General features: G+C 40.4%; 12 protein-coding genes, 1 long non-coding RNA gene and 1 pseudogene across 17 annotated transcripts; 11 read left to right on the forward strand and 3 right to left on the reverse strand.

The window, feature by feature from the left end:
- Positions 1–22,625: 22,625 nt before the first annotated feature.
- Positions 22,626–62,561, forward strand: LOC135700378 (uncharacterized). The gene is made up of 4 exons (XM_065220870.1): positions 22,626–22,743; positions 60,430–60,882; positions 61,133–61,666; positions 61,728–62,561. Exons 1-4 carry the CDS (start codon positions 22,720–22,722, stop codon positions 62,148–62,150), a joined length of 1,434 nt encoding a protein of 477 aa, XP_065076942.1. The 5' UTR covers positions 22,626–22,719; the 3' UTR covers positions 62,151–62,561.
- Positions 62,562–69,072: 6,511 nt separating this feature from the next.
- Positions 69,073–118,212, reverse strand: LOC135700384 (histidine-rich protein PFHRP-II-like). 3 transcript variants are annotated; one of them, XM_065220877.1, is made up of 3 exons: positions 116,766–116,849; positions 74,365–74,432; positions 69,073–69,664 (listed from the first exon to the last, which is right to left on the reverse strand). In XM_065220877.1, the coding sequence occupies exons 2-3, from the start codon at positions 74,430–74,432 to the stop codon at positions 69,211–69,213; spliced, it is 522 nt and encodes a 173-aa protein (XP_065076949.1). In that variant the 5' UTR covers positions 116,766–116,849; the 3' UTR covers positions 69,073–69,210. The 3 variants fall into 3 exon arrangements, with proteins under 3 accessions (XP_065076949.1, XP_065076948.1, XP_065076947.1); XM_065220876.1 differs by lacking the exon at positions 116,766–116,849 and adding an exon at positions 82,378–82,433; XM_065220875.1 differs by lacking the exon at positions 69,073–69,664 and having other exon boundaries at positions 116,766–118,212.
- Positions 118,213–136,710: 18,498 nt separating this feature from the next.
- Positions 136,711–144,656, reverse strand: LOC135700367 (calcium-independent phospholipase A2-gamma-like). The gene is made up of 6 exons (XM_065220856.1): positions 144,518–144,656; positions 144,268–144,350; positions 143,731–144,142; positions 143,457–143,677; positions 142,964–143,396; positions 136,711–137,319 (listed from the first exon to the last, which is right to left on the reverse strand). Exons 1-6 carry the CDS (start codon positions 144,537–144,539, stop codon positions 137,075–137,077), a joined length of 1,416 nt encoding a protein of 471 aa, XP_065076928.1. The 5' UTR covers positions 144,540–144,656; the 3' UTR covers positions 136,711–137,074.
- Positions 144,657–154,691: 10,035 nt separating this feature from the next.
- On the forward strand, positions 154,692–155,932 carry LOC135700383 (CD63 antigen-like). The gene is made up of 5 exons (XM_065220874.1): positions 154,692–154,909; positions 154,976–155,164; positions 155,227–155,397; positions 155,454–155,681; positions 155,738–155,932. The coding sequence occupies exons 1-5, from the start codon at positions 154,826–154,828 to the stop codon at positions 155,897–155,899; spliced, it is 834 nt and encodes a 277-aa protein (XP_065076946.1). The 5' UTR covers positions 154,692–154,825; the 3' UTR covers positions 155,900–155,932.
- A 291-nt stretch (positions 155,933–156,223) lies between these two features.
- Positions 156,224–157,286, forward strand: LOC135700388 (leukocyte surface antigen CD53-like). The gene is made up of 4 exons (XM_065220880.1): positions 156,224–156,398; positions 156,464–156,652; positions 156,716–156,886; positions 156,945–157,286. The coding sequence occupies exons 1-4, from the start codon at positions 156,273–156,275 to the stop codon at positions 157,284–157,286; spliced, it is 828 nt and encodes a 275-aa protein (XP_065076952.1). The 5' UTR covers positions 156,224–156,272.
- A 3,595-nt stretch (positions 157,287–160,881) lies between these two features.
- On the forward strand, positions 160,882–162,302 carry LOC135700366 (tetraspanin-3-like; annotated as a pseudogene).
- Positions 162,303–171,557: 9,255 nt separating this feature from the next.
- LOC135700382 (tetraspanin-7-like) lies at positions 171,558–174,557 on the forward strand. The gene is made up of 4 exons (XM_065220873.1): positions 171,558–171,739; positions 173,520–173,708; positions 173,773–173,943; positions 174,012–174,557. The coding sequence occupies exons 1-4, from the start codon at positions 171,659–171,661 to the stop codon at positions 174,426–174,428; spliced, it is 858 nt and encodes a 285-aa protein (XP_065076945.1). The 5' UTR covers positions 171,558–171,658; the 3' UTR covers positions 174,429–174,557.
- A 12,956-nt stretch (positions 174,558–187,513) lies between these two features.
- Positions 187,514–211,550, forward strand: LOC135700389 (uncharacterized). The gene is made up of 2 exons (XM_065220882.1): positions 187,514–187,517; positions 209,097–211,550. The coding sequence occupies exons 1-2, from the start codon at positions 187,515–187,517 to the stop codon at positions 211,548–211,550; spliced, it is 2,457 nt and encodes an 818-aa protein (XP_065076954.1). The 5' UTR covers position 187,514.
- FANCI (Fanconi anemia complementation group I) lies at positions 190,584–196,080 on the forward strand. The gene is made up of 10 exons (XM_065220857.1): positions 190,584–190,761; positions 190,833–191,526; positions 191,580–192,235; positions 192,450–192,787; positions 192,850–193,237; positions 193,300–193,464; positions 193,522–193,673; positions 194,033–194,889; positions 194,942–195,158; positions 195,226–196,080. The coding sequence occupies exons 1-10, from the start codon at positions 190,666–190,668 to the stop codon at positions 196,052–196,054; spliced, it is 4,392 nt and encodes a 1,463-aa protein (XP_065076929.1). The 5' UTR covers positions 190,584–190,665; the 3' UTR covers positions 196,055–196,080.
- ND-B16.6 (NADH dehydrogenase (ubiquinone) B16.6 subunit) lies at positions 199,784–200,565 on the forward strand. The gene is made up of 3 exons (XM_065220850.1): positions 199,784–199,828; positions 199,894–199,997; positions 200,074–200,565. Exons 2-3 carry the CDS (start codon positions 199,901–199,903, stop codon positions 200,430–200,432), a joined length of 456 nt encoding a protein of 151 aa, XP_065076922.1. The 5' UTR covers positions 199,784–199,828; positions 199,894–199,900; the 3' UTR covers positions 200,433–200,565.
- LOC135700361 (uncharacterized) lies at positions 207,296–208,374 on the forward strand. 2 transcript variants are annotated; one of them, XR_010517578.1, is made up of 4 exons: positions 207,296–207,583; positions 207,663–207,741; positions 207,798–207,884; positions 207,943–208,374. It is a non-coding gene; the product is annotated as an uncharacterized LOC135700361 (long non-coding RNA). The 2 variants fall into 2 exon arrangements; XR_010517577.1 differs by having other exon boundaries at positions 207,798–208,374.
- Positions 211,551–211,694: 144 nt separating the features above from the next.
- Positions 211,695–214,899, forward strand: LOC135700390 (uncharacterized). Its single transcript, XM_065220883.1, has 3 exons — positions 211,695–214,379; positions 214,459–214,537; positions 214,594–214,899. The coding sequence occupies exon 1, from the start codon at positions 211,695–211,697 to the stop codon at positions 214,020–214,022; it is 2,328 nt and encodes a 775-aa protein (XP_065076955.1). The 3' UTR covers positions 214,023–214,379; positions 214,459–214,537; positions 214,594–214,899.
- Positions 214,900–226,516: 11,617 nt separating this feature from the next.
- LOC135700372 (zinc finger protein 84-like) lies at positions 226,517–263,310 on the reverse strand. 2 transcript variants are annotated; one of them, XM_065220862.1, is made up of 4 exons: positions 262,393–263,310; positions 241,583–241,795; positions 233,067–234,317; positions 226,517–227,725 (listed from the first exon to the last, which is right to left on the reverse strand). In XM_065220862.1, the coding sequence occupies exons 2-4, from the start codon at positions 241,753–241,755 to the stop codon at positions 226,765–226,767; spliced, it is 2,385 nt and encodes a 794-aa protein (XP_065076934.1). In that variant the 5' UTR covers positions 241,756–241,795; positions 262,393–263,310; the 3' UTR covers positions 226,517–226,764. The 2 variants fall into 2 exon arrangements, with proteins under 2 accessions (XP_065076934.1, XP_065076932.1); XM_065220860.1 differs by having other exon boundaries at positions 241,328–241,795.
- Positions 263,311–269,712: 6,402 nt separating this feature from the next.
- On the forward strand, positions 269,713–272,042 carry LOC135700362 (peptidyl-prolyl cis-trans isomerase sig-7). The gene has a single exon (XM_065220852.1). It carries the CDS (start codon positions 269,900–269,902, stop codon positions 271,874–271,876), a length of 1,977 nt encoding a protein of 658 aa, XP_065076924.1. The 5' UTR covers positions 269,713–269,899; the 3' UTR covers positions 271,877–272,042.
- Positions 272,043–288,358: the final 16,316 nt, after the last annotated feature.

Here is a 288,358-nt window from a genome sequence, read left to right on the forward strand (position 1 = left end):
TTGAAACCAACATCTGAAACGTCACAATTCCAGTGTGAACTGCAAAAATGGCGTGACTGAATTGTCTTATTTTTATCAACTGAAATTATTTTCCCTTTTATGCCATATAAATGGTTGACTTCGTGGTAGAAAATCAGAAAATAATATTTTATGAGTCCTAAATGTATTTTTCACAAAATGTAAGCAAAAATATTAAGAATATCCATAATATCAGTCACGCCTTTTTTGAAATTCTGGCTTGAATCTTCTATTTGTTTACAAATTATGAGCTGTCAGTGGGGCCCACGATTCGCGGGCCCGCAGCGATGTTAGCTCTTTTCAAGGCAAGGAAAACAAGATAGCGATGCCACCCAGCTGGTCCCATACAAAAATCCAACATGACTGAATCATGAATTTGACACATTAGAACACCTATATGTAGTCACCTTGCTTCAGTCAATGCGTGTCTCTATTCAACGTCTCTGGGAGGCATGACAACCTGAACCAACCTGGTATGGAGATCTAGCCCTGACGTATGTGTTGGTAGAGGGAAAAATGTAAACTTTGCGGGAGACGATGGTGACGACGTCATAGCACTCGAAAGGAAATTTGCGAAATAAGAAGTAAAACAAATCCTAGCTATTTTTGCGTGATGATTTTGCTTGATTGTATTCTTTTGTTAAGTCGCCGCGAAATATCAGCTGGCAATTTTTATTTTAAGATATCTCTTTACTTGAAAACAGGCGAAAACTCACAAACAGGTGGCTTTTTCATGGTATACAGTGTGATAATTCAATAATCAATCAATTATCCCAACATTTAGTGGCAGACCATTCATAAATTTTGGTAACATACATAAATTCTATAATCCATATTTATTTTCCTATGCAAGCGCCGATCGAAACAATCGCTATGACGTCACTACAAGGGTGATTGAGTGAACGAAAGAAACTAATCGTGCGAAGCGGAATGAAAGTCGAGTGAAAAACGAAGTGCACCAATACATTCAGGCCTACAATTCCACACCTTGTATAGACCAGGTTGATTTTGAATCACTCTAATCTACATACACTTCCCATAATCTTCTTCTTCTTCTTCTTCTTCTTCTTCTTCGCATTTCAAGATAATTGCTTATCGCATATTAGCTTATTGCGTGCATTAGTTTATGTAATTGTGTGGCAAGTACAATCACACTATATGCCAAGAATCGAACCCCGCCACCTCCAGCATGGTTTTGCTTCGTAGTTGCGCCTATACGATTGAATAGTTTTTATAAGCTTCAAGCTGGGATGATTTTTTGGCGTTGTGAGTATGAGTGCGTAAAAACGCATTTTGAACACCTAAATCACCAATGACGTTTATATAAGGTCTGGGTCAAAGGGCTTATTGGTGTTAGTGAAATGTGCAAATGTTTAGTGGTGTTCGTATTTTATTGCAATGTTTATCTTTTAACACGAAACAGCTGTTAGCAATGACGTATTTCTATCTGTTCTCAGTATGTTGGTAGTGACGTATTTCTATCTGTTCGGAGATGTTAAGCAATGTTTACAACATTTTTGCTTCTAACACCAGCAAGCTGCCTGTTGACCCAGACCTTATATAAATGTCATTGCTAAATCACCCCTGAAATCGCAATTCGAGCCGTATTACCTGTGTTATCCTACCTAAGGTTTTAAAATCAGTTTCAACAACTTTTTTTGTCTGCGAAAAACTAGCAACCCGCACCCAACCCACCTGTATCAAAACATCCCGCTCTAACTCGGCAGTTTGCTTACGACATCGCAATCGATGCCTATGTCTGTAGGTGCATCTATGGACCCGTACCAATCTAGGAAAGCTTTCCACTCATATTAACTTGAAACTTCTTGAAAATTCCTTAATGTTAAGTAAATTTAATGGGACTGTTCTGAGTTTCTCTGTACATCCTCAAAGTACTGGGAAACTACCTGAATACAATGAAACTACCTTAAAATCTATAATATCCTTTGAAGTTCTCTAAGCTTTCTTGAAGGTTCAGGAACATCTTACAAGTTCTCGCAATTTTCATGAAATTAATGGAACTGTCTAGAAGTTCTCTGATCTCACATTATCCTGATGTTCATAAAACTCCCCCAAACGTAACCGACAGTTTACAGTATCCCTCGAAACTTTGCGATTGTTTTGGAAGATTCCGGAAAACATTCAAAGTTCCAGCAATTTCCTTAAAATTAATTGAACTGCCCTTATGTTCTTTGATTTGTGCTGATCCTGAATTCAATGGAACTGTTCTGCAAACGTTTAACCATACCTGAAGTTTTCTGGATTTTTGTGAAGTTTACAAAATACTACTGATGTTTTCTTAAGTTCTCTGGAGTTATCTGGACATTCCTGAAATTCCCTGAACTTCTTCAGGGTTCTCAAAATTTTCCAGAAGCCAATGGATCTGTCAAGAATTTATTGGAACTGAAAAGGGCTTTCATAACGTATTTGGAACTTCCCTGAAATCATTGAAACCACATCTAAAATCTCCAGACCTTGGTTTTCTGAACTACTTGGAACTTCTTTAAAGATTTAACAATTTTCCTCAAGTTCTATCTACTTCTCTGAACTTCCCTCTGAACGTTTCTTGACATCCCTTTAAATTGTAAAGATATCCCTGAAATTATCTAATCTTATTTAAAGTTCCTCCTGTTTTCTTGAAGCTGATGGATCCACCTTGAAGCAAGGTTGCAAATACTCATTTCAGCTAAAATAATGTTTTTCGGAATAATAAAACCAAAAGATGGTATGATGACATGTTTTACTAGTAACTTACAATTTGGAGGCGAACCAGCCTAAGGCTGAAAGTCTCCTAAATAAAGCTAAATAATAATAATAATAATAGTAACTTACAAGAAGAGGTAACAAAGTATGCGTTTGAAACATAAAACCGGTAAATTTCGCTTTCTATGACTCACAATCAGCGATTTTCTGATCGTTGAGTGAGTGAGTGAGTGAGTGAGTGTGTGAAAAATCGCTGATTATGACTCTCATGAAGTGAAATAAACAGGTTTAATATGTCAAACACATTCTTTGCAACCTCTTCTTGTATCTTACCAATTCAAAATATGATCATTAGACTGATGCAAAATTTGACTTTTTCGCTCCACAGTGCTTAAATGGTTTCAAATCGGGTCCTGATTAGCCTCCCAAAGTTACAACTCATTGGGTTAGAAACAGACTTCGCACAAGCCATTTAAAGTTTACATGTACAGGGTGCGTGACGAATTTTTGCAGTAAATTTCAAATAGTAATTTCTCATGCTTGTGCATCATGATTTAGATATATTTGGCAGCACTGGATAGCTTATACTGTTAGGTGTAAGATTTAAACAAACAATGTCGAAACAAGAGAGCAATCTGTCAGCCGTTGTCGCTTTGTTGCGAGCCGGAGTATGCATGAAAGAAATAATTAGGTCGGTAAATGTGTCTGAAAGAACAGTGTATAATATTTAAAAAAAGGCTTGGGAAAGTGATAAGACGGAGCACCTGCTCATACTGCTAATAAAGTACAGAAATGGCTTACGGAAAATATTTCGTAAATTTGGGAGGAAGAAATTTGGCCCCCAAGCAATCCCGATTTCAATCCGTTGGATTATTTTGTATAGGGCGTCGTCCAACGGGATACCAATAGAACCCCTCACACCACACTTAAGTCGCTAAAAGCTAAAATCAAGGCAGTGATGATATCTATGGATCGAAACATTTTAAAACGTGCATACTGCAGTTTCCGGAAGCGTCTAACTACAGTAGTCGAAAGGGAAGGCAATTTTTTTGAATAAATTTACTTACAACTTCCATATGTTGCGAAAGAAAATAAATAGCACAAAATTCATTGCTAGAATAACAAACTGGTGTATTTTTTCTCAAATATGCCATTTACTGCAAAAATTCGTACCCTGTAAATTACTATGGTATATCTCATCTTTTTATTCATTGCCTTCTAGTATTTTTCCATATTAAGCTGCGAAACAGTTCGATATACATTCTTATAGAAAATTTTCTCAGCTACAACTTTGCTCAAGATTGTTTCTATGTAAAACGAGACAGGAAAAAGTTATTAATTATTTAAGAGATTGGTAAACTTATGACATGATCAAGCAGCTGCTCTGTAGGCAACACTGTATTTTGCAGTGTGACATAGTAGCCATGATTTTTGTGTCCTATTCAACGCCCCAGAAACACCAATGTTGCCTGCTGAGCAGTTGATTGAGCATGATCATAAGACATCAGCACATTGAACCATTGATAACTTTCGATCCATGCATTTAATCAAATAGTGGTCTTGAGCAAAGTTGTAGCTGGGATAATTTCTTACAAGTACATTTGAAAACTTTTGAAGCAGACCGATATGGTGAATTATTAGATAGACATGATCAAAAATTTTGGTTTTACCATAGTAATTCCCATACAAACTTCAAATGGTTTGTGCCATCTCAGTTTCTCACCAAATGGGTTCAAATTTTCAGAGGTTAGTCAGGATCCGATTTGAAATCGTTTAAGTATTGTGGAGCGAAAATTTCAAATTTTGCATCACTCTAATGATCATAGCATCTAATTATTTCATAATTAAAAAAAAAACATTGTTTTAACTTAAATGAGTATTTGCAACCTTGCCTTGAAGTTCCAAAAATGTTCCCAAAATTTTGGAAACTACTTTATGTTCCCGCAGTTTGCACTAGTTAACAGCATATTGGAACTTTGTAAAAGCGTGAGCTGAATCCAAAAATGTACTGCACTCCAAATGTACTGTTTTCTAGATACAGCTGAAAAATACATTTTACTTAAAACAAGTTTGTTGACTAAAATACAAATATTTCCCGTTTCTATTAAACTATATCAATTATTTTAACTCCAAACTAAAGGTACGAAAATTTTCTTTCGATCAACTTCACATTATTTTTAGTAATATTAGTTGTATTGCTGTAAATTAATAGTTTGTTTACTTATATTATTGTCCAATTTTTAGAGTGAATTGCTTCAAAACCCGCCGGTATCATACACGTAATGTCAGCGTCTTTATATAAATGTACTATGACGTGGCAAAAAATTTAAAGACTGGAACAAGCAAAAATTTGTCGACAAAAAAATTATTTCTCTCAGTCAAAATGTCATATCACAAAAATCTTTTTATTTTTCTTTTGGTAGTTCAATTCATATATTTAAAGGAAAAAAAATGTTCGTTTATTATTTTCGTTTGCCAAATTCGAACTGACGTGCCTTCCACTTAAGCCCTTCGATTAAATTTTGCACAGTGGTCTAATCGACCTTATTCGCCGCCAAACGCCAGTTAGATTGAAACTGCTGCTCGTTTTCCATGGATTTATTAGTTTTTTTTTTTTGAGATTCCGTTTGACCAAGGCCCAATACTGTTCGATAGGGCGGGGTTCTGGGCTGTTGGGAGGGTTGTGGTCTTTGGGTACCACAAACACGTTGTTCGCATCGTACAACTCGATTTCCTTTTTCCCATAGTGGCAGCTCGCCAAGTCCGGCAGAACAGCACAAGTCTATTATGTTGCTTTAGGAATGGTAGCAGCCGCTTTTTCAGGTACTCCTGAACGTAGATCTCTTAAATTGATAGTTGAAGATGCTAACTTCAAATAACAGACTGTAGTGGTAATTTTTATACGATAGATGGAGTAGATGAAAGCATAGAGTTGATAGTTCCGTTAGAGTACGGCAGTGTGAAGATTGCCAGTGGTGGCGGGGGGGACACCCCTCACCATCCCTCTCCAAAAGGGGAGTTTGGTAAAGAGAGATGAAAAAACCGATTTGTACCTTCCTTAAAAGTTGTCCTAGCTCGCTTTTCTAATATCTATATACAATCTTCACACTGCCGTACTCTAACGGAACTATCAACTCTATGCTTTCAACTACTCCATCTATCGTATAAAAATTACTACTACAGTATGTTATTTGAAATTAGCATCTTCAATTATGTAAATCGTTGACTTCACGTAAAAGTAATACTAAAAACATATAGTCAAAGTCTTAAATTGATGTTTCCCGTAGTAATGAAAATGCCTTTAGACCACACGTGCATATGGCCTGTCAGGCGAGATATTTTTTCGAGAATTTCGATAGTTTGATGGTTTTGAAAATTTCAGCCACCTTCCCTTGTCCTGATGCGGTATAAAACTCCTTTCCCGGAAGCTGCTCGAAATCTGCCTTCACATAAGTTTCGTCGTCCATGATGACACAGTCGAACTTTGTGAGCAGATTCGTATACAGCTTTCGGGACCGCTGCTTTTCCGACCTGTTTTGTTTGTAATATCAGTTCGCTACCTTCACCTTCTTAAACGTTGACAACCCGGCTCGTTTCTTGGCCCACTGCACAGTAGTATGGGAGACATTGAGCTTGCCAGCGACGTCCCGGATGGAGAGGTTAGGATTCCGCTTATATTTCACCGCCACCTTCTTCGTCGTCGCTGCCACGTCCGGATTATGATTGCCGCCACTTCCAGACTTCCTGGCGGTCGACAAACGCGTTCTGAACACTTTTAAAACGTTTGTCATGGTATATTTGGCTACATCCAGCAATTTTGACAATTTGGCGTGTGAGAATGTCGGATTCTCTTGCTGCGCGAGCAAAATTTGGACACGCTGCTTCTCTTGCTTGGACGTCATTTTGAAAACTCAAGAGAGCAAACGGTGAAAACTCATCATAGCAACCATTGTATATAAACTTAACTTCCAAATGCAGCATTTCAGGTTTTTTTTAATGCATTTTTAACAGAAATACACCAATTTGAAGTTGACCAATTTTTGTGCGTTCCAGACTTTAATGGAAAGAATATGTGATACCATTACTTCGGGCCACTGTCTTGGTCACCCATGCAGTCCTACAGCATGAGATTAAACTCTCCTACCTTAGGCAAGATGCTTAAGAATTACCTACGCGATTGAGAAAGAAAAAGTTCTTTAAGTTAAACAAAATCAAAGACGCAAAAAGCGTCTGCTTTTTAAGTTTTCTAACTGGGCATTTTATTGAATCATAATTCTCTGGGATGAAAATGATCCAGAGGCTCCATAACCGCCTAAAATGATCACTGAATTGCCACAGATAATCATCGTATGATGCGTAACATGATGGCATTCGGTAAATCATTATTATGTCAACTATATTCATAACCTCAAAATATCGCATTCGTGACAATCAATCCGTCTTATGGAAACGCTATTGCAGAATGGTTTTTAATTACTCCTCACACCAAAATCGATTGGCTAAACAGTACAAGGACGTTCAATTATTAGGTATTCTACCCTTGCTTCATGCTGAAAATCATTTAGGCTTTACGCTATTCTGCATATCATTTTGTGATCTGCGTCACGTCATTATTACATGCGTGATAAATTAACAGTTTACGACTTTGAATCCCATTACCATTTTGAACAGGATCGCAGTTATTAAAACTGCACAAGGTGCATCAACAGCACTGTCAGATAATACATTATCACATGCGTTTCCAAATTATGGTTGCCACTCAACACATGCAATATGCCGCCGCCAATCGATGATGTAAAACAATAAAAAAAATAGCACGTAAACGGTTCCGAATCCACAGCAAAGGTGTGGAAACTCCTAAACCGGTAGACAAACAGTCAGTCAGTGCTAAACGCCGCACTCATTGTCACCTGCGGTAGTCTGTTTTAGTTTTAGTCGTAACACCGTACCGCACCGACGACGATAGTCTGACAGGCAACAGACAGCTGACTCGTCTTCCGTTGTATAGGTTCGCTCATCAATTATCATCTGCATTCGCTGAAAAAAAAAATGCATAAGCACTCAAACGGTTTGTTCGTTCCATTATAATTATTGCCAGGTTGGTTGGTGATTGAGGGAAACGCATGCGTGTGGCACATGCAAGGTTCGTCACTTGTGGACAAATGAAGTCTTTAGTGTGTGATTTCGAAATAGTGACTTCGTGTAAGGTACTAATGCGAGGGAAAGAGTAAGTGATTGAAAAACAATTGCCAAAATCCCGAAACGGCCAAAATTTAAAGTTCCGGTTGCAACCGGGCCCAAATAACAATACAAAATAGTGCTAACTATTATGTTTATTTGCCGAAATCTGCGATGTGCATTGCGCTAATGAACCTCAATCACGTGGCGCCAAATTTGGAGATGTAAATTTTGTTCATGGTATGACGGAATTCGACCTCATTCATCGAACAGTGCACATCATATCTATCGGATTGTCAACCAATCTTACTGCCTTTGCGGATGAGCTATGCGCTCGTTGGTATCAATCTGACGAGAAGGTTTTGCAGTAAGGAGTTGGTATTGAAAATCACCTCTCACCTTAAGCATTGAGAACGGATTGGCTGACCTTCCACCTTCCTTCATATGACACTTACTCAACCACCCTAAATCCCTGTTTCAGATCGATCCAGAAATCGTACAGAATCGCCTCGAACTTGTCCGTCTCTCAATGCATAACGCTCGTTTATCTAACATTTGCCACAGAAGCACTTCTTCTCCATCCTCCAATGATCCTGCAGCGAATGCCGAGAAAGGCAAATCTGAAAGGTCCCAAAGATTACTTTCGCCTGCCGACATCCCAGAGCGGCCCGCCGCGATCCTACTCCGCATATGCACTGTGTCACTATTACATTCTCCAATAAACATCGCCATAAACTTCAAACCACGCTTACGCTAATGGCACAACAGCTTATAACGAACCTGCATTTCTCATGAGATTTGTGAGTTTTCCTACCTCTTATCTTTATTTTCTTGCACTGGTACTTTCCCTGTCGCTCGGAGCCTCCCAGGAGAGAGCCCAGCATGGAACGGACGGTTTTCCTGGCGTTCAAACGTTGACAGACTCTCCATGATCTTCATAGGTTGATTGGGTAGGAGGTACCTTAGGTGCAGCTGAGTTAATTTTGCATAATCCTACATTGGCCTTTTTTGGTCCAGATCTTACATCATCGTAAACTCGGCCACTAGTGCATTGCCCGCGCACAGTCACAGTCTCATTGTCGCGAGTCGTGTAGTAGGGGTCGACGTTTTACGACGAGTGAGATAATTTCTCGCATCCTCCTCAAGCTCTTTTTCTCTTGCTGAGGCGCACCGCGACCGTGCGAATTGGCCTCAAGGACGTCGCTAATGAATACCTACACGAATAATGTACGGGTTTTACGTGATCTTGTAGTTGTGACACCGCTGGAGACGACTTGGGACGGACAGATCATCCGGATTGTTTATTTGTTTATTTTGGTGGATAATCTAAACTACAGGCTGCCGGCCTGATAAGACAGTCTGAAGATTGGCAAAACATTCAAAAGCATATAATATTAAACAGATCAAATGAAACATGTGAGTAGCCTAATAGTGGAGGAAATAGATTTTAGGACCTTCGCTGCCAGATGATTTTTTTTTTAAAGTCTGCGATGATAATTTGAGATATCTGGAAATTTTCAAAAATGTCTGCAAAATCTTTTTTGAGCAAACATGACCTGATATTAACGAATAAAACCAGTAGATGCAAACCCCGTTCACACCACCGCCTCTAACAGCATTTTATAAAAATAACGAACATTTTGGATGGCTCGAGTGACACCAATAGCGAATTCGTTTATTATTCAGTTCCAACCTGGATCGGGTATCAAGATTGGGTCTGCTTGTTTTCTGACAAACGTCAGTTTACTCGTTTGTTTTTAAAACCTAGCTCAGGTTGAGGTTCGCACTGACAAAAAGTTTGGTTTCGCACTGCTATAAGAGCTTTAATTCGCGAGAAATCGACAAATGACGTGTTTGTTTACAAAACCAATTACGCCTTAATCTCAAAGTTCTCCGGACTTGCCTTTGATAAAAAAAAAACACGTCTACTGAGGATTCATATTTCTAAAAAAATCATCTATCAATGAAACAGTCATCGGTCGTCATTGAAAGGCAATGCAACTATGTTCTGTCAATCTAATTGAAACTTTTATTGACTCTGTTGTCTTGTGAATTATAGCTATAACGGCCTATTTTCAGATTTTTATCTCTCAATCTATGGAATCTACACGAAAACTATGTTTGAACAAAATTTTTAGAACATTATGAGGAACATTATGCCGTAGACTACACATTTTTATATCATATGGGTGAAAAGTTCGTAGAACAAATATTTTAAAATTCTTCACTTTTTGAGATATCTTCGAGCATGAAACTAAGTCAAACTTCAATAACATCACAACATATCAAGAATATGGATACTATAGATTCCATAGATAAGCGGAGGCACAAAAAGTTGTTTTGGCAACCATGAAAAATAAATGATCTTACTGGCATCCGTGAAAAAAATTCATGCCATCATAGAGCTCTTCGTTGTGTAGTTTTGTTTTGTTTCGTGCGTAAAAGTTCAAAATGAAGTGCAACGCAAATCTTTGCACAATGAATCGAGGAATGGTTTGCTTTATGTTTCCTTCTTCCGTTGTTCGCGAAATAAATCGGAATGTGGAGTGTGGAAAGCGTTTTGTGCTTATAATATTACAATACTTCTCCCTCAACTAACACCATGATGACGTCATGCTCGTTTGGCTACACTAACTGACAGTTCGTTTGGCTACATTATACTTTTCCTTCGCTTATCTATGGAATCTATAGTATCTATTATCAAAAAGACTGGTAATTCTTCCAATTTTTCATACGTCCGTTATGAGACAGGTACAATCGCGTCATCTGCCGCTCAAAGGAATATGCTCCGATCGACTGTTATAGCGATGATTCTAACCACAAATGAAAGGTGTGTGCATTTGTTTATTCTTCTATACATTGCTGCCATCTTTGCCTAAGCGCAGCGCTACTGTATCTGTCGCCTGGATTCTGGCAAAGTTGTCAGTCTTCTTAATATGTTGTCTTTGATATCAACCATGAATTTGCACAAATTAGGATATGTGGAATCTGTTGACAACATTGTATCATAAAATAAAAAAAATATATATCAGTTTTGTTGATTTGTCATCAAATAAAGGTTAATTGAACCGACTTTTTCAGCAAAAACTGGACTCCTGTAAAATAATTTGAATTTGTTTTCACTGGAAATAATGTAAATGTCGTTTTATATCAAGACTACTCGATTGTTATTTTTATTAAGCCCAAATCTCTAGTCGTTTGTTCATTCCTAGAATTTCGATAAATTGTTAACAAATATATTTAAGTATTTTCAAAAAACTAATAGAGATTATTGTTCTGACAATGTTTGATCTACGGATACTTTTGTTTTTAAGCTTAAGTCAAGAACATGAAAATATCCAAAATTATTTTGATATATTCAGGTAAGGCGTCGCATCCCTTGGAATTATTCACAAGGTTGTTTATAGAATTTTCTTTTGAGTTTCTTCAAAATCAGCATTTATTCAGTGTTCAGCTAAGTACGCTATCCAGTATTCTCGTCTAATTTTTTTCCATAATATGCAAGAAATTATCTCCATAATACTTTATGAATGCTCTTCACAGAGTTTCTCTTGTATTAGCTATAGAATTATCCTGCAAATTTGCATTTGAATTCTTCTCAGCATTCCCTAAGTCACCTCCAAAACTTCCCAGGAAATTATTCTCCATAAAATGCACTCCTCAAAGTTCAATTGAAACTCTCATATTAATGCCCTAAAAATTATCACCGCAATAGCCTTAGCATACACATAGAACTTCTAAGTATCCATATTTCTTGAGAATTTTTCTGAGCAATTAAATTCCTTTTAAATTTTCCTTGGAATTCCCATTAAACATTCCTGAGAACTCTTTTGAAACTATCCCCACAATTTTCATTGAATTATTATCAAAATTCTTTACGTATTCTTCTTCTTCCCTTTTCTCACAACTACCTTGGAATTCTTCTGAAAATTCACATGCAGCTCTCCTTACAAATTCATAAAAGAATATCTCACTGGATTACAGTCACAACTCTTATGACTTTCGCCTCTGTATTCTTTTGAAGTCATCCTGGAATTTATCCCACATTTGTAATCTTTCTTAACATATCCTGAATGTTCTTTGAAAATTTGCATTGAATTATGATTTGGATTCCCTTTCTACAAACTTTAAAATAACTATGTTTACGAGGCAAACCAGCCATAGCCGAAAGCATCTTTAATAAAGAAAACTAGCTAGCTAACTATTTTTACACGTTTATTTTACTAACCCATCTTTGACGTAAATCATGGAACCTTTTTTTTTTTCTCGATTTGTTTTCCGTCGATCTTGTTTTCCGTGCTGAGCGCTAATGCTACCGACGCCAGGGAGGCAGCTCGCACACCTGGACCCTACCTATCGAATCAACTCATGAACCGAGGACCAACGGCCAACGGCAGAGATGTTATGCCTCAGAACATGCCGGTGGCTCCTACTGGGATTGAACCCATGCCTGCTGGGGTGAGAGGTCATCATGGAACGTAAACAAACATTTCATGTATAAATAAATGTTACAAATCTCGATGAAAAGCGCGTTTGATTGAATTGATTTTCTCGTTTCTTGTAACTAATTCTTATGTCATTAAAGCCGCTTGCATGTGACGGTCTCAGCGCTCCGAAATTTACTTGATATTTTGGCAGTGAGTTTGATACCAGCAATTTGTTGAAATTCATTTTCATGAAATTACAATTCTCTCAGAAATATCATAAGAATTCCTTGTAAATGATCATTAGTTTTCATTACAATGATTTGAGTTTTAGATTTTAGATCCTTGGAACCTTAGAGAAGACTTCCTACAAATTATTTTCAGGACGGTCTTAGACTTCTCCAGTTCACCAGAACTACATTGAAAGCAATCCTCTGAATTCCCTTGAAGTTATCGCTAGAGTTCATTGGAAAATCTCATCAAATGCATGTATCAAACTGCACGAACCTTGACAATTTTGCAATGTTCTTTTCTTTTTTATGATCTTTGGATCTGGGATCTTGGAAAATGTCCAATCTGTTGATTTTTTATGAAGATATCTTCCCATCAGATTCTTAAAAAAAAATCTTCAAGAAAAGAGAGAGTAGGCTGGAGCACATTTTCCGCTATTCTAAATTCCAGTGAAAACCTGTCATTAACTGTATAAACGAAATTACGTTTTTCGGAGTTGTATTTATACTTGGGTGCTGATCCGGTCAAGAAGTACCATAGACGGACCTGGATTTGATTGCCCGGTTATGGGTCGCCACCAAAGCCGACATTCAAAATGTTATTTTCACGAGCAGCTCTGTTACCACGAGGCAATTAATTTTAAACCAAAACCATAATATAACCACATAGTTGCATCTCGTTTGCAAAGCCATAGCTGACGTCGATACCAAGGCCAAGGAAATGAAATGAAAAGCAAGGAAAAAGGAACGAAGGCTCGTTTTACATAATCTTACTGCAGTATTTACTTAGGATAAACACGCCCATGCACGGAATGTTTGCGCATCTAGGTTAAGTTGAGCTTTCCCTCTCTGTTTATCCTTAACGAAGGATATAGTTATATTGTTTAATCGCTACAAATGTTCACATTCTTATTTGAAGGGCCATATCAGATCTGAGTTACAAAAAGAAATAAATTTACAAAATATCCGAGAAATCCCAGATCTGAGAGAGCATAGTATAAGGTCTAAACAACACAAATTTACCCTTTCAAGGGTGATTGGAATCCTAGCTAATAGAATAGGAACAATTAGGCAAAAGTCCGGTATTGAAAGGCATTTGTAAAACCCTGGACGAACCAAGTAAAAGTTTTACTTAATGATATGTTGTCAATGCAACACGTAGACGTAAGATCACTTTGTACAAAATTTTGGAATAAAATTAAGTTTCTTAGGTTACTCCAGATTCATCTATTTTTGGAATCCGAAAGAATTTTCGACCTAGAAGTGAAAACTTTTCTCCTTAACCGGAGAAAAAAGTAGCTCCTAGAATCAAAAACAGTGTCTGACCTAGTAAGCGAAAGACCCTCCTCAACCAGATAAGAAAGTACCTTTGGCCGCGACAAGCTCAATTCCTGGCGCAAAAGGCCAAACATCTGCAACGGAAGATCATCCATTCGGAACTCAGCGAGTACACGTACATCGACGGTGTGTACAAACTCTACGTCTCTGCAATATCCTCCAGCTCGTTCCTGGAGTCGCTGTCATGTCACCAAACCCTCAACGCCCCATAGTTTGGTATGATCTTGTTGCCGAGGAAGGACTTCATTCAAATATTTCCAGAAGTATCAAGTTAAATTTAACTTTGACAGAATTACCATGAGCGGTTTTCTGATCGCGTCTCTTCACGAAGAGTGGGTGAGATAAATGACAAAATCGCTTATCGCGAAAATTGGCAGGTTTATGTGTCAAACACAAACTTCACAATTTTTGCTTGTTGCTGTTGTGTCTCAGAAGTCATTTAGATTAGATATTCTGTTTCCGTGCAACAATTTTTGGAAAAAATTCAAGGATGCCATTTTTTAAGTTCTTTTAGATCCAAAATTACCGAATTATGGCAAAACTATGAATTATTGCCCAAAACAACAATTACGCAATAAAAATATTAATTAACATACGGCTAAAAATGTCTATAATAAAGATTAAAAAAAAAACAATTACGCAATCAATACCTATAAACATGAATTTCTGTCTGTCTGTGTGTCTGCCTGACCCTTATAGACTCGGAAACTACTGAGCCGATCAGCGTGAAAATTTGTATGCAGGTTTTTTTGGGGCTTGGAAAGGTTCTTATTATGGTTTGAGACCCCTCCCCCTCTGTAAGGGGAGGACTCCCATACAAATGAAACAGAAATTTATGCGTAACTCAAAAACGAGTCAAGCAAATGGAACCAAATTTGGCGTGTGGAAGTTTATGAAGGCAAGAAATGTTTCTATGGTGGTTCGAGACCCCTCCCCTCTCTGGTATGTATACAAAAGTTAATGTTTGTTAGTTTGTATGTTCCAGCATAACTCTGGAACGCCTGGGGGAGAGGTAGCTCATCGATTCTTCCGGTTCGCCTCCTAGCATCGTGCTATAAGGTACCAGGCGATAACCAGGGTAACATCGATAGCTCGATGACGTCATTTCGTTGGCGTCTGCAATAGGAAATTCTCATAGCAGGCGTTGACGATGGGACGTTGTCGAGTTGTTGAATAGCAACTATCGTGGTAGCTCACCGATTATCTGTCGATCTGCCAAATTTGGAAAGACGTCTGCATTGAATTATCTCAAATAATAATATTCCGCCCACTATATCACAAGAAATTGCGAGTAGCTGAGTGGAATGGAGATAAGTTAAGCATTGGGTACAGGACCAAGTCTCCTCTGGGTGGTGCCAAAAGATGAGCTCATTAGAATCATCAAGTAGCCATAAGGCACGGAATGAGACTATTGCATGGCTGGGTAGTCAAAGTCTTCCATTCGTTAGTCATTTCAGGTGGATTAGAACAGGTTTAGGTGAGCGTTGGCCAGATTTGGATTTTTCAGATGTAATCCTTGATGGGGCCCTGTCATTGAACGTCGCGTGAAAGGGGAACTTAATGAAGGCCTAAGTACTTTTTCGTAGTTTTTAGTTTTCGGATTTGAAAGATCGTCGGTTACAGTGGCCTGCTTACTGAGCAGAAAAACGCGGTCCCAGGTCCTTACATATCAAAGAGATTTATGGTAAAATCGCTTGTGTATCGTGTATTTTGCGAAACTCGTTGTTGTCGTTGGTTCCGGGTTTGAATGGATACACAAATTTGAGCAACGGTATTATGTGATATGAGGGGCTCGGTGGCCTTAGAGCAACCGTTTTTGCTTACTGAGCAGAACATCATGAGTCTAATCTCAGGCCCATCCACATTCAAGATTCGTCAATCGTTTTATTTGTTAATATGACTACATGGTAATAACAGCAACTCGGTGATTAAAAAGGTGCTCGTCTGTCTAGGGGCAAACGTTTTTGCTTATTGAGCAGAAGACCGTGGGTTTAGTCCCAAGCTCCTTCGCGTTATATGATCGTTAGGACATCAATTCAGCTTATCGTATACCAAAACAAACCCTGCTGCAAACCCAACCCTCTTATCCAACATCCCAGTGATTCCTCGTGGAAGTGCAGAGGTGTTCTCGGCTTCCATCAAAGCGAGTGTCATGTCAACATAATCCTTCCCATTCCTTTCTTGACCTGTGTTCGGGCGCGTCCGGCGCTGGTATTGCCTAATTTAAGATCACCAGTTTTTACACATTGAGGATGATTGCAAGTCCCAAGCATCGTCTATTGGTTCTCTGTGCTCCACCAAACTTGGCATACGTATTCCTTGCTATAATGAGGTGGTCAGCACCTTAGATAAGAGGGGTGGCTACGTACAATATAGCATGCTTTTTTATTTCGGCGCATAAACTCAAGCTATTATTGAATCCTTAGCAAGGCCGGGCACACTCAGCTAGTGTTTCATATAAATCGGAGAAGGTCGATTCACACAATTTTTTTCTCTATTTGGCTATTTCTGCTCATTATAAAAACTTGGGCAAAAGATTCTAAAAACATTCACATATGTTCAAAAACTCGAACGTAGGGCAAATTATTCTGAGACTTCTCGCGTAAAATCAAATGACTTATTTTGTAAATTTATTTTAATCTCGAGATTTTGATATTTAGCTTTCTCAGAATCCAGAAGTCCAGAATCTAAATAATATGAAATATTTCGAGATCTATACATGTTTTCTACTCTCGATATCATGAGAAGTCTCGCGGAATATTTGAAAGGGGCCTATGTCCAAAATGTAAGCAAAGTATAAATTGATTTGTATATTTTTCCGCCACTATTTAATTCATGTATAAGTAAATTGAAGTATTTTAGGCATTGACAATGTTCACAATAACAAAAGTAACTGTATCGCAGTACACAATATCCTAAATATGCGAAACATTTAAAAAAATACAGGACAATCGATAACAATTTAATTTCATAAATGAATAAGCCATTTTGCGATTCTTTCAATGGTTAGGCCTTTTTTTTAAAGCTTAAACTTTTGTGCTTGTCATCAGATGGTAGGCCCTTTGCTAAGCCTTTTCTTAATGTCAAATAAATTCAAAACAAATCATCGGCTCATCGGTCTCAAGCAGTAGGGCCTAGCATTGATTCGAAAATGTTTAATCATCGGCCCTTATCAACGGAACCTAATGGAACGCAAAAAAAATGATGTTAGGTCGTTTTAGCATGCTAATTGAATAGGCCTATGCATGATTCGAACAATTTCGTTGTTCGTTCGTGCTGAAAATCTAATTATTTCAATAATGCGGAACATTCCTATATGACTGGTAGCTATTTAGTGGTGCTATAGAATTGTATCAAACAACGATTTGTTTAAATTCTGATTATATGCCCTTTTCAAATATTCTCATGATTTCGAAGTGTGTACTTAGATTTTTTTTGTCGAAGTGGGCACCACCGAGAAGCTCGGTATTTTATTTTGCTGGATCTAAATGGAAAACTTGCCGAGATTCAGCTAAAAAACGGGAATTTTGCCGAGATCTCAACTAACAAACAACAATTTTGTTGAAACTCGGTAAGTTTTTCAATGAGGTTCAGCAAAATAAAATCGGTAAAAGAAGTTTATATCTAGCATCTAATACGACAAACACAACAAAAAACGGTCATGTGCTCAAGTTATTAAAGAAAGAGTAAGTCGACGAAGAGAATCGATCGATGTTACTTAGGACCTAATGCAATGTTCAGCTTTAAATTTTCAAAATCAGTCACGAAGAAAAAAAACAACTGTGATTTGGAATAATTTTCCAGGTACAGTACCGGACAAAAGTACATCACCTCGTAAATTTATGTTTCTCTTCTGAAGAATTCAAAGATATTCAACTTTTCCGGATGTAAAATTACATGAAATTTTCAGAAAACTTTGGAAAACCGGCTGCTGGTTGGTTAAGTATCCAAGACTTATTGGTTTAGTTTGCAGTTTGATTGGCAGAATCTGTATTAAAACTGTAGTTAAACACCTCTTTTTAGTATATTTTTTAAGAAACTGCAATTTCTTAATGTATAGCAGTAAACGAAATTAGCTAAAATGTTGCTTAATTGTAGTCACATTTGAAAGAAAAAACCCGTCAAAAAATTAAACTGTTTGCCATTGTCAAGAAATTGCACTTTAAAAAAGATACATACCAAAAAAAGGCATTTTACTAAAATTAGCCAAACTTCATATAAATTCCGTCTATCAAATTCAAAATTATACCGATAAGTTTTTCAAACTTTACCAACCAGCAGCCACGATTTGAGGAAGTTGCATGTACAGCTTGAGCTTGAGTTTGAGCTTGATTGACCGCCCACGGTTGCTACTCTGTTATTGCCAGATCAGCTGTAATTACACAGAGAACCAATAGACGATGCTTGGGGCTAGCAATCATCCTCAATGTGTAAAAACTGGTGATCTTAAATTAGGCAATACCAGCGCTGGCCGCGCCCGAACACAGGTCAAGAAAGGAATGGGAAGGATTGTGTTGACATGACACTCGCTTTGATGGAAGCCGAGAACACCTCTGCACTTCCACGAGGAATCACTGGGATGTTGGATAAGAGGGTTGGGTTTGCAGCAGGGTTAATTTGGTAAACGATAAGCTGAATTGATGTCCTAACGATCATATAACGCGAAGGAGCTTGGGACTAAACCCACGGTTTTCTGCTCAGTAAGCAAAAATGTTTGCCACTAGGCAGACGAGCACCTTTTTAATGAGTTGCTGTTATTACCATGTAGTCATATTAACAAATAAAACGATTGACGAATCTTGAATGTGGATGGGCCTGAGATTAGACTCATGATGTTCTGCTCAGTAAGCAAAAACGGTTGCTCTAAAGCCACCGAGCCCCTCATATCACATAATATTGTTGCTCAAATTTTTGTATCCATTCAAACCCGGAACCAACGACAACAACGAGTTCAGCAAAATACACGATACACAAGCGATTTTACCATAAATCTCCTTGATATGTAAGGACCTGGGACCGCGTTTTTCTGCTCAGTAAGCAGGCCTTTGTAATCGACGATCTTTCAAATCCGAAAACTAAAAACTACGAAAAAGTACTTAGGCCTTCATTAAGTTCCACTTTCACGTATTTTACGTATTGTTCAGGCTATAAACAGGCCCTATTCAAAAGTTACTCGCAAAACTGGTTCCAAACGACAACAAAGGCATAAGCAACGATGGATTGTTGAACTTTGCTGGCTCCGGTGGTGTAGTGCACAGCAAAAAAAATGTAATATCGATCAACGTAATTCAAGCTGATGTATGAAATAATGATGTAATTGTAATTTTGTAATTTATCAGCACACACCCTGGTCGACCACTGTAAACCAATCTGCCGTTAAGCGAGTGTGTACCTACTGAAACCTGGCCGTAGGCCTATGCTAGACCGTATAACATAACGACCTTCTTCCACTAGCAGGCCTGTTTCAGTTTGCACAGACAGTCCCACTAGTTTCCGATACATTTATAGGGGATAGTAGGAGATTAAAAGGAGAATGGAGAAGAGTTATAGAGGTTTTTTTGTTGTTGTTTTGCTGAAAAGAGAGAAACAGCACTAAACGAAATTACACCTGCTGAAAAAAGATAAGTCTATTATTTTGGTTAGTGATCGTTTGGATTAGAGTCACCCCACGTTGTGTTTAGGTTAGTATAAATAAATAATACTATATAGTCATATAAATCACCACAGCTCATTATCTTCAGTGTTATCGGTTTTTGTTTCTGAATCTTTAGTTGCCTCTGTGATATACTTACTTGCGGCATACTATTTTGGGAGTGTATATGAGCGTGTACCATGTAGCTCATCTCTCATCGTGATGGTGGGACATAGTAGACAAATTAGAGAGAAAACAAGGAGGTATTAGTATTAGTTATATGTAAACAAACAAAACAAAAGAAGAGAAGAGGAAAGAAGCGCAGAAAAATAAAAAAGGGATAAAGTAGATAACAAAGAAAAGAAACGTAGGCAGATTATTAAAAAAGGCATTATCCGAGACTCAGCAATCAAATGTCACTCCCGCCGAGATCTCAGCGAAACCCCCTCCCCACTGAGACCCGCACAGCCGAGCTCGGTAGAAAAAATTAACTGTGTAGATAGATTAGTAGGAAAATAAATAAAACTACTTTATGACTCAAAGTGCAATGAATGAGCGTTAGTTTCGGGATCAGCCCTGCAGCCCCAACATTAGTTGCAGGCAATGGTTGTTAGATAATGCGGCACTGTAACTACTACTATTTTCGAGGTATGATTCGTCAAGTTTATACAACCCAGACAACCAGAATGCACGTATATTCAGAATTGTTTTCGTGATATATAAACATATATACAAACAAACAATTCGTATAGAATGCAAACAAATGGCTTGTACGTACAAAAGTGGAGGCCGTATACGTGCATATTTTAATTTAATTTTAAACGAGTTGATTTAACATCATATACGATTTAATCTGTAATAACAAATTCAGTTTGAAAAGTCTTACGATGTAATTTGATTTAATTTGTGATACAGTACGACGGAAAAATAAGTCATCGCATATAGGTCGGAAATTTGCATTCTATACGATTTAACTTAAACATTATGCGAGGTATGCCATTCTTATATGCGATTTTGACTTATACTGTAGCAATTTACGATACTGTCTGTACATTGTTATACGACTTCTGGTTGTCTGGGAACTCAATGTTTCAATTGAGCCAAACTATCTATCTTACAATTACAAAAGCAAACCTATACTTACAATTATATGCAAATGCAAAATGAAACTTGACAAATCATCGTCAATCCCCTTGTTACAGGGCAGGGCCTGACGATTTGAATCTAATTTTTATCAGTGAACGGGCACCATATGTTACATTTTCTCACCATGAACCTATCATTTCCAGCCTATCTGAACTGTTTAATAAATAGAAGCCATAACATGGGTTACGCTCCCCTAAGTGGGCCCTCCGCATCCTGTCTCTGTCTTATCTCAAATACAAAATGCCAATGGTATGAATGTATCTATATATAACTTGGAAATGACGTACAATCAAATAAACCCGTAACCCACTCACTTGGTCAGGCTTCAGAATCGTCCAGTGGGTAGTGCGCTCTACACTCCAAGTTCCCTTTTTTCAAATTTACCGCAAATTTGATATTTTACCCATTGAGTGTTGATTAGTCACAATGAAACATTGTGACAGAAGTTGAGGTTACTAGTGTATTAAATAATCTAGGTCCTATTAAGGATTATATCTGAAAAATCCAAATCTGGCCAACGCCCACCCTAAACCTAAACCTGTTCTAATCCACCTGAAATGACTAACGAATAGAAGACTTTGACTACCCAGCCATGCAATAGTCTCATTCCGTGCCTTATGGGAACTTGATGATTCTATTGCGCTCATCTTCTCGCACCACCCAGGGGAGACTTGGTCCTGTACCCAATGCTTAACTTATCTCCATTCCACTCAGCTACTCGCAATTTCTTGTGATATAGCGGGCGGAATATTATTATATGAGACAATTCAATGCAGACGTCTTTCCAAATTTGGCAGATCGACAGGTAATCGGTGAGTTACCACGATAGTTGCTATTCAACAACTCGACAACGTCCCATCGTCAACGCCTGCTATGAGAATTGCCCATTGCAGACGTCAACGAAATGACGTCATCGAGCTATCGATCAACTACCCTGGTTATCGCCTGGTACCTTATAGCACGATGCTAGGAGGTGAACCGGTAGAATCGATGAGCTACCTCCCCCTTTTGAGAAAGTTGCATGTACATTCGAAAAAGTTACAGCTCTTTGAACTTTTTCGGTCAGAAAAAAAATAGCGAATTTATATACTTTTGACCGATACTGTATCAGATAAGCAAATATGTTTAAGGTTCTCGTACAGTAAGATCTCGAACATAAAATCGTTTTGAGATTCTGGAAGAAGCTGAAAAATATTCCAATCCGAAAAATTTCAAAATCAGACCTGGAATGAAACACGCCACCTCCGGAATAGTATGCTGCACCTTTACCGGTAAGGGGCTGTCTATAAATTACGTAGACAGTTTAGGAGGAGGGAGGGTGTTGGAAATTATCCACGGCCCATACAAATTTAAAAAAATTTGTATGGACAATTGTCTACGCAGGGGAGGGTTCAGAATCCCAAAAACCTGTCTACGTAGTTAATTAACAACCCCTAAAGCAATGGGAAGACCTCAGAATAATTGCATGTTACAGTTTAAATTAACCAAGCACCAGCTGGGAGCTACAACCCTGTTTTATTCGCACCATCATCTTTAGCCGGGTAATCGAGAAACCGGTTTCATCGTTAACGGTATCGTTTGTATATTTGTTTCGCGCTTGTTTTTGTCCATCTCACGTGTGAACGACATTCGTAACATAGTTTCTTCTCCCAGCAACGCACCTGAGACTAGGTGGTAGGCCAAACTCGCTCTAGAGAGAGAGAGAGCCGGAGAAAAGAAGGTAACGTGAGCCTACGGTTGGGCTGCCCTGCAGCTCCGTGGCCTTAACTAGTGAAAGCTCTCGCTCGACCCACACACATCCAGCACAACGCGGGCGCCGAGCGCTTTAAAGCCACCCCAAACATAACTCTCGCGCTCTCACTTTCGTCGAAAAGCTTTCGTCGGTTGGGCGGCTTGCGATTCTGTTAGAGGTGGTAAGAGTCGATGGCTCGTTCCATATATTAAATAGTAGCGGATGTAAACAATTGTCAGTCAGTGTCAAAAATTTCCTCCGAGAGGATCCGTGTCCCTGGTGTCTACGGCGAACCGAAATCTCCTAGCTTCGGGAATCATGAAGCCCCGATGGAATCTTGTGGTTAGTGAATGCAGTTTTCCTTTCTTTCGATGCAATTTTCTTAATTTATCCACACGAATTATTATCAAATCCAATTTGAAGAGCCATGTGAAAAAAAATGTGTTTGATGGCGAATATATTGGTGCACATGTAGAAAGACAGTTGAACCGATGAACGCCGTAGTGTGACCATTATGCAATCCCGGATTTCTGTTACGAGTGATTGACTCTTCACGTTAGCGCACGGACTAGGAAAATCGAACTCTTGAGTGACAGATTTCTCCTGGAAGGTTAGGAAAGAAGTGCGATCGTGACAAAACCTAATGTGCGGTAACAGTTGAGGTGCATTACCCGGGACTTGAGATAACCGTTAGTCAAGGTCTTTTATTGGTGAAATCTGGCGGCGTGTGTGCATAAATCACTCCACCCAAAATTATGATGGCCACCGTGTTTACGAATATTTTAAGTGAGCAAACTGCGCGTCCAGGTGACGGACTACAAAGGCAATTATAGGAAGGAGCTTCAGATTCACCTAGTTCGATTGAGAAATGTGATTCGCACCGGTACGAGTCCGAGATCGCAGGTCCATGATGTTTGTTGTTTACGTTTGTTTGGGGCACTCTGCGGTTGTATAATGAAATTTCGTTCGTTTGCTACCAGCCTGCTTTCGGCTGCGAATGAATTATTCGGAAGTTATTAGAGTCGGTGCGGAATGAATTTATTAATCTGTGTGTAATTGGACGCTTAATGGTGGAGCACTAGTGGAAGGATTAAAAGGGCGAAATTGGGTGCGTGAAATGACCGTTGAGTTGGGTTTAAAATAGAAATTCACTTTTTATGTTTCGTAACAGAACACATGCTCGTATTAGAAATTTTACCAATTATTGATGAATGTGTTGTCTTTTATCGATGCAATGATAAATGATGAGTTAAACGATCTTATGGCAAATTAATTGCATTCTGTTTGACAGTCATATAAACCACTCAAACTTTCATAATGTTCAGAGCGAGGCATGACTAAATGCAAGTTTAAAGGTTTCTTATATGTAAGGTAAATGATGGCCTCGGCAATACATTTACCTATTATCATCTTTCCCCCTATAATAACTATAATAACTAAGTCCTTGAGAACGCAAATTTGGCCAATCGATGCTCTGAAATTTGATGAATTATCACCTGACGATAGTATTTCTGATGTCACTTAAAAACATTATCATTGGAAAATGAAAAAAAAAGTCTGTTTACAATAATACGACATAGAACCGATGGAGTTGTATCTAAATCGACCGACTCCTCTGATTTTAAAATAAGTATCTCCGACTCTGACTCCTTGACTCCGACTCCAATTCAAACAAATTACATTAAAAATTTACTTCAACGTATTTCGGTTGAATAAGTATTTTAAAAAATTCCATGGGGAATGATTAATAAATTAATTGATTGTTTTTTTTTATAGAAATTTGGATATTTTTAAAGAGATTCCTGACCACTGATTCTAATACTTGCTGTATGGAAATAGATTTCATAAACAAATTTAATCCATGTTTGCTGATGATATAAACATTTGCTTAATCATTCTAGTAATGTATTTAGCGTATTTTGGATTGTCATGAAACAATTGAACTAAAAACTACTTTAAAATTGTTCAATTGACTGACAATGAAATAGCGCCACTAGATTTTTTTAAATCTTATTGGCCTCCAATCCATACAGCTGATCACAATAGTAACATTGGTCATTTTAAAAATTGTTTAACACAACTTCAAACAAAAATGTCAGAACTTCAAACTAAATTGAATAACTTTGTACTAAACTGATATTTTAAACCATAACTTAATCGTTCACCACTTCTTATTGAACCGAATAAAAACTTTTATCAAAGAAAATTGATACGTATTAAATCTAAATTCGTCACAGCTTCGAACGATTAAGAATCATACAAAATTTCCAACAAAATTGATACTAAACTAAATCAGTCACAGCTTTCAAACCACATATGCCAAAGAATTTGGTCAATTGTCTAGCAATGATGTCAAGACAAAACTTTTACAGCTTCTAACGCCTTGATCTCATCTTTTCACCAATTTCAACAAAAATGGATCTGGAATTATTGGTGTTATTATTTGTCTACGAAAAATTGTCAGGCAGGAGATCTCAATCGATGGGCCCAATCTCTAGATCCATAGATCATCTTTTGGTGGTATTGTTGGGGGCCATAATTAATTCGATCATATTGGAATTCTATCGAATAACCAGAATTTTTGCCACCTGTAGTGAGATCTGACCCTTCTTATTAATTAAAGTCTCGATGAAAATGCTCAAATCCACATTTAAGGACGCGAATTCAAACCTTTAATGAAAGATATCATCGTGGGTCTGGTATTTTGAAAGCTCAACCCGTTCCGATATGACTTAAAAACTGAAGTTGAAAAAATTGCCATGTCCTTAATTTTCGGGATAGTATTGTGCAGACGAAGAATTTGTTTAATTTTATTAAACAATATCAGGATGGTTGTTTTGTCCCTGTAGTCCAGTTAGTCCAGTGAATTTTTGGGTTAGGTCGGATAGAAAAGTGGTGAGGCCCATTTATCGTTATGTTTGAGCTGAAAACCTATCAGAAATTAGTTGTCTACGTAATTCGCTGTGTAATTGTCTACGTGATTCGCTGCACAGAAAAAATCTGAATATTACTGGTGATGTAAACATTAGAGTAGTTCAAAATATCGATTTTGGTCCACCAAGTTTAATCAATTTCAAATCAGGTTCTGTTGATTTTTCCAAAACTTGAGCTCATTTGGATGTGAACTCATAATGTGGAAGTAGGCCGCGCTGCAAAAATGACGTGTTTTTGTTTTGCTGCGTCGTTTTCGTTCTAGTGAAAATATTATAAATTTACAAATTCATTTTTAAAAAGTGTTAATTTGAAAGTACAGAAGTGATGTTGAAAAGTGCATTAAGTGAAAAATTTAAAATTCTTATCCATTACATGTGGTGCCGACTGTTCTAAACTACGCGTAATTACGCTCACCTAAGTTTATTTACCTTTTCGTTCCTCTGTCCTCGATAGGAAATATCCATCTAATTCAAGACGATCATTTCAAAACTTACTAAATACGCGTCAATCAAGTATTGTACTACTGCTTGATTGAAAGTTTCAGTACATTATCAATGGTTTATATTTGCATCGATAATGTATTGGATCGGAGCTTATCATGTGTGAAAATAGTTTCGGAATGCTTGCGTTCTTGAAATGGGCTACTGTAGCTGCGGTAGAGCTGTCACCTTCCAACTCCCGGGTTCAAGCTTCTTGCATTGATAAGAAATTATTGCAGGCAGATTTTATCCATAATGCCACTGCCAGACAGTGGGAGTTAGGCCAAGGGCGAATCTTCATTCTAATCTACGATTCCACATACTATTAATAACCTTTTACACATGAGAACCTCCTATCGATCAGAATGAATTGTGCATATGTTTAGGATCAACAAACATTTTCAGGCGCAAAAGAGCAACAGGATCGAGCTGATAACGTTTCTTAATTCCAAAATCTGAAGACTGTTTTGAATAATATGTTTAGACGGACAGATAAACTGCTTACAGCTTCTATTTATTAATGGGGTGTTTACATCTGTGCGGATTTACTCGCGCTAGTGTACTCGCCAACAAGCACGAATTTCAGTTGCTCCTGAAATGTCATGCTGGTAGACGCTGATGCCCTGTTTAAATTATGCTGTTGAGCGTTTTTGCTAGCAGCGAGCTCATTAGCGCTAGTGAACTAGCCTAAGTGTAAACACCACATAAATGCTTGATATAACGATTACCAGCAACGCCGGTTGACCGTATCCTATGGCTTACCCTCCCTACTAACAAAAAACCACCCTTCCCGTGACACTTATGAGGGGTCGTAGAGTTATCTGCATCTCTCTTAAGTAAGTGTCGGACTAACATTCGTCCCCTTTCCCCACTAGATGCAAGGACGTGACCATGACAGCTCTGGTCTGTTGGAGGGAGAAACATCCTTTATCTAAGAGGTAGTAGTTAATCACAAATTACTATCTAACAACAACGGATGACGGTAGGTCTCCTTCTTAACAACAGTTTGGAGCTCGTACCACCTACGAAAATGTGCAACCTGGTTCATGCTATACTATACTATGCCATTAGGATGTGAACTCATAATGCATTGGCAATTTCGGCGCTGTACTCAATCTTAACAACGATTGGCAAAACGTCAAGACTCAACAGTGAGGCTGTTTTAAATTATATTGTTTGTGTCCTACTTGTCAAAGTGTGCCATGCTGTGTTTCGGCACAGTGTGCAGAGTTGATTACCCCCTGGCTGCTCTATTATCGAGATCTTGAAATCAGCCGCATTTTGTAGAGCGTATGTTTCATTTCAAGAAAAAGTAGAAGAGACTGTGCCTAGAGGCACGAACGGAAGCTTGATTTAGGACCGCTAGTGGACGGAATAAATGTGAAGAGCATTTAGTTCTTTTAATTGATCAATTATCTATTATCTCAACTCTTTCCGTTTTTGAATTGTAGGCGTACCAAATTTGTAGTAATTTTTTTCAAAGAGAAAGTTGATTAAGATAATCAATCAAAATCACTTGCACCCCTGCTTCCAAGTTTGGTTACAAGATTACAACTCTGGAGAGCATTTTGTGTGGTCGTTGGGGGCCTGTGGTTCTGAATATGGACAAACAACCACAGATAAATTCTATTTCAACTCTATACTGATGTATGCTTGATGGCCCTGAAAAGGGTCGTTTTATAGAAGAGGACATCCATGGCCACTTACGCTTGGCGTGTTTAGTGTAGGTGACAGCATCACGGATCTCATTTTTCAGGAACAACTTCAGCACACCTCGTAGAGCAGACCGGAGATACGGCGAGCCAGACGACCGATGGCGGTTATCTCGAAGAACTTTGCGATGACGTTTGGCACCTCCTTTACCAAACCATTTCCTCCTTTGCCACGACCAGTCAATTGTTGCTTGTTAGGTGTGAAGGAGTGGACTAGCCACCACCTTCCTACTGCTGCTATTGCTGTTCACCACGCCGTCCGAAGCGAAAATGAGCTAATTACAGCAGCGCTCTTTTATAACTTTTCAGGTTAAAGCAGAATGATGTGCAACACTGGCTCTTTTCCTTTTGCGTACACGGCGAATGAAAACGACCCAAATTTGAGTTTAGTTCACTCATAATCGCCAAAAGTGCAGGAACTCAGCGATGAGTAAATTTGTCTCATGGTTTCCTGTGGAAAACCTAAAAAATCTGCCAGAAAATGAAGAAATTGACGAAAATTTTATTCAGTCTCGAAGTAGTACCAATAGACTGAGTGAATCCAATCTTTACTTTTCTCAAATTCAGGATTTTTTTCCCTAGAAAATCCTGGAAAAAACCTGGGAAAACATGAGTCAAATTTACACATCGCTGAGTTCCTGCACTTTATTTCTTATTTCTGTGATAACTAAACCCAAATTTGGGTCGATCTCATTCGCTGTGATATCGGCGCCGGTGGTTAGCATGATTACCTCTCACCCCAGCAGGCATGGGTCCAATCTCAGTCGGCGCCACCGGCATGTTCTAAGGCATAACATCTCTGATCACGCCTTCCTTCGGGAAGTATAGCCGTTGGTCCCTGGTTGAGTTGATGGGTCGATTGGTAGGGTCCAGGTGTGAGAGCTGCCATGAGCATTTTGTGTGACCGTTGGTTCTGAATATAGACAATCAGGCAGATGAATTCTATTCCTACTCTTTACTGTAATAAGCTTGGTGGCCCTGAAAAGAGCCGTTTTGTTGCCAAAGTTGGTGATGATTTAACCTCCGAAACCAAACAGAGTGCGTCTCTGTCGCTTGAAAGTGTAGATGACATCCATGGCCGCTTACGCTTGGCGTGTTTAGTGTAGGTGACAGCATCACGGATCTCATTTTTCAGGAAAACCTTCAGCACACCTCGTAAATCAGACCGGAGATACGTCAGACACCGCCACGGCGAGCCAGACGACGAATGGTGATTTTATCTTGAAGAATTTGCGTTTGGTTCTGAATATGGCGATGAGTGTGCAAAATATTACGCAATTCCATCCTCCCTATTCGCACGCGCCCGAGGATCAGAGGCGAATGCCAGTTCGGCTTGTTTCGTCTACTTACTACTCTCTGACGACTGTGCTGGGGAAGCAGCATATGCATGTAGGTAATTGGTGGATTTGTTAGTTAAAACGACGCTATTGGACAATGCTGGACATTTACCAGTTTTTCAATAGTTTCTTGGTAAAAATCGACGTAGCCAAATTTCTGATCGATTGGTAATTAAATTATTGAAATTGGACCAGGGGCAGCTGAGTTATTAACGTTCAAAATCTTTCTTAATTTGTGACATGTTCCATTTGCGGTTTTCACAAAGTTTACCCCCATATAGAAATCAAAGACGTAGTTCTACGTCAAAAGATGGCAAAATGCATTTGCATAGTCGTAAAAATCTAATCAGATTGAAGCTGAAATATTTAGGTATCGTTTGAATACATTAAGCGAAATGTTTTGGTGAGAAAATGCAGTGAAATTACCGTTTAAATTTTGAATGTCGAAAAAAGTTAATGCGTGCCGAAGTCGTCATTTACCCTATGAGATTTGCTTTTTCTAGTGTAATCATTTTACTGCACAGCAAAAGTTACATCAACTTGAAGTTCTGTCAGTTTCTGCAAAATTTCCTTACTGCAAGAAATAACAGCTCTCAAACCAGTGCTGGTTAGTGGTGATAATGCACGAGAGAGCATTTAATTTGCTCTCCAGTGAGTAACATAGGGTTAACTACCCCATTTCCGGCCTATTAAGCACAACCCGCACTTAGTCTTTCTTAATCTAACGCAGTTTAGCACCAAACGGAATGTTATTATCACTGATGGCTTCCAAATTTATTTACCTTTCCGTACGTACCGTAAGATTTGATAAAGAGAAACCAATCGTTGAGATATTGTCAAAAGTCTAACACTGCTTATTGACGCCAAACTCGGCCTACGGATTCTAAACTCGGCCTAACGCATTGCAACGTCATTGAAACGCCAATGAATTCACTTCGGCCTATCAGATGAAGATAAAAATTGATTAGGTCGGAGCGCTTCTTTTGTTTTTGGGAATAATGGGTGAAAACCTTCATATCACGCGTTCTCATTGACTTCGTTCGGTAGCTTATTAACTAAAGTATCGTACCAAACGCATAATTGACTTGTTAACTCTGAAAATCATGGATTTATTTGAAGTTGTCTGCTCGATAGGCCCAAAATGGGCGATTAGGCAAAAGTAGTTCTCTACCCTAGCTGCTTACGCTAGGGTAGTGTTCTTTTCATGTTATCAATTTACTAACTCTGAGGAGAATGGCATCTTTGTAGAAAACACACAGTCGCCTTTATTATCTATAAGAAATGCTCCATAACCCCAACGGAATAACAAAATCGCAAATAAGGAGGAGTTTTCAGCAAAATAAATGCAAGTTATGACTTCTACGACGTTGTAGAACATTTTATAGACGTAAGATGTCAAGTAAGTAAGATTTTTCCATTATCGATCTTAGGAATTTAATTTATGATGGCTTGTATCTACTTAAAAATTCTTCCAAAGACACAATTTTGATAAAGCATACCTTTGAGTACATCTTTTTTGTTTTCATCGAAAATTTGCTCCTGTTCCGAGATCGTTAAAATTGTATGAGGCAAAAACTCTTTGATCACTCTGGTACGTTGGTCTCGCCCCAATGGGTTCAATATCTATGATTCAGTTGTGAAGTCACTTCCCTGGCGTCGGTGATTGGCACTCGGAAATAGAGACCGACAGAATATAAATTAAAAAAAAAATCAACATCATTCCAGTTATATCATACGTTCCTGAACTGTAACTGTAACACAGTGAAGGCACTTCCAGCCTACAAACTATAGCTGGTCGGGAAAAAAAATCCATCATTTGCATCTTTAGCGCAGGAGTGATAATATATTCAAACACGTCGTTCACACTTACTGAGCATAAGCGACTGGCACACATCCTACCTCGAGCATGATCGAATATTTGTATCTTGCTTTCAATTGCATAACGTATAAAACATACACACGACTAGAACTGATTCATTGTTACTGCTCAACATAATCTTCGATGTTCGTTTCGATTACGACTGCACCTGATCGTAATCTGGATCAGCAGACGAGCGATAACCAGAACCATTCCCAGCAAAACAAACACACAACCAAAGGTTGCACAATCTGATCGCCATGTGCTCGCATCATTGGCCTTCCATCCGAGCCTGATCATATCCACCAACCACCTACGGCAAACGCTATGATTGTAATCATGCTTCGTAATATTTTCTCCATTTTCCCACAGTAAATAAAAAAAAAGCTCATCAACCTCGCCCTAGCACTGCAAAAGCGCCAACGACCGACCGAAAGAGCAGCAGTTGAGCTGTCCTTCCGTTTGCCAGTCAGTTGCTTTCAGTGACTTAATTTGTCATTGTTTATTTATTACCACCAACTACGTTTCCTTCTCAAGTTTACGGCCACATTCAAGTGTATGTTTGAGTTAGGTTTTCGCCAAAACGACACAACTGATGGCTATTTGTTACTGCATTTGTTTTGCTAGCTTTTATGCTTGCCCATTTCTCTCGCAAAAAAATCTAATCAGTAGTCGGCATTCCACCAGGGTATGTTACATTTGGCAAAAAATTAAACACTTAGGCAACCTACAGAAAGATTTCACTCATGATCGACGTAGGTTGAGTTGGTTGCGAAATGTTGCGGTTTTTCTGCTGTCTTGTTTCGGTCCACCGAGCGAAGTGAGCTTTCCTCCTGTCGTTGGTCCGGTTGGATGCAATCGTCGGTCGGTTTCTTTCCGCCGCGTTGCATATCATCATCGTCGGTATGCGCCACCCGTATTTATATATACTTAACCACAAAACTCGGTGATGACCCCGCGATCTTTCACGTCATAAATGTTATTTTATATAGACATGTGGTGAATGGATGAGTTATGATCTACTGGCTGGTTTTAAAAAGTGAAATGATGAATGGATGTCTGAGTACATACATACATACATTCAATGAGTTTAATTAGGAGCTTCGGAGAGCAGTAAGAAAAAAAACTCGTGCGAATAGGACGGTAATTTTAAATAGATAAACAGCAAGCTTGATTACGGATAGTCGTTATGACATCACTCACATTTTGCTACATCAAGTTATGCGTTTTTCATCATCAAAAAGTTTGCAAAACACTGTTGAACACTAACTAACTGAAAAAGTAAAATATCTATTCAAGTGATGCTTTGTTTTGTTCAATAAATTCACGCATAAGCGATCTTCTTGCAACTTTTGTTTTGTTTTCTTAGATTTTCAAAACCATTACAAGTCAATATTAATATGTCCAAACGATGAAACGGAGGAGCAATTCACTGCTCTCGATTAATGAATCGAAAATACGAGAATGAAAATATACACATAAATCATCATTACTCGCCATTACTCAAAATTATACACAAATATTCGACGGACATAATAAATACACGATAATTCGTCACTGCACGTACTTAGTATTATATGAAATTCGTGCTCGAATCACAAAAATTGCTTTAATTTTTATTTATTCACGTTGATTCACTGCCTGCTAACTTTAAAGAACCCCCTAATGAATAGAATTTCACCCATATTTAAGAAAGTGCCTTAACTAAGTCAATGATTTAACCAATTACCCATTAATGAATAGTTGTGACCCACAAATGAGTACCAGTTATAAATGAGTTAGTGAGTTAAGCCTATATTCTTCAAACCGGGTAGTATTTTAAAGTTAAGGTGATATGGCACGTCATGCAATAATGGCTGCCCCCGCAATCATTAAATAAATGTGTTTTGGTAAATTACGAATTTCATACCTTAAACATTGGGCCAGAATTGTATGAGCAAGCTCTGGATACATTTTTTAACACTTTTCTATCAAAATATTGTCAACGCATTTGTAATATTTGCATTTAAAAGAACGATCAGTCGATTTTGTTCTGCTCAGGGCATGTAATTTCAATGCCTGTCTTTACTAGATTTCACTTGCTAGAACCACACTTAAAATAATTACGACACGTGCTTCTACACGTATGTTCAAGTTAATTCACTTTTAAAGACGATATTTGATTAAAAAATATCATTTTCATCGGTCAAAACGTGAGCCGCCAATAACTTTGTAAGCTAAAACTGTTTTGTTTACCTATTTTCTACACACCTGATTACAAAGAAGTGTGTAGGAAACATTTATCATCGTATCCAGTGTAGTCGATTTAATTGAAGCAAATGGTGTAAAAACAATGCTTTTATTGGTTTTGAAGATGCTTAAACCATGTTCAATTTAGAAACCATAACTAATAAATGTTAAAAACAACTTCTTATTTTGCTTTTCAAGAAAAAATGGAAGTAAATGAACCTACAAATCTACTATAGTCCTCTTCAGGTGGGTTCGTAGTAGTGCGATTTGCGTGTGTTAGTGAGATGAATATTTTTGGTAGCTGTGAGAATTTTTTTTGTTTGCTGTAAGAGCTGTCATTGTTAAATAAAAATAAACAACAAAACGAAAACAAACCCTTCGCTTGCACGGTAACAGTCAAATACCCTTTTATGAGTAAAAGTTAACCCATTTTTTATAAAAGTACCTTAACGCATTAATGAGTAAATTATTTTAACAACAATGAGTGTCTGCTAACAGTAGCTAACAGTTACTACTTCATTGGTATAATAAGTTACTCATTAATTAGTAGTGCCACTTTAATTGACAATGGGTTCACTTTTACTCATAAATGGATGTTTGATTCTTACCGTGCACATGACAGTATACGCTAGTGTGTGTAAAATTATATTATTAGTGTAGTGATCGTAAGATCCTGCTTGGAGAACTCAATAGAAAATATCCGTGTCGTTCTGGTTGTACTGGTTGAAGCTATCAGCTGATATTTAAAAGGCGGCAAAAGGATGATGCAAAAACAAAAACATACACGATAAGAAAAAAGTACCCAGCGGCCCTTTCACATTTTCCTACTTTTGGTAACTACTTTAAGTAAAATCACGTTGAGTATAATCATATTCACCTACTTTTCGGTAGAAAGCAAACTTTAAATTCCATACGAATCGAGCAAAAAATTTCGGAAACAACTGACGCAAAGTTACTCATTGCTGAGTTCCTGCACTTTTTGCGATTTATGAGAAAACTGAACTCAAATTTCGGTTGATCTCATTGGCCGTGCACATGATTTTCTTGTGACCCCACATAAATAAAATCCAATCAAATGTACACATGAAATGTATGTGTCAAATGAATACTGGGTTTTATGTGTACAATGAGCGTCCGACATATGAATATCATTTGTTGATCACATTGCAAAAATTCGTGGGACACATAAAAACATCTTTGAAATTTTCTAAGTGCACCTAGGATTTTTCTAAAGCATAAAAATCGCTGGTCACGTTTTCCTTCGTATGAGAAGTAAAACCGTTGGATCCTGCCCATATCTAGATAGAGAATAATAAGGGCCAATGTCGCAATGGGCTTGAACTGAGGAAAACGAATCTGAAATTTTGAACAAGACTAATCAAATATAAAATAAACTATAAACCCGTTTCAAAAACTGAAATATTTTTATGTGTTGTATTTCAAGGTTAGCATTATTGTCAGATAAACAAAAAAATGTTTCCGATTAAATTATAACGTGAAAAAATCAAAATGTTTCATGCGCCCTTTTGTTTGTTAACATCTTGTATCGCCCTGAAGTAATTCGCCCGTTTGTTTTGACAGAATCCATTTCGCCCCTATGTTTTCGCCCGCTTGTTTTTGACATGGTCTGTATTGCCTTAAGGTAATTCCTTGTAGAGTTCACAAATGGCCACCACATGGGCTATAAATGCATAATCACCTCGAATGTTCAACTACACAAAACTCTGAAATTAGAGTTCACCTGAAATTGCTACTGTATGTATGCTGCAGCGCAGCAAACGTGGAGTAACAGTTTCATTGTAGTACGTGTCGTGGAAGCTGATATTTGTGCACTTAAAGTTTCGAAGTGGTAGCGAGAATAAGGATCTCACAGCGAACCACCTTAATGTTAACGTTCTTTTTCTTGATGGTTTGTTGGTATCGATCTTTCGGCTCTTAGTTAGCACGAAGCCGGCAAATTTCGGATTGTGGTTGGTTAAATCTATTTGGGGTTGAGTTAATGAGTGTTATTCATTCTGGCGGCGCTGAATCTTCCGGAACCAACCTACTCCGGACCGGAGAATGGAAAATACTTGCAGATGGAGAGCGGCCTCGAAGATGAAATGTAAAAGGATAAGAGGGTCTCAATTGGTTGGTGACGCTCTACACGGTAATGAATTTGGTTGTGTTAATTTTGTTCCGATTTTTACAGAATTGTCAACGGAATATGATTTGTCCGATTTGCTATTCAGAAAGCCTAATATCGAATAATCTACAATATTGGAAAGGAGTATCACGTATCGGGCAGTTCTCTCAGTCATCAGCTTCCATCGGTCATAGTTACTGAATGGAAATTAGGCAGCCTGACGGCCGTATGCCGATGCCAATGGTAAACCGATAATGGATGTGATCATAATGTAACCGAACGAAATTGCCAGCCACTTGAAAGTATTAATTACATTAATGCCGTTATCAAAAAGAAAACCCGCATCGTTCATTTTTGATAAGAAGCATGATTGAATGAAGCCATTTATTATGATTGGAAAATTCCAAAAGCGGAATAATAAAGAAAAATACAATCATTTACGAATATGCATTTAACGTTTGAAAAATTGCATATTGATTTTATATTCCTGAGATCTAGAGATGGTAGCGGAAGGCTTATATGGGTTATAATAACCAGCCATTTATATTGAGACACATAGACTTTTTTTTGCTAATCTGACTGCACTTTATTTGATTCTAAACTGAATTCTCTGGACGTCCTCCGAAATGTTCGGCATATTTAGTTGTAACCTGATACGCATATAACGGAAGTAAAATTTAAAACAGTTAAACGCAGCTTCATCTGACAATTTTAGTTATTTGGCTGTTCACTTCGAGGTATTAATCTCGGTATTAATATAACATTGTCTGTAACCATATATCAGTTTAATCTTTGCTTGATTTTCTATACAAATGCTTGTTCGATGAACAACTTGCGAGAGTTATGTCTGCTTGTCTATGGTACTATTATACTGAGGATAGTGAAATGTATGAATGTTTTCGAATGTTATTTCTATTCATGGAAATGAATCTGTATTAACTAGAATGGTTTTATTGAAAATGATTAATTATGCAAGATACAAACGATAAAATCAATTATTATTGTTAAGAGATATTTTTTTAATATTTCAGCTTCGATCAGCTTCCTCAAGGTCCAAATCATTATCGACATGGTCAATTTTGTCCAATTTTGATCGACAGCCTTGTTTTCTTGGTACTATTTCTTTGAGGAGAGTTGCATAGTAAGCCTTATTAGAAACAAATACCATAAGCTCACGAAGATCTTGCAGTTTCTCCTCGGCCAAAGGTATTGGCTCATCTGTAATCGGAGTTAGCAGGGTAACTGGAACACTACAGTCTTTTCTTATTTTAAAACTCTTAAATTTGGCATCACTTAGATTATTTTTGTAAAATACAATCCCGGGATGATCGGTGCAATATTTAAATGCAGATATGTCCTTAAACTTAATCGGTTCATTCTCACAGTTTTTTTTTTTAGGGCGAGTGAAGTATGTGTCAAAGCTTTTAAGAGACAGGAACTCGGATTGTACCATTTCATGTACAGAAAATGGAACCTTGCGATGAATGGCACCAATAAAAACTGCCCAATCTCTGGGAGTCTCTATATTTCCAGAACATCTCTTTTTAGCCTTTTCGATTGCAGCATGTGCTGAATCTACCTCCATGTGGCTGTGACCGGAAGTCATAAATTTGTGAACAATTGTTATTATCCGCCCTGAGGTTCGACATTGCTCAATGAAAGCCAGTAAAGTCATACATATTATGAAGTTGTGATTTTGTCCAGAGCATCTATCCGAGTAATACACCATTTCCTCTACGCGAGGGTCCATACCTTTAAAATCCTTTAGCAGACACGATCCAATCTCTTGCGAACCCCGTTTTGCCATCGACTCATCCCATAAAAAACAGTTTACGGTATTACTACCACTGTGGATACTGAAGACTGTCAGAATCAGTGTGTATAGTTGTCGTTTATAGTATGCGATTCCAATGTTTAAATGTGGTGTAGCGAGGCACTTCTGTAAATCAAACGAAGCTGTTCGGAAGCGTACATTCGATTTAGCGCCATCTACATCGAATTTTTCTGGCGATATGCCTCCTGAGCTCGGTTATGATGCATATCTCGTAAAGCTTCGATTTCCGCTTTTTGGTCACCGTTAGATAGCTTGAGTGCGGTGGCAAATTTGTCACAATCGCCGCACGTGTCCATTTTTGGTTTTCTGAAGCTTACGTTCATTTTTTTGAACACTCTCCGGTAGGTTGTGAATGCACCGGTTGTTGGTTGTCCTCCATACATTTTTGTTTATACAAATCATGTATTTTCTTCACTGACAAATCGGAATTTAAGTAAAGCTTCGACGACTTCTCTCGGCCATAATGTGACTAATAGGCAGGAAACGAACGTATGTGCTGGGAAACATATTGTAGTTCTACTTCAGAAATAGCCTTGTGAGTTCCATTTTGCAATCTTAAATCATCTGCTGAAATGCCTCGACCAATAAGTTGCTTCTCTGACAACAGTCGAAGTTTTTTATCCTTAACATCCAATGTTGACATGAACATGTCTTTACAGACGCGAATCCGCCCTTTGACAGCAGGTAGAAAATATGATCGCGTAAATATGCCGAGAAAATTTACATGTAAAAAATATTTTTTCTTTCACATCATAAAAAATGTTTGAACAAAATCAAAAGGTCGATTTTTGCGGTAGTTTGACTTCAACTTGTGTCATGATGACCAAAATGAAATTTTTATATTGCTTTTCAATATTTTTAGAAAAATTAATACGTATTTTTTCAGGGTTGTAAGCTTCCCCTTAAGTAAAGACTTTATATACTATATTACTTTATATATTTACCTTTGGCCTTGCAGTTGTCCGTATCGCCATATGATTGCTCAAAAACTGATTTTGTCCGGAACTTGAAACTTCAATAGATTTTCTAATAATTTCTTTCGAGTGTTCTCATCATATTTCTTGAAACATTTGAGCTTCGTACAACTATGCTGTCTATACTCTAAGCCTCGCATTCGTGCATGTTGTACAATCTTTCGTTTATTGGTCTTCGGCTTCTTGGATAAGATGTGTCAATTTCATCAAATCCCAAATCTCCATCTTTCAGCTGTACTTCACTCAGAGGTTGTCGTGACGGAGAGTCCGTAAAAAAGAAACTTATTTTAACTTGCATATTTGCAGTGATTTTTGGCCACAAATACAAACATTTTACATTTTGACACAAGACAACAAGGTTGTTAGACCGAAGACATTTAATGAGACGAAATGTGTTCAATGCTTACCAATATTTGTGTTAACATATCTGAATCCATCTGGATAATTTATTGCATTTCCAGCCACTGTCAAATAAATGTTAGATTAATAGTTTTTTTTAAATAAAATTTCTGCGTACCTTGATTTTCTTTGATATTAAGGTTCGTCATCGTCGATCATTAAGGATAGATTCTGATACTTCTCATAATATTCTTCAACAATAAATTCGTTAAACAATGTTAAGTCACCAATATGCACTTTCTGATCTTCGTCGTCGACATCTCCGCATTCTGATCTTCGTCGTCGACATCTCCGCATTCTGATTCGTCGTCGACATCTTCGCATTCTGATTCAGAACCAGATTTTGCAATAGCTAACGTGTGCGCCCGTGGCATATCACTGCCGTGAACTGACGTTCGATATCTACCACAATGACTAGCTACAATCATATCATGTGACGATTGAACTATCTTCGGATCGTGTCCAACACGAGGCGATTCGACGTCACTAGAGTTGGAAGAGCATAAAGACTTTTTGTGAGGGTCGTGGGCGATCTTGCCATATAACGATTCAACTGTTGTCGGGTCTCGTTGGACAGCACTGTTAGAGACGGAAAATTTGTTTTCCGGATCGTGTACAACACTGGACGTTTCAATATCACTGGAGGGAGAAGAACTACAAAGTTTGTTGCGAGGATCGTGGGCGATCTTTTTACGTGGACCGTGCTCAACTCGAGGCGAATCTACGTCATCAGAGGTGGAAAACTTGATAGATTTGGTGTGCGGATCGTAGGCAATCTTTTCACATGACGATTGACTTGTCTTCTTGTCACGTGGGCCGGCTCCGGTGGATAACGAAGATTTGTTTTGCGGATCGTGCTCGATACGGGACGATTCGATATCAGAGGTAGATGAATTATAATACTTGTTGCGAGGATCGTGGGCGATCTTGTTACGACGACCCTGCTCGACACCGACGGAATACATACATACATACATACATTTATTTGTACAACATCACATTTAAGATAAGACACAATCAACAATAGTACGCCACAATACTCGGTTTGCGGCTGCCGTTCTCCAACCTCGGTCATGCCCAATGCTCGCTAGATCACGCTCTACCTGGTCCGCCCATCGTGCTCTCTGCGCTCCACGCCTTCTTGTGCCAACCGGATCAGTAGCGAACACCAACTTTGCAGGGTTGTTGTCCGGCATTCTTGCAACATGCCCTGCCCACCGCATCGTTCCGGCTTTGGCCACCTTCTGGATGCTGGGTTCGCCATAGAGTGCAGCGAGCTCGTGGTTTATTCTTCGCCGCCACATCCTGCACACCGCCGAAGATCGTCCTTAGCACACGTCGCTCGAAAACTCCGAGTGCTTGCAGGTCCTCCTCGAGCATAGTCCATGTCTCGTGTCTATAGAGGACCACCGGTCTTATTAGCGTTCTGTACATGGTACATTTGGTGCGGGGGTGAAACTTTTTTGACCGTAGTTTCTTCTGGAGCCCGTAGTAGGCACGACTTCCACTGAGGATGCGCCTTCGTATTTCACGACTCATATTGTTGTCAGCCGTCATTAAGGATCCAAGGTAAACGAATTCCTCCACTACCTCGAAAGTATCCCCGTCTATCGTGACATTACTTCCTAGACGAATCCTGTCATGTTCGGTTCCGCCTACTAGCATGTACTTTGTTTTTGACGCACTCACCACCTTTGCCTTTGCTGTTTCGTGTTTCAGGCGGGTGTATAGTTCTGCCACCGTTCCAAATGTTCTTGCGATAATGTCCATGTCGTCCGCAAATCATACAAATTGACTGGATTCCGTGAAAATCGTACCCCGGCTGTTGAGCCCGGCTCGTTGTATTACACCTTCTAGAGCAATGTTGAAGAGTAGGCATGAGAGTCCGTCACCTTGTCGCAGCCCCCGGCGAGATTCGAATGAACTGGATAGTTCACCCGAAACCCTTACGCAGTTTTGCACACCGTCCATCGTTGCTTTGATCAGTCTGATCAGCTTCCCAGGAAAGCCGTTCTCGTCCATGAATACCTGAATATCGGAATACCTGAACGATAAATACGGAAAAAATATTTTGGGGTCCGTGCTCGATGTTACTAGAGTTGGAAGAACAGAAATACTTGTTGTGAGGGTAATGGCCGATCACATCAGATGACGCTTGAACTGTCTTCGGGTCTCGTGAGCCGGATCTGATGGACACGGAAGATTTATTTTGCGGATCGTGCTCGACCCGGGACGATTCAAAATCACTTTAGGTGAAAGAGCAGGAAGACTTATAGCGAGTATCTTGGCCGAGTTTGCCATGCAACGATTTGCAGGTTCTTAGATCTTGTGCAGTCAGTTCCTGACACTTTTGTGGCCATATTCTGTTGCTGGTAATGCTTTCCGTAGATTTTTGTTTACTCATTGGACAGTTCCTCAAATCATGTGGCTTATGGTTTAGCAGCATTCGTTTTTTTTTTGTATGTATGTTTATTTTTCGAAGATTGAATCGCTAGTATGAGATTTGTTGAGCATCTAAATTTGAGATTTAGATGTGTCGCCCCCCTCGGTTTACAAGGACTTCTAAAAAAAAATATTTGTTTTAAAATGTTTTTTAGAAACTTTAGAGAGAAACATTTTTTAAAAGAGCATAAGTCGTATAATATATCCTTTTATTTAAAAATTCGAATCCATTTGAATCGACTAACAGCTTGCTAACAGGCAAAGGTAAACAAACCACCACTAGATGTCAAACTGATTAACGCTGGCTGAACACTTAACACTTCATCCGACACATCCTAGATTTGTTTTTTTTTTTATAAATCTTGTTTTCCATACTAAGTACCAACACCAGGAAGGCAGTTCCCACACCTTGACCCTATCAATAGACCTATCAACTCATGGACCGGGGATCAACGGCTTTTACTTCCCTGATCGTGATCACAGAGGTTATGCCTCAGAAAATCCTGGCGGCGCCAACTGGGATTGAACACAGACAAGGTCCACGCTTACCTCTACGACACCTCAAATCGCATTAGAATTCAACACAAATGATCAATAGTAGTAATTTGACTCTCCAGGGCCACATTCTGGATAACACTAAAGTGTTCTGTCTCCTCTATGCCTAGGGAAGTCGAGAAATGGATCACGTCATTCGAGCAGTTCAAGATGACATTTCCTACCACTCGAACTTTGCCGTGGAACTATATTTTGATATTTTTTTCTTCTAGAACCTTATGTTCAGCTTGAAAAATCTGGAGTTAATTGCTTCATTTTCACCTGGAAGAAGGTCGTCAATGCTCGACTACATCATTAATTTTGCATCGCGAAAAAAATCCTAGACCAGACCGGGAATCGAAACCAGCCGCCTCCAGCATGGTCTTGCTTTATAACTGTGACATTACCGACATTACCCTAGGACCTAAACTGAAGCACTAGTGCCAACACTGGCGCAGTTACCCTACTCTATTTACTGAAAATTGAAAGCTATGTGATATCATGGTTAAACATTAACAGTTATTTATGTTATTATTATTATAATTCATCTTCTTCTTCGAAGATTTTACGTTTCTGTATGGAGCGTTTTGCCGGCTCTCGGCTAGATACACTTTCACAGTTTTTAAATTAACCACTTCATTCGAGCAGTTAAAATAACGTTAACTATCACTCGAACTTTGAAATAAAACATTATTTGACGTAGAACTACGTCTTTGTCCACTATAAAGGGGTGCAAATCAAAAAATATGTATGCTGAAAAAGTGTTAGGTTTTGCACGCTTGTAACTTTTTCATTTAAAGATGAAATTAAAATCTAAATACGCCAATCGATAGGATATTGCTTCACAAATCTGCTGAATTAAATATTTTTCCAATCTTCCATAAAAAAAATGTGAAAAATTTACAAATGATAATTTTATCACTGGTTTTATGAAATAAACATTTTTCCCAAACCCAGTCGTCATAATCGAGCACCACTTGGTTGCACATCGTTCTGCTTGAACCTGAAAAGATATAAAGATATAAAATAGCGCTGATGTCGTTCCTTTGCTCATTACCGCTTTGGACGGCGTGGCACTAGGTCCTGGAGCAAGCAGGAGCAAGTCAGTGGTTAATGTGGTGTTTACATCTACATGGATTTGCTAGCGCTAGTGTACTAGCACTGTGTAAAAAAGTAGCCAGCATAATCTAAGCAGGGCATCAGCGGATACACCAGCATGGCTAGTATACTAGCGCTAGCAAATCCGCACAGATGTAAACACCCCTAGGGGCTGTTCATTAGCTTCGTAGACAGTTTGGGCAGGTTCACCGCGGAAATCATTTATACAAAACACCCTCACTCTCTATAATGACAGCCCTTGAAAAAAAAAGACATGACATTTGAGAAAAATGCACTCATGACTGCATTAGGATGATATTCTGTTTGTGGTTTATCAACAGCTAACTGTTAAACACATCTGGTACCTCTTTATATGCATTTAGACTAACACCCGAACTCTATTCATTTTTACATATTCTGCACAAAAGATACTTTCTGCTCCATTCATAAAAAAAAACGGCTGGAATCCTGTCAGGGTGGAACTTAGAAAGTATTTTTTGTGCAGAATATTTAAATAAGGATGGACTTCGGATGTTAATCTAATTGTATGTATAGATGTACCAGATATGTTTTACAGTCAGTTTGATGCGAAGGATCGCCAGGCAGACGGTTTTCGTCCGTTGCAGAGAGAGTTCGGTGTTATCAAGCCAAAATAAAAGCAGTCAAAGGTAATGCGTCACCATCTACTGGTTGGTACGCTGGAGAAGGTGAAGGCAACTCGAAGTAGGAAATTCAAATTAATTTGTAATATCCTGTGAAGCTATGAATTTTGGTTGGACCTATCCAAAAATAATTCATGTTGGACCTATTTTTACCAGCGCTAATTTAGTCCAAAAAAAGTCTAAAAAACTTCTTCTAAAATATCTCACTTTTAACTAATTTTCTCATCAACATGGCTCACTTTAGCACGTCCACAAAAGGAATGTTAACTTACACTTCAAAGACTATTATTGTATTAGTTTTATTGAACAGTTTGAATATTTGGCAAAATTCCTAATTTATATTTGTATCTTGGTTAGACCTAGTTGTTTCCTGCATAGGCTGTCAGGTGACATTCGGTTTGTTTACAATTTCCTTCGCGCGCAGCAACACAATTTTCTGTTTACTTTCATTGTCATATCTTTCTTAAGCAGCATGGAGGAAGTGATTTGAAGCATGGCATAATGGATTTTGATCCAAGTCTAAAACTGGCTACTTTCCTAGGGGTTTCCGGAAATCGACTGGATCCTGGTTATTCCTCATAGCTGCCATTGAACTGGTTGTTGAATTTTAATGTGATTCAATGGTTTTGTCCAGTGATGGAAAAGTTCGCAAAAAATCACTATGACTCACGATTTTTTCCCTTGGTGAACTTCGTGAAATATCGCGAACTTTTCCAACACTGGTTTTGTCCATATTTAGAAACTCGCCAATTTTCCGAGGGGATCGAAACATAGCCAGGTGTGGCCAATATGGTACTAGGCCCCCCAAATGACTAATTTTCAATTAATGTTGTACTAAGCACCTACTTATTGAATACCAAACGTTTGATTTGAGAAAAGTCACAGTATTCTATTTTGAACCATTCTACGAACACGCTGCAAACTACATAATGATGATGCAAGATAATTTTATGTTAGGGTTGTCCTCCAAATTGGAGAACAAAGAGGTGCTTAAGACCCGTATGGTCGTTATACCCCTTCCTCCCCCTTGTTCAATATTGAATGTACCGTCTTCTGATAAGGAAAACAACTGCATGTTGTGTTATCATAAAATGTAACCTTCACTATTTTCTCTGCTTCAGAGACCTAATTTAAAACTAATGATGGAGCTACTGAAAAAAAAATAACGTATTGTTTGGCAGTTTTGTTTAACACACAACATGCATGGCGTCTTCGTGGACTGAACTGGGGTGCTACTCCAAAATATATAACGGCTTGTTTACGACCCCAATTGGAATTTTCATAATTTATGACATTCCAAGAAAAATACATGAATCGACATTGAACCATAACCGAAACAATGAAATACTTAAAAAAAATTAAGATAAAGTATAATATGTAGTCAAAATGCATGACATATACACAGTTTTACCACAGAGGTAACTCTAAGATTAGTAGGTCCCGAAGGAACGAGCTCAACTTTTTGGCTCAGCTCTGGTACTATCTTCGGTCCCAAGCTAATCGATTCACCCTTCGAAACATAGGAAAATCCACTAACCCCTCATTTTATCTGTCAAACTTTCATAGCGAATCAAAACAAACATTGTGTAGTACTAGAATTTCGACTATAATGGGGCTCGTTAATCGTTTGCTTGGGACCATTAGGCTAGTCAAGTAGTGAGCCAAATTAAAATCGTTAGTTTCGTATTGATTGTTGGTTTTACGTTGTTCTACTTCATATTGCGGTCGTGGCTAGAACACAACCCTTTATGTTTTTACTTCTTTCGTCAACTTGATGGATGTTCATTGAGAGAGCTTCGACGAGCACATTGATAGGAATGTACAAAGCGTTACTAACATCAGCTGTTTGACGATCGTGAGTGTGATAGGTCGTAACTCTGGTGACAAGTACAATCAAACTCGACAAATTTTCCATCCCGAAAAATTCCAAGACCATACCGCGCTTTGTGTAGTTGCACCTTTACCGACTGAGCTAAAGGAGGCCCTAATGATGTTTTCCAGACCAAGTATTATCTATTGATCATATTTTCGAATTCTCATGCGATTGTATGCGCCACATTATGGATTTGTAACGCTTTTGATAATTTCTAGACTTGTGCTCACCGAATCTCTGGTCTCCGGAACCTGTTCTGACCATATCTCCGGAACCAGTTGACCAATTCCAAAAAATTTCTATTTCAATCTATGTGACCATAAATTTTTTGATGTGGCGCTTGTTGCGTCCAATTTGGAACAATAGTTACCGAAAAACCTGTAACGGTACATCTTACCCTGTTGGCGATCGTTCTTACCTAGCTTATAAAAGAACGAGCCTTTTATATGGTTCCAAAAATTGATGAAAAACACAAAAAATGAGACAAATCTAATGTTTTTTTAATAATTTTTGTCGATAGGTAAATGAACGCTTATTCACATGGAGCATAGCAAAATGTAAATTTTTTTACTTATTTGGAGTTCCTAAATGTATCGCTTAGGATGACGGTCTTACCCCGTCATCCCCTAATTGATTTCGAAATCGATAACATCCTTATATGATGAGGGGTCTGCTAATCTGATAGATCACTATTTCCAACATCTTTTAATCTTAGCAATATAGAAACAAAAATTATCATTGAAATAATCAAGCAATCATTGATTAACTTTCAATTTGTAGCATTCAAGGTTGTAGAAATAAAAGTACAGAAACAATATGGTCTTTAGAGTGGAGTTTAGATATTTTCAATAAGGCGAAAAATGTTGCATTTGGCATCCGATTATCAGCTCTAATAGCATGCTGTAACTGTCAGTTGCGTCGATTTATTTTTCCTGAAACGGGAATAACTTCCAATGATATAGCTACTCAAGGGGTATTCAACCATAGAGGTAAATCTAAGACCAGAGGGTCCCGAAGAAACGTGCTCAACTTTTTGGTTCAGCTCTAGTACTCTCTTCGGTCCCAAGCTAATCGATGCACCCCTCGAAACATAGGAAAATCCATGAACCCCTCATTTTATCTGTCAAACTTTCATAGCGAATCGAAACAAACATAGTGTAGTACTGGTAGTTGTACCATAGAGGTAACTCTAAGACCAGAAGGTCCCGAATTAACGTGCTGAACTTTTTGGCTCAGCTCTGGTACTATCTTCGGTCCCAAGCTAATCGATTCACCCCTCGAAACATCTGAAAATCCACTAACCGCTCATTTTATCTGTCAAACTTTCAAATAGAATCAAAACAAACATTGTGTAGTACTAGAATTTTGACTAGAATTGGGTTCGTTAATCGATTTGCTTGGGACCAATAGGCTAGTGAAGTAGTGAGCCAATTTAAAATCGTTAGTTTCGTATTGATTGTTGGTAGTACAGTAGGCCAATAGGCCAATACACTAGTCAAGTAGGGAGCCAATTTTAAATCGTTAGTTTCATATTGATTGTTGATTCAACGCTGTACACCTTAATTCGTGCCGAGTGATTGAGCGGTGCCAAGCGCTGTGCCGAACCTAAGATTAAGATCAGACAACTGGGTATAGATTTTGATCCAGTTTGTGATCCAGTCGCTGATTGGTTGATTTTGAAGACTTAACTGAGACTGAAACTTAACTCTTGATCGAGAATCCATAACGGCTGATTCAAATGTACAGCGATCCCATCTGTCAGAACCATAGAAATGTTTTATCTAGAAAAAAATAATTTGTCCGAAATAGATTAGACACGAACCAACTAATAAATTTTGTAGGCGTGTTCGTGACTAGGATAAATAATTTCCGCGAATACTGCGGCAGATGTCAGTTTTGAGCTTTGATCAGAAATTTCATGTCGGTTTGTCGGTGGTACAATTTCGGGCGCAGCAGTAAATCGCATCCTGATAATCAGTTTTATCGGTTTTTGAAGATTCCGATAGCGCGTAGGAAATGGATTCGTTTTCGATTGGTATACAACGACATCGATCTGTCAAATTGATTATACCAGCTGTAAAATGAGAAAGGGGATCAAGGGGTAGTCAATTCTTTTAAGGTAATTCTAACGTGGTTTAGCACTCTTGAACTCATGTCTTACTATTTATTTAACTTTGTGTGTCCTTTATTTATAATTGTAAAACAAGCTTTATCAAATTCATCGCCATGCTTCACACAGCAAAACTGTGGTAAACTTAGAAGAAAAATGTATGTAACATTTTCTTCTTTGGAAATTTTCTAATTTTTTGGAACCAATTGCATCAAACCGCGTAAATTTGGAGTTAAGTGCTTACATTTTAAAGTCCAGAGAGAAGCAGCAACATTTTTCAACAAGTTGTCAAGGTTTATACAGAAGTACCATTTGAAAAATATGCAGTGTTTTGGGCTGACCTTGCATCGTTCCATTCGCAAGAATTTTGTATGCAGGGCGATAAATGACATCGAGCGCTTATCGCCTGTACCACCCAAGATTTCAACACTCCCTATGTTTCTCAATTGCCGTCAATTGAATGTTTCTTCTCAAATCCCAACATACTAACTATGTAACAAAAACCGCGGTAAGGTTGATCCAACGGTCTATCAGAAACATTGTAGAAGACCGACTATAGAGGATGATGAATAGACTTCTGTAGTTTGTTTTGTGTGAGTTGCAGCATTATTTGAATTAAGGATACTAATAGGGTCTGATTAACTGCCTCTTTCTCTTGTGCCCACTCTATAGCCTACATTTCGTATTTAGATCTATAAGTGAACTGCTGGTCTGAGTTCTTCTGGTATATTCAATTATATGATGTTCCTGAATATACAGTCAAACAGCACGTAATGTCGTGAGCAACTTCAATGACAGTTGTCCAGCAATGCTCCCATTTTGTTTAAAACAATCCAATGCCAACGAGATTGTGCCGAAAGTGTAACGATGGATGTACCCAAGCTGTGCCGAATCTAATTTCGGCACAATGTGCTGAGTGACTTACCCCTTGATCGGGGGTCATTTTTTCCATAACTGTTCTACACTGTTTCATCACATGAAAGGGGTTTGGTGGGCATTTCAGTGATATTGTTTTTTTTTTTAATAAGTTTTTCTTCCTGAGATACCGTGACACCGCTCGACATCCCGCCCGCGGATATTATCAATGTACTGCTTTCAGGGCAACACTGCTTCTTGCAGTATCACATATACATACTAGCCTGGATTTGTGATGATGGAGCATGTCAGAAGAATTTCATCTTCTTAATTTGTCAATAACCAATTATCATGACTTTTAATTAAAAGGTGGTGTCGTGCTAAGTTGTAGGTGAGAAAATTTCCAATAAGATCAGATAACAAGTTTATCCATATATAATTATGGCGAAAGGTTAGGACGAGATGAATAGTTTACCTTTCCTATAGTAATGCAGGGTAAGATCGCAACCAAGGGTTGCGAGAGGTTCTAGTATGAGAGAGAAGCGGGCTGGCTGGTTTGGAGCCAAACGAACTTTCAAAGCCAGAGCCAATCGAGCAGCGCCTATCTTGATTGCATTGGCAGTGTTGCTAGTAATCCCCTAGGCAGTTTGTTTTGAATCCGCTCCTCTCTTATACTAGATCCTCACTAATCAGGACCTTATTTAGAATCGATTGAGCGGGTAGACCAAAAGCGACATTATGAATCACCCTAGTAGATATGTTCTGCAGTTTTCTGCCTGTTCAATTGACATCTGTTGAGCTTGTATTATATAAAACATACTCTAAAGCGATTTCCTGTCACTTACCTTCGTTTTTGTGGGTGTGTCACGATATATTTACTTCGACAGCAATTTAGATGATTGCTTTATCCACGCAGCAGCAAAAAGTTGACACATGCAATTAAATGATATTCTTACACAATCCATTATGCTTCATCGTCTAGAAACGTGCGACGAATCGGTAACACACGCGATACCCACGACCATACGACAGGTTGCGCTAATTTGAATGCATTACTAGGAAAAGGGAAATAATTATAACGCAGAAGTAGTTCGAAGTATTGCACATATGCGTAACAATTCCGCTCCGCCAGAAACGCTCCCAATTGGAAAATGAGCCCTATTGTTACCATCATCAGTGAGTGTGAGTGTGAGTGTGGACAGGGGAGTTGGGTGTTGATAATGAATGGATCAAAACAAACCCTCCAGCTAGTAACTAGACATGAAGAAAAACGACACGATAGGAAAGAAATGCAAACGCAACATCAACGATGGATAAAGATCGGCTTGAGTAAGCTGCCTCCGAAACAATCAGCGGCCCTAACCAAAGTCATCACGTGTGATGATCAAGTCGCTATCGCCGAACCAGCGTTCCTATGTACTTTCGTACCGGCGCCAATGGATCTCTCAGAAAATCTCTCATCGCTCCCGTCGTCTGCATGCACTTTACACACGGCGTTATATTTTTATGTAATTGCATACAAATAATAATCACACCAGTCCTTCCCGTCCTCCATAATGATGTCTATTGTTGATTACACACGCGCATGACTACACTTTTAAATGCATACACGTGAGATCTGTACCGTACAGCTGGGATTGGCAGATTAGCCGCCGAATCGGTCCGTCTTGATCGGAATTACATAAGGGCCAATTCGAAGCGAACTCAAATTAGGGAACCCAAAGTGTCGATTATCTGCGACGTGTTTGTTTGTCTAAATTGCCACCGCATGGTCGGTTGCATTTTGGAGCAAAATAATATGGAAATTTAAGCGTTTTTTAATCGCTTGGGTGTTATTAAAACGAATAATTACCGTTCGGCGAAAACGTTTCAAGTGGCTAGGTGAGCGTTGTATACATTTTCGTTCATTTTAAATGAGTTCACTCAGTATGTAGAGATGAGCATACAGTCGAGCAGTTTTTGGACGTTTGATTCTCGATGATCTAAGCAGTAAAGATCAAGTGGTGAGCAACGTCATTTTAAACTGCTCGAATGAGTCATCTTGTGCTTGATTTGTACGTTTTCCACAATTTTACTTGAGACTGAAGTCATGATGATGATAATTGTCAACCACTCATTGCACTATGGGCAAAAATGGGTCCAAAATTACCCAAAATTCAATATCTCAACAGCACGCTAAATTCCGGCCATGAAAAACGACTTTTCCGAAGGGAAATTGTCCGGGAAATCAATTGCACGTAGTCCCATAGACCGGAGAGCCTTGCAAGTATGTGTTTTGGACAATTTTACCCCATTTTCCCCTACTTTTTGGAGGAAATGTTTTTTTTACAGCTCTATTTTTCGTAAAACATAAGCACTTTATGCATGGTTTTAGAATACTATGTCTTTAAACAACAGTTCATGAGATATTAGGAGAATACGGGGTACACTGTATAGAGGAGTAAGGGGTCAATGTGAAAATACAATCAATGTTTTTTAATACAAAATCAATTCTTTTAAATATCTTAATATTTTTCTGAAATTTTTTTGAATTAACTTTCATTTGGTATTTTGAGTTCCGTCATCAGCCAAACAGTTCAAAAGTTATAAATTTTTGAAAAAAATCAAAAAATTTTTTTTTTTTTTACCGCCCTAATATATAAATAGTCACTCTAATGACAAAATACAAAATATGGGTCTAATATGTTGCGATAAGGAACAAAACTACCAATTTTAACAAAATTCTGAGAACCACTATATCGTTTTGCTGTATACAGACAAAAAAGTGAAAACTCTTTTTAAACAGATAGCAGTAAATTAAAACTTATTTAACCCCAATCAACCTTAAAATTTCGAAAAAAAAATTTTATTATTGCAGGCAACCTTTGGGGTCATTCAAACAATCGCATCGTTCAACATTTAAAATAATTAAAATAAATTTAGCGAGGGTTCACTTTTACCCCTTACTCCCTTATAAATTGTACCCCGTATTCCCCTAATATCTCATGAATTGTTGTTTAAAGACATACACACTAAGATTATTTTACAGATTTCTGTAAAATTTTACCGAAATCTCAACAGCTGAACGTTCGGTAAACAATCTTACAGTTTTCCTGTAATTATTTACAGATATCTGTGAAAAATTCACAGATATTTGTGAAAAATTACAGAAAATCTGTGAAACTGTTTACCGAACGTTCAGCTGTTGAGATTTCGGTAAAATTTTACAGATTTCTGTAAAAATTCTAAGTGTGTAGTATTCTAAAACCATGCATAAAGTGCTTATGTTTTACGAAAAATAGAGCTGTGAAAAAAACATTTCCTCCAAAAAGTAGGTGAAAATGGGGTATAATGGTCCAAAATACATACCTACAAGGCTCTCCGTTCTATGGGACTACATGCAATTGATTCCCCAGACGAATTCCCTTCCGGAAAAGTCGTTTTTCATGGCCGGAATTTAGCGTGCTGTTGAGATATTGAATTTTGGGTAATTTTGGACCCATTTTTGCCCATAGTGCATTGTAGCACGGAAACTAAATCCAATAGCAGTGGGCTCTCTTTACTATTTGATATGATCAAGCTTAATAGCCTCTGATTGTCCTCAACATGTCACTGTATGAAGGGCCAAAAACGTGTTGGGAGGATCGGTACTTATACGCCTCCACGGGAAAGAAAATCTCCTTCCAGCAGCATGATGATACAATTGGCCAAAACACAAGTCTTTAACAAGAAGGATGCTCCAATGAGTGTGGAGAACACTGCGCCCTTTATCCACGAGATGTTAAAAACAGGGAGATGAAAATTTCTCTCTCCCCATCCAAATCGCTTCAATTGCGTGCACTGATGATCCCGCATCAATCCCCAACAATTTTAGTTACATAATGAATAATGTAATATTTTAATCAGAAGCAAACATCACGGTTCATCCATCGCTGCTTATTTCCCTACAAAGAGATTTATATTATTTTACACTGCAGCAGGTGATAATTAGTACAATAGAGGTAACTCTAAGACCAGAAGGTCCCGAAGAAACGTGCTCAACTTGTTGGCTCAACTCTAGTACTCTCTTCTTACTTACTTACTTAAGGGTCCTGTGCACCACTAGCGGTGCAAAGGGCCAACGTGAAAGACTTCCATCCTGGGCGGCTGCTCGCTTTTGCCTTGACCTGGGCCCAGGTTAGATTCCTATCGACTTGCTTAATTTCCTTATTGAGGCTCCACCGCCATGAGCCCTGGATTCCGATCCAGCGCTTGCTTGCAGATTTCGTTTCCGCCCCGTCGAAGTGTGTGGCCGACCCACATCCACTTTCGCTCTCGAATTTCGGTTGCTATCGGCTTCTGATGACATCGACGATGGAGCTCGGCATTCGAGATCCAGTTGTGAGGCCACCAGGCACGAATTAAATACCGCAGGCATCAGTTGATGAAGACCTGCAGCTTTTGAGTGTTCTCCGCTGATACACACCACGTCTCGCTGGCGTATAACAACACCGATTTCACGTTCGAGTTGAAAATTCGGATTTTGGTGCGTTGACTTATCTGGTTTGATCTCCATACGTTTCGTAAACTCGCAAAGGCAGCCCTAGCCTTCTTGATTCGTGCACCTATGTCGCTCTAGGTCCCGCCGTCCGACGCTATTTGGCTGCCAAGATATTGGAAACTTTCGACCTTCTCTACTGCTTGCCCCGCTACCGTAAAGTTTGAAGGGTTGCCCGTGTTGATATCCAACGATTTAGTCTTGTTGACGTTGATGGTGAGACCCGCCGCAGAGGAGCGTTTGGCTAGGTTATTAAGCTTACTCTGCATATCAGAGCGCCGTTGTGCTAGTAGAGCAACATCATCAGCCAAATCGAAGTCGTTGAGATGCTCCATGGTGATAGGCTGCCAAAGCAGTCCACGGTTCGGTACACGGTCAATTGCACCTACCATGATCTCGTCGATTACGATGAGAAACAGTAGCGGTGATAGTATACATCCTTGTCTCACACCAGCGACTACCCGGATAGGGTCGGACAAGGCTCCGTTATGCAGAACTCTGCACGTGAAAGCCTCATACTGCGCTTCGATGAGGTTGACGATTTTATCCGGGACTCCCTTGCGTCTCAGGGCGCCCCACAGATTCCCGTGATTGAGACGGTCGAAAGCTTTTTCGTAGTCAATGAATACCAAATAAAGGGACTCTTGGAATTCATTGACCTGCTCCAGGATGATGCGGAGCGTGACAATATGGTCCACACAAGATCTTCCGGCACGGAATCCTGCCTCCTGCCATCGGAGAGTCGCGTCGATCTTCTCCTGTATCCGATTCAGGATAACTTTGCACAGAACTTTGAGAACAATACACAGTAACATGATGCCTCGCCAATTGTCGCACACAGTCAGATCCCCCTTCTTTAGGACGTTCACTAAGATGCCCTGCATCCAGTCGGCCGGAAAAGTCGCGGTGTCCCAGATATTACAGAATAGTTGATGCAACATTTGTGCGAATAGCATGGGGTCAGCTTTGAGCATCTCTGCTGATATGTGATCGACCCCTAGAGCCTTGTTGGATTTCATGCTTTGGATAACTGCTTCAATCTCCTGCAGTGATGGGGCCTCGGAATTGACGCGAGTGATGCGCCGCACCCTAGGCGGATCATGCCGAGATGTTGATGGCTGGTTGGCCGTCGAAACTTGAAGAAGTTGTTCGAAGTGCTCAAACCAGCGTTTCAGCTGGTCAGTGGGGTCGGTAAGCAATTGTCCAGTCGTGTCCTTCACTGGCATCATCGGGTTCATCCTTTCTCCACTTAGGCGTCGTGAGATATCGTAGAGGAGGCGTATATCGCCAGTGTTTGCGGCTCCCCTTCGTCGGCCAGAGAGTTCACCCTCGCTCGCTTGTCCCGTCTGCAAGAGCGCTTGACTTCCTTATCTAGAGCCGAGTACCGTTGACGGGCTTCGTTCTTGGCTCCTCTGGTTCTCGCCCACTCTACGCTCCTCAATCTTCCACCAGGTTTCATCTGTGATCCACTCTTTCCTCTGGGTGCGTAGCTCACCCAAGTTGTTCTCACTTGTTTCTATAAAGGCATTCTTGATGGCCGTCCATTGTTCTTCTACGCTGCCATCTTCTGGAACGTCCTCTCTCGCTGCCACCTTCTAGTACTCTCTTCGATCCCAAACTAATCGATGCACCCCTCGAAACATAGGAAAATCAACGATCCCCTCATTTTATCTGTCAAACTTTCATAGCGAATCAAAACAAACATAGTGTAGTACTAAAATTTCGACTAGAATGGGGTACGTTAATCGATTTGCTTGGGACCAATAGGCTAGTCAAGTAGTGAGCCAATTTTAAATCGTTAGTTTCCACCGGTTGTTAGTACTAAGTTACAACATAGGTCATGTAGTTGCTTACTTTTTCGATGAATGAAAAATTTACTTGATACTGAATTCATTTACACAAATTCCGTGGAGAGCGTAGTGGGTGGTGCCATCAATACACCGCTATTTGTTGAGTGTTTTCCAACTGATTGAGCTGATTTGTTGTATATGATTACTGATTATTGTCAACCATGAACTAGTCACCAACAGAAAATCAGCTCATTTGGTTGCAGGACAGCTGAGAAAAGCGGTGGTTGGACGCCCACTGCGTTCTTCGGGGGATTCCCCAGATATCAATTTGAGCTGATTAAAGGCTGAATAAGTATTTTATTGCGGAAGAAATATAGTTTTGACTGAATAAGCTCTTATTCAGCTTCCAATGTTTGTTGGGTACTATACTATTTCAACTGAATCGATCCTATTTTTAAATTGGAATCAATCATCTAAGCATAAATATTCAAGAATTTAAAGAACTCAAATCTTTACAAAGGTCCGTTCAAAACGCGGTCCAGTGCTGTTCCATCTCTATTCAAGACTGTACTCGAAAAAAATGCAACAGACAAAAAAATTCACCAAAAATTCATTTTAAGTCGGATATTTTTGAAACTCTCAGGGAATGAATAAACAGATATTAGCTATGTTTTTTTTTTATAAAATTGGTTTGTTCAACCTCCTCTCCAAGACCAAATGCCAGCACCTTGGACTTAACACTACCCATCAAATCCTGTGCAACACATGCGCCATCTTTCTTACACACTTTCATCCACGCTTTCTTCAAATCCTTGTCGTTTTTGAAGACCTTCTATGTTTTTCGGAGCTTGCCCTTCATAATCGCCCAGAATTTTTTCTATTGGACGAAGTTCTGGTGAGTTTGGCGGATTTGCCTCCTTCGGCACAAAAACAACATCGTTGGCTTCGTACCACTCCATAACCGGTTTCGCGTAATGGCATGATGCCATATCCTGCCTAATCAGAGTGTCACTTGCATGGGACCGGAGGATGGGCAGCAGGCGCTTCTGGAGGCATTCTTCTTTATATGTTTGGCCATTGATAGTGCCGGTCGTTATGTATGACTTGCTGAGTTTGCCGCACCCACAGATTGCCTGCCACACTAAGTACTTCTTGGCAAATTTGTCGCCCTTCTTGTTCCGGAACTACTCCGGAACATCCAGGCAGGACGCCGACGAAAAACTCCAGGCCGAAGATCTGCTTGGCGTCCGCTTTAATGTACGTTTCGTCTTCCATTACGATGCACCAACCACTCGCGGTACAGTTTCCTGGCACGAGATTTGGCCACCGTATTTTGTTTATCGGTTCGGTTAGGCGCCTTCCTTACCTTGAAGACATGAATTTCGGCCCGCTTCATTGTCAGCTGGACGAAACAGACGGAAGAATTGACCTTCTTTGCCACGTCCCGAATCGAAAGGTTCGGATTGCGCTTGAAGTAATCCCTCACCTTCCTTGCGTTCACGGGGTCGGTCATCTTCGCTTTTCCTCCACTGTCAGCTCACCGCTGGTTCGTCTGGGTCGTCTCGGTCTCCTTGAACGATTTTACCACACGGAACACGGTCGAATTGTCGATTGCAAACTGTTTTGCGATCCACCTGTGGGACTGGCCTGGATTTTTCACGACCGCTCCCATAATTTTTTGTCTAAGCACTTCTTGCTTGGAAGTCATCTCGATAACCACTTGACAGATTGTGACGAGATTTTTTACATATAAACATTACACTCTAAACTAGTTTTACTCAATTTTTTATAAATTTTTACCCATTAATTTTTTTTTTAGTACAATCTTTAAGGTTAAGGTTTAAGGTTTAATAAGTCACCCACTGCTACCCCAAAAAGGAACTTCACCTCATTCCCCGCGTTGAGCCACAGCTCAAAAGTCGGACACTGACCGCTCGGTAAACACACCACAAACACATTTACCCACATTTATCGCCATTGGATCCACTTGGCCAATAAGTGGCAAATCTCGTTGCTGCTAAATATTATGCAACAGCACACCGAGAGCCGGTTCGGATCGGAGGCGTTCGAAAGGGAAAACCAGTCTTCTTCCCATCCCAAACATGCACGATCGAAAACCCATATGGAGGGAAGCTGAAACAGACTTGTGTCGTGAATGGAAGCGAGCATCGTCATCATCATCGGAGCAGCTCTAATAAGCACCGCACGAAGAGTAGACCGTGATCAATCGTTTAGCGGAAGGTGGATCCATCCGAGCTTTCCTCTCACTGCTCCCATCATACCTATTTGCGTCTATTGTGCAGCAGCAGCAGCATGACATGCGCTGCCCTCGCCGAATGAGGAAAGTATTGAGTAACCTGAAGAAATGTGCTGACATCTTAAACCAACGAACTGGAAAACCGGTTTGCGGTGATCAATCTGTTTATCTCTTCATTTTTTTTTCGTTCGATTTTTTGTTTTCCTGCTCAAATTGTACGCCCAAGGGGGTACGTAAGGCGTGCGGTTGTCAATCAACGGGGGTTTGCATTCTTTTTGCAGTACGTCAAAAATTCAACCTTGAAGGCCATTTCACTCCACTGACCTAGTTTTGTCCTCATATAGCTATGTGGTACGTGGGCCAGCCGGATTTGATTTTTGAATGTACCCCGCACCTTTCAATGATGAGCGCGGTGTTTTGTCATCATCTTCTTTATCTTTGTTAGTCATATTTTTATGACATAACTGTGGTGACTGCCAGGATTTGGATCAAGCAGGCGGATATTAGTAAGAAGCATTTTGAAACACTCATATTGATGCAGTATCGAAGCAACCTGTTGGTTTTGCTATTGAATCAGAATATGCCTCTGTACCGAAACGTCATAATCGAAGCAGGCCTGTCCGAAAACCGAATTGTTTATTTTTTTTTGTTCAATCAATAGTGTTAATTATCCCATTCCCGACCTATTAAACACAACCCGCACTTAATCTTTCTTAATCTAGCGTAGTTTAGCACCAAACTGAATGTTATTATTACAGATGGCTTCCAAATTTATTTGCCTTTACATGTGTACCACTAGTTCTGATAGGGGGCCGCAAAATATTCTTTTATTGCTGAAAATGCAAATCTGCTTCTGGCGGCTCAACTTGGCCTACGGGTTTTCTTGCTCCTAAGCCATTGAAACGCCATTGGGATTCTCTTTGGCCTATCGAACGGAAAGAAACATGAATTCGTGTGCGCTTTTTATATACTTCAAGTGCGCCTTTTGTTTTCAAGATCTTATTTTGCGTTCTTCAACGCTTCGTCTATTGAATAGAAGTAGCGTACCAAACGTTTGTTTGACACGTTCACGCCGAAATTATAGATATATTTGATGTTTTGTGCTCGATAGGCCTTATTTTCCTCCGATAGGCCGAATTGAATCCTATAGCGTTTCAATGCGTTATGCAAAATTTAGAATTTGAAGGCCAAGTTTGGGGTCAAGCAGCAGTGTTGGATTTTTAACAATATCTCAATAATTTGATACTCTTTATCAAATCTTAATGAAAAGTAAAGAAATTTAGAAGTAGTTTGCAATTATGTGGAAAAAAACAGCGCTAAAAATAGAAGCAAAGGGCGGGTTGTGCTTAGTTGGCCCAAAATTAGATCGAGACCCTATATTTTGTGAATTTCAAAGAATATCAGAGATGTTCAGGGAAGCTGAAGATGTTAAGGATAGATACATTTATTTCAGGGCAGTCCAAGAACTTCAGGAAAGTGACTTCGATAACCTCAGGGCAGTTCAATTAACATCAAGAAAATTACAAAAACTTTACAGAAGTTCCAAGAAATTCAGGGAATTTCCAAAAGCTTCAGCTACTTCCGACATATTTAAAGAGGATCATAGAACTTTAGAGCAGTTTCATTATTATCAGAGATCTTCCAAGCATTTTGAGGGAGCTGTTCCATTATTTAATTGCAGGAACTTTCAGCAAGTTTGGTAGAATTATGAAATAAAGGGTGATACGGTCAAAATTTGGTCAAGGGAAAACGCGTGTAAATCGGTGAAATCGTTTATTTAAAAAATCAAATTAAATTTCTTTTTCAAGTTCAATTAGTATAAAATTCAGGAAAAATATTCAGTTAGGCTTCCGCTTTTCCAAATCCGAAGTGCCGGGCCTTACGATTGACCCCTGCCATCAGATTTTGTACAGCCACCTTGTCCACCTTCTTCGCCGCAGAAAACCAGTTTGCCTTGAACTGCTGCTCGCCCTTAGCAGTTTTTTTGGTCTTCTTTAGGTTCCGCTTGACAATAGCCCAGTATTTCTCAATTGGGCGGAGCTCTGGCGTGTTGGGAGGGTTCTTGTCCTTGGGAACCACCTGCACGTTGTTGGCGGCGTACCACTCCATGGCCTTTTTACCGTAATGGCAAGATGTCAAATCCGGCCAAAACAGTACGGAACAACCGTGTTTCTTCAGGAAAGGCAGCAGACGTTTATTCAAACACTCTTTCACGTAAATTTCTTGGTTGACAGTCCCGGAAGCTATGAAAATGCTGCTTTTCAAGCCACAGGTACAGATGGCTTGCCAAACCAGATATTTCTTTGAGAACTTTGACAGTTTCATGTGCTTGAAAACATCTGCTACCTTTCCCCTTCCTTTTGCCGTATAAAACTCCTGTCCCGGAAGCTGCTTGTAGTCGGCTTTGACGTAGGTTTCGTTGTCCATTACCACGCAGTCAAACTTCGTCAGCATCGTCGTGTACAGCCTCCGGGATCGCGCTTTGGCCGTCGTATTTTGTTTATCATCGCGATTTGGAGTCACTACCTTCTTGTAAGACGATAGTCCGGCTCGTCTTTTGGCTCGATGCACGGTTGTAGACGATACACCCAGCTTATTTGCGGCATCTCGGAGAGAGAGGTTAGGGTTTTGCTTGAAACTACCGGCAACTCTCTTTGTCGTCTCAGCGGCTTCCGGTTTTCGATTTCCCCCCGATCCAGACTTCCTGGCTGTCGACAAACGTTCCCCAAACATTTTAATTACATTTGTAACGGTTGATTTGGCAACTTTTAGCGATTTTGCCAACTTTGCGTGCGAGTAGCTCGGATTTTCGCGATGCGCGAGCAAAATTTTGATACGCTGCTCTTCTTGCTTGGACGGCATTTTGACAACTGAAGAGTGAATTCCAAAATCAAAATAGGAGCAACATTCTACACACACACACCTTCAAAATGAGGGGTGTTCAGGTTTTTTAAATGCAAAATTGAAAGAAATACGTCAAGTTGATATTGACCAAATTTTGACCGTATCACCCTTTATTCCGAGAATTTCAGGGATGATCTGAATATGTCTGTAAATATGTGGGGTCTTAAGGGAAGTTCCATGAGTGTTAGAATTTTTTTTGAACGCCTAAGACATTCCGAGAACTACTTGAAACATAAGGAAACGTTAGAGAAAATACGAGAACTGATTTTAATTCAAAACAATAAACCAAACATGTTTAAAAACTTAATTTGTGCACTAGAAAAGCATTTGCTAGTACAGGTTTGTACAGCATTTGTTTGGGTGCCAACTACACTTAGTTTTGAACACACTTAGTTTTTTCTACCGAGCACGGCTGTGCAAATCTCGGCAAAAAAAGTTTCAGTGAGATCTCAGCAAAAGTGACATTTGATTGCTGAGTCTCGGATAATGCTTAGCTGAATCTCAGCAAAAAAAATGAAATGTTTGTTGAGATCTCAGTGAAACTTGTTTTGCCGAGATTTGCACAGCCGAGCTCGGTAGAAAAAACTATGTGTGTATGGTTGGAAAAATATTTACGTTTATCGGTAAAAACTGATCAACTTGTTCCCGTTTTACGATAACGTAATCACCCAACTAACGTTGAATGCTGAATAAGAGCTTATTCAGACAAAAATATGCTTCTTCAACTAAAATATGACTTATAAAACTTTTAATCAGCTCAAATTGCTTGTTGGGCAGGTCATGTAATTAAGACTTCCAAAACATATGCAACAGTTCAGTAGAAGGGTGAGAGAGGCTAACTACTGTCCACTTGCCATTATAAAAAAAATAAGGCTGTTTGTACACGGAGGGAAGGGTGATATTTGGACATAGCCTTACACTTTCTTTGCATTTGGAATAAACTTATTTTTAATATTTTGAACATTCTTGTTTGTTTCTTTCACGGTGTATTCTTCACCAATAATTTGCAAAAACTACATTAATTATTTAACTTTTAACCTAATTTAAAAGAAACTCATTATTCTAACAAAATTTCTTCTACCTTTTCCCCCATCTATCCCCCGCAGGTCTCCCTCGGCATATTGCTGCACATCGTCACTTTAGCTAGTGCTAAAGCCATCATCGACCAGAAAGCCGAGGAAACACAGAACAGCAATGTGCCGGAACAGACGGTAGGCGCCCAGAAGCGAATCGGTTACGACTATCCGGCGCCCGCCGAGCCAATAACCTTCGATGATCAACACCACCATCACGAAGAATCCTTTGTGGATAATCTTCAGGCGGTACCGCTGGTCGATGATCACCATCACCACCACGAGGAAGCGGTGATAGAGGATCATCACCATCATCACGAGGAGCACCATCCCGATCCGGGATATTGGAAGAAGAAACTCATCTGGAAGGAAGGCTGGAAGAAGATATGGAAACCGGGCAAGAAGCAGATCTGGAAGCCCGATTGGAAGAAGATCTGGAAGCCCATCTGGGTGCCGACGCAGATTCCAGTGTGGAAAGACATACAGGTAGGACGAGGGTGGGAGGTTTGAAATGATTACCTGACTGGGACCGCCATTTAATCATTTGACCACACAGAGACAGGATAACGGTAATGTAGTTACGTTTATTTACGATCGGTAAGACGAAACACTTCACTTTTTTTTTTTCTACATACAACAACATTTCACTAATCGTTTCGAATGGACAGCAAACTCTTCTCGATTACTACACGTTTTTAAAAAGCAAATATTTAACACCAACTGATTATCACTGCAGGTCCCAGCCTGGAAACAAATCTGGAAACCAGTTTGGAAGGAAATTCAGGTTCCCGCGTGGAAAGAAATCCAAGTGCCGGATTGGAAGAAGATCTGGAAACCAATTTGGGTCCCGATAAAGGTACCAGCATGGAAGGAGGTGCAAGTTCCGGCCTGGAAGCAAATCTGGAAGCCAGTGTGGAAGGAAATTCAGGTGCCCGATTGGAAGGAAGTTCAAGTGCCAGCGTGGAAACAGGTTTGGTATCCGTCGTGGGTGAAGGTAGGCATTCCTGGCGAAAAGTTCCTGGGTAAGGATCACGACGGATGGGAATACACCAGCCACGATCTGTGGAAGAAGAAACTGGTGTGGAAATCAGCGTGGAAGAAGATCTGGAAAACGGAACAGAAGCAAATCTGGCGAACGGACAAAAAGCTAGAGTGGAAGGCTGCTTGGAAGCAGATTTGGAAGCCAGCCAAGAAACAAATTTGGGTCGAAGACAAGAAGCTATCTTGGAAGGAAGCTTGGAAGCAAGTGTGGCGAACTGAGAAAAAACAGGTTTGTATCGAAGTTAGACATTTCATTCTTTCGTTTGGTTCTAAAGAAACCTTTTTTTTAGGTGTGGGTTCCGGAGAAGAAGCTCGAGTGGAAGGCTGCCTGGGTTCAGACGTGGAAGCCTAGCAAGAAACTCATCTGGGTCCCGGACAAGAAACTCGAGTGGAAGGAAGCCTGGAAGCAAATTTGGGTGCCCGCGTGGAAGGAAACCTGGGACCCGGCGTGGAAGCAGATTTGGAAACCTGTGTGGATCTCCGAGTGGTTCCCATCGCCCGATCCTCACGAGCATCATCATCATCACGAAGTCGAGTCCGGCTGGGACCGTAAGGATGCGGCTGCCGGGACGAAGGTCGTTTTCAAGCGAAGCGAAACTGCTTCCGCACAACCAAAGGCCGTTGAGGCTGCCCCGGAAGCGGCGGCCATCATCACACCGGCGGTGGTGAAAACCGACACCACAGAGAACAAATCCGTCTTCCGGTTTCCCTGAGCACAAACTCACCCTGCTAGATCCTAAGCTACTCCTAGACATTAGTACCCTCGTACACACAAAGTCATCTAGTTGTTAACTAGAGTTACCCCAGTATTTAATTAATTTTAATCGAGAACGTGTACATACCACAAAGCTAGACAAAAAGCAAACACCTAGTGCTAAGTATTTGTTTTTTTTTTTTACGACAATACTCGTTTTCACCGTTTTCCAGTGATAATTGTGATTCCACACTAATCGAACTGGCCGATCGTCAGTTGTCATGAATGGCATGAAACGATGATCGGTGGTTTCATAATCGCCATCCATTCATCCTCTTCAGCTGTAAGAATGTTATCTTCTCGTTTTGCTCATGTGAATTAATGACTAAGAATGAAAGATTGAAAATAATGAAATCATTGCCCCATAAGATGCACATTGAATGCTTACTTCGTGAGAAAGCCCGTTCATCCCCATTCGCGTCCGTTTGCAACCTATTGAATTCGCCTAAATGTAGATAGCATACGTATCAGCGTAGAGTTTCGTGCTATAAAATTATATTTAAGACCGAGCACACCGCCGTGTTGCTATTAAGGCTGTGTTCCATTTGGAGAACTTTTACTTAATTTTGACAGTTCGAATCCCTCGGATGTTGATCGGCCAATTTTCAATGTTTGTCAAAATTGATTCCAGGGTTATTCGAAAATGTTCCATTTGTCAAATTTAAGTGAAAATTCATCAAACGGCCCACAGATAGAGATTGCTTTGCTCAACAACACTAGATCATTTAAGGTTAGTTTGTTGGATGCAATAGAGACTGCTGACGTTTATCGTACGCACACTACGTCACGTATACGTATACGCAAAATGTTTTCATCGGGAAAAAATACTTCATAGCGGAAAATTTTCCCGATGAAAACAAATCACTGACACAATCACACTTTAGCAATCTCTATGTTCGGATGCGTTTGTGTTTGTGTTTGTGTTTGATTTTCATTTAACTAAATGAAGCCGCAAGTGAGGAGAAAATATTGTTTTTTTTTTCTAAAATTTCACGGATTTGAACTGCTAAAGAACGCTTGATTTGTGTTCTGATGGCATCCTGCAGCAAGTTAAACCGATTTCACTATTCAATATTGTCCTGTGTATGATTTGACTGATTTTTAGTTGCCGATATGCCGTAATGGCTTTGTTCATGGCAAGGTCAACAAAACAGCATGCTTTATATAAGAATAAGCATGCCAGACAGTAGGTCTGAGAGCCTACTAAGATTTTTTAGAACTTCAGAGAGGTACGGAGTACTAAGAAATTTGTTGAGCTTCAGGGTAGTTCGTAGATCTTGAGAACAGAACTACAAAACTTCAGAAAATTTTACAGAAATTTAAAGAAATTCGCAGGATTTCAAACAAGTTCAAAAATCTACAGTAAAATGTAAAGAATTTCACAGAAGTTTGGAGATCTACTGAACAATTATTGAACATCAGAAAAGTCAGAACTTTGAAAAAAAATTACAAGAGTGGTCATGGATCTCTACAGGTCAATTTGAAGGCCTTCAAGAAAGTGTACAGATTTTCTGATACATTTTGACGTAGAACTACGTCTGTGATTTCTATATGGGGGTACACATTGTGAAAACCGAAAATGGAAAATGTAACAAAATTATGAAAGATTTTGAACGTTAATAACCCAGCTACCCCTGGATCAATTTCAATAATTTTATCACCAATCGATAAGATATATTTCTAAGTATCTGTTAAAGTTAAGGTTTTTTTAATTTTTCAAAATGTCACTATTAACGTCATATTAAAGAGTATAAACAGAGAGAACCCCACTCAAGTCCTATTTCTACACAAAACACAAGCTTCTGCTGCAGTTAACAAATAAGATTTATTATTTAAGACCACGTAGTTCTCCGTCACCATTGCGTACAACCTCATAAGGCTGTCCCTTGTAGTTTTTAAAATCTTAATGGATCTTCAGCGAAATTTGCAGAACTTCAGGTAAGTTCGGCGATTTAAAAAAAAATATTTATGCGATATCAGGGAAACTTGTAAATCTTGAGAGAAATATTTAAAACTTCAAGGAACCTCATATGTTTTAAGATAAATTTTGAGAAATTTAGGTAATTTAGAAGATCTTCAGAGAAATTTTCAGATCTTCAGGGTAGCTTGAGAGCCTACATATGAATTTACAAAACTTCAGAGACATTTTCAGATCTACTGAGAAATTTATTGAGCCTCAAGGTAATTAGTAGAACTTGAGAATAGAAATACGGAGCTTCAAACAACTTAACAGAACTTTAAAGGTATTTGCAGAACTTCAGATGAGTAGATATTAAATTAAATCTGCAGACCTGCACATTTTGCACATCTTCAGAGACATTCAGTGGTTCAGAAAGCTTCACAGTTTCAGAAAAATTTGAGATCTTCAGAAAAATTCATAAAATTTCAGAAGAATACTTCATTGGAAATAGATAGATCTGAAGAACATTTTTAGAAAAATTTGCATACTTCAGCACAACTCACAGAACTTCGAAAAAGTTCACCGATCTTTAGAAGCATTTACACAACTTCAGAGAATTTCGTAAAGCTTCAGAGAAATTTTCAAAACTTCAGCGAAGTTCAAATATGTTCGGATAATTTGTAGACGTTTGCCTGAGGCAGGTTGGACCATGCCACCAGATATCCGAATCCTTCAGTTGTGTTGGTAGCATTCCACGGGAGATGATGTCCGTCGGGTTTTCTAGTCCAGCCACGTGTCCCCAATTGCCACGCATAGTGATGTGCTGTATTTCGGAGACCCTGTTTGCTACAAACGTCTTCCATCGTGATGGTGTCCCAGCTAACCAATGTAGCACGATGGTGGATTCAACCCAGTAGAAGCACTTTAGATCAATTTTCAAACTGTGTTGGACTTTCTGAAAGAGGTGGCTGAGGAGCAATGCACCAGAAAGTTCCAAACGTGGAAGACTGATCTCCTTTTAATTTTGCTGTTTCTCAGTGGAGCGACCTTTGATTTGGAGGTGAGGAGGTGTACGGATATTTCTCCACTGGGTGACACCACACGGAGATAGATGCAGGCACCGTTTGCTCATAGAGAAGCATCGCTGAATCCGTGTGCCTCTATGACGACTGGTTGTGGAATTGGTATCACCTAACGTGGAACAGTGATTGTTTCGACCGCTGTTAATTCGCTCCTAAACTGCACCCAGCGTTGTTGGAGCTCTTCTTCCAATGGTTCGTCCCAAGTCTTCTTATTCGTCCAGAGTTCCTGCATGAAGCACTTGGCAAGTACAATGACGGACCCAACGAGTCCCAGAGGGTCGTACAAGCGAGCGCAATCTGAAAGGGCGATGCGTTTTGTGATGACATCATCTTTGTTCCATTTTGGTATGTGGAACCCGAGTTCGTCGGAGGCGGGGGTCCACTTGAGTCCCAGAGTTTTGACGGAAGAAGTCGAATCAAGGTCGAGTACCGAGCGTTCGTCTCGAAGATGCGCTGGGATGTGTTCGAGTATTTCCGGTGAGTTTGAGGCCCATTTACGAAGGCTGAACCCAGCTGTTTGGAGAAGCTGTAGCAGTTGGCTGCACAGCACCTTTCCTTCTTCCACATCGTCGACCCCGCTAATCATGTCGTCCATGTAGAAGTCGTTCACAAGAACCCTTGAAGCAGGAGGATGAGACGACTGACCCTGCTTTGTGAGCTCCTGGAGACACTTTGTAGCGAGATAAGGTCCCACGGTCCCACCATCAAAGCGTCGTTCAGTGAGATTCCACTATCGGTGGCACAAGACGCGTCGAACACAAAACGAAGTTTAGTGGTGAGACTGTCCGGACGTACGATGCAATGATGCGGAAGGTAGAAGGAAGCGGACGTTGGCAAAGAGTCTTCAGATACTTCCTCCATGTGCCCCAACTGGAGATATTCTTGTATGAACTCCGAGTAAGCTGATTTGTGCAAAGTTTTCGCTTCGAGGTGGCGACTCAGCAAAAGGAGCCGGCGTTTAGCGATCGGGTAGGAGTTTCCAAGCTGTTGTAGGACCTCTGGCTTTTTTGGCAAAGTAATTACGAAACGACCACTATTGTCTCTAGTCGTAGTAGCAGCAAAATGAGCTTCGCATGACGATTCTTCGACGGACATCGTACTGGAAGACTGACACGACTCTATCTCCCAAAATCTGGTTACCTGATCCTCTACCGCTTGAGTATTGCACGCATGAGCAACCACATTTGAAGTTCGCGGTTGGTTCAATCCAACTCTACCTGAGACGACCCAACCGAGCATAGTTTTCTGCAGCACCGGTTTTCCTGGACCCAGTTTCAAGAAACCTTCTAGGAGAAGATCGTAGTAAATCTCCATTCCGAAGATCATGTCTACAGATGCTGGCTCGTGGAACTTTGGATCTACAAAAACGATATCAGATGGCCATTCCCAGTTGGTAGTATCCACCGCGTTGGACGGTAGGTCTCGCGTTATTTCGCTAAGGACATGGAACTTCAAGTCTGCACTGAAATTGGTGCAATGGGAACGGATGCTGAGGAGGACAGAGTGAGTAGACACAGTCGTAGATCTCCCGATGCCACCGATTGTATGATGATCCTTAATCTTTCGAGTATGCAACCGTTGAACGAGATGTTCGGAGATTACATTGAGCTGCGAAGCCGGATCAAGCAGAGCTCTGGCCCACAGTAGTTATCCATTGGAGTCGATGCTCTTCACTAAAACTGTCTGAAGCTTGACCGGGCGGACGTTTGCAACGAAGGAGGCAGTGGCTGAGCGACGGAGTGACAACTGGAACTGATGGAACGACCGGAGTGGCAGACGTAAGATTATGATTCGAAACACCTTGAGCGCTTCCAGTGTTCTGAGCTTGGGAATGCGTTTGTTCGGAATTGGGTGGACTTTGAATTGGCTTTGAAGCTTGTAGTTGGTTTGGATTTCGATTACTATTTTTTTGGTGAAGCATTGTGTGGTGTTTTTGGCCACAAACACGACACGCACTGGATGGGCAGCCTTTAACCTGGTGATCAGGAGAAAGGCAATTGATGCAGAGAGCCTTCCGTTTCACTAGCTCGTACCTTTCTGAGACAGAAGAGTTACGAAATGCATCGCACTTGAAGACATAGTGCAATATCTGCTTGCAAAATGGGCAAGGTTTCGATGAGGAACTTACGACCGAATGGATGTTACTAATTTTCAGTTTTTGCGTTCGACCGGACGGTGGGGGATCGGAGTTGCGAGATTTCGCAGGTGAGATTGACTGGAGGACCATGGCATGACTTCTCAGGAACTCGATGAGATTTTTGTACTCCGGAACATCAGTTGACTTATGGTGATTCTCCCACTGCTTCAGGGTGGATGAATCATGGCGAGAGTAGACCATGTGTGCCAATAGAACACTCCATCCCTCAGTGTCTATTTCCATCCTTTGAACCATCTTCAGGTTGCGTTCAAAACCATCTATCAGCTGCACTAGTGAGTCATAGCATTCCCATTTGACAGGTTCTATCGAGAAAAGCGAATCTAGGTACGTTTTGACCACTAGCTTTTTGTTGTCGAAGCGTTTCTGGAGCAACTCCCAAGCTACCGAATAATTCGTCGAAGTGATCTCGATAGACTCCACGATACGTTTGCCTTCCTTCGTCAGAGATCCTACAAGGTAGGAAAGTTTGTCAACGTCAGACAAATTAGGGTTTGAATGGATAAGACTCTTGAACGAGTCACGAAAGGATAGCCAATCTGCAATTGTGCCATCGAAGGAAGGCAGTTTGACTTCAGGGAGTTTTATTCTCGATAGGATCGGGTTAGTATTTGGGTAGGCCGAGCCAGATGAAACGGCTGGAGTAATTTGCTTTGCGATCAGCAAACGAATCACGAACTTTACGATACGCCTCTTCCTTTTCCTCTGCTTCTTCATCCTCGTCGATCAACTCCAACTTCAATCCAACGGTTTGAAAATGGGAGAAAACCTCATTCAATCGACTTTTCCAGCCTTCGATTTGATATTTGTCCCGCTCTTCATTATACTCCTGCATAAAATGCAGCACATATTCCATAGTGTCGAAGCAGAAACGTTCAAGCTTAAGAAACGACTTAGAAGCGGGTGCCATGTCGAGCATCAACCACCGAAAACCCCACAAATTATCGAATCCAAATCGAAACTCTAGAACAAATTCCAAATCTGCCAATTATCTTGCTGGATAGCGATCAATTGCGGTTGCTTTTATCAACAACCGGCATTACGAACGGCTCAGTAGGAATAAGAATGACAAAAATCTGAAAATGACAGCTCCACGAAATCATGATTTCATTTTGTATTTTGCTTAGCGTTACGAAATCGCTAGTCGCGCTAAACAGAACTGTAATCGTGATTTTTTGTTCACAAATATCGGAACGGTTTTTTTTTTGCGTGTTACAAACGAAGTAAAATTGAAATCATTGAACAATACTTATGATAAAACCACGGGTTAAAATCCTTTTTCCTGATAGGAAGGATTAAAAATTACTCAAAATAAAATTCCCGGGATCGTGTGCATAATAAATCCAATTTCAGGGACTCGGGATGGAAGCTTTACTTTCATACTAAAAATAAAACTTGTTTTGGTTAAAAAAAAATCACATTTCTACAAGCTGTGAAATCTGGGAGAATATGACCCTAAGCTTTTATGTATTACTTTTATTGTAAAGCTTCTAATGATCGTTAAAACTATTGACTTCAGTAAAATATTAAAAGTCATTAAAGTTCAACCTGATTCAATTTAGGTTAAAAAATGTTTGCGACTGTTAATATATTGAATATATCCGAATAACTTAAGAGTACAAAAATAATCGTTAAAAACTTAATGCCTAAATTATTTCTTTCATGAATAAGTCTCTTGAGCTACAAGTTAAAATCTTACGTTTATTTTTTGTACATCTGACACGTTTATATAACACTAAGCTCATCACATCTACTACATACTAACTACAATATTGTAAAGCGGTTCTCTATGTTCCAAAAACATACATGATGTAGGTATCTAAGAAAAATACTACGCACCCTCGGAAAACTTAACACTACACCCACGTCGGTCTGCTCTGCGTTAATGCTTTTGCCAGCCTGGCGGAGGTTTCGGGATCGGAACCCACTCGGTCGTCTGCACCGGACCCCAAACGTGCTTCCACACCGGAACGTAGATTTTCTTCTCGTGCCATGACTTGACCCAGCGGGGCTTCCAGTTGAAGCTCTTCTTCCAGAAACCGGATGCATGCGGTGTCGCCACTACCACATCGTGGTGCGAGTGATGCAGATGATCCCCATGCTCCTGAACCACATCGTGATGGTGTAACTCGCTGTGCAGCTCACCGGCGGTGTGGTGATGGTGATGCAGGTCAGTCACGTGCAGGTCGCCAGCAGTTTGGTGATGGTGATGCAGGTCAGGCACGTGCACGTGATCATGGTGCAGGTCGGCAGTGTGGATGTGATCGTGGTGCAGGTCGGCCGTGTGCAGGTGATCGTGATGATGCAGATCGTGATGGGTCGTGGCTGCGGTGTAACTGAAAAAAGTGGAAGAGAAGTGTGATCGGAATCAGCATAATGACATACGTTTTTGTGACAGTTGCATGAATGTAGCAAAGAGGTGGAGGAAGTAACGCATTCACTGACATATTATGTAATTGAAATGAAACCTTTAGCTCGACTGCACAAACGAAGCCAATTAACGATTCTATGCGGATATGTGTTTGTGTGCGCAGTTCATTATGATTCGCACTGCATTGCGGCAGAGGTGACACATAAGCAATCACTTTGCAATCACTTCAGTCAAATAGTGTTGGTTTACGTTTTCCAACACGCATGGCTTATAGGATCGCATAAAACTTCATTGATCCCTAATGACCTTTCAATCATTGATTCACTTCAGCGGATAGCAATCAATCGAAATGGTGCTTCCGAACTAATGGCTTCTGCGTCGTTTCCACCCCAAAAACACACATGTGCCACACATTTCTAGCACACATGATGGAACACATTTTTTACGCCACAAGCATTTATCTCAGATTTCTCAACTCCCTCTTTGTTTCCGAGAGAATCAAAGAGTCCATAAAAACGCACCCGAACTGAAACTGGCAAGCGGACGGCGCTGGCCGAGAGCGGTGTTATCGGTTACCAAATTAGAGGTGCCCTCTCGAGAAAGTGAAAAGTCGTAAAATTTCTCTAACAAGGCGCACGTCAGCCGGAAACAGACAGGCAGTGATCGATCGAAATGGTCAAATTTTCACACAAACAGAGCGAACGAAATGCGCAACCGTTTAGCCAGACGAATGGATGATGGGATGGGGAAAACGACAACAACGGAAGGAAAACATATTCAAGTTTATTTTCCCGCCCACGCTAATCACATTGTATGCTAATCGATTCGGACAAGCCGGTTCGGTGTGGTGTTTATGTGTTTTAATATTTCACTGGTGATTGCCGGCATCGCCGTTCGCCATAGACGACCGATGCCGGACACAGAATGAACGAGCAATGAGCGGCTGACTGGCGTGCGTCTGTTTGCTCAGATCAAAAAAGACCACAACCAGCTCGATCCGATCCGAGCTGTGATTTGGGGGGATTGCCACGGTAGTGCTTGTGCACCATCATCAGCGGGTACCAAATGTAGTTAGACGTGTTGTTAGTACAGGCCAAGCCGTAAATATCGATCGAATCAGGGCAGCACTGTAATAGCAACGCGTTTGTGGTTATTCGTTGTTTTGGCAAATGGTGTGTGCTGGCTACTGGTTTGGACGAACGAGATTCATGGTCTGGGTTTCGGTATTTGGCAGGAAAATTGATGTTTGTTTGAGTTTTGAAAGAATGTTTTGGGAAGGTAAAGGTCAAAGTGTGTAGCTGAATTTGTTTGTTAAATTACACGTTTCGATTCAAATAGCACAACAACAAAATTAGAAATTTATAACTCGATCGTACACGACGAATGAGAACGACCTAAATTTGAGTTTAGTTCACATATAATCGCCAAAAGGGCAGGAATTCAGTAAATTTAACTAATGTTTTTCTACGGAAAACCTCAAAAATCTGTCAGAAAATGAGGAAATTTGACGAATATTTTACTCAGTCTAGGTGTAGTACCAATAGACTGAATGAATCCAATCTTCACTTTTTTCATATTCGAGAATTCGTTCCTGGACAAAGGTGGTATGAATTCGGTAGAAAATAAGAAGCAGTTTTAAGAAGGAAAGTCGAAAATTTTGCAAACAAAGTTTTATGATGCAAAATCACTTTGATCATCCCCGTTTTAGGATCTTTTCCAGGTGTAATCTGCCAGAAAAAGCCAAAATCTTGCACGAACCTCTCCGAATTGTTTGAATCATTTAATATGTCTTCTTATATAGTAAACATAATTACCTACCTTAAAGCAAAGTTTCATTCAAATTAAACATGGTCATTTTTGTTAATTGACTTGAAATTCTAAAAATCGTTTTTTTTTTCAGTGTTGGTCTCAAACGATTTTTTTTTTTTTAAGACTTGGACGATTTCCTAAAAGTCATCAAAACAACACATTTTTGCAGGAGATGTCATTTTTCCACAATATCTTTTTGAAAAAATCAGCAGAAAAAGTTTGGCCCTCGGGAAATAAAGCTTTGCGAAATTCCCATCGATAATTTTCTTAGTGAAAACATCTCGCTTGCGAAAATGAACTTTTGGCGATATTTCCAACGCTGATTTGGTGTAAATTAAACCATTTCTTATCAGAAATGTTCGTACTAGGGCATCGTTGTTTACTATTTTCAGAATTCACACATTATGAGAAAAACTAAAATAAATACATTCGCTACGGTCTTCGGCGACAGTTTCGTATGACAGAGCCGGTCATATGACATTTTAGTTTGGTACTGTAATTTGATAGCTTGTTTTGCAAATGTCGGAAGCAAAGGCTATCGATTATCACAGAGAATGTGTCGACTACGGTGACTGCTTACAAGACTGTTCGTTGCATTAGCTGAAGCTACACAGGAGGTACTATGGTAATATGGCTCAAGCAACTGTTAATGGACTTGAATGAACCAGTGACGTTGACAATCTTTGAAGATCACCAGAGCTGTTTAAAGATGTTGGAAGGAGAAAAGAGCAATAACCGAACAAAGCATATTTCCATCAAGTACAAGAAGGATGATGTGAAATTCATATATTGCCCACAGAGGATATGGTGACGAAGCCACTAGCTGGAGTTCGAATCACTAAACTGGCAACGGCAAGCGGATTGGAAGCAGCAAATTGAGAAGGAGTGTTAGAGTAGGCTGATAGATTATCAAGGAGGCTATGAACAGGAATTCATTTATCATCACTCAGTAATAAATAATTCAATCTGTAGGTATAAAAAAACTAACACTTTCTTTTCAAAATGAAGCACCCTACATGTACATGTAGCATTGGACATAAGATTAATGTTTCTGCAAGACAAAGCATGACAATGAAAATCCCTCCCCATGGACATGGAGGTTGACGGTACTGAAGCAAAGGGTTATGTTTAATTTCTTTATATTTGCAACGATGATGATTTCCTATAGTGACACATATCACCTTCTTAATGCTTCAGTATGCCTCAAACGATTAATTCTTGGTTGTTAATAGAACTTCCTTGATGAAATCGGCTGCTTCATGCAGACTGAGCAATTCTGATTATAGTATCAGATTTGTTCTGTATACAGAGGAACTGGGAGGGCTTATTAGAAACTTCTCACCAATAAAGTAAATTTTGCATATAATTTTATTAATATTCTATTTTATTTAAGCATATTATTTTTGTTACAGTCAATTAGCATTAGCATACGATACAAGATATTTAATATTACTTGCTCGTTTTTGCGTTAAATAATCAATATTTATTTTACTTGTAATTACATTTGAAAGTTTTTTTCAAGTTTTTTTTTTGTGATCTGAAATTTTTCCCACTTTGGTTAGAAGTTTCGAAGCTAACGCATGTTCACAAGCCTAATAGAAAGATAGACAGAAAAAGTGTATCATGAAGAATGGTTGCATGCAAGGTTGCTTCCACTCACTTGCTATAGATGAGTGATTTTCGGAGTTTTGAATTCGTTAGATGATGTAATGGAGATTTGTGTTGTTGGATGCGGGAGGAGATTGAAGGGCGGGTGTTTGACGCATAGAGCCTGTCAATTTCGCTTTCAGAGTGTCGCAGTCAGCGGTTTTATGATTCGTGAGTGCTCGCGATTCGTAGAATCATTGATTGTGACTGCAAGTGGATTTGGCGGATTTTGTGTGTCGGATGCTTGCTTTTTGGCCTCTTCTTGTGTCTAACATGTGCAAAGTATCATTATAGCGTCTAATGGTTTTTAAATTCCTGGTTGCGTGAAATATATTTGTGAGCATATATTTTTGAGATTTTAGTAGTCACGTTTTGTTTGTAGTTTATATTTTATTTCTTTCATGTAATTATCGTAAATAATAGTTATTCAATAATAGATAGTTTATCAATATATTCGTACTTTGACACGAAGCGCTGTGGATTATGAGATGCTCGATGACCCTGGAGGGATCGATTTTGCTTAATGAGCAGAAAATCATGGATTTAACCCCAAGCTCTTCCACAGCACAATAAATCGGCACCAGCATTTGTATATTTGATATTGAACATTAACCTCGGAAACTATTTGCATATCAAGCGACAACGTAGTCCTGTATTGTCGCGAAGCGTTATGGTTCTGAGATGCTCGATGACCCTGGAGGGATCGTTTTTGCTTATTGAGCAGAAAATCATGGGTTTAATCCCAAGCTCTCCATCGTGACTCTTAAAATTCATGATCACTAAACAAAATGAGTATTTTCTTTCGATAGTCGGCTATCGAGAGATTAATTGAACAACAAATAAACAATACATACTTTTGGTTGCATCGTCAACTTGAGGCGAATTCTAACCGAATACCCTACCCAACCCTCCAACTCCGTAGCACTTATGAGGGTGTCGCTAAGTCGGTGGCCTCTCGTTAAGTAAGTATTACATCAACATTTCCTTCCCTATCCCTAGTTATGGTAAAGATGGGCGTGGCCGGGAATAGCGACAGTCATGCTTCTGTTACTCTTGTTTAGATTGGAACCAATGTTTACTCCCCAGCATTATTCCTGAAAGTAGTCTAACTGAGGATTTCAGAAAAGACGTGAGTGTCGCTAGTATCCAATCTACGAAGTATATCATAACAACGCTAACGCTAACAAAGCATGACAATGAAAATCTTACCTTTCCAAATCGCCCGTAAAAACGGTACCGAATAGTGACAAAACTAATACTAGTACTGGTAATAGCATCTGTAATGAAAAAGAAACATAATTCAAAGATTAATATACATAAAATCTGTTTGACTTAACACTTATGCAAAAGCAGGCGAAAGAATTAAGCTGAAATGTATTATGTTTACATTTTTTTTGGTACACTTTTAAACGAACGCTTGTTGAAACACAAAAGAAGAAACGTTCACGCTTGCATTTGCCCACAGTCACAGAACTACTGCAAGCTACGTATGAAGGAAAGAATCACTGGATGGATTCATTAATAACTCTGAATGGATTCATTAATATCTGTACATTGGAGTGTTTGGAGTGTGTTGTTCATTATTTTATGACTTCATACTATAAACTTCATATATATGCGGTAATTAGTCAGAAATTAATACAAAACTGTGTCGCCCGCTATATCTTGTCTTGTGTGCGAAAATGTAGCGTAACTGAAAAAAACCGTATAGAAATGTCACGAAAAATTTTCCACCTTACAATTTAGTTTGTTTTGGTTTGAGGTCGGTGCCAATATAAAATGTTTAATTTTCAAATGTACTGTATTAATCCAGTACTGATACCAGCACTGATCAAGATTAGAGTACCAATGATGGGAAAAAAGGGACCATCGAAAACACACTACTCTAGATTTTACATGTACTCTAGGAAACCAGCTGGTTGTAAGGTGCGATAAAATTAGGGACTTAGGAGTAATTCTTGACTCGAAGTTGACATTTGTAGATCATGTGAATACCACAATTCACAAAGCAAATAATATGTTGGGATTCATAATAAGAATATTGCAGTGTGGTTTGGGCTCCATACCATGAAACTTATATAAATCGTATGGAATCAGTTCAAAAACAGTTTTTGTTATTTGCTCTTAGAAAACTAGGCTGGACCTCTTTTCCCCTTCCTTCTTATGAGTCCCGTCGCATGTTGATAAACATTGAAACACTTAAGAAACGAAGAGAAATTTCCATGATTTCTTTTGTTAATGATATTATCTCACAACGCGTAAATTCAGAAAAAATATTAGCAAGCCTAATTTTTTACGTACCATCACGCATGTTAAGAACTCAAAATGTATTTCAACTGTCACCTCACAGTACGAATTATGGTAAAGATTGATCAATCAATAGAATGATGAGAGTGTATAATAATTATTGTGAGCGTATAGATCTAACGATGTCTAAAGATACAATAAGGAGAACACTAACTGCTAGGATTTCATCTCATTAAGTTTAAAACAATTTTTATTTTTTAGATATTTGTATAGCAGTGTATGCAGTTACAATTTCAAATCGTAGGTATGCATTGCTTCAGCTTATTTTCCAGGAGACGTTGATGAAGTCCCTCCTTCTTCGGTTGAGCAGTTTGTCAACTACTGTAAAAAAATAAACACCCAATTTATAATAGGGTGTGTGATGCAAATGCCCATCACACAATATGGGGTAGTACTGAAATTAACAAAAGAGGCATCTGCTGAATTACATATCCTCTAGCGATATTGACATATGTAATAGAGGAAATTCTCCAACATTTATCAATGTTATTCGACAAGAGGTTCTCGATCTCACGATCTGCAGTGACCTTTTAATAGAAAAGATTATGGACTGGCATGTTTCTGATGAAGAATCGTTGTCAGACCACAAACATATCAGGTTTGATTATAAAGCCGGACCAGTAATTTCAGAAAACTATAGAAACCCAAGAAAATCGTTTCCATTTACTGAATAACAATTCGATTAATGACGAACAGATTAGGACGCCCATGCAACTAGAAAGTGCGGCTGATGCGGTCATCAATAAAATGATCTCATCATATCATGCTAGCTGCCCTATCCAACATAGATCATACAGTAGGGATGTTCCATGTTGGAAGATATCCAGACGGTTGTTCAATAGAGCAAAGGCTCTAACTGTATACAACAAAGAATTGAGGCGAGCCAAACGGAAGGACTGGAGACGGGTATGTGAAAACATCAATAGCGCTCCAACAGCTGCGAAGATGCATAAAGTTCTTTCAAAAGACCATTCAAATGGTCTTGGTAGCCTCAAAAAAGAAGATGGGACATTTACTGCTGACTCTTCTGAAACATTGGAAGAAATGATAAGGACTCACTTCCCAGGGTCGACTCCTTTGGCGCCTGAAGAACAACAGGACTTTGACAAGGCAAGACATGCATGGTCTGAAGATGCCAATCTGAAAGCTTGTGAAATCTTCACACCATTTAGAGTTGAATGGGCTTTCAGTTCTTTTCAACCTTTCAACTCTTCCGGGAAAGATGAAATATTCCCAGCATTACTTCAACAGGGAAAAGAAGTACTCATTCCCCTCTTAACTGAACTAAAGCCAGTGTTGCTTTGAGCCACATACCAAAAACATGGAGAAAGGTTCGAGTTGTCTTCATTTCAAAAGCTGGAAAAAGAGATAAAACAACTCCGAAAGCCTCCAGACCCATAAGCCTTTTTCTGGTTAACAAAATCGAGAAATCGCTTGAAGCCAAGGAATCAGCCGTGGTTACTTTTCTTGATATTTAAGGAGCATTCGATAATGCATCCTACAGCTCAATGCGTTCAGCAATGGAAGCAATGGGCTTGGATAACTGCATAATCGAATGGATAATGGCGATGCTCACAGATCGAGAAATTTATGCTGATCTTCGAGGTGCGCAACTAACTATGAGATCGATGAAGGGTTGTCCTCAAGGAGGGGTACTATCACCCTTGTATGTATTATTGTGGTCTTTCGTAGTGGAAGAACTCCTTAAAAGTTTAGCGGAGCAGGGTTTCGAGGTGATTGGTTACGCAGATGATGTGGCTGGGAAAGTTTGAGAACACGATTTCAAATCGGTTAAAAACTGCCCTAAACATGACCTTCCATTGGTGTAGAAGAGAGGGCTTAAATGTAAACCCTTCAAAAACTGTCATAGTTCTTTAACCAAAAGGAAAAAAAATTGACACAGCCTACTCTAGATGAAGTTCAAATTCAGTTCGCAGATGAAGTTAAATACCTAGGTGTTACTTTGGATAGGAAACTGAACTGGAACTCTCATCTTGACAAGGCTATCACCGTTATCACTAAGGCTACAAATGCGCTATAGGTCTGTAGTAAAGCTGTGGGGAAAACGTGGGGACTACGACCGAATATGGTACACTGGATTTATTCGGCCATAGTTCGACCAAAAATTACCTATGCTTTACTGATATGGTGGCCCAAAACAAATGAAATAACCGCTCAAAAGAAGTTAAGAAAAATACAAAGACTTGCTTGTATATCAATGACAGGAGCAATGAGAAGCACATCATCAAATGCTTTGGATGCCGTTCTCAATATTTTGCCCTTACACCAATTTGTTAGACTTCTTCTTCTTCTTCGCATTTCAAGCTTATTGCAAATCGCATATTAGCTTATTGCGTGCTCTCAACTTAGTGTTCTAGATGCACTTCCACAGTTATTAATTGAGAGCTTTTGATGCCTGTACCATTTTTGCATTGGTATAATTGTGTGGCAAGTCCAATCATACTTCTATGCCCAGGGAAGTCGAGAAATTTTCCAACCCGAAAAATTCCTATACCGGACCGGGAATTGAACCCAGCCACCTCCAGCATGGTCTTGCTTTGTAGCTGCGCCTTTACCGACTGAGCTAAGGGAGGCCCCAGACCCCAGTTTGTTAAACTACAGACAGCAAAAAGTGCTTTATATAAACTTTTAGATGATGACTTGGTAGGACATCTACAGATCCTTAAGGATTTCAAGTAAAATTCAGCTGTAAAAACAATAGAAGATGTGATGGTAACAAAGACAAACTACGATGTTCCCTTCAAAGTGGTTAAACCAAGCCGCCATACATGGGAGTCTGGTGGGCGAAACATACGTCCAGGATCTCCGACGGCTCGAAGATGGGTGAAGATACTGGAGTCAGTAAAATTATACCAATGGAACATAGTTCCAAAGTATTTCAATAAGAAATTCAAGGTTTGCCAAGATCTGTATATTCTCGGATAGCCAAGCTGCTCTTAATGAGCTTAAGGCGTTCACATGTCGATCGAAGTTAGGGAATGTATTCTTTCCTTAAAACAATTGGCCGGAAGGAACGAAGTCATATTATACTGGGTGCCCGGCCATTGCGGCATTGATGGAAATGAAAATGCCGACAGTATAGCAAGACGAGCTTCTGCATCGAACTTCATCGGTCCGGAACCATTTTGTGGAGTCCCTGAGTGTACTATAAGGATGGAACTAAAAAGTTGGGAAACGTCCATAGTAGAATCCAACTGGAACGCCACAGCTGTATTCAGACAGGCGAAAAGATGTATAAGACCAAGTGCAACCAAAGCCCGGATTTTGCTTAATCTAAGTAAAAGAGATCTTCGGGTATAATAACTGGTCTGATGACTGGTCACTGCCCTAGCAGATATCACTTATATAAAATAGGAAAAATTCCGTCTAGCGAATGTCGGTTTTGTCAATTTGAAAACGTACATATATTCTGTAGCTGTTAAGCACTGTTCAATCAAAGAATGTCAATATTTGGAAAAGGGATATTAGAACCCTTTGAAGTTTGGCAAAGCAATCCCAAAATGGTATTAGACTTTATAACACGAGTTGTGCTTGATTGGGACACCGTGCAATGTCATCGTCCAAAGGGAACTCCCTTAGCTCAGTCGGTAAAGGCGCAGCTACAAAGCAAGACCATACTGGAGGTGGCTGGGCTCAATTCCCGGTCCGGTCTAGGAATTTTTCGGGTTGGAAAATTTCTCGACTTCCTTGGGCATAGAAGTATGATTGTACTTGCCTCACAATTATACCAATGCATAAATGGTACAGGCATCGAAAGCTCTCAATTAATAACTGTGGAAGTGTTTCTAGAACACTAAGTTGAGAGCACGCAATAAGCTAATATGCAATAAGCTTGAAATGCGAATAAGAAGAAGAAGAAGAAGAAGAAGAAGAAGCAATGTCATCGAATGTCTATCACACCTTAATTGTGAGAGGATAGCACCAAAATGAAATGGGTCAGACAACAATATTCCTAAGTAATGGACGCAGTTGTAAAAAGGCTCTACATATAAGAAAAAAAGGAAACAAGTTATTTAAATAAAACTTGTTCTTGTTTGCACTGAATGAAATCTAAGCAGAAGAATATCATCTCAAAGTGAATTATATTCATCCATACAGCTACCAAATTAGAACAAAACATTGCTGACACGAAGCCTCTGACATATAAACAGGTTAAGCTAAGTGTACAATTTATTATTATTTTTTTTTTTGCGAGAGATTAGAAATTACAAAATATTGTGAGACGTCTGACACGACATCCACTAAATTGAATTGGACTCAACAATCTCCAAAAAAAAGGTAACATGATCTTTTCGAATATTTTTGAAATGGGTGAACTGGTTTTGGACATATGACCAGAACATGTTATGGTGAATACGGGTCTCAATACTACGACAGATCCAATTGCATATATCATAAACAAGATGGTTTTCTTAACGCATGGGAAACTGGTTTGAATGTCATGACTACTTCTTGTTTTTAAACCCAGCTATACGTTTACATAATTTTCTATTTAAGTTTAAATGTAGTTATAAAACATCTCCTTTTTTACCAGTAGATATAAATTATTTCCTCTTTAATTTTCAAGATACAACGCTATGCAGTTATAGTAAAGATAGTGAGAAAGTAAATTTCTGTAACATTCAATAACAAATATTCTGATGGATATCTTAAGTCCATACAAATGCCGTGCTGGTATTTCGAATCCTAATTGCAACCCTAACAGGCTGCGTTTCTTAACATCCCGGTTCCAGTGGATAGGTTGATTGGTTCGTATATATTATTGAAGGGGCCTACATTTGCAATAATCCGAGAACATAAAGCAACGGTGATTCCTTTGAATGTTAAAACTGCTTACAAGGCAGGTAGCAGGCCACTTTTTAGTGACTTGGTTACTATTTTTAAGCCAGTCATTAAAATAGTCACTAAAGTCACTTTTCCAGTACTAAAATAGAGTGAAATTTAAAAATATCAACAAAATGTTTAAATTAAGCACTTGGCACTAAGAAAGTCTACAGTAGTTTTAACAAAATATACATATCTGTTCAAAAATTGAAAATTTTAACCAGGGGCACCAGTGAACCGCAAAATTTTAGAACACCAAGAAAACTATTGTTGAATTTCTTCAATTTCAATTAAAAATCGGGGAAAATATATCTCCTTTCCCAAAAAAATAAATTGTAAACCTTAGAAACTTTCCAAAGGTATTTGTCTGTGAAAGATTTTCAAAAGTCTTTCAAGGATGATTAAGAACATTAAAAAATCCAATGTTAATTTTAAGAGAATTTTAAAGGATTCTAGGGATGACATCAAGATATATCAGAGAAGAATACCAAAGTACACACTACGAAAGTATCATGTAAAATTAAGTGCTTTGAGGACCGATTTCTTCATCTCCGCATCTTAAGCCTGGTTTACCTATATAGTTAAACTTGGCTTAACACATACGATCGTCGCTTTTGATTATTGTTTAATTTTTTAGAGGCGCAAAATTCAGCTCCTAAACAATTTCGGAAGTGAATTTTAACTAGAGTTCTGAGAAGAACTCTATGATGATTGGATGAGCATTCTAGGTCAAATTTTAATAAGAATTCCAAATTTGTTCGGAAATTTTGCTTAAGAATGCTCTGATGAAAATTCCATGAAAATCCCTTGAACTCAAAAGATGGTCTCTGCGGATAATTTTAAAAGAATTCTGGGGTGATTTCTGAAGTTACTTCCAAGAAAATTCTAAAGAGTTCGAAATAAATTCCGAGCAAAATTCCAATGGAAACGAATTTTGAGGGTTCAATCTCAAAGGAATTCTGAGAAGAGTTTCAAAGTTATTCTATGATGGATTTTTGTTTTGAGAATTCTGAGGAAATACTAGGGAATTCTAAGGAGAATACGAATTGAATTTCAAATGCAGGGGAGAAGTCCAAGATTATTCTAGGTAGACATTTAAGAAATTTCTGAGGTTAACTGCATGGATATTCTAAGGATGATTGAAATAAATATAAAATAGATTTATGGAAGAAGCCTTCAGGAAGTTTCTAGAAGAATCAATAAAACATCGAAAATAATCTACTTTAACTAATTATGTGTTATTACATCATGCGTGAATTTACCGATTTACATAGTCGGAGATGCGTCAAATATCAGACTTAAAGTGGAGATTTCATACGATGGATGAGGAGATTAAATTATATAGTTGATAGTTCCGTTATAGTACGGCACTGTGAAAATTGTATATACAAAGTAGAAAGCGAGCAAACGACAATTTTGAGGAAGGTAAATACGAATCGGGTAGTTGTTTACGCCAGATGGCGACTTGAGTGTGAAACAATTGATAGAACTGTTTCCACACATCGGAGGTGCATGAGCTAATCAGCGATCATCCCTTTTGCCAGTGGTTGCAGGGAGAAATTCTGTGAAAAGTTCTTAGCTAAATATATCAAAATTTTTAAGATTTAGAACGCAGAATCACATTCAAGATCATAAAAAAATGGGAATTACTATTTGCTAGTCATTATGTATACCGTAATCAAAAGTAAATTATCCAAACTACTTCAAATGCTCTTCACATGAGATTCCGTTGTGAGATTCGATTAAATTAGAGGAATTTATGAAATTTTATTTCAATATCAAACCGTATTTGAATTTCTAAGCTACCATATAAATGGTTACTTATTTAGTATTTACAATTCACTATTTGGTCACCATTTCCGTATTTTTAGTCACTAAAGTCACTATAATTATATGGCATCAGTACTAGCAGCCCTGTGCTTACTGTTCATTTTTTCACCGCTGAGATTTGGTATTCAACTGTCACATTTGTATGTTATAACACTTCCAGATATTGGAAGCGTTTTTCACGGATTAAACCCCCACAATTTCAGTTCATAATGTTCATCCACTTTATCACCGTTCACTTACATTGCTCTTCATCTTGTCACCAGCAATTAAAATTCTTCTTCGCAAACAACCACTTTCGATACACTATGGTTACAAACTGGTAACAATTTTCCGCCATCAAAACATTTTTATACAAGGACCACCTCCTGAGGTCCACTTCCCTGCCCATTTCCTAGTGGATTCGTCCACTTCTACCCTCGAACAAAACATGGCTTGCATCGGAAAGCGTGGTTAATGCACGCAAAAAAAACTAAGTCACCAGAAATTCGCGTAATACATTGTCTCCAACACTGATAAAAACATGCTCAACCGGCGCGTGAGTTGATAAGCATAATACCTATACCCATTGAACATTCCTTTGTACCTCCCTGTCGGTGCGTCTCTGCGTACGCTAAGCAAAATGATCACTTTGTGTGTGTGGTCAAAGAATCGCCACTGATCAGACGACGAAGGTACGTAACCGGCGGAGATTACCCCGAAATACAACAACAGCAGGTAAATTGAGCATGTGTGTCTCAATTTGATTAGAAATGCGACCGGCGTCTCCATCGAAAAAAAAAGAGTAAACTGCAATGGTAGTGGGTCGTGCCGATCCGTACGTGCCGTTTCCTACACGATAAGAAAAGTAAACGACTCTGTTTGTTTGGTTGTAAACCGTTTGAAAGGGAAATGATCGGTGGCCGGCGTCGGACGTTGTCGTCGGTTATGTTGGCAGCATACTAACGGTGAATCAATAATCTAGGGGAGTAGGGTTTTTAGGACACTGTACTAATTGAATAGAGTCATAACTCCATAAAACTGGTCAATTTGCGTGCGTAATTTATCGTGCTGTAGTTTTGGATATACAATAGTCGATTGACCTAAATGGTAATAACCTACTTGCGGTATGATATAACAATACGCGGTTCAATGAATGTTTGACCTTCGTTTGCTGGTTGCATATGGTGCTCTCACAATGAGCAGAATGACCTTTCTATCATATAATATGCAAAAAATTAGTAGATAATCGATGGCTTGAAGTCATGAACGTCAAGAAAATCTGCCATTCTGCGAGATGATTCATATTACAACAGGGAGCAAGCGGCGCCGATGGTGTAGTGGTAATCGTGATTGTCTCTTACCCCAAAAGGCCTGGGTTCAATCCCAGTCGGCAACGCCGGGATTTTCTGTGGCATACAATCTCTGATCTCGCCGGTCCATGAATTTGATGGGTCAAAACAAGATCGGCGAAAAACAAATCAAGGAAAAAAATAATACAGAGGGCGTGCTCGGCGTAATGGTTAGTTTTCTTGTCTCTCACTCTAAAAGTCACGAGTTCAAATCTCAAGGGTAAGTCACAAATAACCTAAAATGTATTAAAGTGACTATAATACAAAAAAAAACAACGTAAAGGGATAGATTGCAACTAGAGTCCTGTTTGGTGGCTATGAACAGTTTTTAACTTTTTTAAATAGGAAGATCCTGAACGCGGTCATAAACTGGTAGTAAGGTTAACAATAATGTGGAAAGCAGAAGCTGATCTACTATTAGGAACTCTTGAAATTTCTGGATCATCCGCAACTCTAGAAACTTCATTTGCTCCAGAAATTTCTGATACTAAGAGAATGCTTGAGAACTTGTATATACCGATAACATTGAAAACTCTCGCAATTTCAAGAATTTTTAGATTCGTGGAACTGAAGCTCCAAGATCTCTGAACACTTCAAACTAGAAAAAAAAACCTATAAAATACCTAGATCTCCAAGAATTTCCTAAAATTTAAGTAACACTCGGAACAATGAGAACTTTTGAAACCCCAGAAATTTTTGAAAAACCGATACTATTGAAACTTTTGAAACTTTAAGAACCCCAGAAACTTTTTAATCTTCCTGAACTCCTGGAATTAATAAAAATCAGAACTCCCAGAAATCTTTCCCCTTCTGAAACATTCTTTATAATTCTTAAACATGTTACGTCGAGAACTATGAGACCCTGTGAGTCCTCAAAGTTTTGATAGTTATGAGCCTGAAAGAGTTTATGTTGTTTAGAAAGTTTTTTTTTTCTATTATAGTCATTCGTGACTTGTCCTGGAGTGAGATTTGAACTCGTGACTTTGGCATGAGAAGTATGGATGGTAACCACTACGCCGAGGTCGCCCCCTGTTTAGAAAGTATATTTCCGGAATTCTGCGGAGTTCCATAAGTTCTTCCACGCTTTTAACGATTTCAATATTTATGGATAAGGGCGGGGTTTCAGGAGCTTCTGATCTTGGAGTCCTTATTGCGTTCCTATTGGATAGTTCCTGAAGTTCACTATATCAGCGCATAAATCTAATTTGACAATTTAACCAGCTTTACACAATGTATTGCGAAAATTGCTCCAAATCGGCTTATTTATCAGCGGTTTGCCGAACGATTACAACAAGACTGACACAGGCGCACAGTATGAAAGTATGTATTAAGCTATGCATTCCATTTTGTATCCTAGCAACAATCATTGGCCGATGTTGCCCAAACAGTTTCAAAAAAATATTAAATGCAATTGATTAACATAAATTCTAACATTGATAGAAGCATCTTTTTGCATAACAACTCTACTCTTCAGGAATATTTTATACACCGAAATATGAAATCATAACCTAGGAAAAACTATTTTATAGAAAATATAAATTATTATAAAACTACATGTTTCCTCAGGCAACACGACTAGCCAAAATATCATTTGTTCGTCCGTATGATTATGCTGATGTTTACAAACAAACCACACATTGTAGCTATGCGTGACTTTTATTTAGTGATCATAACCTTTCAGCAGTCGCTACAAAACAAATTACACAGGCTGTCGCTTCATGTACTGAGTACACGGCAAATGATTCCAGTTATAGTTCTTGAACTATACCAAATAGAACGATTAAGTCTCCAGCAAAGTTGTTCAGCTGGACAATATCCGTCTGGAAGTGGATAGTTTAGTTCAGAATTGATTCGATATGTGGCGCTAGAGTACATATAAAGTTCTTCCATTGATAACTCAGAATCAACATCAGATATAGAGACGAACCAGCCCAGGGCTGCAAGTCTCTTTAATAAAGATATATAAAAAACATCAAAGTTGTGCAAATCAACAAGACAGTTTAGTAGATAATTGACTCACAAGGCGGCGCGAGAGTCAATAAAGTTCTGATGATGATTACTCAGGATCGATACCAGATAGAAGTTTCCTGTCTACTGCAAAGTTGTTCAAATGGATGGGTCCCGTTTAATAGTGAACAGTTTAATTGGAAATTGTCTCACAAGGTGGCACCAGAGTATAAATAAAGTTATTCCATTGATAATTCAGAATCTACACCAGATAGAAGTTTCCTGTCTACTGCAAAGTTCTTCAAATGGACGAGACCCGTTCAATAGTAAACATTTTAGATGGGAAATTAATCACAAATAAAGGATTACAGTACAACAGATTTTCTCAGCGCTGAAATGCGCCAAGAACATGAAGGCTCCCGAAAAAATTTTTTCGAGAAACTAATTCTCAATCGTTTGCTCAAGTTTGTCGAGGAAAATAACATTCTCCTTCCGGAACAGTTTGTGTTTAGAAAACCCTTTTGAAGTAATGAAATTGGGATATCACTAACAACCCAAATTCATTACTTCATTATGATGGCTACCAAGCCTTCTGGAATTTTCCTTATTAGAGAGTTGTATCGATTTTTCTCCTTTAGTTTACTTAAATCTTTGGTTTTTATTAGTTAAGTTAATTCTACACGTTGTAGTTTCGTTTTTATACCTGTGATCTTGACATGAGTACTTAAGGTGGTTAGGTTTTTGATAAGTCTTTAATGGGAATGACACTGATGAAGACAGCACAGTGTAGTCAAAATCAGGGTTCTGTATTTTCGAAACAAAGAAAAGAAAACATCGCAGAATCGCTTCATTTCGAGCAATATTATTTTGGTGTAAGTCATGGTGTTTCTTGTTATCGAGTCACGATGAACATTCCTCTTTTCAAACATGACTGTACTATCACTTGTTTCGTTCGTCAAGTGCTTCAGTTCATTTCATTTGAAGCAAAGAGTTGTTTCGATTGACGCAATGAATGACTCGAAAACTGCTTCCTTCGATTTTTTCCACTTTCACTTCAATTCGGGGCTCATTCGACTTGTCACGACCTGACGACGCAGGCATCAAAATATAGTATCCGGATAGTATCCACACAATATCGGTTGCCAATAGGGATGGCATCCGGATTATATGTCCCGGGACGCACTAGCTTGAGCATTTCGGAAGCCCCTGATCCCCCCATCACAGTCGAGCCATTCCTGCCAGCGTTCAGCAGTCGTCCTGGTCCTGTATTTGGGTGTGGAGAAGGGGTCTTCCAATCCGCTACTACAGGCAAGTACGCATTCATTAATGAAAATGTTGTACCTGATACGTTCGACGCTTCCAGTCAATCACTTCCCGCTCGTCTCTCATCATCTGGACCAACCGTTCCGGCTCCGGGATGCACGCCTGTAAGCCTCATGGAAGCCCCTGATCCCCTCATCACAGTCGAGCCACTCCTGCCAGCGTTCAGCAGACATCCCGGTCCTGTGTATGAGAATGGAGCAGGGGTCTTCCAAGCCACTACTACAGGCAAGTATGTATTCAATATCGAAAATGATATACCTGATACTTCCGACGTTTCCAGTCAACCACTTCACGATCGTTTTTCACCATCTGTATCAATTGTTCCGGCTCCGGGATGCACGCCTGCAATCCTCATGGAAGCCCCTAAACCCCTCATTACAGTCGAGCCACTTCTGCCAGCGTTCAGCAGTCATCCTGGTCCTGTGTATGAGAATGGAGAAGGGGTCTTCCAAACCGTCATCGCAGGCAAGTATACACACATTTGGAATACTTCTCCTCCAGTAATGTCCACCGCTTCTAGCTGCCACACTCCAACCGAAGCTATTCAAATTGTTGAAACATCTCTGACCGAAACTGTTGCAACAAGCGTCGTTTCACCCAGCATGCCAACATACCATCTAGCGTCGCATCTCGAAGTGCCCATCGCAACGAAGCGTGTTTCAGATCGCATGTTTTCTGCCAGAATGTCAGGGGTTTGCGCACAAAAATTGCTCAGCTGCGTTTGCTGTTGTCCAGTTGTGATTATCACGTACTTGTCTTTACGGAAACATGGCTCCGTGCAGATATTGATAGCTGTGAAATCTCGTCTGATTACGTTTTTTTCCGTTGTGATCGCAATGAATTGACCAGTTGCCATTTGCGGGGTGGTGGAGTGCTGATTGCGGTTAAGAACACAGAGTGTGAATCTGTTTCGATGGCTAACTATAATGAACTAGAACAAATCGCAGTTTGCATAAAGTCACAACTTTGTTCGCTTTACGTAGTTGCTATCTATCTCCCACCTGATTCGAGTACCGAGTTATATACTGCTCATGCTAATGCAGTGCAACTTGTTGCAGATCGTCTATCGGAGTCTGACATAATCTTGTCGGTTGGCCAGTCCGCATCGTGCTCTCTTGCCGTGCGGATCTATTTGCTTTTTGCTGAAGGAAGTGTTACTACTACCTAAAGCTACAACAAATTTAAACAGCACTTTTCAGTGCTCAACCTGTAAAAATTTTCTACCTTGTTCAACTCTTACTCCTCTTCGATCCTTGTTTGGACCCTACCCGAGGTAATCCTTCTTGGATATCGATTTGGAAAATTCCTCTTCGATCCTTCAGATTCTTATAGTAATCTGCTTGGAAGTCGATTTGGATAAAAATTTACTGCCGCCATGGCGCCTAAACGCAAAAGAAAGGGGCAAACTCTTGACCCCCCTTCTGAAGAAATTAATTTGAGTAATCAATTTGATTTGCTCACGGATGATGAGAATGATCCATCATCCAAGAAAAATTCTAGTAAACTTTCCCGGCTTAATGTCAAGAAGGAAAAGATTCCCCCTATTGTGATAACCACTTCCGATTTCCATGCTCTTCGCATGGAACTTTTGAATTTCGTGAAAGTTAAGTTTTCACTACAAATTGGACGTCGGGGTGAATGCCGTGTATTGGCTGAAACCTTGGACGGATTTAAATGTCTTCTCAAGTATCTTACTGAGAAGAAGCACATATTTTTTACTTACGACACCAAAACTGAACGTGTGTTCAAGGTTGTCATGAAAGGACTGCCCAGTGGTGAATCCGTGGATCAGATCAAAGATGAACTGGCAAAATTACTTGGAGTTGTGCCACTCCAAGTAATCAAAATGAAAATGAAATCCCGTCCTGGCGATTCGCGCAACGGGATTTCTAATGATTTTTATTTAGTTCACTTCAAATCTAGTGAACTAAACAACCTTAAGGCCTTAGAAAAAGCTAGCCTTATGCTCCATGTCCGAGTGAAGTGGGAACACTTCAGGAAGACTGGAGGAAATTTCCAAAACCTCACCCAGTGCCGTAAGTGCCAGGGATGGGGTCACGGAACTAAAAATTGCTACATGCCAGCTAAATGCATGAATTGTGGTGATTCCTCTCACGCAAAGGACGACTGTCCTGTGAAGGAAGATCCTAAGAAATTTAAATGTTCAAATTGTGGTGAAAACCACAAATCCAATTTTTGGGAATGTAAGACTCGCAAAGCGATCCTACAATCTCGTTCTAACCGACAGGTAGGAAACGCTCCACGTTTCCGACCAGGTACAAATTCCTCTGCTGTTAACAACGGTCAGCGAGGAACAAATTCTACATTCGTACCCGTAGGTACAAATATCACCCCTGCTTCAAATGTTTCATCTGTACCTACTCCCCTCGCTGCTAACAATGTTCAGCGAGTTAATGGAGCTACCTATGCTGCTATTGCAGCGGGTAGAAATCAAAATACTAACCAACGTTCTAACGGAAATTTTGACAATTTTGACTTAGGAAGCATTACTGCCCCTAAAATGGATTTTTTACAGAAATCATTAATTGACATGATTTCTGATATGCTTAAATCTAACTCCATGTTTGATGCTATTCAAACTGGAGTAAAATTTGCAAATAATATTGTCATGACTTTAAAATTCAGTAATGGATTTTAAAGCATTAAATATTGTAAATTGGAATGCTCGATCTCTTACAGATAATGAAGACGAGCTATTTAACTTTTTGAGAGTTCATAACGTGCATATTGCCGTTATAACTGAAACGTTCCTTAAACCTGCCCATAAGGTTAAGAAGGACGCAAATTACTTGATTTATAGAAATGATCGTCTTGATGGACCCTGTGGTGGCGTTGCCATCATTATTCATAGACGAATCAAACATAAAATTCTTTCTTCATTTGAAACCAAAGTTTTTGAAACTTTGGGAGTTTCTGTTGAAACAAAATTTGGACAACTTACGTTTATAGCTGCCTATTTGCCATTCCAATGCGTAGGCCAGCAAAAGAATTTTCTCAAGGGTGACCTCCAGAAACTTACCCGTCATAGGTCTAAATTCTTCATTATTGGTGATTTTAATGCAAAACACCGCTCATGGAATAATGCTCAAAGCAATTCCAATGGTAATATTCTGTTTGATGATTGTTCTGCAGGTTATTACACTATTCAATATCCAAACAGTCCAACATGCTTTTCTTCTGCAAGAAATCCCTCCACTATTGATTTGGTCTTAACTGATTCATGTCAACTTTGTAGCCAATTGGTTACCCATGCTGACTTCGGTTCTGATCACCTTCCAGTAACTTTTGAAATATCCCAAGAAATAATTTGTAATCCCAACAGCTCTACTTTCAATTACCATAGAGCTGATTGGGAGCAGTATCGAACATTTATGGAATATAACTTCGATCCAAACATTCCTTTGCAAACCAAAGATGAAATTAATTATGCTCTTGAATCTCTGACTACTTCTATAGTTGAAGCAAGAGCTGCCTCAGTACCAAAATGCGAGGTTAAATTCGATTCAATTATAATAGACGATGATCTTCAGCTCTTGATCCGTCTTAAAAATGTCCGTAGGAGACAATATCAAAGAACACGCGATCCTGCCATGAAAGTTATCTGGCGGGATTTGCAAAAACAAATTAAAAAGCGATTCTCTGCCCTGAGGAACAAAACTTTTGAAAATAATATTTCTAAATTAGACCCGAGTTCCAAACCCTTTTGGAAACTCACAAAAATTTTGAAAAAACCTCAAAAGCCTATTCCAGCGCTTAAAGAAGGTGGTAAAATTTTGATCACAAATTTGGAAAAAGCTCAGAAACTTGCTAAGCAATTCGAGAGTTCCCATAATTTCAGTTTGGGTCTTACTAGTCCTATTGAGAATCAGGTTGCTCGGGATTTTCTGAATATTTTCTCTCGGGAAAATATTTTTGATGATTCCTGGGGGACTGATTTGGACGAAGTAAGGTCTATAACTAAAAAGTTTCAAAATATGAAAGCTCCAGGTGATGATGGAATTTTCTATATCCTCATCAAAAAACTCCCAGAGAGTTCCTTGTCTTTCTTGGTAAAATTATTTAACAGATGTTTCCATTTGGCATACTTTCCTGATAAATGGAAAAATGCAAAAGTTGTTCCAATTTTGAAGCCGGATAAAAATCCAGCTGAAGCTTCTAGCTACCGTCCAATAAGTTTGCTTTCTTCAATAAGTAAACTTTTTGAAAAAATAATTTTGAATAGAATGATGTTTCACATCAATACGAACTCAATTTTTGCAGATGAGCAGTTTGGATTTCGCCATGGGCATTCAACTACTCATCAACTCTTAAGAGTTAACAATTTAATTCGTTCAAACAAATCTGAAGGCCACTCAACTGGAGTTGCTCTTCTAGACATAGAAAAAGCATTCGACAGTGTTTGGCATGAAGGTTTGATTGCTAAATTGAAAAAGTTTAATTTTCCACTTTATATTATGAAATTAGTTCAAAATTATTTAACTGACAGAACTCTTCAAGTAAATTATCAAAATTCCAAATCTAATCGACTACCTGTTAGAGCAGGAGTTCCTCAGGGTAGCATTCTTGGGCCTATATTGTATAACATTTTCACTTCGGACCTCCCTGATTTGCCTCAGGGTTGCCACAAATCTTTGTTCGCTGATGACACAGGCATTTCCGCTAAAGGAAGAAGTCTTCGTGTTATTTGCAGCAGACTGCAGAAAAGTTTAGATATTTTCTCTTCTTATTTACAAAAATGGAAGATTTCTCCCAACGCTTCCAAAACTCAACTTATAATATTTCCACATAAGCCTAGAGCTTCGTTTTTGAAACCTAGTAGTAGTCACATAGTCACTATGAACGGAGTTCCAATTTCCTGGTCAAACCAAGTGAAATATCTTGGATTAATACTTGACCAAAAATTAACTTTTAAAGATCACATTGAGGGCATTCAAGCCAAATGTAACAAATATATAAAATGTTTGTATCCTCTTATAAACAGGAAATCCAAACTTTGCCTGACGAATAAACTTCTAATATTTAAACAAGTTTTTAGACCGGCCATGCTTTACGCTGTGCCAATATGGTCTAGTTGCTGCACTACCAGGAAAAAAGCACTTCAAAGGATTCAGAACAAAATTCTGAAAATGATTTTGAAGTTGCCTCCCTGGTACAGTACAACCGAAGTACATAGAATTTCGAATGTTGAGACTTTAGCACAAATGTCCAACAAAATAATTAATAATTTCAGGCAAAAATCGTTGCAATCCTCAATTGCAACGATTAATTCCCTTTATACTTAGATAAGATTTAGTTTTAGTTTTTAGTTTTAAGATATCAATTATTATACTGACATGCAGGTTAAAAAACCTGTTTTAAATACTGAATTGCCAAGACATGAACAATGTAAAAAACACTTAGATATATATCATAACAATTAAGGCTGGTACGTTACTGCAGTAACTGGAGCACCTAGGTTAAAATGAAATGTAATTTATTTTGAATTTGGAACAAATAAAGAGTTTAAAAAAAAAAAAAAAAAAAAAAAATCTTGTCGGTTGGCGATTTCAACCTTCCTAATTTGCGATGGCATCTTGACGAGGACATTAATGGATTCATTCCTTCGAATGTATCTACTGATACTGAGTTGAACTTTACAGAAGCAATGTTTGCCAACGGGTTGAGACAGATTAATAGTTTCGTCAACACAAATGGCAGACTGCTGGACCTTGTTTTTACCAATCTACCGGAATATCTTGACCTGATTGCACCATCTTCTCCGCTGTTGCCTATAGCTAACCATCACACACCAGTTATTTTACTACTTGACGAGAGTGACGCACCAACACTACTTGACGATCATGATCATTGTTTCAAATTTAACTATTCGGCATGCGACTTTGACTTGTTGAACTCTACTTTTATGGATATTGAGTGGGAACTATTATCGAATAATGGTACGGTAGATCAGATGCTGTCAGCTTTTTACGAATCTCTCTCAGAAGTTATCAACCGTCATGTACCTCGAAAAAGACAAAAATCGATATCTGTTTTCAACCAACCGTGGTGGATTCCTGAGCTACGTAGCCTTCGTAACAATGTACGTAAGATGCGCAACCGATATTTCCTTACAAAAACTGGGTCTGACAAAGCTAGACTCCGTGAGCTTGAGTTGGAGTACAAAGTCATTCTTTCTGCAACACATGAAAACTATTTGCTCAGTATTCAGTCAACCGTCAAGCAAAATCCTTCACGCTTCTGGGACTTCATCAAGAAACGGAAAGCTGGAAACGGAATCCCTGGCTCAGTCAACTTCGATGGAACTACTTCTCGGTCAAGCTCAGAAGCAGCCAATCTTTTTGCTACTTTCTTCGAGAGCGTGTTTAGTAAAGCATCACCCGTGCAACGTCAAAACTGTTTTGAACAGATACCGTCCCATAACATTAATCTACCGTGTATACAGTTTTCTCCAGACGAAGTACAGAAAGTTCTCGATGAGCTTGATTCAAAGAAAGGACCCGGAACACAGCAAAAAAATAATTTTGATATCACGTCAAAGTGGATGCACTACAATCATGTCGAAAATATGGTGTAATATTACTTGCTAAAAAGGACAAAATTATCATTAATACAATGCATGAACTGACATTACGCTGCTTTTACTGCATTTGTTTATTTATGTGGTCATAAAAATTACATGAAATTTTCGACATGATTGTAGTGCATCCACTTTGATGTGATATCAAAATTATTTTTTTGCTGTGAACAGACAGCTTGCCTCCTGTGTTTTTGAAGAACTGCGCCGCTACGCTGGCGACGCCCATCGCTGCTGTTTTCAACCGTTCGCTCCAAGACAGAACGTTCCCAAATGCATGGAAAATGGCGTCCATAGTACCGATCCATAAATCCGGAAGTTACAAGTGTGTCACCAATTATCGAGGTGTATCCATACTTTGTAGTCTCAGTAAGGTATTTGAGAAACTGATCCACACCGTTTTGTACAGAGCTGCTGCACCGATTATCTCCAACAGTCCGCACGGCTTTATGAAGCATCGTTCAACAACATCGAACTTAATGTGTTATGTATCAGCGATATCCCGTAGCTTAGAATCGAAGCAACAAGTGGATTCGGTTTATGTTGATTTTGCGAAAGCGTTTGATACAGTACCGCACAATCTCATCGCTGCCAAAATGAACCACATTGGATTTCCGACATGGATCACTGAATGGCTCTATTCATACCTGTCTAATCGCAATGCTTTCGTGATGGTGAATTCCGCACGCTCCAGGACTTTCAACATACCATCTGGCGTGCCACAAGGCAGTGTTCTCGGTCCTCTTATTTTTATCATTTATGTTAATGACCTGTGTGACATGCTCTCATCATCCAAACTTTCTTTTGCCGATGATCTAAAATTTTTCCGTGTGATTGTTTCTCCCACTGACTGTGTCGCGTTGCAAGAAGATATACATCGTGTGATAGTCTGGTGCGGTGACAACGGCATGCGCGTAATCAGCAAAAAGTGCAAAATAATATCCTTCACTCGCTGCAACAACGTTATTCACCATCAATATTACATGGGGCCGGATTCTCTAGAGCGTGCAATTTCAATCTGTGATCTAGGTATTACGATCGATTCGAAGCTAAGGTTTAACGAACACATAAACATCGTAACTGCTAAAGCATATACTGTGCTTGGTTTTATTCGTCGTCATGCTTCTGGTTTCACCGATGTTTATTGTCTCAAGACGCTATTTTGCTCGCTGGTTCGCAGCATTTTAGAATATGCTTCCCCGGTTTGGTCTCCATTTTACGTTACGCATATCCTTGCGGTTGAAAGGATTCAGAAAAGTTTTATAAGGTTTGCATTGCGTCAGCTCCCCTGGAATGATCCAGTCAATCTTCCAAGTTATCCCGACCGATGCAAGCTGATTGATTTGGAATCCCTCTCTGCCAGGCGTCTCAAATTGCAACGACTGTTTATCTTTGACCTCATAACAGGAAACGTGGACTGTCCTGAACTTCTGGAACTGATTCCATGGAATACTCCTCCTCGACGATTCCGTAATTCCCCGTTACTTGCAATTCCATTTCACAGAACGAACTTTGGATTCAATAATTGTTTTAATTCTTGTTTGCGTTCCTTTAATGATGTTTGTAGCGAGTTTGATTTTATTTTGACCAAACATGTGTTAAGTGCTAGAATAAGGCGTTTAGATTAAATTAGGTTTTAAGTAATGAGTCTGTACGACGTAGTCGAAGATGGTGATCAAATAAACAAATATATTATTTTATATTAAACGAAAATTAAATTAACGAGGCCATTCTGGAGTCCAAGATGGATGCCATCGGGGTCAGGGAAAGTCTCATATACCCTACAATACGGGTATTTTCGAAACGGGGAAGATGCGAAGGTGCCGAAAATCGATATTCGACGTTATTTTGGAATCCAAAATGGCGGCCTTCGGGTTTCAGAAAAAGTGTCAAATACCCTACAATAGGATATTTTCGGAACGGGGATGCCGCGTAGATACTGAAAATCGGTATCCGACGCCATTTTGAAATTCAAGATAGTGGCCATTGGTTTTATGAAGTATCAAATACCCTAAGATATGGGTATTTTCGGAACCAATATGGCAGCCATCAGGATTCAGAAAGTGTCAACTATCCTACAATATGGATATTTTCGGAAGGGATATGACGCATAGATGCCGACAATCTATATTCGACGCCATTTTGGAATCCAAGATGGTGGCCATCAAGTTTCATAAAACGTGTCAAAAACCCTATGATATGGACAACGCGTGGCTGCCGAAAATCGATATCCGATGCTATGTTGAACTCTAGCAAAAGTGTCAAATACCCTACAATATGGTTATTTTTGGAACAGGGACAACGCGTATTCGATGCCATTTGACACTTCTTCTGAAATCGGAAGCCACAATCTTGAATTTCAAGATGGCGTCGTACATCGATTTCTGGCTTCTAGATGTCACCCTGATGCTAAAAAACCGTTTGTATGGGTATTTGATGGAATTTAAAACTTTTTCTCAAACCGGAAGCCACCATCATGTATTTCAAAATGGCGTCAGATATTGATTTCCAATCTTCAGAAGTCACCCCGATTCCAAAAATACCCATATTGATGGAACGGCATCAGCATTTCCCATTTTTCTGAAATAGGAAGCCGCCGTATTGGATTTAAAAATGGCTTTGGATATCGATTTCCGGCCTCTAGACGCCATCCCGATTCCAAAAATACTAATATTGATGGGTATTTGACAATATTTCCACTTAATCTAAATTCGGAAGCCGCCATCATGTATTTCGAAATTGCGTCGCATATCAATTTTCGATCGACGTCACCCCGATGGGTAAACAAACCACCTGACAATGATAAATTTGACATCTACGTGCACAGATCTGAACCGAAATGAAACGAGTGAACAAGCAACAAAAGTCATAAAAACTGCACGTATTTGGATCGAACAGCTTTGCTTCAATGCATGCAAAAGTAAGTTCAAGTGACGATGAAAGAAGAAATGAACACGAGTCAACTCAAAACAAACAGCATGAAAACTGATCAAAAGTGGTTCTGTTGATGTTGACGGGGATCTGCTCGAAGAGATGACAGAATGACTTTCAATTGAAAGTGATGATTGACAGCTTTATCGTCGCTTGACGATTTTCGATTGAAAGTGACTTTGAGGGGCCCTGGTTGAAATACGTATCTGTCATCCCAAGCAGACTTCTATCGAAATAAGTTGCTGTAACTTGATTGTGACTGGAATGGGTTGCACACAAGTAACCACAATTGTTCAGTGACAAGTGTGCTGCTAGGGATAGATACCAAAATTAATTAAGGGGATTAAATGGAAAACAACCTTTTTTTTGCTGTTTTTTGTCGTTCAAAAAGATTTGAAAGATGAAAGTAGTGTAGTTGAGAAGTGAAAAGCGTTGTAACATAGTCACTCACCAAATCATTTTGAGCTGCTCAAATCATAAACTCAATTCTTATAGCAAGTTTTACACACTTTTCAAATATGCAATAATAGTTTTATATGTCGATTAAAATCGATTGTTTTTCAGCTAACGTCCAATAATAATTTCTTTTTTATGTGAACAACAAACTATCAACCTTCCATCTAGACGATCTGTCAAGTTAAATCAGCAAATTAGAAGTCAAATGGCTACCTATTGTGTGAATTATGAATTGAACTGTCCTCTATCTAATAGCTTTTGCAAATCTGAACAACTTTGTCAATGATAACAGACTTCTATTGTGTCGGCAGCACTATATTAAAGTTCGTGAGTCTGACTTCTTACTTCCCAACCTATTAACATTTTTTCGAGAATTCTGACTTTAATATCGTTGTTGTTTTTATTGCTCTTACTTTCGACAGGTCGATAGTACATTCATCAGCGACATACAGATAATTTCTATCTAAATGCACAATATGTTGTCGAGCTCAAGCCTTAGCTGAGCTATTCATCATCCAATAGGTCTTGTTCATCTGATCAACTTTTCCAAAGATAGCAATTCTATCTGGTCGAACAAACAATTTGAAACCAATTGACAGGCTAGTGCCACCTGATGTGTGAATTTTGAACTGAACTGTTCGCCATCCAATATGTCTTCACAATGCACACTGGGCCAGGAACAAGGAGTAAGTCACTCTGCCACATTGTGTTAACACTCACAAAAACACACACAAACCGATTGGGATCCACGAAAGGAGCGAGGAACCTATGCTAAAAAAGGTCAAAGTCTCGCAAGAAAACCAACATAAGTTTCTCATTGTAAATCGTAGGTTCTCATCAACAGCAGCCCAATCACGACCCCACCTATTAATTGAAAATTGCATCCATTGCTTAGTCCTTGTTTCCGGGTGGCAGGTGCCCATTCGTCTTCCTCCTGCAGCGGGAGGGCCTGTCACACTCTGAGAGCCGGTGCACCGGGCTGCGATCGTATTAGCTCCAAATAACCTTCCCGTTGGCTTTGCTTTTTCATTAAACAAATCACAGCAAAGGAGTCCCAGGGGGCTCTGTCATTTTCAGCGTTATGTTACACACAGAAAAATTTTCACTTAGATGTTACATGAAAACATACATAGATTTTTTTCCATCTAGTTTTTCACGTAAATTTTACGTTCTTCATATGTGGATCGGTTTGCTTTGGAAGTAAATTTTACTTTATTTTCATGTAGCATCTAAGTGAAAATTAATCAAAGTGAAAAGATCTTTGCCCAATCCACTAAAAAACAACATAGATTTTAGCATCATCCATTGTTAGGAATTTTAAAATTATGTTCCGAAATAATAAAAATTGTATTATTCAGAAAGCTGAACCCCAAATAATAGATCTATTCCACAAATGGTTTGGATGATACCCCAAACACGTCGTTAAGCAAAATAACCATAACAATTTTATTAGGGATGTCTTATGTGTTCCAGCAACCTCCTCACCACTCAGAAGTTTTCATACTATAAATTCATGTAGAATCTAAGTGAAATTATCTTACATGAAATTCATTTGAAACTTATATATATATTCATCTAAGTTTCAAAGCGTATTACATTGCTTTTAATACGATTTGTAATAAATTGTATTAACGTCATATACTTTACAGACAATTTTTAATATCTGAAGGTTACGGGGCTTATTACGGATGTCACTTCACGGTGAAAACTTGTCACTTGTCGTCACGGTGAAGTGATTCCCATTTGATTTGTACGGTAATCACGGCTCTTATTCTGAGTATCACTTGCTTATCACCGTGTAGTGACACCCGTAATAAGGTCTTACGTGTTTTTTTTTCCAGTGAAATTTATGTGACAATTTTTTTGAGTGTATGGTTGAGGATATGGTTGCCAGAAAATATATATTTTTCGTTGAAGTTTTGACAGCTCGGTCATCACGATGAAACACCCAGAAACACCTTCCGGCACTCAAAAATACACATGAAACACAATAAGCACAGACACAAGGGGGCAGAGTGACTTACCCTCTGCATCAGGGCGTTAGTGAAAATCAGCATTTTGTAGGTATTGATATTGATATTTTGCAGCACTGCCCCCAGTATAGTAAAGAGAGATGTACCAACCAGTAGAATCAAACGAAAAAAAAAACTTTCCACTAAACATCACTGGGACAAACACTAGGGACAAGAGAGATTTGATCATTTGATGATTGTCACTTTATGCACTGTTCAAAGCCACAAGAGTACTTTCAATTAAATCTTTTCTAAACCAAAATTGTAATTGTTTTCTTCACGAGAGCGAAAACGACGAATAAAAACAAAAAGAGCTTATGGGCACTAGAAGCACTGGTTCTTCTGGCAACTTAACGGCCATAAAGAACCACATTACATCCTGATGAATGTGGGCGTCTTAGTGGAATACCTGTATAATGAGAGAGAGAAGGATTAGTATTTTCCATTTAATTCCACTACTTTATTTGCTTATCCTTGACAGATACGCGTATTTCGTCTACAATGTGCAGACTTCTTCAGTGTCTTGTACTAATACTCGAGTCGAGTATTAGTACAAGACACTGAAGAAGTCTGCACATTGTAGACGAAATACGCGTATCTGTCAAGGATAAGCAAATAAAGTAGTGGAATTAAATGGAAAATACTAATCCTTCTCTCTCTCATTACACATTACATCGCTATTTGATATAGCGATGCAAGCGTCTAAAGAGACTATATCTACGTCATTGCAAACAATGACGTCGGATATGTCTGATGACTTGAAATGTTTGAATAAGGAAATCAAGCAACAAGGATACAAATTTTTTATATATTTGTTACATTTGGCTTGAATGCCCTCAATGTGATCTTTAAAAGTTAATTTTTGGTCAAGTATTAATCCAAGATATTTCACTTGGTTTGACCAGGAAATTGGAACTCCGTTCATAGTGACTATGTGACTACTACTAGGTTTCAAAAAGGTAGCTCTAGACTTATGTGGAAATATTATAAGTTGAGTTTTGGAAGCGTTGGGAGAAATCTTCCATTTTTGTAAATAAGAAGAGAAAATATCTAAACTTTTCTGCAGTCTGCTGCTTCTTCCTTTAGCGGAAATGCCTGTGTCATCAGCGAACAAAGATTTGTAGCAACCCTGAGGCCAATCAGAGAGGTCCGAAGTGAAAATGTTATACAATATACAGGCTAGAACTTTGTTTCTCTCATGCAATGGTTCATCAGCATGCTCATGACGCCATTCTGCCACGGTATGAGCCAACGATGAGGGACCTAAACCAACCGTCTCCAACGCTCCACTATGAAGCATAATATTAGGCCCGCCCACCAACGTCCAGGTTAAAAACTAGCCAAAGGGAGGGCTTCCGGAGCGATTCAATTGAATATCCTACTACACAAAAATTAGATTAAATACAATTAGATTGGTCTCACCCAGTCTTGTAAGCGGTCACGGTAGTCGACACATTTTCTGTGATAATTGATTGCCTTCCCTAATAAAAATTGTATGGTTAATTTGCTTAACGACGTGTTCTGGGTATCATCCAAACCATTTGTGGAATAGTTCAATGATTTGGGTTATCGTTCGTTTATGGTTATTTTTTATTAGGGTTTGCCTCCGACACTTGGAAAACAAGCTATCATAGTACAGTACCAAACTAAAATGTCATATGACAGGCTCTGTCATACGACACTGTCGCCGAAGACCGTCACGAATGTATGTATTTTAGTTTTTCTCATAATAAGATCTGCTGATGGTGTGCTTGTGTGAATTCTGAAAATAGCAAGCAATGATGTCCTAGTAATAATATTTCTGATCAGAAATGGTTTGATTTACACCAAATTGAGGAATTACAACGAAATCACACATGTCATATGATAGCTATTTTGATCATTTTCTTTTAGCTCGAATATTATTCTACCGCTCGTGTTGTGTGAGAGCGGCGACGGTAGAGCATGAGTGTTCGAATACAAACAGACTGTCGCGCACGACAACGAAGCGAGTGTAGTAAAAAACGTCAACTGTTTCAACCCCTGGTCTCACCCGATATTCTAGAAATACTTGACATTTTGAATGAAACATTACCATTTCCAGACTTCGTGTTGTTAGTTTTCTTGAAGGTGCTGTGCTTAGTGCTTGATTTGTCTTTCGCTTCGTATTTCTAAGCATTGACTCTATAAATAGAACTAAAAAAAAAACAAAAACAAACACAACGCTTCCCTCCCACAAGCTGTAGACCGAGTGCAGAATCTTTGTGATGATACTTTCCAAACGTGCATACTAGACTGATGCAAAATTTGAAATTTTTGCTCCACAGTGCTCAAACGTATTATAATTGGGCCTGACTTGGCACAAACCATTTGAAGTTTATATGGGAATTACTATGGAGAAACCATAATTTCGATTCATATATTTCTCAAAATTCATCAGTTTACTCTACTTTAGAAAATGATATCTGAGTTTGTTGAAATTTTTTTCAGTCACTGATGTCTTATGATTATGCTCAATCATCTGTTCCGCAGGCAACATTGGTGTTTATGGCGCGTAGAATAGAGGACAAAAATCATGGCTACTATGTCACACTGCAGAATACAGTGTTGCCCACAATACAGTTGCTTAATCTTGCCATAAGATTATCAATCTCTTAAACAATTAATAACTATTTAATTTGACGTTTGGCTGAAAAACGATTTTCTGCAAATTTGTAGCTGATAAAAATTCCCATAAGAATAGCAATAGAATTTGTTAACAGTACAATATGTAAAAAAGCTAAAAGGCAATGAACAAACAGTTTTGTTTTCCCATAGTAATTTCCATATAAACTTCAAATGGTTTGTGCCAAGTCAGTTTCTTATCAAATGGGTTTAAACTTTCGGAGGCTAATCAGGACCCGATTTGAAACCGTTTTAACACTGTGGAGCGAAAATTTCAAATTTTGCATCAGTCTAGTGCATTTTTTTTGTTTATTAATTTATTTGATAAGGCTCAACCGAATTAACTTTACAGAGCCGAGGATTCTTGGTCACTTTACAATACATCTTAAAACTATAGTCAAAAGGTACAACACAATAAACACTTTATCTTCCGCTATCCAAAAAGCCTCCTCCATCAGAACTGGAGCCGCTTCCAGTAGTTTCATTGTATGGCAAATTGTTGTACGCCAACGAGGGTCAGAGCGCGTCCATTGCAACAATGGACGCAAAACGTGGTCAGCACTCACACACTCATCACGAAACGGTTGCTTTCCAAAGTCGACGACGCATCGACCGAAAGAACTGCTGATGAAGAACAATGAGGAGGACCACACAATGGTTGCTGCCGAGAAAACAGACGATCGCGTAGCACACATCGAGCCTGCTTTTGTCGACAGCCGAGTGAACACTGCAGTCTAGTGCATACCTATAGAAATAAATCCAATTCAATAAAGGATGGATTAAAAAACAAATGATTTACACTACGACTAAATCCAGAATTCCTACTAAAAAATCATATGCTGTGCTTAATCATTTATTATTAGCTCAGAGCAATAAACAATGTAAGCTGATAATTAATCTGTTAATATGCTTTTATAAGCGGGTTAAAATACACTTTTGGTAAGCATCAACACTGATCTGGCAACACTAGTGTGCACCTTTCCAATGTGGTAAAGATCCAGATCTCAGGTTGAAGACAACATTAAATCAGACCCAAAATCATTTTTTAACTTTGTTAGAGACATACAGAAGTCAAATAATTATCCTTCGAAAATTTACCTAGATAACAAAACAGGAAAAACGACTAGCTAGTTCAGTAACTTATTTGCTGAGTTTTTTTTTTCAGGATATTTACACAAGCCATGATGACCAAGACCGGGATTACCAGTATTTCTCATACCTTCCTGAGCCAATGAGAGATATTGTAGTTAATAATGTTACCCTCAACAAAATCTTACATTCTCTAAATTCATTGGATGCATCAAAGGGTGCAGGACCACATGGATTGCCACTAGTATTCTTGAAATCAGTATCGCAGGAGATAGTAAAGTCATTGCTGTTCAACTCTTCTCTCGAATCCTGTTTTCTACCGTCAATTTGGAAGCAATCGTATTTGATTCCAATTTTCAAAAGTGGAAAAAAATCAGACGCAAAAAATTACCGTGGAGTTGCTATATTGTCCTGCATTCCTAAACTCTTCGAGTCTTTAATAAATCAAAGTGTTTTTGCACAAGTTCAACATTTAATTACAGGCAAACTGCATGGTTTTGTTAAAGGACGTTCAACGACTACTAATCTGTTAAATTTTGTAACATTTTATATTTAACGCAATGGATAAAGGACATTAGGTACAAATGTTGAGGCACTGTATACTGACTTCAGTAAAGCGTTTGATAGAGTTCATATCCCTCTTTTGCTATTCAAATTATCAAAGCTAGGTTTTAGTCAACATTTATTAAAGTGGATTCAGTCATACTTGACCGGTAGGACACAAAGAGTTAGATTTGAAGGAGATTTGTCGTCAGTAGTCAATGTAACATCTGGTGTGCCACATTACTGTTTATTATATTTGTTAGAGCGCACATTGAATATTCTGAATGTCTCAATATTTGCAGACGACATGAAACTTTTCCTGGAAATTCGTGAAACGTCTGATCTTGTAGTATTTCAACTTTTACACTTGGTACACAAAAAGATTATTAAAGCTAAATGTGAAGAAATGTAATTCCATTTCATTTACAGGAAAGAAAATTATTAGGCAAGAACATGCCACAATAGTACAAAACAGAGTTGAAAGGTGCAATCAAGTTAGAGATGTGGGTGTTATACTCGTTATACTAGACTTAAAATTAAGCTTTGTTGAACATTATAACAACATTATCTATAAGGCAAGCAACAAACAAGGGTTTATTAAAAGGTTTAGCTTTCATTTCAATGATCCATGCACAATCAAAACATTATACGTTGCATATGTTAGGCCCGTCCTTGAGTACTGTAGTATAATCTGGGCTCCATATCAAGATACTCATATAAACCGCATTGAATCAGTTCAAAAACAGTTTCTATTTTTTGTTCCAAGAAAGTTAGGCTGGACGAGTTTACCCTTACCATCTTATGAGTTTCGACAGTAATAATGTATAACGCAAAGGATAACTCGACTCTGTAAAGTTTATTCGATTGAGCCTGTACAAATAAAGTAATTATATAAAAAAAAACTTATAAGTCTCGATGTATGTTGATCAATTTGGATGCGCTCGAAAAGCGAAGGCAGTTTGTAATGATAGCTATTATTAGAATAGAATAGAACAATAGAATAGATTTTAAGTGTTTTTTGTAACTTAAACTAGTCTACATTTTATTGACGACGAATAAATAAATAAATAAATAAAAAACAACTACACAATGTTTTCGCAGCGCGGCCCATTTCGACCTTGATTTAATTTTTCATACGTTCAGTTGAACAAAAATCAATACTAGAATCACAGTTGTCATACGTCAAACCACAGCAGTTTTCTTTTACAGAATTTGATCGTCAAATTTTGAAAGGAACACTGAAAAGCATCATCGACTAACAGAGCACGGTTGAAAACAGATATGAGTTCCTAGTTATTTGTATGGTCTTATTTCACAGTACACAACGATATTAATAACCACAGTCAACATGGCTAACGGACACTAATACGACTTAAAATTGATTTGTCCGAGAAACAGTCATCCATCACTGTGAAGGCTAATAACTGACCGATGCGTAAGAAAATAAAGAAGACGAATGCATAAAACACAACCATCTAACTTGAGTGGGTCTCTTGGCTCACCTTGCATTTGCAACTTTACTTATCCTACCATGTCATTATCTCCGCGAGATTTGATTGCCCTGCGCGTTCATTTCTCTTTTCATTGGATAGATTGCTTTCAGCAGATTAATGGATCTACGCAATTTTGGCTCTGAGGGAAATGATAATTTTCATATTGAAAAGTTTCCCTTTGATAGGGTCATTCTTTGATTGTTTTATCAGTAGTAAAGTGAAAGTGGTGCCCGCATATTATTTTTTTATGTAGGGAAAAACTGAAAACACACACTCTGTCAAACCGAAATCATTTAGTGTCACCTAAAAATATGCTCCTTCAAAGTGCTCAATTTTATCCACTCGAGACAGAAGCAGCCAAACAGATCATTAGTATACGCAAACCTGCTGGCAGTTGCAAAGTGCCAAAAACAAAACTAGTGAATATATTTCACCCAAAAAACGACCAAGCTATAAATAACATTAAATTTATTTCCAAACCGACCAGGAGAAAGAAATAACAAAATCAGGCGTCAAAATAAAAATATGCGTCTCAAGATTTTCCATTTTCTCAACGTATGGTGGGGTGGCCAGATTTAATCAGGCTAGTATTTATGGAATACACAACGGAATTTTCCTAGCTGATTGATTTGACTGGTGGTGGTCCAGTAGGTAGAGGGAAATTGAAAATCTCAGCTGGAATCCATCAGCCACCGCGTACTCTTCGAACATCTGGATCCGGACCACCGCTGTGGGTGGATTGAATGGATTTAATCCAATCTACCTACTCACTTAATCACTCGCGAAAGAGATTTTGTTCAGCGAGTTCTCCAACACCCACGATAGCGACTAATGGAGAGTCGAGTGCTTTCCATTAGGGAAAATCTATGATGCAATTACAAACGGATCACAATGGAAAGCGTCATTCCTCAGATCTCAGACTTGTGATCGCTAGCAAAAAAACATGACAGTACAAATTGTTAGAAACAAAACAAGACATTAAATTGGTCTGCAGCCGGCTGCGGTTGTTTTCAAAACATGACGCATATTTTTAGAACCGTCCTAAAGACACAGACTGATGACTTTTTTTCTAGAGTGAATTGAGAATTTGTTTACTGAATTGACCACTGACTGTCGTGACGATATACATCTGAAATTTAGTTGAGTGACAAACGGCTGGCCAGCCGCAATAATTCGGTAATGTACAGGGTGTTTGCCTCTAGGATTCCTGCAATAGTTTTATGGGTGTAAACGAACGAGCAGTGATTTATGATCTCATTTTGGTGGGTGGTTTAGGTGCAGACCAACCACACATATTTTGTTAGGTAATAGATCCCCGCATTAATGGGAAACATTCTATGAACAGCGGGAGAACCAGTTTGCAATAGCTTGGTATTTTTTTTTTCAGTTCAGGAAAAGTTGTTCAGTTCGATGAAACAATATAAATTCTAAAATTAATTAATAGATGCCACCAGAGCATTAGTATTGTTATCACTAAGAGCCTGTAGTTAGATAAAAAGTTCCGATCATCGGCCAAGTTTTCCAGCTGCTATAATCCGTGTAAGTGCAAAATAGATTATTTCAGCACTAGTCGTACATGTGTTGCAAATGTTTACCTGCAAGGAAAATCCTAGCAGCGAGCTGTCAAATTCCCAAGTTATTGTTATTGACGGTGTTACTATTATCTCCTAAGGAAAATCCCATCAGCAATTCTTCGATGCAATCGGTGTAAATATTTACATTATTTGACAAATCTCAGGAAGTCATGACAGCAGTAGGTCTCTTTTCTTCATTCAAATTGTTTTCAATAATCAAACGTCATGATTACCTGGGTTTTATCAAATAAGGTAAATATTTCCATTGCTTGCACCAAAGAATTGTCATTCTGTGCATGAACAATTGCAAACTACCCCTTATAGGGGACGACGGGGTAAGACGGCCACCCTAAGCTTAAATAAAAATTTAACCAAAACTGTATAAAATTTCTGCGATAAATTTAGTCATTATTGATCTTTAGAGTACATTCTACGTCTACGTAGTTTATGAACAGGCCCTAAGTGTGAACTTCATATTATATTACGCTCGCTTTCAGGTTGCAAAATTGCAACAAGCAAAACAAAACATTTGAACTGTCAAAATACCGGATTGTCAAACATACAATCAATTAAAAATAAGAGTGTAAAGTAGACTGGTCCACAAAAATAAAAGTTCTAATTTTCCACGGGCCAACCACTAGATTTGTGCTTTTAGGCGAGAAAACCATTCTCTGATAGTTTTAGCTCATTTGGTTGCAGGATGATTTTGGATAAAATACATGAAAAAACGACACTCCTACACTCTATCGATCCTAAAAAAGTTTTCTTGTTCTCGATTTGATTCACTTGTAGTTCAAACAATAAGTAACAACTTTGCTGAAGACTGCATCATGAATCCAGTTAGTTTTATTGAGATATTTGCTTTTGGATATATCATTTTGAATAGGAAAATTTAAACCAAATCTCCTATATGAACATTAAACCAAAAGCGCCATTCCGAGTAACGTCAAAAATACCTGAAACATTCAGAGAGTGGTTATCTCACATACTGACACGAGACTGGATGTTGGGCTGTGGAAAATATAAACTTTTATTATTTTAGTGATAATCTAGTTGATATGTTGCAGAAGCTGTCTGTATTTTGCTGCAATATACGAACACATATAATTTCAAGAATGAATATCTCCATAATACGAACTTGAATCATGATGCTGTCTTCAACAAATTTGTTTCTCATAGATTAAGCTAGAAGTGCTGGAATTCTGAGCTTAAAAGAGTTTGCTGAACCAGTTTTATGCACGAAAGAGTGAAGGGATGTTAGTTCTCCATACATTTCGAAATATATCCCCATATTAACATTAAGCCAAAAGTGCCAGCTCGTGTTACATCCGAATGAGCTGAAATTTTTAAAGATTGGTTTTCTCACCTGCACAAATCTGGGGGTTGAAAAAAAACGATAAAAAAAACCTCCCATATAAAAGTGGGCCAGTCTAGTGTAGAGTGACTACCCCTTGATTCTCTTGTAATATTCCTAAGAATTGTTTTACATAACCTCTTAAAATATCCATGGAATTATTCATAGAATTGCCATAGAATTATGCTCAGAACTATTCTGGAGATCTTTACAGAATTCTCCTTTAAACTTTTTATGAACTCTCCTTAGCAAGCTTCCAAAATGCACATGGTATCCTCCTCTAAATTTCCTCCCAGAGGCTCATATAATTTCCTCCCCAAACTTTTTTTTTTTCAAGCTGCTAGAAACCATACTGCCTATAACCTTATATCAGCCCCATATGGAAAAAGGAGGCATTGAGAAAATGGCAGTTGAAGTTAAGAAGTGCGAATTCCATATAAATATTTATAAAATCACAGTAATTTAATCGATAATGATGTCAAGTTAAAATCAGTAGCAATGCAGCTTGCATTGTTTTGTTATATCAGCGAAAAAGATGGCGATTCAAAAAACAGAACTGTAACTTAGCCTCTGGACGATTTAATTTCATAATTCGACTGATATGCGATTACTTTGCTTGATGGGATGTTGTTTTCACATTTTTCATAATTAAAGTCAGTAGTTTTATCACGCAATATGAAAGTAGATGCCAATTGATTGTGGATAGCGTTATTATCCTAAAATGTATGAAAATCCACATGGGACTGATATGCGACTATAGGCATTATATTCATATTCAGATTCTTGGTTTCATATCATAGTTTCCTCAGAATTATCAGGAGAGCTTCCTTGGAATTTTCCTTAAAACTCTTTAGGAATTATCCACAAAATTTCGATAGATTTTTTCTCAAACTTCTTCTTAGAATAATCCTATCAACTACTCTGAATATCTGAATAAAAACTACCTTGGAGTTCTACTCAAAACTAATACTGTCATAGGAATTCGTTTCAACATTCTCTTGACATACATGACACACAAGACTTACAATATTCTTAAACTAACAAAACATTTTAATATTATTAAAATTTATTATGAAACTGAATTAGCGGGGAAGAACGCGACTTCTTTCTATGCCCCCTCTGCATATGACAATGAATTAGATGCAACCCACTGACAGGGCCTATTCCAACAATAAAGTTTGACAGTGGGCTGCATGTCCCAGGCCCAAATCCCTTGTTTTGCTGTCTACGCGATAATGATATCGTGTAAAATTTTCTAAGAAGAAACTCTCTACAAAGCTACAGCAAAACATTAAATAGATTCACTCAAATAATTCAGGTAATAAATCTTGGAAGGATAAATAAAGACAATCGTAGCCCAAGGGTGTAGCCAGGTTTCGAATTAGAGGGGCCAACAACAAATGTTTATGGATAATTAGGTTAGACGCCGATTAACTGAACACCATTATACCGTATGGATTACTAGGTCGATCGTCGTATAACCGAAACTGAATTTTCAGTCATACTTCGGCATATGTCATCGGTATTTTATGAATTTGTATAAAAATACAACATGTTTATAAATAATGTATCCAGAGTGCCAGAACCTTTCAAAACTTTACGGATTGTCTTCAAGTTTCCAGTTTTTTTTCTAGTCGCATTAAAATAAAGTTAGTTTAAAGTCTTACAATCCTCTGATTTTCCATGCCTGGACATTTTAAATAAATGTGACGGAAAGCATGCTCAATAACATAAGGAAGAAACCCAGAATTAATAATTTATCAGGGTGGAAAAGCGATAAATTTGTTCTACGAATTGTTTAAGGAATCTAAAGCTTACAAGAAAATAAGATCAAAAGAATAATAATAAATTGTTTAAAGTTACGAACTCATGTTTTACTCGATATCTGAATTTTATTTTCACTAGACTGTGACAGATTTTTAAAATTCGGAGTCTAATATAATTTTAAATCTTTTCTGCTTCGGTAAATGTTGAGCATTCCGAACATTTTTTTAAGCAAGACTTATAAAAAGACCATAAGCTTGCAATAATAGTCCCTTTAATGTTGTCAATATAATCAACTCTAAACGATTAGCATTTAGAAAATTTTACAATATTTTGTGACTCCGACAATTAAGCAAAGCAAAATGATAAAACATCTTTAGTATCCCTAATTTATTAAAAATTTTAATAAATCTATAATTATAAAGATGGAGCCTCGTCTGCTAACGGTGCTGTTTTTTTTTTCTTGAAATGAATTTTAATATTCTAAAATTTCTTATTTTATCGAAGACATTCCCGATTCCTCACCTCATCTTATCTATTTATCTTTAACAACTTACAAAATTATGTTTGAAAACTTAGTATTAGTAGAGATCTACCATTTTATTCGATAACAGTTTTTCAATAATCGTCATTAACTTGAACATTTGTTAGAAACATCTTATTTTTTGAAGAGTGTGTTGGGTTATTTCCAGATACGCGTATTTCACTAACTACTTGCAGACTTCATCAGTGTCAAGTACTCAACACCACCGAAGAATCCATGTTTTATCTACGATTTATATACTAATCCATTACCATGTCACATTTACCTAACCAGGTACCTAAATTTAGTCACCAACAGGTTAGGTAAATGTGACTCTTCATAAAGGAATTCCGTTAAGAGGTTCGACAAATTTAAAGATTTTATTTTAGATTTTTTTTTTAAAGTAAATATGGGTTAGGATTAGATAAAAAAAATTCTCACTTACGATTATTTTTAGACCATCCTAGCGGCCCTTATTACCGATGTCACTTCACCGTAAAGTGACACCCGTAATAATGGCATAAAGTTCACAAACGTCGCAAAAATCGACATTTTTTTTTCTTTTTTTTTTCTTTCCTTTATTTAACGTCGGTCTCTGTTCCGCAATCTAGTGCCAATCACCGACGGACATCGATTGCCATCCATTGACGGCAATCAAATGTGCACGAAGGCAGCTTCCACACCTGCGTAGGATATCGCACCCATTCAGAACAACACAAATGGGCCGGGACCAACGGCTTTACTTCCCTTCCGAAGGAAGAAAACAATTTTATTTTGTTTTCCACCAAATTGTGATGATTTAAAATATATATATTCACAAGTAAAATTTTGGACACACTAGAAACAATTTGGATTCTAATTGGAAGTCACTTCAAACATTCACCATCTACCGATTTTTTTTCAAATTCACTCTACAATATTGTTGGTATCCTCATGAAACCTCGCACTTCATTTTACTCTATGTATAAAACACTCGTGTTATATTCATTACAGTTCCTTTGGTAATATCTTGAAATTCACCTCCTTGAAGTTTGCTAATAATTTTTTTGAAACTTTCCTCAGAAAATTTCATCAGAACTTTGTTAAAACTCTTCTTACAATGTTGCAAGGGTTCTTCTTAAAACTCCCTAATATTTATTAAGAACCCATTGAAATTAACTCTAGAGATACAAATTTCTTTAGCCAACATTGTCAATCTTTGAAGTGCCAGACTGTTGAAAAACAAGCTAATTATAAGAACTTTGAAAATATTTCAATATGACAGATTCTTGGGAAAGTTTTATAGTCACTGGAGTTAGCGCACTTGCTGGATTTCCGTTCGCAACTTTAGAATATGAAACTTCTGTCGAAGCTCGTTGAAGACCGTTTCCCAATTTGCATGGCCAAACTTTTCACGATAATATTGTATTTCGAAAAGTGCTCCTCAAAGCAACTTTAAAAAACAATCAAATTTCTACACAGATTTCCATCGCACACACTGTCGTCTTTGGTTCGATTTTTAGTTAAGGTAATGGAAGCGACAACCGTACTTGGCCTCTGACCATGGATAATCTTCATGCAAAAACCAGGCGTGGCATCCGGATACACGATTTTCTCCTTCTTGGCGGTGCTGGAGGATCCGTAGCGTGGCCTTAACCCTTCAATTTGCATGTTGTCCAGCGCGCACTTATCAAACACGCTCTGGGTTTTGCAGCAGTATTCAAATCTCAGATTGCCGCTGCTCTTGTCCAAGCAGTTTGCATACAGGGTAAACTCTTGAACACAGGACTGGTTAACCTTTCGAAAGAAATCCAACGCACCGTTGGTCAGTGCCTTGCCTTCGTTGATGCAAGCCCGAGGGTCCTTGAGCTCTTGACGACACAGACCAGAGCTTTTCATAAACGTGCCAAATCCACCATGCGATAAATCAATTCACATAAGGATTCAAAAATAAGATCAATAAGAGTCATGATGAGTGACCAGCACCATGTTGGCCACACCCGGACATGTTCCTGGTATCCCCGGGGAAGTGGTAAATCCTTTTTAAATCAAAATCCATCAAGCGATACATCAAATCACATGATAATTCAAAGCCATATCCATTGGTGGTCAAACTGAGTATCGTAAGAACTATATTGGCCACATCCGGACATGTTCCAGATGCCCTAGGGGATGTGGACAAAATCTGTCTTGACACAAATCTCATGATGCGATGTGTTGTCTAACATTTCTAACATCTTTTTTTCTAATGGGACTGACTTGCGGTTACTTTTCGCTGTGGGACAATTTGACTTGGTATTGTTTTTCATTTTTCTTGAACAAACCACCTTTTTTCAATAGCACATCTCGAAAAACATAGAAGGATAAACTGAATAATGATACTAAATCAAAATTGATAAAAATGCAGATGGGACTGACTTGCGATTTATTTATTTATTTTTATTTATTTATTTACACTAGGTCGCGAGTACAAGCTAAAGCCCAGTTGTGTCAACATCTTTTATCGCAAATCCTCTTGAGTAGCGACACCTTCGAGGTTAGTGTTGCCTTATCGTAGGATTAGCATAGCAGTTTATATATCCTTTGTATAACTACACTAATAGAATTCCACACATTTTTATTGACGAATTCTCATGTAAAATTCCACATGATTTTCATGTGACCACACATAAACAGAATCCACCCAGAAGCACACATGAAATTTAGGAGTCAAATTAATAGTATGTGTCGTAACACATGGCTTTTATGTGTAACCATATTAAGAATGTGTCCGTGAATTTGTTGATCACATTGCAAAAATTTATGTGTGTGACACATAAGAACAAGTTTACTCAACATAATTCTATGAATTTGTGTTACTTGGGTTGATAAGGTTTAACTAGTTTGACATCAAGCAAAAGGCCAATTCGACAGTGAGCATTAGAGTGATGCAAAATTTGACATTTTCGCTCCACAATACTTAAACGATTCCAAATCGGATCCTGACTAACCTCTCAAAATTTGAACCCATTTGGTGAGAAACTGAGATGGGACAAACCATTTGAAGTTTGTATAGGAATTACTATGGCGAAACCAAGATTTTTGTTCATGTCTATCTAGTAATTCACCATATCGGTCTGCTTCAAAAGCTTTCAACATTACTTGTAGGAAAATTTCCCAGCTACAACTTTGCTCAAGACCACTTTTTGATTAAATGCAAGGATCGAAAGTTATCAATGGTTCAATGCGCTGATGTCTTATGATCAAGCTCAATCAACTGCTCAGCAGGCAACATTGGTGTTTCTGGGGCGTTGAATAGGACACAAAAATCATGGCTATGTCACACTGCAAAATACAGTGTTGCCTACAGAGCAGCTGCTTGATCATGTCATAAGTTTACCAATCTCTTAAATAATTAATAACTTTTTCCTGTCTCGTTTTACATAGAAACGATCTTGAGCAAAGTTGTAGCTGAGAAAATTTTCTATAAGAATGGTTATCGAACTGTTTCGCAGCTCATTATGGAAAAAGACTAGAAGGCAATGAACAAAAAGTTGAGATTTCCCATAGTAATTTACATGTAAACTTCAAATGGCTTTTGCGAAGTCTGTTTCTAACCAAATGAGTTGTAATTTTGGGAGGCTAATCAGGACCCAATTTGAAACCATTTAAGCACTGTGGAGCGAAAAAGTCAAATTTTGCATCAGTCTGCATAAAGGCCTATACGTGATGATCGATTCTCTTCGTCGATTTTCTCTTTTGTTAATAACTCGCTTGATTTACACTGTGTAACAAGGCTTTCTAGGACTGGAAAAAAATCACTTTATTTGACATTCTCGTGGTCCCCTGAGTAAAAGTCTCGAACAAACTTATACCCTAACACGTCCTAAACCTACACCAGCTAACACCACAAGGACACAACTGATCGAGGAGATGGAATGCCGTTGGAACCGTAAGGAAGTGGAAGTGGGAACTCCAGATGCCTCTGATCTTCAAGCTATCAACACTACCATGAATGATCTACCATGAACGATGTCAACATACCAGCACAAACTACGGTTTTTACAGTGAATTTCCATGAATTCTAGATTTTTAGGGGGGTACCCCATTTGAAAAATTACCCAAACGAGGGTAAAGGCCCAAACGCAATGGGGGCGGAAGCGGAACGGAAACGGAAAGTTTGACAGTTGTCACAAATGACATCAAGATGCCTAACCGAAGTCGATTTGGTTCTAACTAGTTTTCAACCCGACAAGTAGGCTTACTCAGATCGGGCTTTTCCGCTGCCGCTGCCGTTCCGCTTCCGCTGTCATTGCGCGTGGGCCTTAAGACAATGAGATATCGTTTTCAAATGTTCTAGAAAAATGTTCCTCAAGTAAATTTCTAAAAAAAGCTTTTGGACGGTAATATTCCATGCCACACTATACATTACTTACGTTTTCAACACTGTCAGTTTTCACATACTTTCACTCGCGTTCACTAAACTTATGCACACGTTGTGACGAGGTGAAAATAACCGACGGGGACTTGCGTCGTGCAAGGATTTGGCTAGGGGACTTCCTAGACCAATTCAACCAAACTGCGGTTGCTGGTGACCAGTGGTAGCACCAGGGCGCATTGGTTTGGACAAGTTGGGTATGTGGTATCTAGTAATAGAGCACATTTGTTCCTTGTCGATGCTTGTCGAAAAAGCCTTTATTTCATTCAACTTACAGGGTTTATATAGCCGAAACGGCTTCAGAGTTTACAAAGTTCCTACATTGCATTTTCCTTAAACTAGTGAGTTAAAACGAGAAAGAACGAGACGCCTGGAAAGGTGTTGACAAACATTGAACATTTTGGTTATTTTACATTCTACGCATCCATCGATAATGTTTTGCTATTTGACACTTTTCGTTTCCTTAGTGGGTCCGCATACACGAGACCTCTGCTATGTACCGGCGTAGGAAAAATGTTAGAGTCAGCAAGACAAGTGTTTGGGTCGTTCACATTCATGCAATCGTACCACACATGCTTTCCTGACCTACCTCTCTCCGTTGCATTTCGGTTTGCTTATGGTTCAAAATGAAATGAGTAGTGACGTTAATATTTGTAACATGAATTGTGAATAGTGTTCTGCTAATTTATTGCATTGGGAAGATGCATAGCACAGTAATGTCGTAACATGCGTTAGTTAGGCAGTATACAAACGGCATCGGGACAACATACCAAAGTTCATAAAGATAGCGGTACTAAAAAATTAGGACGTGTTAGGATATAAGTATTTTCTAGACTTTTACTCAGGCGACAACAAGAAAGTCAAATAGGGTAAATTTTGTTAGCCCTAGAAAGTTGTATTATTCTTCTTATCTGGAAAGGCCTACATTATTTTTAAATTGAATGAAATAACAATAAAGTATGATTAATATCATCGGATTTAGGGTTTCATTCTTTTCGGTTTCATTATTTTGGGTTGTTAAAATAATTACTTTCCAGAAATCTCAACATACCAGCACATACTATGGGTTTTACAGTGATTTTACATAAATTCTAGATTTTTAGGGAAGTATCCAATTTGAAAAATCACCCAAAGGAAGGGTAAGACAACGAGGTATCGTTTTTAAATGTGGAAGAAAAATGTTCCTCAAGTAATTTTCTACAAAAAAATCTTGGACGGCAATGTCGTAACATGCTTTAGTTAGACAGTATACGACCGAAATCGGGACAAAATACCAAACTTCATAAAGAGAGCGGTACCATAAAATTAGGTTTCAGTCCTAAAGAAAAAAGTTCCGATTTGTTGCACAGCGTTATTTATCTAGGCTACTGAGATTGGACTCTTCAGTCGAGTTGCTTCAGTTATCTCCTTCAATAAAAGGTATCGCAAAGTAAAATGGGCTAGAGAAAACCCTCGATATAGTCGCGTTTAAAATTTGAAATAATTTTTAAATTTTGGTGACAGTATTATGCCAAAAAATATTTCAACAGAATTTTGAGCATATTTAAATGATCCTGGCTGCAAGTTCAAAACCTAAAAGACATGCATACCTAACAAAGTGACCGTGAATGGCATTTTTTAACAATAAATGTTATTTCGGATTGCTTCTATGCAGAGTTCATCCAGTAAAAATTAAAATCAAATACAGTTAACTACAGGCAAACATAATACAATTTATGAATAAACTTTACATACACGGATAGAAATCTCCTTATACATTTTGGCAAATTGCTATTGCAAATTATTCATAAAATGTATAAGTCAACTGATAAGCAGACGCCTTGCAAAAAGTTAATGAAGATCATGTGTCAAATGAAATGTATAAGCGGTCACACATACTTTTTATGCATTCTTATAGGACCTGTGTGGTTTGTCTTATGGAATGTATAAGGCTGATGTTTTGGCAAAAATGTATAAGTGAAACACATGAATAAAATAATTGATTTTCGTTTCGTGTACTTCGAAATAAATGAGAAACAAATACAAAGGAAAATTTATCATGGCAGCTTTGAAAGCTCAAAGCTTTAACTTGGTTCAAAAGACATCCTATCGGCGCCGGTGGTGTAGTGGTAAGCGTGATTACTTATCACCCCAGCAGGCCTGGGTTCAATCCCAGTCGGCACCGCCGGGATGTTCTGATGCATAACATCTCTGATCACGCCTTCCTTCGGGGAAGTAAAAACTTTGGTCCCCGGTTCATGAGTTAATGGGTCGATATGTAGGGTCCAGGTGTGGAAGCTACATCACTGGCATCGACAGAATTGGTGCTCAGCACGGAAAACAAGATCGACGGAATACAAATTAATGAAGAAAAAAATACATCCTGATTTGCCCTTAAACTCGCATTACATGCGCTTTTAATTCTTCCGTAATCACCTTCGATGCTGTGCGAATCCACTCTTATAATCTCCAAAACACACCCCTGTATCAATTCTATGAAACCCACTATGCTCTCTTGTAGTTAAACTGTACTAAACTTTTACTTGAAGTTGCTGGAACCTCACTTTCGAAGTTCTGCAGGCAATACCTATAGTTCACCAGTCGTAATAGAAGTGCGCTTTACTCGTCTAAGCCTTCAGAATCGTTCATGAATAATTATATATCATAAATGCACTTACCACACAAGCATGACATCAATCGCCTGAATATGCTAAACGAACGTCGATCCAATATCGTCTCTCTGTCCCAAATGTGCGATCCTCGCATGGAGCTCCCTCATCTTGGCCGCAAAAACATCCATGCGTTGATCGAGCTCCTCATAGATCGCATCCTGACTCATGGACTGATTCCTAATCTGCTCATCCAGCTTTGTTTCGCTGGTGTCCATTTTTCGCTGCAACTCCAGTATCATATTAGTCATCTCCTGGAATTTGCGACTGATGGACGATTCCAGCTTCTTCAACGCATGTCCACATTCCCGCTCGTGTTGCTGTTCCAGTTGATTCAGGCGGCACTCGAGACCATTCACACGATCCTTGTTCTCCCCCGCCACTTGATCCAACTGCGCCTCGATCGCAATTATTCTACTATCAATGCTCAGCGAAGCCCCCGTCGGTAGTTGGCCGTTTTTAATTTTCTTCTTGACCGTTTCACTCACATTCACTTTCAACGCGTTAATCTGCTTTAATAGATCATTTTTACAACCTGTTAATTCATTTTTCAGGCATTTTATCTCCTCCGCCTGTTGAGCGAGTCTCTTCTCAGCTGATTTGGATGAGCTAGATTTACTGTTGGCACGCTGCTCGTATTCCTCACTCAGCCGTTGCTGCTCCTGTAGACTCTTCAACGCCTTCAGCTCACTGCTCAGTTCACCGTACGCGTACTGGGTCGCAGTCAAATTCTTACGCACATTATTCAACTCGTTACTGATTTTATGAATATCAGCTGCTGTATAAGTTGTCTTATGTCGACTGAAATACGACAGCCAGCCAGTGTTTTCGTATTCTTCGGGTTGCATGTCGCGCTTGATCCCAGGCGCAAAATTCTTGACACGTTTGTTTCGACAGCCGAGATCACAGCACACTGAGCCAACCGAACGAATGAATGAATTAACCCAGATTCACTTTCAAACGCCAGCAGAAACCAACAACGTCAAATTGCTTTCAAGGGGGAAAATCTCTTTTAGCACTTTTCGACTTCAGAATAACAACCGCACTGCGACTGGTAGGAAACCTTCGTCGAGTACCGAGAGTGGGAAAGAGTTAATAAACTAATTAAGTAGATAATCTTCTTCACTCCAGACTCGTAATGCGACCACCACCGATTCAACACGTAACCCTAGCAACAACTGTGATGGGTAGCGGATTTTCTCTCCGTTGAGTTTTCCGCGAGATCTGCACAACTTTTTGCGCGCCCCTCCGACCGATATGCGATGCTACCGTGCGTTGATTTATGTGTTCCAAACTAGATTAAAAATAAATCTCCGCCCGATGCTCGAAACACTACACTAATAATGCTCTTATGTTTGATGCTCATCAGATGCGCGCGATTTCTGTCTACCAGTACTTGTTCTCGCTGTCTCAGAGTATCAGAGATTCATCTGCACCGATTGCGCTCCGAACGTCTAATGCGAACACCCGATGCGATGTCGGTGATACAAAAGATTGAGATGTTCGCACTAGGCCGATCTGCCCGTGGCCGTGGCGAAAGTGAGAATTTGGAAAATTTACAGTCGAACTTCGAGAATGCGGTGGGCGGCAGCAGCAAGCAGCGCTGATAATCCGGAAAGTACACGCGGCCCAAACGACAAATATTTAGGTACATCAAATATAATTAGGAGTTTTTCACATTGTCTACTTATACATTTCATACTAAATATGTAATGGTTATTCTTACTTATTTATTTGTTTTTTGATATACATAGTAGATATGTTGTATGCAGAAAACCGGCAAATTTTGATTTATGCTTACCTTCGAGGCCTAGCAAAATTTAGGGATTTTTGTTTCTCGGAAAGTAAGCAACATATTTCAAATTGGTTTTCACACTTTTATTGTTCTTATATTCGTCTTTTTGTCATGATTTGTTTTCCGTACTGAGTACCAATGCTACCTTACCTATCGACCCATCAACTTATGAACCGGGAACCAACGCCTTTACTTCCCTTGCAAAAGAAGGCATAATCAGAGAATTTATGCAGTCACGCTGCTCCCAGGAGGAAGCCTTCTTAAATGCACTGTAACGTGGGTAGATCACCTGTTCGTGGTACATTACGAGATGTAAGGCCTACCACCGATTCCTAGTCCTGACTACTTCAAACTAGGAAAATAGAATTTTACAGTAATCAAAGGAACACATTTTAGTCCTTGTTACTTTTTATGCCTTGTTGATAGTGACAAGACTGTAGAACACAGTAAGCCGCGTTTGAATTCTGATGAGCTTATTTTTGCTACGTGTTTTTCATCTGTGGATTTGGAAATTTTTGCATTAAACATCATTTGTTTGTGCTGTAATTGAGTTTTAAGTATTCCTGTAATTGTGCTATAATGTGTTGCCTCCCGGGTTCTCCGAGTTCGGATGCCACAATATCGACGTGTAGTTCTATCGAGGGTCTCGTCACCATGGACAAGTTTGAACCCGGTCCGGATGGTGAATTAGCCCGTGCTGGTAATGTGTCCGTTGCGAGTGGTGGCGATTCGGTGGTTGACGTTGCCGTGAACCAGCAAGTTTTCCGCTTGCAAAAGTGCTCGACTGCTGGTATCTCGCCGGTGTCGGAGATTGCTAGCAAACTGAAGGATGCCTCGGTAGATACGCCCAAGACTAGACGGGTGGTAGCTGGTGACCGCGAACGGTTCCTGGGGAAAGCAATCGACGGGAACCTTCTCCCAGATGACCATAGCAATGCAAAAAGAACACACGAAACGAAAATCAATTATTTTATTCATGTGTTTCACTTATACATTTTTGCCAAAACGTCAGCCTTATACATTCCATAAGACAAACCACATAGGTCATATAAAAATGCATAAAAGGTATGTGTAACCGCTTATACATTTCATTTCACACATGATCTTCATTAACCTTTTGCAAGGCGTCTGCTTATTAGTTGACTTAAACATTTTATGAATAATCTGTAATAGAAATTTGCCAAAAGGTATAAGGAGATTTCTATCCGTGCACGTTTTCGTTAAAGAAAATATTACGACAAAGGTAATTCCTATTAGATATATTTGCAAACAGTGACAGATCACGAAAATGAAGATTCAGTGGAGGTGCTGGGCAAAGGTGTTATATCAAGACTTTAATTGAAGAGGCCTCAACTCCATTTTGTGGACAAGCCTGTAGGGTCGTTTTCTAGCGATCCAAAGCCTACATTCGCAAACCTAAAACACAATCGAGTAGAGGAGAATTTCCCCTACCTGTTCATATTGTTGATTTGCGTTGGCGGACTTCGTTTCGCGACAAGGTGACCTTGTAGGGTTTGTTTGCAGAGTGGAGTTGTGGCCTATTCAATTGTTGATAGTTCAATTGCCTGTATTTGAAATGTAGATAATTGTTCAATTGCCTGTTCAATTCTTGATATCCTAGACAAATGGTAAGTTCCAAATTCGCTGTTGTCGTCGTCGTATTCGCCGTCGTAGTCACCGTAGGCAGTACCATTCGCGAGGGGGGCGACACATCTAAATCTCAATTCTAGATGCTCAACAAATCTCACACTAGCGAATCAATCTTCGAAAAATCTTCAATCATTTCTCGCATCTACTTGCATTGCACATCATCTTTTTGCAGGAAATCTTCAGAATCGTCATCAATCTTCTTTCTATCTACTCAGTGTGCGTGCAGCTAACCACAGCAAAACACAATTTTTCCTGCATCGTAGATAGAGTCGCTCTCGTCGACCATTCGTATATTTTAAATTAACAATCAACCGCTGAAACTATATGAATTATCGACAGAGACAGAGAGTTCATGCCATACCAAGCAAAAATTTAATCATATTTTGTCGTGGAGTATTGTGGTTTTCAGATAATCGATGACCCTGGAGGGATCGTTTTTGCTTAGTGAGCAGATTATCATGGGTTTAAACGCAAGCTCTCCCACAACAGAATAAACCGCGCAGTTAATAACCAAAAGTTGAATTCTCGCGTCAAATAGACCAATGTAACATATCCACCATTTTGAGAAAATCGTAGTTCGACAGATTATTATTTTATCTGTTTAGAAACAATAAATTTTGCAATACTATTTTTAATAAAGTCAGTGAATAATAACGTTGAAAATTCAGTAGAAACGGCAAAATCACAATTTTGCTTTGAATTTCATGCTACAAAATAGGAAAAAAAAACCACATAGGACGTTTTGACAAGCCAAGTTGTACATCGGACATGTCACATTGGACGATTTTTCTCAATGACATGATCAATGAGTATTACATTGAACGTTTTGTTCTACATGATACTAGATTCCCTTTCACAGATTTCAGAGTAGAGTACTTAACTTTAGATTGGCCCCGCCTTTAGAAAATGAGCACCAATCATGTCAGTCCGCATCGTGCTCTCTTGCCGTGCGGATCTATTTGCTTTTTGCTGAAGGAAGTGTTACTACTACCTAAAGCTACAACACATTTTAACAGCACTTTTCAGTGCTCAACCTGTAAAAAAAAATTTTCTACCTTGTTCAACTCTTATTCCTCTTCGATCCTTGTTTGGACCCTACCCGAGGTAATCCTTCTTGGATATCGATTTGGAAAATTCCTCTTCGATCCTTCAGATTCTTATAGTAATCTGCTTGGAAGTCGATTTGGATAAAAATTTACTGCCGCCATGGCGCCTAAACGCAAAAGAAAGGGGCAAACTCTTGACCCCCCTTCTGATGAAATTAATTTGAGTAATCAATTTGATTTGCTCACGGATGATGAGAATGATCCATCATCCAAGAAAAATTCTAGTAAACTTTCCCGGCTTAATGCCAAGAAGGAAAAGATTCCCCCTATTGTGATAACCACTACCGATTTCCATGCTCTTCGCATGGAACTTTTGAATTTCGTGAAAGTTAAGTTTTCACTACAAATTGGACGTCGGGGTGAATGCCGTGTATTGGCTGAAACCTTGGATGGATTTAAATGTCTTCTCAAGTATCTTACTGAGAAGAAGCACAAATTTTTTACTTACGACACCAAAACTGAACGTGTGTTCAAGGTTGTCATGAAAGGACTGCCCAGTGGTGAATCCCTGGATCAGATCAAAGATGAACTGGCAAAATTACTTGGAGTTGTGCCACTCCAAGTAATCAAAATGAAAATGAAATCCCGTCCTGGCGATTCGCGCAACGGGATTTCTAATGATTTTTATTTAGTTCACTTCAAGTCTAGTGAACTAAACAACCTTAAGGCCTTAGAAAAAGCTAGCCTTATGCTCCATGTCCGAGTGAAGTGGGAACACTTCAGGAAGACTGGAGGAAATTTCCAAAACCTCACCCAGTGCCGTAAGTGCCAGGGATGGGGTCACGGAACTAAAAATTGCTACATGCCAGCTAAATGCATGAATTGTGGTGATTCCTCTCACGCAAAGGACGACTGTCCTGTGAAGGAAGATCCTAAGAAATTTAAATGTTCAAATTGTGGTGAAAACCACAAATCCAATTTTTGGGAATGTAAGACTCGCAAAGCGATCCTACAATCTCGTTCTAACCGTCAGGTAGGAAACGCTCCACGTTTCCGACCAGGTACAAATTCCTCTGCTGTTAACAACGGTCAGCGAGGAACAAATTCTACATTCGTACCCGTAGGTACAAATATCTCCCCTGCTTCAAATGTTTCATCTGTACCTACTCCCCTCGCTGCTAACAATGTTCAGCGAGTTAATGGAGCTACCTATGCTGCTATTGCAGCGGGTAGAAATCAAAATACTAACCAACGTTCTAATGGAAATTTTGACAATTTTGACTTAGGAAGCATTACTGCCCCCAAAATGGAATTTTTACAGAATTCATTAATTGACATGATTTCTGATATGCTTAAATCTAACTCCATGTTTGATGCTATTCAAACTGGAGTAAAATTTGCAAATAATATTGTCATGACTTTAAAATTCAGTAATGGATTTTAAAGCATTAAATATTGTAAATTGGAATGCTCGATCTCTTAAAGATAATGAAGACGAGCTATTTAACTTTTTAAGAGTTCATAACGTGCATATTGCCGTTATAACTGAAACGTTCCTTAAACCTGCCCATAAGGTTAAGAAGGACGCAAACTACTTGATTTATAGAAATGATCGTCTTGATGGACCCTGTGGTGGCGTTGCCATCATTATTCATAGACAAATCAAACATAAAATTCTTTCTTCATTTGAAACCAAAGTTTTTGAAACTTTGGGGGTTTCTGTTGAAACAAAATTTGGACAACTTACGTTTATAGCTGCCTATTTGCCATTCCAATGCGTAGGCCAGCAAAAGAATTTTCTCAAGGGTGACCTCCAGAAACTTACCCGTCATAGGTCTAAATTCTTCATTATTGGTGATTTTAATGCAAAACACCGCTCATGGAATAATGCTCAAAGCAATTCCAATGGTAATATTCTGTTTGATGATTGTTCTGCAGGTTATTACACTATTCAATATCCAAACAGCCCAACATGCTTTTCTTCTGCAAGAAATCCCTCCACTATTGATTTGGTCTTAACTGATTCATGTCAACTTTGTAGCCAATTGGTTACCCATGCTGACTTCGGTTCTGATCACCTTCCAGTAACTTTTGAAATATCCCAAGAAATAATTTGTAATCCCAACAGCTCTACTTTCAATTACCATAGAGCTGATTGGGAGCAGTATCGAACATTTATGGAATATAACTTCGATCCAAACATTCCTTTGCAAACCAAAGATGAAATTAATTATGCTCTTGAATCTCTGACTACTTCTATAGTTGAAGCAAGAGCTGCCTCAGTACCAAAATGCGAGGTTAAATTCGATTCAATTATAATAGACGATGATCTTCAGCTCTTGATCCGTCTTAAAAATGTCCGTAGGAGACAATATCAAAGAACACGCGATCCTGCCATGAAAGTTATCTGGCGGGATTTGCAAAAACAAATTAAAAAGCGATTCTCTGCCCTGAGGAACAAAACTTTTGAAAATAATATTTCTAAATTAGACCCGAGTTCCAAACCCTTTTGGAAACTCACAAAAATTTTGAAAAAACCTCAAAAGCCTATTCCAGCGCTTAAAGAAGGTGGTAAAATTTTGATCACAAATTTGGAAAAAGCTCAGAAACTTGCTAAGCAATTCGAGAGTTCCCATAATTTCAGTTTGGGTCTTACTAGTCCTATTGAGAATCAGGTTGCTCGGGATTTTCTGAATATTTTCTCTCGGGAAAATATTTTTGATGATTCCTGGGGGACTGATTTGGACGAAGTAAGGTCTATAACTAAAAATTTTCCAAATATGAAAGCTCCAGGTGATGATGGAATTTTCTATATCCTCATCAAAAAACTCCCAGAGAGTACCTTGTCTTTCTTGGTAAAATTATTTAACAGATGTTTCCATTTGGCATACTTTCCTGATAAATGGAAAAATGCAAAAGTTGTTCCAATTTTGAAGCCGGATAAAAATCCAGCTGAAGCTTCTAGCTACCGTCCAATAAGTTTGCTTTCTTCAATAAGTAAACTTTTTGAAAAGATAATTTTGAATAGAATGATGCTTCACATCAATACGAACTCAATTTTTGCAGATGAGCAGTTTGGATTTCGCCATGGGCATTCAACTACTCATCAACTCTTAAGAGTTAACAATTTAATTCGTTCAAACAAATCTGAAGGCCACTCAACTGGAGTTGCTCTTCTAGACATAGAAAAAGCATTCGACAGTGTTTGGCATGAAGGTTTGATTGCTAAATTGAAAAAGTTTAATTTTCCACTTTATATTATGAAATTAGTTCAAAATTATTTAACTGACAGAACTCTTCAAGTAAATTATCAAAATTCCAAATCTAATCGACTACCTGTTAGGGCAGGAGTTCCTCAGGGTAGCATTCTTGGGCCTATATTGTATAACATTTTCACTTCGGACCTCCCTGATTTGCCTCAGGGTTGCCACAAATCTTTGTTCGCTGATGACACAGGCATTTCCGCTAAAGGAAGAAGTCTTCGTGTTATTTGCAGCAGACTTCAGAAAAGTTTAGATATTTTCTCTTCTTATTTACAAAAATGGAAGATTTCTCCCAACGCTTCCAAAACTCAACTTATAATATTTCCACATAAGCCTAGAGCTTCGTTTTTGAAACCTAGTAGTAGTCACATAGTCACTATGAACGGAGTTCCAATTTCCTGGTCAAACCAAGTGAAATATCTTGGATTAATACTTGACCAAAAATTAACTTTTAAAGATCACATTGAGGGCATTCAAGCCAAATGTAACAAATATATAAAATGTTTGTATCCTCTTATAAACAGGAAATCCAAACTTTGCCTGACGAATAAACTTCTAATATTTAAACAAGTTTTTAGACCGGCCATGCTTTACGCTGTGCCAATATGGTCTAGTTGCTGCACTACCAGGAAAAAAGCACTTCAAAGGATTCAGAACAAAATTCTGAAAATGATTTTGAAGTTGCCTCCCTGGTACAGTACAACCGAAGTACATAGAATTTCGAATGTTGAGACTTTAGCACAAATGTCCAACAAAATAATTAATAATTTCAGGCAAAAATCGTTGCAATCCTCAATTGCAACGATTAATTCCCTTTATACTTAGATAAGATTTAGTTTTAGTTTTTAGTTTTAAGATATCAATTGTTATACTGACATGCAGGTTAAAAAACCTGTTTAAAATACTGAATTGCCAAGACATGAACAATGTAAAAACACTTAGATATATATCATAACAATTAAGGCTGGTACGTTACTGCAGTAACTGGAGCACCTAGGTTAAAATGAAATGTAATTTATTTTGAATTTGGAACAAATAAAGAGTTAAAAAAAAAAAAAAAAAAAAAAGCACCAATCATGTTAGGCAGTCCGAATAACCGAAGTAACAATCATGTACCCATCATTTCAAGCTGTACATTGGACAATGTTTGACCTAAAGACTGGAACGCGCAAAAATTGGTCGACAAAAAATCGTTTCTTTCAGTCAAAATTCATGTCACAAAAATTTTCTTATTTTTCTTTTGATAGTTCAATTCATATATTTGAAGGAAAAATGTTCGTTTGTTCTTTTGGTTTGCCAAATCCGAACTGTCGTGCCTTCCGCTTAACCCCTTCCATTAAATTTTGCACAGTGGTCTGATCGATCTTATTCGCCGCCAAACGCCAGTAAGATTTAAACTGCTGCTCGTTTTCCATGGATTTATTAGTTTTTTTTAGATTCCGTTTGACCAAGGCCCAATACCGTTCGATAGGGCAGATTTCTGAGCTGTTGGGAGGGTTGTGGTCTTTGGATACCACAACCACGTTGTTTGCATCGTAACACTCGATTACCTTTTTCCCATAGTGGCAGATCGCCAAGTCCGGTCAGAACAGCACAGGTCTATTATGTTGCTTTAGGAATGGTAGCAGCCGCTTTTCCAGGCACTCCTGGACGTAGATCTCTTGATAGATGGTTCCCGTAGTAATGAAAATGCCGCTTTTTAGACCACACGTGCATATGGCCTGCCAGACGAGATATTTTTTTTGGGAACTTGAATAGTTTGATGGTTTTGAAAATTTCAGCAACCTTCCCTTTTCCTGATGCACTATAAAACTCCTGTCTCGGAAGCTGCTTGAAGTCCGCCTTGACATAGTTGATAGTTTCGTCGTCCATGACGACACAGTCGAACTTTGTGAGTAGATTCGTATACAGCTTTCGGGACCGCTGCTTTGCCGACGTGTTATGTTTGTAATCTCGGTTCGACACATTCACCTTCTTAAACGTCGACAACCCGGTTCGTTTCTTGGCCAACTGCACAGTAGTATGGGAGACATTGAGCTTGCCAGCGACCTCCTGGATGGAGAGGTTAGGATTCCGCTTATATTTAACCGCCACCTTCTTCGTCGCCTCTGCCAAGTCCGAATTACGATTGCCGCCGTTTCCAGCCTTCCTGGCGGTCGACAGACGCCCGAACACTTTTAAAACGTTTGTCACGGTCGATTTGGCCACATCCAGCAATTTTGCCAACATGGCGTGTGAGAACGTCGGATTCTCTTGCTGCGTGAGCAAAATTTTGACACGCTGCTCCTCTTGCTTGGACGCTAGGGGAGGTACAACTTGATCTGAAGTAATATTTGATGTAAAAATTGCTCAAATTGGTAGTTATTATAATTTTTAGTATAAATATTAATGATATTAACTGTCAAGCGAAAAGCTTCAAAGTAAAAAAAAATAACAGTGTAACTTTATCGAATACACTCAATGACGTTGTACCGTTGTTGTTTATGTTTACTGCAGCTTTCTGTTTGTCATAATTTTTGCCTAGATTTTCGTTTTCGATAGCTCTGATCGATTTCGACTTCGGCTTTTCATGATAAAAACGGTACTGGACGTTCCCCCAGCAACAAATCTCTCCAAGTTGCATGCTCATGGCGAATCGAGCGTAATACGACCACGGAACCATCATTCTTGGATTCCGTTAACAGGGGCGGCGTTGTCAATCGATTCCCGTTCCATCGGAGAACAGCACATTGGTTCACAGATGATGAAGAATTCGCGGAAATTAATTCCTGGGAATGGAAGTGCGGCCGATTATGCTACCAAAAAAGCCGAAATTATGAGAACAAGGAGCGGATTTTGGTGGCGGTGGCCAGCAAGACCACAAAGGAATGACTTGCCTCTCGTGTGAAATACATTTTTGATTAAACGAATGTCAAATGTACACTTAAAACCAAAATAGTCAAAAACAAACAAAAAACAACTGTCAGACTAAGTATAAGAATCGCAAATATCACACATATTAAAATATTTAATATTTCCACCATCGGTATTGATACTGATACCTGAAGCTGTCCTTCCCCTAGCTTGGACGTTATTTTGAAAACTGGAGAGCAAACGGTGAAAACTCATCGTAGCACCCATTGTATATACACTCAACTTCCAAATGCAACATTTCAGGTTTTTTTTTTATGCATTTTTAACAGAAATACACCAATTTTAAGTTGACAATTTTTTGCGTGTTGCAGATTTTATAATTTTCTTAAATAAATAAAAGTAAATTTGGATGGGTGTTTTTGCATCATATACAATGATAGAAAAGCAATAGTTTGTATCGCTTAACTCGATTTGTTTACATTTGTTACTTAGGGTCTTTTGAAAAGTGACGCGAGAATTGTGTAAACCATGAATCTCGGAAAGGGTATATGCGTGATCCAGTTCGGAAGACATTGCAGGCGGCTGTTGGGGACGTTGCTTCATTTGAATAGCTTTTTGTTAAGACGGTCGAAGATTATGGTAATGTAAGGAGCAAGTTGGCTATAGAGAAACCGTTTTTGCTTATTCAGTAAAAGATCATGGGTTAAAACTCAAGCCTCGTTACATTACTGAGTTGATTTATCCAGGCCCTTATTGTAGAAAATCGTTAATAATAGAAATCGGTGGAACGATCTGGAAAAGTAATACGTATATTTAGACAAATCCGGTTCGGAAGACATTGTTAACTACTTTCGGGGATTTCAGGATTGTCGGTCGTAGCTTGTTGTGACGTAAGGGGCACGGTGGTTTTAGAGCGACCGTTTTTGCTTACTGAGCAGAAGATCATGGGTTAGAACCCAAGCACGTTATAGTATTGACCGTAATGACATTCGGTTCAAAGGACGGGTACGCAAAAGCAGTAACATTTGAGTTTTATGAAATACGTGCTGATTGTAAATCCATATCAAATTCTTTTCAAGAGCAATAGTTGTCGTCTTCGGTGAGGTCGTCGCCGGGATTGAAACATAGTAACAACAAATTGAACGAAAACTTGATCGTAATTGTTTTGTGAGCTCCGTGACCTAGTGGCGACCGATTTTGCTTGCTGAGCAGAAGATCGTAGGTTCAAACCCAAGTTCTTTCGCGATATTGAATCGTTAGGTCATCAATTCAGCATATAGTTTACCAAAAAGAATCCTGCTGCAAACAACACCCTTTTATGCAGCATCCCAGTGATTTCTCATTGAAGTGCAAAGGTATTCTCGGCTTTCATTAAAGCGAGTATTACGTCAACATATTCCTGCCCATTCCTTTCTTGACCAGCATTCGCACGTGGCCGGCGCTGTTATTGCCTAATTTTAGATCACCAGTATTTACACATTGATGATGAATGCTAGTCCCAAGAAACGTCTATTGGTTCTCTGTGTAATTACAGCTGATCTGGCAATAACGAAGTTCCATCTACGGACGGATGGATATCCAGCATCACCTTGTTCTAAACGACTGGTACCTTTTCTCCCCCCGATGGCCTCTCGGAAGCCCGGAATAAAAACCGCACAAAGCGCGTTAGGCCCTCCCCAGAAGTAAGGCAGGTGGTGTTCACTTTAAATGCTAATAACTTTTCGGTGTTAACTTGGATTCACATCCGGTCTTCGGCCAAGATGTTTCCAATACTTGAAGTATTGTTCTACATTTTGTACAAGAAGAAAATCAATCCACTACAGCGCCACCTAGAGCTGTGAATGTGAAAGTGGTTCGTTCCCCCATACATTATGTCTATTTTCCCGATGCAAACTTCAAATTTTGGCAGGGTGTTTCTGACCTCCTAAGCTACCATTCCAAAAGATCAAATAATTTATGTTGCTGTGCTGGGCTCGCTGTCACTGTATAACATGTTGCCTACGTGCCTGCTACTGGGCTAGATCATCCGTTGGATGGAAATTATCCAGAGGTATCACACGTACACAGTCAGACGGCGCTACTGCTGGAGTGATGCAAGCACGGTTCTCGCGTGGATGTGCTCAAACGACCATCGTCGTTACTACAAGTTTGTTTCCGTTCGGGTTGGCGGGATCCCGTCATCTACACAACAGACAGAGCGGCGGTGGGTACCGTCTAAGCATAACGTTGCAGATCTAGCCACCAAGTGGAACAATGGTCCGCAGGTGACAAAGGACAATATACGAGCCGCAAGAAAACTGGCCTAAGGAACGAACGGTTACATCAACTGAAGAAGAACTCCGTACTACCCATTTCTACGCCGTCCACTTTGCTCCAACTATGGTGTTCAAAAGATTCGATCGATGGACTAAAATGCAGTGCATGGCAGCTTATGTCTTTCGCTGCATCGAGAACTTCCGCAGACGTCGAACAAAATATAACCTGGAACTCGGCAACTTCACCAGCGACGAACTCCAACGGGCCGAAGAGCCACTTCTGAAGACGGCTCAAAGCGAGTTGTATGCAGAAGAAATCGCCATACTCGTCAAGACTCAAGGACCACCAGAGAATCGCCACGCCATCGTGGATATATCCAGCTCTATCTACACTAAGTGTCCGTTCCTGGATGAGAACGGCATTCTGTGCAGCCGTGGCCGAATGGGTGCTGAACCATACGCACCGACTGAAGCTAAGTTTCCGATCATGCTTCCCAATCAACACCTAATGGGGGAGGTAGCTCATCGATTCTTCCGGTTCGCCTCCTAGCATCGTGCTATAAGGTACCAGGCGATAACCAGGGTAGTTGATCGATAGCTCGATGACATCATTTCGTTGGCATCTGCAATGGGAAATTCTCATAGCAGGCGTTGACGATGGGACGTTGCGAGTTGTTGAATAGCAACTATCGTGGTAACTCACCGATTACCTGTCGATCTGCCAAATTTGGAAAGACGTCTGCATTGAATTGTCTCATATAATAATATTCCGCCCACTATATCACAAGAAATTGCGAGTAGCTGAGTGGAATGGAGATAAGTTAAGCATTGGGTACAGGACCAAGTCTCCCCTGGGTGGTGCCAAAAGATGAGCGCAATAGAATCATCAAGTTGCCATTAGGCACGGAATGAGACTATTGCATGGCTGGGTAGTCAAAGTCTTCCATTCGTTAGTCATTTCAGGTGGATTAGAACAGGTTTGGATTTTTCAGATATAAGATACATTCATACCATTGGCATTTGGTATTTGAGATAAAGACAGAGACAGGATGCGGAGGGCCCGCTTAGGGGGAGCGTAACCCATGTTATGGCTTCCATTTATTAAATAGTTCAGATAGGCTGGAAATGATAGGTTCATGGTGAGAAAATGTACCATATGGTGCCCGTTCACTGATCATTGCAACGTTGATGATTTCCTATAGTGACATATATCACCTTCTTAATGCTTCAGTATGCCTCAAACGATTAGTTCTTAGTTGTTAATAGAACTTCCTTGATGAAATCGGCTGCTTCATGCAGACTGAGCAATTCTGATTATAGTGTCAGATTTGTTCTGTATACAGAGGAACTGGGAGGGCTTATTAGAAACTTATCACCAATAAAATAATGATCTTCTAGTAAATTTTGCATTTAATTTTATTAATATTTTATTTTATTTAAGCATATTATTTTTGTTACAGTCAATTTGCATTAGCATATGATACAAGAGATTTAATATTACTTGCTCGTTTTCGCGTAAAATAATCAATATTTATCTTACTTGTAATTACCTTTGAAAGTTTTTTTTTTTTTTTTTTTTTTTTTTTTTTTTTTTTTTTTTTTTTTTTTTTTGTGATCTGAAAATTTACCCAGTTTGGTTAGAAGTTTCGAGGCTAACGCATGTCCACAGGCCTAATAGAAAGATAGGCAGAACAAGTGTATCATTAAGAATGGTTGCATGCAGGGTTGCTTCCACTAACTTGCTATAGATGAGTGATTTTCGGAGTTTTGAATTCGTTAGATGTTGTAATGGAGATTTGTGCTGTTGGATGCGGGTGGAGATTGGAGGGCGGGTGTTTGATGCATAGAGCCTGTCAATTTCGCTTTCAGAGTGTCGCAGTCAGCGGTTTTATGATTTGTGAGCGCTCGCGATTCGTAGAATCGTTGATTGTGACTGCAAGTGGATTTGACGGGTTTTGTGTTTCGGACGCTTGTTTTTGGCCTTTTCTTGTGTCTAACATGTGCAGAGTATCATTATAGCGTCTACTGGTTTTGAGATTCCTGGTGGCGTGAAATATATTTGTGAGAATATCTTTTTGAGATTTTAACAGTCACGTTTTGTTTGTAGTTTATATTTTATTTATTCATGTAATTATCGTAAATAATAGTTATTCAATAATAGATAGTTCATCCATATATTCGTACTTTGACGCGAAGCGCTGTGGATTATGAGATGCTCGATGACCCTGGAGGGATCGATTTTGCTTACTGAGCAGAAAATCATAGATTTAACCCCAAGCTCTTCAACAGCACAATAAATCACCACCATCATGTGTATATTTGATATTAAACATTAACCTTGGAAACTATTTGCATATCAAGCGAAAACGTAGTCCTGTATTGTCGCGAAGCGTTATGGTTCTGAGATGCTCGATGACCCTGGAGGGATCGTTTTTGCTTACTGAGCAGAAAATTATGGGTTTAATCCCAAGCTCTCCGTCATGACTCTTAAAATTCATTATCACTAAACAAAATTAATATGTTCTTTCGATAGCCGGCTATCGAGAGATTAAATAAACAACAAATAAACAATACATACTTTTGGTTGCATCGCCAACTTGAGGTGAATCCTAACCGAATACCCTACCCAACCCTCCAACTCCGTAGCACTTATGAGGATGTCGCTAAGTCGGTGGCCTCTCGTTAAGTAAGTACTACATCAACATTTCCTTCCTTATCCCTAGTTATGGTAAAGATGGGCGTGGCCGGGAATAGCGACAGTCATGCTTCTGTTACTCTTGTTTAGATTGGAACCAATGTTTACTCCTCAGCATTATTCCTGAAAGTAGTCTAACTGAGAATTTCAGAAGAGACGTGAGTGTCTCTAGTATCCAATCTACGAAGTATATCATAACAACGCTAACGCTAACGCTAACGCTAACGCTATGCTTCCCAATCAACACCTAATTACATTCCTTATTGTAGACTGGTATCATCGCCGTTTCCGTCACGCCAACCGAGAGACCATCTTCAACGAGATTCGCCAACGCTTCGAGATCTCTGCACTGAGACGACTGTTGGATAAAGTCGAACGAGCGTGTGCATTCTGCCACCTAACGAAGGCGATCTCCAGACCACCAGCGATGGCTCCGATTCCCGAGATGCGCTTGACAGCTTTCATCCAACCTTTCACATTCACCACGTTGGACTACTTTGGGCCAGTGCTCGTTAAGGTGGGCAGAAGCAACGTAAAACGCTGGATGGCCCTCTTCACTGCCACACGACTAGACCGGTGCCTATGGAGGTAGTACACTCACTAAGTACGGAGTCGAGTATTATGGCATTGCAACGTTTCGTGGCACGTTGAGGCCTACCAAGGGAGTTCTGAACCGACAACGCAACCTGTTTTCAAGGCACTAGCAACGAGTTGAAGGCGCAAAGTAAAGCAACACACAAAGCTCTCTCCGAAAAGTTCACTAACGCGGAAACCAATTGGAAATTCATCCCACCAGCGGCACAATGGAAGGTGCGTGGGAGAGACTCAAGTGGTTTAAGGAAGTGGTTTAAGGAAGTGAAGGATTTGGCGGTAGACGACTTGGTGTTAGTGGATGACGGAACGGCGAGGGACCAGTGGATACGGGGAAGGATCGAGCAGGTCTTCCCAGGACGGGACGGCAGAGTACGCCAAGCGTTGATTGTGCAAAAATGATTGTTCAAATCAATACGGTATTAATTGTAAGTAAGGGGCTGTTCATTAACTACGTAGACAGATTTTATCACAATTTGTTAACTACTAACTAAATCTATCTAAAGCTAACTATTTACAGTTCTTTAAGCTAGTTTCCTATACGATTTACTGTTCAGCGCTAAAATCTAAACCTATATTCTTAATATTATACAGTTAGTACAGTTAAAACTAATGCAGTGGACAGTGGGTATTAAGTCGCAACACTTTCAGAGACAGAACACCAAATTTGTAGGTCGTAAATATCAGGATCGCTATAAAATTAGCCTGAATAAACATTTAATTGCAGCTTAAAGCTCATACACAACAAAAACGCGTTGCTAAACTAGAGTTGGTGAATCTAACCTAACAATGATGTTGAAAGCTTTATTCAAATCGGAGATCCTCGAGCTGAGGCGTTTGTTCATTTGCTCTATAACAGAATTTAAAATAGGTAGGGGGTTTTTTTTTAATCTAATTTCCGACCTTCTAAGCACAACTCGTGCTTTACCTCTCTTTTCTGGACGAGTTTCAATAAAAAATGTTTCTATTAAAGATGACTTCTAAATTTATTCACTTTTCCGTTGGATTTGATAAACAGTCACAAATTGTTGTGATATTTTTTTTTTAATCTAATAGTGCTTCCTGATTCTAAGGCTGTGTTCATTTGATGAATTTTCACTTACATATGACATTTCGAAAATCAATAATAATGTTCGAAAATTCCTCTGTTGATCATCTGATTTTCGAGAAGTTGTTTGTCAAAATTGATTCCTGGTCTGTCAGAAATAAGTCTGGTACAATAGCAGGTTTATTTGAAAATTTTCCATCTGTCATATTTAAGTGAAAATTCACCAAATGGAACACACCCTAAATTCGTTCAACGAGTTTCAATTCCGTCCAATGCATTGAAACGCCATTAGATTTTCTTCGTTCTACGGATAAACGTAGTTTATCCAGCAAAAAGTTCCCGGATATGAGAAAAATAAATATTGGATTCCCTCAGTCTATTGGTACTACTTCTAAACTGTGTAAAATTTTCGTCAATATTCCTCCTTATCCGGCAGATTTTTGAGGGGGTTGATTTGGGTTGATCTCATTGGCCGTGCACATAGAAAATAAATATAAAAAACTACAAGGGACAGCCCAATGGGGTTGTACGCAATGGTGACGTAGGACCAATGACGTTTATATAAGGTCTGGGCCAAAGGGCTTATTGGTGTTAGTGAAATGTGCAAATGTTTAGTGGTGTTCGTATTTTATTGCAATGTTTATCTTTTTACACGAAACAGCTGTTGGCAGTGACGTATTTCTATCTGTTCTCAGTATGTTGGCAGTGACGTATATCTATCTGTTCGCAGATGTTCAGCAATGTTTACAACATTTTTGCTTCTAACACCAGCAAGCTGCCTGTTGGCCCAGACCTTATATAAATGTCATTGACGTAGGACTACGTGCTCTTATTTAATAAATAATATTTATTTACTGCAGCAGGAGCTTGTGTTTTGTGTAGGAATAGGAATTTGAGCGGGGTTCTCTCTGTTTATACTCTTTAGTATGACTATACCCTGAAAAGAACCTTTTGATATGAATTTTATTAGTGGCATGTTCAGAAATTTAACTCTTTTGGAAAATCTTGGTTTCCCTGAAAAGGACCAATGGTAGTACAGACTTAAAGCCTTTGGAAGATGATGATGACGTGTAGGCAGCTGGATCAGCAAATCGGACCGGACAATCCCATATTATTCGGTTCAATAATTGTGCACTTGCAAGAGTCTCGATCCGTCTGCTGCTGGACAGGGGTTGAACTAGTGTCTGCGACAGGTTCGAAGACCGCAGAATATCAGTGTCCACCCAGCTAAAGCTCCTCCCCTTTTTAGTTTTTCTCGTTAAACTCCTTCTCTCAACAAGTTGGTAAATCTTAGCCTTTAGCACAAAGACGCTTAACACTGTTTTCGACGAATTTATGATCCTGTTTAACGGCATGGTTCTTCTCTACTGCGCTAAATCAAACGAGTAGAAATAAGATAGGATGTCGGTAACACGCTCGCATAATTGAAAATTCGATAAATATTTAACGGAAAAATTACAATTAATCGTTAATCCAATAATTGGACGTTTTGGCATCCCTGGAAAATAGTGTAATTTTATGTTTTTTGGTGGTCCTTCGAAAATGTCGAACAGCTGAATTGCAACCAGCAAGTGTAGCCAAGAACCAAAATCGGTGCGATGCTAGCTGTCATTGCTATGACGACGACTGAATAAAGGGGCTTAGAAACAGAGGGGTGAAAGTCAATCCTCTTCATCGATTTCCTCTTTTGATGACCATGACTTCACTAACCTATTTCGTACTATTTCTGCTATGCTCTTCTATCATCCAGAGCAACAAACGTATGAATGAATGTGTTTGCCTTCGAGTTATTAACGAAACAGAAAGTCGTTGAAGAGAATCGGTCAAAATCACTTGCACCCCTGCTTTCAAATTTGGTTACAAGATTACAACTCTGGAGAGCATTTTGTGTGGTTCTGAATATGGCGATAAGTGTGCAAAATGTTACGCAATTTCAACCTTCCATATTCGCACACGCCCAAAGATAGGAGGCGAATGCCACTTCGACTTGTTTCGTCTACTTACGACTCTCTGATGACTGTGTTGGGGAGACAGCATATGCATGTACGTAATTGATGGATTTGTTAGTTATTTCGACGCTTTTGAACAATGATTAACATTTACAGACTTTTTCAATAGTTTATTGTTAAACAGTCAAAAGCATTGCTGTCGGCGCAAAGAAATATTTCTGATCGATTGGTGATAAAATTATTGAAATTGGACAAGGTGCAGCTAAGTTATTCACGTCTAAAATCTTTCATAATTTCGTTACATGTTCCATTTTCGGTTTTCACAAAGTGTACCCACATATAGAAATCACAGACGTAGTCGTAGTAGTTTAAAAGAGATTTAGCATCACAATATTAACTCTCTCAATCTATTGGCATCATTGATTCATTACTCATTCATATTCAAAAACCCAATTCAATGTATCGTGCTATCCAAAGTGCGACTGTACAACCATTCTCTCACCACGTAACATTCGTTCTCGATTTCGCATGCGCATAATGCTTCGACACCAACTTGCCTCCTCTATACCTACTGCGCTGCTGCAGCAACAGACGCGCGCATTTCGGGCAAAGGCAATTTCCCAAATTATGAAGCAATTTCTCCATCTACAGTAGGTATACGGTACCGCAGCAGTGCGACTCTATATCCATACAACACTGATGCTGCAGCAGGTTGTAATGTTTTTTTTTTCGACTGGGCCGAACACTCACTCGAAGTGGGCGAAAATTTTCGCTTTCTTTCCATCTACCTCGAAAAAAAAAACCATCAATTTGGATTTCGTTTTCTCGAAAAGTTTGTTTATTCGTGTAACCTTGCTTCTTAGAACGAGGTAAAATATATCGACTTCGCTTTAGTCCGGTAACATAAATCACAACGTAAACAAACGCTTTAGTCTACGACTAACAAAAACTGACTTGTATAAGCTAATTACCATTATAATACAGCGTGTAAAATCAAGATCATTCGAAATTTAATGGGGCGCTTGTGAAAAATGAACTTGCTCGAATGCGTTAAGATATTCGAGATACTGTTTGCAAATTCTTACTTAATCTTTGGAACTATATAACTTACTTCTTCTAAACAACGACTGGACTGGAGCAAACTGAGGGTAGAGTGTGCGGTGCAAGTTGTTCCTAACCGCCAAATGAGGCCCGAACCGCATCGTACGCTTTGAGGATCAGGCTTCGTTTGCGGGTTAGCAAGTTGCTCACCTGTTCGAATTTATCCTCATTGCGGCTGAAGTACTCCATCGTGTCCCGTTCTAGTTGGCCAATCTTCTCCGGTCGGGTTTCCACCATCGAGAGGAACTCCGTTAAGTACGGATTGAAGCGGAAATAGCGCCCCGGTGGCAACAGATCGCTCAGTGTGGTGTGGGTTGCTGTCAAGGGGGGAAATAAGCGAAGGTATGCGATATTTTAATGGATTGAATATAAAGCACAAGTTACAATTGTCGATATAGTGATATAAGGAGGGGCAATATTTTGTTATATCGTCATTAACTTTTGCGTACACAACGTTTACATTTGGATAGATTTCCAAATTCAATTAGCTTTAAAAAGATCATTTTGGCAATAACGCGCATCAAAATATCTTTTTTTTTTGTATGTAGAGTAACATTACTTACTTTTCCGCACTCACACGGCCAATGAGATCGACCGAAATTTAAGATCAGTTTATTCATAAATCAGGAAATTTCATTTCATTTTATTTTTTCATGTGGAAAACCTAAAAAATCTGCCGAAAAATGAGTAAAATTGACGAAAATTAAAATCAGTCTAGGAGTAGTACCAATAGACTGAGTGAATCCAATCTTGACTTTTCTCATATTCGGGAATTTGTACCTGGAAAAAACTGGAAAAACTCAAGAAAATTTACTCAGCGCTGAGTTCCTGCACCTTTTGTGATTTATGAGTAAACTGAACTCAAATTTGGGTTGATCTTATTGGCCGTGGGGCTCAAGTTCCTCACAAGTTCCTACCTCACGCCTCCACGAGTCATATGATCACAAAAGACTGCTAGCTGAAACATGGACACAGCTGGTTGGCGTAGCCTGGGCAATGTTGTCAATCCGACAATAGCAGAGTGAGGAGGTGCGACGCGAACACTGGCGCGGTAACCATAGCACGGTGATAGAGGAAATGCTTCGCCAACCCGAGCGTCTGTTCACCATGGAGGTGCGGCTCAAACAGCGTCTGACTGACATCCAGCGGCTGAATAAGAAATGCTCTTCCCCGGAAGCTACACCTAAGATGGCAGCCCCATCACGGCGGATAGGAGACCTTAGGCCAACCACCTACTGTCTCTGAAACCTTTACAATTATTACAGAAACTATCAGAGAAAGACATCAAACTGATTTAACGGCAACGACTTTTAGCGCAAAACAACGGACACGAATTGGATCATGGAATGTATTGACGTTAGCCCAGCAGGGTAAACTGGCACAACTCGCCAACGAGACGCGACGCATGAAGCTAGAAATCCTGGGACTGAGTGAAGTTCGTTGGCCAAACTTTGGAGAACACAAACTGCCGTCGGGACAGGTACTACTATACTCTGGTATTCGAGGTGAAAACGCTCCCCGCCATCGTGGAGTTGGTCTCCTACTTAGCGTCCAGGCAAGTGCTGCGCTCATCAAGCGGGAGCCTGTTAATGAGAGGATAATCGTTGCCAGATTTAGAACACGGGTTCGTAACCTTACCATAATCCAATGTTATGCGCCAACCGATGCTGCCGAGCTACAGGACAAGGAGAACTTTTACAGTCAACTGAATGCCGTCGTGGATAAGGTTCCAACGGGTGACATCAAGATCTACACTGGCGACTTCAATGCGAAGATCGGCTCTGACAACACGGACTATGAGCGTGTCATGGGACGCCATGGTCTCGGCGAAATGAGCGAGAACGGTGAGCTGTTTGCAGAATTTTGTGGCAATAACGACATGGTGATCGGGGGCTCGCTCTTCCCCCATCGGCCAGTGCACAAAGTCACGTGGGTTTCCCGTGATGGACATACCGAAAATCAGATCGACCACATCTGCATCAGCCGAAAATGGAGACGGAGCCTTCTTGATGTTCGGAATAAACGCAGCGCCGACATCGCGTCTGACCATCACCTTCTAATCGGTGAAATCCGCCTACGCATTGCGCGGATTCAGCAACGGGAGGAGAGACTCGGGCGGCGGTTCAACACACGCCGACTTGAAGATCCAGCGGTAAAAAGGTCTTTTGTTGAAGAACTTGAGACTCGAGCTGCGGCCGTTCCAGAAGGTGGCAGCGTAGAAGAACAATGGACGGCCATCAAGAATGCCTTTATAGAAACAAGCGAGAACAACTTGGGTGAGCTGCGCACCCAGAGGAGAGAGTGGATCACAGATGAAACCTGGCGGAAGATTGAGGAGCGTAGAGAAGCAAAAGCTGAGATAGAGCGGGCGAGAACCAGAGGAGCCAAGAACGAAGCTCGTCAACGGTACTCGGCTCTAGAGAAGGAAGTCAAGCGCTCTTGCAAACGGGACAAGCGAGCGTGGGTGAACTCCCTGGCCGACGAAGGAGAGAAAGCCGCAAACACTGGCGATATACGCCTCCTCTACGATATCTCACGACGCCTGAGTGGAGCAAGGATGAACCCGAGGATGCCAGTGAAGGACACGACTGGACAATTGCTTACCGACCCCACTGACCAGCTGAAACGCTGGTTTGAGCACTTCGAACAACTTCTTCAAGTTTCGACGGCCAACCAGCCATCAACATCTCGGCATGATCCGCCTAGGGTGCGGCGCATTACTCGCGTCAATTCCAAGGCCCCATCACTACAGGAGATTGAAGCAGCTATCCGAAGCATGAAATCCAACAAGGCTCCAGGGGTCGATCGCATATCAGCAGAGATGCTCAAAGCTGACCCCATGCTATCCGCACAAATGTTGCATCAACTATTCTGTAATATCTGGGACACCGCGACTTTTCCGGTCGACTGGATGCAGGGCATCTTAGTGAAGGTCCCAAAGAAGGGGGATCTGACTGTGTGCGACAATTGGCGAGGCATCATGGTACTGTGTATTGTTCTCAAAGTTCTGTACAAAGTTATCCTGAATCGGATACAGGAGAAGATCGACGCGACTCTCCGACGGCAGCAGGCAGGATTCCGTGCCGGAAGATCTTGTGTGGACCATATTGTCACGCTCCGCATCATCCTGGAGCAGGTCAATGAATTCCAAGAGTCCCTTTATTTGGTATTCATTGACTACGAAAAAGTTTTCGACCGTCTCAATCACGAGAATCTGTGGGGCGCCCTGAGACGCAAGGGAGTCCCGGATAAAATCGTCAACCTCATCGAAGCGCAGTATGAGGCTTTCACGTGCAGAGTTCTGCATGACGGAGCCTTGTCCGACTCTATCCGGGTAGTCGCTGTGTGAGACAAGGATGTATACTGTCACCGCTACTGTTTCTCATCGTAATCGACGAGATCATGGTAGGTGCAATTGACCGCGTACCGAACCGTGGGCTGCTTTGGCAGCCTATCACCATGGAGCATCTCAACGACTTCGATTTGGCTGATGATGTTGCTCTACTAACACAACGGCGCTCTGATATGCAGAGTAAGCTCAATGACCTAGCCGAACGCTCCTCTGCGGCAGGTCTCACCATCAACGTCAACAAGACCAAATCGTTGGATACCAACACGGGCAACCCTTCCAACTTTACGGTAGCGGGGCAAGCAGTGGAGAAGGTCGAAAATTTCCAATATCTTGGCAGCCAAATAGCGTCGGACGGCGGGACCAAGAGCGACATAGGTGCACGAATCAAGAAGGCTAGGGCTGCCTTTGCGAGTTTACGAAACGTATGGAGATCCAACCAGATAAGTCAACGTACCAAAATCCGAATTTTCAACTCGAACGTGAAATCTGTGCTGTTATACGCCAGCGAGACGTGGTGTGTATCAGCGGAGAACACTCAAAAGCTGCAGGTCTTCATCAACCGATGCCTGCGATATATAATTCGTGCCTGGTGGCCTCACAAATGGATTTCGAATGCCAAGCTCCATCGTCGATGTCATCAGAAGCCGATAGCAACAGAAATTCGAGAGCGAAAGTGGAGGTGGGTCGGCTACACACTTCGACGGGGCGGAAACGAAATTTGCAAACAAGCGCTGGATTGGAATCCGGCAGGACATCACAGCAGAGGCAGACCCAGGGGCTCATGGCGGCGGAGCCTGAATTAGGAAATTAAGCAAGTCGATAGGAATCTGACCTGGGCCCAGGTCAAGGCAAAAGCGAGCAGCCGCCCAGGATGGAAGTCTTTCACGTTGGCCCTCTGCACCGCTGGTGGTGCACAGGACCCTTAAGTAAGTTATTGGTCGTGCTAAAGCGAGCGGAAAACACTTTTTCAGCACTTATTATTGTCAAGTGTCACTTTTCGACACTGTTTTGAATAACATAATGGCCTACTTTTCATAACTACAATAACGGCGTGGAAAAGTACTACTTTTCGACACTCTTTTTTTTCGTGTTGAAAAAATCTTCTTTTTGCAACTTGTTTCATAAATGATCTTATGACAAATGGCCAAATGGCCAAATAGATAGATGACTGAATGACCAAATAGACAAATGGCCGAATGGACGAGATTACAGGGATTACTTTTATGAAATTAAAAATTGCACAATAGATGAAATAATCGTGCTGTCCTTTTAACCATCTAATGCCCAAATTTTTGTGTTGTTTCTACATACAGTATTATGGGCCACCCATAATTATGGGCCACCGGAAAGATCGCAATAGGCCGCGCTTGAAAGTTGACGTGTTTTTCTTTTGCTGCGTATTTTTCGTAAGCGAATTAAACACTTTTTGGCATTAAATTTGTTAATTTGTGTGCTGAAATTTAGTTTCAAGTATCCATAAAGTTATCATTTAGTGATATATCGTGTTTTGCCTGTGTTTGCCTTGAGTGGCTCGGTTGACCTTGAATCTAAACTCCAAAATATACGACGAAGCTTCAGTTCTATTGTTCGGTGTCTCCCGGGAGCCTGGTTCTCCGCGTTCGGATTCTACACTTTCGGCGTCTAGTTCTATTGAGAGATCGCTCCGCTTGGTGAACTAGCCCGGGAACGTGTTGATAATGTGTCCGACGCTAGTTTTGCTGGTGATTCGGTGGCCGACGTTGCCGTGAATCAGCAAGTTTTCCGCTTACGAAAATGCTCGACTGCTGATCTCTCGCCGGGGTCGGAGATTGCGAGCAATATGAAAGATGCCTTGCTGGATACGCCCAAGACTGGACAGGTGGCAGTTGGTGGCTGCGAACTGTTCCTAAGGAAAGCACTAAACGCGAACCTCCTCCCAGATGACCATGGCGATGCAAGTGATTTGTGTTCGTTAAAGGAAGTATTACGACAAAAGTGCATCACGAAATGAGATGCAAAACTTAGAGAAAATCAAAATTACGGAACCCATGGATAGCAGGATCAAATTATCATGGTTAGACAAGTCCAAATACATTTTACAATTAAAAAAAAAACATGATCTAAATACGTGCCAGGTTTGCAAAGAATATTTTCGAACCTGGAAGCGTGTATGTAATACCAATATCCATTTGATAACCGTGATACATACATGCAGGACTTATTGTAAGTGAAAGTAAACTCGGAATGGGCGTGACTCTCCAGACATTCTGAAATGGGTTGCTGGATCTGCAATAGAGCTATCACTTTCTAACTCCCGGACTAAAGCTGTCTACAATAGTCATAAATGCGATATTGTAGAGAGAGTTCTTCCATAATAACACTGCCGGCCAGTGGGAGTTAGAGGGAATACACACACACACACACACACACACACACACCCACAATTATGGGCCACTTCCATTTGATTAACACGCAGAGCTGACTGACCCATAATAGTGACTAGTTGGCCCATAATACTGAGTGACTGTACTTTCTTTCGAACGTTGAAGGCCGTGAATGCACTGAGTTAGAGTGCTTTAAAAAAATCTGCCCGTACAGCTGTCATGCCGACCGGAAGACTTACTACTCACCTTCCGTATCCGTTGCCGAGTCCAAAATTCGCAAAAACTTCGTCTTCCACGAGCTGGAAAGCGACGTCTGCTCGATAATATTCTTGCTGATGATCTTCTGACCGTCCTTCCAATCGCGTGGTCTCGTTCGGGTTCTGCCCGTCCCGAACGATACCACGCACTGGATCGCCTCATCGGGCCACAGGCATTTCGCTTCGTGGATGGCCACGGCCGTCGGATTATTATAGAGAATGCCTCCGTCCTGGTGGAGTTTGCCCTCCAGCTGGAAATCCCCGAAATAGGCCGGTGCTGCCGAAGATGCCCGTACCACCTCCCAGAGGCGAGCCGAATGGCTACCGGAGTACACTGACTGCACGTTCAGTGGGAACGCGTAATTCCTAAACACGTGCGCATCGATATACTCGTCACAAATGGTGGTCGACACACAACAGAACTAAGCAAAAGGGATTTTGATTAAGTGTCAGTTTGATTGGACTGTTTTGCAAAAAAATACCTTTGGAACATGGGCTAATTTCGACGTATCTATCATTCTACAATATCCAACGTGTTGCTTTAGTAAACTTTCCCACAGATCGATGTCGTAGTACGCATGAGTTGACATTAAACGGGATGCACCGGTCAGCATGTCCAGCGTTGTTGGCCGGTGGAACATTTTGTGGCTCATTCTCTTGTACAGGTGTATGCTTTCGTCCAGGGTGAGTTTCTTTTCGGATGCTACGGATATCCATTATGAAAGGGCTGCAATGTGTAAAATCTATCAAACCCACCTAAAGCACACAACAGAATTGCTCCCGTCGATACTCCGCACACCAGATCGAATAGCTCAAAGATCTTTCGGCCGGTCATCTTCTCCATCTTTCGGAGCAATTCAGCAACGATAATACCTCGAATTCCGCCTCCATCAACACTGAGAATTCTAATGCCCGGTCCGCGCAGTGGAGGCACATAGCCCATCAGGGCCAGTCCAAGCCGAGCATGCTCAACAATGACCGGATCCGGCGAATACTGCAACTCTTTGAGCAATTCTATAGCTCCTTCCCGTATGGCAAATTTTTTCTCAGTCGGTGATCGTTCCAACTTGTCCACCAGCTCGTGGAGAACCTGTCGCTGGCGGTCAACTGGTATAGCCTGCCGTCGCAAATCCATCAACGCGTGACGCGTTTGTGACTGATTCGAACGCTACAAAAACAAAACGCAGAAGATTATATCGATTTCATAAGGATGGCAAATTACATAATTTCGAAAATTGTGGGAGCGAAGAAAATCAATAGATCTTCAGTACATCTGACTGCATCGGTACATACCGATTGCAGCTTTGGCAGTTGTTCCGGCCCGTTCCATGATTCCGACGGAAAGATTCTACTGGCAACTATTGGCAGTCTACTACCTGTTTACAGAGAACGATATCAAAAAGGTACAACACACAAGCATTACACTCTTCTTCAAGGGCAACATAGAAGGTAACGATCCACTCAAAACAAAGGGAGAGCCTGCACCACCCATCCCAAACTATCAAAAAACAACATAATTTTTCTTTTTGTTACCACAACGAACCAATTAATTTCCAACTGCTCATGTTTTACCACCTTTCTGCACTAGAAGAATCCGATTTTGGACGCAGATTCATTATTTTCAGCAGAATGAAAATTTGAACTAATAAGAAACAGAAGACTCACAACATAACTCGGATCACGCCACTGCCAAATGGTTGTGTAAAAATGGATGACTACATGCACTATATGTCCACCAATACCATCAAACACACACCCAGTCAGGTTTCAGGTTTATGTATGCACGACGAGACCATAATAATAACCACAGCCAAACATAGCTTCCGCTAGTGTGAGTGCGATTGTATGCGGCTCGGTCTCGAATGCGAATGCGGGAAGCAAAACAAATACGTGAAAAACCTTCAGCTCACTCCACACTTTTTATCCATCTGTATGAGCCGGGTAAGCGAACACGTTGCTCGATGGGTGGATCGGTGGGTTGTGTTTTGAACGATTTTATCCGGCCGGAATGTGTAGGGTGGGTGAGCTAGTAGTGCGGGTACTAAGGCAATTTATTATTTAACAAATAATTATACGATTTGCATATAATTTTTATACACCAATCTAGAGCTTCCATTCTATATTTTGCTAGAAAAATGTTACATTACGATTAACTAGTATACGTTTTACGAAAACTCGTCCACCATTAATAGGAACACTGTTCCAGTAGTAGTGGCAGTTGCTAACTTTGGTTCCTATAATAGTGGAACGCATTGGATTCTTATGGATTCCACTTTTGTAGGAACACTATCACATCTAGAGATGCAAAGGATCTTAAGGAAAATCAATTGTTTTCCGTCATTTTTAAACTAGTTTTAAGTTTGAAATATGCAAATCTGCTTTATTTTAGGAGAGCTACCGATGAAAAATTACCGTATCTGGTTTTCCCTCCCACAACCCTCGTACCGCAACGGTAGGTTCACCACTATTACTGCCCAAGTAGCAATTCTGTTTTATTAGGGTTCAGTAGATCATGATTTAGACTTGTAGAATGCTTTAAACCCTTGATAAAAAATGCAATGTAACTTGGTAGAATTATAAACCAGTTAGAAATGTTGCTGTCAAAACCGCATAAGAATTATACTCATGAGTGCTTGATTATTGAAAAATGACAAGAAAGCTAATGATAGGTAGTTTCGTCTCGTGATAGTGAGAGGACCTGTTTTCTCATCGTCACATGACGGCCGTGATATTTACCAGCTCTGGTCAATGGATGACAATCGATGTCCGTCGGTGATTGGCACTAGATTGCGGAACAGAGACCGACGTAAAGGAAACAAAAACTAGGTTTAGGAAATTATCCTCGTTTTGACGCATGCTACCATTGCCATTTTCAATCATCACGATGTTTCTTACGATCTTCCAATTAATGATTTGCTATGTAACTTCCATGAATATAGGGTGCATGACCCAGGCAAATTCAGAAACACTAGGAAAGTTGCAATTTATACCACAATTATAAAACAATTTATTGTTCTTTATTCCCATGCTAGATATTGAGGTGCTCATAATATCTCTGAGTGATGCAACCCGCTTTCTCCCTGTTAACTGGGCCACATTATGGAACCAAGTCGATGATCATGCGAAACACATCTCCAATGCCTATTCTCCTAGTTTTACAGGAGGTGACTTTGTCCATATTCCGTGATGGTTTTCATTGCTAATGGCAAGACCAATTAGTACTTCACGTGGATACCACGTGTGTGACGTATGTTTTTATCTAAAACCTTTGAGTTTAAACAAAAAATCTGGAGATCTCCGTTCAGACGCCAAGACTCAATGATTACAATAGTAACATAAGTCCCCGTAGCGTGGGTAGTTCACCTTTTCGTGGTACGTTACGGGATGTAAGATCTACCACCGATTCCTAGTCCTGACTACTTCAAACTAGAGGAACAGGATTTTTCAGTAATCCAAGGAACACATCTTAGTCCTTGTTACTTTTTATGCCTTGTTGATAGTGACAAGACTCGGCTTTGTATACCGAGGATGATCTTGAAACAAGGCAAAAAAAATGAGTTAGTTGTCTTCATCTATGTGATTCCTAATCTTCTCTTCGTTGTTCCCTAGTTTGAAGTGGTTAAGACTAGGGTTCTGATGCATGGTCATTATCGGTGTCATACCTTAATTTTGTTGCTAAGAAATCCAATTTTGACTGACAAAGGGGCGCGCCTTTGGAGGGTGTTTCAACACTCCGAAGGGTATAAATAGCGGGACCTTTCAATTAGACTCGGATCCTTGCGATAAATGCAAGAGTGGCAACTGTAAAAAAATCGAATACTTCATCATTTCTCAATAGTGATGGAGTAATACGACATGCACTAAATTAAGGACACGGGATATACTACAATAGATCAATTTACTGGTCGCAGTAGTGTTGGGTCCCGAACAGAGAAAAAAAAAAAACATAAGTCGAAACAAGAATAATTAACAATACAATGGGGTAAATATATAAACAGTACCCGTTTGATTTTGACAACAAGCCCGAAAATTTAGTGTTGCCAAAATTGAATAGTTTTATTTTAAAATTTCGTCAATTTTGAACCACCGTGCGACATGTTTATGACATACATGTAATTAATAATTAATCTTTTATTAAAAATTGTAATCACAAGGAGTAAAAATACATTATTTTTAAACCGTGCCAAAATCGAACGGGTACTGTATTTGTAAACAAGCAGTTCGTGAGCAGTTAATCAGATCACATTCTAAATACAATCAAGTCTGATTCTCTTTATCGCGATATTCTTCTTAACTCGGTGGAAATCCAGGCCACTTCAAACACATTTCCCATGCAAAATTCCAAAATTTTCCACCGTTACTCGAAATTCATTCCTAACTCGATGATCGCAAATATCTAGTTAGAAACAGAGTCGATGTTATAATAAGAGTTCCGCCAAGAGTGAAGCCAGAAGTACCAATCGAACTGTCAAGCGGGGTACCAAACAAGCGAAGTAAATAAACATTATTGTTCCCACAGCCAGTGAACTACAAGTATTGCATTCATTACTGACAATATTTTAGTAAGTTTAGATTAAAAACATTTCTTCGCTTTATTTAATACATTGTGATATTTATAAGTTATACCAAGCACTTGTTTGAACCTTTTTCAGGTTCTTTAATTATTTTTGTCCCCCAGAAGCTTTGTTATCGACATGAAATTTTTCACTTCTGAATGAAAGTCATCCGATGCTAACACAAAAAAAATCTGGTTTCCGTTTACTCTGACGAAAAATATATCACAAACAGTGCTGCTTGTTCGCAACATTTTCTCTTGGCGGGACTCTTATTATAATATCGTCTCTGGTTAGAACAAGTTAACTGTAATAAGATTTACATTTATTTCACTCTCTCGTTTACTCCCTCTCTCTCTCCCTTTCTCTCTCATTATCTCTGCATACACAGCAAAAAAAAATAATTTTGTTATCACGTCAAAGTGGATGCACTACAATCATGTCGAAAATATGGTGTAATATTACTTGCTAAAAAGGACAAAATTATCATTAATACAATGCATGAACTGGCATTACGCTGCTTTTACTGCATTTGTTTATTTATGTGGTCATAAAAATTACATGAAATTTTCGACATGATTGTAGTGCATCCACTTTGATGTGATATCAAAATTATTTTTTTGCTGTGTATATCACCGCACGGATACTGATCGCGATTTATAAATATGTAAAGCAAACCCCACACGGTAAGAAATATTGTCAATACTTACAAGTATTGACAATAATATTGATGATGTGAATACAGAAATATTGTCAATACCGATTTATTGACGTCAATATAGAATATATTGACAATACGATTATTGTCAATACAAACAGTCGTGTAGGGTTCACTTAAGCGTAAGTCCATATGTGGGAACACCCCGGTGAGAAGATATCGTAAAATTGACAATATTTTAGCCCAAAGGGTCACACAATCACGTATTTACTTAAAAGCTCGTCGTTGGACATTTGTGACTTAAAGGGTGTCCACGATGAAATTGCCACACACAAAATTGATTCGCAAAATTCGAGTTTTCATCCGATTGCCATCAAATTTTCAGGGATTGAGAAATAACTATTAAACTTCATTTTACCATTTTACTCGTATTTTATTTACAGTCCATACGCAAATGCCCGCAACCTTGGCCTTAACCCCGGCCATAAGATTCTGCACAACCTGTGAATCAACCGTTTTTTGCATGTAAACCCATACTTTCTTCAGTTCCTCGACTGTCTTCACTGCCTTAGGTCGTTTAAGAAGGTGCTGCTTCATAATCGCCCAGTACTTCTCGATGGGGCGGAGCTCCGGAGTGTTGGGAGGGTTGAACATTTTCGGAACGAAATTGACCTTATTGTCCGCATACCACTTCAGCACGTCCTTGGAGTAGTGGCATGAGACCAAATCCGGCCAGAAGATTGTTGGGACGTTGTGGGCCTTCAGGAGATGAAGCAGCCGCTTCTGGAGGCACTCTTTTATGTACACCTGTCCGTTCATCGTGTCCTGGGTCACGAAAGGTGCACTCCGCTTCCCGCACGTGCAGATGGCTTGCCAAACCAGGAATTTCTTCGCAAATTTGGACATCTTCTGAGTGTGGACATGCTCCGGAACGCTGAACTTATCCTTGGCCGTGAAAAACAGGTTGCCGGGGATCTGTTTGAAGTCGGCCTTCACATATGTTTCGTCGTCCATGATGCAGCATTCAACTTTCGTCAGCATGTTGAGGTACAACTTCCTGGCACGGGTTTTGGCGGACTTGTTCTGCTTCTCGTCGCGATTAGGGGCCTTTTGTACCTTGAACGTTCGAAGCCCAGCCTTAGTTTTGGCCTTCTGGACAAAACTTCGGCTTAGGTGCAGCTTCTTAGCCACATCTCTAACGGAGGCGTTCGGATTTCGGTTGAAGGCCCCAACTACGCGGTTGTGATTTTTGGTGTTGTACGGAATACTTTTTCCTTCACTTCTGGGCTTCCGATCGGTGGTCAACCGTTCCTCGAACCGCTTAATCACTCGCGACACCGTGGAATTCGCGATTCCCAACGTTTTAGCGATGGAACGATGCGAGAGATCCTTGTTCTCGTGATGAATGCGCAAGATTTTATCACGCACGAGCTGTTCTTTCGACTCCATTTCCGCGAGTTTTGATCACAGGACTTTAAAACTTGCAGGATGTAAATAATGCACTATGAACTAAATCCACCCAAATTTTCATTAAATTCTACCCAACGGTTAAAAAGTTAGAGCAATTTCATAGTGTGGAAATTTCATCGTGGACACCCTTTAGACCCCTTGCGCCACCTCTAAATGTTAACGAAAATCTCAATTTTGGATACATCACTTAATTAGTCTCAATAATAATTTTCCACATGGGAAAACATGTAACCGAAAGATTTTTAAAAATAAGTCCGACCATAGTGTCCCATGCATCCGTTTTGGAGGACCTGCAGATTTTAATTATAATTTTCTAAATTTCACGACGTAAATTTTTGGATTTTGATAAGATGATTTCTGGAGTCCAAATAACACCCCTAGAATCCAAGTACCCGGTACGGACTGCATCCTTCGCACTCCCCACTCGAAGTCACTGATCAAAATGAAAATGATTGTCAAAAATTCAATAATAGCTCAATTTTGATCAATAATAATAAAAATTATATTTCGCTGCTAAAAATAAAAATCAAAATGTGAAAAAAAGTTTTAAAAAATATCACTTTTGAAGATATGGCAATATGATTTTAATAAGTACTTCCTCGATAAATAAAAATATGCCACAAAAACACTTTTATTATAAACGTTTTTTATCAAGATGAGGTTTACAATACCTCTTTTGGTAAACTTATCGTATAAGAGCCGGAGAACTTTTTTCCAGCACCCAGGTAGCAGAATCGATCAAGTTTTAGCATTTTTCCTCTATGCTTATGATTGTATGTAATTTAGCAGAAATAGTATTCTCATGTAAATTTTTAAGAATTGACAATTTTCCCGGTGATTCCGGATATCCCGGTGATTCTGAAAAAATTATGATGGCATATTTTTTATATACTCATGATGATATGCAATTTTCAAAAAAATCCCGGATCTCTAGGTCTACTTTCAGGAATCGACCATTTTTCCGGTGATTACGGATATCCACAGGACCCTTTTCTGGCCACTCGGTAACAGAATCTATATGAAGATTGCATATTTCCTCTATGATCATGCTTGAATGCCATTTAGAAACAATCGCGGATCTCTAGGCCTGCTTTCATGAATTGACCATTTTTCCGGTGATTCCGGATACCCAGAGGACCATATTTTAGCTACCCGACAAATGAATCGATATGGTGATGGCAGATTTTCAATATACCCGTGATTGTATGCAAGTTTTGAAAAAAAAATCTCGAACATCTAGGTCTACTTTCAGAAATTGACCATTTTATCGTTGATGTCGGATATCCAAAGGTTATCACAGTTAAACAGACGTAAATCTTTGAAAACATCTCTCGGGCTTCTCGCGGAAAACAAGCTTGCTCGCTAGCTCGCAAACAATATTTCATAAAAGTTCTACAGGATGTATAGAAACGTCAAAGTGATCCGATGCCAGCGCTGCGGCGAGTAGTTCGCAGAACTGATAATATTCAAATCAACCGTTAAAGGCTTGAACAAAGATACACAACGAAGAGTTACGTCTGTTTGTCTGTGGTTTTGTAGGCACCCGGTAGCAGAATCGATATTGTGATGGCAATTTTTTCCTCTATGCTGACACCCGATAGTAGAATCAATGTGGTGATCGCATATTTTGTCTATGCTCATGATTGTATGCAATTAAGAGAAAATCACGGATCTCTAGGTCTACTTTCAGAAATCGCCCATTTTCCCGGTGAATCTGAATTTCCGCAGCCAGTTCTCACGGGTCAACCACAGGTCCGTCCCGACCACCCCGGGAGCTATTTGACAGCTCCAGTGTAATGTCTATGTACCCCGAAAATTCTGGAACTCTGGTTCTGTCAAATCGAATAATGGTGGAGTAAATTTACAATTGGTCTTATTTTTGATTAACTCTTTTTTTTCACGTTTTTGAGTTTTTGTTGTTGTTTCTAATTTTTGTAAAAATATTGATATTTTTTAAATAATCTTCCAATTGACTCAGCTTGACGGGATCGGAAAGTGTCTGTCTATGTTTTTGTGTATGAGAGCGCGAAATCACAATTTTCTTAAACGTATTTCTCGGCAACCGCTCTACCGAATTGAACGCAACAACGACCAAATGAAAGGTACCATGATTTTATATAATGTCAATGAACAGATTTTTAATCGATTAACTGGTTCCGGTGATTTTCTCGGTAACCACATAACCGAATTAAACGAAACATCCAGCAAATAAAAGGTATTATGATCACATTGAATGATGTTGAACAAATTTAGAATCGGTCAACTATTTTCAGAGATATGGGCGGCACAAGTTCCGAAAAACATGTATTTTGGGAACTAAGTCATATTTATCGGTAACCACTAATGCAAATTGCTCGCGTCAACCACCAAACGAAAAGTATCATGATCCCATAGCCTCACCTATAGAACATTATTGAACAGATTCAGAATTGGTCAACTGGTGCAGGAAATGGGGTAGGAACATGTTCCGGAGAATGTGAACCGCATGATACTAAATTTGACCGGTAAGGAATAAAACCTATCATGTGAGAAAACAAATTACTTCAAAATATGATAACCAAATGAATTGTGGCGATTTCGAGCGCCGCGGACCACATTTGTCAGTTTCGGGCATGTCCCAATGCTCCCGGGGAATTGAATCAAAACCCATCATGCCAAATAATGAATTTTTCAAATTTTCATCAAGTCGATTAAATTCCAATCTTATGTAAGGATCGTTATGAGGAAAACAATGCAACATCAGTAATACGTCTCACTGATAATTTATTCTTGGCTTGAGTTCGACGTCCACATTAAGTGAAACAAAAACATATTTTCTGATGTGAGAAAAGTTGTGCCACCAACGATGGCTGACCCCATTGCTTACGTACGGTGGAGACATCTACAATTTGTAAGTGGGTACGTGAAACTAAGGTTTTCTGTCTAGATACTCAGGGGTTGGTCCCGACTGGTCAACCACAGGTCCAAACGGATCCCTGTCCATTTCGTTCGAAAGTAAATAGTTACACCTGTCAAATATTGGTTCAATCTTAAAATTTGGTAACCATGTTGCCGAGAATCAGTCCTGCCAACATGAATCAACACGCATTTTGGGCAGATTTTTCCGTTCCGGATACCCAACCACAGGTACAATCGTGTTTGCGTCTATTCTAAAGGAAAGTAGATAGCCATACCTTTCGAATGGTGGCTGAATCATAGCGATTGAAAATTGCATTGTTGATAACCAACCATGTTAACCAGTAATCGATACACATTTTGCAGCCTTGGTACTTTGAGGAAGTTTTGATAGCATGTCAGTTAAAAATGGCCGAATTTTACCTAAAATGTGAATGATTGACCATAACAAACAATTATGTAAAGTTTCATGCAAATCGGAGAAGGTCGCGTCAGATCGATTCGTCATTTGGCGTGGAACCAAGGGGTAAGTCACTCAGCACATTGTGCCGAAATTAGATTCGGCACAGCTTAGGCACATCCATCGGCACACCTTCGGGATACCTTCGGTAGATCTTCGGCAAACCTTCGGCACAATCTCATAGGCATTGGATTGTGGGGAATAAAATGGGAGCTGTCCAGCAGTGCTGCCATTGAAGTGGTTCACAACATTACGTGCTGTTTGACTGCATGTTCAGAAACATCCTCTAATTGAATATACCAAAGGAACTCAGACCAGCAGTTCAATTATTATAGATCTTAATACGAAATATAGGTTCTAGAGTGGGCTCAAGAGAAAGAGGCAGTAAATCAGACCCAATTAGTAACTTTAATTCAAATAATGCTACTACTCACAAAAAACAAACTACAGAAGTCTATTCATCATCCTCCATAGTCGGTCTCCAACAATGTTCCCCCGAGTGTTCCCAACCGGTTCAAACTCTTTTCAGCCGCTGATAGCCCGTTGCTTTTTACATCACGAAAGGCTAGGTTTTTGCTCTGCCTTTGATGGCATTATAAAACTCTAAAACGCAGGACTTTTATTATCCTATGAACGCAAAACACCAAAATTTCGCACACTCCCCATTTCCTGCGTCATCCTCAATCCGATTTATCCTTGCTTTCAAACCATAACATTCAAGCTGTCAGAAATACCGGGTTGCCGGGATGGGTATTTTACAAACGATCACAGCTTGCTCTATGACCGGCACAATCGGCTTACTTGCGGCACACTGACAAAAAAGATGACCCAAGATTGGTGTGCGGAGTGACCTACCCCTTGCGTGGAACTGTTACTTCATAAGAAGGGTAAAAACAAAGACAACATATTACGAAGACTGGCAACATTGCCAGAATCCAAGCGACAGATACAGTAGCGCTGCGCTTGAGCGAAGGTGAAAGCAACGAATAGGAAAATGAGCAAATACGCAAATACCTTTCTTCTGGGGTTGGAATCATCGCTATGAAATTCGATCGGAGCATTTACCTTTTAGTGGCAGATGACGCTATTGTGCCTGTCTCATAGCGGATGTATGAGAAAATGGAAGAGTTGTCAGTTTTCTTGATATGTTGTCTTCGATAAATACACAAATTTCGTCATTACTATCTCAAATAAATTTACACTCTGGGGGTGAGTGCTGACAGAAGCAATACAAAGTACATAATTGCCCATTTTTTACGTCAATTTTATTCAAACTGGCATCATAAGATCAGATAAGATCGTTTCAACCCGTACGAAGTTGTCTACTGGATGCAACTCTGATTACCATGAGAAAGGCTTCGCGGGCCTTCCTTTGGAAAGTAAAAGCGTACAAGGTGAACAAATTATTAGCATAGTCGGACTGTTCAACGCCACAAACACCAGGCACAGTAGGTGAAGGTCCAAGTGGTATTTGAGATTTGCCTGCACCAGGTTCTGAGCCGACCGATAAGAAACGATTACCTTTTGCAGTTCCGCAGTAGGATGTTTCCACGCTTCATTTGCCTATGGCTCCCAAGTAGAATAACACGCGATCAGTATGTGGGGATTCCGGCCGACTGATTATGATCTGATAACAGGGTATCTTGGCCGGGTTTGTATTATTTTTTTCATTATCTACATTATTTCGTCAACGCACGGACGACAGTTGGTTCGTGCTAGTTGAACTGATAGCAGACTGTCTGTGCTGTGCTGTACGGTTTTGGTTAGTCGCAATTAGTAAGAGGTTGGATTACTCGCAAGTTAACATTTTCCATCATGCAACTTGAGCACCACCGGTCCGGAAGTTGGTCGATGAAATGGATCAAATTCTTCCTATTTATGACCAATGTGAATTTCATTGTAAGTTAGGAGCTGTTGTGAAATATCGAGCTGCATTGGTCATCGAAATTGTTTGTTTGCTTCCAGTTTATCGGGGTGCTTGTAATTTCGACGGGAGCTGCAGCTAAATCCGTTTACAGTGACTTCACTGCCTTTGTCGATGAGCAATTCTATTCTCCGGCGTGTATGTTCATCATAGTGGGCGTGATAACGGTTGCGATTGCTTTGTTTGGATTTATTGGAACCATCAGGGAAAGCTCACTGCTGATCAACATCGTGAGTCGTAGAAGACCGGGATGGGTGAAATGCAATCTAGTAAGCAATGACTTTCATTACAGTACTGTGGATTGTTGTCGGTCGTTTTTCTACTGGAAGTCACGGCCACCTTGGTTGGAGTACATCATCGTCACGAAGTAGGTGGGATTTTGAAGCAAAGCTTGAATAGCTCTTTGGAGCGCTATCCGTGGAACAGTCATATACAAAGATCGGTGGATTTTATGCAACTTGAGGTGGGCGCTTTTAGTACTATCTATAGGGATGAAATTTACATACTTTTTTTTAACAGCTGGTATGCTGTGGAGTCAATAGCTACCGGGATTGGGAGGACGTTTTAGCTGTGATTGATCTGGACAACGGTGATCTGGTGGCCGAACTTCCGACCTCATGTTGTCGAGAATATCTGGATGGAAATTGCGTACCACATAGTGAAGGATGTTTCCCGAAAATGTATGCACTTTTGAGGCATTGCTCGAAAACGATTTTCAGTGGACTGCTGTTGGTCGCCTTTGTACAGGTTGTATAAATACGCTTAATGATGGTTGCGCATGTTTACTGATAAACTTTTTGCAGATCTTGGCGGCCATGTTTGCTTTCATCCTCGGAAAACGGATAAGACTAATTAAGACCACATCGTCGCTGGATGCTCTCAAATATGACAACACCGTTGGTGCTTTCGATTATAGACGCCTAGCAGAGCTTTCGGTGGAAAAAATCAAGGGTTCCAATGCTTAGATGTATTAAACAGTAAACTGTATTTATTTGTAAACTAATTTAAAATAATTCAAGCTTCAATAACAGCATGCTTTCTAGTCATACAGTATTATTTTTACTTCACATTTATCCGTCTATCTTATCGTAAACGTAGATCAATTCAGATAAAGATTTCGATCAAAAGTACATTTTACGGTGTTATCGCTAATTGAAATCATCATTTTCGAGGTGGAACCGTAGAATGGGTAATATCGTCCATTTAGATAACCTTCAGTTTGCAGACATCAGTTGGGAAATCAAAGTCGCAAAAATTATTACTCGTAAAAGTTTGCCCTTTTTGAATTCGTGATTTTCCAGGATTTGAGTGTTGATAGCCAACTGGAAATGCCACAAGATGACGAATTTTCACCCGGAAAATTCTCAGCCACTGTCCCAGCAGGTGACGCAGCAGCAACCGTTATCGCGAAAAACTTTGTCTATAGTTAAATATTCGGTCCTAGTGCTGACGGGTATGTGTTCGGTACGTAACTGGATGGAATGCAAATACAGTAATGGAAGATGATTCATGGTTTGTTTACGCGATAGATCCTCGAGATCATTCAAATCGTTCTAGGTGCACGTGCTGGTAATGTTTTCGCCGATTTTTACATTTTCCTCGATGGCTACTTCCATTCATTAACGGAATTCATCCTGGCTGTTGGAATAATAATGCTTATCATCGCGTTGTTTGGATCTGTGGGAATCATCCTCGAAAATGTGATGGTGATCATGATTGTAAGTTGAAATATTCATTGCTTTTCCAAAATCATTAACTTAATTGGCTACAACATTTTCCAGTACATCATTCTTTTCTCAATACTGGTGATCATGGAGACCATTGTCGCCATATTGGCTTACATCTTGACAAACCAAGTGGAGAATATGGTGGATGTGAGGATGAACTACGCATTTTCACAGTTCCGATACGATCCGAATGTACGCGCTTCGATTCACTTCATGCAACGGACGGTAATTGGAGTTGGATAGAGTGCTTACAGGAACCATGATCGATGTTCTCAATTTTCAGTTGGAATGCTGTGGCATCCATAACTACACCGATTGGGTTGAATTCAATCCTGACGAAAGGATCCCTAATTCGTGCTTCACTTCACTAGAGGAAAGTAGTGCTCCATTCCCGCAGGGCTGTTTCAACCAATTGAGCCAGGTTATTGAATATGTGATCAATCTGATAGCTTCCGGAACGACAATTATCATAATATTCCAAATTATCTGCATTGTGAGTGCCGCGGTGTTTATGATTCAGATTAAAAATTTTAAGAAGCAGCAAGCTCTTCGCAACTCTCCGAGTACGGACGGTATTACAATGCATACTCTGCCATCGATCATAGAAGAAAAGGGGCGATTCTAGGCAGCACCTGAATATTGAACATAATACTCGTTGGGTGTGTATGAACTATTAAATGAATGTTGAATAAACGTCAGTTGCTACTGCTCTGATCAGCCTAGCAGTGCATCATAAACGCTTGTACCTGCTTATCTAAAATTCCGGAATTATTTGGCCGTAATCGTAGACGTCAATCGTAGATTTCTCACGAACAAAAGCTCAATCTCGGGATCAAATTACATCACATGCTAGATGAATCATTCCTTTACCTGTTTGTGTTGTTAATTTTTTAGGCTGAGCTTTTATTCGTGAGAAATCGTCAATTGAAGCGTTTGTTTACAAAAGCTATAACGCCCAAATCTCAAATCACTCCGGTAGTCAATACAGTCTGCTGCAGAACAAGTCCGGCAAACTACCAACATGTTTTTGTTTAATACCAATCTATGCTAATGGTGAAGCTTTTGAACATGAAAAATGCCAAATTACCAGGGGAACGACACTCACTTGGATGTATTTTTTCAGTCTAGTACTTTTCGGGGAAAAACATAATTGATGGGATTTTTTTTTTGAGTGTGTCGTGTTGACGAAAATAGAGCACGGATAGAAAAAATAGATGGGATAGATCAGGGAATAGATGTGATGTAAGAGGTATTAAAAAGTTTCAGAGGAATACAAGTCCGAACTCGAAGAATAAAAGGTGTAAAAAGAAGAAAAATCTGCTGCAATGCAGCGTCCATAAATTACGTGACGCTTAAAGGGGGAGGGAGGTCACCTATATCGTAACGAATTATTACATAGGGGTAAAGCTTTCCGTTACGTAACAACGAGAACATTTAGTTTTTTTTTTTTTTTATGATGTGAAGTTTGAAAATACAGGTCAAAAAATGTAATCACTAAATCTTGCTTCCAAAATGGATATGTTTTAATGCTACATCTTGAGATTTTTGCTATGCTTAAACTTTTGAAAAGCAGGTACTCGATGGTACGTTGATATTTTGTTTTTATGTTGAATATTAATAATACAATTACCTAGAAATAAAAAAGACATACCGGAATCAAAAATTAATGAAATGCGACGGGCGGGGGGGGGGGTGTTTTTTTAGAGCGTTACGCAATAAATAGAGGGGGAACATTTTCAGTGTAACGTTTTGTTCGAAAGGGGGAGGGGTCGAACATATTGATTTTTAGCGTAACGTAATTAATGGACACCGCCCAACAATGTTAACCAAAGATCACAGCTCAAGTGCAGAAAACGGTTCCATACGAGGGGGATGATGCTTAAAAAATCTCACACTAGCGAATAAATCTTCGAAAAATCTTCTTTCATTTGTCACATCCACTTGCATCGTGCATTATCTTTTTGCAGGAAATCTTCAAAATCGTGATAAATCTTCTTTCTATCTACTCAGCGTACGTGCAGTTAGCCACATCAATACACAATATTTCCTGCATCGTAGATAGAGTCGTTCCCCTCGGTTCCATACCAAATAGGTCGAAACTGCACCGTAGGAGGAACGGGTGGTGGCGATGGATCACTAGATTCCGATTAATGTTTTCAGCTGTATTTGGACGGGAATTTCATTCACAATATTCTCGCACAGAAACTCAATCAGCCGGTGGGTGTATTCCTTTACCATTAGCTCTTTCTTCTCCGAATCCTTGACCAGCAGCAGCAATGAGAAAAACTTGCGCCCAGTGGAAAAAATGACCTGAAGTCCTTTTTCACCTGCTTGTCGTTACTTCCATGCTTCATCACACAGACACCTGGGCTCTTATCCGTCAACTTCGATCGGTTTGAGTCCGGGAAATGGATGTGCGTTGCCGTCTTCTCCGTGATGCACTTGATGTTGTCCCGCGACCGATTTTAGACGAGTGGTCCATCATATTTTTTAAGTTTTCGCACCGGTTTTTAACCGGTATAGCCAGCTGACATACATGGTGTTTGTTGTGGAGATTGTTGAAAACTGACAGTGAGTATAGCAGAGTGCTTCGCGGTCGACCTGAAAACTTCGAGAAACTGCACGGCTTGCTTGACAATTTGTGTGCATGCAGAAGGGATAAGTTGGGAATAGAAAGAATAAATAGGATGGATTGAAATTTTGTGCACGTTGAAAATTTTATGAGAGGTTTTGGTAAAAATGGGATAATCCTGAAGTGTCGTTCCCCCTGCAAATTACGCTAAATGACGAATAATAATTGTTTGATATGATCAATCATTATTAACTCTCGCATGGTGGAATCTGTTCCATATTATTTGGAGCGGTCACATCAGTTTGTATGAAGCTCAGTTCACGTATGTAGAATTGATCTTTGAACACCATCTATAAAATATGCACGTAGAGAAAGCTTCGCTTCTAAATCCTTAAAAAAACTGAGTAATCTATGATTTTTGAGCATCATTTAAAACAGATGCTGAAACCGAAAAACGTCAAATTTAAGGGTGTCGAAGCCGAGTCCGTCAAAATCAGAAGTTTCGAGAGAAGATCAGTAGCGCGCGAAGGTGGTCTCGAACGCCGCCGAAGGAGACAAGGAAGAAGGTGGAACGTGGAGCCGAGCGAAGAAGTAGTCGAGGAAACGTGGTGGTGGAACTGCGAGGCCCAGAACAAGAAGTAAAAGACAACAGAAACAGGTAAGATAGAAATTAGGAAAGTGGGAGTTTTTTACTGTATCTAGTGCGATCATTCCTTGCTACGTGGAAACCTAGTTCGGTAAGCGTGCCGACCCTGAGGCCATTGTAGTCAGGGAGTCTCAGAATTGCTCCTAGCTGAGGTGGCTAGTACTTATATAGAGGAAATGGCTCTAATGTTGGCCTATGGATCTAAGATTGGGCCCATCGCTAAAAATCTGCTATTTATCAATTTTATCTAGTTGAACGTGTAATTGGGACGGTACTAATGGATATTTTTGGTCGCTATTGAAAATTTAGTCGATTGCTGAATTTATGTATGGGCCCAAATTAGGGACATTTAGGCCGACATTACATACATTTCCCCTACGTCTTTTTTCTTTCCTTTATTTAACGTCGGTCTCTGTTCCGTAATCTAGTGCCAATCACCGACGGCTAGCAGAGCTTTCAGTGGAAAAAATCAAGGGTTCCAATGCTTAGATATACTAAACAGCAAACTGTTTTTATTTGTAATATAATTTTAAAATAGTTCAAACTTCAATAACAACGGCGCCGGTGGTGTAGTGGTAAGCGTGATTACCTCTCACCCCAACAGGCCTGGGTTCAATCCCAGTCGGCGCCGCCGGGATGTTCTGAGGCATAACATCTCTGATCACGCCTTCCTTCGGATGGGAAGTAAAGCCGTTGGTCCCCGGTTCATGAGTTGATGGGTCGATATGTAGGGTCCAGGTGTGGGAGCTGCCTTCCTGGCACGTCGGTAGCATTGGTGCTCAGCACGGAAAACAAGATCGACGGAAAAAACAAACCAAAGGAAAAAAAAAACAAGCTTCAATAACAGCATGCTTTCTAGTGATACAGTATTATTTTTACTCCACATTTATCGGACATATGTTATCGTAAACGTAGATCAATTCAGATAAAGATTTCGATCAAAATTACATTTTACGGTTTTATCGCAATTTGAAATCATCATTTTCGAAGTGGAACCGTAGAATGGGTAATATCTTCCATTTAGATAACCTTCAGTTTGCAGTCATCAGTTGGGAAATCAAAGTCGCAAAAGTTTGCCCTTCGTGATATTTCAGGATTTGAGCGTAAATAGCCAACTGAAAATGCCACAAGATTCACCCGGAAAATTCTCAGCCACTGTCCCAGAAGGTGACGCAGCAGCAACCGTTATCGCGAAAAACTTTGTCTATAGTTAAATATTCGGTCCTAGTGCTGACGGGTATGTGTTCGGTACGTAACTGGATGGAATGCAAATACAGTAATGGAAGATTATTCATGGTTTGTTTACGCGAAAAATCCTCGAGATAATTCAAATCGTTCTAGGTGTGCACGTGCTGGTATTATTTTCGACGATTTTTACATTTTCCTCGATGGCTACTTCCATTCATTGACGAAATCCATCTTGGTTACTGGAATAATAATACTTATCACCGTGTTGATTATTAAACCTCCTTCTTCCCTTTTCCCATCCAAAAAATTGTAAATATCCACTAACCTCGAGACGACCGCGAGTACTCGGTCCAGTTCCTTTAACTTTAAATATAAGACAGTAATAATGTATAACGCAAAGGATAACTCGGCTCTGTAAAGTTTATTCGATTGAGCCTGTACAAATAAAGTAATTACAAAACCGTGTTGATTATATCTGTGAGAATCATCAACGAACGCGTGAGTGTGATCATGTTTGTAAGTTGAAATATGCATTGCTTTTCCTAAATAATTAGCTTATTTGATTACAACATTTTCCAGTACATCATTTTCTTCTCAATACTGGTGATCTTGGATACCATTAACAACGCCATACCGGCTTACATCATGACACTAGTGGACGATATGGTGAAAATGAGGATGAACTACGCATTTTCACAGTTCCGATACGATCCGAATGTACGCGCATCGATTGACTTCATGCAACGGACGGTAATTTGAGTTGGATAGAGTGCTTACAGGAACCATGAACGGTGTTCTCAATTTTCAGTTGGAATGCTGTGGCATCCATAACTACACCGATTGGATTGAATTCAACCGTGACAAAAGGATCCCTTATTCGTGCTTCACTTCGCTAGATGAAAGTAGTGCTCCATTCCCGCAGGGCTGTTTCAACCAATTGAGCCAGGGTATTCAATATGTGATCAGCCTGATAGCTTTCGGAATGAAAATTATCATCATATTCCAAATTATCTGCATTGTGAGTACCGCGGTGTTTATAATTCAGATTAAAAAAATTTAAGAAGCAGCGAGCTCTTCGAATTTCTCCGAGTACGGACGGTGTTACAATGCATACTCTGCCATCGATCATAGAAGAACATCCATTGACGGCAATCAAATGTACAGGAAGGCAGCCTCCAAACCCATTCAATCAAATACACATGGGTCGGGACCAACGGTCCGAAGGAAGACGGTGACCAGAGATGTTTATGCCTCAGAAAAATCCCACCGATCTCGGCTGGGATTGAACCCAGACCCATTCAGGTGAGAAAGCATTCACGCTTACCACTACACCACCGGCGCCAGCATATACGTCTACTTTGTAGAAAAAAAATGTGAGATGAGATTTGCATTAATATTTTTTGACTATATGTATGTTTTAGTATTACTTCTACGTGAAGTCAACGATTTACATAGTTGAAGATGCTAATTTCAAATAACAGACTGTAGTGGTATTTTTTATACGATAGATGGAGTAGATGAAAGCATAGAGTTGATAGTTCCGTTAGAGTACGGCAGTGTGAAGATTGCATATAGATATTAGAATAGCGAGCTAGAACAACTTTTAAGGAAGGTACAAATTGGTTTTTTCATCTCTCTTTACCAAACTCCTCCTTTGGAGAGAGATGGTGAGGGGTGTGTCCCCCCCCCCCCCCCGCCACCACTGGCTAAAAGTGATGAAAACCGACCCGCTCAAGTACCAACTGTGTGTTTGAAACAGTTCTAACGATTTTTACCGCACTTCAGTTGTTATTTGAAGGAAGGCATCCAGTCGTAGGTTTGGAAATTGCAACTATTGTTTACCCCTACCACGGGTCACCGAGGGGACACGGGTGGGGTAGGTGCTGCTACTGTACTGCCAGTGGTGGCGGGGGGGGGACACCCCTCACCATCCCTCTCCAAAGGGGGAGTTTGGTAAAGAGAGATGAAAAAACCGATTTGTACCTTCCTTAAAAGTTGTTCTAGCTCGCTATTCTAATATCTATATGCAATCTTCACACTGCCGTACTCTAACGGAACTATCAACTCTATGCTTTCATCTACTCCATCTATCGTATAAAAATTACCACTACAGTCTGTTATTTGAAATTAGCATCTTCAACTATTAATATTTTGATGATCTAGATCTCCAAAATATAATGAATTCGCATAAAACCAAAGAGTTTCACTGCAATAATGAGCCTAAATATTGTTATGGTATGTCGGAAAAAGTATATATCAATACAAGAGACCTGAGCAGGAGAAACGCTGTATTAAAAATTCTTCAAATCTTCCTAGAGTTTAAATCTTCTGTAAGCCAAATAACATTTTGTAGAATACAAAGATGTCCACTAAGAAGTTTTGAGCATTTTGTGCTTCACGGAGACTCATAACATCATTTCAAATTATTGGCTATGTTTAAAAATAACAATCAATCCGGACAGGGAGTCAACTTAACGAAGAAAGCGAAATTTCATGATATTTCCTGATTTTCCAGTCGTTTTTAAGAAAAGGGGAGGCATCTAGGTTTTGAACGCATTGTGCAACCTGGATATTCGAGCCAAGCAAATGCGATGAAGCGACATGCTTGCCGATCGCATTTGCTTTCTCCTGTGGGGTGATTAAAAGCCGATCGTCATCATTTTCGACTCTGGAATGGGTTTGGGATAAGTTTTAAGAACCTTGGCTACCTTCCAGAATGGTCTGGAGCGGTCGTCCAGATTCTGAACAACACGCCCGAAACTTTCATTTCGGAGTGAGTCCATTCTGGAAGCAATCTGCCTGTTCAGATCGGCCATTTCACGTTTTTTGCCCAGATCTCCAGTCCTCTGAAACTGGCGTCTACGAACATTTCTCAGGCGAATCAAAAGTTGGGTGTGGCAATAAACTTACCCCTCACAGGAGCTCGTCGGACGCATGCCTCGTCAGCCACGGTTATGGCTTGGTGGAGGCCCTCCAACGCTCGGTCGATGTCCTCCACGGTGTCAAGCGGCGGGTTGTCGATGATGTGCCTGTCTACCACGCGTCCAAACTGGGCCCAGTTTACGCGATGGTAGTCCTTGCGCAGGCTTGAAGCAGGAGCCACGTTGCAGCCCAGTTCAGCCACCACCGGTTGGTGGTCGGAGCTGAGTTCGTTAAAGGCTACCGGCTTGGACAAGCCGATATTTGTCAGGAACAGGTCTAGCGTCGATGGGTTGCCCGCCGGTGAGATAAATGTTGGTTCATCCGAAAACCAAACGGAGTACAGCCCATGCTGTGAGTGGTCGAACAAGAGACGACCGTTCTGGTTCTGCTGGTAGTTCCGCCAGGCCTCATGGCGAGCATTTAGATCCCCTCCAACTACGAAGCGGGAACCGGTACGGGTGACAGGTCCTTCTTGAATTTAGCCGCTAGGCCACTGCTGGTGGTACACTGTCGAGGGCAGTAGACGGCGATGAACTGGCTATATCCAGTCGACGACTCTACGTCCACACCAAGGGTCTCGATGATAGAGGTGCGGATATGGGACAGAGTGTGGTATTTTATTCCTTTCTTGACGACGACCGCAACACCCCCCCCCCCTGGAGCTGGTGCAATCAAGCCGAATAATGTTGTGGTCAGGCAACAAGAAGCAGTCGCCGAACTTTAGATGGGTCTCGGTTAGAAGGCCCACATCGATGCTGTGCTTGCGGAGGAAGTCAGCAAGCTCAATCTCTTTTGCTCTTACAGAGCAAGCATTCCAGGTGACGATAGTTAGTGGTTTAGACGCCATACTGGATGATGAACTTATCGAGCACCTGGATCTGTTCGGGGTTATTGCGGCACTTACGTAGAGCACCGGACATGTTGACGAAAATTTCCATCAGTTCATCCGCTGAGAACAGATCGGGGTTGTTGTTTTGCGCTGTTGGTTGTCTCCAGAATCCAGGGGGGGATGGAGAGCTTTGGCCAGCAGAATCACCGGAAGTTGCTTGAGTGGGATGCACCCGCGAATTCGCTTGCCTTTGCTGAGGAGCACGAGGAGGCGGGAAATCCTCCATTCGAAATGCCGGGACTTTGTCCTTCTTGCGTCCTGGTTGGTTGTTTGTTGCCACCTGTTTTCGGATGCGTTTGAAGTCCTCACGTTTGGAGCACTGTCTGTCGGAACCTTGATGTGCACCACCACAGTTGGCGCATTTTAACGCCACGGCTCCATCCGCAGGGCAGTTGGAAGTGGCGTGTTCTTGAGCACAGTTGCTACAGCGTGGCTTGATGTTGCAGTTGCGGGTACCGTGTCCAAAATTCAGGCACTGCTAGCACTGCGTTACGTCACGATGGCCGCCACGGTATGGCTCCCATCGTACGAGCGTCACCGTCCCTTTCTGGAAGTGCACCAGGAAAAGACAATCCGGGTACATCTTCACATTTTCGTCTCTCCTTGTCATTCGGAAGACAGTGACTGGGGCTAGCTTGTACCGATTGATTTCACCTTCGACCATCTTGGGGTCGAAGTTTGGTAGACCCCTGATGACTACCTTGAAGGGCTTCTCACCGGGGATGTCGTGCGTGAAGAATTCCGCCTTGGAATCCTTCAGATATTTCACGGCCACCTCGTACTCCGCTTTCGTACGGAGCATCACCTTGGTGCCGATCCTGCCGAGCTTAAACTCAGCTGCAACGCCCAGCGATGAGAGATCGCCAATCAGCGTGTTGAGTGGTACTTGCTTCACCACCAGTGGAGGAAGCATGGCTTTCGCCGCACTCGGGCCGGCAGAATTCTCGGTTTCGACGGCGTCGCCGAAATCACCGATGTCGCTGTCGTTCGTCGCGGTAACAGAGAATGAGCTAATGCCATACAGCAGGGCTCTTTTATATATTTTCAGGTTAAAGCAGAATTATGTGCAACCAAGTGGTATAAAAGCTACAAAGACTCCTCCCATTATGAGTAGTTTGCTATCAAGTAGCGACACTGGCTCTTTTCCTTTTGTGTACACGGTGATTGAGAACGACCTAAATTTGAGTTTAGTTCACTCATAATCGCCAAAAGTGCAGGAACTCAGCGATGAGTAAATTTGTCTCATGAATTAAACCACTGGAGCTGTTAGGGAACATGCATAAATAACGTAGCATTTGAGGGGGAAGGGGGGTGGTTTCAGAATTTGTGACCGGCCATGTATTGGATATAGCAAAATACGCTACGAGGGGCAGGAGGGGTCTAAAATTGATCAAAAATATGCTACGTCATTTATGGATGCTCCCTTGAAACGTGGCACTTGAATAGTTTTCAATTATGAAAGAGGTGTCATTTCCAAATACTGCAAAATATAACTACGGAAATAAAACAAAAACTATTTCAAATTTGAGTTAAGCCCTAGGGCAAAAACTGAAACACTAGTGCCATAACTTGCACACTTACCCTACTGATTGTTTTATATTAATATTGTTTCTGTCAGACACACCATGAACTACGCTGGTTACAAATCAGCCTCGACCACCGTGTCCTTTACATTGCACAGTGGTCCAGGATGGGAATTTAACAGGATAGTAACCCTAGTACCGTAAAACGGGCTAACATTGATAATTTTTTAAAGCATATTCTAAATATTTTTTGCAGCAATGAATATTTTTCATATTTTATATTTTTAAAACAAGTACTGAGGATCCAAGAGTTAATACATTAGTAGTTTGTTTAACGGGAATTAAAGCATTTGCACTATTTTTTAGTTTTGTTACCGAACATCAGTATTTTGATTTGGGGTTACTTTGATAATGCTCGATGAATGTAGAAAAAATGCGTGAAACTCAAACATTTTAGTTATTTAAATATGGAACTTTGAATGAGTATATAATCAGAAAACTTCATAAGCAATAAGAATACAACATTGAACTTGTGATGGCTGTATCGGAAATACATTTCATAAGTGATGGTTTGAATGCTTTTTCAAACAGGTGAAAATACGAAAATTGTTTTTTAATATGTTTGTAAAATATGTAAAACATACTATGTAAAAACTATATACAATTACAACGGAAACACCCTAAGCTACAATATGAAACCAATAATTCTAATTTAGAAAAAGCGCAGCGAGTAAATTTAATCTTTATATTATACTATCAAAGTTACCCTCATTATCAATGATACCCCTTTTTAGGTATTGTTTTGTTTTTAGTTTCTAAATCAAGAGTGACACGAAAATTTAGTGAAATCAAGCGTGTCAACCGGCAGAAATGTCATATTAATGGATAGTTGACCTTAGTAGGTAACAAACTACCAAATGTATCAATTATTCAAGAAATCAACAGATTGATTATGGACATTGTTTTGTGATCCTGAACTTTGTATCACCTAGAGCAGATGCAATAAATTTACCACACATGAAACATATCCAGGGCCATTTGAGCTTAGTAAAAGCTAAAATTTTGACTTACCCTCCCCATGGACATGGAGGTTGACGGTACTGAAGCGAAGGGTTATGTTTAATTTCTTTATATTTGCAACGATGATGATTTCCTATAGTGACACATATCACCTTCTTAATGCTTCAGTATGCCTCAATCATTAATCATTCTTGGTTGTTAATAGAACTTCCTTGATGCAATCGGCTGCTTCATGCAGACTGAGCAAACTGATTATAGTATCAGATTTGTTCTGTATTATTAGAAACTTCTCACCAATAAAGCATATAATTTTATTATTACTTTATTTTATTTAAGCATATTATTTTTGTTACAGTCAATTAACATTAGCATACGATACAAGAGATTTAATATTACTTGCTCGTTTTTGCGTAAAATAATCAATATTTATTTTACTTACCTTTGAAAGTTTTTTTCAAGTTATTTTTTGTGATCTGGAAATTTTCCCAGTTTGGTTAGAAGTTTCGAAGCTAACGCATGTCCACAGGCATAATAGAAAGATAGGCAGAAAAAGTGTATCATGAAGAATGGTTGCATGCAGGGTTGCTTCCACTCACTTGCTATAGATGAGTGATTTTCGGAGTTTTGAATTCGTTAGATGTTGTAATGGAGATTTGTGTTGTTGGATGCGGGAGGAGATTGGAGGGTGGGTGTTTGACGCATAAAGTCTGTCAATTTCGCTTTCAGAGTGTCGCAGTCAGCGGTTTTATGATTCGTGAGCGCTCGCGATTCGTAGAATCGTTGATTGTGACTGCAAGTGGATCTGGCGGGTTTTGTGTGTTGGACGCTTGCTTTTTGGCCTCTTCTTGTGTCTAACATGTACAGTAGACTGATGCAAAATTTGAAATTCTCGCTCCACGGTGTTCAAACAATTTCAAATCGGGTCCTAATTAGCGTCCGAAAGTTTAAACTCATTCGATAAGAAATTGACTTGGCACAAACCATTTGAAGTTTGTATGGAAATTACTATGCGAAAACAAAACATTTTGTTCCTTGTCTTTTAGCCTTTTTACATATTGTACTTTTAACAACTTCTATTGCTATTCTTATGAGAATTTTTATCAGCTACAACTTTGTAGAAAATTGTTTTTCAGCCAAACGTCAAATTAAATAGTTATTAATTGTTTAAGAGATTGATAATCTTATGGCAAGATTAAGCAACTGTATTGTGGGCAACACTGGACCCTACAGAGTGACATAGTAGCCTTGATTTTTGTCCTCTATTCTACGTGCCATAAACACCAATGTTGCCTGCTGAACAGTTGATTAAGCATAATCATAAGACATTAGTGACTTGAATCATTAATAACTTTTGTTCCTTACATTTGATCGAAAACTGGTCTTGAACAAAGTTGTAGCTGAGATAATTTTCAACAAGCTCAGCTATTATTTTCTAAAGCAGAGTGAACTGGTGAATTTGGAGATAGATATGAACCGAAATTATGGTTTCTTCATAGTAATTCCCATATAAACTTCAAATGGTTTGTGCCAAGTCAGTTTCTCACTAAATGAGTTCAAATTTTGGGATGCTAATCAGGGCCCAATTTGGAACCGAATGAGCACTGTGGAGCGAAAATTTCAAATTTTGCATCAGTCTAATGTACAGAGTATCATTATAGCGTCTAATGGTTTTGAGATTCTTGGTTGCGTGAAATATATTTGTGAGAATATCTTTTTGAGATTTTAGTAGTCACGTTTTGTTTGTAGTTTATATTTTATTTCTTTCATGTAATTATCGTAAATAATAATTATTCCAAAATAAATAGTTCATCCATATATTTGTACTTTGACGCGAAGCGCTGTGGATTATGAGATGCTCGATGACCCTGGAGGGTCACAGCACAATAAATCGCCACCATCATTTGTATATTTGATATTGAACATTAACCTCGGAAACTATTTGCATATCAAGCGAAAACGTAGTCCTGTATTGTCGCGAAGCGTTATGGTTCTGAGATGCTCGATGACCCTGAAGGGATCATTTTTGCTTACTGAGCAGAAAATCATGGGTTTAATCCCAAGCTCTCCGTCATGACTCTTAAAATTCATGATTACTAAACAAAATGAATATGTTCTTTCGATAACCGGCTATCGAGAGGTTAAATAAACAACAAATAAACAATACATACTTTTGGTTGCATCGCCAACTTGAGGTGAATCCTAACCGAATACCCTACCCAACCCTCCAACTCCGTAGCACTTATGAGGGTGACGCTAAGTCGGAGGCCTCTCGTTAAGTAAGTACTACATCAACATTTCCTTCCCTATCCCTAGTTATGGTAAAGATGGGCGAGGCCGGGAATAGCGACAGTCATGCTTCTGTTACTCTTGTTTAGATTGGAACCAATGTTTACTCCCCAGCATTATTCCTGAAAGTATCCTAACTGAGAATTTCAGAAGAGACGTGAGTGTCGCTAGTATCCAATCTACGAAGTATATCATAACAACGCTAACGCCAACGCTAAAGGTTAAAATTTTGGCTTAAATTGTAAAATCCTACTTTTTTTTATCTTTATTTAAGAGAAATCCTACATATGAATAGCATTATGTACAGTTTAAACACAGACAAACAGACATAGCGATAGCACTCACCATCACATTCTTCGAAAATAAGGTTTTAGTTGGCAACTGGTGTTCAATACATAATGAATAACATTAATTGATACATATTGTTTACTTTGTTCACATTAAAGTGATGAGCGGTGGTAGAAAGGGCACTCATTAGTGATGCATTACCACGTTTAAAAACTTTTTTCCAGCAAAAAAAAATCACACCTAACAATCAAAACAAATCCCTGAGCTTTTGTGAATTTCTCCCGAGGGGGATGACTCTATCTACGCTGCAGGAAAGATTGTGTTGTGTTGTTGCTAGCTGCTTGCACGCTGAGTAGATAGAAAGAAGATTGATGACGATTCTGAAGATTTCCTGCAAAAAGATGATGCGCGATGCAAGTAGATGCGAGAAATGCAAGAAGATTTTTCGAAGATTGATTCGCTAGTGTGAAATTTTTTGAGTATCTAAAATTGAGATTTATATGTGTCGCCCCCCTCGATTTCTCCTACGGATCCGTCACAGACAAACAGACGTAACTCTTTTAAAAAAAAATTCTTGAAAACATAGTATCTCAAATCATAGGACCCTAGTAACGACATCTCTCGGGTTTCTCGCGGAAAACAAGCTTGCTCGGTAATTCGCAAACAATATTGTATAAAAGTTCAATAGAATGTATAGAAACGTCAAAGTGATCAGATGCCAGCGCTGCGGCGAGCAGTTTGCGGAACTGATAATATTCAAATCAACTGTTAAATGCGTGAACAAAGATACACAGTGAAGAGTTACGTCTGTTTGTCTGTGGATCCGTATTTCTGCAAAATTCAATCAATTTATTCTATAGATCTACGGAAAATTTCGTAGAACCGACATCACTGACTTCCATCTCTTTTGTTTTTACACAGCTGACGCGTTAACAGAACGAGGGAAAAGCAACTAGTGAAAAAATTGAATGAACAAGGGATGCTCCGGTTGCTAAACAATGCTTCGGAATGTGCATGATAGAGGGTGCTAGTATGCATGCAAAATACGCTGGACGATATTTTATGAAGAATTTTCTTCTAAGAATTATGTCTGTTTGTCTTTGGTTTAACCTTAACGTATTTTTGAACTAATGACAATGACTGTATTGTAGAATGGAAACCGTTCAATGAGTTGTACCTTTTTGGAGTTGTAACTCTATGCAACATGAACATGAATCAAATTAATTGTTCGAACCAATCGATTCATTCCCTGCACTTGTCGCGAACACTACTTGTAAAACCCTTGAAAGAAATCGGTTGACTCAACTCAGTGCGGCTTCAGGTGTTTTAATGGCGTTTTAAGCGTCTCCCCATAGCATTTTGCTATCACAAAAAGTACCTGCACTCATTGGCAGTGCTGATAAGATATCGCAAAATACACCGACAGAAACCCTCGCTCAAGTATGCCAGCATTGTACGATTTGTCGCTGCAAAAGAAAGAACCGAGTCCATCCGTTCGCCATTCCGTAAGTAATTCAGGTGCCCTTAAGTCGTATCAGTTTTAATTTGAGTGAAATAAATTCCAGATTTGTGAACTTGCTGCTGGTAAGGCGATATTCAACCTTAAAAGGCGCTGGACTGTACAAATTTCAGGGATCGTGTTCCGGAAATTTGACTGGCAAAAATGGTGACCGACCGAAACGATCTCAACAAGGGGATGAGATGTATCAAGTACATTATATTTGTCATCAATTTCCTGTTCCTGGTGAGTATTACACATTAATTCGATATCAATCCAACAGTTGGATGCTTGAAGGGGATAATTAGACAGCGGAAAAATCATGAGCAATAAAATTGCGATCTATTTTCCCTTATCTCTGGATGGCGTACCCTACTGTCTGTCTATACGTCTGACGTGTTAGTGAGTCCCCTATATAACGCATGCGTTAGGAATAGTAGTCATAGACTAAATTTATTTGTTATCTGCGGTTATCTTCCAACTTACCAACAAAACAAGATATGGAGAAACAAGTCTCCATGCATTATAATTAGTTTGCGGTGACAGAAAAACAAACTAATACAATTATTAAAATATATTTATATATATTCAATCTAAACGTCAACTGACACCCCGAGGAAGACGGAAAATTAAACATTATGTCCCACATGATGTGATAAGTTCCCACGAAGGTCTTATGGATTCGTATACTAACTTAGGGCATCGTAGAAAGTTCAAGATATAAACTGCAGGATAATTTGGGACCCCGAAATACTTACACAATACCTGGTTGAGCCTACTTCAAATCTGAACTTCAGGCACTTTGAAGAACCTAAGACATGATGAGAATACCAAGATCTGAACTGCAGAATGATATGGAGAATCCATGATATTTTGTTAATACACTTCTAAATCTCACACGCTGATATGACGTCTCACGAAATTCTACGGATTAATTTATTTAGTTGGGACATAGAGCAAAATTTCGATGAGCATGGTCAATTCTCCAGGACGATGTGGAGAACTTATTATGCCTTGCTTTAAGCAGTTTCTAATTTCATATCATGTGTTTAAGCTCTATGAGTATTTTTGTCTACACATCTTTGGATTAAATATACATCTGTACGTTTATGTTGAAGCTGAAAATATGAAGATCAAAACTCCACAATAATTTGTACGTCCTAGATCATCGCAAAACACATCATTCCGAAAATGTCTGCATTGTTGTGCTGCTATAGCCTTTTAACAAAAAGAGTTCTACCTATTTGGAGATGCTTAACGTCAATATCAGACTTAAAGCGAAGGCATCTGGCCACTTTGCCATAATCCAAGCGACAGATACAGTAGCGCTGCGCTAGAAAAGTGAGCAAATAAACAAACCTTTCTTCTGAGGAATGGAAGAGTTGCCAGTCTTCTTGATATGTAGTCTTTGCTTAAAGTGAACATTTTATACTATAGATGAGGAGATGAAAGTAGAGAATTGATAGTTCCGTTATAGTACGGCATGTATATAGAAAGTAGAAAGCGAGCAAAGGAAAATTTTGAGGAAAGTACGAATCGGATCGAGCATCCCTTTTACCAAACTCACCCGTTGGTGAGGGGTGTTTCCGCACATTGGAGGTACATGAGCGAATCGGCTATCCTTCCTTTTGCCAGTGGTGGTCACCGCCTCTCAACAACGGGTGAGTTTGGTAAAAGGGATGCTCGATCGGATTCGTACATTCCTCAAAATTGTCCTTTGCTCGCTTTCTGCTTTCTATATCTAGCATTCAGAATCATAAGGGCCTAACTGCGATGATCGATTCTATTAATAGATTTTCCCTTCGCATTGTCACAGTCGAGGTCACAGTACAGTGAACCTGGCATTCTGAAATGGGTTGCAGTATCTTTCGTCACCTCAAGGATTATTGCAAGTAGATTTATTCCACAATACCCCTGCCGGCCAGTGAGGGTTAAACCTGCTATGTTGCTATGCTATGCATAGCTGCCTCTATGGTTAAACTGAATACACACATACACACACAATTCAATATTTCCATAATTTCAGCTCACTGCGATCCTCATCGTCACCGTGGGAACTGCCATCGGAACGATATTCGGTGATTTTGAGTATTTCATCGATGCGCACTTCTTCTCGCCGGCTCACCTGTTGGTTGCAATCGGATTCATCATGATGTTCGTGTCGATCTTTGGCTGCATCGGAGCCGTTAAGGAGAGCACCGCAATGATCAACATTGTACGATCGGTTATAATTGAGCACACTATCGATTGGCCACTAAACCTATGGTTCTCATTTCCAGTACGGTGTTCTGCTGGCAATCGTTTTCATTCTGGAAGTGGCGACTGCCATTTCAGCGTTCGCACTGCGAGGACAAGTCGAGGAAATGGTACGTCGAACTATCAACGAATCTATGGCCAGCTACAACGGCAATCCGAACGTGGCTCAGTCCGTTGATTTCATGCAACAAGTGGTAGGTTTCAATGCAGCATGCTTATGATTTTGTAAATATTAATGACACTCTTCCGAACAATTTCCCAGCTGGAATGCTGTGGCGTGGAAGGCTACCAGGATTGGAAGTTTTTCCTACCAAATGCAACGGAAAGCATTGAACTGCCGAAATCATGCTGTCAACGATCGACACTGGATGAATCGTGCATTCCCTTCGAGTACGGTTGCTATTCTCGTTTGCAGTGGGTCGTGTCCGAAAGTGCTGCCCTGATTGCTACCGGAGCCACTACCGTTGCTTTCGTTCAAATCATGGGAAGCATCTGTGCCTTCATGCTGGCTCGCACGATTCGACGAACCAAGTCATTGAGGGAAGCACGCCGCTGGCAGCTGCAGCAGAGCCTCGGAATCATGACCAAGCCACACGATCCGTCCTACACGCAAATGGAGAAGTCGGAGAAGAATGCGGACTCGGAGATGTATCTGCCCAATAGTCCGAGCGTTAACTAGTAGGACGAATAAGGAAGGCAGGAACCTGGTGGGTCGAGCCGAAATTCACTTAGGAGAATAGAATGAGATAAATCTATGTGTGATGGTGCCAATTATTCGATTAATGTATTTATGTATCAAACTGATTTGTATTTTATGTGAAAATAAATATAATGGTTGGCTTAATGGCATACTGCCTATTTTCTATGGAAATTTTCCCATAAAAACTTTAAAGCTCTCCCGCAAATGCAGATCCTTACCAAATTTGACATAGTTGTTGGGAACCTCATTACCGATCGAAAGAGCAGTGGGAAGCAGAGGATTGTGATCCACCACACAAACTTGAATGACCCGAATGGTCACGTATGTCTAGATGAATTCTTCAAAAGGTCTTATCTGCATTGATCGATTTTCTTCATTAATTTTCACTTTTGATAACCACGGCTATTTTCGGCACACATTTTTATAAAGGAAGTTCTTATCTACGCTCATAAAATTCGACACATTTTTATTGGCAAATTTCCATGGTACGTCGGTTTTTTCCATAGAGGTAACTCTAAGACCAGAAGGTCCCGAAGAAATGTGTTCAACTTTTTGGCTCAGCACTGGTACTATCTTCGGTCCCAAGCTAATCGATGCACCCGTCAAAACATAGGAAAATCCACGAACCCCTCATTTAATCTGTCTCACTTTCATAGCGAATCAAAACAAACATAGTGTAGTTCTAGAATTTCGACTAGAATGGGGTCCGTTAATATAATTGCTTAGGACCAATAGGCTAGTCAAGTAGTGAGCCAATTTGAAATCGATAGTTTCGTATTGATTGTTGGAGTTATCTCTATAGTACAATCTGTGGAAGGTTGCAATGGCTACGATTATACACACCCCTTGCAGCAGCGCATACCTTCGTGCGCTACAGACCTTGTACCGACCACAGCACAAGAGAGAGTGTAAAGTGTAAACAATTTTTCAGTTCAAACCAAGCGCTTCTCGCGACAAGTTCGTTTTCTATTTTTGACCGCAATAAAACGTTTCCGAGTTTTAAGCCGTAGTTCTCGCATGTGCATTATTTCTGCTGTCCACTCCGAATCCCATACGCTGTTTTTCCACTTCGGTGACTCTGACTTTGCCGTCAGGTTATGAGCCCAGCGGGATCGGTGTGAAGATTTGATGAAAAGTTTGCCAATTTCGGATCGGCGCTTTTTTTAGGCCGCCGCGTGTGCGAGGAGCAGAAAAAGAACAGCGTGGAAGGCTCGTGTTCTCGAACGGGTACCATTTTGTTGTGCGTGTGAGGTGAAGAAAATCAACTCGACATGGCCGACGCAAAATTTTCGATTCCCAAGCTCAATGGGACGAATTGGGCTACGTGGAAAGTGCGTGTGGAAAATTTGTTGTGCCGAGAAGACCTGTGGGATGCTGTCGCGAGTGAAATACCCACCGAAGCGGGTCGTAGTGTGGTTTGGAAAGCGTCCGACAGAAAAGCAAAAGCGACACTTGTGCCACAGACAAACAGACATAACACTCGCTAGTTGTTCATCGAACAAGCATTTAACGGTCAATTTAAAAGTATCGTAGTTGGTAGTACCGCCACCTGTGGCGCGCATAGTCAATTCCCTTGCGTTTGACGTTTACACACTACCGCCATCTGTTCAGCGTACTACCTACAACAGTGTACTCAACAGATGGCGGTAATGTTTTAGCGACGATGTTTTACAGTGAGAAATATTCAATGTGTTATGTCTGTTTGTCTGTGCTTGTGCTGTTGCTGGCAGACAGCCAGCTTCCCCTGGTGAAAAACTGTGTTTATGCTCGCGATGTGTTTAATGCGCTAAAAGCATATCACCAGAAGACCTCCTGTCGCTGACAGACCACATGTAGATCGTCCAGTCTGGAAAATCCTGTGTTTATTATGTCTAGACTTTTGGAATGACGTGGCAGACAGGGAAATAAAATCAGGCAACAGAAACATGTGAAATAAATCGGCCTTTGTTATTTTTCAAAATACACCATGAGCGGGTAGCTCGAATAGAGAATAAGCATAGACGAGATAATAAAACCCAGCCGTTGTTCCCGATGAGGACGCCGTAAAATAATAGTAGGTAGAACATTTGTATTGTTTAGCTTTAAGAAAATCTATATAAACCTATATTTTTTAAGAAATAAATAAGTACACTAGAAAAGTTCACGGTGAGAGGTTGATTAAGGAACTAAAAGAACTCCTTTATTTTGTTTAAATCAGTTTGGTGTCGACTGACACATTTTAATGGTGGCTCCAGAGAGGAGTTTGCAAGGCAATAGTTCTTTGGTGTGAAGTGAAGCAGTCCTAGTTACGGACTTGAAAATAACCGTGAACTAAAGTGATAATCCTAGTTACGGATTTGTAACTACGTGATTTGTGAGCAAAAAGTCCTAGTTACGGGCTTGGAAGTGAATTGTAACAAATAGTCCTAGTTAAGGACGAAAGCGATTTGAACTTTTGAGAGTGTGCACAGTCCTAGTTACGGACTAAAACACCTAGACAGAAGATTTTGGTGTATCAACAATCCAGAATCAAAAGCCCTAGGACGCGACGAACTGTCGAACTAGGCATTATCAACAAACAAGGATCGAAAGCCCTAGGACGCGACGGACGGTCAAAATAGGCATTATCAACAAACAAGGATCGAAAGCCCTAGGACGCGACGGACGGTCGAACTAGGCATTATCAACAAACCAGGATCGAAACTCAAGAACGCAACGGACGGTGGAGTTAGGCGTTTAGCATAAAAATATATATAGATATTTTTACTTATAAGGTAAGGAAAATTGTATATTAATTATGGCATCAAAGATAAAATACGTTCAAAATAAAAATGGCCATTGTCAATTATGTGACAAGGCTAACATGGATACCATGGTCTGTTGCGATGAGTGCGACAGATGGTTCCACATTCCTTGTGTGAGGCTCGATCATACTCCAACTAAAACAGAGTTTTGGTCGTGCCCAAAATGCACACAATCGTTGAAACACATTCAGGAACTGGAAAAGGAGATTCAAGCCTTTAAGCGAACCTCTGAAAATACTCAAACTAAACAAAATTTGGAATTGATGAATTCTCATCAATCTTTTATGAAAGAGCTAGTTGACAGCCTCAAGTCGACAACATTCAGTCAGAATTCTGCTAGTGGATGCTCATCTGACAAATCGGATAAAATGTTAAAAATTATTGCAAGGCAATCTCTGATGGATTTGCCTTATTTTGATGGATCATTCAAAATGTGGTCGAAATTTGAAACTCCATTTTCTGAAACTACAAAGGAAGGAGGATTTTCTAATTTAGAAAATTTGACTCGTCTTCAGAAACATCTGAAAGGAGATGCTCTGAAAATTGTTGAACCACTGTTATTGGACAGCAAAAATGTTGACAAAATAATGGAAACGTTAAAGACAAACTTTGGAAATACACAAAAAAATCTATAAACTTCTCAGGAAAGAAGTCGTAAATTTAAAGAATCCAAGAATGGATAATCCCAAAACGATGATAGAATTTGTTACTGCTATAGATAATCTAGTAACCAATATTCAACTAATGGAAACAGATGGATATTTATATGATCAAAGTTTCATAGACGAACTTTTAGACAAATTACCATTCAATCTACGACAAGATTGGGTAAAGAAGGAGCTGGAGCGTAAAGATAAAGCAACAGTATTAAATCCTTATCAACCACCAACATTAGAAGATCTGAAGAAGTGGTTGCAACCTCAACAAAGAATAGCACAAGAATTGTCATCAATTGTTGTGAAAGAAGAAAAACAGATTAAACATAAAGATCGCATCAATACGCACATGAATTTTGAACATGAAAAAAAAATACGTACCTTGTTTTGCATGCAATAAACAGCACAAAACAACAGAATGTCCTTTATTCTTGAAGTTGAATGTGGGCAAAAGAAGGGAAATAATTGCTAAGCAAAGGGCTTGTTTTGCTTGTTGTAATTTTTCAAATCATCAAGCAAAGAACTGTTTTAGTTCAAAAGGATGTAATGTAAATGGATGTAAGATAAAGCATCATCCATTGTTACATGAAAATGTACAAAAGTTTTCATTGGTTCCTGAAATTAAGGAATCAACAGGTAGTCAATCTTCAAAAATGCCTGAAGTCAAACAATTAAACTTCCACGAAAAGAAAAAAGGAAAAATATATTATCAGATTATACCTGTAACGTTGCAGAATGGTGATAAGCGTATAAACGTTTTGGCATTCTTAGATCAAGGATCGTCAGTATCCTTAATTTTAGAAGACGTAAAACAAGAACTCGGTATACAGGGAGAAAATAAACCATTAACATTGTCTTGGACAAATGGTACAGAGCAAGAGGACACAGATAGCGAAGAAATATCTGTACGAATTAAAGGATTAGGAGGCAAAACATATCTTCTAAATAATGTACAGACGATTAAGAGGATGTCTCTACCTACACAATCTATCAATAAGAATGAATTGATCAGTCGATATTCATATCTTAATGATATTGAGTTCAGCGATTACAAGAATGAATCGCCAAAACTTCTTTTAGGTTTACCACATGCTTATTTAATACAAGCTTTAGATTCACGTGCAGGAAAATTCAATGAACCAATTGCTAATAAAACTAGAATTGGTTGGGTTATACATGGATCTGAAAAACTTAAGAATAAACAAGCGGAATTCGTTATGATAATCAAAAGTGACGATGGCAGTGAAGAAAGGTCGTTCAAAGAATTGATGTATAATTATTTTTCTACCGAAGAATTTGGAGTCAAAGCTCCAGTTGCACCACTAATCTCAAAACAAGATAAAAGAGCAAAAGAAATTATGGAGAACACCCTTAAATATGAAAATGGGCAATATGAAATTGGACTGTTATGGAAGGAAGATGAAATTTCTTTTCCATACAGTTATCAAAATGCTCTCAGTAGACTGAAGGGTCAAGAGAAAAAGATGAGGGAAAATCCTGCTCTTAGAACATGGTATAATAATAAAATTATTGAATATGAAACAAAGGAATACATTCGTAAGCTATCCGAGAAGGATATTTCTGAAATGTCTAAAAATGTTTATTTTATTCCACACTTTACAGTAATAAACCCAAATAAAATTCCACTTAAACCACGCTTAGTGTTCGATGCTGCTGCCAAAGTCAAAGGAGAATCTTTAAATTCTAAATTGCTATCAGGACCAGATGCAACAGCTTTATTGTTAGGAATTCTAATGCGTTTTCGAGAAGGAATACTTGCTATCAGTGGTGACATTAAAGAAATGTTCCACCAGATGAAAATTAGAAAAGCAGATCAACCATTTCAACTTTTTCTATTTAGATTTTCTGACGATGAGAATGTTATTATATATGTAATGCAAGTGATGACTTTTGGAGCTACGTGCTCTCCATCATGTGCACAATATGTTAAAAATCAAAACGCCTTAAAATTTGAGAACCAATATCCAACAGCAGTTACAGCAATAATAGATAATCATTACGTAGATGATTATCTCGATAGTTTTAATACCATTGAAGAAGCTGTTGAAACTATAACAAATGTTATAAAAATACACGAACATGGTCATTTTGATATTAGAAATTTTGTGTCAAATTCTAGTGAAATAAAAAAATCACTTCCAAACTCAAAACTAATGCACAGTAATGAAGTTGATTTAGGAAACAATGACCAACATTTTGAAAAAGTTTTAGGAGTTTACTGGGATACCAAAAATGATACCTTGAAATATAGAGTGAATGACGAAAATCTTTTTGAATGGCCAACAAAAAGACAGTTACTATCCGCTAGTATGAGCGTTTATGATCCGTTAGGATTAATATCAAATATAACAATAAGAAGTAGAATTTTGATGCAAGATCTATGGAAACATGGAATAGATTGGGATGACAAGATTCCAGAGCCCTTATACAATGATTGGGTGAAATGGGTTGAAAAATTAAAACAACTTAAAGATATTAGTTTTTACAGATGTTATTCGTATTTGTCAAAACCAATAAGACGTGAAATTCATAGTTTTGTGGATGCGTCAGACAGAGCATTTGCAGCAGTTGTCTACATGAGGACAATTACTGAAAATGAGATTGATGTAAACATAATAACAGCAAAGGCTAGAGTAGCTCCAACAAAACTTTTGTCAATTCCAAGACTCGAGCTACAGGCTGCAGTCTTAGGAACTAGACTAACTGATACTATTTTAAAAGAAATTCGTTTGAAAATAGATAAAGTCGTATATTGGACTGATTCAACAGTAGTTTTATCATGGATACAATCAGATCCAAGAACTTATAAGCAATTTGTTGGCCTCAGAATAAGCGAAATTCTAGATAGCACTACAATTTCACAATGGAGATGGGTAAACTCCAAATGCAACCCTGCAGATGAAGCAACAAAAGCAGTTGATAACCATTCTATTTGGCAGAATGGCCCCACATTCTTGAAACATGATGAAAATGTTTGGCCAATTAAACCAACCAGACTAACAACGAAAGAAGATCTTAAATTTGTTAATCTTATGAAAGAAGAATTTTTTTTTTAATTTGAATTCATAAATATTGAATGGTGTTCAAACTGGAAACGTGCAAAGCGTGCAGTGGGAAGAGTATTAATTTATCTTGAGACTTTAAAGGCGAAAATTGGAAACTATCCGTATGAAAAAATTCTTTCTAAATCAATTCTAGATAAAGCAGAAAGAATTTTGATATCAAAAACTCAATGGGAAGCTTACCCAGAAGAAATGAAAAGATTACATTTGAAAGATACAGTTCATGGATCCAGTTCAATCAGAAAACTTACACCTTTTTTGGATGAAGATGGATTAATGAAGTCAAAATCAAGGATTGAGAACGCATTGATACTTCCTTATGGAACGAGATATCCTATTATCCTTCCAAAGAAACATCATGTAACAAATTTAATTTTGAAATTTTATCATGAAAAATTTTATCATAGAAAATTAGACGCTACAATCGCAGCAGTGAGACAAAAATATTGGGTCATAGACATTCGAGCTTCCATAAAACGAATTAAAAAGGCATGCCAAAAATGCAAAAATGACTACGCTAAGCCGAATTGTCCACAAATGGCCGCATTACCAGAATGTCGACTAAATCCCTTTGTGAAACCATTCACATATACAGGTGTAGACTATTTTGAACCAATCAGTGTGTCAATTGGAAGAAGAGTGGAAAAAAGATGGGGAGCAATATTTACCTGCTTATCGACAAGGGCTATACATATTGAGATTTCTAAAAATCTTACAACAGATGCATTTTTTGTCTGTTTAAAAAATATGATTCACAGAAGAGGAAAGATATCCCAACTTTTTAGCGACAACGGTACCAATTTTATTGGTGCAAATAATGAACTAAAAAGAATTCAATCTCGATTGGCAGATGATGGTATAGAATGGTTCTTCAATCCTCCATCCTCGCCCCATTTTGGCGGAGTTTGGGAAAGGATGGTAAAAGAAATTAAGAGTATAATGCCATTTGTGCAATCAACTATTCCAGAAGATACACTGCGAGGATTGATGATAGAAATTGAGTTTATTATAAACAGTAGACCATTAACACATATTCCATTGGAATCTGAAGATGATGAGGTTTTGACACCTAATCATTTTTTATTAGGCTGTTCAGGAGATGCCGAGCCATCTTTAAATGATGTGTCTAAGGCAGAAGCTACACGAGAGCAGTGGAAACATGTTCAAAAGATTGCAACATTGTATTGGGAACGCTGGATAAATGAGTATTTACCAACGTTGGGAAAAAGATCGAAGTGGCATGAACCTACGAAACCCGTTGAACTGGGAGATGTTGTAATATTCCCAGATGAAGAAAGAAAAGGGAAGTGGATTAAAGGACTGGTTGTTCAAGTTAGACGTGCCAAAGATGGAATAATTCGATCCGTCGTTATCAAAACTCAAAAAGGAAACATAATTAAACCAGTTGTAAAACTATCAGTCTTAGACGTAAGGTCCCCTACGAAAGAAGACAAAGTAGTTAAAAGGTGTGACAAATACATTTCAAATTCCTTCCTGAATGCTATAACTATTGTGCAAGAAAGTAATTCCAAGGATTTAAACGATCCATTACCCCAATCAAGCTTCGAAGATTATAAATATTGTAAACCAAAAACACGTGACCGTAGACAGAATAAGTCAAGAAACACTTTGAATCTAACAACTCTAGCAATAATGATGCTAATAATATTAATATGTCCAGTATTTGGGTTAATATCACCTGGTTTGATTGCGTACGATTGCACAAACCCAGAGGTGAATATAACTACATATTCCTTGTTAGATGTAGCTTCATGCTCACCACCAACCAATAATTTAACGACATCAGAAATTCCAATACAAGTATTACAAAAGAATTCAAGAGGAACAACTGAAGCATTTCAGTGCAAAGTTATATTAAAACGAAGCATAAGACACTGTGGTATGCACTCGCATACGTCCGACTATCAAAATAGTTATTCTCATTCAGTTAAAGAATTTACAGCCGAAGAGTGCAGATTGACTCATATGTTGAACACTCTACATATAACGAACGAACATAGGATTAGCGAACTGAAACGCAACACTACAACATTTGGAGAAATACTTGTCGTTGGTTACGTAAGAGGAAGTACTTGCCAAGGTGGAACTTACAGTACGCCGCAATATACTTGGGTTGACGCATTGGTCTATTTCGAATATGAGATAGCGTTGTACGACTATACAAGTTCAATTGATTTTGAAAATGATCAAATAACCTTACGGAACGGAATAACTTGCATATATTCTCAAGGAAAATGTTTAGATGCAGAACAAGGTTATACAACATGGGACATAAGTTATGAAAAACTTTGCGAACAAAATGACTTTGAAATTATTTACGAAGGAGTCGTGAATAAAACTGTTGATGTCGGAAGAAAAATTAAATCTCAAGCTGTTTACAGTGCTATATCTGATACCCATTTATTTTCTATTAGAACTAAAGGGATTACAAAAATTTGTGGATACAATGGCTATAGTACTGATCACCCTAGAATCTTAATAATCGAAGAGACAGAATTTAAATCACCTTTCAAACATCGCCCGAGCGGAAAAAACTATGATTTATTTACATATTTTAATTCTAAAATCACGCTTGTGGAAAGTTACATTGGGCAAAAGCTTGATGAAATATATAATACTATAATGACGGAGATGTGCAAAGTAGACAGAACGATTATGGAGACTAAGCTAATATTAGCGAGGCTCAATCCCACCGAGTTTGTATCAGGAATAATCAAACGAACTGGTTACACGGCTGTTGTAGCAGGAGAAGTATTACACATTCTTGAGTGTAAGCCTGTTTACGTAACACCTCGAAAATCCGATCGATGTTTTCAGGAAATACCCATAACATATAACAATACACCAATGTTCTTGGCACCAGTTACTCGTATACTGCAAATTAGAGGAACTGAAATAGAATGTACGCCAATTCTACCTGCAAAATATATGTTTGGGGGACGGTGGTTTACTACAGATGGACGATTAAGAGAAACGATTCCTCCGAATAAATTAGCTACTGATATTATAACAACATGGACATACACTCCCTTACCTAGTTTGATGCAAAGCGGAGTTTATGATGCCGACAGTATCGAAAAAATGCGTAGTATGATCTACGATCAAGGTGACAAAAGAGTTGCTTCTAATATTTTGCATAAAATACTTTCGGGTCAACAACCGAATGTCCAAGGGTTCCATTTTGATGCCCTAATTTCTGAAAAGATTATCGAAAATACCTTGGAAAAATATTGGAAAGGATTTGTATCATGGACAACTAAGCTGGGAAATATTACTTCAACATTTATTGGAATTTATATGTTAGGAAGAATACTGAAATTCATCGTCGATACAATTATGCATGGGCGCATTTTGTATGATATATACGGATTAGGCTGGCAGTTGCTAGCATCGTTTTGGGATTCTCTAACTACCTTCCTTTCACATAGAAATGCAATGCAAGAACACAGAAATAGAACAGAAATTTTAGAAAATCGACATAATATCCAAGGTAACAAAGAAGAGGAGGAAAAAGAGCAAAATAATGAAAGACAACCAGTGCCTTTATATCCTCATTTGAGTAGAGAAGAAAGAGTTTGATTATGAAATAAATAACCTAACTGTTGTAAATCTACGTGGTGGATTTACGGGGGTTGGAATGTCGCTGACAGACCACATGTAGATCGTCCAGTCTGGAAAATCCTGTGTTTATTATGTCTAGACTTTTGGAATGACGTGGCAGACAGGGAAATAAAATCAGGCAACAGAAACATGTGAAATAAATCGGCCTTTGTTATTTTTCAAAATACACCATGAGCGGGTAGCTCGAATAGAGAATAAGCATAGACGAGATAATAAAACCCAGCCGTTGTTCCCGATGAGGACGCCGTAAAATAATAGTAGGTAGAACATTTGTATTGTTTAGCTTTAAGAAAATCTATATAAACCTATATTTTTTAAGAAATAAATAAGTACACTAGAAAAGTTCACGGTGAGAGGTTGATTAAGGAACTAAAAGAACTCCTTTATTTTGTTTAAATCAGTTTGGTGTCGACTGACACACCTCCCGTTCAGTGCGTGTTTCATTTCTGAAAAAGTTGTGTTCCACCAATCTTCCGGAGCATGGTGATTTTGAGCAACATTTGCTCGAGATTGACGAGTTGTTCGATCGATTGGATGTTGCTGGAACGGCACTTGATTCAGACACGAAAATCTGTTTGCTTCTTCGAAGCCTTCCTCCATCTTTCGATGGACTAGTGACTGCTCTTGACAGCCGGTCTGGTGATGACATCACGTTAGATGTAGTGAAATCGAAATTGGTGGACGATTACCACCGACGGCTAGAGCGAGAAAACGGTGCGCTAAGAGTGGAAAAAACTTTGCGGTCTGCTGAAAGTTACCCGGGAAAGGAGACTCGGATTTGCCACTTCTATAAAAAGGTTGGCCACCTCCGTCAGAACTGCCGGAAGCTACAAGCTTCGAAGAAAGAAGACAACCTTCCAAAGAAAGGTGACAATGCGCAAGCAAAAGTGGTCCAGAGCGAGGGGAGCGACACATCTAAATCTCAATTCTAGATGCTCAACCAATCGCACACTATCGAATCAATCTTCGCAAAATCTTCTTTCATTTCTCGCATCTACTTGCATCGCGCATCATATTTTTGCAGGAAATCTTCAGAATCGTCATCCTATTTTTTTTTCTATCTAACCAGCGTGCGCGCAGCTATCCACACCAAAACAAAAAATTTCCTGCATCGTATATAGAGTCGCCCCCCTCGGTCCAGAGTGACAATAAAGGAATTGCCTTTACCGCGGGTGCCGAGAAGAGTTGTTCGTGGATTATCGACAGTGGTGCCAGTGCACATATGACAAACGATAAATCGTTTTTCGGTTCGTTGAAAGAATGTGTCGGAGGGTGGACTACTCTTGCTGACGGGAAGAAAACTTTTTTGGCGAAGGCAGTGTTGTTTTGAACGGAGTTGACGGCAACGAAAAGCCGATCAGAATTGATATTAGTGAGGTGAAATATGTTCCGGGATTGTCGACCAGTTTGATTTCGGTAGAAAAGCTGACGCAGAAGAATTTGGAAGTGAGTTTTGACAATAAAGGCTGCCGAATTGTTGACACTTAGGGAAATGTCGTAGCGACAGGCGTTCGTTACGGTGGTTTGTATCATCTTCGTCTGGCTGAATGCTCGATGCAGGCAACGGCAGGTCAACACAAGCCGAATTGCCAGCATCTGTGGCACCGGCGTCTAGGACACCGCGATTGGGCGGCTGCAGAGCGCCTCGTCAAGGAGAATCTTGCCACTGGAATAAAGGTGAGTGATTGTGGTCTGAGATTGATTTGCGAATGTTGTTTGGAAGGGAAGGCAGCCAGAGCACCTTTTCCTGCAGTCATCGAGAGGAAGTCATCCCAGGTTTTGGACATCATTCACACGGACTTATGCGGGCCGATGAAGACGACTACACCGAGCCGAAATCGGTACATAATGAACCTCATCGATGATTATAGTCGTTTCACTATAACGATCTTAATGAAGCACAAGTGGGAAGCGTCGCAGAATATCATCGATTACGTTCGTTGGACGGAGAACATTTTCGGACGCAAGCCGCGTGTGATTCGCTCGGATGGTGGGGGCGAGTTCGACAACAAGGATCTGAGGAAGTTCTACAAAGGTGAGGAGATCCAGTCTCAGATTACCACCCCATATTCTCCACAATGGAACGGTGTAGCGGAACGCAAGAATCGTTCACTCAACGAGATGGCAACCTGCATGCTTGCATACCTGCAGAATCGTTTGCCATCTAGGTCGGTGATGAAAACCCCTTATGAGCTATGGTGGGGAAGAAAACCGAATATAGGGTATCTGAAGGTGTTCGGCAGCGAAGCCTACGTCCACATCCCTGAAGCTAGGAGGAGCAAGCTAGACGCGAAAGCGAAGAAGCTGAACTTCGTAGGCTATTCGATGGAACACAAAGGCTATCGGTTTGTAGATCGTGAGACGGATTCTATAGCTACCCAGACAACCAATGTACATACAGTATCGTAAATTGCTACAGTTTAAGTCAAAATCGCATATTAGAATGACATACCTCGCATTATGTTTAAGTTCAATCGTATCTATTCCGTCGGGATATATTTCCGTCGTACTGTATCGCAAATTTAATCGGATTACATCGTAAGACTTTTCAAAATGGATTTGTTATTACAGATCAAATCGCATATGATGTTAAATCAACTCGTTTAAAATTAAACGAAAATATGCACGTATATGGCCTCCACTTTTGTACGTATAAGCCATTTCTTTGCATTCTATACGACTTGTTTGTTTTTATATATGTTTGTATATCACGAAAACAACTTTGAATATACGTGCATTCTGGTTGCCTGGGTATAAGTCGAGACACACGTTTCATCGAACATGGAAATGGAACGTCATCTGTGGAGTTTCCACTTTCGTTTCCGGATGATATCAGAGAAGCTGAGGACGAGATCAAGCTGTTTCCGTTTAAGAAGGAGCCTGATGAGAATGAAGAAGAAGATGGTTCGTCAAACGAAGAAGATTACAATACAGCCAGCCAGGATGAAGAAACTTCTGGTGGAACTCGACGGTCGAAGAGGAAGAATCTTGGAGCAGTTCCGAAGCATTTCGAGGATTTTGTCGTCGGTGTAGCATCATGTGCTATCGAAGAACCAGAAGATTACCAAGCAGCTATCGAACATCCGGAGTGGCATAACGCTATGGAAGAAGAGATGAGTTCCCATCGAAGAAATGGTACTTGGGAATTAGTACCGGTACCGCGGGGGCGCAAAATAGTTGGATCCAAATGTGTCTTCAAGCTCAAACGGAACGAAGCCGATGAGGTGGTTAAGTTCAAAGCTAGAGTTGTAGCTCAGGGTTGCACTCAACAGGCCGGGATCGATTTCTATCAGGTATTCGCACCGGTTACTCGTCAAGCTACGCTGCGGACATTTCTGACAGTAGCCGTTAATCGAAAGTTATTGGTTCAACACCTTGACGTGAAGACGGCATACCTGGATGAAGAGATATATATGCGCCAACCACCGGGATTTGCCGCACCAAAACAACCGGTGCATTTATGGTCTACGACAATCTGCGCGATGCTGGAATAGGAAACTGAACGAAGTACTGTCCAAATTGGGGTTCTAGGCATCGTCGGCAGATCGGTGCCTCTACGTGAAGGAGAGCGGTGAAGGAATAGTGTTCCTGTTAGTTTACGTTGTCGACATGCTGCTTGCGTCGACAGATGCGTATTGCGCTACTTGAAAGCGACGAGGGATAGCTACTTACGACTGGGCGGAGATGCTAGCCAGCCGTTAGTCGAGTATTCGGACGCTGATTGGGCCGGAGATCCCGAGAGCAGGCGATTGTCTTCCGGTGCTGTATTCTATTTCGGTGGTAGCACAATTTCCTGGGCTAGTCGTCGTCAGTCGTGTGTGACACTCTCGTCTATGGAGGCGGAGTATGTTGCGCTATCAGAATCTTGCCAAGAGACCATCTGGTTACGGCAGCTTCTGCGTGATTTCGGCGAGATTCAGAAGGAACCAACCGTCATCAAAGAAGACAACCAAGGATGTCTGGCATTTGTGAAATCAGAAAAATCTAGCCGCCGGTCGAAACATATCGACACCAAGGAGAAGTTCATTCAAGAATTGTGCGAAAATAAGGAGATCAAGCTGGAGTACTGCCCTACGGATATTATGGTGTCGGACATCATGACCAGGCCTTTGGGTCCTCAGAAGCATGCGCAGTGAATGTTGTGTAAGGCGGATACCCGTTGAGGAGGAGTGTGGAAGGTTGCAACGGCTACCATTATACACACCCCTTGCAGCAGCGCATACCTTCGTGCACTACAGACCTTGTACTGACCACAGCACAAGAGAGAGTGTAAAGTGTAAACAATTTTTCAGTTCAAACCAAGCGCTTCTTGTGACAAGTTCGTTTTTTTTTAATTTTTGACCGCAATAAAACGTTTCCGAATTTTAAACCGTAGTTCTCGCGTGTGCATTATTTTTGCTGTCCACTCCGAATCCCATACGCTGTTTTTCCACTTCGGTGACCCTGACCTTGCCGTCATAATCAACCGGTGGAAACTAACGATTTATAATTAATTATTTTGTTCGACCATTTTCTACAGAGATGGTGCTGTTCCACTGGTAGGAAGTGCTAAAAATCCACATATAGAAATTGAGAGAAGTGGGAATAATTCGCTTTCGGTGCATATTCAGGTCAAAAAAAGTGAACGACAACCTAAATAAATTAATCAGGAACTTTGTCGTTCAGTTTTTTCCCGGAAATTATTGTGCTACAATTCAATAAAAATGATTTTTCCCCACACAGTTTTACCTGCTTTACTACCAGTCCCCAGAATGAAAATGATAATTCTATATTTACTTATACCATCGAACTATTTCTTAAAGTTTACCAACTAGCTGCTGATAGCTTTTGCCATCCGGGCTATTACGTAGCTGCTCCATTTTAACTACTTCACTTCTAAAAACTTTTTTTAAACTGACTCCCTAAAAATCGCTTGTTCACAACTTTAAAGTGCGCCATTTCAAACATAGAAATCCCAGAACCCGCATAAACGCGAACCATAAATTGACCTTACCTAAAATGGTTAAAAATTGTTTATAATCCCTGCTAAACTTTAACTGAAATGGTTATGGGACTTTACATGAACGTTTAATGATAAAGTTTCAACCTTATGTATTATGGTTTTTTGGAACTGGACCTTACAAATAATGGGTTGTTAAGAACCATTACCATTCCAAATTCTTGTTTTCTCCATATATTTTCAGAAAGAGAACTATATAAGAACGTTTTTACTTATGATTTGAGAACATTAATGGTAATGGTTATGGTAGTCAGTAAGGTCCATTAATGGTTTTGTATTATCGCTCAACTTTACGTGGAATATATCGTGAATTGGTAATCAGTAAATTACAGGCAACCAATTCGCGATATATTCCACATAAAGTTGATCGATGTTACAAAACCATTCGTGGACCTTACTGACTACCATAACCATTACCATTAAAGTTCTCAAACCATAAGTTGAAAGGTTCTAATATAGTTCTCTTTCCGAAAATGTATGGAGAAAACAAGAATTTGGAACGGTAATGGTTCTTAACAACCCATTATTTGTAAGGTCCAGTTCCAAAAAACCATAATACATAAGGTTGAAACTTTATCATTAAACGTTCATGTAAAGTTCCATAACCATTTCAGTTAAAGTTTAGCAGGGATTATAAACAATTTTTAACCATTTTAGGTAAGGTCAATTTATGGTTCGCGTTTATGCGGGAATCTGGGTAGATCCCACCGAGGATCCCACTCATCGGAGCAAAACCAGTTTACCCATTTTTTGACAACTCCATACAGCATGCAAAAATGAGTACGATATACCCAGTCACTGAGTAGCCTGAAAATAGCGTGAGTTTACACCACACGTACACGTGCGACATCGCCTGACTCGACGAACCGGTTAAGAAAGGAGCTAGCAAAACAGAAACATAAATCGATCCGACACCAACACATACACCACAAACACACAACATTAAAGAATGCGATTGAGCGCGAACTTTTTGTCATGTTGTTTCGTGTTTTCGGTTGTTGTTTGAATTTTCATTGAATTTTGGTTCTTTAAAAGTTAATTTCCGAAAAGAAAATGCCACCGAACATAGCTTCCGCGATTATAAAACTTGGCCAGCAGAAGAAGAATGACGAGTTGAAGGAAATCTTGGAGCGGATTCCGACCAAGGAGGTAATGAGATTGGTCTGATTGGATTGAGTAGGATTTAATTTTATTAACAACAATAATCAATTTGTCTGCAGTTAACGGATCTGGTAACGTCCAACATCGCTACGACCGATGGCTTCACGTTGTGGCACTTTATTCTGCTGGGGTTGGCCCACTCCAGTAAATCCAAGGAAAAACGGTTCCAAGTCACGTTGGCCGTGTTGAACCAGCTGAACAAAACGGAACTCAGCACCAAGGTGGTATTCGATATTGTATCCCGACTGGTGCTGGATTTGCCCAAGTTCAGTTCGGAACAGTTGGTTGAGATTATGGAGTACTGTGTGGAATCGATCCGGGGTGGGGATCCCAAGTGTATGGGATGGAAGGACTTGTTTCCGGAGGTTTTGAAACTGCTGAACGAGCAGGTCGGCAAGTTCAGTGCGAATGGGTTCATTATGACCGGTAGCGAGTACCGGAAGAAGGTGCTGGACGATCTGTTCAAGATGAAGATACAGAATTCAATTATGACTTCGTTTACGGGTATGTTTCGTGAGGTACAGTTAAGCAAGGACGAAACAACGCTGGCGGTGGGGAAGATTTGTGATGCCCTTCGGGGGTTCGAGCCATTGGAGATTCCGGCGTTAGCGTTCCAGTTGTTTCATGTTTGCTTGAAGTACAGCAGCTTGTTGGTGCTGCCGATCTACGCACTGCAGAAGTACTTTCACAAGCACTACTACAAGAAGATGCTATCCAACGATGGAGGAGATAGCACTGATTTTGATAGCATTGGTAAGATCTATTTGTCATGGTTGATTGGTAAAATTCAATCACGCATTTTTCAGAACCTGTCTCGGATAAGGAGATCCGCGAAGCGGAGGAAACAGTACTCTACCACCTTTCCAATGTGACCGAGTTCCGTTTGGACGAAATTCAGGTGGTGGCAATGTTCAAGCCATTCCAGAATTTGCCGGAGTTTCTGCTAACGCCGTTTGTAATCAGCGCACTAATCGCAATGAGCAAGATCAACCGCATGCCGGACACGATGAAGGTTGTGGCTTCTCAGGTGATGTCATTCGTGACCAAACTGGTTGCCGAGAACGAGAACGAGAAGGATCTCTGTCAGCATTCCGCATGGTGCCGAGGACGAATCGAGTCCACTTCCATCCCGGACGTGGAGCGAATGCTGGCAATTTTGGCCGAACACAGTCAGGAGGGTATGGAAGTGGTAACACCGGGCGTTATTCACTTAGCTTTTGCGTTGCTGATTACGAAGAAGCAGTCCAAGCTGCATATGATTGCCATAGCGTTTCTGCAGCATTTTGTCAAAAAGCGGTTCATCTTCGGCAGTGGAATAGTTGGGAAGCTGAAGCAGTATCTGTTCGCCGAGTTGGAGTCGATACAATTTTCGGAGTGTTTGATAACGTTGAGCCTGACCAGTGCCTTGACCCTGTCGGAGTGCACAAGTTCGATCAATTATATTCTGGAATACCTGCTGCTGGTAAGCACCTATTCGATACCCGTTTGGCGATGCGTTCAGAATTATAAGGGTCTAACTTTTGTTAATAACTCATCTGGATTAACATTTCTCTGTGCGTTTGATGTTGCTTTTGCTAGCTAATACAACCTTTCACTAAGAGAATCGATCGTCGCAGTTAGGCCCTTGTGATTCTGAACGCTAGAATATGTACCTACAAAGCATATTATGATTTCAGATCGATGGCATTCACGCGATGCGCATCACAACGTTCCTTTTCCCGTTGATTCGGATCTCGCACACCATTCGGGATGCCTTCATTGAGGTCCTTCGGAAAGCCATGTACCACAGTGAAGTCCACACGCGGATGATGGGTGTGTTCGGGTTTTGCGCTCTGCTGAAGCAACTCAAAAACAACAACTCCCGACGTGCGGTTCTCGGAGGGTCTGCCGGTAATCTGACCCAGCTGTCGATTTCGGGAATGTCGCTGCTGTCTCAGTCTACGCTTGGCCGTGCGGACAATCCGGATGTGCATTTTGATATGTTGACGCTGGAGATTTTGGGAATCCTGAGACGGTATTTGATTGACTTCAATACTTATCGAGACAATGGTCATAAAATGGTCGTTCCATTTTCAGATGCTTTACACAAACGGTCGAGATTCGGGAGCTGCTGTACGAGAGCCTCGGGCGAGCAGTGGAATTCAACAGCAAGCTGCTTCCCCACGTGCTGCAGTTTATCGATTGGCACTTCAGTAGCTATTTCAGCGAATCACTGGAAGGCACACTGAAAGTCGACTTTGAAAAATGCGTCCGTTACAAGAACGATGCTGGCGAGGATATGACCGGAGACCATCAACAGCAGTTGGAAATTTACGATAACGTTGGAAAGTTGACGGCCTTTATGGTTCACTGCGTGGTTATTTGCGATCAACAAGTCATTACCCATGACAACGATGGAGCTAGGAAGTTGTTGCAGGACATAGTTCAGCAGATTGAGAAAGTTTCGCTGGATAGTCTTGGGATAGTGAGGTTTCTGGACTGGATTCGAAAAGAGGGATCACTAATTTTAAATTTCTTCGGCGACAGATTGGGACTTTGGATCCAAAAACATGCGTCATGGGTTGTCACTATATGAACACAATCGAAGCTGCTATGGCGTACTGCATATGGTGTACGAAGCCGGACAATACCTATCTACGAGATTTGCTGAAACTTTTCAAGCATCACCAAACTTGTTTCGACAAAATGAAGGTTTGTCCCAACCATCGCTATTTTTTGTTTAGTTTGCTTGAGTTTTTTTTTTCGCAGAAAATGGAGCCCAAGAAGGGAGCGAGGAAGGGCAATAACGAAACGATAGCATCTACCGCAGCCGCAGGAGGATCCACTAAAGGTGTGCCATTCAAGCCGGAGAATCTTTGGGACATCGCCACGATCGAACGGTTGCTGAAAATTGTGTTAGAGTAAGTATTTTCATTCATCTAAATATCCTGAGCCAATGTGAAAAATTTCCAGCGATTACTTGCATTGGCCTTGACCTGGACCCAAGCCAAATTTGTCCATTTCATCACTACCTAAAGCCCCACGTCTATGGTGTGTTATAATGCAATTCTTCTTTACCCTATTGTGTTGCTCCCCTCGTCATGACCAACGTAGTCATCTCAGAGAGAAAGCAATACGGTGGTTGTTGCGTGCTGTGCCATTATTCCACAGCCGCAAACATACACCTCACCTTCTGGAGTGTGGCCTTGAAACATGAGACTTGGCCCTCTTAAGACCCCCTTCTGTCTCGCAAAGTTAAAAAAAAATCTCTTTCTTGCAGCGACTCAACCTCGTACGCAGCGGAACAGGACCTGGAAAGTGTACGATCGAATCGTGATTTTACGCAATTTGTCCTCAAGATATCCGCCGAGAAGCTGGAAGCCCTTCGCAGCTCGCCAGAGTATTGGCAAATCAAGCACAGCAAACGCATCTTCAACCACCTATGTGAGTGCGGGAAGATCATCTTCGAACGTGCTGTGAAGAAAACCAACGAACTGTGCGGCAACGGCAACACTCAAGTCGCATTGAACGCCGGAGAAGCCTTCCGACAGGCACTGTTGACGACGCTCGCTGTCTACGAGAGAAAGTTTACCGAGTTCCTGCGAATGATCAGCTGCACTTTGGGAACAACGTTCCGGTCGGATCTACTCAAAGCCTTGCACGAGATCGCCGACAAGTACTTTGAGGACGGAGCGGAATCTGAACCGGCAGGGGAGAAAACCGTTTGCAATCTATTCCTGTGCCTCGAGATTCTGTATCAGTCTAATGCGCTCGAGGATGATCACCTGAATATGGCCTACACGTGGTTGCAGAATTTCTGTACGAACCACAAAATAAAACTGAAACCGCTGGGTCTGGTTCATAGGATACTTTTCGAGCTGAGAATGCGAACTCAGACGGGAGCCTATTTCGATACGGTTGCGATGCTGATTGAACGCAAGTTCGGTCAAATCGAGGAGGATGAACTAGCACCGAATTTTACGTTGAAATCGATCAGCTCGATGACGGTGGAGTCGGCACTGATTGCTCTGTGCAATGTTTCGAAGCAGCAGTTGGATGATGTGGATCACTTCGTCCTGAGAACCAACAGCGTCCTGGGAAGGTTGAAAATTTACGGCCATGGAGAGAATGATGAATGTCAGTGTGTTGTATATGCGGTTTTCGGAATTTCAATAAAGTATACTTTCAGATCTTCACCAGCTGAAATCCATCGAGCGATCGATGTGTTCCCAGCTGGTTCACATCATGTCGGTGGTCACACACCTGGCCAATACTCAGCTACCTCTAGGGACATGCATGGATTCGTTGCTAAAATTGCTTATCAACGTGTACGGATGCCTGACTAACTTAACCAAACACTTCCTGAATCGCCACCCTGTGGCCGCAGTTTCCCACGATTCAACCAAGTCAGTCTAAAAAAGTCCAAACATCCTTGTTGAGTTCAATTAAAGATCATTGTTTGCCCTTTTCCAGATTCAATTTGGTGATCAAATCATCCAAGCCGTTGGCGGTTCGGATCTACAACCTGTTCCCATTCATCGAAGAGAATATCCTCGGGCAAAGGGAAGAACCGGACGATGACAGTGACGCCGAAGAGAAACAGAAAGCCAAGAATGCCCAAAATGCCAAACGAAATCGAGAGAAAGTCCTCCGACAGACGAAACTCATTCCCAAGCTGGTGTTTCGCATCGAAACGTTCAACAAGTTTGTCATGTTACTCAGCAAAAAGACGAAGAAAGATCTGACCTACCTGTTGCACATGGGTACGGTGCGTGATTTCCGCATCAAGGAACCGGCACTGGTCGAGGCAATCAAGAAGGTCTGTGACGGACGGCCAGGTGAGATGAGCTCGGAATTTGGAGACTTGGCCGATTTGGACGTCCAGGACGAGGATGACGACATGTCATGGTTAAGACCGACGGAATCATCCCTGTTGGGAGGAGCTTCACTGGGGCCTGAGGCAACTCAACTCGACGAGCAGGAATCGAATACGGAGATTTCGAATGTGGGTGACGAAAATCTTGCGCTGAAACACTTGGCTATACTGAACGAAAGAAGCAAACGCAAGTGCAAGAAGAAGCGGACAAACACGGATGGTGGCGGTGAATCGGAGACTACATCCGAGCGGGAAGAGCTTTCGAACGGTAAGAAGAGAAAGATTACGAAGAAGAAGGCCGTATCACCCAAAATCAACAAGAGGGCCCTGGAGACGATGAACCAGGCTGCGTCGGTTGCCGTAACGACGTCCAAAACGCTGGGTCCGATTCGACGTACTTCGCGGGGTCTCACGAAGAAGAGTTAATTGGATTGGGTGTTGAGAGTTATGGATTTTTTTTAAATATACAGCCATTATATGATATGAAACTTATTCTTTAAATAATCTGGAATTAATCCAATCCGTTAACGAACTTTCACATGAGGTTGAGATGGTACTTAAAAGATGGAGCGTCGTTGAAGTTGAACCCTGCATAGTGACCTCGCATAACCTCACTTTTAACCTGTACATCAACCAGTGTTCGAAAAAAAAAGTAAGAAGTTTTATCCAAGACACGACGTAGATTTGACGTAGGATTACGTGCTCAATATCAATATTCGGCGACTGTGTTAGAGAAAGCGCTTTTTGCAAGCCATCGATAATAATTTTGATCACCATTGCAGCAGTTGGACATTTGTGTAATTTTCAATAGTGACCTATTGAAAATTGATAAAGTGTTCATTTTAGCAAATTCATAGAAAAAATTCAAATCGATTGGTTTGTTTAGAATTAAAATCCTTCCGCTATTGACAGAGATATAAGTGGTCAAAGCCTGACCACTTTTCGTAACGGGTTCGATTTTGGTTTTTTGTAATTGCACCCCCAATATGTTGCCGAAAGACGTAATCCTACGTCAAAAACTCACTTGCAATATGCCTTCCCGTATAAACGCGAAGCATAACATGACCTTACCGAAAATGGTTAAAAAAAATTTATAATCCCTGCTAAACTTTAACTGAAATGGTTCTGGAACTTTACATGAACGTTTGTGTGATAAAGTTTTAACCTTATGTATTAAGTGAACCTTACAAATAATGGGTTGTTAAGAACCTCTTACCATTCAAAATAGTTGTTTTCTCTATACATTTTCGGAGAGACGACTATATTAGAACCTTTTTACTTATGGTTTGAGAACTTTAATTGTAATGGTTATGGTAGCCAGTAAGGTCTATTGATGGTTTTGTATTATGGGTTAACTTTACGTGAAATATATCGCGAATTGGTAATCAGTTATTTACAGACAACCAGTTCGCGATATAAGTTGATGGATGTTATAAAGTTGATGGATGATATAAAACCATCTATGAACCTTACCGATTACCATAACCATTACCATTAAAGTTCTCAAATCATAAATAAAATGGTTCCAATATAATTCTTTTCCCAAAAAACTGTATGGAGAAAACAAGAATTTGGAATGGTAATGGTTCTTAACAACCCATTATTTGTAAGGTTCACTTCCAAAAAATCTTAATACATAAGGTTAACACTTTATCACACAAACGTTCATGTAAAGTTCCATAACCATTTCAGTTAAAGTTTAGCAGGGATTACAAGCAATTTTAAACCATTTTTTGTAAGGTCAAGTAATGGTTTGCCTTTATGCGGGTTGCAATATTAAGCTGGGAAAAAATCACTGATGAGTTTTTCGGCTCAAAAATTCATTTTTTTTTGTATTTTAGTAGTTTTGCTTTTTTTTTTTTGTTCACACCGTTTTCAGCATACATTGGTTCATTTCGATGCTACAGTTTCATGTAGCGAGGGCGCATTCTAGGGTGACGTATCGAATAAGCGGATTGTTTACCTGCTATTCCCTTTGTACTTTGATGTGTGAACATATGTTTTCAACTATAAAATATTTTCACATCAGTTTCATTAGCTACCCGAAATATTTAATTTTTTAATGATTAGAAACTCCACATACTCCAACTATAAAAAAATCTCATTTTTCAAAGTTGTCTTAGGAAGGTTTCTTAATTATTTTCATATTATAAATATGTATTATTATGAAAAACACGTTCGGTTTTGAAATGTTGACCGGATGATTCGACGGGCAGTGCTCTGAGAACCAGTTTTTGGGATTTCAATCGTTGAGTGGCAACATCCCGAGCGAAGGCAGAACACGCCTACAGAAGCAATATTCCATATGCGAAGTGAAGCAAGATATTTTACACAGAGATTTTCTCGAGAATAAGGATACTACAACGATCTATTATTCTCAAGCGATGGTCTTTAATAAAAATTTAAAAAAAAACAATCACTCAACTATCCTGGCATACAAGTCAAGCTATGCAAACAAGCAGAATTGGAAATAGACAAACAGTTTTAATTGTAATTGTATTTATATAAAACACTAAACGCACGACACCAACGCGAAATAATAGCAACAACAAAATAAATACCCCCCCCCCCCCCCCCCCACGGCTATTGACAATCGTCCCGTAAATTTTAAACCCTACACGGATACAAATTTTGTTCATTTAAATCAAAAATATAAATTTTTATTTTAGAGTATATGAATTATTCAAAGTAAATTGAACGCATGTTCAAAACTAAAATAATGGCTTGAATTAAATTCAAAAGCATGTTTATTTCAACAATATAGAAATATCAATTGTATTTAACAGCATATGTCACCGACGTGTCTGTGTTTGGCTAACAATGATCGGTTTCTGTACGTAAAATGGAATCATTGTCCGGTGGGAGCTGGTCAAGCGGGAACGGTTGGTGGTGATAATGGTGCAGAACACCAAGCAGCAGACAGCAGTGATGGAAAAGTTCGCGAAAACTCACTATGACTCGCGAACTTTTCCCTTGGTGAACTTCGTGAAATATCGCGAACTTTTCCAACACTGGAAGACAGTAGTTCTTTCGCAGGATCTGGCAGATGAGATCAAGAGCTGGACGGAGCGACACTGGAGCTGGTGAACGTCTCGGTGAACACAGAACATTCGCTGTTACCGGGGGGTTTCCCGGAAGATTACCCATCATTCGAGTACGAAAGATGATGGATGAAGGACTGATTCCTGCATACGGATGTGATTGCATCCGGATCATGTGACGGCGATAATGCAAATAAAAGCGCACGATTGGTGTTTTAACCTAATCTTGCACTTTTATTTGTTTCATCACGCATTCGAAAATAATTTATAATCTCGTTTATAATAATAAATAGAAAATTACGCTAAACATTAAATACGTTTAAAATAAACTTGAAAATCGTGTTTAAAATAAAAATATTTTTTTTTATTACAAAGCTGTTAAAGCTAGCAAACAAAAATATTCAAGTTTATTTTCAACACGAATATGTTTAAAATAAACGTGATTTTTATTTTAAACATTGATGTCACATGATCACCGATAAACCGACATGAAACTTAAACTTTACTGTTGATCGAGAATCCATAACGGTCGATTCAAATGTGCAGTGATCTCATCTGTCAAGAACATAGAAATGTTTTATCTAGATAAAAATAATTTGTCCGAAATAGATTAGACACGAACCAACTCATAAATTTTGTACGCGTGTTTGTGACTAGGATAAATATATTCCGCGAACGGCAGATGTCAGTTTTGTGCTTCGATCAGAAATTTCTTTGTAATTTGTATGATCATTCATGTCGGTTTGTCGGTGGCATGACTTTAAACATAAAATACGTTTGAAATCAATCGAATAATAATAACCCTAATAAAAAATAACCATAAACGAACGATAACCCAAATCATTGAACTATTCCACAAATGGTTTGGATGATACCCAGAACACGTCGTTAAGCAAATTAACCATACAATTTTTATTAGGGAAATTATTCAAGAAATTATTTATGTTTGTGGCCAGAACAATCTGAGTTTACGTTTATATTTACCTCAAATATTTTTTTTCTGCGTGTATGCAACAATCGCTTGTTGTAGCACACATGCAGTGCAACATTATTTTATCGGTTCGCATCAATCCGCGAACCGATTGGCGATTTTGACATTTCACCCAGTTTGTCTCATAATATCTGTCACTCACGTTGGTGCTGCCGATTACGAGCAGAGGTTTTTCGCCTGAATGCAGTAAATCGAGTGAATTTTCCTTAATTTGTGCTTTTTTCCACATTTAGCTTCAAGATGAGTGCTTCTCCGGCCAAGCTGCAGGATATGCCACCGAAGGGTGGCTATCAAAACATCCCTTTCGCGAGGATTCCGGCGAAGAAGTATTTCAAAGGTAAGGTCTCCTTCGGCTCCGCTGTTATGTCACCGATTGTTTTGATTATTTTCGATAATCTATCTCTGGTGGGCAGGATGGCAGCTGATTGCCGCTTACGCGGGATTCACCACCTTCGGATTGTCCTTGTACTACCTGAACTGTAAAGAAAACCAACGCAACGAAATTGAGATGCGTTCGGCCAGGAACGTCATCTACTCTTTGCTACTGGCGGAACGAGACCGCGAGTATCTGAAGCAGTTGCGACAAAACCGCGCCGAGGAAGCGGATCTGATGAAGGACGTCAAGGGATGGGAAGTCGGCACCTGGTACGGCGAGCCGGTCTTCAAGACACTGCCCAAGGACAAGTTTGTTGATCCTTCCTTCCAGGAGTTCTACGTTCACGCCGACTATAGAGATATGATCAGGCGTAAGCACGTCAAGATGATGAGCTAAAGGTGCTGCCGCTGTTAAGGGCTCATGAACGCTTGTTGGAAAGCTTCCGGTTGATACGGTAGGATTAATTCGTTTTTGGTACAACCGCCCATCAGTGCGAGTTTGTGAAAAATAAATCATAGGTCTGTCGATAGATGTCTGGGAGTTTAGATTTATATCCGAACTGATTCAAGAAACACTAGGGTTACCATATTAAAAAAATGAAAAGAAGGTCATTTCACTTAAGTTCGGGATGAAAATGAAGACATTGTGCATGGATAATTAATTTGTATCAAACATTTTGACGTTGGGGTTTTTCTTGTTAGGGTGCTTTTAAATTGGGAGTTTGGAAATTAGCTTACGACCAATTAGAAAGCAGTCAGCCTTTCTAACATATATATATATGCATCAAGCTACTTAGCCTTCATAATTCATTTTACAGAACCGTTCATATCAAAGTATGCTCATCGTGAATTTTTTGCCCCTCCGAAAATTTCAAGGAATAATTTCTGAAATGTTGGCAACTGTTTGATAAAATACACAAAGTTTATCGGTATTTCCGGAGAACTTCGAGATTAGGGCGTAATTGCTTTTGTAATGCTCGCGAATTAAAGCTTAATCTAAAAAACTACCAACACAAACAGATAGATGAATGGTTCCTCTATCATTGTGTATAGTTTGTTCATTTATTCGCGAGAAATCAGCGATTGACATGTTTGTTTACAAAAGCAATTCCGCCCAAATCCAAAGTTCTCCGGATTGATTAAAGATTGAAGTTTGAGAAATTTAACGAATAACGGTTCTTATTTGACAATCATTTTTAGTTCTTTGAAGCACATTGAACCAAATCTCCTGTAGGGGACGACGGGGTAAGATGGCCACCCTAAGCTTGAAGTAAAATTCAACCAAAACTGTATAAAATTTCCGCGATAAATTTAGTGATTATTGAACTTTGGAGTACTTTCCCTAATTAAATTGATTTTCAGAAAATTTTCTTTTCATTTGATATTGTTTTATCACGAATTAAAAACAGACTAAATAATGTAAGACAAAAATGATGCAGGGTAAGACGGAAACATGGAATATATCATGATCCTGGATATATAAAAGGTAGGCAAAATTACACATAACCTACTTTTGATAATAACAGTAGTACCGAATTTTCTCACTATGCGGCGCTCATGTGCAAGTCAGTTTCCTGTATAAAATATATCTTGAGATCTTTACTATTTAAAATGATTCAGTCTTCGGGAAAGTTGTTTAGGTGATCAATGTCTTCAAATTTGTTGGTTACTTAGTTCAGAATCCTCTCACTACGTGACACTAGACTTCGCGTAGATGGCGAAGATTTCAAGATATAGCTTATAGATACCGGAAGTTCATATGTACACTAGCGCCGCGTAGTGAGAGAATTCCTAATTGCACCATCACCATTTGGAATTGCTTTCATCTTAGTTATAATGCCGATAACAGAAGCTTCTTAGAAGTCCTGAACAAAGTTTTATGAATTGACAACTTTTACCTTGACTACTACGGATGTTCCGGATTTGGTTTTTTTTTTCGATCAAAACAAAAGTCTTTTTATCGGATCAAAATTTTCTGAAATTTGTTCATGACGGAAAAAAAATTACAACAGTAGGGTAGAGAACTACTTCGGCCTAATCGCCCATTTTGGGCCTATCGAGCAGAAAACTTCAAATAACTCCATGATTTCAGAGTTAACAAGTCAATTATGCGTTTGGTACGATACTTTAGTTAATAAGCTACGGAACAAAGTCAATAAGAACGCGAGATATGAAGGTTTGCACCCATTATTCCCAAAAACAAAAGAAGCGTTCCGACCGAATCAATTTTTTATCTTCATCCGATAGGCCGAAGTGAATTCATTGGCGTTTCAATGCGTTAGGCCTAGTTTAGAATCCGTAGGCCGAGTTTGGCGTCAAGAAGCAATGTTAGACTTTTGACAATATCTCAACGATTGGTTTCTCTTTATCAAATCTTACGGTACATACGGAAAGGTAAATAAATTTGGAAGCCATCAGTAGAAATAACATTCCGTTTGGTGTTAAACTGTGCTATATTAAGAAATACTAAGTGCGGGTTGTGCTTAATAGGCCGAAAATGGGGTAGTTAACCCTATTAGTTTAATTTTTGTCACCATGCACCAGAATTTATGATCAACGAATAGTTCCCCCTATTCTGCTAGTCACGTGATTCTTTCTCACCGGTGAGAGTCACGTGACTCGTAGAATAAGGGGCAGTATCATTTCAGAATCCATGATAGCGATCTAATTGAAGATGTTAGTTTGATAACTTCAAAACCGTCTAAATATCGAATTCAGGGTGAACATCGGATATTTTTTTACCTGGAAAATCAGAGAATCTCAGGAAATTTCATTCAAATTCAGGGAAATATTTCTTAATGGATCAATGCAAATGCTGAGGTTTTGACAGAACTATGCTGCGGCTACCACAGTTTTTTTTTACATTTGATCCTCCATTTACAGTAGCGCCAAAGGCATGCTGTGGTGGGTTCAAAACTTGACCATCTAAATTGATCAATTGCAGTATTGCAACAACTGGAAGATCCGTATCAACGCGTCGAAGACCCAGGTTATCATATTTCTACGTTCCCAATCACCAAGACTTTTTCCGTCTGAAAATAATAAGATATTTTTAAGCGGCTCAGTGGTGGAATGGTTCAAAAAGGTTGGGTACCTCGGACTAACACTATAAAGCAAGCTTCTTTTCAGGGAGCACATTGACAAAACTAAAACCAAATGCAACATCTTGGTAAGATCATTATATCCGCTTATCAACAGGAAATCCACCTTGTCCCTGAAAAATAAGCTTGCTGTCTATTAACAAATAATCCTACCTGTAATCGAATACGGTATGCCTATATGGGAGAGTTGCTCTGCATCATCTTAAACTTCAAAGAATCCAGCACGAGATCCTTATGATGATCCTAAACATTCCACCGCTGACTCGAAATTCCGAGGTCCACCGCCTGGTTGGAATTCAGACACTAGAAGAACGGAGAATGTTCGTCCCTTTCAGCGACACCTGTCTGAAGTCAAGTTAGCACGTTAGCGAAGACAACATATCAAGAAGACTGGTAAATCTCTCGTTTTCCCATTCGCCCGTTATAAGACAGCCACAATCGCATCATCTGCCACTCAAAGGTCAATGCTACGAGCGAATTTGATAGCAAAGATTACAATCTCAGAAGAGAGGTTTGTGTATTTGCCCATTTTCCTATGCGATGCTTCCACCTTCGCTCAAGCGCTGCGCTAACTGTATGTACATGTCGCTTGAAATCTGGCTAAAGTTACCAGTCTTCTCGATATTTTTTTTTTTTTTTTTTCTTTATTTTAGAGATTTTTAGCCTGAGGCTAGTTCATCTCTTCTCTTCTCGATATGATGTCTTCGACGTTAGGCTAAGTTATTTGTAGATAGGTGGTTGTCTAATTTTTAAATTCAAACTACAAAAGGGGTATTCTCAAGGGGTTGTTCACTCCGCACAGTGTGCCAAAAATACAGATGGGCACTTTCATTTGCACCCATGGTTAGAAATTTTCATGATATTTGAAGCTACTGGCAACACTGCACTATATCGAGCAGGCAGCAGGTGTCAAAATGTTAATCATTGTTGTTGACAATTACTTAGTTGCCTAGAGGGGAGAGCGAGACCCTTGGCCGGCGCCGGTGGTGTAGTGGTAAGCGTGACTGCTTTTTCACCCCAATGGGTCTGGGTTCAATCCCAGCCGAGGTCGGTGGGATTTTTCTGAGGCATAAAAATCTCTGGTCACGTCTTCCTTCGGAAGGGAAGTAAAGCCGTTGGTCCCGGCCCATGTGAGTGATGAATGGGTGCGATATTCTACGCAGGTGTGGAAGCTGCCTTCCTGCACATTCGATGCCGTCAATGGTTGGCAATCGATGTCCGTCGGTGATTGGCACTAGATTGCGGAACAGAGACCGACGTTAAATAAAGGAAAAAAGAAGAAGAAGAGAGCGAGACCCTGAAGGAGGAAGTGAAGGGAACGTTGAAGACGTTGGTACATCGATTTGGGGCGGGGAGATTCGTGACGGAGCTGAAATCACAACCGAAGGAGATTAAGTGGAATTGTAAGATACTGGTTGGTCAGTTGTTGGGCTTGAAGGTGAGAACCTGAAAGTGGACATCCATGAGTTGGTCGAAGGATACGTTTAGCTCTCGGACACGACCCTGGTAACCTAGCGCTTGAAATAGAATATTTCTAGATAGAGCTGTAATCAGCGCGTAACAGCTTTTTTAAACAATGAATTCTCTCGATGATTCCTTGGAATTCAAGGAACACCCGCGCAAACCAACATAATCGTCGGGTAGGATTAGTCTTCCCCTACCCGATAGTAATGTTGATTTGCGTTGCCAAGCTCTGGCTTTCTACCTAGATATATAGGCTTGGCGCAGAAGAAGTCCCGACGAAGTGTAAAGTGACTGGTGTTTTCCTTGGTGCCTAGCGATTGGAGCAGTTCGATAAGCATTTCAACATCGCGATGTTTGCAATAATATTCGTAGAACTGATCCGAACGCAGCTTTTCGAACTCTATGAGGAACGAATTGATTATGGAATCTGTGGTGGATCTTGCCGAGTTTGGTGGCCAACGACTATACCGGCGAACGGAACAGAAGACAAATCGGTGGTCTGGGTGTAATAGACACTTTTCGGGCAGTCGATGAAAAAATGCGTGTGGTTTGCTTGATGTACTTTTCAATTCTGATTTTCATTTATTCTCTCTCCGTATATGTCGTGTTAGGTAAGTATTCGTGTGCGTGTTTCGTATTTCATTTCAGCGTTCGTGTACCAAGGTAAGGCAAATACAAAGGTAAGGTAAGTATAACAGTTTTGTTGTAATAGAGTACAGTGGGCTCAACGGATTTACAAGCTAATTCAAATGTTCAACTGTGTTTAATTTCAAATGCAAAGAATTCTAATTACATGATCAAGTGAGTATCAAGATCCGCAACATCTCGGCCCCCGTTGAAGCGCAGCATTCAACCGACAGAAGATGAGGAAGGTATATCGGTCAGCTGGGTTGAATCAGTCGACCCTGCTGCTGTGTTACCTGGGATGTCATCAATCGGTAGCAGACACAGCTCTGTTGTTGCACGACGACGAATTCCGGCTTGAGTGCGGACATCCACTACCCGTATTATGTTGTCCTTGTTTGGGTAGACTGCTACAACGCGTCCGAGAGGCCAATGTTTGGGTGGAGCGTTGTCGGTCTTCAACACAACCATAGCACCGACCCCGAAGTCGGTAGGGATCTTCCTCCACTTAGCTGGACGCTGATGCAGCAGGCCGATGTACTCTTTAGACCAGCGCTTCCACAAGTCGTTCATGGCTCGCTGTGTCGTCTGGAAGTGGGAAAGTCGATTAAGGGGAATGCTTGAGTAGTCTGGCTCGGGAAGCCAGACGGCTGGTTCACCCAGCAGGAAATGTGCAGGAGTGAGCACGGAGAGGTCTTCAGGATGATTGGAAAGGGGAGTCAAGGGACGGGAATTCATGATGCTTTCCGCCTGAGCGACAGCCGTGCGAAAATCGTCAAAGTGGTAAGGTGATGAGCCGATGATCCTGACGAGATGGTGCTTGAAGCTCTTCACCGCAGCTTCCCACAGCCCACCACAATGCGGTGCTCTAGGGGGAATAAACTGGAACTCGATGCCCTTTTCCAGGCACTCATTAGCCCATTCGTTGGACTTCAGCTGCTGGACGAGTTGCTGTCGCATCTCCTTTATCTCGCGGAACGCGCCGACGAACGAGGTGCTGTTGTCGCAGTGTATAACGCGAACGCGACCGACGCGACTCACAAAGCGCCTCAACGAATTGACGCACGCAGCAGCTGGCATCCCGGCGACGATGTCCAGCACAACGGCTTTGACGGCGAAGCACACGTACACTGCGACCCAGACTTTGACCGAAGCGCCCCTTCCCGCAAGTTGACGAACGAGAAACGGCCCGCAGTAATCCAGCCCCGTGTGTTCGAAGACTTTAGATGGTGTAATGCGCGCAGCAGGTAATGGCGCCATATATTGATTGCTTGCTTTCGGACGACAACGGAAACACGTCACGCAACGATGGACTGTCCTTCGAGCGAGGTCTCTACCACGGATCGGCCAGAAACGCTGCTTGATGGTTGCGAGCAGTTGTGTTGGTCCAGCGTGCAGAGTTTGATGATGAATTGATCTGGCAATCAACTTTGAGAGATGATGATCGGCAGGTAACAGGATCGGAAAGCGACTGTCGAAGGTGCCAGGTGATTGCGCTAGGCGGCCGTTCAAACGAAGAAGCCCTGCGTCATCGATCCACACGTCAATGTCCTTGAGCGGAGACTTGAAGTCTGCTTTTCGCAGAGCCAGAGACTCTTGGACGTGGTTATGTAAATATCGCAATTCCTGATGGAAGGTTGCTCCTTGTGCAACTCGAATGAGAGATTTGAGGGCATTGTTGTACTCGACCGGTGTGATTCGCCCGAAAGTTCGAGCATGGCTCGGCAATTGGCAGTTCTTCGCGAAACGAAGGCAGTACGAAGCAACCTTAAGAAGATGAGACAGTTGCGAAAAGTCCTGGATGAGCGAATCGTCGAACGTGACACAAACGAGTGCGACCGTCGGCCGCTGCTCGACAATTTGTTGTTGGATGTCGGTCGAGGTTAATGGTACTATTGGATCTGGCCAGGCTTCTGGTCCTGAGAGTAGGTATGGTGGCCCATGCCACCAAAGTGCATCATCGCTGATGTCTTCGGGATGAACTCCGCGAGAAATTCGATCGGAAGGGTTTTGCAGCGTTGGAACGTGCCGCCATTGGGAGTGTTGCAACACCGCAGAGGTGAATCTGGCAACACTGCATAACGGTACTGCAGATTGAGTGCTGCCGTTAAATGTTGACAAATAGGAATGGAGATAAGTAAACAAGATGATAGTATGTAGTAGTAGTGGTAGTAGTAGTAATATAGATAATAGTGAGTGGTAAACATAATTCGCCATCGCAAATATAATCTCGATGTATTATTAGAATATAAACAATTCAGTTCCGCGGTTAAAGTTTATTATTCGAAAATCGTATATAAATAGTGCTAGATTGGTCGCAGGAGGTACAAAAAACGTTCCTTATTTACCGCTAAATCCTGTAAGTAAACGAAAAGGAATAAAATTTAGTTAAGTTAGTGTATGAATGTAAATATTTACCCTCGTTTACTTACCTGCAGCGACGGTCGATCGTGGTGGATACCTGTAAAGGATACATTCACCCAAAAAGTATCTACCATTCCTCGTTGGATTTAGATTGTAAGTAAAATAAAGTATGATACACATATTCTTAGTAACTAGAATGTTTTTGATAGCACCTGCAAATAGGTCGAGCATATAGCACAACAACGTTAGGGTAGTTGGACCGAAGTTCGGATCAAGCGCAAATCATACAGCAAATCGTAAGTTTCGTAGCGTTAGTGATGAGTGATCGTTAATTAAAATTAATTAATTTAATAGGATCAACAGAGAGAGTGTAGGAGGAAGAAAAGGAAGCTTTATACAGTGGGAAAGGAAACCACTTTATTGTAAGTAACATCTAATATTAATAAAAATTGTAAGCTAATGATAATAAATGTTTACAGTTTGAGCGTTGCTGAAAACTAGTCAGCTGCTGTTGAAAATTTGGTTTCCCTACGGGAACAATTTCTCAAAAATAAAGTGACACAAGCGGTGTCCAAGAGAGAAGTTCGGACCTTCCCAAAGAAATGGCTTCCGATTCCGAAACGGCGGACAAAACAGTCATGGACCTGACAGCGACTCCGTGTGGAATCTGCGGGCCATCAACATGCGACGAAGAAATGGTAGGTTGCGACGGTTGCGCAAGCTGGTTTCATTCTCGCTGTGTAGGTCTAACGGAGGGACTGAAGCCGAAGAAATGGTTCTGCCAAAACGAAGCCTGTCAGCTCCAGGCTCAGGAGTACCAAAGGCAGCTCAAAGAAGCCAAGAAGCAGGCTCGTCTTCGGAAGCCTACCGACGAGTCTGACAAGTCTAGCGTCAACTCTCGCAAAGGCTTTTCCATCGTGGAGCAAAAAGTGAAGGCGTTAGAGGAAAGGCAAAAGCGGCAGTATGAAGAGCTAGAGGCGGAGATGCAGCTGCGGAAGAAGGAAAAATATATGCAGCGTGCATTTGAAAGAAAAAGGTTGGAAATGGAGAGAGAGATGCGCGCTGAAGAAGAAGAAGAACAAAGAGCTTTGCAGGAAGAGATTCTGCAGAAGAAGAAGGCACAGATTGCGCGGATGAAAGCGAATCAGAAGTCATTCGAACAAGAGATGGCGGACCTGGATCAGGAGTTGGCAGAGCTATCAGTCGTCAAGGTTCCCAAGACGGTGCATAAAAAAGATGAAGACGGGATCAAAGCAGGACCCTCTGGCAAAGAGAGCAAGAAACCGCTGAAGCTAACTAAAGAAAATTTGAAGAAGCATGCCGGAGACAACGATGATACCGAAGACGACGACGAAGAGGACGATGATGAAGACGATAGCAAAGAGGATGATACACGGTCGGAAGATTCGAAGGTAGCTTCCAAACATACCGAACCATCCGTGAAAAGTATTCCGCAGAAAGTTAAGAAGGTGGAGGAAAGAAGCCAAAACGGGCTGGGGCATAAGCAGGTCGGACCGACAAAGGCACAGCTGGCCGCGAGAAAGGGGTTGACATTCAAACTTCCCAAGTTCTCTGGAAAACCAGCACAATGGCCATTGTTCTACGCGGCCTACAAAACTTCGAACGAAGCCTGTGGCTACATGGACCACGAGAACTTAATGCGACTGCAGGAATCCCTCGAAGGCGATGCTCTTGAGCTGGTGTCCGGTCAACTGCTTCTTCCCGAGTCGATTCCGAGGGTCATCGAGAAGCTGCGTCGGCACTATGGTCGTCCGGAACAACTGCTCCAGAATCTACTGGACAAAGTTAATCATTTGGAGCCTCCAAAGCCAGACAACCTGAGGAGTTTCGTTCCTTTCGGAAATACCGTAGAACAACTCTGCGGACATTTGGAGGCCGCAGAACTACGGCAACACCTCGTCAATCCACTGTTGATTAAATCTCTGGTTGCCAAGCTTCCGGACCGTGAAAAGCGTGAATGGGTTCATTACCGGAGAAACAAAGGAGAACAAACGCTGCGAACGCTGACGGATTTTCTCATGGAGATAGTCGAGGACGCCTGTGAGGCAAACGTCGACGTGGATTTCAAGCCGGCGTATCAGCTCAAAGGTGGACCATCGTCCGGAAAGAAGAAACCGAAGGAAAAGGGTGCGTTGTACTGCCATAGTGGAGAAAATAGTCCAGGTGCAAGTTCGAGCGACCGGAAGAGATTAAAGCCGTGTAATCTATGTCAAAGCATGGAACATCGTCTTCGGCACTGTGCGGACTTTAAGAAGCTGTCGTACACGAACCGACTTAAGCTAGCGACCCGCGATAAACTATGTCACGTGTGCCTCAACGAGCATGGTGGTTTATGTAGGTTCAGGATTTTCTGCAACATCGGCGATTGTAAGGAGCACCACAATCCGCTGATGCATCCTGTGCGGCACACTTTCGGAATGAGTGCACATATTCGTTCGAACTGTACTGCCATGTTCCGTATGGTACCGGTACAGCTTCACTGTGGTGGAAAATCGATCACGGTCCTGGCGTTCCTGGATGAAGGTGCCTCCGTCACGTTGTTGGAGAAGAAACTCGCTGACCGGCTGGGCGTCGTTGGCGTACAAGAGCGGCTGACGATCAAGTGGACGGCTGATATCACGCGCGAAGAGAAGGACTCCCGGCGAATGAATCTGTGGGCGTCTGGTGTTAGTCCCGATGCGGGTGAAAAGTTGCTGCTGCATAGTGTTCGTACGGTTGGAAAACTGATGCTGCCACGTCAGAGGTTGGATTACCAGGAGCTTGCCACACAATACCAACACATGCGAGGATTGTCAATCGAGTCATACGACGGACAGCCGGAACTGCTCATCGGACTAAATAACATCCATTCGTTTGCACCGATGGAGGCGAAGGTTGGTGCACCAGTGGAACCAATTGCGGTTCGATGCAAGTTTGGGTGGACGGTATACGGTCCAAGGCACTTCGCCACGGTTGCAGCAGGTAATTATTTCGGTTACCACCAAGCGATCACCAACGAGGACCTGCACGAACTGCTCAAAAGCCACTACGCTTTGGAGGAATCGGTGGTTATGGTACCACAAGAGTCAACAGAAGAGAAACGAGCACGGGAAATACTTGAGCGGACTACCAAACGTGTCGGCGACCGCTTCGAAACTGGGCTACTGTGGAAGACAGATGATCCAAAGTTCCCGGTCAGTTTTCCCATGGCCGTGAGAAGAATGAAGCAACTGGAGAAACGACTACAAAAGAATCCGGAGCTGCACGAAAACGTCTGCAAGCAGATTGACGAGTACCAGGAAAAAGGGTACGCGCATCTGGCTACCGAGGACGAGCTGGCTGGAACTCCCCCCGACGAGGTCTGGTATCTCCCACTAAGTGTCGTACAAAACCCGAAAAAGCCAGGTAAGATACGTCTAGTATGGGATGCTGCAGCGACAGTGCAAGGAGTTTCTCTGAATTCGCTGCTGTTGAAAGGGCCCGATATGCTAGTACCCCTGGTAAAAGTTCTTTTCGGTTTCCGCGAATGGCGAATCGCTTTCGGTGGAGACGTAAAGGAAATGTTTCACCAGATGAAGATTCGCACCGAGGATAAACAGAAGCAGAGGTTCGTCTTCAGGAAGACTCCGGACGTTTCACCGAGCATTTATGTCATGGACGTGGCAACGTTTGGGTCTACAAGCTCCCCTTGTTCGGCCCAATTCGTCAAAAACCGAAACGCTGAGGAACTCGCCGCTCAATATCCTGCAGCAGCCGCAGCCATCATAAACCGGCACTATGTCGACGATTATTTCGACAGCGTCGATACGGTGGAAGAAGCAGTCAAGCTGGCGCAAGAGGTGCGCTTGGTACATCGGAAAGCCGGTTTCGAGATCCGGAACTGGGTGTCCAACTCGCCAAAAGTTATTCGGAGTCTGGGAGAGACGAAACCAGCCGCACCGGTGCACTTCAACCGGGACTAGCAGACTTCCAAGGAGCGAGTTTTAGGGATAATCTGGGATCCGGACTCCGACGAATTTGTCTTTTCGACAACGCATCGCGAGGAATTGTTGGCGTACTTGTACGAGGGAAAACGGCCGACGAAAAGACTTGTCGCAAGCTGCGTAATGGGTTTCTTCGACCCGCTCGGATTATTGTCGCCATTCACCATTCACGGCAAAATTATCATCCAGCATATGTGGCGTTCCAACTGCGACTGGGATCAGGAAATCGATATCAAGTGCTGGGAGCTGTGGAAGCGGTGGACCAGTATGTTACCGGAGGTGGAAGCCATCCGAATTCCACGTTGCTACCTCGGAGGTGCTAAGTGCTCCGAAATCGATTCGCTGGAAGTTCACATCTTTACCGATGCCAGCGAACACGCGTACGGATGCGTGGCGTATTTGCGAGCGGTTGTCAACGGCAATGTTCATTGCAGCCTGATGATGTCTCGAGCAAAGGTGGCACCGATTAAACGTCAGTCAATTCCTCGTCTGGAATTAATGGGTGCGGTTCTGGGAGCCCGTATGAGTCAAACCGTTCTGGACACACATTCGTACAAATTCCTCCGTACTGTTTTCTGGACAGATTCTCGCACAGTGTGTAGCTGGCTGAATTCCGACCAACATCGCTACAAGCAATTCGTTGCATTTCGGGTCGGCGAAATCCAGGAGCTCACAAAGGTTACTGACTGGCGATGGGTGCCAACCAAACTGAACATAGCAGACGTATTGACGAAGTGGGGACAAGGTCCACCTCTTCAAAGCGATGGAATATGGTTTCAAGGACCAGATCTCCTGTACCAGCCGGAGGATCAGTGGCCATCGAAAAAATCAACGTTTGAAGAAACCGAGGAGGAGGCACGAGGTTCTGTGTTGTTCCAAGAGGTGATCAACGTTGAAGCGATTTCTCGTTGGACAAGACTCTTGCGAGTGACGGCTACCATGGTACGCTTCATCGTCAACTGCCGGCGTAAAAAACGAGGTGAGCCGATAGTGACAACATGGGCAACGACGAAGCAACGTCGGCTGATCGAAGCGACAGCGGTGAATTATGTGGCAGTGCAGGTACCACTTGGGCAGGAAGAACTTCAGCAGGCCGAAACCATCCTGTGGCGGCAGGTACAGTGGGACAGTTTCCCTGATGAAATGAGCATGCTCACGAACAATCTGCAGCGCCAGCCGGGTCAGCCGCTTGAGAAGATTAGGAAGAGCAGTTGCATCTATAAGAGTTCACCGGTACTGGACGACGAAGGCGTGCTGCGTATGGAGGGTAGACTGGCGAATTCTGGGGAAAGTTCATTCGACAAGAAGCATCCGATCATCTTGTCCCGGTCCCACGAAATTACGCAGAAACTGATCCAGCACTACCACGAAGCGTTCGGGCACGCGAATTCGGAGACGGTGTTCAACGAAATGAGACAGAGGTTCCATATTCCCAAGATGCGCCCAGCGATCCAAAATGTGATGAACAGGTGCGTATGGTGTAAGGTGAACAAATGCCGTCCAAGATCTCCAAGGATGGCTCCCCTACCAGTTGAAAGAGTCACTTCTCATCTACGGCCCTTCAGCTCCGTGGGCATAGATTACCTGGGTCCGGTGGAAGTAACGATCGGTAGACGAAAAGAGAAGCGTTGGGTGGCAGTATTCACCTGTTTGGCTGTGAGGGCGGTGCACCTCGAAGTCGTGCACAGTTTGACAACTGAATCCTGCCAAATGGCAATCACTCGTTTCCATAGTAAGTTTGGGAAGTCAAATAACATATTCTCCGACAACGCTACATGCTTCCAGGGAGCTAACAACGAGATGGTAAGGATGGAGAGCATCAACCAGAAATGTGCTGAAAGTATGGCCAGTCCCGCTACCGCTTGGCACTTTAACCCACCCGGAACGCCACACATGGGCGGCATCTGGGAGCGAATGGTACGATCGGTTAAGGAGGCGATGCGTGCACTGGACGACGGAAGGAAGCTGACGGACGAGATCCTAGTGACGACGCTGGCGGAAGCGGCCGATATGATCAACATGCGGCCGTTGACCTACTTGCCGCAGGATTCGGTCGAAACTGAAGCACTGACCCCGAATCATTTCCTACGGGGAACGGTGGCCAGTGCCGACAAGCAGGTGGATGGTGGACCTACGGATTTCGCCGAAGCACTCCGAAATATATACAAGCGCTCGCAATATCTTGCCGACAAGATGTGGGAAAGATGGATTAAGGAGTATCTGCCGACGATCAACCAACGGTCGAAATGGTTCGACGAGCAGAAGCCGCTAAACGAGGGCGACTTAGTGTTCGTGGTCGATGGAAAGAACCGGAAGTGGTGGAGACGAGGTATCGTGGAAGCGGTAACCAAGGGTTCGGATGGACGAATCCGACAGGTGAACGTGAGGACCGCTGATGGAAAAGTTCAAAGACGTGGGGTAGTGAATCTAGCGGTGTTGGAGATTCAGTAAATCCGGATTTCAAGCATTACCGGATGTTACGGGCTGGGGTGTTGCAACACCGCAGAGGTGAATCTGGCAACACTGCATAACGGTACTGCAGATTGAGTGCTGCCGTTAAATGTTGACAAATAGGAATGGAGATAAGTAAACAAGATGATAGTATGTAGTAGTAGTGGTAGTAGTAGTAATATAGATAATAGTGAGTGGTAAACATAATTCGCCATCGCAAATATAATCTCGATGTATTATTAGAATATAAACAATTCAGTTCCGCGGTTAAAGTTTATTATTCGAAAATCGTATATAAATAGTGCTAGATTGGTCGCAGGAGGTACAAAAAACGTTCCTTATTTACCGCTAAATCCTGTAAGTAAACGAAAAGGAATAAAATTTAGTTAAGTTAGTGTATGAATGTAAATATTTACCCTCGTTTACTTACCTGCAGCGACGGTCGATCGTGGTGGATACCTGTAAAGGATACATTCACCCAAAAAGTATCTACCATTCCTCGTTGGATTTAGATTGTAAGTAAAATAAAGTATGATACACATATTCTTAGTAACTAGAATGTTTTTGATAGCACCTGCAAATAGGTCGAGCATATAGCACAACAACGTTAGGGTAGTTGGACCGAAGTTCGGATCAAGCGCAAATCATACAGCAAATCGTAAGTTTCGTAGCGTTAGTGATGAGTGATCGTTAATTAAAATTAATTAATTTAATAGGATCAACAGAGAGAGTGTAGGAGGAAGAAAAGGAAGCTTTATACAGTGGGAAAGGAAACCACTTTATTGTAAGTAACATCTAATATTAATAAAAATTGTAAGCTAATGATAATAAATGTTTACAGTTTGAGCGTTGCTGAAAACTAGTCAGCTGCTGTTGAAAATTTGGTTTCCCTACGGGAACAGGGAGCCTTCTGTAGTTTTCAAGACAGAGTTCCAAGCGTGGCGTGGAATAGCCACTGATTGGAGCGACCCGGGATTTCGCTATTAGGAGATTGCTTGTTCGCGTGGCAGTCGGCCCTTGCGATACTACGTAGATACATGCTCCGTATCCTTTCGAAGAAGCGTCGACAAAGCAGTGCAGCTCGTACCTTACTGCATCATCTCTGAATACCCATCGTGGTATACGAAGATCTCTGATGACACCGACCGATTCTCGAAAGGACAGCCACCAAGATTGAAGAGTTTCCGGAAGTCCATCGTCCCAATTCAGTTGCTCCTGCCATAGCCGCTGAACGAACATCTTCGCACTGGCGACTACTGGACCGATGAGACCCAAAGGGTCGAAAAGCTGCGACATCTCCGACAGGACAATGCGTTTTGTAACTCGTTGTAGTTGTGGAAGATCAGGAACTTTGAACGCAAAATCGTCGTTTTCCGGGGACCATAAGAGACCAAGTGTTTTGATTGATGAGGTGCGATCAAGCTCTAGAGACGGTTGATTCTCCTTGAGGTCGTCTGGAAAGTGTTCCAGGATACTAGGATGGTTCGCGCTCCACTTGCGCAGATTGAAACCACCTCTCTTTAGGAGGCCGTCCAGTTGGGTGCTTGTGTCGACTAGTGTTTCGATGCTGTCGGCTCCGGTCAAGACATCGTCAACATAAAAGTCCTTCTTGACAATGGAGGCAGCCAGTGGAAAGTCATGCCCTTCATCGTCAGCTAACTGATTTAGGACCCGGGTTGCCAGATATGGAGCACAAGATGTGCCGTAGGTGACGGTGTTCAAACAGTAGGTTTTCAGTGGCTCTGACTCCTTTCTGCGCCAAGCAACTTGCTGTAGTAGTCGATCGTCCGGATGTACCAAAGCCTGACGATACATTTTCTCCACGTCTGCTTTCATGACAAATCGGTGGAAACGAGAGTTGATGACGATGCACAACATTGAAGGCTGAACTGTTGGTCCTGTTAACAGAAGGTCGTTCAAGGAGAGCTGATTGCTGCTTTTGGCCGAGCCATCGAACACGACTCTTATCTTGGTTGTAGACGAATCGGGACGATGAATTGCGTGATGGGGCAAGAAAAACTGGGGCAACGCGACGCGCGTCTTCACCTCCTCCATATGGCCGAGTTGTTGGTACTCGTCCATGAACTGCACGTAGCTTGTACGAAGAGCATCATCGGTCCGAAAGCGTTTCTCCACAGCGGTGAATCGTCGAGCGGCCATTGGCCATGTCTCCCCGATGAGAGGTAACATCTCTTGGCGAACTGGTAGACGGACCACATAGTGTCCCTCAGCATTGCGGGTGTGAGTTTTGGCAAAGTGAGCTTCACATCGTTGTTCTTCGGCCGTGAAAGTCTTACCGTGGTCGAAGTCTTCAACTTCCCAGAATCTCTTCACTTGGGCGTCTAGGCTGTCAAGAGTAGACACTAGACACGTAATTTGAGCGGGTGTGCTCGTAGGAACTTTGCCAGAAAAGATGTATCCAAGGCTGGTTTTCTGTAGAACCGGGAGGTGGTCATTGAACGAAATTTGCTCTGCTTGCAGTAGGATTGAGAACAACTCGGCACCAACGATGAGGTCAATGCCGTGACTCACGTTGAATTGAGGATCTGCCAACGGTAGATGCTTAGGGATCTTCCAGGTGCTAATATCAACCGTCTTTGTTGGTAGACAAACGGTTAACTTGGGTAGCACCAAGCATTCTAAATTATGATCATGTGATCCGAAACGAGAGGAGAATTGTACTGTCACTATATAGCGAACGTTTACTAGAGCTTGTCCGATGCCACTCACCGGCACGTTCACTTTTCTGCGATTTAACGCAAGCCGTTGGCATAACGCTTCGGACACGAAACTTGATTGTGACCCGCTGTCCAAGAGTGCACGAGCGAGTTGGTATTGTCCACGGTTGTCCCGGATCTTGACAAGTGCTGTGAACAACATCACTGTGGAATCACTTACAACATTAGATGAGGTTGTTGGACAGGCATTGGAGGGAGGTGAGACTGTACCGGACGGTGCGAGAAAGGACGCGGAAACCGGCGGCGGCAACAACGAGACCGAACGATCGACCGAAGCGACTGCGGTGTCGCATAATTGCGGCACGATAGGAGAATGCGACATATGTTGAGTGTTGACAGAGTGCATTTGCTGCTGGAGCATTTGGGTGTTGGTAGGTTGGGTGTGTGGTGGAGCTTCTGTTGCAATTAATGTGGAACTAGGTGAGAGGTGAAGCAGTGTGTGATGCTTTCTCTGGCAATATTTGCAGGCTCCGCCACTGCAATTCTTCGCTTGATGCGTGGCTTTCAAGCAATTGAGGCAAAGATTGCTCCGTTTGACCAGGTCGAAGCGTTGCTGGGCAGTCTGGGCCCGGAAAGACTCACACTGGAATAAAAAGTGTGATTGTTTACAAGCTACGCATCTCAGAACCTGCTCAGATACTGAGTGGTTGGTTACCGAGCGAGATTTTGAAGGCTTGGCCTCCACGAAGGAAATAGCGTTTTGGGAGAGCTTAAGTGACTGCAGAGTACGAGAATGCTCGTGTGTAAACTGCATTAATTCTTCGTACGAAGGGCGTATTGTTTTGTCCCGCTGGTTTTCCCATAGTTTCTGTGAGTCAGTGTCCATCCGGCTAAATAAGAGTTCCACCAATACAGAATCCCAATGTTGCGCCTTCGTCTCCAGGGAATCCAAAATTTGCACATGCTTCTCAAATTCATCAGCAAGATCTAACAACTCACTTGCTGACTCCTTCCGTAAAGGTGTAATCGAGAACAGGGCAGAAATATGCTGCTTGATGAGCAGATTTTTGTCTTCGAAGCGATCACATACCATTTTCCAAGCGATGACGTAGCTGGTCGCAGCCATTGGAAGAGAGCAAATAATGCGCGCCGCATCTCCTTTGAGAGAAGAACGGAGATAATGCAATTTCTGGATGCTGGAGAGTGACGCGTTGTCATTGATCATTGTCTTAAACAAATCGTGAAATCCTGACCAATGTTCCGGACTCCCATCAAATTCGGGAAGTCTTAATTCCGGAAGACGCACACCAGAAGAAACTGCCGGAATTTCATGTACGGGAGCAGGAGGATTAGCTGGTGGAGGAGTAGGTCGTTTGCTTGACAAAGAACCCTTTAAACGGAAATACATCGTCTGATGTTCTGCACGAGTATCCGAAAAGACCGGATCGCCAGAACGATGTGTGTCTAGCTCAGTCTCCACATATTCAAGCTCCTCCATACACACTAATCGAGTCAGTACGGTTTTACCGAGTTTTTGAATTGCGGAACTGTTCGGTAAAAGTTTAAAAATTTGTGGAAAATTTATTAATGAGAAAATTTGTTCTGAACCTATACATACTTAGTTCTGCTAATCCCATTTAATGATAGAAAATAAAATTGGTCGATTACATTGATTCCGTACGGATAACGGTCATTTGAATTTTTACCGACTTTTTCAGCAATTCAAAAACCCAGTAAAAAAATACTGACTCCTGTAAAAAAATCTTAGTGTGTAAGCTTGTCCAGCCGCTCGAGACGAAAGGGAATTTCAAGCGATTTTGTTTCGTCATAATTATCGTCGAAATCAAGGATCAAATCAAGTGATCCCAAAATATAGGCACGCTTGGCGTGCAGTTGTTTGATTTGCTTGGCTTTTTTGTTCCGAGTCGCGGTAGCCATTTTACTCAAAAAAAGTAAAGAAAGAAAATGTGCACCCACCTGCTCACGGCGTACTTAACCTCCAAGTTGGTTTTTGGTTTAACAAAGCCTTCCGTTATCCAAGCGCTGATGCGGTCTGCAGGAACGACAAGTCTTCCGTTATCCTCAGCGGCACCAAGGAAGCAGCTCACAGTAGTCGATAACAGGACAAACCACTGCGCGTGCTGTAATTGTGAGAAGCTCGAAAAAGAAGCACTTCTTCAAAATGGTGGTGTTGAACACTTTTCACGTCCGGCTGATTATTTTGTCACAAGAACTGGGATTGTCCCAATCGCGAATTTCAGTCAGCGATGACGAAATTGAAACCGACCGACGGTACGAAAATGTTCACTCTCAGACAACGTACGCAGTTGCCACCGACGACCGCGAGCAGAAATTATTATCCCGATTCTCGATGCACGAGGTCTCACGGCGAACAAAGAACTTGATATGCACTAGCGGAACAAAAGATCTTCTTGCTCACGCAGTTTAGATGCTGCACAATCAACGACCCCGAAACCTTCTAACTTTCCGACACAAATCCCGGGTTTCGGCACCAAATAATGTGGTGGATCTTGCCGAGTTTGGTGGCCAACGACTATACCGGCGAACGGAACAGAAGACAAATCGGTGGTCTGGGTGTAATAGACACTTTTCGGGCAGTCGATGAAAAAATGCGTGTGGTTTGCTTGATGTACTTTTCAATTCTGATTTTCATTTATTCTCTCTCCGTATATGTCGTGTTAGGTAAGTATTCGTGTGCGTGTTTCGTATTTCATTTCAGCGTTCGTGTACCAAGGTAAGGCAAATACAAAGGTAAGGTAAGTATAACAGTTTTGTTGTAATAGAGTACAGTGGGCTCAACGGATTTACAAGCTAATTCAAATGTTCAACTGTGTTTAATTTCAAATGCAAAGAATTCTAATTACATGATCAAGTGAGTATCAAGATCCGCAACAGAATCCGAGCCGCACAGAAGGTTGTAAGGGGATCGGTGTCCATACAACTGGCCGTAGCAGTTTTATCAGTGTTATGTTTGATTCCGTAACCCTTCACCACTTCGTTGATCAGCCAACCGACATTCAGTTCCATGATTCGTTCCTCATCGTAATACTCAGACCATATTCGGAGGTAGAATCTACACCGGTCTTTACTTTCCTACCATCGACAGCGCCCCAACTTTTACAACTCAAGACCTACAATTGAAATGGCCTCAACTCCATTTTGTAAACAAACATTGTAAGGCCATTTTCTCGCGAACCAAAGTCCGCCAACGCAAACCGACATATTGAACAGAGGGGAAATTCTCCTCTACCCGATTGTGTGTAAGGTTTGCGAATGTAGGTTTCGGTTCGCGACGAAAAGGCCTTTACAAAATGGAGTTGAGGCCATTTCAATTGTTGGTCTTGAACTGTTTTCTGGCCGGCACTACTTTTCGCCATACGTCTCTCCATTTGTCCGATCGTTGGACTGTCTGACCGTGTGGACATATTAAACCCCACCCCCACCAGGGAAATCTGATTCCGGTTGAAACTCCCACTAGAACGCTGGTGACGCATCTTTGACTGAGTTGATGGCTTTCGGAAGAAACTCCTCCCGGAAGCGTTCATCAGAATCTGCAGAGTATGTGGACCAGTTTCCTCTGATGATGTACGCTCGCTTCGTCTACTGTGGTTCATCCGAGTATGTACTCATCATACTCCAATCCAGTAGAAGTTGTTGTCCTGTATAGAAAATTGGAAGTGCCTCCCCCGGAGAACGTTCTCGCTCGAAGCTTCGATTCGGTGGCCGAGACCGTTGCTTATTAGGTTCAGTGTATTCCTTTTCCGAGAGAATCAATTAGTATTCTGAATAACATTACAAAATATGGTCTCAAAATTTAAATTGAGGAGCACGGCTAGCTTGGTGGCTGCCGCTATTGCTTACTGAGTAGAAGCATAGAGAAGACCGTGGGTTTACTCCCAGGCTCCTTCAAAATAAAACAATTACCATACCCGAGACCCTCTTTTACGCAAAATAAAAGGAGAGACGAAATGCTGGTCAGAGCTGGCGCTTGACGCCCAACTGCTAAGTTTAAAATTAAGACTTATAGATTTTTAGTAACTTGTCAATGCTTGCCTAGTTATATTCGTAGTGTAGTATATGTAGTCCATAAACCGTTTGAAAAATTCATGTAAATTTCTGCGAGATAGAGAAGAGCGCTACTTCGTCGTTATCGCCCATTTCCGTTCTATCGATCCGAAAAGATCAATAATTTCAATGATTTCACCATGCACAAATCTATAATAGGTTTGTTCCGATGCGTTAGTTCATTAGCTACAACGTAAACCCTGTTGGAGCGCATTATATGAATATTTACGCTCATTGTTCTCAAAACAAAAGAAGCGCTCCTAACGAATCCCCTTTTTCTACATTTATCCGTAGGACACAGGAAATCTAATTGCGTTTCAATACGGTAGGACGGAATTGAAACTCGTAGAACGAATTTAGAATCAAGAAGCAGTATTAGATTTTAAAGAATATCTCAACAATTTGTGACTCTTTATCAAATCCAACGGTACGTATGGAAAGGTGAAAAAATTTAGAAGTCATCTTTGACAGAAATATTCCATTTTTCGTTCAAACTCGTTCAGAAAAGAGAGGTAAAGTGCGGGTTGTGCTTAGTAGGACGGAAATTAGATCAAAAACCCTATAGCGCACATAAAATTTGTAACAGTCCATGTGGACTACACTGTTGTAACTCCATCTGACAGCATGTGGCGGTGCCATCTTTCAACCACTAGATAAAGTGCGGCGTGCGTGTAACGATTGTTTTTTATGGCTCCACTCAATTAGAATTCTCTCACTTACGCAGACACAGGTAGCAAACCGGATGTTTGGAGTATGAGTGTCAACGTGGTGAGATGGCTCACACTCAGAGATATGGATCTCAAATAATAGCGCGGCTTGTACTGTAGGCGGGAATGCGATGGAAAAACCTCTTGATCGGGCTTTTCCAGATCATCACGGCGTTTGAGCAATTGTTCCGCCAACAAATGCATATTGAATTTTCTGCGACGCAATTGGCAAATCAAAGTTGGCACTCGTGGAGAATAGAAGAACTATGAAAGTGATGATGGTTTCAAAATTTTCCACGGGGAAGTATACGAGTGCAATCTTAGAATGCTTTTATTTTGAAAATGGAGCATTTTATTTAAATCTGGTTACTGCTACAGTGGTCGAAAAGCGGAAGTCTATGTTTACACCTAAAAATCTGAAAAGAAATTAAGTTTTCTGTATTATATGTCTATTGAGTAGTCCTGAAGTTTTCTACTAACGTAGCACTAACCAGATTTAAATAAAATGCTCCATTCACAAAATAAAAGCATTTTTAGATTGCACTCGTATACTTCCCCGTGGAAAATTTTGAAACCATCATCACTTTCATAGTTCTTCTATTCTCCACGCGTGCCAACTTTGATTTGCCAATTAGCCTGGACCTTGATCAGGCGTTTTCAATTAGCCACACAATCACTTTCGTGAAGCTACGCATTCTAATCAGACGTGTCTATTGCTTAATACCAGTTGAACTGTACCAATTTATTTGAAAAGTGAGGTGAGCAGAGATATTAGATTACAAGTGAAATACTTAAATTGATAGTTATTGTAGTCTTTTCTAGTTCATTACCCATTATAAACCGTCGAAATCCGACAATTAATTGTGAGAAGAAAAAACGCAGGTATGTGTTATCGCGTGGTGTATGAGAATTGCAGAGATTAATTTCGTTGCGGGGTAGTTTTCCCTTCAACGAAGGGTTTTTTTTTATATATTCTACGAATCCTCGACGAGTGCATAGGAAGTTATCACGTGATTACCGTGGATCGTGAGATATCCGGTGGTTTCCATCCGTTCGTGACCCCAGAGGGTGAACGATTTGTCGAGCCCTAGTTCATCAGATAACCCCACCCAGTGATCCACGCTTTCCGTCACTGCCACTCATCCGTCGAGTGAATCGACCGCTCGTGAACGCTATTGGAAATCGAGCGCAAGTCGACCCATTGATCGAATCGGAATCTTGCTGACTCCCCCTAAGCCAAGTGTGGTTGAGCGTCGGCCTCTCGTTTTTCGACACTGCTACGTCACATTCGCCGACTCCCACCAAGCCAAGTGTGGTTGAGCGTCGGCTTCTCATTGCGATCGCTCTGCAACTTTTCCTCGTCGTAGAACACCGCCTTTGTCGCATCGTGATCACTACGCATCGAGCAACGTCGCAGCATTCTTTGTTCATCGGAACGGCGTCCACAGTGCTGTAGTAAGGGCAGAAGACAATAGCCTCGAAACTGTAAGTTTAGAATAGATAATTTGAGCTCAAATTTAGGAACCTTCCCCAGATCAATGTAAATATTGTTTTAACTATGAGAAGTTCCCTGAAAATACAAATGCTTCTTCGCCTAGTGGATTGTGAAGCTTCATCCTAAATACGGTAATATTAAGAGTTTGTTCCTTCCTTTCCGCATATTTTGTTTCCCGTTTGGGTAAGCTAGGGAAACCGTAGTGTTTGAGCCACTTAAACTCGCCCTCAGACCGAGTCTCATAGCCGGACCGGAAAACGCGTCAGCAGTCTCTCTAGTCAGAGACTGGCGCTTAAGCTGCTGTTCGTTGTGTGCACAGCACAAAGGTTACAAATTAACGCTATATTTGGCGTAAATTTACACGATATTTCATGAATTAGTAATATTACATGCAAGGTTGAAAACGATTTCGCTGTTTATGTCAAGTTTAGCACAAAATTAAACGAAGGGAGATTTTACGCGATAGTTAAAATCTCGGTTAAAATTCAGATTTTTTTTTTCTGTGTATAATCTGTAATTTTTCTACAACACATCATTGGAACTATTTCTAATCTGTTGATGCAAACATAACAAATAAACAAATGACAGTTGCCAGTATGCAACCTACGAATTACTCCTAGACATATTGAAGAATTTATGTTTTTAGCAAGGTTATGTATAGCAGATATTGGTAGTTTTATATTTTTCTTGTATACAACTTCACTGCCACCATTTGCATAACAGTCCCATGCAGATAGGAAACCCACAGGACATAGGACTGTTATGCGAATAGTGCCAGTTCAGAAACACTACTTTTTGGTAGAAATAGTTTATCGCTAGTAGCTTTAAAACTTTTTCAACACTTAGTTGAAATAACGTTTTTTTAACTGCGCAGAATTATGGCGGTTTTCGGTAGATTGTATTTTGATTTCGGCAAAACCTTGAGGTAGTTTAATTAGGCTACCAGGTCCCAGGGCCGATCTGGATCTTTACCACATTGGAAAGATGCACACTAGTGTTGCCAGATCAGTGTTGATGCTTACCAAAAGTGCATTTGAACCCGCTTATAAGAGCATATTAACAGATTAATCATCACCATTCACCGTACATTGTTTATTGCTCTGAACTAATAATAAATGATTAAGCACAGCATTTGATATTTTAGTAGGAATGCTGGATTTAGTCACAGTGGAAATCAATCCTTTATTGAATTGGATTTATTTCTATGGATTTGCATGTTTGGAAAGTATCATCACAAAGATTCTCCACTCGGTCTACAGCTTGTGGGCGGAAAGTGTTGTGTTTGTTTTTTTTTTTTATCTATTTATAGACTCAATTCTTAGAAATACGAAGCGAAAGACAAATCAAGCATTAAGCACAAGACCTTCAAGAAAGCTAACAACACGAAGTCTGGAAATGGCAATGTTTCATTCAAAACGTCGAGTATTTCAAGAATATTAACTCCGATCGTGACTTACTCAATGGAAGTTGCGACTGTTCTCAAAAGCAACAGAAATTCTCTCTGTATAATGGAAACCACCATGCTCGCAGCTCTAAAGGCTCTTAGTTTTGTAGCAAGACAGCATCCCGAGGCATTCACCAATGAAAGCCCAGAACAACCGCCACAAACTGTTATCAATGACTCACTAAGCGCAAGAAGGCAGTCCCAAAATCTTGCAGTCAGAGAACTGGGGAACCACACGATCAACAATAAAATTAGAGTGGCGCTTTGGACATGTGGTAAGGAACACATCCCAAGAAATACTAGGGAAAGCTCTCAATTACCGCGTGCATGGAAAAAAGAAACTAGGACGACCCTGCTTCACGTGGAAAACGAGTCTCAAACAGGACTTCGAAAGAAGCAACACAACAGCGGCGCATTGGAGGGAATTGGCATACAACCGTGGCGAATACAAGACGGCCACAAAGAAAATAATCAACGCACTTATCGAGTCTGAATATGAAGATTCTGTGAGCACGCAAAACACGGAAGATGATGTACGATTGTCGGAACTCGAAGGATTTTCGACTCCGGACAGCGAAGAGGAGCCTTTCCACGGATTTTAGCAGCTAAGTAGATGAAAAAATGTCACTAAATCACTAAACTAATCAATAACACAAGTAAATGAAATCATAAAACAAGAATTACAGGTACACTGAAGTCGCTTTTTACGCGGGTGATACGTCCCGCGTAAAAAAAAACCGCGTAAAAAAAAACCGCGTAAATTCCGGAATCCGCGTAAAAAAAAACCGCGTAAATTCCGAAATCCGCGTAAAAAAAAACCGAGTCAAAAAAAGACCGTGTAAGAAAAACCCGCGTAAAAAGCGATATACCGCGTAAATTCTGAAATCCGCGTAAAAAAAAACCAAAATCCGCGTAAAAAAAAACCGCGTAAATTCCGGAATCCGCGTAAAAAAAAACCGCGTAAATTCCGAAATCCGCGTAAAAAAAAACCGCGTAAAAAAAAACCGTGTAAAAAAAAACCGCGTAAAAAGCGACTCCAGTGTATTGCAAAACATGGTCCTCTGTACGTTTACTTTCCAAATTTTACTAATACTACTGTTACTCCGACTATCCCCTACTTGAAACACTATTCCTCTCTATCCGGCATCTTAAGCAGGATTCAATTGATCCCTGTGATTATTATTCTGTAGTGCCAAATCTTTACCTCTACCCTTGTGCTGTATGGACAGTAGACTGATGCAAAATTTGACTTTTTCGCTCCACAGTGCTTAAATGGTTTCAAATCGGGTCCTGATTAGCCTCCCAAAGTTACAACTCATTTGGTTAGAAACAGACTTCGCACAAGCCATTTGAAGTTTACATGTAAATTACTATGGGAAATCTCAACTTTTTGTTCATTGCCTTCTAGTCTTTTTCCATATTGAGCTGCGAAACAGTTCGATAGCCATTATTATAGAAAATTTTCTCAGCTACAACTTTGCTCAAGATCGTTTCTATGTAAAACGAGACAGGAAAAAGTTATTAATTATTTAAGAGATTGGTAAACTTATGACATGATCAAGCAGCTGCTCTGTAGGCAACACTGTATTTTGCAGTGTCACATAGTAGCCATGATTTTTGTGTCCTATTCAACGTCCCAAAAACACTAATGTTGCCTGTTCAGCAGTTGATTGAGTATGATCATAAGACATCAGCGCATTGAACCATTGATAACTTTCGATCCTGGCATTTAATCAAAAAGTTGTAGCTGGGAAAATTTCCTACAAGTACAGTTGAAAGTTTTTGAAGCAGACCGATATGGTGAATTATTAGATAGACATGAACAAAAATCTTGGTTTTACCATAGTAATTCCCATACAAACTTCAAATGGTTTGTGCCATCTCAGTTTCTCACCAAATGGGTTCATATTTTGAGAGGTTAGTCAGGATCAGATTTGGAATCGTTTAAGTATTGTGGAGCGAAAATTTCAAATTTTGCATCACTCTATTGGACAGTGATGTTTTACTGGAGACCTGGCCCTATGACCCCCTTCTGTGCTTGAAAATGAAAATGAAATTTCTTTCATAATAAGTCAGGAGTCATGTTTCGCAATTACATTCCTTTATTTTACTTTTTGCTTATGGCTACATGAGTTTTTAAGTGCATTGATAGTTTTAACTGTAGATGAATTTGAGGTCAATGTTTAGATGTAATGTCTTGTTCCTAACGGCATAGTTCTTCTTACTGGCAAAATAAGCAAAATTATGTACACCTGTTATGCAAATAAACGAACGAAAAAAAAAAACTATTGAAGACAAAATAATGGTGAAATCAATTCCGAGCGTCATCAATTTACTCGGATGGTTCATTTTTCACCGTCACTGCTGGTGGTATCTCTTGTTCGGTAGCCTCACTGTTTCCGGCCGAGAAGGTGGCACTATTCTGTTCGAGAAGACGTTTCAAGTTAGGCGAGGAATTCCCTGCGGTTCGAGCGGATTTTCGGAATGGTGGCAACACCGACTCGTCTAATTCGTTGGTGGTCGTGTTGCTGCGGAGAGGTCGCTTGCGCAACTCGGCGCGAAGTGCTGGTAGAGATTCTCGTTTTAGCGACCGCCGAATGTCATGCTCTTCCGATGCGGAGCTAACCTCCTCGGATTGACTGGAATCGGGTCTTTCCCGCTTGATGACTTCGACCTGCTCGCTGGAACTCACTTCGTCTTCATCGTCGTCGTTGTTCCGTTCTTCGCTTCTGGTGTGTTTAGAGCCTGCCTCTCCCCGGAGACGTGCCAATACGTTCGGTATTTCCGACCGGTGTTCAGCCAGTCCTTGTGTAATTTCCAGAATCAGCTGACGACGTCGTTGCATCAATGTTTCCGCTTTGGTCCGGTAGGTGGCAACATTCTGCATGAAATCCGGATGGAACTTTTTGATGTGTTCCATGTAGTTGAACACGCTGAGCTGGGTTTCGCCACATTCAGCACATTTCACACGGCCGTACGAATGCGACGATAGATGGCCGTTGAGGGCCGTCGAGCGGGTGAAGGTCTTGTAGCAAACGATGCAGGTGAACGGGCGAACCGATGTATGAACACGCAGGTGTACCGCCAGGCTGATGCCCAGGGAGAACTTTTTGCCACACTCCTTGCATTTGTGGCGCTTCTCGGAGTAGTGCATGGCACGCATGTGCTGCCGCAGGCCAAAGTGTTCGTTGAACACCTTCTGACAGAAGGAGCAACGGAACGGACCGGTGATGATTGGAATCTGCGGCATGGCAGCCGGCTTGTTGGCGCTCGTGACCGGTGGACGGCGCAGGCTGTTGTTTCGGATCATCGGGTGGGTGGAAGAGTGCACAAGAATAAGGGATAAGATTATTTCGGTGTCTACATGTTATTACAACTAGTTGTTAGTTATTCAATTGAAATGAGTTTAAATTTATCACTCATTTTAAAATTGTAAATCGAGCTGTTATTTTCGTTTAACGGGGTTTGAATTTACTGTATTCGATTTTTTCTTAAAAACACTTGTGTATGGTGGCATTTAATATCAAGAAAACTACCACCTCTGTCAGAATCCAAGGGATAAATATAGTACCGCTGTGTTTAAGCAAAGGGTGAACCACAGAGTTGAAGCAACGTGTAGAAAAATTAAGAAATACGTAAACCTCTGCTTTGTGGATGGCAGCTTAACTATCAAATTCGTTCAGAGTTTTTACTTTTGAACAAAATTACGTCCCAACTGGAACACCTGCCTCAACCCGTTTTGAGAGCTTCCGAGGGATAATTTGTGACTGATTTTGATATTTCCAGTAGTTCTTTTTAGTATCCAAGTTTATCTGATGATCCCTGGACTTTTATGAAGTATACTGATCGTCTTTGAGGTTCCTGAATTCCTTTGAAGTTCTTTGAAATTCTCTGAGGTTTCCTGAAGTACTCCTACGTTCCCTGATTTTGACGTAGGACTACGTCTGTGATTTATATATGGCGGTACACTCTGTGAAAACCAAAAATAGAACATGTAACAAAATTATGAAAGATTTTGAACGTTAATAACTCAGCTGCCCCTGGACCAATTTCAATAATTTTATCACCAATCGATCAGAAATATTGCTATGCATCTGTAAAATTAAGACTTAATCATTTTCCAAAATGTCGTTATTGAAAATTGGACGAATGTGCAACTGTTGCTATAGTAATTAAAATTATAACCGACTACCTGCAAAAAAACCGATTTCCCTAACACAGATTTCAAAGTTGAATTCCATCCGGTCTTACCAAACGAAGTTTATTCAATCACCACGTGGTGAGTGGTGGTGTTGTGCGGTACACAACGAAAGGCTCCCTGCAAGCAGCTAGCTATTAAGGCTGGCCTCAGCCGCTGATCGGATTCAGTGGTGTCCGGTCGTTGGCATCAGCAGCAGCAGCAGTGCTTTCGGCAAGTGGCGTTGAACATTGTTCTCCAGCACACAACAGAAGGCTGCCCGCAAGCAGCAAGCTGCAGTCCACATGAGCATCCATAGAAGGAGGAAGAAGTCGCACCGCTATTGATCGAAATCAGTAGCACTTCGAGGGCTGTGGACCATCTATGCCAAGGGTGTCATACTAAAGAGTATAAACAGAGAGAACCCCGCTCAAATTCCTATTCCTACACAAAATATAAGCTTCTGCTGCAGCTAAAAAATAGAATTTATTAAATAGGACCACGTAGTCCTACGTCACCATTGCGTACAACCCCATAGGGCTGTCCCTTGAAGTTTTATATAAGGGTTCCAGCAATTCTCAGAAGTTCCATAATCTTCTCTTAAAACATTTCTGAAAACACCTGATTTTATTTGAGGTTTCAAAAACTTATCTGAAGTTCCCTGAACTTGACTGAAATACACTGATCGTCTTTAAGGCTGAGGTTCCCTGAATTTCTTTGAAATTAGTTGAACTTATCTTAGGTTTACTGAAGTATTTTAAAGTCCCCTGATTTTATCTAAGGTTTCCAGCGATTCTCTTAAGTTACATGATGATCTCTTAAAACATTTTTGGAAACAGTTGATTTTATTTGAGGTTTCAAAAACTTATCTGAAGTTCCCTGAACTTGTCTGAAGTACACTAATCGTATTAAACGCGGAGGATCCCAGATTTGTTTTTAATTTTTTGAACTTCTCTGAAGTTCCCTGAAGTTTTTTGAAGTTCCATGATTTTCTCTTAAAACATTTCTGAAAACACCTGATTTTATTTGAGGCATCCAAAGCTTAACTGAACTTATCTGGAGTACACTGATCGTCTTTGAGGCTGAGGTTCCCTGAACTTATTTGAACTTCTCAGAGGTTCCCTGAAGTCCACCGAAGTTCCCTGATTTTATCTAAGGTTTCCAACGATTCTATGAATTTCCATGATCTTCTCTTAACACATTTCTGAAAACACCTGATTTTATTTGAGCTTTCCAAAGCTTAACTCAAGTTCCTTGAAGTTATCTGAAGTACACTGAGCGTCTTTGAGTCCGAGGTTCCCTGAATTTCTTTGAACTTCTCTAAAGTTCACGGAAGCCTTCTGAAGTTCCCTGATTTTATCTAAGGTTTCCAGCGATTCTCTGAAGTTCCATTTCTCAAAACATTTCTGAAAACTCCTGATTTTATTTGAGGTTTCAAGAGCTTATCTGAAGTTCCCTGAATTTATCTGAAGTACACTGCCCTAATAAACAAATACCATAAACGAACTGTATCCCGGATGGATAAACTATCCCACAAATGGTTTGGATAATACCCAGTTATTTTTATTAGGGTGATCATCTTTGAGACTGAGATTCCCTGAATTTCTTTGAAAATCTTTGAAATTATCTGAGGTTCCCTTAAGCCCCCCGAAGTTCTCTGATTTTATCTAAGGTTTCCAGCGATTCTATGAAGATCCATGATCTACACTTAAAACATTTCTGAAAACACCTGACTTTATTTGAAGTCTCCAAAGCTTATCTGAAGAACTCTGAACTTGTCTGAAGTACAATTATGATCGTCTTTGAGGCTGAGATTACCTGAATTTCTGTGAAATTGTTTGAACTTTTCAAAGGTTCCCTGATTTTAACTAAGGGTTGCAGCGACTCTGAAGTTCCATGATTTTCTCTTAAGACATTTCTGAAAACACCTGATCTTATTTGAGGTATCCAAAGCTTAACTGAACTTCCCTGAACTTGCCTGAAGTAAACTGATCGTCGTTAAGGCTGAGGTTCCCTGAACTTCTTTGAACTTCTCTAAAGTTCACTAAAGTCTTCTGAAGTTCCCTGATTTTATCTAAGGTTTCCAGCGATTCTCTGATCTTAAATGATCTTTTCTTTAAATATTTCTGAAAACACCTGATTTTATTTGAGGTTTCCAAAGCTTATCTGAAGTACACTGATCGTTTTTTAGGCTGAGGCTCCCTGAATTTCTTTGAAAATCAGTGAACTTCTCTGAGGTTTCCTTAAGTCCTCCGAAGTTCCCTGATTTTATCTAAGGTTTCCAGCAATTGTATGAAGATCCATGATCTTCTCTTAAAACATTTCTGAAAAGACCTGATTTTATTTGAGGTATTCAAAGCTTATCTGAAGTTCCCTGACGTTGTCTAAAACACGCTAATTGGCTTTAAGGCTGAAGTTCCCTGAATTTTATTATTTTTTTTTAACTTCTCTGAGGTTTCCTGATTTTATCTAAGGTTTTCATTGATTCTCTGAAGTTCCATGATGTTCTCTCAAAAAGTTTTTTAAAACACATGATTTTATGTGAGGTTTCTAAAGCTTATTTGAAGTTCCATAAACTTGTCTGAAATACACCGATCGATTTCAGGCTGAGCTTCCTTGAAATTTTTTAACTTCTCTGAGGATCTCTGATTTTATCTAAGGTTTCCAGCGATTCTCGGAAGTTCCATGATCATATCGTTCAATATTACTGAAAACAACTGATTTTATTTGCGGTTTCCAAAGCTTATATGAAGTTCCCTGAACTTGTTTAAAGTACACTACTCGTCTTTTAGGCTGAGGTTCCCTGAATTCCTATCGAGTTCATGCCAATCTTCGTATCTGCCAAGTTCCCTGTACTTCTACAGAATTCCCTTAAATATTCCAAGTCTATGAAACTTTAACTAAGTGCCCTGTTATTAAAAGAAGATGACGGAACATTTATGAACTTTCTAGAAATTAAACAAGATTCCCTCTAAAACTTCAATGAAGTTCCCCAAACTTGGACAAACTTCCCACTTCTACAAAGTTTTCCCGAAATTTTACAAAGCTTCTTGAATTTCTAAGCCGTTCTCTGAAGCTCCCCGGATTTCAATAAAATTTTCGGAATTCCTACGATTTCTCGTGAACATCGACAAAGTGCCTAAAGTTTCACGAATCGTAATGAAGCGAAGGAACGAAGTTCCCCGAGTTTCTGAAAAATTCACGAAATTTCTCTAAACTTCTACAAAGTTTGATGAAGTTCTGCCAAATAAGCTAAAGTATCTTCAAAATTCTCGGCACTTCTACGACATTTATTGCTGAACTCCTATTTGCTGCACTTTTAGAAAATGTTAAGAGCTTCTACGCAGTTTCCTGAACTATTATTAAGTTTCCTAAAGTTCTACGAAGTATTCTGACGATCTATGAACTTCATTGAAGTTCTACAACGTACCCAGACATTGTTTTCTTCGTTGTAGGAGTAATTAGATCTATCATATGAACTTTTACAAGTTCAGTTCCCTAACTGTTCTCTGAATTTTCCTTAGCTTCCAAGAAGTTCCCTGAACATCTGTAAAGATTTACTTTCGTAAATCTGAAATATTGAGCACTTTCACCAAATGTTAAATTTGCGATGAAGACATACATACATGGAATACGATTCGTCGATATCGTTGAAGATTTTTTTTCTAAATATACCTGGCATTCCTGTTCTTAGCTGAAAGTCGCTGTTTTTTTTCTATAGTAAACTCGCGAAATTCCTTCATGATATATTCAGTATAATGGCATTCGGGAAAACAGGTCAGTGAACCCAAATAATCCAAAGCATATCGAACGTAAATTTCAAGTATGAAAGACCTGTAGTAGACAATCCTTCTAATGTCCTGGATGCAAGCTTGAAGTGCCTCTAGCTAGGGCCAGTACAGAAAACTTGGTGGTTACGTTCAGGGGGCTATTAGAATAAATTCAGGGAAATCAGGAGTCAAATGAATCATTTGTTTAAATTTGTGAAACAAACCGTATGTTATGTGGATATTTCTAAGAGATGTGCACCAATCTAAGCGGTTTCAAAAACAAAAGTAATTTTCATGCAGTTTCACAAACAAATGATTCCAATGTATAGGACCCAGAAGGAACGTCTCGAATTTGGTTGATAAATTCAAAGGTAAACCTACAGGAATTCAAAGGCCCAGCACTGATGCCAGTTAATGCAAGTCCAGAAGTCCACTAGAACAAGCACAGAAAGCTTTGAGTTCAAATCCACAGAACTCAAAAGATGAAATCCCGGAAAAATATTGGAACCAATATAAAGGACTTAGTCCAGGGGATCAGATTTATCCGCAATAACCTTTGAACCTTCCCCTCTACTGATTATTATTCATCGACCTTCATCAGACTCAGGCAATTTTCCACCGCATACCATGACCAGAAATAGTTAGTATAACACATTAACAGACGAAAAAATAAACGCGAAAACTCACCTCTCTTCCAGCACGGGCATCCGGCGCACCGAAACCGTCGCTGGTTGCACCTCTAGCAGTTCCGACTGTTGTTGCTGCTGCTGCTGCTGCAGCTTCTTCTGCTGCCGTTCCATTCTTTCCAACCGCTCCAGAAAGTTATGGTCGACCGTCGCCACTGCACTGATCACAAAGCCGCCCTCATTCGACAGTTCACTGTCCACGGCATTGACCGGCGTGCCATTGCGGGAGTTTTGCTGCGATTGCTGTTGCTGCTGCTGCTGTTCACTACTACTGGTGTTTAGCAACTGCGTCAGAATGGGATTATCCGAAACCGTCGAGTTGACTTCGTCATCCCCGAGAGCGCTTTCCGGTTCTTGTTTCACCTCGACAGGCGGTTCCAGTTCCACCTCCGAAGAAACGGACACCTTTCCAGATTTCGTTGCCTCCGGGGACAACGATCGAGCATCAGTTTTCAGTGCTTCCAGAAGGAACGAGACATCGCCGGAGGACGCACTCGAAACGGTGGGATGAGCCATGTCCATGTGCTTTTTCAGTGTGAGGTCTTTCTCGAACACCTTATCGCAGTGGTCACATTTGTGGCTCTTTTTCGAGAAGATATTCTTCTGCTTCAGATGAGCCCTCATGTGGTAGTAGAGCTCATGCTTTTGGAAGGTGCCCTTACATTCGACGCACTTGTAGGGATAGTGATCGTCACCACTCGACTCGAACGGTTGATTCGAGTTCAGAACGGCGTTGGCATTAGCAGCTTCGGACTGTGTCTCTAGTCTGCGCTTGGCAACGGGGCCATTGGCAAAAACGCGAATCCCCGCAGTCGACTGACGAATCGAATGAAGGGCTTGAGGTTGGCCTTGCAAACTGGCCTTGTGAACATTCACGTGAGATCTGAGATCGGGAAGAACCGAGAACATTGTGCTGCAGAAACGGCACTCGAAGGGAGCTTCCGGGACGTGGGTTTCTTCGTGGATCAGCAGCAGATCCCGATCGAAGAATGGCTCGTCGCAAACGCAACACTGGAATGGTTGTCCGGCCGGTTTCGGAATTAGCTTTGGCATAGCCCGGACGGACTGCGGCGATGGCCATGGCGACGAACTGAAGCTCAGCTGTTGTTGCTGACGCATCTGGTTGAACAGCTGGGGGTCGGCTTTCGGATCGACTCCGTGATTGCGCCGGTAGTGAGATTGCAGATTGCAGGATTGAGTGAAGTGTCTGTCGCAGATTTCACACCGGTAGGGTTTCTCGCCCGTATGGGTCCTGTCGCGGGAAAAAGGGGGAAAGCTGATTACTGAAAAACGAATTTTTTTATTGAATTTAAGTGATTCCAAATGTTTCAACAAGAATTTAGTTTTTTTTTATGTCCAGGAGGTTCCAAAGTACGTTACTTAGATTATGATACATTGCGAGTTGGTGGCTGTTTTCAAATTATAAATCCTATTAAAACTATCTGCGGGAGCTTTTCCTCGATATCAGACAACTTGGTCTAACATTTGTTTATACTTATTTAATGCTCTTAACTCAAGTTGGCCATGATAGTTTTACATAAATATAGTTAAGAATTATGTATGAAGAAAATTAAAAAAAAGGAAATAAATCTAGCTTGAAGTGAAATTTTATGAAACTAATAGCGAACTTGTTTATTATTCAGTTGCAACCTGGATCGGGTATCAAGATTGGGCCTGCTTGTTTTATGACAAACGTCAGTTTGATCGTTGTTTTTAAAACCTACCTCAGTTTGAGGTACGTACTGACAAAAGGTTCGGTTTCGCACTGATAATAAACGAATTCGCTATTACTGAAAGATTGTGTGGAAAAATAAACTTTGCCAATAGGGATCAGGGCCCTACAAAGTCACTTTCAATCGAAAATTATCAAGCGAGGACGAAGCTGTCAACCATAGCTTTCAATGGACCACTTTGTCAAGCAGTTTTACCGTGACTTTCTACCAGCGATTTCACAAAATTGGGCCAACAAATGACTATTTACTATGAAACGCACTACTTTTGGCTACTTTTCTCGTGGTTCTAGAAGAAAAACCCTCAAAATATTGTGTTATTTCGAAGTTCGAGTGGTAGGAAACGTCATTTTCAACTGCTCGAATTAAATGGTTAATTGAAAGTCATGCTGTGTTCTCTTCGAGCAGATCTTCTTCAACATCAACAGAACCACTTTCGATCAGTTTCATGCTGTTTGTTTTGGCTTGACTCGTGTTCATTCGTCTTGCATTGTCAAATGAATTTACTTTCGCATTGAAGTGAAGCTGTTCGATCACTCGGTTCATGTAAGCGCATGCACATAGATCTGTGCACGTCGATCTCAAATTTATCATTGTTGGGTGGTTTGTTTAACCATCAATATGGGTATGTTTGGAATCGGGGAGACGTCTAGAGACCGGAAATCGTTGACCGACGCCATTTTAAAATCCAAGATGGCGGCAACCGATTTCAGAAAAGTGGGAAATACTGACGCCGACTCATCAATATGAAAATCGATATGCGAGGCCATTTTAAAATTCAAGATGGCGACTACCCGTTTAAAAAAAGAGGGGTCAAATACCCATCAATATAGAGATTGCTGACGTTTATCGTACACACACTAGGTAGCGTATACGTATACGAAAAATGTTTTCATCGGGAAACAATCTTTCAGGGCGAAAAATTTTCCCGATGAAAACAAATTACTAACACAATCACACTTTAGCAATCTCTATAGAGATTATTGACGTTTAACGCACGCACACTAACGGAAGTCTATCGCCGTGTAAAGTTGTTTATTATTTACCTCGGGCTAACCTCAACATGCATGTAATTCGATCTGTCAAAATGAATTTGACAGCAGTTTGTTGTGTATTTTCCTCGGATTTTCACTACCACAGTTTCACACAGTGCACCAATACAACCAGGCGTGAACATCTCTATATGTATTTTTGGAATCGACATGTCGTCTAGAGACCGGAAAAAGTTGTAAATACTGATATCGACTCATCAATATGGGTATTTTTGGAATCGGGATGACGTCTAGAGATTGGAAATAGATATGCGACGCCATTTTGAAATCCAAGATGGTAGCTTTCGGTCCAAGAAAATGTGCGAAATACTGTCAAATACCCATCAATATGGATATTTTGCAACCCGGGGGTAACTTGACAACTCCAGTATATTGCCAGTGTACCCCGACAATTTGGTGCTGGTGGTTCTGTCAAACTCACAAGTTCCAGAAGTTTTATCTGAATAGGGCGAATGCAGAAATGATGTACAGTAAATAAAAGGATTAAAATTCATCTTATTATCGCGCGCCCCTTAAACCGGAATGCGCGTGTGATACACGTTAAGTACGACGTCAAAACTAACATTAGTGACATAAGAAGTCCAGTGATGCCAGCGAAAAATGTCATTTTGATAATCAGTTTATGATTTTTTTATGTACCTAGTCTCGTATGTTCTTGAGCAGAACAGACCCAAATGCTGAAACATGTGATTTGTAAGACGAAAATATGTGACTGTCTTCTAATTAATCGAAACAAATGAGAATTGAGCGTGGATACTTTCAGTGATTGCGATGCTATTGCTATTATCGTTGATGATGAACAATGAAAGCAAACAAAGAGCCTTATTATTACAGTATTCCCCAGCTAATCCGACAAATTTGTGGCCGGACTAGTGAGGTTGATCCGATAATCTGACTGTCAAATCCATACAAAACAATGTTACCAACCTAACACTGTAAAACTTCTCCATAAGAGACCGTGATGTCGGATTATTGAGTCGTCGGATTGGGGGGATACCATAGAGGTAACTCTAAGAAGGTCACGAAGAAACGTGCTCAATTTTTTGGCTCAGCTCTAGCTCTAGATTTGCTTGGGACCAATAGGCTAGTCAAATAGTGAGCTACGTCTGTCCAAGACATTAAAGGCATTTAACCTAAATATGTTGAATTTGATTCAATTAAACTAATTTTCAATTTCAGCCTCTCAAACTTTTTAACTTATTTACCTCGTAAGAGAAACACGGGAAAGTAAACATTTTTTATTTATTCGGTCCGTGGCAAACCTTCATCGCACAGCTATGCTCAAAGCAATAATCTGAAGGCTGATCAAATTCAAGAGCAAAATATAACTGAAGAAACCAATGTTTTTGGTTTGCCATTCAATGATATAAGCAGATGAAACTCAATCAATCGGTTCAATTTGTATGGATTTATTTCGTTTCACCACGAAAATCATAAATTCGCTCTTTTCAGATGGCATTTTTGCCTGTTGTATGACGTCCACACATGGTGAAACAAAAAGTTGGTTTCCCATAGAGAAATACCGTTGTGGTGGTGAAGGACAATCGCTTTGTTTTCGTTGTGTGGCGACATCTACGATTTGCAAGTGGGTACGTGAAACTAAGGTTATCTGTCACCTTGCCGGGGACTTGGTATTTTGTTAATCGGGATGACGTCTAGAGAATGATATCCCATGCCATTTAGAAATCCAAGATGGTAGCTTCCGATTTAAGAAATAGTGGGAAATATTGTCAATATGGGTATTTTTGGAATCGGGATGACATCTAGAGGCCTTAGGTCTATCTTTTGCGTATTTGACACCAAATTTGATTCCAAAATGTCGTCGAACATCGATTTCGGCACCTTCGCGTCGTCCCCGTTTTAAAAATACCCATATATTAGGATATTTGTCACTTTTTCTGAGCCTTGGACTCCAAAATGGCGTCGAATATCGATTTTCGGCATCCGCATACCCTATTGTAGGATATTTGAAAGTTTTCCTGAGCCCGATGGCAGCCATAGAACAACAACAACAAGTACTTATTTGAGCATTTCCGCGTGCTCATTGGTTTTGTCCTATCGGAGATGAACTAGCCAAAGGCTAAAAATCTCCTTAGTCTGTCAGCTTCAATCTGATTTCAGTTTCACGGCTGAGCAATCACGTTATGCCACATTTCTCGCGCAACACGAGAAAAGGGCCTATCATTGTTGATCGATTTTCTCTTTCGCGAATAACACGACTGCAAATGAATTTCCCATTCAGTGTGTTGTTTCAGGCGCAAGCTAACAAAATCAGGCGTAACATATGGGAATATATGGGAAACATTTCCCCTTTCCGATAATTGTATTGGTTTGCATGGGCGTACTTCGGTTCGCGTGTAAAGGGCCTTACAACTTTTGTTTACAAACTGTGCTGAGAACCTAGCGAGAAATTCGTTTATGTTGCAGTGGTCAGTGCTGTTAATTTTCATATCATTCGATTGAAGATGAACCAATACAACCATTCAATCAATTCTGTGTAAACAAATTCTCACATGACCATAATTTGAAGAGCCCTTTTCTCATTCGAAGCTCATCGTCACTGTCAATTGAGTCACTCACTATCATTTGATATACGACAGCGGAGTATGGAAGAAACCCAGCAAAATGGTCCCGAACAGACAAGCCAACCCGATGTCGGATCAATGTAAGGCAAATTTTAAGTCGATGTCAACCAAATGTCGTGTTGTTATCGGGTCGATTTTGTGTTTATGTCGGGTCAAAATCGTTTTGGGGTTTGGTAGAAGTCAGGTTGGTGTCGGGTTGGCTAAGCTTTTTCGCCGAAATGTCTACCAAAGCTCCGTTTATGTGTAGGTTACACTCAATTGAATGATATCAAGCGTTTCTCAAATGAGAACGATCCATGCCTTCGTCAAATGACTAAGCAACTGATATCACCCATTCGAAGGAGGTTTTTCATCAAAAATGTTCAATTGATTTTGAGAATTTACAGCACTGGCCGTGGTAAACCAAAGAGAAAGTCGATGAAGAGAATCGATCAACGAGAATAGACCCTTTTCAAATGTTACGCGAGATTTGTCTTTGAATTGAAATATGTGAACTGCAAAATGCGGCTTTTTTCTAGTAGCCGATAATAGAACAGCTTATTAGAATGCAGTTCAAATGGAATGGCTCCCGAACAAAAAGATGCTGCCGAAAATAGTCACACTCACCTGAGAAGTTTGGAGCGTTGTAAAAACGTTTTCAAACAGTTTTAAACAATTCAGTCGATTGGAATGGATAGATAACAAAGCAGTAGATAAATGTAAACAAAGAAACACGTCATATGTGTTCGTGACGCTGAAAATATGCAAATATGTGCAAATTACTTGAAAATCAGGTAACTTTTAATTGTTGCCAGCTTGAATATCATGTTTGAATATGATTTCATTCCCAAAATACGTAATATTCACCTGAAAAGTATGATGGAAAATATTTACGTACTTTTTCAGGCGAATAAATGGATTTGATTTGATGGATTCCAATAGAACACCAAAGTAGGGGAAATGCATGTAACGTCGGCCTAAGTGGCCCTTGTTTGGGCCCATACATAAATTCAGCAATCGACAAAATTTTCAATAGCAACCAAAATATCCATTAGTAACGTCCCAATAACGCGTTCATCTAGATAAAATTTATAAATAGCAGATTTTTAGCGATGGGCCCAATCTTAGATCCATAGGCCAACATTAGAGACATTTCCCCTAATAGTCGAGATTTGTACCTTTAAATTGGTAACCACGAGTTTTTCCACCTTCCTCATCCTCGCGCTGCTTTTGCCCACAAACTTAGCATATTGCATGACCAGGGTTGCCAAAAGGAAGTCATTTTATTTTTTGTCCAGAAAATATGTGATAATATCTGTATCAATAATAATTTATCAATTACATTCTATACAAATGTTCTAAGCAGAGGTGGTAAATGTACATTATTACTGCAGAGATGTCACCATACAAATTGTGTTTTTTTTTTTATTTTTTTTTTTTTTTATTATTATAGTCTCTTTAACACTCTTGGGTCATTCGTGACTTGTTCAGGGGTGAGGTTTGAACTCGTGACTTTGGCGTGAGAGGTATGGATGTTAACCACTACGCCGGGATCACCCCCTCCCATACAAATTGTATGGAGGGAACTAATATCATGACATTTGACTATACGTTTTAGTTTAATTTTTTAGCATCTTCAACTATGACATTTTTTTTTCTAAAAACGTTTGGTACATGACATTTACCACCTCTGGTTCTAAGCAAATTGATTAAGCAATTTATCAGAAGTCGTAAAACAGATATAAAAAAAGTTTATACTCATAACACAGAGCAAAAAAGAATGTAGGTATCTGACAGTATTTATTCTCCTTTTTGATTCAACAAATTAAAGATGTAGATAGATATTTAAGAATAGAAGAAACGAGAATTACACTGAAGTGAAAATAAAATTTGAATGATTGGTCATAATTTAAAAATCTATGATCTGTGAATACAGATTACTGTTTTGGAAGGCTCTGAAAAACCTATACAAACACAATTGATCATTTTGTCAAGCTTCTGCATTCATGTTCCATCAGATGTCACAGCTGTTGTTTGCGGTGACATCTATCGGAAACTAGACACAATCTGTTTTCCTATAATTGTTCACAGAGGACACTGCAGTGCAAAACATGTCTGGTACCTCTATGTATGCATTTAGATTATTATTCGAAGTTCTCTCTTTTTTACACAATCTGCACACAAAATAGCTCACCCCTCACAGAATTTCCCGACGAATTTTATGTATGGGCGGGGCATAAAGTATCTTTTGCGCAGAATATGTAAAAAAGAAGGGACTTCAAATGTAAAATCAAATGCATATATAGAGGTACCAGACATGTTTTGTATTGTCAGGTACTCTATTTTGTAATCTGTGAAAGGGAAATCACAAATCGAGTGTCAATAAAATACACGGCATATTGAGAGACTGAGGTCGGGAGAGCAAATTTTCTCTCTTAAATTTGAATTTTTTGGCTCTCTGGGAACTGGTAGTAAAGCAGGTAAAACTGTATGGGGAAAAATCATTTTTAATTAATTGTAGCTTGTTTAACAATAATTTCCGGGAAAAAACTGAACGCCAAGTCCCTGATTAATTTCTTTAGGTTGTCGTTCACTTTTTTTGACCTGAATATGCACCGAAAGCGAATTATTCCCACTTCTCTCAATTTCTATATGGGGATTTTTATCACTTCCTACCAGCGGAACAGCGCCATCTCTGTGGAAAATGGTCGAACAAAATGATTAATTGTTTTGGCAACCCTGAAGAATACAGATCTATCTGGCAGTGTACGTTCTGTTTGTGGTGCTTAAGATCGATGGAAAATTGCACAGCTTTTTCGACAAGCTTGATGTGCATCAATATAAGCAACATAACAGCAAGACAAAAAAAAAACATATATTCCAAGAAGCCACCAAACATCGCATCACAATTCTCACCTAAGATGAACCTTCAGGCTGGACGCCTCAATGAATGCCTTATCACAGTGCGTGCATGGGAATGGTTTCACCCCAGTGTGAATCCTTCCGTGTCTGGCGAGGTGACCCGGACTGTAGAACTGTTTCCCACAAACTTCACACTCGAACTTCTTTCCCTGACCACTAATACTGCCGCCACCGTCCTCATCCTCATCAGAGTCTTCATCCTCATCGAAATCACTTATCACATCAAACTGCTCTTCATCACCCACTAACATTTGCTTCACCGGACTGTCCAGGTCGATGTGATACATCTCCAGTTGTTCCTCGCCGTCCAGATCATCTTCATCGTCGTCCAGGACCACGTCCGCTGCCGGAAAGTAAAAGTCCGGCTCCACTTTGATCTGCTCTACACTGCTACTGCCCTTGCTGTCGCCGGTGGGCTCCATTGCTTTCTGCTTCTATGACGACTGGCTTCTGGCGAACTTCCTGCAAGAACAGAGATAGACGGAAACACTTTTAGTTACCTACAAACCAGAACAGTTTAAATAAACAGAAACATAACTAACAACTACTTTTCGCAAACAAAGACGTAAATATTTGCAGATGCTCCAAATCCAATGAGGAAAAAAGGGCACACTCACACGTATAGCCTCACCTTCGCTCGCTTACTGGGGCTGGCGGTATACCGCGGTAACCAGCAGCAGCCAGACACACCGAACTGACCTCTCAGGTTGAGCAACACTTGCCTGTATGCTTACTCATATTTTTTTTTTCTACTCACAGCCAGTGGGGGCTTGCTTTGACATCAACCTACTTTTTTCTCTCGTTTTATTTTCTGTTGAATGTTGATCATTCCAATTAATATCTGGGCCAAATCGGCGAGTGAATGAATCGAACGAGGCGAAAAAAAAATAATAGTAGGGTAAAAGTGCTTTCGAATGTACGAACGCGACGCGACGCCCCGACCTCGCTTATTGTGTGTGTATGTATCCTAGTTAGCATCAGCCCATAAGCGAAGCAACCGAAAAGAGCAAAGCAAAGCAACCATGTGGACGGTCGGTTTCGATGACGACAACGGTGAAGTACCTTCAGCGGCGAGAGTGAGAGAGATTTGAAGCTGAGCTGAGCTGAGCTGGGGGAGATCTGAATTTCGCATTTAGCGCAGAGAGGAACAATCAATCAGGGCAAGATGAATGACGATTTCTCAGGTCCACCTCAGTGCGATCAACGAAGATCATAAAAATAAATGACGAATGCGGAGCAGTAAATTTTGACAATTTATCCCACTGCGACCTAGCAAGAAGTACAGTCGACTTGTTTCGCGCTCCGGTATTTCGGAAGTTTTCTCGGTATTCGGTTGGTTTAAATTATCAGTTTTTTCTCGCTTAGTGATTACTGGCATAGTACCCGGCTAAACAATTATCTGAAAGTGAGTTTTTCTGAGAAGAAAGTGGTTTTCGGCGCCATCGGAAAGAAAATTGTTCACTTGCAATTGCATATTCGCAAACCAATTTGCGCTTCATCGGTGCGTGATCACGCATACCTGCACACAGATCATCGTCATCGAGTGTCAGCATCTGCCTCCGCATTTATACCGGTCATCCATCATCGTGTGTCCAGCTGAGTGCCGAGCCTAATACAAGCACACCACTACAAAGATCGCCCGCACACGCGCATCGAAGGTCACCCACGCTGCGCGTCGCTCCGCTGCTGCTGTGTAATCACTCGGTGGTAGTAGTATAGCAGATAAGTTTTTTTTTCCTGTTTCTTTCTTTCTCTCGCCCATCAGTTAAATTTAATTTTGTGTTTCTGTGTTTGTAGTTTTTTTCTGTTTATTGTGTCTGTGTGGTTTTAAGCATCGTTTCAGTGGTAGAGCGTTTACCGCTCCCACTAGTACGGCAAAATGGACGTCTCGTCAGAAGACGATATGGACATTTTGTCGGAAGATGACACCAGTTTGCCACTCGATGGCAAGAAAAGACGAAAACGTCCTGTCATTCATGGTTCGTCTCAGAAAAGCCCCCGATCGCGAGCCTATCCAGATGACTCGACTGGGCCATGGGTTGTCTACTTTCAGCCCAAAAACAAACCTTTGAACTTGATGCAAATTTCCACTGATCTGACGAAGCGATACTCAGCCGTGACCGAAATCACGAAGGTTAGGCATAATAAACTTCGTGTTGTCGTTTCTAACCTGAAGCAGGCTAACGAGATTGCTGCCTCCCAGCTCTTTACGATTGAGTACAGGGTTTACATACCAGCTCGTGATGTGGAGATCGAAGGTGTGGTCACCGAAGCGAGTCTGACCCCCGAGATCTTGGAGAAGCAGGCGGTTGGCCGTTTCAAGAACCCCTTGCTCCCCCCGGTGAAGATACTGGATGTCCAAAAACTGGGCTCAGTATCTGTCAGCGAGGGTAAAAAGAGTTTTACCCCCACAGACTCGTTCCGTGTGACCTTTTCTGGTTCAGCCCTTCCTCACTACATCGAGCTGGGAAAACTTCGACTACCTGTGCGCTTGTTCGTTCCCCGGGTCATGAACTGCCAAAACTGTAAGCAGTTGGGACATACGGCGTCCCACTGTGGCAGCAAGGCACGCTGTTCCAAATGCGGGGAGAAGCACGAGGATGGCGCCTGCACAGTCACTGCACCAAAATGCGTGTACTGTAAGGGAACTCCTCATGGTCTCTCGTCATGCCCGGTGTACAAACAACGCGGGGAAAAACTAGAGCGCTCTCTTAAAGAACGTTCCAGGCGGTCTTTTGCAGAAATGCTTAAGACAGCCAAGCCATCGACCAACGAAACAAATCCCTTCGCTCTTTTGTCAGATGACGAGTCTGGCTCTGACTTGGCTGAGGAGGGAGTTTCTTTCAGTTTTCCGGAAGGTTCTGCCCGGAAACGAAAACGCATCCGTTCGCGGAAAGTTGCAGATCAAGAACCCCAAATCAGCTTGCCCAAATCAAGGAGTGGTGGAAAAAAGGAGACTTCTACTCCTCCTGGATTCCGCAGAACTGATTATACCCAGGATTTTCCACCTCTCCCGGGGACATCCAAAACCCCCGATGCCCCAATTTTCAGAACACAAGCCCTTTCTTCATCTGGGTTGTTCTCATTTGATAACATTGTGGACAGTATCCTCAATTACCTCGATATTTCTGATCCTCTGAAAAGCATTGTTCTGGCAATGCTTCCTACTGTGAAAACCCTCTTGAAGCAGTTGACATTGAAGTGGCCCCTCCTTGCAGCAATCATCTCCTTCGATGGATAATTTTCCAAACGAGGTCGGGGATTTGATCACTGTTCTACAGTGGAATTGTCGAAGTCTTATTCCTAAGATAGAATCGTTTAAGTTTTTGGTTCACAATAATGATTGTGATGCATTTGCTCTATGTGAAACTTGGCTCTCTTCAGATATCGATCTTCCTTTTCATGATTTTAACATTATTCGACTGGATCGTGAGGATTCGCGTGGAGGAGGAGTACTTTTGGGGATCAAAAAGTGCCATTCCTTCTATAGAGTGAATCTTCCACAATTTCCAGGTATTGAAGTTGTCGCATGTCAGGCTTTTGTTAAAGGCAAGAGCCTTTGTATTGCTTCTGTGTATATTCCTCCCCGAGTTTCGATTAGTCAAAAACAACTTTCAGATATCTGTTCAGTTCTTCCTACTCCACGGTTGATTATGGGAGATTTTAATTCCCACGGTACAGGCTGGGGGGAACTGTATGATGACAACCGTTCTACTTTGATATATGACCTCTGTGATAACTTCAATATGACAATTCTTAACAATGGAGAAGTAACACGTCTGGCTGGTCCATCCTCAAATGGAAGTAGATTAGACCTCACACTTTGCTCTAATTCATTATCGTTGGATTGCACGTGGAATGTGATCCAGGATCCCCACGGTAGTGATCACTTGCCGATCAAAATTTCGATTGCCAGTGGGTTCAATTCGTCGGAATCCGTTAACGTCGCGTACGACCTCACCCGTAATATCGATTGGACAACGTTCAAGACCGCGATAGATGAAGCCGTGTCGTCGGTAGAAGAGCTTCCACCGTTGGAGGAATATAACTTCCTCTCCAATCTGATCTTGGACAGCGCGCTTCGAGCTCAAACTCGGCCGGTTCCAGGAACGTCTTTTCGTAGGAAACCTCCTACCCCTTGGTGGGACCAGCAATGCACTGAGGTTTATCGTAAAAAGTCCGACGCGTTTAAGCTTTTCCGGAAACGCGGAACACCCGAGTATTTCGAAGCGTACTCGACTCTTGAACACGAACTCAAGAGCCTCATCAAAGCCAAGAAACGCGGATACTGGCGGCAATTCGTGGACGGTTTATCGCGCGAAACGTCGATGAATACGCTTTGGAACACGGCGCGAAGGATGCGTAACCGGTCTTCAAACAACGAGAGCGAGGAGTACTCGGATCGGTGGATTCTCAAGTTCGCGCGAAAAGTATGTCCTGATTCCGTGCCGGCACAGATGATTCCTCGCGAAACGACGAATTCGGTAGACGAGATCAGCCAGCCTTTTTCAATGCTAGAGCTCTCACTCGCGCTCCTTTCGTGTCGCAATTCGGCTCCGGGGGCTGATAGGATCAAGTTCGACTTGTTGAAGAACCTCCCAGACGTCGCTAAGAGGCGCATGTTGAACTTGTTTTGTCAGTTCCTGGAGTTTAATATTGTTCCAGATGATTGGAGGCGAGTGAGAGTTATAGCCATTAAAAAGCCTGGAAAACCCGCGTCAGATCATAACTCGTATCGTCCCATCGCGATGTTATCGTGCATTCGAAAATTGTTGGAGAAAATGATCCTTTTTCGCCTCGACAAATGGGTTGAGACGAACCACCTACTCTCAGATACTCAATTTGGTTTCCGTAGGGGTAAGGGAACGAACGACTGTCTCGCGTTGCTTTCCACAGAAATCCAGTTGGCTTTTGCTAAAAAAGAGCAAATGGCTTCTGTGTTCTTGGATATTAAGGGGGCTTTTGATTCAGTATCGGTTGAAGTCCTTTCAGACAAACTCCACGCTTGTGGCCTTTCCCCATTAATTAATAACTTTTTGTACAATTTGCTGTCAGAGAAACACATGAGCTTTTCTCATGGAAACTCTACAGCTTCTCGATTTAGTTACATGGGTCTCCCCCAGGGCTCATGTTTAAGCCCCCTTTTGTACAATTTCTATGTCAGAGAAATTGACAATTGTCTAAGTGACAACTGCACGTTGAGACAACTTGCAGATGATGGCGTAGTGTCTACGACAGGGCCCAAAGGGGTCAACCTGCAAGGACCCTTACAGGATACCTTAGACAATTTGTCTACTTGGGCTATCCAGCTAGGTATCGAATTCTCCACGGAGAAAACTGAGTTGGTCGTTTTTTCTAGGAAGCATAGCCCAGCACAACCAAAGCTTCAACTTTTGGGTAAACCGATCACTCATTCCATGTCTTTCAAATATCTTGGGGTCTGGTTCGATTCCAAATGCACCTGGAGATCCCACATTGAGTATCTGAGACGAAAATGCCAACAAAGGATCAATTTTCTCCGAACAATTACCGGAACGTGGTGGGGAGCTCATCCGCAAGATCTTCTAACGTTGTACCGGACAACGATTTTATCGGTTTTAGAGTACGGTAGTTTTTGCTTCCAGTCGGCGGCTAAAACTCACATCATCAAACTGGAACGTATCCAGTATCGTTGTCTTCGTATCGCGTTAGGATGCATGCACTCGACTCATACGATGAGTCTCGAAGTGTTGGCGGGCATGTTGCCACTATCGGATCGGTTTTCGGAATTGTCCCTCAGGCTCCTCACCCGTTGTGAAGTTATGAACCCACTGGTAATCGAAAACTTTGAGAAGCTTCTTGAGCTAAACCCTCAAACTCGTTTTATGTCATTGTACTACGTGTACATAACTCAGGATGTCAGCCCTTCACAGCATAATCCTCATCGTGTATGCTTCTCCGACTTCGGCAATTCAGTTAGTTTTGATTTATCCATGACGCGGGAGATTCGTGGGATCCCAGAACATCATCGTTCCATGATTGTTCCGTCAATTTACGCTGCAAAGTTTGGCCAAGTTGATTCCGCAAGATCGTTCTTCACAGATGGATCACTAATAGAGGCGTCCGCTGGTTTTGGTATTTATAACGAATTTCATAGCGCCTCTCGAATGCTTCAAGCTCCTTGTTCCGTATATGTTGCTGAGCTGGCGGCAATACATTATACGCTAGAAACGATCGCCTCACTTGCACCAGATCATTATTTTATTTTTACGGATAGTCTCAGTTCTGTCGAGGCTATTCGATCCATGAGGCCGGTAAAGCACTCCTCGTATTTTCTCATGAAAATACGAGAGCTTCTGAGTGCTTTATCTTTAAGATCTTTTGTCATCACCTTTGCATGGGTCCCATCTCATTGCTCGATTCCGGGCAATGAGATGGCTGACTCACTTGCTAAGGTGGGCGCTATGCAAGGCGATATTTACGATCGACAAATCGCCTACAATGAATTTTTCTTCATTTATCGTCAACAGTCGCTCGCCAGCTGGCAAAATAAATGGAGTGAAGGAAGTTTGGGACGATGGCTATTCTCGATCATCCCTAAGGTGTCGAAGAGTCCTTGGTTCAAGGGGTTGGATGTGGGTCGAGACTTCATTCGTCTGATGTCTCGCCTCATGTCCAATCACTATTCGTTAAACGCTCACTTGTTTCGTGTTGGGCTGGGAGACAGCAATCTCTGTGAATGTGGACAAGGTTACCAGGACGCCGATCACATCCTTTGGTCTTGTGCTGAGCATCGTGGAGTCAGATCTGAGCTATGCGATTCCCTTCGGGCTCGAGGTAGACAACCTAATGTTCCAGTTCGGGATATTTTGGCTAGACGTGATCTGGAGTTTATGAAACTCATATATGTTTACTTTAAGAATACTAACCTTAGATTGTAAGTTTGATTAACCTTGTGTTTAGTTTGTGTATTGTGCGTGTAGTTTTTTTTTATGTTTGTCTTCAAGATGAATAGAAATAAGTTCATGTTTTAGGATTAATTAAATATTTGTATAATAAATCATATTTCAAACCTCCTTCTCCCTTTCCCCATCCAAAAAATTGTAAATCTCCACTAACCTCGAGACGACCGCGAGTAATCGGTTCAATTCCTTTAACTCTAGATTTAAGACATGAATCATGTATAATGCAAATGATAACTCGGCTCTGTAAAGTTTATTCGATTGAGCCTGTACAAATAAATTAATATAAAAAAAAAAAAAAAAAAAATTTTGACAATGAAAACTTCTGTAGGAATAAATTTTATCTTGGTGAAAACGAAAAAGTTCAACAAATAAGAGAGAATACTTGGCAAAAGTTGTCGCGATAAGCCAAAAGATTCAAATAACGATAAGCGACAGTCCACGGCCTTATAACAGCTTCAGTTCAGCACTGCTAATGCTAAAAACTTTTAAATCGACATTATTCAGTATCTCTAAACATTGGAAATAATCAAACCCTATATCTGCATTATGTATGTAGTACATTTCTCGATGAACATTTCAAATGGTCCTATCTGCTTTGATCGATTCTCTTCATCGACTTTCTCTTTTCATAACCACTGCTATACAAACAGATTTCGCGCTAATTCTACCACATAGGGTAAATGTTGGCTTCGGCACCCATTGACTGTTTTCGGCAACCAAAATTTAAACGTTAATTTCACTATGTTTTCCCATCAACGCACTTCCCTGAATGTGTCCAAACGATTGTTTAGCCTTTCAGCTTCAATCTGATTATATTTGAACGATCGAGCAATCCAGTAATGCTACATTTTTCTTCAAATAAAGCATACGCACTACAAAATGAGGTTGATTTCGAGTTGCCGATAATAGAACAGCTGGTTAACACGCAGTTCTAATGGGAAGGTTGCCGAAGAAAAAGAGACTGCCGACAATAGTCACACTCACCTGAGAAGTTTGGAGCGTTGTAAAAACGCTTTCAAAACGTTTTGAAAAATTCTGTCGATTGGAATGGATAGAGAAGCAAGCAGCAGATGAATGTAAACAAACAGACACATCATATATGTGCGTGAAGCTGAGAAAATGCTAGTAGAAGTGCAGACGCTGCTTAGATTGACGAGAATACGTAAATTCCCCTAGTTTGATAAAAGAGGTTCTTATCTAGCGTCCAAACCGTCAAATACAACAGGGAAAGAATTTGGAGCTGAGTTATTGACGAAAGAGAAAGTCGATGAAGAGAATCGATAGGACCTTTTGAAATATTTATCTAGATTTGATATTTTTAAAACAAATCTGAATTCATCCACCGATGGTGAGATCTGACCTTCTTACTTATTTAAATTTCAACAGTGGTCTTCAAGGTCCTCACAAAAAAGATTCAGCCAGACCAATTTCAAATGAGACGTTTGTCGACATGAAGCTCATATGAGGTCAATGATCTTGTAGTTTATTAGGTTACAGAAACGTTGAAACTTATGCTTAGATTTTTTTTAACTTAGAATATCTCAATTATTTGTTTTTCCAAAACCTGGGAATTTAAAAAAAAAATTGCAATGACAGATCTTGAAAATAAACTACTATGTAGTAGATTCCTATAGTACTGATGTCATTGGATTCCTATAGTACGGTCGATCCGGCATTAACGAATACACGTACCATATGGGATTAGAGCTAACTTATGCGTGATAATGTTTGCACCATTGAGCAATGTCAAAATATTGAGTAATCCAGCGGATTAAGATCGGGGCTGAATGGCGCCCAGAACGGAAGATGTTCCTGCAACCACTTCTGAGTGAGCCCCAACTTGTTGAAATACAACATTTGGCTTCGGACCGTACTGTTCTTTGATCCACGGAAGAACATACTTACTTAAAATCCCGATGTAGACCTCCGTGTTGACCTTGTCGCCTTCTGGAATGAACACCGGGTCCATTTTTTGCCATCGGAAGCCACCAATCCAAACACCATAACGCTAGCAGGCTTGGTCAGAAACACGTTATTGTTCTCGTCGGCCACGTCTTTTACCGGAAGATGTACCGGTCGGTTCTGGAATTTGATACGGGATCGACGGTAAACATGCTCTCGTCGTTGAACAGGATTACCGGATTTTTTCGCTTAAGAAAGTTCAAAATTTTCTTGCATCGTTCGACTCGTAGCTCCCGGATGCGGTTGGTAATCATGTGAGTTTTTTTTTCGTGCCCTCGACTTCACCCGGCAATCTTCCTTTACGATCTTCAGTGCCGTAAAGTCACTGATCCCGTGTTTCTTTGCCATTTGTTTATTGAACGCACTAGATTCACCCGAATCTTCCTTTTGATAGCAGCGATAACCCTCGGAACCCGAGCTGACCTCGGACGATCTAGGGACACCTTCGCGGATAGTTGTCCTTTCTTTTCTCGGTCTAAAACCCTTTTGACGGTCCACCGGGACACTCCCATGGCGATTGAAATGTCTTTGTGCGACATTTGCGCGTGGGACAAATCATGAATGCGCTGCCACTTCGTCATGGTGCAACTGTCAAACTAAGTTAATCATTTTCTTTTATACACAGCCTACTACGGTATGAGCTATAGTTTACGTGCATGCAAAGAAAACCAAGGCATTGGTGCACAGGTGAAACGGGAACCTTATTTGTACGATGGTGCAAACATTATCACGCATACGGTAATTGGGACCAAACACTGGTTGACGGCAATTTGAAGAGATAACTTCCTGGTGTCTTTGGAGAAGTTGTTAAGCTGTTAGTTGGTCACCTTTTGGGAAGCGTCAGTTTCTGGTAGAACACAAGTCTGGTCCTGTGGAAGATCCGGAACATCCGTAAAAGTGGTCAATTCATGAAACTGATCCTAGAGCTCCGCAGTTTTTTAAACCACTCATAGCCGTCTTATCTCAATAAATTCCGAAATTAATACTGAGGACCACGGGATGGTCCACTAAAAGATCCGGAACATCCGTAAAAGGGTCAATTCATGAAACTGATCCTAGAGCTCCGTGTTTTTTTTAGAAACCGCTTTAGACACCTTATCAGAATAGATTCAGAGTTGTGTTCGGAATATGGACTCTCGAGACTACGGGATGGTCCACCGGAAGATCCGGAACATCCATAAAAGTGGTCAATTCATGAAACTGATCCGAGAGCTCCGCTTTTTTTTCGAAACCACTTTAATATTAATAAGAACTCAATAAGACGATATGTTAAAATGGTTTATTGATTAAATTTTTATGTGATGAATAAAAACTATGAACATTAAATATAGTCCCTTGTTAACTTGTTGTTACCGCAAGGCAATTAATTTAGGATCAAGTCTATAAGCCAACCCGCATAGTTGCATAAGTCGTAGCTGATGTCGATACCAAGGTCAAGGAAAAGAAATGAAAAGTAAGGCAAAACAACGACAGCTCGCTTACATAATCTGACTGCACTATTTACTTAGGATGCATATGCGCTCGAGTAGGATAAACACGCCCACACGCGACATATCTGCGCATGTAGATTAAGATTAGTTTTCCCTCTTTGTTCATCCTTCACGAAGGATAATAATCTAATGTTTAAACGTTACAAATGTTCGGATTCTTATTTGTAGAGCCATATCGGATCTGAGTTACAAAAAGCAATAAATTAATGAGCACATTGAGAAATCCCGGTTCCGAAAAGGACATAGTATACTGCCCATAAATGAGAAATTGGCTAATGTGCCTGAAGCACGAAATCGAGAAAAATGCAATTTTAACATTTTTGTTGGTTGAATAAGTTTTACTAGATAAAATTGTCTTTTAAAATATACATAACAGTATTTGCCTATGCCGGAAACATCCCGTTGAATAAAAATAACGAAACTAATAGCCATTTTCTTTAAAGGCTGATTTTTAATCATAGTAGCCATTTTTTCAATTACAATCTCAGGGAAATTCGCCAAACGGTCATTTGTTTTGGCTAACGTGCATACGTTCTCGTTTATTGTGGTGTGAATTCCAGCTAGATATGGCTTTAAATTATCTACAACAATACGGAACCACTAGTGAAAGTGAGCAGGAGCCAGATGACAGTATTCCGCGTCGCAAACCCACAAAGCAAGAAGCAGTAGCTCTGGAGACTAAAACGATTAAGCGAATAAAACACACAGTGGTGCCTGGAAATTGTGCAGCATGTCCTCTGGATTGTGAATCTAAAATAGATAGAGAAATGCGGCTACGCATCAATGAGTTGTATTGGAACAAGACGCCTGCCGATCAAAAAGGTTTTATCCGGGAAAACGTTCTGCAGATCGAAGTTAAACGTAGACGCATACGTGCCGTTGTGCATCGGAAATGTTTTACAAATAAATATCATTTGAAAGATTCCTTTTTTAGTTCGCAGAACGTTTGTGCAATATTTTTTCTGAACACAATTGAGTATGAAAAATCTTGCAGGTATGAATTCTGTTCTTAATAGGCGTAGTATTTGTTTGTAGTACATCAATTGTAAATTTCAGTAATACTATCTCTCGCGCGTTCAAGAAAGAAGCATCGCGTGACTGGAATATTGATAAGAGGGGTATGCTTCAAAAATTAAAGAGCAGAGATCTGAAAAAGATGGTCACGGAAGACATACTATTACATAATCCTACGATATCTCACTATCGACGGATCCATGCTCCAAATGTTAAATACTTGCCTTCGGACCTTTCAGCCAGACGCTTGTTTGATGCATATATTGCAAAGCAGACCGATGAAAATACGAAGTGTTCATACCAATATTACTGCGGGTATGTTTTCTTGTATAAATCTGTGGACATTTAAAAAATTATATTTTTTACTACAGCATACTTCGAGCTATTAACATCAAATTCACCAAGCTTGGACTAGAAGAATGCGAAGTATGTGAAATTCACCATCAGTATGTAGCTGAGGCTGGCCATAATCATGATTCACCAACAAACGAACCAGCAATTGATCTTTGTGAAGCCTGCAAAATGTGGCACGATCATAATCTACGGGCACGCACATCTCGTGAAGAATATCAAAAGGATAAAACCAATAAGAAAGCAATAATTAAATATGTCCGTTGATCTGTAAAAGGTATTTTTTTTGCATTCAATAACAACACATGAATATCTATTGAGTATTGATGTTTATTACAGGTGGTTCAAATACCAAGGATGGACTCTTATAAAACCGTCATATTCACGAAGCGAATAAACATTTTGCACCAAACGTTTGCTCCAGTTGGAGGAACAAAGCATGGTTTAGTATATGGTTTCGTTTGGGATGAATCCATTAGCGGAAGAAAGGCATCAGACATCACGAGCTGCTTTCTAAAATATCTGCAAATTGAGCGGAGCGCTAAGCATATTGTGCTTTGGCTAGATAATTGTAGTAATCAGAATAAGAACTGGAATCTGTTCTTATTTATGATCCTTCTTGTAAATTCAACGTTGCTTGAGACTAACGTTATTGAATTTAAGTATTTTGAACCGGGACACACCTTTATGTCCGCTGATTCGTTCCATCATGCTGTTGAAAAACGAATGAAATCAGCTGATAAAGGGGAAGTTCATACATTTGAAGATTTTTATACTTGTGTCAACACTGCTCAAGAAAATTCCGTCGCAGTGAAAATGCAGGCATTTGATTTTTTTACCTGTGATATGACATGCAAACCGGCAACCAAGCTGAGACCTCGACCGAAACTTAATGAGGTGAAGCTTATCATATTTTCAAGAGGATCGTATAATTTTACGTACGCCAATGAATTTTCTGGAGCAACAAAATCGTGCAACTTCTTCACCAGAGAACAAATCAGGAAAGTTCAATCAGCTGATTTCGACATTTCATCTACGATGCATTTCCGGATGTTACCAAAAGGAGTCGAACTTACACGTAAGCAAGGAATAATACAAAAAATTCTACCGTTGTTGCCTCCCGACAAAAAAATGTACTGGTATAACCTTCCAACCCACGATGACATATCGGATGAAGAATCATAATACCAATGAAGGAGTATAATAATAATGTGTGATTATATTGTAACATTTACCATTTTCATTTCTCTTGCTCTTTCCATTTATTATACATCAATAAAACTGTAATAAATAAATAAAAACATTCTTTCCATAATATATTTAATTAAAGACTCTTGCGATAAGCTGTAAAACCGAAAAATTTCTGAATCTTTAACATTTATTTAAAAAAAAAAATTATAAAAGTTTAACATAAAACAAGTCTTGAATCCTGAATCTTCCGATTTTCAACTTGATGCCTGTGACCACTTGACTATAAAACCATCTTACTGGATGTTAAAAAAAATTCCCTATTAAAAACACACTGGTTGCTGCGCTCGGTTTCAGACTGATCATGCACATTAGACAATTTCTCATTTATATTGCACATTAGCCATCTAGTTTTTCAAGTCGTTTATCCGCACGAATCATTTTTTTCAAAATTGTATACAGTGGGGACCTTGACAAAAGTGCCACATATCAACTAACACCATTTTTTCGATTTTGACAAAAATGGCTTATTAGCCAATTTCTCATTTATGGGCAGTATATAAGGACTCGAAAACATAGATTAGTCCTTTTTAAGCACGTAGAAATTCGATTATAACTAGCAGAAATTAGCTAAAAGTTCGGTATTGAGATGGACATGGAAAATTCCATAGTTACAGGAAATGATTTTACATAATTATAGATCGCTAATGCAACACATAAATTTAAGATCACCTTGTACAGAATGGAAAATAAAACTAAGTTCGTAGGTTACTCAAGATTCTTCTCATTTTTGAATCCGAAAGAACTTTCGGCCTAGAAGCGAAAACTTCTTTCCTTAACCGGAGAAAAAAAGTAGCTCCTAGAATCAAAAAACAGTGTCTGACCTAGTAAGCGAAAGACTCTCCCTAACCGGAGAAGAAAGTAGCTTTGGCCGCGACACTTGTAGCTCCAAAGAAAGATCTTCAAGAAGTCACCACGAGAAAGAAGTCCAATAAATCCAAGGAAAAAAACACGAAGTTCTAGAATCACTTTCATGAATGGAGCACTTTTACGGATGTTTTGTATATTTCGGAGGACCATCCACTGGTCCCCAGGGTCTGGTCAGGTTCTGGTAAGACGTTAATGAGTGGTTTGCTACAGGATTAGTTTCTTCAATTTGCCACTTTTACGGGTGTTCCGGATCTTTTAGTGGACCATCCAATGATTAAAATAAACAAGTTTTTAGAATAGCCATGCTTTATGCTATGAAAATATGGTCTAGTTGTTGCACTACCAGGAAAAAGCACTTTAAAGTTCTGAAGATGATTTTGTAGTTGCCTCCCTGGTATAGTACTACCGAGGTCAAGGTATAATCAACTCTGCACACTGTGCCGAAACACAGCATGGCACACTATTTGGCTCTTTAGGACACACGTTGACAAGTAGGATACAATCGAGATAATATAAAACGGCATCACTGTCGAGAGTTGACGTTTTGCCAATCGTTGCTAAGGTTGACTTCTTTGTTTACTCCATTGGATTTCACATTGGGTTCGGATTCCAAGGAAAAATGCTGAGTATTGCCTGCACCTGTCTGCACCATGGAACTAAGTTTATCTCATCCGATTCGTAGCGAAAATCCCAGCGGCTTGAGGTTTCGTCCAGAATCGCTTCACGCCAACAGAGTTGTTCCACACCAAGGTCGATCGAGAGGGTCGATACAACAGTCAAGGTGGCCAAAATGGGTTCCCTTCAGCAACCGTTGGTCAAATGCCTGTAATATCGTCCAATACGACGGTATGGTGCGAAATGCGATCGGCGAACTGAATGGACAAAAATCCTCTGAACGACGACAATATTGTACCAGCTGCGGAGGATTTTTGTTTTGTTTTACAAGATGGTTATGCAGAAAAACGATAAAGAAAAAACCACATCACAGGGGGTGTGGGTGATGGGTTTTGTTTTTCGGCCTGGTTTGAATACCGGTCTTGCCAAGGGTCTTCCGGGATGAAAATTGTATCGTTTTCTCCTAGGTTTTTTTTTTCTTAGGTATCCTTGCCAGTCATTGGTTTTAATTGGTATGGACTTCGATGGGAAATCCACAGGACTTTATAGGGATGTCCATACCAGTGGCGTCGCGTAACCTCACTTTTTACCTGTTCAACGACTTTGAAAACGTTATTTAGGGTCATGCTTACATTCAAATCAGTTTCAAAAGGCGCAAGATCTTCTAGTTTCACTGATTTGTATCCATTGGAAGCCATTTCTTTTAATTTTTTTAAGTTTTGAGAGTTTTTGTACAGGTAGATTGAGGTTAGGGCGGCGCCACTGGTCCATACAAGTCCTAGTACTTCTTAGGTGATGTCGATATGTATTAATTCCAAATATTCAATCAGGTCTGGACTGTCAGGCCATAGCGAAACAGTATAGGATTTATAGGAACTGATCAATGAAATCAAAAATGCAATTACATTGTATTCCGTGAGTACACCCCATCATCAACGATCCAATCTGCACTCTTCTGTTGCACTAGTTCGTCTCAAAAGGATCCAGTGCGATGTGGTCTACCACATCAATCAAGGCCTTGCTCAATCTCGAAAGCGCATGACGCATGACGACACTTAGTAATTTGCTGGTCGGTTAGATTCCATGCAGAACAACACCCACAGGGTACAGTTGAATTGCAGATGCGAAGTTTATCTGGATCGTGCACCATTTCCGAGGTATGACAGATATGAAGTGGGGGACATTTGATGGTTTTCACTGGTGGTACATTGACCATTGGTGTTGATTGATGGTACCTTGTGGAAAGTATCACATATGCAAAGGATCGTGAACTTGATAGGCTTGAACGTGTGTAATTGGGTGATGGTAGCGATACAATAGGCTTGGGTGATGTCTTCGAGGTTGCGAAGTTCTGAGTCGATCAGAACTTTTTCGAGGATGTTGTTTCTAGGGTGGGAGTGAACTTTTGGCCGTTCGAGTTCTGGGTTTGATTTTGTCGGGCAGCATTTTACTGGCAGCTGGTGAAAATTTCGTCCACCGTCCGTTTCTTGTGGACGGGTCATATAAGTTGTACTGCTTCCAGTTCCTCTTCCACTGCCCAATCCGCTCTCATTATAATGAGAATTAAGCTTAATATTTGCCATGAACCATTGTCAATTATATAAATCAGTGGCGTCGCCCTAACCTCAATCTACCTGTTCAACAACCTAAATAACGTTTACAAAGTTGTTGAACAGGTAAAAAGTGAGGTTACGCGATGCCACTGAGATAAATTGAAAGTGTAAACACAAGCACAAAAGTCGAACCTAAGGGTTGCTAAACTCATGGGATATTGACTTCTTGTATGATACACTTCGGCCTACTTTGGAATGATCGGCACAACACTTGGCACAGCTTTCGGCACTGTCAAAACTCTTGGCACAGATTAAGGTGTGCAGAATTGAATACCTCTTGACCGAGGTACATATAATTTCGAATGTTGAGACTTTAAAAAAGTCCAACAAAATAATTAATAATTTCAGGCAAAAATCGTTGCAATCCTCAATTGAAACAATTAATTCCCTTGATATTTAGATAAGATTTAGTTTTTTTTAAGATGACAATTGCAGGTATAGAAAATCTGTTTAAAATACTGAATTACCAAAGCAGGAACAAAGTGAAGACAATTAGATATATATCATAAGTTACTTTAGTATCTGGAGCACCTAGGTTAAAATGAAATGTAGTTTAATTTGAATTTGAACCAAATAAAGAGTAAAAAAATCAAAATGTGAAATGTTTGATTCCGAGGAGAATACTTATTAATTTTTTAGGGGAATTTAAAAGGAATTAAAATTTTAATTCAAGAGAAAATGCGAGGAGAATGACTACAAAATTCTGATAAACATCCTAAGGGAGTTATGACCAGGAATCCAAGATAATTCAGAGATAATGTCCTAAGGATTTCTGAGATGAATTTTCAAGGAGGTTCTGGGGAGAAAAAAGAAAGTTCTGGGCTGAATTCCTAGATAATTCTTAGAATACTTCCATAGGAGTTGCGAAAATCAAAAGCAGTTTCCTTTCACCGTAAGGAGATTCTGAGGAGAATTTTGTGTGGATCGTGAGGAGGATAGCAAGGGAATTTTAAGTATAATTCAAAGAAAATTTTGACGAGAATTCAAAGTATTCAAACAGTATTTAAGGGAGGACACATGTTGAGATCTCTAAAAAGTGGGTTTTCAACTAAATTTCAACTTTATTTTCGAAAATTTTCAGCCCAAAATTTTGATTTGAAATTTGTAAAAATACCAAAATGGCAGCGTTCGAAAAAAAGTTCGATTTTTCGTTGAAAAAATCGCTACTCAAATGCGCGTAAAAATCGAAAAGTTGGAATATCCAGTTTCTGTTGCAGGGCTGCCAACAGCGGATAAATAATTATTTGGCTGAACTTTTTCGAAAATAAAGCTGAATTGATTGCATTTAAACCCGATGTGATTGCATTTATTCTAACGACCTAAAAAAATATAAAATATCTCAACAGGTGTCCTCGTTTGAAGGGTGTTCAGATGATGATTAAAATGTGAGAACATGTTCAAAAGAATTGAATTCTCAGATTAGGGGAAAGTTGGGTAATATGGCCAATGGGACAATGTGGCCACCCGCTTAAAAATCAACTTATTGAACATATTTTACAAAAAACCTGTTGCAGGTTTAATGTTTCAATACTTCAACTATCCATTTCATTTAAGTCTAACAAAATACTTTTCTCTAGAGCAAATATTCGAAAAATGTTAGACTAGCTCAAAATGTCAAAACTGTTATAAGATTTCTGAATCAGAAAATAAGGTCTATCAGTCGGCGAAAGCCATCATCAACTCACGCCTAACCTACGGAATCGAAGCTATGTTCCTTGCCAAGCCCCGATTGATCGAAAAGTTAGCGCCGGTCTGGACTCTATCAGGAGACGACAAGGAAGATTCCCTCCTCACGGAGGCGAACAATTCACTCAGGGAAGCATCCAACCCGACTCTCCGCCCAATATCCAAGGTTCGGAGCGAGGGGTTGGAACAAGCCGAAGATTCTGACCGACCACACAATCAAACACCAATTCAGAGCTGGTGCCAATCCTTCAGCGATGGCACAAGCGGTACTCGAACTCCAGAAACGGAAATACGGAGGATACACCATTCGGTACTCGGATGGCTCGGTAGCCCAGGGAAAGGTAGGAATCGGGATTTTCGGTCCAAACCTCGCGGAATGCCATAGACTCTCGGATGAGTGGTCCATTTTCTCTGCGGAAGCCATTGCCGCCTTCATTGCAGCCATCATTCCCGACGACCGACCAATAGCCATCTTCACCGACTCCGCTAGTGTGGTAGCCGCACTGGAATCCGATACAAGCAAACACCCTTGGATCCAGGCTATACAGGAACACGCACCAAACAACACAGTCTTTGTGTGGATACCTGGACACTGCGGGGTCCATGGTAACATAAAAGCGGACCAACTAGCCAACTCAGGTCGTTGTATGACCAAGTACACGCGAATTGTACCTGGTCCGGACCTCAAAAAATGGGTATCAAAAATCGCCAACGAAAAATCAGAAAAATTAAAAGAGACATCTCCAGGTGGGCGGACCCACCGATACATCGAGAGCAGGTCATAGCAGTGTTGGAAAAGTTCGCGATATTTCACGAAGTTCACCAAGGGAAAAGTTCGCGAGTCATAGTGAGTTTACGCGAACTTTTCCATCACTGGGTCATAGTATCCCGACTTCGAACACATCATACAAACATCTCCCACAACTACAAGGGAGACGGACTTTTCCATAGGATCTGTGATCTATGCCGAATTCCACAAACGGTGGATCACATTATCTGCCACTGTCCGAAATACGAAGCACCAAGAACCCACTACGACATCCCGGGAAGCATCAGCGATGCCCTCGGTAACGATCCTACCAGAATTACAGCCCTTTTAGCTTTCCTGCGGGAAGCTGAGCTGTTCGATCTAATCTGATCACCGGAACCAGAATCTCACAACTAACCACCCACATCAGCAACTATACAGATCAACGCAACGAAAACGGAATTCTTCAACAAAATGACAGTATTAAGACAGCCACTAAGCAACTAAGGGACCCCTTTCGGAGCCCCACCCTCGGAGGTTCCCTTCCAGGGCCACCAAATTAAAAACTCCGTAGCTAAAAACTCTGTTTCTTTTCGGAAATCCCCTCTGGGATCCAAACTATGTTGTTAGGGTAATTTCCCTCTGCAATTCCCCCCCCCCCTCAAATAGGGGATTTCCCATCTGGGATTCCCAGAGACGAACCAGCCCAAGGCTGACAGTCTCTTTAGTAAAGAAAAAAAAATAAGGTCTATCAGTAGTTTCTTATAACTTATCGTTGATATTCCTTCAGCAGCTTTATAAATGGTTATTGGTTTCTTATATGATGGGATGTTTTTCTAGTTTTTAATAAACATTAAAGATTTTCTTAACAAAATATTACTTAAGTCCATTCGGGGCAATATGAGCACCACTGATATTTCAACTAAATTCTTCAATTTTGCATCATTCCTTTCATAAATATGACTGTATCATATGAAATCACGATTAGAAGCAGCTGCTGAAAAAATATAGCCCTAAAAAGGCAGTACTTCTTAAATTTAATTTAATTCACAGAAAATAATTGCTTCTTTTAAATCTTTTTATGCTAAAACTGTTCATTGTTGACCCTTCATAAAGCCTCAAGAGAGCAGAATATTCTTACCCGTTGTTTGCAAGGTCACTCAAACCACCCCGACAGTATGCTCATTTTACCCCAACGGTTTAATTTCGGTTACAAAACGAATATTTTTTAAGTCTTCTTTCATTAGATTCAAATGTTTACTTTTTTTATTTGTATTTATGATGTAAATAGGGCTTGAAACTATCCATTTGGTTAAACATCATTCGACTGAATTTCCACTGAATTTTTTATGATTAGTGATGATTTCCTTAAGATGACCAAACTGCTCCACTTTTCCCCTATAGAAACCAAAACTTTTTTTGATTTTAAATGGGTTAATATTAAACAATATTAACGATTTCAGGTGTTTAATTTTGACAAACTTTATAATAAGTTGGTGCAAAAAAACACATCATCAGTTATAGTAAACATTACCTATATTTATAAAAATAAAAAAATCTGCAACTTATAACTTAAGTTACCAACGTTTATTGATTTTTCCCGGTTCTCCCGTCAAATTCCCGGTTTTCCTTCGTAACTTTCCAAATTCTTGGTTTTCTCGAATCGCTACCCTAATAAAATTTGTATGGCTATTTTGCTTAACGACGTGTTCAGGATATCATCCAAAACATGTGGAATAGTTACACATGTTTACCACAAACTACTACTCCAGCAAACATTTAGTTCTTTTTTGGATACTGGGATTTTAACAAAACTAGAGAAACCCATCCAAATGCTAAAATAAAGCGAGATATCCGAAATAACAAGATATTGACCTAGAGATTGTCCTAGATTGCTAGTTTTCCTACCACAGTAGGTTTAGTGCATACCTTTCGACAAATTCAATAATCTAAAATTCCATCGGAGCACAGTCTTCACTTGATGTAGTTTCAAGGATTGTGCCCTTGTCCTCTTTGCCGGAATTCTGGAGCCACCAGTGAGTGCTCCTCGATTATTAAACTTTCATTCGAGTGAAGTAGTTAGTACACCAATTAGGTGCCCACCACTAACTTAAATTCTCTCACACCTACATAAACATTCCTCGTCACTTCGTCTGCTACATTGTTACCATTTGCTATCAAAAGCCATTGAACCAGATCAATCGACAAGCCTCACGAAACGTGTAATGTCAAAGGTGCAGCTGCAACCCCGACACCATGACCTCATAAAAAGCACGAAACTCAATCGAGATTGTATCATCTCCGCCTGCCAGCCCCCACCCGAAAAAAAATGTCAACTTTCACTCCAATTTCTCGTCACCTTCGGTCTGTTTTAGATAACTAACGAGGTCTCCTCATTCAATGCAACCTCGCTCGCGCTTCGTTTCGCAGCGTGCTTGCTTCCCCCATTGCCCCAATCCATTCATTCCCCCGCCAGCTGAGTTGCTGCTGGCTGAGCTGATTTCGAGAGCACTCTTACCTTGTCCTCTTTTTCGTTGATTGGGTCGTGGCGGTTGGTTGGTTGGCTGCTTGGTGGCACACTCGGCCAAGTAGTAGCTGATGATGACGCTGCTGCTGATGATGATGGTGCTACTTGCCGTCGTCGTTGTTACGATAAAACCAGGCAACGCACTTACCCTGAAGGTCCACTACTGCCGTTTGCGTTCCGAAAGACCACACAACTTCTCCTCGACAGAACTAGATTTTGGTCCACCTACTTTTTTTTGATCTGTCTGTTCACAGCAGCGCTCGCCGTCTCAAACCTTCGTCGTTGAATCGATCACGAAATTCGGTCACCATACTCTCATGAGCCCAATTTGCAAACACACAAGATAGGTACAGAAACAAGGACAGAAAGAACTTCTCCCGGAGTCAACTTCTTGATCACGCACCTTGTTTTCTTGGTTCAAGCACACCGATGACCGACCGACCGGAGAGCGTGTCCTAATTTTTCTAGGTCAACGACGTCGAACGCGACACTATTGCCTGGCTCCGTGTGGCGGTAGTAGGAAAAGTCCTTCGAAACGAGAGCTCTCTTCCAACAACAGGCACCACAAACTCACTATTTTGCTTTACAACACCGAAGTGGGCTGCAGCTGTAGCAGCACTAGCACCATGTATTTTTTTACACACAAACGATGACGACGGCTGCGGCGGTGAAGGAGGTGCCCTAGAAATGCACCCCAAAGCAGATGAGGCAGCCCCACGAGGGAGGAATGAAAAAAAAACACCACACAGACACAACAGCAATGAGCAACAACAACAACGTTTGCAAAACTTTGGCACAAAATTTAATGGCCAGCGACGGAATAAAAACACGCGTCCACACCGTGAAGGCTACCGAACAAGTCTGACCGACTGCGTCGCAGACGGCGACGGCAAGCTTCAACAACTTCAAAGAGCAGCAGCTCCCGAGACGGCTAATACATAGGTGTAACACGAGACGGCTAATACATAGGTGTAACAGTCGGAAGAAGTGTTAGTTTGTTTACTTAAATGAACCATGCCCATTTTGTTATGGCATGTTTGCTATACGAAATGCGCCTCGTGTTTATTAGCGAATTTCACATCAAAGATTGATTAATTGAGTAGGAAATCAGTTTGGCACGGCATTTGTGACCAGCATACACCTTCCGGTAGCGAGACGGCTAATACATAGGTGTAACAGTCGGAAGAAGTGTTAGTTTGTTTACTTAAATGAACCATGCCCATTTTGTTATGGCATGTTTGCTATACGAAATGCGCCTCGTGTTTATTAGCGAATTTCACATCAAAGATTGATTAATTGAGTAGGAAATCAGTTTGGCACGGCATTTGTGACCAGCATACACCTTCCGGTAGCGAGACGGCTAATACATAGGTGTAACAGTCGGAAGAAGTGTTAGTTTGTTTACTTAAATGAACCATGCCCATTTTGTTATGGCATGTTTGCTATACGAAATGCGCCTCGTGTTTATTAGCGAATTTCACATCAAAGATTGATTAATTGAGTAGGAAATCAGTTTGGCACGGCATTTGTGACCAGCATACACCTTCCGGTAGTATGAAACAGGTCAAAAACTGTTGAAATCCGCAGATAAAATTTTTGTTTTGAATTTCTGTATAGCAAAATAGTGAACTTTTCGTGAACATTAACGGCAAAGAACTCACCAACACTGGGAGACTGTGAGTTCCTGCCCACCTGTTCATTTTCCATCGTGTTCCGGTAGTATGAAACAGGTCAAAAACTGTTGAAATCCGCAGATAAAATTTTTGTTTTGAATTTCTGTATAGCAAAATAGTGAACTTTTCGTGAACATTAACGGCAAAGAACTCACCAACACTGGGAGACTGTGAGTTCCTGCCCACCTGTTCATTTTCCATCGTGAGCAGCTCCCAACATTGAGATTCGGATTCCACTGCGAAGTCGATCGCTCGCTAGTTCGCGGTAAAAAAAAACGAAGAAACGAAGATACACAGGTAAAAAGGTACATACAGGTAGAAAGTGCGTTTGTAGCGTTACGTCAATAATTAAATGTTGATTAAGTACTATAATTTTTCATATTTGGATTATTTGCTTTTTTTAAAGCATTTAAGAGATAAAACTTCAAACTAATCTAACCAAATTAATGATCTTTTAAAATAACATTCGAAAATACAAGAGAAAACGTCATTATTATTAAATTTCTACATTCATAAACTCAGCTAAAACATAATTTGGAGATCACCTTTAGAAACGAATCTTTGAGTTTTGTTCGGAACTCCACTGCTGTACACGCTGCACACACACACACACACACACACACACACACACACACACCATAAATAAAAAGTAGCGCACTTTTTGACAGTTGCAAGGATGTGAAAAGTACACGGGGTTCACCCAGAAACCGTTCCCGGGAAATTCAGTACACTACGTCCGTTAACCTCGCCGTTAACTGAAAAACTTTAAACCCTGCTGTTACGGACGTGGCAACACCAGTTCGTCAGAATATTTAGATTAATACACACAGAGTTTAGATTACCGAAGCCGGTAAAATTTTACTGGGTTTTAAACAGCTGAGTTTTCAGCAATCAATTCAATAGTTTTTGGTTTAACTGAAAACTCGGTAAATGGAAAAATCCCTGAAATGTCAAAATTTACCGTTTTAGTCAGTTAATGAATTGCTGACTTTTTCAGTAATTTATTTGTTTACATTATTTTTGCTGAGTTTTTCAGTATTTTGATGAATATATATCAATGAGTAGTAAATCAATTATTTCGGATTTTTTAAGATTTTTATTAGGGGACTCAGGCTTATTTTGTTTAGAGGCATAATAGCATTTTTTTTTCCTTTGGTTTGTTTTTTCCGTCGATCTTGTTTTCCGTGCTGAGCACCAATGCTACCGACGTGCCAGGAAGGCAGCTCCCACACCTGGACCCTACCTATCGACCCATCAACTCATGAACCGAGGACCAACGGCTTTACTTCTCATCCGAAGGAAGGCGTGATCAGAGATGTTATGCCTCAGAACATCCCGGCGGCACCGACTGGGATTGAACCCAGGCCTGCTGGGGTGAGAGGTAATCACGCTTAGCACTACACCACCGGCGCCGTTAGGCATAATAGCAATGATGCTGTTTAAACTTATCTTGAACTATAGTCCAGCTTAAGCGCTCAATACTTCCTCGTGGTTCAGCCGGCTGGTTGCTTTCTTGGAGTGCCAGATTGCGTGCTTAAGTCTCGAGCACTGCTACACACAATTGAAATTCTTGGCCGCAAATTCAATGTAACATCTGGAAGTCGATGTAGGAGTGCAGAAACTGCCGAATTTCGTGAATGATTCTGCACTCCTGCGTTGACTTCCAGTCGTTTAACTTATTTTCACAAACATGTTGCTGTTTTCACACACAAATTTCTGAAGTCAAGTGCACGAGGTGGAACCATACACTGTTATAAAGCATTTATTAAATCTATATGCTCATTTGTGACTCTGAATTGTTTGACTGAACCAGTGTTGTGGAATAATGAATCTAATACGTCGTTTATAAAGCATTTACAAGGCATGCAAGTGGTATAAGAGCTAATTTTGTTGACTGTATTCACCTTTATACAGCAATATTGTAAAGCAATACCATGAAATCTATTAATGGAGCTATAAAACATTTATAAGATGTCTAATACAGCATTTTATTAAATCAATTGAAAACAGTCGAATTAAAGCGTAAATGTATGCGCAAATTACACTTATTCAGTTTGTTATAAGATCAAACTTCTGGTTCTGAATCAGGAAGACAGTCAACGTCTAGGGGAAGGTCAGGTCCAAGTATCAGCATCAATATCAATGGTGGAAATATTAAATATTTTAATATGTGTGATATTTGCGAATCTTATACTTAGTCTGACAGTTGTTTTTTTTTTTGTTTTTGACTATTTTTGATTTGAAGTGTACATTTGACATTCGTTTAATGAAAAATGGATTTCACCAGAGGCAAGTCATTGTTTGATGATCTTACTGGCCACCGCCACCAAAATTCGCTCCTTGTTCTAAAAAGTTCGGCATTATTTGTTAGCTGATCTCAGTGCACATAATCGGTCGCATTTCTGTCCCAGAAAATAGTCATTAATTCCACGAATTCTTCATCGTCTGCGAACCAATGTGCTGTCCTCCGATAGAACGGGAATCGACTGACTACGCCTCCCCTGTAAACGGAGTCCCAGAGTCATGGTTCCGTGGTCGTATTACACTCGACTTGCCATGGGCCTGCAACTGGCAAAATTTGCTGCTGGGGGAACGTCCAGTACCGTTTTTATCATGAAAAGTCGAAGTCACAATCGATCAGAGCTATCGAAAACGAAAATGCCAGCAAAAATGAAAGCTGCAGTAAACATAAACAACAACGGTGAAACGTCATTGAGTGTATGCGTTAAAGTTACACTGTTATTTTTTTTTACTTTGAAGCTGACTGCTTGATAGTTAATATCATTAATATTTATACTAAAAATTATACTAACTACCAATTTGAGCAATTTTTACACCAAATATTACTTCAGATCAAGTTGCACTTCCTCTAGGTCCTCGCCTAGGTCAACGTTTATAAAGCTTTTAATACGTAAATTAGTCATATCAGAGCAAACGAAATAAACGGAATAAAGGCTCATCTTTCGATCTCAATGAGCTTTTTTCAGCACATAATTCGACATCCTGTTTTATTCAGCAATGTACACTGTTATACAGCATTTATTCAATGTGTATGCTTATTTGTGACAGTGAATTGTTTGTTGGGGAGTTTCCCTGGAAGTCTGATCAGCTCTACTGGAGTAAATTTGAGACACCGAACTCGTTATTGTGTAAGCACAAATGCGATTTATGCCGAATATTTGAACAAACTTTATCGTATTTTCAGGATGAATTATGCAACGGCACTTGATATATCATCTCGTATGGCATGAAGCTTGCATTACACGCACAGTTTCAACACAATCGGACAAGGGGTGCTTCTGTTGGATATGGACTTTTCGAATCGCTCTTCGCTGCCAGCAGGTAGAGGCATCATTTCCTTCAACACGCATGCACACATGTACAACGTGATTTTATTTGATTTTAATCAATTTCATTCTCATATGACCAAGCTAGGAAGCTGTAGTGATCGTAACTGATGGGTTAAGTTATCTGCTTCTTGAAAACCCTGAGTTTGAACAGCATAAACAACAGCAACTGTAAATTTCTCAAACACTGCTGCTATCTATGTAATGGAGGAGTCCCGCAGGGAAATTGTCAGTTTTAAGGCTGTCAGTATATTGGGTATATTGGGTTTGCAGCTTAATTTGAAAGACAAATGGGTGTGTCGATATGGAAACATATCATTATGTTAGGTAATGTTAACAATATTTTACATTGAAAAATAAAAACAGTTATTCAAAACTTTTAATTTTGATATTCAGTATACAATAAATTTCGATGTTGAAAATGCTTTTATTTAAATTAAACATATTTTATATATTTAAATCAAAGAGGCACATATGTCAATATATATATACAAAGCTTTTATGTTGAAAGTTTACTGCCAATACTCGCATAATTGTCCCATCGTTGCCTGATTTTCTATTTATATGGGACGACTTTCTACCAAAAAGAACCAATGCAAACTTTAAATTTAACCCATATTTTTTTTTTTTAATTTCATTAGCGATATTTTTTGTGACAGATATATTGATGAATTGCAGCAATGCCAGATGTCGCTACTGAAAAATGAGTATGACTGTCGATCTAACGATAACATAAACTGCCATTTGTGGCAAATTGGAGAACTCGAAAAATGGTGATGGTTTCATAATTTTGGACAGCGAAGCAAATAATTTTTAATAATTTCGGTCATGCATACGGAGTAGGAAAAGTTGAAACCTGTACATCTGAACGAAAACTAAGAAAAATAATAAAAATTTAAAATTATACGTCTATCGGATAGCTGTTGAGGTTTCTACCCCGACATTTTCAAGTCGAGCCCATACGATTCCCGACCAACCATTTTGTTAATTTTCTTTAATTTTCTATACATCGATCTTCAAAGCCATTCATAAGAAAAATCGATAGCGATCGTCACCATTTCATGAATAATTGTAAAGATGCTAAAAGTCTAATCCAGAATCGTTTATAAAGATCTGTCTCAAAATATTGCTACCAATCGTTACCAATGTTAAAATATCGATTGTGTTGCCAGATCAAAATATCGATTTCTGTTGTAAAATCAAAATATCGATACACAACTGCTGATTTTATTTGTGATTTTTTATCTGCATAATTTCTAGTTTCGATCCCAGGCCATCTGGGGTGTACTGATTTCGTTGTTGGTTGCTAATCCTCGGGTCCACGGCTGCTGTTGATGAGCTTATCAACGACAGGCAAACACACTCTAGTATGTGGTGTATTAAAATTTCTGTAAATCTTTTCATACATGAATTCAATATTGTTTTGTCATAACCATCAACCAGTCAGCCATGTAGGTGTAATAGAGGTCAAAAAGGTATTAATTTTCCTCATTGGGTTCCAAATGCCGAGAATCCCACCACGCATGCTATCACGGGTTATTAAATATAAAACGTGAAGAACTACAATGGTAAACATTTGCTGCGTCACGGCCATCGGTCTTCTCGTTCATTTACCAGCAGATTGCTTCTTCCGATGAAATGCCGAATATGTCGATAAATAATATTAACATTGCTATCTGTCACCTGGTGTGTCTCGAACTCTCTTTAACCACCGATGCAAATCGATAACAAGGAGATTATAAATGTGCATCGATGGCAATCTTTGTTGTTCTTTGTCAAAGTTCAAAGTTACGACGATATCAGTATTTAAATATTTATTGATGAATATTTGTAAAGAATACTAAAGTCCATGTGACATATCGAAATTAAAAGAAATTTAGTATGGCACCTTTATAGATTACTATCATATGACCGATGAAGAAATAATCTTAAATGTAAGTATCGAGCAATAAAGATTTTTAAATGTGTACGTCGAAATCATAGAAAATTTAAAGTAAAGAATTGCCGACATAAATCTTTATTTCTGTATAAAGCACTTTGAAGAAGTTTCACGAACGGGTCGGGTTCGAAATTGCTTACTCTCTGGTAATGCGTGGCATGATACACCTAATTCTAGAAAAAAAATCCCGGATTCCGTTTGTAAACCGGTTCCTAATGCTGTTCAAAATTTCGTGAGCGAACTGTACTCAATTGCGCTACTTTTTTACGCAGCTCGTTCCCAACAACACCAACACACAAACACTCACGCATGTGTTTTTTCGTTTTTTCTTCCCTGTTTTCCGACGCAAATTGACAGTTGACATTGTGACAGCCAGCACGAAGAAAAGCGGAAAAAAATCAATCATTTTGCACGCAGTGAAATAAAGCGCATTTTCATTTTTATTCGCTATTTTCCACGGAATACGCTACCGAACTTTGTGCCAATGATTCAGTGAATTGCCGGTGCGCGCGTGAAAAGTGTTCTAATCCGATCCGAGAATGGCCGTAGTGATCGAAACGACCATCGGCGATGTCACGGTGGATCTGTACCTGACGGAACGTCCCCGTGCGGCCCTGAACTTTCTGAAGCTGTGCAAGTTGAAATACTACAACTTTAACTTGTTCCACACTATCCAGCATGGATTCATCGCACAAACGGGAGATCCCGGTGGTTCCGGCGAGGGAGGTTCGTCGATCTGGGGAGTGCTGGAGGGGAAGCACAAACGATACTTCGAAGGGGAAGCCGTGCCGAAAATTAAGCACGCCGAACCGGGACTGCTGTCCATGGTGTGCGCTGGAGAGGGACTGATCGGGTCGCAGTTCTTCTTCACGCTGGGACCAGATTTGGCATCACTGGACGGTGGAGGACATGTGGTGATTGGAGAAGTTACCGAAGGCCATGAAGTGTTGCGGAAGTTGAATGAAGCCATTTGCGACGAGAAGCATCGTCCGTACAAGGATGTCAGGATCACGCATACGGTCGTGCTGGAGGATCCTTTCGATGATCCGAGAGGATTCCGTGAGCCGAGCAGATCGCCGTCACCGTCGGCTGAGCGACTTGCCGGAGGGAGGATTGCCGCGGATGAAGAAATTGACGATACCGAGGGCAAGACGGTGGAGGAAATAGCGGAGATGTTGGCCGAGAAGGAGGCCAAGGCACGAGCTACGATTTTGGAAATAGTGGGAGATATTCCCGATGCCGATATTGCACCGCCGGAGAATGTGCTATTTGTTTGCAAGCTAAACCCGGTGACGACGGATGACGATCTGCAGATCATCTTCAGTCGATTTGGGAAGATCAAGGGGTGCGAGGTGATCCGGGATAAAGTTTCCGGGGACTCGCTGCAGTATGCTTTTATTGAGTTTGAGGATAAGAAATCCTGCGAGGATGCGTACTTCAAAATGGATAACGTGCTGATTGACGATCGGCGCATTCACGTTGACTTTTCGCAATCCGTGGCGAAGGTACGCTGGCGAGGAAAGGGCAAAGGAATTGAGTTCTTGGATGGAAGCGACAAGAAATCATTCAAGGACATCGATTACAAAGATACAAGGAGAGATCGCAAGCGGGCTCCAAGTCGGCTGAGGAAGTCGGTAAGTTCCGGATCGAGATCCAGCAAATCTGCCTCCCGTAGTCCGAGACGTAGACGTAGTCCTGCGAAGCGACAGACAGGAGGCGGAAGAGGTGGTGGCCGCAGAGGGCGTTCGCCATGGCGCCGCAATAGTGGTGGTCGCCGTGGGGGAGATAATCGTGAGAAACGCGACAAACGAGTCCTGTTGGCGGATAGTAATGCTTTTCACCATGAAGAACGTAATGGGCGAGACATTCGGGTGGTCCAAGGCAAGTTGGACTACAAGAATCGCCCTTATCCATCCAGTTTCATAAAACGTAATGCGACGGGAGGACGGGCCGCCGGTGGAGGAAGCCGCAGTTCCCGTTCGCCGGTTCGAAACCGACAGCAGCGTCGTTCTCGTTCCCGTGATCGTCGTCGGTCTTCCCGCTCACGTAGTATCAGTTACCGTAGGAAACCGTCGGAATCTCCCGACCGTCCTCAGCGCCGTGATCGTGATCGAAGCCCACTCGAACGTCGTTCGTGGAGAAGTCGTTCCCCGCTGCGCCGTAGATCCCGCTCGCCGGAATGCAGCCGAAACCGTCGGGATTCGAGCCCTCCGACCCGTCGCAATCAATCCCCCCTCCCCAGATCCAAAGCGGTCGCTTCGATTGACAAACATGGCAGCAAAAAGGCAAAGAAAAAGCATTATTCATCGGATGCTTCCGAGTCCGATTCACCGGGTAGATCGTCCTCCGATGAGCGTTCCAAGAAGAAAAGCAGCAAGAAGAAATCTTCGTCCAGCAAGAAAAAGTCCAAGAAGAGCAAGAAGTATTCATCCGGCGGCAACAGCAGCGCTTCGGACTCCAGCGACGACGACAAAAGGAAGAAGAAGAAGAGCAAGAGCAAGAAAAAGAAGAAGTGAACTTGATGATTTGCGAATTGATAACGAATAGTCAGTAAGAAGCATCCCCGTTAACTCTAAATACGAACTGGTGACGAGCTGATTACCTACTGCTGATGAGCCTTTTCATGATTGAACTTTAATTGATTGGATATTGGATGTAATGAAGAGAAATTGTGCAAAATAACTCGCTGAGTGTGCAACTTCCGTTGCACACGTGTTTCATTTCTTCACCTAGATGGTTAATTATATTTATAGTTTTTTCTTTCTGTCAACGTTCCTTTTCAGCCAGGTACCGGACTTAGATTCCCATTCGGTACAATCCACTCGAAAGCCCCTGCCTTGGCATATCGATCGGTTATCGGTTATTGGTTTCGTCCACAATAAGGTCTGTCCGCTTGATCACACGAGTACGAAACATTATCGAATTGTAGCCTTTGTAGATCGCTCCGAAATTGGTAAGTACAAATGATAAAAAAAAAACCCCAATCTAAAATGTGCATCGTCAAAGCGCAGTACTAATATCGATTGCATATCCATTGGTTAACATTACTTGCGCATCTGCAACGTGGTCATGGTGGAATGTTAATACGTACGATACGCATATGCGACATATGCCTGGGTCAACGCGTTCGATTTCATGGTCATGAGGGACTCACGATTCGCGGTTCGTACCCTCGGAAGGACAGTTCGATTAGATCCGTTGCGATGGGGGAGAAAATCGTTTGGTACACGTTACGATGATCGGTGGTACGATCCTAGTGAGTGGTCACTGTTCTCCGTGGATGAAGTTGGGGTGAGATAGCGTAAGTACATTTTCTAGGTTTTCAATTTCAATAAATCGATTTATTGGTACAAGGTCGCGACTTTTATTCTCTCAATTCTCCCATACACACGCTGCAGGTAAGTTTTACCGTTGACCCAACACAGAGCCCACAAAGCTTAACAGCCGATGTTTACTCGTTTTGTCAGTTGATTAGAATTTCATGAGTTTTTAAGGATTTTCTAGAAGTATCATTCATATTCTCGTGTTCGTTTTATTTATTGAACTTAAATCAAGTTTTTTGAGCGGTGCGTGCATTTACTTTATTTATGTGTAACATAAAACATAACATTCGTTAGGTAGTACCCTGAAGAGCAGTGTTAAAAATCAAAATCAGATGAAATTCTTTGAAATTTAACGTGTCACTTTTTGAAATATCTAAGAAAAGAGGAAAATCTATAACTGAACGAATTTGTTAACAAATCTAGATGAACATTTCAAAAGGTCCTATCGGCTTAGATCGATTCTCTTCAACGACTTTCTCTTTCGTTAATAAGGCGGGAACAAATAATAAGTTTTAAATTTGTCACCCCCCCCTCCAAAATTTCTGAAAATCATAAGGCAGGAAATTAAAAAAAAATATGTAATTTGTTTTTTTAATTGTTTGTTTATTGTTGTTTTACATCAGCAGGCTGGATGAAGCCCCAATGATTTTAACCTTATCAACTATGATAAAAAAAATACATTCAAGCATGGTCATAACATAAAAAAACATTAAAAAACCGTATATCTTATAGTCAATATCTTAACTCCTGCCGGCGAAAAACAGAAGAAAACTTTCGACGAAGCGCATCACGGGAGAGATGAAAGTCGAAAACAGATGCAACTCTGTTGAATGTTCTCTGCAGTCCGCAAATCGTACCGTACGCTCCATAATTTGTGCGACGTAGAGGCAGTCTTAGCATAAGGTTATTACGAAGCGGTCGGGGTTGAACATTCAGGTCAATTTGCCTCAGGATAGCCTCACAATCTGTCCTTCATTGTAGGATATCGGCCACGGTTAGGGCTCTGTTTGTGTCTCTTCTAGTCCGGAGAAGTTCTAGGTCGATAAGTTGACAACGGCTTTCGTAACTTGTTAATCGAAACGGATCATTCCAAGGGAATCTACGCAACGCAAAATGAAGAAAGCGACGTTGAACAGATCCAATTCTCTCGTCACCGTTGTTGTAGTTTGGGTTCCAAACCGCTGAACAATACTCAAGCGTCGATCGAACAAGCGAACAATAGAGAGATTTTAGACAGTAGATATCAGTGAAGTTTTTAGCTATCCTAAAAATGAACCCTAAAGTTCTTGACGCCTTATCAACAACATATGCAATGTGTTGCTTGAATGAAAGCTGCGAATCCAAGATCGCACCCAAGTCTTTCACCTGATTCACGCGTTCGATTGTCGAGCCAAGCAGGTCATACCCTAAAAAAAAATAACCATAAACGAACGATAACCCAAATCATTGAACTATTCCACAAATGGTTTGGATGATACCCGTAACACGTCGTTAAGCAAATTAACCATACAATTTTTATTAGGGTAGCTAAATATTATCGGTTGTTGTTTTCGTGAGAACGTAATAGCGGAGCATTCCCTAATAAAAAAATAACCATAAACGAACGATAACCCAAATCATTGAACTATTCCACAAATGGTTTGGATGATACCCAGAACACGTCGTTAAGCAAATTAACCATACAATTTTTATTAGGGTTTGGCTGGGTTCACTACCATTCTGTTTAACCTGCACCAACTAGCGAATACATTCAGTTGACGTTGAAGAAAGTGACAGTCAGCAATGGAGCAGATTCGTAGGAAGATTTTGAGGTTATCTGCATATGATAACCGAGGAGCTTCGATGACCAGATGCACGTCGTTGAAGTACAGTATAAAAATTAACGGTCCCATGTGGCTTCCCTGAGGTATACCTGATGTGGCGAAGAAGCTAGCTGATCTGCAATCTCCTATGGCAACTTTTAGTTGCCGACCGGTAAGATATGATCGAAACCAACTCAGAAGATTACCGCATACACCGAGCCTGCCGAGTTTAGCAATCGCAATAGCATGGTTCAACTTGTCGAATGCTGCGGATAGGTCTGAATAAATAACGTCCGTTTGAACCCGATCCGACATGCTTTCGGTTATATACGATGTGAGACACAGCAGATTGGTAGTTGTAGAGCGGCCGACAGTAAACCCATGTTGATCAGCACTCAAATACTGCTTGCAATGGGACAACAACGGTTCCATAATCACTAGCTCGGATAGCTTCGAAACGGCACTAAACGATGTAATTCCTCGATAGTTATCCACAGCTCGCTTCCTTCCTTTTTTTTGTGGACGGGAAACATGTGCGCAAATTTCCAGCAAGATGGAAATATGCCACCTGAGAAAGACATTCGGAACAGGCGAAAAAGCGGAATTAACAAGCTAGCAATATGTCTCTTCAAAAATACAGATGGAACTCCATCAGGTCCAGGATTGAAGGATGACTTGAGCAGAGTCGCGGCCTTAGAAATCATTTCTGCATTAACATCAATTGCACCCAGCGTTTGATCGTTTACTGGAACGTTCCTGGCAGCCAGGTTAATATGGTCGTCAGTTAGTATCTCATTAGTGAATAAACTGGAAAACTTTTCGGAAAAAAGGTGGCATATATCCTGAACAGTGGCAGCAACTTCTCCGTTGAATTCCATAGACGATGGGAGGCCGGATTCCCTGCGTTGATCGTTCACGTAGTTCCAAAAGGATTTCGGGTGTAGCTTAAGTTTGCGCTGGATGCCTCGTTGGAAACTTGAAAAGCATTCACGACTGACTCGCTGGTACATGTGATTCAGCCTCACATAATGTAGTTTCAGAGGAAGCGTGCGATACTTCGTAAATCTTCTCAATGCTGCTCTCTTGATTGACTTCAACCTACGTAGCTCTCTCGTCTGCCAGGGAGGATGAGACACTTTGTGGTGAGTTCTTTTCGGGACGTGTCTGTCAATGACATATGCCAAGACATGTGAAAAGGTTTGCGCTGCAGCCTCAACGTCATCTGGATCAAGGATGTTCTCCCATACCATGCTAGACAATACATCTATGATGCTACGGTGGTCAGCTTTACGGAAGTCATAAGAAACCGTAGCAGTATAGTCGCCGAAATCACGCACGAGTTTGTCCTCAACAGTGACAATTAGAGGAGGGTGATGTGGAACTAGCTTAGTTAGTGCACAAGGAGCCGAGGAAATTGATGGAGCCCTGTCCTGTGTGCTCACGAAGCAGAGGTCCAAACTACGACCATTTTCGTTAACTACATGGTTAATTTGAGAAAGCGTCGCTGCGCTGTAGTTGTCGAGAAGGCTAATAGCTCCTGCGTGAAATGTAGAGCTATCAGGATCTGGATACAGGAATCCGGTATGAGATGGACTCCACGAAACGCCTGGCAGATTGAAGTCACCAAAAATGAATATCTCATCAACTGGAGTGGAACTTTCGACAACTGTGAAAACTGACCAACAGTGAGTATCGATGAGTTCATTGTCGCGGACTCGATCAGGTGGAATGTACAGAGCGCATATAAATAGTGTGCGATCACCCAGATTGATGGCTGTCCAAACCTGCTCCACATTGTTCCATGAATCGTTCTCGATGGCCTTTGCCTCCAACCCGCTACGGACAGCTACAAGGACATCTCCACCAGTAGATTTACGGCTGTTGTTAGGATTCCGATCGCAACGAAAGACCTCGTAGTCAGGACCGAAGACTTGACTGGAAAGCGTTCGATAATCGAGCCACGTTTCGCACAGGACAATAATATCGTAGCAACGATCCGATACAGCTAGGCGGTACTCTTCAACATCAGAATTCATTCCACCGGCGTTTTGGTAGAAGATCACGACGTCCTGCTTGCGGCAAGGAATCGAACGACTGCTCTCCCTGGAAATCACAGATACATCAGGCAATAACTGACCATCATCAAGTCTCATTGGATACTCGCCATAGTGAGTGGGTTGGAAGACCCCCTCTCCGCATCCGACAGCAAGTCCGAAACGACTATGATGAACGAAGGCTGCTGATGGCAGGACTGAGACGGAGGGATTGGGGGCTTCCATGGGGCTTTCTACGGCGCGTTCCGGGTTTCCAGGATTAGGAGTTACAGAGGCATCATCACAATGACTAACATAGTTAGAATTGCTGAAAATTTGATCGGCATCAGTCAGTGAATAGTTAATATATTGCTGTATGGAGAAAATTTCATGCTTTTGTCGATAATTGTATCACGTTTGGTCCAAGCGATCATAATCTGTATAATAATTTATTAGTATTTAAATTTTAGTAAACAATGTTTTATCATTTTAAAGTTGCTTTTGAAGAATCAGATTTTTTTTCGTATTCCTGAACTCTTTTTCATACGCATCATTACGATCATCGCGTTGTGATTGCCATTCATACTTCTTAAAAGTATATTTTCTAGTTTTTATTTTAGTTGTGTAAGAAATTTCACGAAATGTTGTTGAAAATTGAACTACACTGGAGTCGCTTTTTACGTGGATTTCGGAATTTACGCGGATTTCAGAATTTACGCGGTTTATCGTTATAAACTAGAGTCGCTTTTTACGCGGTTTTTTTTAAGTGGATTTCGGAATTTACGCGGTTTTTTTACGCGGATTCCGGTTTTTTTTTTCACGCGGGACGTATCACCCGCGTAAAAAGCGACTCCAATGTATAGGCAATTTTTGTAGTTGTGAATTTGAATATTTTAGTTAAGTCTGCTCATAAAACTTAACTAGTGACATAGTTCGTAAGTTAATTTTGCGTTGCGTTGAGTTTGCAACGCAGTAATTCGTAGATTGCATAATGGCAACTGTATTGTATCTACTTTAACGTTCATATTCTGATTGCTTAAGAAAAACTATTTGGGAGTGTATAGCTCTCCAATCAAAGTTCAGAACAGGAAAATCATGACAATTACCCTTGCCGGACACGCCCATATTGTCCGTTACGGGGAAAGGAAGGATATTGTTGATGTAACAGCTACTTAACGGGAGATCAGCGACTCACCGACGCCCCCATCGATGCTAAGGTGTTGAACGCCCCGTAACGTGGGTAGATCGACTTTTCGTGGTACGTTACGGGATGTAAGATGTACCACCGATTCCTAGTCCTGACTACTTCAAACTAGGGGAAGAGGGTTTTTCTGTAATCCAAGGAACACATCTTAGCCCTTGTTACTTTTTATGCCTTGTTGATAGTGACAAAACTCGGCTTTGTCCACCGAGGATGATCTTGAAACAAGGAAAACATAAATTAGTTAGTCTTCATCTATGTGATTCCCAATCTTCTATTCGCTGTTCCCTATAGTTTGAAGTGGTTAAAATAGGGTTCTGATGCATGGTCATTATCGGTGTCATTCCTTAATTTTGCTGCTAAGGAATCCAATTTTGACTGACAAAGGGGCGCGCCTTTGGATGGTGTTTCAACACTCCGAAGGGTATAAATATCGGGACCTTTCAATTAGAGTAGGATCCTTGCGATAAATGCGAGAATGACAACTGTAAAAAAAAAATCGAATACCTACTAAATCATTTCTCAATAGTGATGGAGTAATACGACATGCACTAAACTAAGGACACGGGATATACTACAATAAAGGGTGATACGGTCAAAATTTGGTCAAGGGAAAACGCGTGTAAATCGGTGAAATCGTTTATTTAAAAAATCAAACTAAATTTCTTTTTCAAGTTCAATTAGTATAAAATTCAGGAAAAATATTCAGTTAGGCTTCCGCTTTTCCAAATCCGAATTGCCGGGCCTTACGCTTGACCCCTGCCATCAGATTTTGTACAGCCACTTTGTCCACCTTCTTCGCCGCAGAAAGCCAGTTTGCCTTGAACTGCTGCTCGCCCTTAGCAGTTTTTTTGGTCTTCTTTAGGTTCCGCTTGACAATAGCCCAGTATTTCTCAATTGGGCGGAGCTCTGGCGTGTTGGGAGGGTTCTTGTCCTTGGGAACCACCTGCACGTTGTTGGCGGCGTACCACCATAGAGGTAACTCTAAGACTAGAAGGTCCCGAAATAAAGTGCTCAAATTTTTGGCTCAGCTCTGGTACTCTCTTCGGTCCTAAGCTAATCGATTCACCCCTCGAAACATAGGAAAAACGAATAACCCCTCATTTCATCTGTCAAACTTTCATAGCGAATCAAAACAAACATTGCGTAGTACTAGAATTTCGACTAGAATGGGATACGTTAATCGTTTGCTTGGGACCAATAGGCTAGTCAAGTAGTGAGCCAATTTAAAATCAGTGCTAACATTTGAAAACGGCGCAAAAGCCATTTGTAAACAAATGGTTTGTGGGCCCTTTACTCGCTACCCGAAGAACGCCCACGCAAACCAACAGCATCGTCAGGAAGGGGAAAATTTCCCCTACCCGATGTTGCTGTTGTGTCGCGTGGGTGTACTTCAAGTAGTGAGTAAAGGGCCCACAAACCATTTGTTTACAAATGGCTTTTGTGCCGTTTTCAAATGTTAGCACTGAAATCGTTAGTTTCGTATTGATTGTTGGTACCACTCCATGGCCTTTTTACCGTAATGGCAAGATGCCAAATCCGGCCAAAACAGTACGGAACAACCGTGTTTCTTCAGGAAAGGCAGCAGACGTTTATTCAAACACTCTTTCACGTAAATTTCTTGGTTGACAGTCGCGGAAGCTATGAAAATGCTGCTTTTCAAGCCACAGGTACAGATGGCTTGCCAAACCAGATATTTCTTTGAGAACTTTGACAGTTTCATGTGCTTGAAAACATCTGCTACCTTTCCTCTTTCTTTGACGTAGGTTTCGTCGCCCATTACCACGCAGTCAAACTTCGTCAGCATCGTCGTGTACAGCCTCCGGGATCGCGCTTTGGCCGTCGTATTTTGTTTATCATCGCGATTTGGAGTCACTACCTTCTTGTAAGTCGATAGTCCGGCTCGTTTTTTTGGCTCGATGCACGGTTGTAGACGATACACCCAGCTTATTTGCGGCATCTCGGAGAGAGAGGTTAGGGTTTCGCTTGAAACTACCGGCAACTCTCTTTGTCGTCTCAGCGGCTTCCGGTTTTCGATTTCCCCCCGATCCAGACTTCCTGGCTGTCGACAAACGTTCCCCAAAGTGTTTGTAACGGTTGATTTGGCAACTTTTAGCGATTTTGCCAACTTTGCGTGCGAGTAGCTCGGATTTTCGCGATGCGCGAGCAAAATTTTGATACGCTGCTCTTCTTGCTTGGACGGCATTTTGACAACTGAAGAGTGAATTCCAAAATCAAAATAGGAGCAACATTCTACACACACACACCTTCAAAATGAGGGGTGTTCAGGTTTTTTAAATGCAAAATTGAAAGAAATACGTCAAGTTGATATTGACCAAATTTTGACCGTATCACCCTTTAGATCAAATTACTGGTCGCAGTGGTGTTAGGTCCCGAACAGAGGAAAAAAAAAGTTGTTGAACAGTTGGGTAGGAGGTGGTTCAGGTCAGGATTCGCTTAAGCAGGCGATGCGACCATAATATTTTTTTTGCTCTAGAGGAGCTTGGGAGTAAACCCATGATCTTCTACTCAGTAAGCAAAAGTGGCAGCACCAAGCTAGCCGAGCTCCTCAATTTAACTCAACCATTTTAGTTTAAATACTTATTGAAACAAAAAAGTAAACAAATCAAAAGGAAGGGTCTCACCCTTACTTACCTTACCAATCAGACTAAGGCCCTAAGGCCTTGTTGTCTTCTGCTGTCCTCTGCTCGTCTCCACTCTACTCGATCCATCGCCTTCTACTTGGTCGATCCACTTTGCCCGCTGCGCGCCTCTTCTTCTTGTTCCTGTTGGGTCACTTTCTAGAACCATTTTCACTGGGACGTCGTGCGGCATTCTTACGACGTGCCCAGCCCACCGTAGTCGCCCAATTTTTGCAATGTGGACGATGGATGGTTCTCCCAGCAACTGGTGCAATTCGTGGTTTATTCGCCTCCACCACGTTCCGTCGGTCCGAGATTGCAGTACCTAGTGCCGCTGCAGCAGTACTACCTATGGCTGAACGGATGTCCCTCCAGCCATCTTCAAGAGAAGCTGCGCCAAGCTGCTCTTCCGTGGGTAGTGCAACTTCCAGCTGCTGCGCGTAGTCCTGGGCAACTCCGGCGTCCCGTTGCTCAATGTTGGGTCGCGGCGTTCGACTTCGACGTGTGTTATGCACCGTTGAGAGTTTTGAGCGCATGCATACTGCAACTAGATAGTGGTCCGAATCTATGTTCGCACTGCGGTACGTGCGGACGTTGATAATGTCGGAGAAGAATTTCCCGTCGACTAGAACGTGATCGATTTGGTTTTCTGTGTGATAGTCAGGTGATGTCCAGGTGGCTTTGTGGATATCCTTGCGGGGGAAAAAGGTACTTCTAACTACCATACCCCGAGAGGCTGCAAAGTTCACGCATCGTTGACCGTTGTAGTTCGATACGGCATGCAGGCTGTTTGGCCCGATTGCCGGTCTATACATTGCCTCCCGTCCTACTTGAGCGTTCATGTCGCCGATGACGATTTTGACGTACCGTTGCGAACAGCCGTCGTACACCTGCTCCAGCTGCGCATAGAACGCTTCTTTCTCGTCGTCGGGTCTCCCTTCGTGTGGGCAGTGCACGTTGATGATACTGTAGTTGAAGAAACGGCCCTTAATCCTCAACTTGCACATCCTCGCGTTGATCGGCTGCCAACCAATCACGCGTTGGCGCATCTTACCCAGCACTACAAAGCCGGTTCCCAGCTCGTTGGTGGTGCCACAGCTCTGGTAGAAATTTGCCGCTCGATGCCCGCTTTCCCATACCTTTTGTCCCGTCCAGCAAAGTTCCTGCAGTGGTACGACTTCGAAGTTGCGTACGTGGTTGAAGCATAGAGGTAACTCTAAGACAAAAAGGTCCCGAAATAACGTGCTCAACTTTTTGGCTCAGCTCTGGTACTCTCTTCGGTCCCAAGCTAATCGATTCACCCCTCGAAACAAAGGAAAATCCACTAACCCCTCATTTTATCTGTCAAACTTTCTTAGCGAATCAAAACAAACATTAGTAGAATTTCGAGTAGAATGGAGTACGTTAATCATTTGCTTGGGACCAATAGGCTAGTCAAGTAGTGAGCCAATTTAAAATCGTTAGTTTCGTATTGATTGTTGGTTGAAGTTCGTCATAGATTAACCTATCGCAGCCCGGGAAGCCGAGCGATTTGCAGTTCCGTGTTCCGAGTTTCCAATCGTTGTCCTTATTTCGTCGCGTGCCGATTGTTCCGATCCGTATTTCTTTCTTCGGTATTTGGAACTTTATATTTTTTCCAGGGTGGCTTGTTGGGCCTGCCCCAACCTCCTGTCTCGCCGGGGGACCATCGTGCAAGCTCTGACGGTGATCAGCCGCTCCTAACATAGAGAACAGACGCCGTTTTGAGCCGCACCTTCATGGCGAACAGACGCTCGTTTCAGCTGATAGTCTTTTGTTATCATATGACTCGGGGAGGCGTGAAGTAGCCCAACTAACAATTTAAGCTGCAGATAGGCTTATACAACCAAAATTTGCCTTATGTGGCTAATTTTTGCTTGTATAAGCTGGTCGGCAGCTAAAATTGTTTGTTGGGAGGAGCTTGTGAGGACCAGAGCTAGGTATTCCGCTCCTTCCAGGTTGTCAACTCACCATTTTGTAGCCCAGGGGTCTCACCCGAATGATCTGTAATTAGCCAGCCTTCTCGTATTTCCTAACCTGGATCGAAATGCATCTCCCAAATGTAGGACCGTTTCTTCGATCTAAATAAATAAGTGAATACAAAATGCTCCGGCTTCTGGTAGCGCTTGTTTGAATTGCTTCCTCCTAAATGCTTGATCTACTGTTGTTGCCCTAGCATTTGTTGGAAATTCGGTCCTAGTGGGGTTTTCACTAAACTCGTTTTTACCAAATCAGCAGTCAATTAATCGAAAAAATTACAGCGGAAAAAACGAACGTGACATTTTTTCAAGGGTACAACTTACTTCTAGTTACATGCATGTAACTAGAAGTAGGTTGTACCATAGACGTAACTCTAAGACCAGAAGGTCCCGAAGAAACGAGCTCAACTTTTTGGCTCAGCTCTGGTACTCTCTTCGGTCCCAAGCTAATCGATTCACCCCTCGAAACATAGGAAAATCCACTAACCCCTTATTTTATCTGTCAAACTTTCATAGTGAATCAAAACAAACATTGTGTAGTAGTAGAATTTTGACTAGAATGGGGTACGTTAATCGTTTGCTTGGAACCAATAGGCTAGTCAAGTAGTGAGCCAATTTAAAATCGTTAGTTTCGTATTGATTGTTGGTTGTACCCTTGAACAAATGTGACGTTCGTTTTTTCCGCTGTAATTTTTTCGATTAATTGACTGCTGATTTGGTAAAAACGACTGATCCGCAATAAGGCCAGGCTGGTAGCGCAAGGATTCAATCAAGCAAACCACTTTTCGGACCCTGCTGAGTGTCGCCGCCAGACGAGGAATGCTGGTGAAGCACGTCGACGTGAGCTGGAGGAGACCATTTTCATGAAGCAGCCGGTAGGATTCCATAACGGGGTCAAGGACAACGTACTGCATCTACGAAAAAGTATCTACGGTCTGAAGCAGGCTGGAAGGGTGTGGAATGAAAAAATCACCGAAGTCTTGAAGCAGCTGGGCTACGTGCCATCTGAAGCAGACCCATGCCTGTTCGTAAAAACCTGGAAGAAGAAGAAGACGTTCATCGATGATAAATAAATCATTAGTACTTTGAAGATAACCGAGACCAGTCTTGTTTTATTACTCCGAAGAACTTCTGCCTATCAGTTTATCTGTCCAGTTCACAGCAGAAGGAGGAGAAGTCCATGCCCAGAAACGACGAGTTCCAGAGCCTGGTGGGTGCTCTTCTATACATCGCGGTCAACACGAGACCGGACATCGCCATAAGCGCCTCAATTCTGGGCCGCAAGGTGAGTCGACCAACGGAAGCACCCAGCATACGTCGATGCAGACTGGGCTGGTGACAAGACAGGCCGGAAATCAAACACCGGGTTCGTCTTCTGTCTTGGAGGACCAATCAGTTGGGCAGCCCGAAAACAACCATGCGTAGCTCTTTCGTCTACCGAAGCGGAGTACGTGGCGCTTTCCGACGCCAACCGCGAGCTGATGTGGCTGATGAAGCTACTGAAGGACGTCGGAGAACCAATTCTGGCTCCTGTAGTTGTACACGAAGACAACCAAAGCTGTATTACGATGCTGAAATCTGACGGCGGTAGCAACCGAACAAAGCACATCGACACTCGCTATAATTTTGTGAAGGAGTTGGTTAACAATAGTGTGATGGACGTTCGCTATTGCCCCAGTGAACAAATGGTTGCCGATGGTCTAACAAAACCATTGGCTTGCGTCAAGATGGAGAAGATGCGCCTGAAAATTGGTCTACACTGAACCAATTTGACATATTCCTGTTATGTGGAAGTCTAATAAATTTGCGCTATAAGATAATCCATTGAAAATGATATGATTAAAAATGTGTCAAGTAAATTCTATATGAATATCCGATACATTTACAATGCTCATAATTTGGTAACATTTATATGATCGTCATATGATAAATGAAAATCGGTCAAATTATAATAATTAACTGAAATGGATTTGAAACCCATAAGCATAAGCTTTACTTTTCACCACAATATAATATATGTGTCATAAATCAATCGAAGTAAAGTTTATGTGAAAATCACATGAAGCTTACTGCTTCTTTTGACACATATATTTAATCGATTTCTAAAAATAAATCGAAAAATAAACATCAGGCAGTGGGAGCTTTAACAGTTGTGTCTTTTTTTTTTATTGTAGCTGATTTGGGATTCGATCCAGAACTGTTGAGGTGTGATGCTTTCGGTGTCTGTGCTCGATTCCATTGGGCCACGGCTGACTTTAAGATTGAGCTCGTTCAATTAGCATGAAGTAAGAACAGCTCTCCCGACATGGAATGTAGTGCAACGTTATGCTCGCTTTGCTAGAGTGAATGAAAATAACACTGACAAATTTATGCTCCGTTTCGGTGGTGTCGTGTATTCAAATCTTTCTTAATGCTCCTGTGTGCAATAAAACAACGACTACATTATATGAGTTCATGGAACTCGTTCATGACACTCGAGTGTGAAGATTTACAATTAGAATCTTAGCTAATTAAATATTGCAGTAGAATCATTTTTTTTTTTCAATATCAATACATTCTTTTCCGGAACCCCTTATCTTATGAAACAATAACAAACAAAGATTATTCAATACAGTCTAATTGTTGTTAGTAATATTTAGTTCAACTAATCATTTTAATGGGAGCGATATTCATCCCAGAAAACCATGCCAAAACAAATGTTTGCTGTTGGATTTATTAAAAGGCAAATCTATATGACTATCTAATGATTGGGATAGATCTGTTTACAATCTTTATACCTCAAAAATCAAAGGAAGCTATTCCAATGAGATATATATGTTTTCCTGTACTGCAAAGTTAAATGACAATCCAATAGTTTCTACATGTCTGTTTACACGCGACATATCAACAAACGTCAAAAATCGTTAAAAGCAACTCCAATAAAATATACATGCTTATCTTATAAGATATATCTTTTAGTGAGCAATATTCTTCATGAAAACAGGTATATTTTACTGAGTTTTCTCATAGTGCAAATTTATATGATTTTCCATTAGTTTCTAGATATCTGTTCCCACCCATGACATATCAACAGTTTTTCACCATGAAATATATCAGACAATATTCATATACTTTTTACCTATCGCTAACCACGTTCGAAGCAAAGTTTTATCAAGTACTAAGTATGTGAAATTATGATAGAAATCATTCCATATCGCCGTCATAGTTTTTAAGTGATAATCCAATGGAATCTATCAATCATCACATAGAATGAATAAATCTGCTGACATTGCTATGTTATCAGATGGATCCAATAAACGGTACATGTCGATTTGTTTCAGTGTACAGCCCGCCGAACTTGAGGAGGAGAATCCCATTTTGAGATATTATCCTGCCACACACAATAAAACAGAGGAGTAACTGCCTTTAACACCTCTATGCTTTAACTGCTAAGGCTTTCTTTCGAAAGATTTTTGATTATTGAAATATTATAGAAACATCGCCATCTCTTTCATCCATGTTTGATGATGACTTATTTACCACGTCCTTTGTCCTCGTTTCTAGTATTCAATTGTTTTAGTATTTTATCAGCTGACAGCTCACAGCACAGAAAACAATTCGGTCGGTTTGTCGGTGGTATTCACTCGTCAGTGCTATGCTATGTTTACGTGATTTTGAAATGATATTTACTGGAAAATACTGTTCATCTTACGTTTAAGTTCCGTGGTTTCCACTATAATTGAAATGGATTTGCACGTAATGTTGACATGATTTTGAAGTGATCTTTACCGGATCTAACTAATAAATACTGTTTTCCATTTTGTCCAAGAAAATAATATTTAAACATTGTTAGCATTTTTTTTAAATTAATACGTCCAGTATGTAATTGAAACGTTAATTGCGTTAAAACTAACCATTTCGCATTTCCAACACTTAATTGCCCTAATAAAATTGTTATGGTTATTTTGCTTAACGACGTGTTCTGGGTATCTTTCAAACCATTAGTGGAAAAGTTCAATTATTTGGGTTATCGTTCGTTTATGGTTATTTTTTATTAGGGTGGTCATGACAATTCAGATCTCGATTCAGATGTAATATCCGTTTGCACTGTTTACTAACGAGTCAGGCAAATTTGACCTTTTGGAAAATGCCCGTAAATTGTATCTTGTAATCCAGCCTCTGAAATCGAAATAAATTTAAAGAGCAGTGTATGCCTGATTTCAAATAAAGCGAAATAATATAAAAATACCACAGACAAACATACATAACACATTAAATATTGCTCACTGTAAAACATCGTCGCTAAAACATTACCGCCATCTGTTGAGCACACTGTGATGGGCAGTACGGCGTAACAGATGGCGGTAGTGTGTAAACGTCAAACTCAAGGGAAATGATTATGCGCGCCACAGGTGGCGGTTCTACCAACTATGATACTTTTAAATTGACCGTTAAATGCTTGTTCGATGAACAACTTCCGAGAGTTGTGTATGTTTGTCTGTAAAAATACCTTCAAACAGTTGCACCAAAGATGAATACTAAGATGAAACCGTCGGAGGAAAAACTTTCTATTTTAGTGTCCTCTTTCACGGTCCCTTTCATCCAATGAATACCCCCCGTTTTCAAGGTAATTTTGTGGTTTTGCTGCCTCCTCGGTAGAGATGAAATTTTGCGCTCATTTTTATCAAAACAAACACACCAAAATCAGAGATGTCCCATTTTTTAATTCTTCGATTAACAACTAATCGATTATTTTTTGTTCGCTGTGCTGCCATTTTTCCACCAATGAGAGTGCAGCACATGTTTGAAACGATCGGTGATGATTCTCTGGAGATGTTAATGCTTATATCGGCATGATATAACCACAGACAAACAGACGTAACTCTTTGAAAAACTTGTTCTTGAAAACATAGTATCTTAAAACATATAACCTCAGTAACGGCATCTCTCTGGCTTCTCGCGGAAAACAAGCTTGCTCGCTAACTCGTAAACAATATTGCATAAAAGTTCTATAGAATGTATAGAAACGTCAAAGTGATCCGATGCCAGCGCTGCGGCGAGTAGTTCGCGGAACTGTGATATTCAAATCAACCGTTAAATGCATGAACGAAGATACACAATGAAGAGTTACGTCTGTTTGTCTGTGATATAACCGATAGCAAATATTTTACTTTTCGGTTCGTTAATCGATTAATCAATTATTCGAATGAAAATTGGCCATCACTAGATGAATGTGAAATGTCATTTCAAATATAACCACCGTTGATACAATTTGAAAGGGACCGGGGCTAATCACAAAATACGTCCCCCACGGTAACTGAAATAAACACGAGTGTTCACCGGTTGGTTGCACTATGCACTACACTCAGAATATTTTTCACTTCATTGTGTGAATTCATACATGGATATTTTCTATAATGGTTTTCATATAAATATTACGTGTTCCGCATATACACAGCAAAAAAAATGTAATATCGATCAATGTAATTCATGCTGATGTATGAAATAATGATGTAATAGCAAAAAGCAGATACAATATTACATCAATGGATGTAATTTTGTTCGCAAAATCGATGTACATCGTACAACGTTATATTACACAACCGATGGATTGACCTGGTTGCAGCAGTTTGGATGTAATATTCAACAACTTTTTTTTTCTGTGTAGCTGTAGGCAAGCCAATTTCTAGTTGAAATCACTAAAGATTCACATACATATTATGTGATTTATCCAATGGATTGTATTTACGTTTCATGTAAAAGTTAACAATTTAATTAATACCATTATGCAAAGTTATGCTTCTTTTTAAATTATGTTTTGATTATTTTGCGAAATAAAACAGTATTTTTGGTCGTTATAACTTTATTTCATTACCTGATATACAAGTTGGAGCTTATAACTAATAGCTATTTTCTAAATTTAAGTTATTTTTTACGCGAAAGTAAAACTTTTCTTTTATACGGTGTAGCGTTACTGAGAAACTATCAAACAGTTCGATTTCAATTATGTCTACAAGCGTA

This window comes from Ochlerotatus camptorhynchus, unplaced genomic scaffold, assembly GCF_037179485.1.
Source record: "Ochlerotatus camptorhynchus isolate MF236.1 unplaced genomic scaffold, CSIRO-AGI_Acam_v1.1 ptg000135l, whole genome shotgun sequence".
NCBI classification, from domain to species: Eukaryota; Metazoa; Arthropoda; class Insecta; order Diptera; family Culicidae; genus Ochlerotatus; species Ochlerotatus camptorhynchus.

Coding starts and splice junctions, on each gene's coding strand:
- LOC135700372 (XM_065220860.1), bottom strand. CDS start 241,755: ATGGAGCCCACCGGCGACAGCAAGGGCAGTAGCAGTGTAGAGCAGATC. Junction 234,318..241,327: donor AGCCTGAAGGTTCATCTTAG/GTGAGAATTGTG, acceptor TTCCCGCGACAG/GACCCATACGGGCGAGAAAC. Junction 227,726..233,066: donor ATGCCCGTGCTGGAAGAGAG/GTGAGTTTTCGC, acceptor CCGAAACAACAG/CCTGCGCCGTCCACCGGTCA.
- LOC135700383 (XM_065220874.1), top strand. CDS start 154,826: ATGCAACTTGAGCACCACCGGTCCGGAAGTTGGTCGATGAAATGGATC. Junction 154,910..154,975: donor TGACCAATGTGAATTTCATT/GTAAGTTAGGAG, acceptor GTTTGCTTCCAG/TTTATCGGGGTGCTTGTAAT. Junction 155,398..155,453: donor TGGATTTTATGCAACTTGAG/GTGGGCGCTTTT, acceptor TTTTTTTAACAG/CTGGTATGCTGTGGAGTCAA.
- ND-B16.6 (XM_065220850.1), top strand. CDS start 199,901: ATGAGTGCTTCTCCGGCCAAGCTGCAGGATATGCCACCGAAGGGTGGC. Junction 199,998..200,073: donor GGCGAAGAAGTATTTCAAAG/GTAAGGTCTCCT, acceptor TCTGGTGGGCAG/GATGGCAGCTGATTGCCGCT.
- LOC135700367 (XM_065220856.1), bottom strand. CDS start 144,539: ATGAGCAGTTGGAAATTAATTG. Junction 144,143..144,267: donor AACTGCCAAAGCTGCAATCG/GTATGTACCGAT, acceptor TTGTTTTTGTAG/CGTTCGAATCAGTCACAAAC. Junction 137,320..142,963: donor CTCGGCAACGGATACGGAAG/GTGAGTAGTAAG, acceptor CCCCCTTGACAG/CAACCCACACCACACTGAGC.
- LOC135700390 (XM_065220883.1), top strand. CDS start 211,695: ATGGGTTTCTTCGACCCGCTCGGATTATTGTCGCCATTCACCATTCAC.
- FANCI (XM_065220857.1), top strand. CDS start 190,666: ATGCCACCGAACATAGCTTCCGCGATTATAAAACTTGGCCAGCAGAAG. Junction 191,527..191,579: donor CACTGATTTTGATAGCATTG/GTAAGATCTATT, acceptor CGCATTTTTCAG/AACCTGTCTCGGATAAGGAG. Junction 193,465..193,521: donor CTTGTTTCGACAAAATGAAG/GTTTGTCCCAAC, acceptor TTTTTTTCGCAG/AAAATGGAGCCCAAGAAGGG.
- LOC135700362 (XM_065220852.1), top strand. CDS start 269,900: ATGGCCGTAGTGATCGAAACGACCATCGGCGATGTCACGGTGGATCTG.
- LOC135700382 (XM_065220873.1), top strand. CDS start 171,659: ATGGTGACCGACCGAAACGATCTCAACAAGGGGATGAGATGTATCAAG. Junction 173,709..173,772: donor GCACCGCAATGATCAACATT/GTACGATCGGTT, acceptor TCTCATTTCCAG/TACGGTGTTCTGCTGGCAAT. Junction 173,944..174,011: donor TTGATTTCATGCAACAAGTG/GTAGGTTTCAAT, acceptor ACAATTTCCCAG/CTGGAATGCTGTGGCGTGGA.
- LOC135700384 (XM_065220875.1), bottom strand. CDS start 117,604: ATGCAACCCGAAGAATACGAAAACACTGGCTGGCTGTCGTATTTCAGT.
- LOC135700388 (XM_065220880.1), top strand. CDS start 156,273: ATGACGAATTTTCACCCGGAAAATTCTCAGCCACTGTCCCAGCAGGTG. Junction 156,399..156,463: donor TGCTGACGGGTATGTGTTCG/GTACGTAACTGG, acceptor TTTACGCGATAG/ATCCTCGAGATCATTCAAAT. Junction 156,653..156,715: donor ATGTGATGGTGATCATGATT/GTAAGTTGAAAT, acceptor AACATTTTCCAG/TACATCATTCTTTTCTCAAT.
- LOC135700378 (XM_065220870.1), top strand. CDS start 22,720: ATGAAGCCCCGATGGAATCTTGTG. Junction 60,883..61,132: donor CAGTGTGGAAAGACATACAG/GTAGGACGAGGG, acceptor TTATCACTGCAG/GTCCCAGCCTGGAAACAAAT. Junction 61,667..61,727: donor GGCGAACTGAGAAAAAACAG/GTTTGTATCGAA, acceptor CCTTTTTTTTAG/GTGTGGGTTCCGGAGAAGAA.